Source organism: Phyllostomus hastatus, unplaced genomic scaffold (genome assembly GCF_019186645.2).
Source record: "Phyllostomus hastatus isolate PE091 unplaced genomic scaffold, TTU_PhHast_1.1 phas_contig_34, whole genome shotgun sequence".
NCBI classification, from domain to species: domain Eukaryota; kingdom Metazoa; phylum Chordata; class Mammalia; order Chiroptera; family Phyllostomidae; genus Phyllostomus; species Phyllostomus hastatus.
Genome location: NW_025333857.1, coordinates 65,072,273 through 65,360,630, shown reverse-complemented (window position 1 = coordinate 65,360,630; position 288,358 = coordinate 65,072,273). Strand labels below are relative to the sequence as shown.

The 288,358-nt window shown below is 43.2% G+C and overlaps 1 protein-coding gene across 4 annotated transcripts; it reads left to right on the top strand.

The window, feature by feature from the left end:
* Positions 1-102,590: 102,590 nt before the first annotated feature.
* On the top strand, positions 102,591-271,229 carry BRINP1 (BMP/retinoic acid inducible neural specific 1). Of its 4 annotated transcripts, none has more exons than XM_045840026.1 (9): positions 102,591-102,960; positions 146,664-146,724; positions 146,869-146,931; positions 204,879-205,069; positions 212,890-213,059; positions 216,237-216,342; positions 238,672-238,908; positions 243,594-243,816; positions 267,406-271,229. In XM_045840026.1, the coding sequence occupies exons 2-9, from the start codon at positions 146,714-146,716 to the stop codon at positions 268,544-268,546; spliced, it is 2,142 nt and encodes a 713-aa protein (XP_045695982.1). In that variant the 5' UTR covers positions 102,591-102,960; positions 146,664-146,713; the 3' UTR covers positions 268,547-271,229. The 4 variants fall into 4 exon arrangements, with proteins under 4 accessions (XP_045695982.1, XP_045695980.1, XP_045695981.1 ...); XM_045840027.1 differs by lacking the exon at positions 102,591-102,960 and adding an exon at positions 104,379-104,437; XM_045840024.1 differs by having other exon boundaries at positions 146,664-146,931; positions 267,406-271,228.
* Positions 271,230-288,358: the final 17,129 nt, after the last annotated feature.

The window sequence follows — 288,358 nt, the reverse complement described above, 5'->3', positions numbered from 1 at the left end:
CTGGTTACCTGGGGCATGCTCTTCTAATGATGGGTTTAGATGATCAATAGGACCATGCTATGTTAGCAAGGATAAAGCCTCTGCTCATGTCACATATGCTTACATTGCATTGGTAGAAATCAAGGTCAACATCAGTGGGGCAAGGAAATATATTCCATCAACAGAGGCACTACAAAGGCAAAGTGTGTAGATGGAATCATTTTATAGAGGGATAAAGAGTTTGAAAACATAATTCAAACTACGATGTTGGGGCTTGAAAATCAAGGCACAGCTGCATTAGTAAGATCCTGAACAAAGCTTTCTCATATTCATAAAAGGAAGCCCTGACACTTTATTTCCATTAGCCTTTTTATACTGAGGACCCAAATGACAACTTTAACCAGAGACACACACACACACACACACACACACACACACACACACACAGAAGAAGAAGAAGAAGAAGAGGAAGAAGAGGAAGAAGAGGAAGAAGGAGGAGGAAGGGGGGAGGAGGAGGAGGAGGAAGAAGAAGAAAAGGAGGAGGAAGAAGAAAAGGAGGAGGAGGGGGAGGAGGAGGGGGAGGGAAATAGATTTGAGGTAGACAAACCAAGAAGCTGGCTGACCTTGCTGGAAATGTTCCCCTCTCCTATTCTTCCCAGTTCAGATGCTAATGGCCAAGTGAGTCTACTAAGAAAAAAGGAAACCAGATGCTTCAGGAAACAAACAAGTCAACCACACAGTAGTCCAGAAAACTCATGGAATTGCTGTGGTGGTAACACACATTTCTATCTGTGCTTTAGAATTTGCACTGGTACAGTGGTTCTCAAACTTTATTTATTTTAAATTTTATTTATTTTTAGACAGAGGAGAAGGGAGGGAGAAAAAGAGAGGAGAACATCAATGTGTGAGAGAAACATCAATTGGTTGCTTCTTGCATGCCCCGCGCCCCCAACGCGGGTACCCTGATGGGAATGGAACTGGTAATGTTTTGGTTTGCAGGAAGATGCTCAATTCACTAAGCCACACCAGCCAGGGCTAGTTCCCAAACTTTTGCAAGCAGCATGAATACCTGGAAGGCTTGTTAACCAGAATCCTGGACCCTTTCCCCTGAGTTCATAATTCAGTTGGTCTCGGTTTATAATTTTCACTTCAAACCAATAATTTTCATTTCAAACCCAATAATTTTCATTTCAAACAAGATTTTTTTAGAAGATGCTGATGCTATGGTCTGTGAACTGCTGACTGAGGACTACTTCCATCCACAGGTCATAGATGCTGCAAAGCAGAGATATTTCATGGATTCGCCTGAGAATTGTGGGAAGGTTTCTCCAGCCCTCAGTTGCCTTGATGTTGAGCCAGTGCTCCTGATGGGCTGAGAATATTCATCAGTTAAAAGCATGTGAAGCTGCACTTGGCATGGTAGGGATAGCCCTGTGCTGGGATTGCCGGGTTCCAGCTAACCCGTTTGTTCCAGTGACCTGTTTTGAAACAAGCCACTTTAATCTCTCTAGATCTAGATTCTTCATATGCTAAAGAAAAAGTCCAAGCATTGGATAACTGGTTGACTTAGGTGGCATCTAAGAAATTTTTTATTCATCCCTGGCTGGTGTGGCTCAGTGGATTGAGCACAAGCCTGTGAGCCAAAGGGTTACCAGTTTGATTCCCAGGCAGGGCACATGCCTGGGTATTGGGCTAGGTTCCCAGTTGGGGGTGCACAAGAGGCAACCACACATTGGTGTTTCTCTCCCTCTCTTTCTCCCTCCCTTTCTCTAATAAATTAAAATATTTTTAAAAGAAATTCTTTACTCAGAAATTACATCATTTTATGATATTATTAATGGTAGCTTTGTGACTTTGGGTGATTTACTTAAACCCTGCAAAACTCTGCAAGTCTCAGGGTTTTGTTTTTTTTAATTTATAAAATAGATAAAACCATTGCATCTGCTTCTGAGGACTGCTGTGCGCGAGAACACAATGAGATGGTGTATGCACAGAACTCAGGACAGTGCCTGGCGTAGTCCATGTTTAATAACATTGCGGGTTATGATTGTTATTTTTAATTATCCATCCTATGGAATTTCATACAATACCGTGAGTTTGAGGTGAGGAAGAGAGACCACTCCAGAAGAAAGATAAGGAAAGGTGTGAAGGAGAAGGAAGCAGTTGAGCTGGGGCATAAATACCGAGCGTGATTGGATTTGGGGGTGTCTCAGGCGGGGAGGGAGGCGTGCAAAGTGGGGAAAATGCATGCAGTCCGGGCCTCGTGAGCAGGAAGGAGCTAAATGTGGTGGGAAGGTACAAGTGTGCAGCAACATAGTGGAAAATAATATACGCCTGGAACTAAAGCAAGGTAAGGGAGACCTTAGTTTATGACGCTCGGGAGTTGGATGTTATTTGGGAGACAAATGGGGAATAATGATGTTTAGAGAAAAAAAGTGGTAATTGGACTTGTTTTAATCCTAGCTTCACCACTTTAGAGACTTGTGATCTTAGGTTCACTTGGACATTTTGAGGTTCAATTTCCTTATTGTAAAATGGAAAATATACACCCATACAAATATATACATATCATAGTGCTGTTATGAGGATTAAAGAAGAACACACATGAACACACCAATAGTAGTGCTCTGCACATAGTAGACCCTAAGTTAATGCTTTTGTAAAAATAGGAAATTATGTAAAAATAATTTAGAATTACAGAAGAGTAACACAGGAAGTACAGATTTCCCGTAGACATGCCACCTAACTTCTCCCCCTAATGTTAACATTTTACGTACTGATGATACACTTTTCAAAACTAAGCCATTAAGATGAGTAACTAGTACGAGTAGCCTTAAGTAAACCATGGACGTGGATTTCAGCAGTTTCTCCTCTAACAATGTTTTGCTGATCCAGCGCCCGCTCCAGGGCACCGTGTTCTATTGGGTCGCCGTGTCTTCTCAATATCCTCCATCCCATGACAGTGTCTTGGTCTTTTCCTCCCTCTCATGATGCAGACACCTTTGAAGAACGCTGTTCAGGTATTTTGAGAATGTCCCTGACTTTGAGCCCATCTGATTCTTGTGGTCAGACTAGAGGTGAGGATTTGGGGGAAGAACATCGGAAGTGTTCACATAATATCAGGGGTACATGCGGGGAGGGCTCCACAATGTTCAGGGCCCAGTGTAAAATGACGAAGTGAAGCTTTGTGTTCAGAAAGCAGAAAAAAGTGTTAAAGGTACTAAAATAGAAAACTTCTCCTTTTTCTCCATAATTTCCCTCTCAATTTCTTGCATTGTCTTTTATTGGCTTTTTATTTTATGTCACTGTAAATAAAGAAAAAGCAATGTTTTAAATGATAGGCATGGATTTTATTGTTTATCTTTGCATTATGCAATGGTAGTTTTAGGTGCAAATATAAGATTTAACTCACATGCGGAATTATCAAAATTGCACAGTTTGTATTTTGAAGATTGCACAGGCATGTGTTTTGTTCTTACAGAAACAGCACAGAAGCTGCACAAGACTAACACAACTGCTTTTATTTCACTTCCTTTCCTCATAAACGTTTCCTTTCTTTTTTTCCTTTTTATTGAATTTATTGGGGCGACACTGGTTAACAAAATTACACAGGTTTCAGGTGCACAGTTCTACAACTAATCATCTGTGCCCTGTATTGTGTCCGCCACCCCGAGTCAAGCCTCCATCCATCACCTTTTATCCCCCCATACCCTTCCCCACCTCCCCCAGCCCTCCCAACAGCCATCAGCCTGCTCTCTATGTATGAGCCCGTCACTGTTTTGCTTGTTAGTTGAGCGTGTTCATTAGATTCCACATATGAGTGAAATCACATGGTATTTGTCTTTCTCTGACTGGCTTACTTCACTTAGCCCAATGCTCTCCAGGTCCATCCATGCTATGCACGTATTCTAGAGACCGATACTCTCTACCTCTGCTTACTGATGAATAAGACAGGACTAAAAGGAAAAGGAATGTTGGTGGCCCTATATTTCATTTTCTTTCTGTTATCATTTTTAATATAAATAACAGTGTGAAACAGGGAAGTAACCTAAGTAAGAAAGGATATGATAGGGTTTCTTGGTGATTTATGTTTCATAGAACCCCGCTGCCTTCCTTCTCTGTTCAAAGCAAGTTCTGGTCCACATGGGAAGTGTGGCTTCTAAAGGCTGTCAGGTTCCCTGCTTACTCAGTCGTGGGTGTAACACTCTTACCTTGTACTTGCTTGGAGTCTTGCTGGACTTCACTCATCGTGTGTCCTCCGATCCTGTGCACTTGGGACATCCAAATGCTGTCTGTGAATAGGGTGGCAAGGAATGGTGTGAATGCACATTGTATGTATCTCTTCTGCTCACATACACGCTCCATTTCCCCATCAGACTTAATTTACAAAACACAAATTCAAAGATAAAATCAAGAATTTCAGTGTGCCACACATAGAGTGCTAAAAGAAGTGCAGTGCTCTTCTGAGTGTGGAGCCCTGTCTGGCTGTCCAGGTTGCACGCCGCGGAGCCAGCTCTGGCTAAATGACATCAGCGTTACTGCTGCTCTTAACCTCATTTGGGTAAGGGGGTGCCTGCCAGTTTGCTCCACTGCCAAGTTAGCATTTTCCCCTTGCCACATTCGATTTGTTAGAGACAAGTTACCAAATGCAGCCCACACTTGAGAAGAGGGGAATGAAGATCCATCTCCTGGAGGGATGAGTCTCAAAAAAATTATGGACGTATGTGAGAACCACCACAGTAGTTAATAAGCATTCCAAAATGCTGATTAACTTAAGGGCCAGTGTTGGTGTCCAATGACCCACATCTTGTCTCCAGATCTGTGATACCATGAGTCTGGCAAAAATGTAAAAGACCTCCGTGCACTCTGAATGCCAGTCTCTCACTAGGAGGAGACCCTAGGTCTTGGGACTGACCCAGACAGTAAGTGAAGTGACCCTGTACCCAGAAACTGCACTGACCTACTTTCACTGGAAAATCTTTCCCTTTGTAGGCTAAGGGCAGCATGTGGTAAGACGAAGTTCTATTCATAGCATCCTCTTCTCCAAGTGGATGACTAGGACAAAGTAATTATGGGCCCTCGATGCAGAGAAGTACAAGCCCCCTCAACACCTTTGGCGAGCCCAGCATCTCCGCCTGCCCTCAACTGCCTTTGTTTGGCTGATACTGTGGGAACAAGAAGCTGAGTGCAGGCGAATTATTCCCACTACTTCCTGCTAATTTCTGTACTGCATTCATCCGAGGCTCTCCACACTCAGAATCAAGAGGCATACACTAACCTGAGACTGGGTCACAGAGGGACAGCCTAGAGATCTGGGTAGATTGGTGACAGCTGCCACCCTGTCTCTGAAGAGGATTGGTGTAGATATCATCGTGCTTGGTGACAGGAGGAGGGATGAGACGGTCTTTTAAGGTCTCTTCCAATCTGGAAAGTCTATGAATATCGCTACCAGCTGAGAGTGATTCTCCGTGCTTTATTCATCACGAAAATGACGCAAATGCAGAGAAGCTGCTCTCTCCAATCTCGGCGGCCACTAAACCAGACATCCAGACGCTTAGCACTGTGAACATGCTGAGGAAAGTCCTTTAGTTTTAGAAAAGGCGGGGTGTACATTTCAGATATGGATGGAAAAGAATATCATTTACTTGGTAATACATGAGAATAGACTAGCAGGTTTTCTAGACTAATAGACTAGCAGTGAGCTAGGATTGCCTGGGAAAGCTATTGCACAATAATTTTAGTTAGTACTAATAGTGCTTAATGTTTTAGAGGAGGAAGGATAATTCCTCTCTATTCCACACTGATCAGACCTTACCTGAGCCACACTGTTTCATTCTTGTTCTACCTGGGAGGTTAAGAGAAACTGAAGATTTTCAGAGAAAGGTACTCCAGATAGTGAAGGGTCCAGAATCATGTAAATGAAAAACAAAAAACAAAAAACAGCTAAAAGAACCAGGTATGTAAAGCCTGAAAAACGGGGGACTCCCAGACTTATGACTGCTGTCGTGCAGGAGGGAATGAAATGTGACAGAAATTTCAAAAAGCCCAGAAGAGGTTTAGTAAGTAGTGACAGGGATTTTTGTTTTGGTAGCATACAAGGGAGGTCTTTCTAACGTCTTGGGCTGTGCAGGGGTGGAATAGTGGATCCTGCCACACACTCAGTAGAGGTGGCCTGAGATGATGTGCAGCAAGGATGCTGAAAAGGGACTTAAACAGCATGTGGTCTATTCTTAACTGGAAAGACTCAATAGTGTGCAAATACCCATTTTGTTCATACTAACCTCTAAACTTAAGACAGGTCCAACCAAGATCTTAAGATTGTTTTGTTTTAGAAGTTTTCAAGTATATAGCAAAGTTGAATTAACTTTATAGTAAACACTTGTATACCCACACCTGCATTTTATCAGTAACGAATTTTATGATAGCATTGTTGGGATGTAATTCATATAAAATACAATTAATCTATTTAAAGTATACAATTCAGTACTTTTTAGTATACTCACAGAGTTGTGCAGCCATCACAATTGATTTTAGAGTGTTTTTATCACCCCTTCCCCAAAACCACACGCATTACCAGTTACCTCCCTTCCCACCCTCGCTTCCTATGTCCTTTTTGCCATCCCCCAGCCCCAGAAAGTGACTCTTTCCTGTCTGTATAGATTTGCCCATTCTCAACATTTCATACAAATAGAATGATACAATATGTGACCTTCTGTGACTAGCTTCTTTCACTTAGCGGAATCTCTAACGTTCATCTGTGTTGCAGCATGTATCACTACTTCATTGCTTTTTGTTACCAAATAATATCCCATTGTGTGGGTCTGCCGCATCCCATTTATCTGTTCATCAGTTGATGGCCATATGGGTTGTTTCCACTTTTTGGCTCTTACAAATGATGCCGCCATGAACATTTGTATACATGTTTTTGTGTGGACATCTGTTTTCGTTTCTCTCGGGCATAGATCTAGGAGTGGAATTGCTGGATCATATGGTAAACTCTACTGTTAATCCTTTTGAAGAACTGCCCGACTATTTCCAAAGTCCCATTAACATTTTACTATACTTGTTCAATAACCTGTGTGTCCACCTCCTAATTGATTATTTTATATTTCAAAGGGAACTGCAAGCATCTATACATTTATTCTAAAGAATGTATTATTCATGAACAAGACTTAATATTTACTTGTGTTTTTTTCTGTTTTTAAATTGACATACAAAGCAATGCACAGATCTTGAAGCAAGCACTGAGATTTGGCAAATGCATTTGCCTGTGTAACCCAAACCCCTCTCAAAATACAGAACTTTGCCTGCCATTATTGCAGGAAGTTCTTTAGTACCCATTCCCACTCACTAAACTCACCCTGTTCTCAGATGCAGCCACTGTTTGGATTCTTCCCTACTCTAGATAAGATTGGCCTGTTCTAGAATTTCATATAAATTGACTTATACAATCTGTACTTTTCAGAAGGAAGGCTTTTTTCACTGAGTCTAATGTTCATTTCTTTTCATGGTTGCACAGCATTCCACTGTGTGGACACATGTCATTTTGTGTACATATTGACCACTTGATAGACATTTAGTTGGGTTCCAGCTTTTGGCTTTTAAGAATAACGCCGCTATGCACAGTCATGTACAAGTCTTCATGTGGATGCCTTCTTTTCCTTCTCCTGTCTTTGACTTTGCTGGATCACAGGGCTGGTGTATACTTCTCTTTATCAGAACCTGTCACAACTTCCACCCACAGCAGTTGTGCCCTCGTGTCACCAGCAATGTAAATGAGTCCGGTTGCTCTGCATCTTTGTTAGCGTCTGATGTCGTGAGGATTTTAGCCCTTTTGGGAGCTGTGTAGTTATTGTACATTTCTTTTGTAAAGAGTATTCAATACTTGGCTCACTCTTTATTGTTTGTCTTTTTATTGTTAAGTTATAAGAATTATTTATTTACCCTACATAACAGTCCTTTTGACATATATGAATATTTTCTCATAGTCTTTGGCTTGTTTATTCATTTTCTTAATGGTATCTTTTGTGGAGCAGGATTTTTAAATTTTGAAGAGGTCTTATTTATCACATTTTTTCTTTTATGGTCTGCTTTCTTTGACTTGCTTCAGAAAACTTTGTTTATACCTAATCATGAAGATAATGCCTGTATTATATATTTATTATATACATACTAATATTTACTTCTAAAAAGTTTTATGGTTTTAGCTTTTATGTTTAGGTTTGTGATCCATTGCAGATACATTTTGGATAAGCATTGACATTCAGTTATTTATTTATTTTTTCATATGAATATCCAGTTTCTTGAGCATCATTTGTGGAAAAACTTTTCTTTTTACTATTGGATTGCTTTGCTGCCTTTGTTTAAAAAAGATAACCAATTAAGCATGGGTCAACTTTGGGACCCTGTATTGCATTCATTTGTCAATTCCAATACCAGTACCATAGGGTTTGGTAATTAGGTCTTCTGCATTTTTTCTTAGCAGTGTTTTAGTTTAGATAAATATTTTCCTAATAGTTTAATTTTTTATTTTTTGCTTAGTTACAATAGTTAATATTTTACTTTTTTCTGTTATCATAAGTTGTATGTATACCAATGCAATTGATTTCTAAAGAAAACCTTGCATCCTACAAAATTGCTAATTTATTTCATCGTATAATGACTTTCTAGATTCCTTATGATTTTCTTTGTGAATAATCATATTTTCAAATAGACAATTTACTCATTCCTTTCAGATTTTTATGCCTCTTGCATCTTTTTTTATTATTTAAATGGTCAGGGTTTCCAATACAATATTGAATAGAAATGGTGTAAGTGGGAATCATCGTCTTGTTTCTGATCTTTGTGGCCAATATGATACCAATAAGGATAATGTTACCTCTCTAAGTTTTATAAATGGTCTTTTATAGATTGATGTTTTCTCATTTGCTGAGAAATTTTATCATAAATCAGTGTGAATTTTGTAAAAATGTATTTTCTAAATTTATTGAAATAATTATAGGGATTTTCCTTTTATTCTGTTAATATGGTGAATTGCATGCTTTGATTTTTTTAAATTGAAGTGAAATTTACATATCATTAAGTCAACCATTTTAATAGTCTTGTGACATCTATGTGGCTCATTAAATTAGCAAAAACAAACAAAACAAAATCTTTAAAAAATTGATGACATTTTCCATTAGTAAAGATTCAGAGGTATGGTAATTCTATATAATGTTGGTAGTGTATAAATTAGATCTGGCTTTATTTGGAGGGCAATATAGCAGTAATCTATCAGTATTTCAAAAATGTGACTATTTCTTAGATTCTATCCTCCAGAAAATATTCTCATACTAAGCAAAGGCAGGTACAAAGATGTTCTCTTCAACATTTGATTTGTTAATCAAATGTTGAAAACTACACAGTAGTTTTCCCTTATCTGCAATCTTGCTTTTCGTGATTGTATTGACTCATGGTCAACTGCAGTCTGAAAACATTAAATGCAAAACTCCAGAAATAAACAGTTCATAAGTTCTAAATTGCATGCTATTCTGAGTAGTGTGAGGAAATCTTGTACTGCCGCGCTCTATCGAGCTCCATTGAGCTCCATCCCACTCAGGATGTGAATCATCCCTTTGTCCAGCGTCTCCATGCTGTGTGCTCTCCTGACCCATTAGTCACTTAGTGACTTTCTGGGTGAGCAGATCAACTGTCCTGGTATCACAGTGCTTGTGTTCAGGCAACCCTTATTTTACTGAACAATGCTCCCAAAGTGCAAGAGCAGTGATGCTGCAGTTCAGATATGCCAAAGAGAAGCCGTAAAGTGCTTGTTATGTAAGCTCAGAAGGTCTCAGGAGTAGTCTAACACTACAGCACAATGTTTAGGTCATTCACCTCACTACACCTCACCAATGAGGCATTTTATCATCTTACGTCACCACAAAAAAGTACAAGACATTTTCAGAGAACGAGAGGGACCACATTTTCAAAACTTTTAAAGAATATATTGTTATAATTGTTCTATTTTATTATTAGTTACTGTTGTAAATGAATAAATTAAACTTCATCTTAAGTATGTATATATAGGAAAAACATAGTATATAAAGGGTTTGGTACTATTCATGGTTTCAGGGGGTCTTGGAACATATAACCCATTGATAAGGGAGGGATTACTATATCTGGAAGGGTTGCAGTGATTATTAAAGGGGAAAATGTTACATATTTCCTGGTAGATTCACACTTAGAAATACAAAAGATTTCAAAAGGATGAAATAGTCTATGTGGACCACAATGAACAGACCAAAATATAGCAAAAGTAAAAGTTTAGCAAGCTACAATGTGGAAGAATATGACTGTGTGCATGTGTAGTGCATGCACGCACAGAAAGTCATGAAAAGATGTGCAATGATATAGGAAATATTTCAACAAGGATTTCCATCGTGGAGAGAACTGCATATAAATTAGGTGTGAGGATTTTAAAGGCAGTCTTTTATTTTTCCTTATGACTTAAAAATTGTATTATATAATGTATTTTAAAATGAGGAAATTTAAAAATGACTGAATACAATAGAGAAAACAAACCCATCTTAGAATCACAGAATGATTAAAAGACAAAATTCAACCGCTGTTCCTCTAGGGATAAGGATTATTATCCTCATTTTCCAAACAAAGCATTAGGAACTGACTTTCTCAATAAGCCACAGCTAGTTGATAGCAGAGTCAGAACTGGAAGAGAGATCTCGCAGTTCATTCATAAATGGAACTACTCACAGCATGGCTTGTCAGCAGCAGGAGGTTTCTAGACATTTTTCTGAATCACTGCATTTTTTAAATCCTCACCCAAGGATGCATTTACTGATTTTAGAGAAAGTGGGGGAGAGAGAGAGAGAAACCTGGATATGAGGGAGAGACATTGATCAGATGCTTCCTGTATGTGCCCTGAACGGAGAATCAAACTTGCAACCTAGGTATGAGCCCTGACCAGGTATTGAACCCACAACTGTTTGGTATACAGGACAGTTCTCCACCAACTGGGCCACTCAGCAAGAGCATCTGAGTCATAGTGTTTTAAGTGTGGCCTCACTTCACTCTGCAGCCACACCATACACTTTTGTTTCTACCACAAAAAGCAAACTTATTTCCTTGCCTCTTAAGTTTGACATTGGCCACACAATTTGCTTTAACCAATGGGATGCTAGTAGACATGATATGATTCTGGGTTTGAAATGTATTTGTTCAGTGGGAGTTGTCCTGTTAAGCTGCTGCCATCTCCAGGAATAGAGCTTCCCCCAGATAGGTGCTGTCTCTTCACACTGGGCTCTAGAATAAACACAAATGTAACAAAGTCACCCCAGGTGACCACAGACATGCTTCCTGAGGAATTGTCCCAGCTGACCTGCAGATCCATAAGTTAAATAAATAGTTATTCTTCTGTGCCCCTGAGATTTTGTGATTTTTTTAAACATCCTTTTTATCAATCAGGGTTCAACCAGAGAAGCAGACTCCAGAGTACACATACACACACATGCATACACATCACACATGCTTGTATATATGCACAAATCTGTTACAGGTGTCTGACCTTGTGCAATGATGAGACCCAGCTAAGCATTTCTGTAAGCATATCTGTTGCTGGAACCCAAAGCGTGGAGGGCTGGAAGTCAGGAGAAGGTGGGCATAAATTTGGGGGTATCAAGCACAGGTTCAACTTAGAGCATACACTGGGACCTTATGAGGGTGGACTGAAACCCATGTTAATTCTTAACTCCTTTTGGCCCTGGTGATGTAGATATTCTGCAGAAGACACTGGCATCTTTTATCATAGAGGTAAATTTATACATACACCCAGGCCAGGAGTGGTAGAAGTTGAAGGAGGACCCAGGAGAAAGTAGAGCTGTTGCAGGTCAGCTTCTGCTTCAAGCCAGTGAGCTTATGCAATGGTGGCTGCTCCCTTTCCACCCTCCAGAAACACCCAAGGGCCTCCCTTGTGGTATATCCTAACCAAACACAAACAAGAAAGGGAATTCTGGGAAAAGTAGTTCAGACTAGCTGAGTGGATACATTATAAAGCCATCATAGTCTTTGAGATTCCTGTTAAACAGATAAGGAAAGAGTGTCCTCAGAGAGTACATGGCATGACTAATAACTCAAAGCAGGTAACAGGTAGAACTGAAACTCGAGTCAAACCTCCTGGTTTCTCACCCCATGTGATTTCCATTCTACATGTTATGAAGGAATCTTTCATATCATTTTTATATGTGATATCATTTTTATATCTGCAGAGAGCTACCATGAGTGAGAAAAGGAAAGGGTCATTGAGGGGCATTGGCCATTCACAGGAAGGCCGACCTAGGTAGAATGCAGGAAAGAAAGGCTCAGAGAGCAGCCAGAAGTCAGTGGGTTTATGGAATGAGACAGATAAATGGAAAAACACAGCTATTGGTTTTGTCCCTGTGTTTCCTTATTGGGTGTGATTGCTTTGAAGTCTGGTAAACCTTGTGAGGCAGGTGGGCATGTGAAGGTGAAATGCAGGAGGATGGAACAAGCATTGGGATAGGGCCTGGAGACCTTCCCAGAAATGAGGAAGTGCAAGAGAGGAAGCCCAAGAGGGGACCATCCAGAGTGGCAGGAAAGACACACTGCACAGTAGAGCCAGCAATGAGATCATCAGTACCAGGCCTGTGCAACCAGCCTTGGCAGGGACTCCCTGTAGGCATGAGTGATGGAGTCTATGGTGATTTTTTGAGAGCCAAAAGGATGGCCAGAGCAAGATTCAGAAGGTGGCGGTGGCCCAGACGTAGGAATCCCGTCACCAAGATGAGAGGGAGAAAAAAGGAGCTTGTGCCAATGTCTCTAATATCCTGAAGGGGTAGAGTGCTGCTGCAGGGTAGACTGTATGCATTAGGTGGGTGTGGAAATCCTGTTTTGGTTACTACTCTAACACTAGCATGGTCCACTGCGTGACCCATAGTAGTCACTCAAAAAGCACCTGCGAATGAATGAATGTGTATTATACTTTGGTACAAAATAGCTTCATATTCAAAATTCTAGCTCCATTTCTAATGGGTTATAAAGCCTTGAGCAATTTAGGTGATCTCTCTTGGCCTCAGTGTCTTTCTCTTGGCCTCTACTTCTTTGTAATATAGGAACTCAAGGTCATTCAACACATAAGTAAATGGTGAAAATACAAGTGGTAGAGGACACATACAATATCTGTCTCACAGTGGATCAGGTTCCAGAAGTGTATTATTTTCCTGCCTTTCTGCTTAGAATCTCAAGTCAGGGACCTGAATATAATCAAAAGACACGGTTATTAAAGCTGAGGCATTAAGCAAGGGCTTGGATGCATGTCAAGCACCACGGTGGAGGTGAAGGAAGAACCTTAGGTGAGTTAAGTTGCCATTCGTGTTGCTGAGGGTTAATGGAGGAGTCACATGAATTCCCCATTCCCTCACTCCCAAGTCAGGACGGCCCCAGCACTGGAGCAGGTTTGGTAGCAGGCAGGTCTGTGCAAGTTCCACACTTGAGAGCTGTCTGCTTGCAAACTGAGCCGTGGAACTAGGGGAGGTGGTGGCTGCAGCAGGCTGAGTGTAGGATGATGCAGTGGGACTCAGAGCAGAGAGCAGCCAAAAGACTGCCCGGTGATTTACAGCCTTTAAATGACTCTCCCCTTCTGCAAAACTCTTAATTTAATAGACAAACATCTTGGGATAAGGGCTCACTAGAGACAGAACTGATAGGATAAATGCTGGAAGATTAAAGACCTGCAGAGGGGAGTATATAATTCTATTATGAAAATGAGAAAGAACTTTTTCCAGCAGGTAACCTCCCCATCCCCTCCCCCAAATGGCACACCCGAGACAAGCCACTGACATGGGAGACAGGGTAGTGGCTGTTTCAGGGGAACCAACTCAGTCATCATGTTTGAAAGGAACTTTAGTTGCTGCATTGCTCAGCATCTCTTTGCCTGAACATTTTGTAGGTGAGGAAATTGAGTCACACGAGGAAGTGAGGTGTCTAAGATGAGTTATTAGCAAAATTAGTACTAAGATTCTTGTGTCTGGGTTTTCATTGTACCATTTATTCCACAGTAGATGGTAAACTCCATGTTCCTTCTTGTACACTGCTTTAGCCTAGTACCTAGCAGAGCCACACACATAGTAGATTCTTTGTAAATACTTGATGAAGAAATAAAGTATCTGTGGGGTTTTCAAGAACATACCCTGGAAATCTCACTTTCCCTTTAACAAGAAGCTCGAGGTTAATGTCTGGAGGTGATCTGGTCCTTGTCTCTTCAGTGCTTGCTTTCCCGTCTGAAAAACACCCATTTCCAACCAGCCCATTATTTGTCTTGGTGTTATCTCCCCTAGTCCCAGTATCCTTTCTGTGACACAGACATTACACCATGGCCCATGCATTGAAGTGGGAGAGCCAAAGGAGAGGCAGGCTGGCTCAGGTAAGACAGTGAGATGAGATGTCGTAAATGGACCACCTAAGTTGACTATGAGTCGGATGGAGGGTGATCCAAGGCCATGAATGGATTTTGTCCACTTAATGTTTCAACCTAAATGTTAATAAATGTGTAGACTACAGATAAAATTTGTATCAGAATTGGTAGGTATGATAGAACAAACAAGATTAGGGGAACTGGAAACATTGTGCGTGTGTGTGTGTGTGTGTGTGTGTGTGTGTGACCAGGCCACCAGGCCACCAGGCCAGGCTCTTTGGAAAGGAATCTGACCTAGCTCAAAACCCACAGGGTTACCTTTATTTGTGTTTAAGGAATGGTACTTTGAGTCTTGATATGAAAATACATCCCCCTTATATTTAACTATGGATTAACTATATCCAGTGTTTATAATGTGTAAGAAGGAACCTCTGTAAGTTCAAATACAGATGTTTGTGGACATTGGTAGCCATGATATACCAAGGTTCAAGTTCTATGTCTACTTTGACTGTGTGCATGACCTAGAGCAATTTATGTAACCTATATAAGGTTCACTTTTCTGTTTTATACAGTGAGCATGACCACAGCGTCAACCTCAGTGGGTTGTTGAGAGACTTTCATGAGTTAGCAGAATACCTGGGCCCACCATGAGTGCTCAACAGGAGTTAGCTAATATTATTGTGTATGTGTGTTGAGGGGCTGCTTTACTTTTGTCTGTTCTCCCTTCTGTTCATCAAAGCATTCTCAGAAGACCATCAGTATTGGCTATCAGCCTGGAGCTATTTCAGGGAAAGTGCTTTCTCTACCCTCCCAGTTTTAGAATGGCTAGTCTCATTTTGAATACTGCTACATCTTCTGGCTTTTGACTTCCATTGAGAATTTAATTTGTCTTTACAATTTTGTGTTTCCTATCATCAACCTTTGTCTGGAAGATTCTCTTATTTTTCTTGTATATTTTCTTGGATTGTTTTTGAAAGTTGGGTTATTTTGTTCATTGATATGTGATAGGTATTTTTTGAGCACCTATTATGTACTAGATGTGGAATCCCTTATATATATTATGATGTCTTATCTTTATATGCTACAGTGATTTTTAAAGATCAGAAAAGACAAAAAATAATTTAGGTTATAATCATGTTATATATAAACTTCATTCTTAATCTCAATTTGCAACACATTAACTAACAGCAGGAGTGCATGGAAGGTTTATTGATTAAAACCTTCCAGGGGATGAAGTTTGGAGGAACAGCTGGTACACTGAATGATAATCAGGATTCATCAACTTCTTGGTAAGTGAGAACACTGGGTCAAATATGAATAAATAAAATTAAATATGGACCTGTATAAGATGTTTTCTTGTGTTCAAAACCTTAACCCTATAAATATAGGATGAAGAAGATATAGTTTAAAAGAAAGGTTAAAAATCTGAGGTTGTATTTGTATTTAACTGTGGCATGAATCAACAATGAGCTTTGACTGGAACAACAACAACAACAAAATAAGCTTAATGCTATTCCAGGCTAAATTAAGGGTAATTTCATGCTCAGTGGAGGTGAGTGATAACTCTCTTCTACTTAACCTTGGTCCAACCATATCTGCAGTCCTGAGTTTAATCACAGTTTATGTTCAGTGATGATGAACCAGAGTGTGGCCACCAGAAGGAGACAAAGAGAAAATCGAATACCTAGAATGACTGAAGGAACTTCACATTCTTACCTGGAGAGGGGAAATTTGGGGAGAAGTAACTTGGTAGCAAACATCTGAACACTTGTGCAGGAAAATTCTAAATGTTAGAATTGCACAATAGATGGAAATTTCAGAAAGATACAGATTAGCTCAACGTGAAGAATAATTTCCTAACAATGCAAGCTTCCTGCTCAAGCAGTTATCTGCCTTGTCAGTTCACCAGGCTTGATCAGTCATACACAGGGTCACCATCGCAGCCATCTGGAGTTATCAAGGGCATTGGAACAAAATTCTATAAAGTCAAAGACCATATCTTAGACATTTATATGCATGGTACATGTATTTGTTGAATGGAGAATTAACAGCTAGCAAAATTGCTTCTTTGAATAACTGATATGCTTAGTTTTTAAAAAGGCAAATTATCACTACCATGGAGAGATGGACTTTAGGTGGGTTGATTAAAATTTTGAAATTGAAAGGGGGATGGATGAAGAAAGGGAGTTGCTTACCAAAGTTGAGGATGGGAGACATACCATGAAGTTTGAAAGAAATAGTACTGATTATATACTTACATAGAGAATTTCAGGATTTATGCAAACACTCAGCCCCATCATCTGTGATCTAAAATCACCAAAAAAAAAAAATATATATATATAAGATGGTGCTATTACTGTTACTGTTTCCATTTAATAGATGAGGGAACTAAGGTTCAGATAGGTCAATGAATTGGCTATGGATGGCGTAGAACTGGGCTTCAGAGACTAGATTTGTATTTCCAAATCCTAATATTTTAAAAAAAAAACCTCTAACCAGTATGATACTAAAAAAGGGGAATAGACATAGGGAAGTAGAAAAGTTATTACTTTGAATGTGGCATGGGCTAGAAATATAAGTAATTTCAAAACCTATATTTAATTTAAAAAGAAGATAAAATAAAAGTGAAAGAGTATCATTTCAAGCAGGAAAAGCTGGAAAGCCATTAGGTGAAAAAAAATTTAGGAACTTTTTTTAAAGGGCATTCAAATGGCAGCTGTGCAGGTTAGGGAGCAAAGCCTGCAGCAGGTGGGCTGAATTCTGGCGTGCTTGTCCTTCTGGACTCGATGTGGTGCAGCACACAATGAGGCTGGAAGGAAGGTGAAGAAAGAATGATGTTTCCTCTGGGAGCCAGGCATTGTTGCTTTGCTGTGGCGAACAGTTAGTTTTGGAAATTACACAGTACAGAGGCAGGTAATTTATTTTTTTATAAATTGTGGGTACTGAATTGCAGCTGAATGGCAGGGAAACAGTATCTGAAATGATTAGGAAGGGTGTGACATGGGATTGCCAGCATGTGGTCAGTGTGACTAGTACCTAGTGTTGCCTGAAGGGGGCAATGTCCATTCTGCTCTGAGGAGTCCAATGTGACAGCCAGGAGCTCTGTTTATGCCTGAGTCCCAGAGGTGGCTGGTCCCCCACCTTGCTCCCTAGCGCCTTCTAATCCCATTATTGTAATGCACGTCACAATTTGTTATAATTATACCCCTTTGCCTGCCTGCTCTGCTTCAGTGGAAGAACCAACACTCAGGCTCAGCAGGCTCTGGAGATCTTACAATAGTGAAGAGTGACACTATGTTAGATTGTTGGTGCCTGAAGAAATGGATTGTGAAGAATGAATTTTTAACATTATAGGTAGAGACATGGCAGCCGAGAGGGAGAACTGAAGGTCCGAAGGAAATCAGGGAAAAACACGTACTCTCTGCAATGTTTCACGGCACAATAGGGAACCACATAGACCTTACTCTCCTGGAGCTTCCCATCCAGTGGCGAAGACAGACATTAAATCAGCAGAGCAAATTACAACCCCGGATGTACAATGTGCTGCAGGGAAAATTCAGGGTGGGTTGGGAAGGTTTCTTATGGCCCCGGAGCTTCAGGTCATTATTCCTGGTGTCACACAGTGGGTTAGTGGCAAGGCCAAGGCTAGTTCCTAAATGTACTGAGTGGCATGCAGTCATCCCTTATACAGGGTGGGGCAAAAATAGGTTTATAGTTGTGAGTAGGTGAAACACAGAGTTTACGTCTGTATTATTATTTATGGATTATCATGTAATTTTTGCTCCACCCTGTATTTTTTGTCATAATTTTTTAAAAATTCTCTTTGCCCTAAACTAGGGATTTCTAAGAATTCTATGGCCTCTAGACCCCTCTGAGAACCTGAAGAAAGCTACGAAGCATCTTTCAAAAGCTGTATAAAGTGTATAAAGTTGGACATAATTTTGGTGGCCATAGCTGGACTTCTAGGTTTTGAATTTCTGTTCTGAGATCTTTCTCAGGTGACTTCATCTATTCATAGCTGTCCTTCCTTCTGGGTCGTTCCCAACCTGGATCTCCAACTCAGCCATCTCTTCTGCAATCCAGATGCCTGGGCAGCTGTCTACTGGGCAGCCCCCTGCAATTCCCCCAGGCTCTACTACCATCAGGATGTAGCAAAAGCTGTACTTGGTAAATGACTATGTGTGCTGGGGTTGGGGGTGCCAGTGGCATTGCCAGCCTAGGAGAGCAGATTTATGTTGATAAAAATCTTGGTACACAGGTGGAGATAGCTAATAGGCAGTCATAAAAATGTGCCTGGTGCTCAGAAAAAGGCTAAGAAAATGTCAAGCCTAGAATTGTTAGACTATAAGTGGTAGGTTAAGCATTGAGTGTGAGTGTTATTGTCACAGGACAGAGCATAGAATGAGGAGAAAAGTATAGGGGGAGAAAAATAGAGGGAAAAGGAGGAAAGAAGGTAAAGGGAAAATGGATGGCAGAGGGGAGAGAAGTAGATAGAAGGGAAAGAGAGGGTCAAAGGGTAGCCTGGGGAACATCAGTATTTACAAAGTCAATAGAGGAGGAAGAACCTTGTAGGTACTGGAAAATCTTAGGAGGAAATTGTTTCAATGAGGAAGTAGTACCAATGGCATAGACATCAAATAATAAAAGAAGCTAAAACTGTCCCTTGGGTTTTGCAATTAGGAAATTGTAAGTGCCTTCAAAAGGAGAAGTATGAGTACAATTTTGGGAGAGGAGATTTGATTTTACTGGGTTGGGGAATTAATGGAAGATAAGAATGTAGGACAAATCAAGATAGAGAACCATCTCCAAAGGATTTATCTTTGAAGGATTGAAGATGAAGGGAAAGGAGAACACGACATCCGGGCGGGACTGCTGTGGGAGAGAGGTGGTTACTGAAAGAAAGACGGGAGTGAAGAAGGAGATTTGGGCCTCTTAGAAGTGGAAGGCCCAGCAGATGGAATAACGTCTTAGAGGGGTTGTAAAGAGACAAGTTCAAAGACATGGAGCAGAGGGCAAACTCTTGGGTAATACAAGATCCTGCAACAGGAGAGAAGGGAGTAAGCACAGATGCACTTCAGCGTGTAGAACAGTGAGGCAGTAAACCGAGGAAGCTGTGACAGATCTTCACGTTGCCTGAGTGGCTGGACGCACTTGCCTTCTTTCCCCACTTTCTCTTACCGCAGCCGGTTTCCACCAGGGCCCGCGACAGCCTTTTCTGTGGTGAAGGCACTCACTTCACAGGGCTGGTTTTAAATAGCCCTGCAGTCTGTCTGGGAGTCACTGACTCACCATGAACTCAACCTTTTTAGAATACAACCTTTAAAGAAAGTTTAAACTTTAGACATCAAAAACAAAGGGAAAAAATGTTTTCCTCATGCTATTTGCAAATGTCATTGTAGGGCTGAGGAGTCCGGTTGGAAAACTGTGAACCCTGCTTTACTTTCTGTGGCCCACTCTAAAGTTTGAAGAAGAACGTGCAAACTTCTGGAACTTTCCTTCAGTCCTTGATAGGATTGAAAGAGCCAGGATCTCTCATCCTGCGTTTGCTGTCACTTCCGCTCTCTGGGTCTCAGTCCTCATTTGTACAAGGTGAGACTGAGTGTGGCAATCTCCAAGATCTCTTTTAACCCCGAGAAAGAGTCTAAGACTTGAATTCATAAAAATTTTTAGTACCCAAACTTTCCACAAAATGGCACAGTTAGCTATGAATCATATTTTGCAAGATGGAGAAAGGAAATAAAATGAAGGAATAGAACCCCGAGCAAGAAAAAAAGTAAAAGCAGATATTCCGTTCTGATCTCATGTTTTCCAGGAAAGCTCAGCCCGGTTTCAAAGCCCTGGACACAGAGATATCCTACCACGTGACTCACAGTGGCAGATCAAAGCTAGTCTTCTATCTTCCTTCACCAGAAAAATAAAGAAAGCTAACGGCAAAGAGATAAGTACACAAAGGAGCAGGTTGCAGTATTAGGACAAAATGCAGATGAAAAAGCCCCAGGAAACCTACAGATAATTTTTACATTTGCCACCATTCCAGGGGCCTTGAGGTGGGGACCCGGTCCCTTACTGCCCCTTCATGGAGTCATCCATGGCCCTTGCTTTCTCTGCGGGAGCAGTTGGGATCAGGTTCATGAGGCTATGAATTAGTTGTCTGAAGGTTTAGTGTGAAATCTGATCTTGCAACATAACAAACCGAGAGGTCTTGAGCCACAGAAACTCTTAAAATTTCCATTTTGTTCATTGCAATGGGAATAAAATATAGTCAGTTATCTTGCAGGATAATTTAAAAAACATATGGTATACGAGAAGTGTGCTGACATTGGAACCCAGTGGACCTGGGTTTGGATTCCACCCCACTTCCCTAATCGATTCTGCATGATTATCTTGTCTTTGTTTGCCTCACATCTCCGGCACCTCTCCCCCACTTCTCACTCTTTGCTTCGACTTTGCTACCTATTTCTCTAGAAAATCAATAAGAATTCGTACATATTCCACCTACAATACCAGCCTACTAGAAATTTTGTCCACACAATTTGCTTTCCCTCTTGTTGCTACAGGTGAATTGTTGATATTTTTGTCTAAGGGCAATCCGTCCACTTCTTTCTCTAGATGCCGCCTGTGCGTCTCTCCCACCCCTTAGTCCAACCTTTGCTCAAGGTCACAGCCTTACAATCCAGAAATCATTCTGGCTTCTATGAATCATTGTTCCCCTCTCTCTGAATAGCCTTACCAATTAACTTAACAACATGAAGCAATGTCTCTCATGGTTAAAAAAAAAGTGCCTTAGACTCCAGACCCACCTAGATGTCCCAATTTATAGTAAGTGACAGCTCTGTTGTTCCAGTCTTTCAGACCAGAACTCTGGGCCCACCCTTCCCTCTTTTCTTTCTCACGGTATACCTCTGGTCCATCAGCAAATCCTGTTGACTCTCCTACTAAATATGAACACTTCTCACAACTTCTGCTGCTAACCATCACCTCTCCAGGAAAACAAGAGCCCCTCACTCGTCTCCCTGCTGCTACCCCTGGTCAACTCAGTTTATTTATTTTTTAATAGCACCCAAGTAATTCTTTTAGAATATGAACTGTATTTGCCGTTCTCTACTTAAAGCCTTCCTCGGATTAATACCTTCCCATCTTATTTAGAGTAGTAAGTACTTACCATGACCTACATTGCCCTAGCAATCTGGATTCCTCGGGAGCTCAGCAGGGTAAGATATGCTCTCCTCCTCTCACCCGCACCAGCCATATTTGTCTTTCTGCTGATCTTGACCCCACCAAGCTCATTCTCACCTTAGAACTCTGGCTTGTGATTCTCGCACCACCTAGAATGCTCTTATCCCAGATGGCTTCATGTACTGGTCTCTCACTCATTGCTTCTGCTCAATGATGACTTTGCTAACCATTCTGTATAAACATAGCACATTTCTGTATACATTCCCTGCACACTCTAGTTTTGAACTCCTTTATATTTTTTCTGTGGTACTCGTTACCTTTCACAAGATTGATTTTTTTAATTTTTTGATTGGATCATGATCTATTTTTTTTTCTGTGAGAATAAAAGTATGCTACTTCGTTGTATTCCCAGCCCCTGGAACAGTGCCTGACATATAGTAGAAGCTTAAAAATTAGGCAAATAGATAACAGAGTGGCTTCAGGTAATTTATTTCACTTTCCTCTATCTTGGTTTCTTCAACTCTAGGAATGGATGTAATATTGCCTACTTTGTAAGATTGCTGTAAGGAACAGAGATAACGTATATGAAATGCATGGCTCAGAGCAGGAATACAATAAACAGCATGTATTATTATTAATGTTGTGCGGATTATGTGGATAATGTATGGAAAGGCCCTGACATGCTTCCTGATGTGTAACAACAGATCAGGAGGTTGTATTTCTCAGTACTCAGAAAGAACACATTTTCTGATTATTTAGACAGACTTACTGTTGGCAAGAAGTTGGATGATAACAGCTCAGGTTTTGTAGCTGTACAACTTAGTTGAAATTTTGATTTTACCCAAGGAGCTAGACTTCAGACAGGTTTCTTAACATCTTCTTTGTTTTAGATTTTTCATCTGTAAAGTGGAAATAATTGCACCTATGATTACTAATACGATTAACAAGTTACTTTACGTGGCAAAGGGGAAGTAAAGTTGCAGATGGGATTAAGTTTACACATCAGCTGATCTTAAATAAGGGTATTATCCTGGATTATCTGGGTCAGTCCAGTGTAATCATGAGGGCCCTTAAAAGTGGAAGAGGGAGACAGAAGAGTAGAGCTGGGGAGATGGTAACATGAGAGGGGCTCAACTGAGATTGTTGGCTTTGCAGATGGTGGGAAGGGCCACCAACACAGGCACATGAGTAACGTCGTGCCAGACTGTGATTTGTAAGAACTATGTATTTGGTCATTCAGATCACTAGAATATATTTCTCATAGATATTTGGTCTTCTTTGATAGTTCCTGGCTCACAGTTTCCAAAACCCTTGGAATATCCTGAGCTATAAGAGCAGTGGGAGCATCTTTTGTTCTAATATCTGGGCTCTTGTCTTCTGCTCCTGAAATCCATTCAGGCACAAAGGTGAAATGGTACCTTATTATTCATAACCAGCCCTTTCCACCACAACTGGGTTTATACTAATGAAGAGACTTTTGGAAAGCACCTAAGGAGGGGGGCTGGTTGTCAGGGAACCAACCACAAATAAAGGGCTGGAACTTTCATTTCTACCCCCTGATGTCTGAGGAGGAGAGAGGTTGAATCAATCACTAATGGACAATGATTTACCCAATTGAGTCCATGTAATGATGCTTCCATTTAAAAAAAAATCCCAAAACAGGGCTCAGAGAGCTTCCAGGTTGGGGAACGTGAAAATGGGGGGGAGTGGCGCACCTGGAGAAGGAGTGGAAGCTCCATGTCCTTTCACCATTGCTTGCCCTACGCATCTCTTCCATCTGGCTATCCTTGAGTTATATTCTCTTCCAACAAGCAGTGATCTAGTGAGTACATGGGTTTTCTGAGTTTTGTCAGCCTCTCTGGCAAATTAATAGAACCCAGGGAAGGAGGCATGGGAACCCCTGATCTATAGCCAGTTGGCCAAGAGTACAGATAATAACCTAGGCTTGCAATTGGCATCCTGGTCTGTCAGAAGCACAGGGAACAACCTGGTCTCTCAACTGTTATGTAAAAGTGTGAGGGTAAGGGCACAGTCTTGTGGCAGGGAGCCCTTAACCTGTGGAATGCAATGCTATCTCCAGGTAGTGTCAAAATTGAGTTAAATTGGTAGGCATCCAGCTGGTGTCTGAAGACATACTGGATGCTGTGGAAACCCCCTACACCCACACATGTTTGAACTGGGTACAGAACCCAAAAGACCTAGAGTCTCTAGAAACTATGAAGAGCAAGGTGAAGATCCTCCCCTAGAATCTCTAGAAAGGGATGCAGCCCTGCTGCCTCCCTGATTGTAGCCTAGTGAGACCGTTTCAGGCCTCTGACCATCAGAATTGTCAGATAATACATTTATATGGTTTAAGCCACTATGCGTGTGGTAGTTTGCTAAAATAACAATGCAAAACTAATACAAATACTATGCAGCAATAAAACAGAGGTGATAAACAGGCTTGCCTTTAACTAATTTGTTAGATTCAAGGCAAGATTTGAAATCTAGGTTCTTGGCCTGCACCCGACCTTCTCTTTTCAGCCCAGCTCTTGCCTGCATTAAGAGGACCTGCATGCACTTGTGTGTGGAAACCCAGCTCACACATCTGCCCCTTCCACTAAGGATGTACTCCTCGGGCAGTTTTTGAGATGCAGAGGTGTGACACCGGCAGCTTGAGTCCATTCTCCAGGGCACAGATCCACGGAGGACACTTTGCAAGTAGACTTGGAGCCATCCAAGCAGATCATTCTGGGGGTCTTGGGGACCTGACACAAGGTCTGAAAGTTGGGCTCTTGGTTCCAGGTGAGCCTATTCCTTTGCTCCGTAGAGTCCTCAGCCCTTTTTCCCAAAGGAGAACCAGAAGGAGGATCTCTAAGCAACGTCTCAGCAGTCCTTTTGGTGATGATGAAAGTGCTTTCTATCCGAGCTGACATGTGGCTAGTGAGCATGCGAAATGTGGCCATTGTGACTGCAGAATTGAATTTAATTGTTATTTAATTTTAATTCATTCATTCAAATTTAAATGGCTCCATGTGGCTAGTGGCTACTCTGAAGCACAGCTCTGAAGCACTGGGGGCATGGGGCTTCAGGGCAGGGCCTCCTGTTGACTGGGTCTTTAGGTGGCACTGATAGTAAAGTGCAGGAAAAGGAGGAAAAAAACCCCGAGTTTTGAAAACAAATAAGCTGATCATTCTCTAAGGAGAAAATCCATAAAGACTTCTTAAAGGAAGTCAGCCTTTGTTTTAGGAGCTGGTAGGAATTCTGCCCCTCTCCCCACTTTAGGTCTTTCTGCACATTCTGTCCTTTTCCGTGGGTTCACTCATCCTGTCCTCCAGAACTCAGCTCTAGCTTACTGTATCAGTTAGCCTTTGCCGAGTAACAAAGGATGCCTGTATTTAGTGGACCGAAACAACCACAGATTATTTTGCTCATTATTCTGCCAGTTGTCAGTTCAGAGTGGACTTAGCTAGATGGTTCTTCTGTGTCTGTGGTCTGCTGCTGGTCCGGGTTGAGAAGACCTCAGCTACGATAACTCATCTTTGCTGCCAAGGCCTCCCATTCTCCGGAAGGCCAGCTTGTTCACTTGAGTGGTTGCAGGCTGCTAAGAAGAATGACTGGAAGTGCCCAAGGCCTCTTGAGGAGCAGGCTCAAACTAATATACTAAGGAACTTCAAAGCCAAATTGTGACAGAGGATACAGTGGCATCAAGAATTGTGTGTATTTTGTGTAATCTACTCATTCACCTCTTGTTGAGAGTTTTCTAGTCTTTCCCACAATCCCAGGTTCAGTTAGGCATCATATGGTTGTCCCTACATGCCAAACACTGATTTTTTTAGTATCTGTCTTCTCACTTAATTTTTACCAGGCTTTATACATTATGCCCCTTTATAATTATTATCCCTAATTTAGAAATGTGGAAGGCAAGGACCAGAAACTTTCCAAGTTCATGTAATTACATTTGGCAGACCTGGGTTGCCAGGCCCAGTGCTGTCTGTCTGTAAGGCAGGGTTTCTTGATCTTGGCATGCTGACATTTTGGACTAGATGGTTCTTTGTTGTGGCGAGCTGTCCTGTATATTGTAAGATACTCAGCAGCATCCCTGGACTTGACCAGTAGATGATAGTAACATACCCTCTAGTGATAACCAAAAATATCCCCAGACATAGCAAATGTTCCCTGGAAGGCAGGGGTGGGCAAGACCATTTCTGGTTGAGAACCACTGCTCTCAGCCACGCCTCTAACCCCACCTCGTGAGTCTCTCCTTGAGTGAGGGAGCTGAATTTTATTTGGAGCCAATACTCAGTGTACACCTTCAGCCTGAAGAGGAGAGCAGGCCTGAGGCAGAGCTGGGGCAGACATGGGCACTGCAGCTGTTGTCTCAGAACTCACTCCTCAGCAGTTAGCCTTTCCTCTTTCCAGATGCCTCAGCCCCTCATCACGGACTCAGCATCCTCTACCAGGTCACAGTCAGAACCAGCCAGTCCTCCCAGGACATAAAAAGATGGCCCCAGAGCAGACTGAAGAGAAAGCTCCAAGTTGGAGTGGCTTTGCTGTTGGTGACAGGGAGCTAAATATTTCATCTTCATAAAATAAACATGGATTGTCTCATCATGAAATATACATAAAAATGTTTAAGCGTGTTAATTATTAAACCAATATTGATTCATATTGGATGAGGCATTAAGGAAAAATTAGCTAATGTATTTAATATCTCCTCACAGTTGACTAGTATCAGAATTCATCACATCTAATCACCAATAATCGTAAAAGTGGCAGGCAGTATTTATGATCAGGGGTGAGTGAGTGCTGGGCAGGAAGTGACGGGGACGCAGGAAAAATGAGAATCTAAGAGACAGAACCTGTCAGATGTCACAGCCCATCCTTGGAATTTCAGACATAAATCACTGGCTGCAGCCACATCATCAAAGTGTGATAAACCTTTCATATTGGGACCGTTAATGAATATCATTTGGACCTGACTTCCCTCTCAAAAATGAAATTGGACGGCAGACACAATGGAGAGACAGAAAGAATGGAAACAGGGCTTAAAAACACTGGGTTTGAATTCTGTCTCACTGATCATTTTATAGCCTTTGGCTCTATTTATCCATCTGCAAAATGGGGAATAAAATCCACTGGGCGGCATTTTTATTCTGATCATTTATGTGGTTTATCTTATCTCACTAGCTAGTTTTCAAATTCCTTAAGGGAAAAAACATTTCCCCCAGTATTTTCCCCCCAGGTCCTGAAAGTAGGCTAATGGAACCACTTAAAAACCTGCTCTGAATCAGAAAAAATCTGGACCTGAATTCCAGATCCCGAGCAAGTTACTCCTTTTCTTTGTAACTCAATTTCCTCATCTGTAAAATAATTCACTTACCTCCTTACCTCGTAGACCTGCTATGAATATAAACTGTTATGATGTATATTAAGTGGTAAAACATAGCATGTAGGGCCTATTAGATCCTTGGTGATGGTTATTACTCTATTTTCCTAGAGCAGTGATAAAGAACTAAACAGTTGGCAAGTATTCAGTGAAATTTCAATCGATTTTTTAAATCAGCAATTCATGAACTTTTAACACTGGAAATAACTATAAATATCAGCCACTGTAGGTAACTATGGAGTTATGCAAGCCAGGTTCTAGCGCAAAATCTGTTGCTGATAGAAACAAACCTTGGGAAGGAACTCAGCAGGCTGTGCCTGCAAGTTCTCTTTCCACCTCCCCACAGGTTCTAGTGTGAGAAAGGGTGCATTTCTCCTTAATGTGAAGACATGCTTGGGAAGAGTTGCTTAGAGTCTGCCTCTGTGTCACTTAACCTCTGTAAAAGAGAGATCAAAAGATGTAACTCAGAGTCTTATTTTGAGAATCAAATGAAATAGAAAAATTAACACAACCATATTTTGCCAACTTCGACTTCTCAAGGTAGCGTATCTTTAAAATTTGAGATAATACTCTTTGTTTTCATTTTTAAAACATTTCTAAAATTGGGATATGCCTTACAATTAACATGTACATTAACACGTGGTGCTTCTCTCCTTTCCCCAAGGAGCTCGTCTTAAATCACTAATGTTTGTTTTAACTGGAAATGTCTTCCAAAAAAGGTGAAACAGTATTATTCTTCATCTCACCGCAATTGAATAGACCCTCCTGCGAAACAGTACCAATTTACTCCAGGACAACTATTCTGAGGTCACATAGATGCTAATAAGTGAAAAAATAAATGGGAGAGAACACAATGTATTCTCTCATTTTCTTCTGCAGCGAGCCACATTGACTTGCTGTGGAACATCCCTCAGCTCGGAGGGGCGGAGAGTGGAAGACGCATGGACATTTCCCAATCACGTTTTCCTTAGATGCTCTGGGTCATCTGGGAAAAGCTGATGAGATATGGCCCACTGTTAGATAGCAGGACCCATCAAACTCCCAGATTGAAAACCTCTTCAGCAGCATTTCTCAGCTACCAGATGTCACACAGCTGCATTGCAAATTGCTATCAAAGCTCAAAAGAGAATAAAAGAGAGGATCGTTGAAGCCATGAAGGCATATGACATAGTAAACGGTGCATTTAATTTCAACTTAATGTGAGAGATAGAGTGCATTAGATAAATATTATCCGATCATTAAAAACATATTTATGGAAGTTTAGCAACTTTGTCAGGGATGTGTGACTAATAATGTAGAGTTGTGAGGCCTCGAAAACATATTTGTCTTAATAGACTGGTGTTTAGTTTGGATTATTGACTGTTAAATCAAAATAAAAAGTTTTCACTTGAGATTTTGCATTTCCTTTCTGATGGATTTGTCTTCATCCAGATACTCACATTGGATACCCAGTTTGCCCTTAAAAAACCTCCCTCTAATAGAATCATAGAATTTCCATGTGGGGAAAGTTCTTAGAAGTCCAATCTCCTTCCAGCTCTTTTTGGTGCAAATGGTGTCATCTGTTTTGAATTGCAACTATATTTTCTAAATAAATGTAGTATTGCCACACTAGGGGAGAATTTGGAGAAGAAAACAGAAAAAAAGGTCATCTCTATTTTCTTCAGACTAATAATCCCATCTCTTTCATGTTCTCTATGTCTGTGTGTGCTTGGTACACAGTGATAATTATGGTATACACACGTGAAAGCTATTTTTAATTCTTTTTCTTCAGTTTTACAATGTATTTTTCATGACCACCTTGTTTAATAAGATAATACTCTTCTACGGAATGGCTCTGCTATAACGTACTGAACAGTTTCCCAAGGTTGTGATTTGTAGGCTGTGTCTAGTGCATCCAGATGGCCTGTGTTCGAATCCTACTTCTACACACTTACCCATGATGTGACCTTGGGTGAGTTAATGTCACTGTATCTCAGCTTCTCATTTGTAAAGTGGGGATAATATTAGTATTACCCCATAGAGTAGCTATGAAGATCAAATAAATTAATCCATGTTCAGCATATAACTTCAGACATAGTAACTTCATGTTCATAAGTCAACTATGAATCTGATACATATTCTTTCCCAAAATGTTGAAATATGTCCTCAAGGGGAATTCCCATAAAATCTCATACCATGGCCCAGACTCTTTTCGATCATTTCCAAAGTCAAATCTTCTGTTACCTCTTTAGACAGATTATTTCACTTTGGGATGACTTTAATTATTGGGAGTTTCTTCTTCATGCTGAATCTGAATGGGCTTTCTACTAAAATCCCATACAATGACTAGATTCTATCCTTGTTCTCATGAAGATTATTTTGATACATTGAATCTCAAAACATGTTTCCTGAGACACTAGTAACTGCCCCCAATGAATCCATCCAGGTTGTAGTGATTCCGCCTCCAAAATGCCTCTTGAAACCACCTCCTTGTTGATATTTTCATCACCACTGCCCTAGGCTAAGCCACCATCACCTCCAGCCCTGGCTGCCTCTTAATTGGTGTTTACACCTGCTCCTGGTACATCGCCATCAGTCTGGTCTATACCAAATGCTAGTCAGTTCCCCCCATTTTTCTGTGCAAAGCCCTATAGCATTCCATTTCTTAGGCTAAAATCTGAACTTTTCATCGTGATTTACAGAGCCCCGCCTGAATCTTCTGTCTCTCTCTCTCCTCACCTCTCCTCTCTGCCTCCCCTTTGTTTACCGCAGCCCAGGCACACTGCCCCTTCTCAGGTGTCCCACGCTCTTTATGGCATTTGCAACATTGTCCCATTTACCTGGAAATCTGCCCCCTTCTCTTACCTTTAGCCTGGCCACTCTCTCCTTATCCTTCAGGCCTTCCCTGACATGTTTCTTCCTTAAGGAGGCCTTCTATATAAAGAAACTTCTATATAAAATATGCTTCTCTGTTTATTGGAGTACTTGGCTAATTTTCCCTTAACGTGCCAACTAAGACTTTGTAACCATACATTTATTTGTGTTTATTTGTACAATCCCTCGGTGAAGTAATGATTTACCAGCTCAAATGTACTTCTGTTAGTCACCTGAAAGCAAGTTCAAACAAACAGCGGTCATAGATAATTTACCATAATCTCTTCTATGTTCCTAGAGCTGGAATAAAATAATTAGAGTAATGATTTATTGAGCACTTGCTATGTTTCAGGACTTGTTCTAAGCATTTCACATGTACACATGTATTGCTTAAAAGGTAAGCACTAATACTGTCCCATTTTACATCTAGAAGGGACTATAATGTGCCCAAGATCACATAGCAGATAAGTGGCAAAGCCCCAATTTGAATCCAGGCTAACTTTAGTATTCAAACACCACACTAGAGAAATATAAGGTCTGTCCAGAAGGTACACAGCCAGGTAATATGGAAAATAGAGACATTTATTCAAGAAGATGCAAGATGTAGGAAACATTGTACATAGGACAATGGTGCCTCAGTCCCCTTCAAAGTAGGCACCTTGGGACCTCACACAGTTCTCCCAATCACCATCAGCTGCCCCGTTGTATTTTCCTGAATCTCATTGACAGTCTGAAATCTCTCCCTTTCAAAGGTGATTTTAGTTCTGGGAAAAACCAGAAGTCACAGGGCACCAAATCTGAGCTGTAGCAGGGTTGAGTCATCTGGGTGATTTGATGTTTCACCAAAAAACTCTGCACAAGACATGATGCACAAGTAGGCATGTTGTTGTGATGAAGCTGCCAATCACCAGTTGCCAATAGCTGTGGCCTTCTGAATCATCTGAATAATTTCTATGAAGAAATGTGCAAGCTTAGCACAGAATTTGATGCAGGTTTGTTGCTGTACTTGTTGAATTACTTGCAGTCATTTTGAATGTGACAGCCACGCAGTACACATGCTCACTCAAAGGCATCTACTGCCCCCACTGACTAGTACAGTGAAGTCATCATTGTTCACACATGTACATTCCAGTTCACTCTCTTTGGCTGCCAGGTTATATTGATGTTGCGCAAACCATTCTTGTTATATTAACAATGGCTGGACTTTTGCTGTATAGACCTTGTATAATTTTAAGGATCTTAGCTTTGATTTAGGAAGGAAAAACTCACAAAACTTTTCATTTTGCACAAAACCATGAAGATAAGTCATTCAATGATGCTATTAGAGGCTAGAATATTGAAAGGAATGTTAAGTGAATCTTTTGAAGGTAAAGGTCCCCCAAAAAAGAAAAAATAAGGAGAGTCAACATTTCAAAAAAGGAAACACACAGTGCTGAGTGGTTTATGAATGACTTTATGGAAGAATTGGCTGCAGTAGAAGTGCTGGAAGCAACCTAAGTGACCATCAGTAAATAAATGGATCAAAAAACTATGGTACATTTACACAATGGAATACTACATAGCAGAGAGAAAGAAGGAGCTCCTACCCTTTGCGACAGCATGGGTAGAACTGGAAAGCATTATGCTAAGTGAAATAAGCTAGGTGGTGAGGGATAAATACCATATGATCTCACCTTTAACCTGAACCTAATCAACAAAAGAGAAAAGCAAGCAAAATATAACTGGAGACTTTGAAATTAAGAACAATCTGACAGTAACCAGAGGGGAGGTGGGAGGAGATAATGGGGAGAAGGGTGGAAGGGTTTTTAGGAACAACTGTAAAGGACACATGGACAAAACCAAGGGCAGATGGAAGCAAGCAAAGGAGGGAGGAGGGTCTGGCTATGGTGGGGGGGATTGGTGTTGGGGAGTAAATGCAGAAACTGTAATTGAACAATAAAATAATTTTATAAAAAGAATTGGGTGCAATAATGATATATGTGTAGTTAATCATATGTAGTGTGTTTATGTGTATGTAGCTATGTCTATGTACATATACATATATCACATATATAGATACATAACATACACAAGACAAGGAAAAAGTAGGTTTATAGGTGTGAGCACATGAAACAGTTTATTCTTGTATTATTATTTATTAATTATTGTGTTATTTTCCATAGGAACAACTGCACACTTACTTTTGCCCCACCCTGTATATACATACATATGCATATGTTAAAAGAGCTGCTGAAAAGAAATAAGGCCAATAAATACGTACTTGTTACTTTGCCTCTTTTTAATGGCTCTTTTTTCTATTTACAAAAATAATGCATACTTACCATTTCATTGGTCAAAATGTTTTCAGATCTTTGATCCGAATGCTGCCAGTCTCTAGGTAGGGAAGAACTACTATTACTTGGGAATGAGAGATCCGAGGCTCAGAGAGGTGAAGCAACTTGCCTAGAGTGAATTAACTGGGAGACACAGCACCAGCTCTGAAGCCAGAGGCAGAGAGAAGTGGAGCAGCTAGGGCAGACTTCAGAATCAGGGAGCTAAATCACACTTACACCGAATCCTGAGACCTCTTTAACCCTTCTGACTAGTTTCTTCCTCAGTACGACTGGTTTTTAATGCCTACTTTGCAGGGCGCTTGTGAAGACTGATTCAGATAATGTCTGTGAGGAACCTGAACCGGAATGTAACATGTATTATCTGTTGAACATGTGAAGTTTTTTGCTCCTCACTATCCTGGCCCCTTTCCCCTTTTCTTCTGGAGCTTCTTTCTAAAACAGCTCAGTTGAGATGATGTAATGCTTCAATTGCCTGATCTGGCCCTGCTGTGGGATCATGGCCATGGCCTTGCTTGATAAAAGCACTACATAAATACAGCTCCTGGAAATGCCGACATAACCTCAGTTACCATCAGGTGACACCTTAGAAGGAAAAGATATGGATGTCTTGGTCTCGGTTTATAACTCTCGAGAAAAGTGGACATAGGCACAGTTTCTCATCTTGGGCATCTTTGAACTCATGGGTGTTAGTTAAACCCAAGGCCCATTGCATCACACCCGCAGATAAAACTCTCTGTGGATGGATCTGTCTTAAGTTCACCCACAGTTCCTTCCTCCCGACCCTTCTTTACTTGCTGGCCATGTTGGGAGAAGTATAGAAAGAACATGATTTGGAAGTTCAAGTCCCTGCTTTGCAAGTTGCTGGCTCAGTGGCCAAAGACAAAGCACCTTGTTTCTCAAGGCCTTGGTTTACTTGGAGAGGGGACAATTGCCTATGTCAAGGGCTTCAGTCAGATTCGGACTCAACACTTCCTCTGGAACAGATGGTGGCTGTGGTGTTCTCTTTCTCATGTGGTTTTATCAGGGTGGGTATCCAGTTTGGGCTGACCCTTGAATGCCGAGGTCCTCCACCTCTCTGAGCAAGAACTGAGAGCCACTATCCCCAGCTCTCTGAGCATACTTAGACCCTTTGGGAGAGGGCCTATGGGGCTTCTGACTTTGAGTCTACCTGTGTGGAAAGGCCTGGACTAAGTAATGCGGACAAGGCCTCTTAAAACCACACTACCTGGCTGCAGCTTTCTCATCCTGGGGCAGGAATCATGCTGTACAGATGTGGGTCTAAAGGTCGCCTGGTCAGAATGCATTCTGTCTTGAGTGAGATGGGAGTAATAAACCAGGAGCTAAATACCACACTCAGCCAGTGTCATTCACTGTGGGTGGGGAACAGGCTGGTTGAAGCTGAGAGGCAGGACTGCACAGCAATTAAGAGAGTTAGGTCTTCAGTCAGCACAACGGGGTTTGAATCACGACTCTCACTTAGCTATATGTTTTGGGAGAGTTGTTTCACCTCTTTGGTCCTCAATTTTCATTCTATAACATGGGACTCAACATGCATCTACCTCTTGTTTATTAAGATCATGTGTTAATATGTATCAACCTTTAGAACAGCGTTTGCATCTAGGTAACTTTCATTGAATATTATCTCACAACTGAGAGCTACCACCTACTGGATGGGCACTGCATACCAATTTCTGGGCTGAACCCTTTACCCACATGGTCCCCTTTACTCTTTATATCAACTCCAGAAAGTTGGCTGGATCAGCCCCATTTCACAGATAAGGAAGAGAGATAAGATAAGAGAGACTTCAAGGTCACGCAAACCCACTTCATCTCGATCTGATTCCAAGGCATTAGCTTTGAGCCCCTAAGCCATGTGCAGTGGGAACTAATTGTTTCACCTACGAGATAGCGATAGTAAACATCCGTGGTCTTACGTCCTGTAAATATATTCATTTATTTAATCTTCATAAGAACATTTTGGGGTAGGTGGCATTATCATCCCCATTTTTTTTAATGAGGACACTAAGGAGACTGGAACACGTGATCTTGAAGGTTTCTTTTTGATCTATATTTAATTAAACTCAATGTTTCCTAAGTGTTTTCAGTAGAGCACTAATCTTTTAAGTTTCTCTGTAAAATAAAGCCTTCTATGGCAAATACGTTTTGCAAATTTGGCCCAGGAAAGCCCCTCTCAGAGACTCTCACTGCACATTTGCATATCAAAGGGATGGAGGAGCCCTGTGGGGAGGAAACCTGTTAAACTTTGTTTAACCCAGTGTTTCCCAAAAGGATTTGACCAGGGAAACCTGCCACCACCTCCCCTCCCGCCTCACACTCCTGTACAACGTCTGTCAACATTCTGCAAATCCTTTTGGCAAATTTCATTCTAATTCAACTCCACCTGCATCCACTGAAGGTCAGGTCTGCGCCCATCCCTATCGCTGCTGGGCTTTAAAGGTATTCGGGAGAGGTTCTCCTTTTCTGCAACTTCATAATCTTCTTGGTAGGAGAGAAATATGCATGGTAACTGTTTAGAGAATAATTCAAATCATTAATTTAGATGTTCGATGCACATGATGCCAGAAAGACAGAAATGTGGTGGAATGGAACAAAGTAGCCAGGATGGAGGAAGGATTTAGGCTTCCATTTTAGAACCATGCAGGATGGGAACCCCAGCCCAATCTGCAAAAACAAGGCAAAGAAACTCCCCGTTGTCAAATACTAATTGATCAAGGGTAAAGATAGCCCATCCCTCAGACTAGATTGTTTTACACTAACAATCACAGTTATCTTTTCTTGCAGGAATTTCAGTAAAATCTGTTGCTTATTGTTATCATTAGAATTATAGTTGTTGTTTTAAATTAGATGATTACAGGGTTATAAAATCTAAATATCTTGAGCAAATCCTGTTTGATTTCATCCAGTTTTTTCCAGCACCACCTCAAGTTTTATGACTGCTATAGGCTTCTTACTCATCCACATCGCTTTATCACCCACTGTTTTGATAAACTCTCTAAACAAAGGAGCTGTACAAATCACACAATAACAACAACTTTCCCCACTTTCTTTTTAGTGTTCTTATTCATCATCCCTATTGCTTCTGAACTGCCATCACTTTAGAACCAATGGCCGTTTCTTGGAGCTCATGGTTCCTAATTAATCCCTAACACTTTCAATTTTCTTTTTGAAAACTCTGCAGGACAAACTGCTGTATGTGGTTAGGGATCCGGCGAGGGTGTGAGCACCGACCAGTGGGGCCAGCAGAAGAAGCAAATGCTGGGGGGTGGGAAATAGCACATCCAAGGCTGGGGTCCTCACTCAGCTTTGAGGAGCTGCCAACCCCATAGCAACATCTCAGCCCCTTTCTGTGCTTCCCCATCGTCACTGCCCTTCGCTGTCAAGTGTCCTAATGCAGCTGCTTTCTCTGGACACCTGCTCATCCCCTGCCGTTTCTGTGGACATTGTTGTCGGTTTGGGCTCCATGATAGAGCCACATCTTGTCTCATATTTTACCTGTGAGAATTTACTGATTCCAATATTCTTTGGAATTTTGGGACTAAGTGGTCAAAACTTTGGACCAGCCTACGTGGCTTAGAAGTCTTGAAGTGTCTTTATCTATTCAACAATTAGTAAGTGTCTGAAATACAGCCTGTCTAACATATATCAGTTATTGCGTGCTTAATACCTACTCTGCTGGACACCAGAGATATGAGTGATAGCTTAAAGATAACTTCAAGAGTCAACAATTAGAAAGTTAATCCATGTTTCTGACACGATTTGATATGTATCTATCATACATGGCATGATTTGAAATAGGAAGATAGTAAAGAAGGATTCTGTCGAGAATGGTTGTTGAAATTTATATGGGAGGTCACATTCAAGAGCGTGAAGACGGAGAGTGAGTGTCAGGAAACCATACATGGAAGCTCCTCCTTGGATAGGGAACAAAGAGTGGAGTACAGGGATTAAAACAGAGGCCCTGCAGCCCGCTGCCTGTGTTCAAAACGCTCCTCTGCTATATACCAACTTCACCCTCTGTAACTGGGAATGAGCAAACTCACAATTCTTAGAAGCCTCAGTTTCTCTTCTGTAAAGTGGGCATAACAATAGTATTGATTTCATGATGTTACGAAGACAATTAAAATTAGTAAATGCATTTAGAGCAGTTAGAACAGAGCCCGGCACACAAGATTTGAATAAGTGTTAGCTAACGTCATTAATTTTAATAGTTAGATAACCACTCTGACTGTACCCATCCCAGTTAGGAGCTGGGATATTGTAATGAATAAGACCCACAAGCCACTGATCCTTTGGAGTATACAGTCTACTGGGGAGTGATGGAGTATAAAGAAAATGTTTAAAGGTGATATTTTAAACCAAAAACAAAATTAAGATCTTCATCAAGCCATAAAGGTGATATCAGATGATGAGTCCTGTAAAGAAAAACGGGGTGCTGTGATAGAGCGGTTGTTCAGGTTGGTCAGGGAAGCTTTCCCTGAAGGGATGGCATTTGAGCTAAGACCCTGATATTGAGAAGAACTAGCCATTTGAAGATTCCGAGGACAGAGGGTTTTAGGCAGAGAGACAGCAAGGGCAAAGGTCTCAGGTGAGAATAGTCTTTCCAGATAGAGGAAGGGAAAGAAGGCCAGGGTCATCGCAGATGGGCACGGGTAACTATGTTCTTAATGATCGTGAGCAATGAATTGAACTGAACACACAGTTTACAGCAGAAAGAGAGAGAGCAGATTTAGTAAGCAGTAGTGCACTCCACAGAACATGGGAGCGGGCCAGCTCCGAGCAGAGACTGGCCCTCAGGGGTTAAAGGGTTTCTGTTCTTACACGGCAGATATTTCCTGGCTAGTTTGGGCAGGGTTTTATCGTGCATGTGCAAGTAGTTATATTACTTTTAAGGTACTGTTCACATGGTCTCCCATGATTTTCCTTGATTGGCCACCAGGGCAAGGGGTCCCCCAACGCTAGTTTATTATAATGCTATTATAATGAAGCAGGGGTCATGGAGCCTCTCCTCTGCGGGCGCAATCATGATTCACCGTGATTCAGTGCTTTTCCAGAAAGAGGGGTGGGCGGGAGGCAACAAGTCTTAGAACAGGGTCTCTGTCCTGTATCAACATCCTTTGTCTTAGCCCTGGGGCCCCTGCAGACTGACCTCCTTCCTGAGGAACAGGTCTTAGAACCTAGTTTCTGTTCTGTGTGGATGAGTTACCTTCCTCCTCACCATCTCCTGCCTCAGGGTGATTCAGGTGCAGTGAGGGAGGTGGGGAGGATGTGGTGGGAGATGAGACCAGACGAGTAAATAAGAGCCCCGGGGATGGGGCTTGGGGTGCACTGTGTGTATTCGGCATTTATTCCACATCACAGAAGTAGCTAGCTGCAGAGTTGAAAGAGAAATGAGACTGGGGTAAGCAGAAGACACAGCTGTTTCTGAGTGTGAAAATTCACCAGCCCTAAGGAATGAATGCATTTTTCTCATTATTTGTTGAGCCACTTTGAACCAGAGGGAGTTCTCTCTCCTGTTTTCGAAAACAGACCCTTCCATTAATTAAAGTAAGGATATTAATAGCCACTGCTCTTAGTTTAGCCCTGATTGTATGCCCTACACAGAGCAGAAAAAAGAAGGAAATTATTGTTGAAATAGAACCATGTCTCTCCCCATTTTGTAGCCTTCGTCGCTATCCCATTCATTCAGCCAAGTGTGGTGTGGTGCAGGGAAAGGAGCTGACCTTGGAAGGTGTTTCCTTCATCCATCAGCCAGGGTCCTGGCAAGCAGCAGATGCTACACTTAAAGGAGTGATTGAAAGTGGCTTAATGGAAGGGTTGCTGACAAAGGTGTGGGGAAGGTTAAGGGCCCTACCAAGGGTCATGAAGCAGCAAGGAGATAACAACTAAGGAAAGCTGTTACTACCCCAGGCCTGTTGGAATGAGGGCCCAGTGGAAACCAGAGGAATCCTTAGCTACAGGGGTGGACCACCTAACAGAGCTGTGACCTTAATGCACTGATACAGCCTCTGCAGAAATGCAGCACAGTAAGGAGAACACAGGGGAAATAAACACCTGGACTGCTCTCACTTCACTTCCTGATCTCCTGCCAGTGCTCTGCACTGGCTGAAGCGGTTAGAAGCTAAAAACCAGGGAAGCTGTGCTATGCAGCTGTCCTAATCCCTGAATCTCTGGCTATGTTAGTTTGCAGGGGCAGAGGGAGCTAATCAGCTGACCTTAAAATAGGGAGATTATCTCTACGTTAGAATCTGGGTGGACCCACTGTAATCAGCAGGATCCATAAAAATGGAAGAGGGAGGCAGAAGAGGAAAACTGGAGAGATGGCAGCATGAGAAAGAATCCACCAACTGGAAGTCTGAAGGGAGCCAAGGAGTGCAGCTAGAAGTTGGGAGAAGCAAGGAAACAGATTCCCTTCTCGAGCTTCCCCGAGGGCGGGGCCCTGCCGACACACTGATGTAACCCACTGAGGCCCATTTCGGAACGATGAGAGGATAGATTCTTGTTGTCTTTAGCTACCAAATTTGTGGTAATTTGTTATAGCAGCCATAACAAAGTGGTATAAAAGCCTACCTAATGCATTACATAGAAGGGCAGATTAGGATAGGGAGGGTAGAAAGGACCTGAGCGTACATGGAGAATATTCTGGACACCTGGGTCCAAGTCTTGGCTCTTCCCTTACCGTACAGCTATGGCCAAACCACTTCACCTACCCGAGCCTCAATTTCCCCACCTGTGAAAAGAGGGCCAACCTAGCTTCTTCAATGTGCATTGTGAGGATCCAACGGCATAATGGATGTGAAAGTGTTTTATAAACTAATGTCACATCGATATAGGTCATCTGCAGTCTAATGACCACAGGAAAAATAACTCAATGCAAAATTGCTACTTTAGATGTTCCTGAGTTTAAAGCTTTATACCTCTTGCTTACATGATTTTCCCATTATGACTTTTTTTCAATGTGAAAAATTAGGGCATGCCTCTAATGCTTACTTTCCCATGGGGCCTGGAGCCACCCTGGCTGGGCTATAAATCTTTTCTTTCCATGTAAAGATTTATGGTTCTTGTTGGAAAAGATAGGTTGCAACATGAGCACGCATAATCATGCATCCAGACGCACGTTGCGTGTTTTAGAAAATGAGACTGCCCATGGGAGACATAAAAAGGGAGTTCGTGACTTTTTCATCACACCTCTCCCGGGCAGATCTCACCCCCTCGTGTGCATGCAGACGCCACGCATATTCATATTAATTTATATATTTCCCATAAAGGGCACCCAAATAATCGAACCTGCCAGCCTTCTCTGAGGCACGTGGGTGACGTGGCTGTTAAGTGCACATAGACCTGCATTTCCCTTGCCATCACTGGACCCACAATGAATTCCGAGGCCAAATAAATGCTTAACACCAGCAGAAATGTGTCTCCGGTATGACAGTCATGAGGAAAAGTCAAATTACTTTTCATGACTTTCAAAATGGCTTGAGGAAGACAAGTTGGTTTATGTATTAAATTTATCTGGAATTTACATTTTGATTGGCCAACAGTCTGGGCAAATTCCACAGTAACCTATCGATCTGACAGAGACATTTGACAGCTCTGAACAATTGCTGAAATGGCTTTTAAAACCCAGACGGTGAGAGCCGGGAAAATCTTCCCAGAGAGAGTCTTCTCATTCATCTTCTATCAGCTCCCCCACCTCCCCCACCAGCCTTGGGGCAGCTTTCAGTAAAGCCAATGGAGACATATTTCCAGAGATGCAAGATGAAATTCTTCCTAAAGTCTACTTACTGCCACTGCTTCTCCTTCCACCCTTGGTCACACTCACAGGCTCTCTTCCTCCTTGTGAAATCCACCGTTGATTCAGGGCCTGCCTGCTTGAGACAGATGGAGACAATAAGTATGTCTCCAAATTACCAGCCTGGCATCTTTCTGAAATGCGCCCTGTCTCTGACCCTGGCTCTAGGTCCTGAGCCAGGAATCACCCCGATTTCTGTTCTGTCTGATAGATAATTTGTCATCTAAAAATTTTGCATCATTCCAAACCAACACGACTTCTTACAGTGTGTGTCTGCACCTATCATTTCTCACTTACTGTATCTGTCTTGGATTGCTGTGGTTTAATTTGATGAAAAATTTAGCAGCCACTATGTTCAAGATATTGCTAAGAGGTGAGACAGGCTTTCTAGAACAATGGTTGTCAAATGTGGTACCCAGCCCTGGGAGCTGAGGCTGGTGGCTGCACAAGCCATACCCCAGACCTACTGAATCAGAAATTGTGATGTGTGTTTTAACAAAACCCCAGTGTGATTGTAATGCAGGCTAAAGTTGGAGAATCAGTTACGTTTTATTTGAGGCATGTTCACAGAAGCTGATATTGATTTCTGCAGTAAAAGTGACAACACAGTGCTAATGGGGATGCAAGAGGAAAGTTGCACAAACTCTATGAGGCAAGACAGGGAGAATTTGGAAGACCATGAGCAGGCTTCCGAGAGGAAAGGCCCTTATGGTGTGCTTTCAAGGATGGTCTGGAGGACTTTACAGACCCACAGTGGGGATGGGGTGGGGGGGCGGCCGGGAGGAATAATGCCAGCATGGTAAATGTCTAGCACTTGATCTGCCCTTTTCTATTTCTTGCCCATGGCACACATTAGTAATAGATCATGTTGCTTTTTCCTTTTGAGCTTTGTAATGGTCTCAGGATTTTTCTAAGCACATTTCTCTAGGTAGCCAATAGCAAACAATTGCAATTGGCAGATACTTGCCTATTTTTCTGTTTTGGAGCAGAGTCAGCAGCCTAAAGGCATGCTCAAGCAACAGACCTTTTGTTGGGGAGCCTCAGAGGAATAAGGTCCAATACTCGGGGAACCTCAGAGGCATAAGGTCCAGCAGATATTGAATACCAGATTACACAGGGCCATCAATGCCAGCTAAGAGTTTTAACTTACTTTCCCATGCAAATCCATTAAGGATTTGATCCAGGAAAGTGATGTGATTGGGACCATTTAATGATGAGGCCTTTTGTCTTCCACTCCCTTTAGAGAGTAGTTTCCAAACTTGGCTCCCATTAGAATCACTTGGGGAGCTTTTAAAACTCCTGGTGCCCAGACCACACCCTGCACCAATTAAATTAGAGTCTCTGAGGATGTGATCTGAGCATCAGTGTTTTTTAAAGCTCCCTGGGCGATTATGATGGGCAGCCAACTTTAAGACCCAGTAGTTTAAATTATAAATTTATTGCCGTGGGGATTCTTTGTTATTCAGCCATTACAGTTCTTGCCTCAATCCAGCACGATGTCTTACACAGAGAAGATTGCTCGTGCATTAAGTCAGTATCTAACTGGCTAATGAGGTGTTCAATAACCTTCTATATAGAATTGCCTTCCTTTTTCAAGTGGAAGGTTTCAAAAAAAAAAAAAAAGCACAAGCCAAACATCTTGAAACCACTGCGACATTTTCACCCTAAACTCAGTAGTCCCCTGCTGAGAAAACCAAAGGCTCCAGAGTTTACCGGAATCGAACAGGCCATGATTCTCTTTCTGTCCTTGTTGAAATGGCTTGAGGAGAGTGAGAAATATGGCAGACGAGGAGGAAGGGTCAGGCAAGTGGAATGTATGGGATGACGGACACATGGAGAGGATCGCATGAATGGACAGGGTAGAAGGCTGGAAGAGAGGACTCAGCGGGAACACAATATTATCTCCCCTGATTCTCTTTTCCTTGGTTGCTCCCATACCTCATTGTTCACTGCCTAATTCGTCTTTCAGCAAAAACTACCTAGTTTTGTTTTCATGCTTTTTTTTCTATAAACAGATGACGATTTCTACCTTTGCACATGTCACAGTAGTGTTTAACTCTAAATTTGTGTTTCTCTTACCTCCTCCTACTGAAGTGGGCCCTGCCAAGAATGCCCTTCCACGGCCTTCCCCCGCCCAGAGCCCACTTCCGTTAAGTTCCAGTAGCGATGTGTCCTGCGGGACCCCTCAAGACCGATTTGGTGCTCGAGAAGCTGAGGCCTGTATCACAGCACTTGTTTCGTTGTAGTGAGATGACTTTTTCCCATTTTTCTCTCCCTTTCTTGCTCCTGATTATAAAAGCAATATGTATTCTTTTACACATATATTTAAAAATGTAGCCTTGGCTGGTGTGGCTTAGTGGACTGAGTGCTGGCCTGCGAACAGAGGGGGCACCAGTTCGGTCCCCAGCAGGGCCCATGCGTAGGTTGTGGGCCAGCCAGGTCCCCAGTTGGGGGTGTGCAGGAGACAATCACACACTGATGTTTCTCTCCCTCTATTTCTCTCTCCCTCCCCCGTCGTCTCTAAAAATAAATAAATAAATAAAATCTTTAAAAAAAAAACCTAAAAGTGTAGAAAATGAGCTTAAATTTTTTGAAAATCCTTAGGAATTCTGTCTCCCAGTCTAAAGCACTAACGGTCATTTTGTGTTTGAAGTATTTTTGTTGTGTGTGCTAACTTAGGCGAGATCATAATGTATGTGTAGGGGTTTTTTCTATTTTTGAAAATGTGATACTAATAAGGACTTTTTTTAAAAATTAAAAATCCTTCCCAACTCTCATTTACAATGTGTACATTAATTTCTACCGTATGGAATATACCACAATTTTAATCAGTTCTTTCTTTTTGAGTGTATTTTTGCTTCTAATTATGCTGTTATTAAAACATGCACACGTATGCACACACAAATCTCTGCAATGTATATCTCAGTATATTTTTAGTTTGTTGAAAATTAGTTTTTTTGGACCTTATAAATGGGAATACTGCTTTAAAATATTTCAATATATTTAACTCTAGATACAATACTTGAATTGCTTTCTCAAAAGAGATACAAATTTATATTCCCAGGAGCAGAGAAGAGTTCTGTGTTACAGGGCCCTGTTTAGAGGAGAATTTTGCTTCCTGGTTTTGCTAATTTGAGAGGTGAGGATAAGAGCTCATTGTTTTAATTTGCATTTATTTAATTGCTAGCAAGGTTGCCTCTTTTAAACATATGCTTATCTAGTATTTGCATTTTCTTATTTACAAATTGCCTCTTGTGACATTTTATGGCCAGTTATCAACTGGAATCTGAAATTTTTGTATCAATTTTCCTTATTTTGTAAGATTAACCCTTATTCTGTTACATTTGCATAAAATTTTTCCACTTTACCCCCTAGTATCTCGATTTTGTCATTAATGTTTAAGTACAAACTCTTTTTTAAAGATTTATTTATTTATTTATTTTTAGACAGAGGGGAAGGGAGGGAGAAAGAGAGGGCAAGAAATGTCAATGTGTGGTTGCCTCTTGCATGCCCCTCCTGGGGACCTGGGCCACAACCCATGCATGTGCCCTGACTGGGAATTGAACCGGTGACCCTTTGGTTTGCAGGCTGGTGCTCAATCCACTGAGCCACATCAGCCAGGACAAGCACAAAATATTTCCAATTCTTTTATAATAACATCAAGTTTTTCTTCTTGTGAGTAATTTCTTTCCTTTTTCAGTTAAAATATCCTCTTTTTCCTTTGCCCCTCAATTTGATTAATTCTTGCTATTAGTTACTTTTTGTTTTTAAAAATTATAAGTACTTAATTCTTTTATAAACATGTAACACATTAAAGCAGGCAGGACTGGTGAATGCTTCTCTGCACTCCAAGACTTTTAACCCCTTGTGAAAGGGCCCCACAACCATGTATTAGAAATAATACTCCCCCAACAGATTTGTGATAATACCATTTTAATAATATATTAAATGTCTCTGTGTGTGTGTAAACCCAGTCTTATTTTTCAAAGCCTGTTTTGTCCATTGACTTGTCTTATTATACCAGAAACATAATGTTTTTATGATGTTTCTGTATAATGTAGGAGGGTAAGCCTTTCTAATAATTCTTATTTTTCAAAAATGACTCAGCGGCTTTTACCGATCATTATTGTAGGTGAATTCAGAACCACCTTGTTAAAATTTCCAAAAATCTTGTCCAGATTTTGATTGGAAAATATGATAAACCTCTAAATTAATTTAGGAAAAAACTGATCTCTTTACATTATTGATTATTCTGCCCAAGAACACTGTTTATCTTCCTTCTCAGTCAAGTATTTTTTACATCTCACAGTAAAGTTTTGTGGTTTTTTTCATTGGTACCTTACATATTTCTTGTTAAAGCTATTTATAGGCATTTTACAGTTTCTGTTATTGTTGTGAATAAGACAGTTTAAAATCATATTTCCCAAGTAGTTATTGCCAGTAAAGAAAAACGCTTTTATTTTGGTGTATTTACCCTGTACCCAGTATCTCTGCTGAGCTTTCTTATTAATTTTAATAGCTGTTAGTTGATCCTCTTGATGTTCTAGGTATCAAAATATTATCTTTTGCAACTAATGATAATTTTGTCTCTATGTTTTAAGCCATTATTATTCTCGCAAAGCTACCTTTATTACAAAGACTGGAAAGCGATGCCATGAAGCACAGGGCAGTGAGTGCAGCCAGTGGGGGTGGTGAAGAGGCTGTCACTGAAGGGACTCAGAAGGCAACACCATGGAAACAGAAGCCGGTACAGCGCGGTCTCACGGGAGCTGGAGCTAGGCAACTTACTGGAAACCGAAGCCACTCTCTGTCTCTTCAAAGTTACATGATATTCTGCTTCCCTCGGCTTCTGGAGCCTCTGATCTCTCCTTTTCTCTATCCCCTCTCACTTAGAAAACTTTCTCTGCTGGCAGATGCTCCTCAATGTATAAACTGTCCTCCAGGTGCTGACATCTAAATGGCCCTGGTACGCATCCTCTCTCTGATTCTATTTCCCACAGCTCAAGAGAGAAACTGTGTTATTTTCTGGCTGGCCAGTGGGTCAGCTGACCAATGTCAGCTGGTTCAGGGGTCCACACCTGGTCCCTGCAGCACTGCCAAGGTTGGGGCTGGGCCCTGGGTGGGAACATAGCCTCTGACACCCGTGAATCCTGTTTTTGGCCAGTTTCGCTGGTTTCGGACCATGGCTGAAAGAGCTGTTCAACTTCTCTGCTCTTGGAGCAGCATATGAGGTACAACGAATTATCTGTTTCTTAAAATTTTGAAAGGAATTACCTGGAAAAATACTATTTGGGATCAGCAGCTTTCAGAGAAGTAATTCTTTGATAACTCTTTCAATTTCTCCTGCAACTATTGCGCCAGTGCAACCGTGTGTATTTCTCTGTTTGTTTCCTCACTGGACCATGACCTCCGAGTCAGCGGACCCATGTTTCATTTATCCCTCTGAGCCCAGTTCCAGCCCAGGGCCCGGCCCGGCCCGGCGCAGGCGCTTGATTTGTTGAGTTGGGAGTGATTTGAATCAGCGGCGGTTCTGATAATGGGGGCTTGGTATGGAGTCAGAATGCAAGTATTAACTCCACAATTTTATTAATGGGGAAGATTCAGGTGAGTTGTTTCAGTTGTGAGTTTTGCTTTTGAAATATGTACTGTAGTGAAGTTTGGGATGGGGTGTGTGGGGAGGGTCCTCCCAATCTCTACCTTGTGTCAACATTCTGACTTCAGCTTAGATGTAAACACTGGATTTTTACCAAGGACATTTAGAAACAAAATACTTTCTAGAATTCTGCATTAACCCCTTGTGGAACCTGGGGAGTATTAATAAACAAGTCAATAAAGTAAATACACAATTAGGTTTTATGCGCCCTCTTATGTCGGAAGATAATCATTTGCTAGTTCAACCCCTGAGGCATTGCCTTCTTGAGGTGCATGTGTGACACCCAGACATGTTTGTGAAAATTCCCGACTCAGCGTCACAGGGCGTGCCAGCTACTTTAACGGGGCTGAAAGCCTGTTTTCCCCCCCTAACAATTTGCTGTATTTGAAAATATGATCCGGATGCCTAACGCATGCATTTTTCTGAAGACGCTGCCTCAGTGCTGCGCTGTCTGTGTGCTCTGGGCCCACACTGACGGACGCGTGTGCGCACATCCATGATCTCGTCTAATCTAGGTCAGCTCCGTGTCACGAGGCCTTATGCGCAGTGCTGGGTCCCTCACAGGCCTTTTGTTCTCTCAGTCCCACGGCGCAGTTTGGCTGATTGATTTCTGTCAGATTGGGAAAGAAGAAGGAGGAAAATGACCTTCACCCATGGGGGTGGTTGGGAGTCTTTCTTGCCCCCTGGACATGATCAGGGACCGTTCCCGTGGAGAACACCTAGATTCACAGAAGTCAGCAGTCCCCTGCGTGGCGTCCCAAGATCAGGTCACACGAAACTCCACTTGCGCGTGTGCGTTTCGAATCTGAAACAAGCACTGATTGCAAATCTGAAGACGTTTTCATTCTGCCTCAGGCCAGGATTTTTAATTAAAAAAAAATAAACCTGTCAAGGTCTGCAAGAACAGCTCTTAGATATCCGGGCCAATAGTTTATTTAAAAATCCAATAATGCAATTTCTCCAGCAGCGGGAGTCAAGAGACCCTCCGTAGGCTGAATGTCCCACAAGTGGGTTGTGTCCAGACTCCCAGCCTGTGAAACAAGGAATTTTACAAAACAGATTCTACTTTGTGGGCCCCGGGGCCAGAGATCTGGAATCTCTGTCCAAAGCAACTCTGTATGTTGCAGGTGAGAAGACCAGGTGTTTAGTCTCACTCACTAGCCATGTGACTTTGGCCATTCATGTGGATAATTTAAACACAGAATTTAAATTTTAAACACAAACTGGGAAATTTGTAATAGACTTGCCAAGCTGGCCCTTAGAAGCCTAGAGGTCCATCGTACGTGGACAAAGGCAGAGATGGGATGCCAGGGAGAGGAAGGGAGGTGGTTGGGTGGGGGGAGAGAAAAGGGAGAGAAGGTACCCAGTGAGGTTCTAGTTCCTGTGAGGCTTAGAAATTGAGTTCTATGGGAGTTTCTCAGTTCCTTTTTCTCGAGTTTCTTTGAGTGAATCCCTACCACTGGAAAACAGCTTCAAGGGAATTCCACAGCTTTGTCGCTGAGCAGACATTAGGTACCTCTTATCTTACTTGTTCATTCAATTTACAAATATTTATTGAACATGTTTTATGAACCAGGGTCTATGGTGGAAGCTGAGAAAAGACAATGAACAAGACAATAACCTTGTGGAATTTACATTTTAATGAGGATAAAAGACCAAAAGCAAGATAGGAAAACAAACTGGTAAATAAACAAGTAAATGGTAGCACATTAACAAATATAGTGAATGAACAAAAGAAACGAGTGGACTTCGGAGAAGTAGGTTGAGGAGATGGACCTCTTTTTGAAAGAATGGTCAGAGATGCTTCCAGGAGCGATGCTGCAGCTAAGACCCAAAGAATGAGACACTGCTGACTGTCCAGAGCTTCGGAGAAAATGAGTTTCAGGCAGGACTTAGGTCGGTGCTTTTAGTGGAAATGAGCTCAGGTATAATGACTCCCAATTTCATGCTTTGTTCTTTCCCTTTGTGGGGCAGAAACAGCACCGATTTGGAGCCATATAGAACTGAACGTAATTACTGGCTCTGCTGTGTAGTCTCGGGCAACTCAATTTGTTCCTCAGAACTCAGGTTTCTTATTTGTAAAATAGAGATAAGGATGCCTCACTTGCAGGTTTGTCGTAAAGTCTAGCAATAATGTATACAAATATCGAACACAGTAGAAAATAAATAGGTGCTCTTACTATTATGACTATTATGTCTGAGCCTGCACTCCATCAAAATGTTAGGGTAAGAAGTTAGCTAACTTATGCCTTAACACATTGGGAAAAGGGGGGAGGGACAAAACTAAATCCATAGTGAGCAGAAGGAAGAAAAATCATAAAGATTAGAGAGAAAAAAACCCAACACATATAAAAGAGAGAAAATGAAACCAAAACCTGTTCTTTGAAAAGATCAGCCAAATTGACAAATCTTTAGATTGGCCATGAAAAAAAGTACAGAATACTCAATAAAATTGGGAATGGAAAAAGGAACATTACTATTGACCTTACAGATAAAAGAGGACTGTGAGGAAATACTATGGACAGCTGTATGCCACAAATTAATAACCTATAATAAAGGAACAAATTCCTAGAAAGATACAAGCTAGCAAAACTGATTCAAGAAGAAATAGAAAATCGGAATAACAAGAGATCAAACAGCCCAAAGAAAAGCCCAGGATCTGATTCACTGGGGAATTTTAGCAGTTTTGAGGAAGAATTAACATCAATTCTTTGCAAAGTCTTCCAAGAATATAAGGGGGGGAAAGACTGTTCAATGTATTCTGAAAGGCCACTATTATTCTGATACCAGAATTAGACAAAGATATCCCAAGAAACTAAATACCAAAATCTCTTATGAGTATAGATGCAAAAGTCCTTTAAAAAATACTAGCAAATGAGTGCAACATGATACAAAAGCGATTATTCACCATGACCAAGAAGGATTTATCTCAGGAGTGCAAGACCGATTCAACATATGGGAATAAACCAAAGTAATATACCCTGTGAATAGGATAAAGGACAAAAAACACATGATAATTTTAATAGAGAAAAAGCATTTTGACAAAAATACAATATTCTCTCATGATAAAAGCACTCAACAAACTAGAAATAATTCCTTAACCTGATAAAGGGCATCTACAAAGAACTCACAGCTAATAGCGTACTTAGTGTTGAAAGACTAAAAGCTTTTCCTCTAACATCAGGAACATGTGTCTGCTCTCAGCATATCTCTTCAGTGTTGTACGGGAGGTTCTATCCAAGGGATTATATGTGTGCATGTGTGTATGCACACACACATATATGTACACATACACATATATATCTAATATATATTTTAAATGGAGAGAAAGAAACTATATCTGCATATGTCATGATCTTATATGTAGAAAACCCTAAGGAATACATAACAATTATTAGAGCTAATAAATGGGTTCAACAGTATTTAGCACACAAGATCAATATGCAACAATTAAATGTATTTCTATAAACTAGCAATGAGCAAATTGAAAATAAAGTTAAGAAAACAATGCCCTTTATAAGAGCATTAAAAAATGTAAATAAAGCTAGCAAAAGAAGTTCAAGACATATATTCAGAAAACAGAAACATTGACTAAAGAAATTAAAGAAAATACAGAGAAATGAAAAGATGTCTTGCTAATGGGTCAGAAGACAATACTATCAAGGTCAATCTATGGATTCAAGATAATCCCTGCCAAAATACCATTTGACTTTTTTCAGAAATTGATGACCTGAACCTAAAATTCATATGGAGATGCAAGGGGCTCAGCGTACTTGGTGTGTGGTGCGGTGGAGGTGGTGAGGGGGGGTGAGAATCTTGAATGGGGGAAAACAAATCTGAAGAATTCACTTTCTGATTTCAAAACATAATATAAAATGGAATAGTATGGTACTGGCGTAAGGACACAAATCTATGTAAATAAAATAGAATTGAGAGCTCAGAACCCTCACATTTATGGTCACTGATTTTCAACAAAGGTGCCAAGACCATTCAGTGAGGAAAAATAGTTCTTTCAACAAGTGGTGCTGGGACAACTGGATATACACATCGAAAGAGATGATGTTGAGTGGCTTCTTCACACCATCATGAAACCTAACCCGAATATATCATAGACCTAAATACAAGAGCTACAACTATAAAACTCTTAGAAGAAAATGTAAATCTCTGTGATCTTGGGTTAGGCAATGGTTTCTTAGATGAGACATTACAAGCACGAGTGACAGAAAAATAGATGAATTGGACTACCTCAAAATTTAAAAAAAATTATGTCTGAAAGGCTATCACGAAGAATGTGAAAAAAAAAAAAACAACCCACAGCATGGAGAAAGTAATTACAAATAATATATTTCCTAAGAGATTTGTATCCAGAATATACAAGGAACTCTTACAACTCAATGATAAAATAAACAATAATCCAATTCAAAAATGTGCAAAAGGTCTGAATACACAGTTCTCCAAAGAAGATTTACAAGTGGCCAATAAGCTTAAGAAAAGATTCTCAACATCATTATCTATCAAATAAATGCAAATTAAAAACAATGAGATACTACTACATACCCGCTAGGATGGCTATAATCAAAAGATAGACAATAACAAATGTTGAAAAGAATGTGGGTAAATTGGAACACTCACACACTTCCGCTGGAAATATAAAATGATACAATTAGTTTAGAAAACACTATGGCAGTTCCTCAAAAAGTTGAGCGTGGGGAATGGGAAGTGACTGCTGATGGATATGAGGTTTATTTTGGGAGTGGTGAAAATGTCCTAAAATTGATCGTGATGCTAGTTGCACAACAATGTGAATATTCTAAAAACCACTGAATTTTGCACTTAGTATGGGTAAATTGTGTACTATGTGAATAATATCTCAATAAAGTTGTGAAAGATACAGGGGCAGCAAGAGCCCCTTAGCAAAGTTGTGTGAATTTGTGTTATCATAATAAGTCACCTTAAATAGTTCTTAGCCACCTTGGACTATTTGTGATTGGGAAGGGGAATATTCTCAAAATGGAATGAAGAATTGCTACATGTGATATACAAGAATCAAGGAACTTACATGTGTATTGGTATTAGGAACTTCTACAACAAAGGGTATTTTTTTTGTCATTTTTTCTCACTTGGTCATGTATCTTTTCAAATTCCGATACATCAGAGATGATAATGGGGATCCTTACTGTTTGCTAGTTTTTATTTTACCATCTTATTGTGTGCCAAGTCTATGGAAAGCACCACATAGACATTGGTTTCTTTAATCCTTGCAACAAGCCTCTGCGATCTATGTCTCCCATTTTTAGATGGTGTCACTGAAGCTCAGGTAGGTTAAGTAACTTGCCCAAAGTCACACAGTTCATAGGAATAGAGCTCACATTTGAAACCAGGTATGCTTGATTCACAAATCCACACTCTTAAACTTTAACTATGCCACTTCTTAACAAGTGTATTTGCATTTTTCTTTTTTTCACATTTTTAAGTGCATGCTCGTAATTAATGCATGCTCATTGTAGAAAACCTGAAAAACAGAAGTGTGTCATAGGTGGCATTTTGTGAATAACTGGGGGTTTTAAATGAGGAAATAAAATGGCTAATAAAATTATGATATGTATTCATATTTATGAGTCTTAATGGATGCTTATGACATTAGGTGAAATGTGGGTAATAAAATGATTTATTTGTGTGACCTCTCTACATGTTATGTTACATATATTATAAAACATATCTAGATACTATATATATATGAATTACACATAGAAAATGTTTGTGAAGAGGAAGGTCTAGCAGTATTTATATAAAAATGTTAACTGAGTGGATTTAGACAATTATCTTTCATTTTGCTTTTCTGTATTTTCTAATTGTTTAAACACGATCATCCTTGACTTCTGAACTAATCAATTCTCTGGATTAACCAACACTTTCCATTTTCTTTGAAGATTTGACTACTGCCCACTGCCAGTTAGCCCCTCCTTTCGGGGAGACAGCTCTTTAATACTCCAGTGCACTCCTGCTTTCTCTGACTTTCCATTAACCTACAATTACAGATCCCGATCTCCGCAGATAAGAGGGACTGTCCTGTAATGGGAGCAGGAGGAGCGCCCCGTGTCACACAATTAGTAAATGGACTCCAGTCACGGTGGAACTGCTCTCGGAGTGAAAGAACCTCACACACAAGCTTCAGAATGATCGGGCAGTTATTACATTTTTTTCCCATTTTTTTAAGTCTTTGAGATTCTCCTCATATCACTTTCTTCATAGTTTTAACTGGCACTCTTCAGAGGGAAATGACAGCAACAACAACCTCCAAATGAAGCTTTGGTCAGTTAAATCAGCTCCATTAAAACAGGGTGGGGCTTAGCTATTTTGAGTACAAAGCCTAAAAAGTGTTTATCTCAACAGAGAACACATTGGCAATATTAAGCTATTTATATATCAGTTTAATTATTTGAAATATCTTGGGAATCCAGGGAAAGCCAAGAAGGCTGATGGCAGATTCATCGGTTTTTATTAATGATTATAAATTACTATATTTCTTGGAAAAGACAATATATACATGTCCACTTCCTTCCAGGGAGTTCACAGACAGACACTGCTTTTCCAAGGAAGGCCATTAGAATGAGTTTTTCTCCTTATGATAATAGATCTCAGAATGCTAGCACAGCAAAGTAGGGGTTAAGTATTGAATCCAATGCTCTTATTGCACAGATAAGACCATGAGACTGAGATGGGAAGGTGTTGGGCAAATCCCTGGCAGTGCCAGGAGCAGAACTGAGCCTCCTGACTTTGGGCCTAAGGCTATTTTCATACAGGGTCAAACACTTAAAGTAAGTGGGTAAAATTCATTAGGGTGGGGCAATAGGGGATGGTGTGGACTGTGGTGAACTAGACAGAATATGATCTGTCCCTGTGCTGGAAAACATACACACATCTACAGGATGGATTTGGCTCCTGGCTGTCAGTATGCACACCCTACTATACCAAATAATCTCACTTAGAAACTCCAACACAATTAGAAATGACATCCTTTATTTACATTTAGTGGATGACATCATGGTTTTAGTGAAAGGGCTCTGGAGATCATTTAACTCAGTCTCCAGTTAAAACACCTTTTGCAGTCATCAATCTCAACTCAAATCCTTTCAGTGAGGGTGAACTTGCTACCAGGTGATTTAACACATTTGATTCACAGACCACATTCATCAATAGAATTCTCTTTACCAAAACAAAACAAACTTCTCTGTAGCTCCCAGATACTGGTAAAACTTTTACCTTTGAAGCCAAACAAGAATGAGTCTTATCCATTTTAAAATGGATAGCTTTGAAATACAAGAAGACAGTTTGCATGCCCACCCAAATTTTCTCATGTCCCTTCACCATTCTTTAGATGATATATGATACTCAGCTGGGTGGTGTGTTCAAAACGGTGAGGAAAAGTTCCTTCAAACCAGAATAGCTTTTCTAATAGTCTATCATAATGCCTAAAATTAATCCAAGATACTAAAGTATTCAAAGAGATGTCAAAAGAAGTGGAAGAAAGGTTCAGAAAGGAAACATGGAAAGGGTATTTGAAGTTAATAATGATGACATGTAACATTTATCAAAATCTTACAACATACTAAAGACTCTGCTGAAATCCTTATATATATATTATCACATCCAATGATATCTCAATAGGCATTTTGTCCCCATCTTATTGATGAAGAAATTGATCCTCAAGGAGGTCGATTGACCTACCTGAGGTCATTTAGCCCCAAAGTGGCAGAGCCAAGGCTTAAATTACATCTATTTAATTCCAAAAGCACTGCTCTTACCTGCCTTGTTGGTATAAAGTATTGGAAAGCATATTGGAATGTGAGTCAAAAATGGATATGAGATCTACTACTATTGGCTGCTGATCAAAGCAATTTCTTTCACCTCTTTGAACCTCTGTCTTTTTGCCTGTTCTGCGTAACTGTTTCAGTTCTTTCTCTTCTTTTCTATTTATAATGATCCAATTTCCAGATGAGAACTGAACATTCTTCTATTAAGAACCCTTCTTGGTTCCCATTGGCTAAGGGATGGAAAAGGAAAATGTGTAAATTTCTTTGTGTGAAATGAGGACCCTTCTTCTCTAAGCTCCTGCTTTCCCCTCCAACTTTTTTTGGTAACTCTTCTTCAAGCACCTTCTAAGTACACCGGATTTCTTCCCTCCAGCAAACTTGCTGTACATTCTTTCTTTTGTGCTTTTCTCTCTGCCTTGAATGGCTTTTTCTTCCTGCAGAGATTATATCTGGTTTTCTAGTTGGCGCTGGTTCACTCCCTCCCCCCACCCTGCCTTTTACCCTGACTTCACCAGAGTTGACCCATTTTCCTCTGGCTCTCTTACTGCTTTGGTCGCATCTTTATCATCATAAAATCCCCTGTGCTATGGTCAGAATGTATCCCCTGAATTTCCCATGTCGCACTTCTAAAACCCAGTGTGGTGGTGGCATTAGAAGGTTGGGCCTGTCAGAGATGATCAGGTCAGGAGGGTGAAGCTCTCATGAGTGGAATTGTGCTCTCATTGTGCTCTTATAAAGAAGCCTCACAGAGCATCCTCGCCCCTTCCACCATGTGAGGATACACTTAGATGCCTGCAACGTGGAAGAGGGCTCTTACCCAACCATGCTGGCACCCTGATTGCAGACTTTTGGCCTCCAGAACTGTGAGAACGAAATCCATTTCTATTGTTTATAGGCTATACAGTTTCCGGTATTTTGTTACAGCAACCCAGATGAACAAAGCACTTTATTTACACGCTGTTAGAATTTGAATTTCTTGAAAGCAAAAGGCATATTTTATTCATTAAATTTTTATTCATAACATATAACACTGTCTTACATATTAAAAATGAGGTTAGCACCTACTATGTGCAAGGTGCAATGCATACTGGGCACTATACCATCACAGTACTTGACTATTTCTTTAATGAAAGAGCAAGTGTACAAAATAGAAATACTAGGCTTCCTTCACATCAATTAAAATTTTATTAAGTGTAATGAATTCTATTTGCCACAAAACAACGGCCCTTAAATGACTTTCATTTGGATACAGAGATGTAGTTTCACGTTCAGAGAGCAGAAGATAAAATCAGGTACCCTACCATTATTACCACCGCTGTCATTATAGTTATGATGATGAATATAAGATTACTATTATTTTTATTATCTTCAGCAAATGAGTTTTCTTTCTGCCCGCCCCCCACCCCCCCTTAGAACTTCCCGGAACACTTCTCATGTGTTTCCAGATGCCCCATCTTGTTTTGACACTTCTGCCAGGGAGCTGTGCGGAGAGGGGAGAGGGAGAAGGACACAGAGGCTGACCTCGGGCTTGGGCCGGCCAGCGGGCTGCAGACTGCCCCGGGGCTGCCGCCACCACTTTGTCTCTCCCTCCGCTGCACTCAAGGCCACCATTGATCAGCTTGCTGAGCGCTTTACAGTGGCAGCCTGGGACGGGCCTTCAGAGAAATTGATTGTAGTCAATTCCCAGCAGATCAAGCCACATCAGCCTGTCTCCTGGTGCCACCAATGAGCATCTTGACTCCCCTTTTTAATTACCCTTGCAGGGTGGCCAGGGCACAGGTCAGAGAGGGAGAGAGAGATAAGGAGAAAGACAGAGACAGAGAGAGAGAGAGAGAGAGAGAGAGAGAGAGAGAGAAGGGGCCTAAAATGAAATAGCTTCCCCCACCGTGGAGTGCTTTCTTAACTTGAGCCAGGAAACTAGGTCACATTTGCTCATTGTGAAATTAGAATGTAGATTATTAGAGAATTTGATTAGAGAATCACAAATCAATTTGAGTTCGAGACCCAGCTCAGCCAGCTAATTTGGTAAACTTGGCAAGCCATTTCACATAGCTGGGACTCAGCTTCACATCTATAAATGAGAATGTTAGTGAGACAACCTCAATAACTATAAACATGCATAAACATGAGTAAACCATCACCACTCCTGCAAATATGATGAAGACAGAGATGGTGATGAGTGCTGACATTTCCTGAGCACTTAGCAGCCCTACGCACCACAATAAATGCTTCACATTGATAATTTTTATTTCTTAATTTTTTAAGCAATCGCTCAATCGAAGGATAGAGGGAAAATGTTTTCCTGCATTTCATACAGGTGGACCCCAAGGTTAAAAAGATTAGCCTATGTTCAAATTTACAATGTTAGGGATCCAAGCCAGGTTTCTCTGCACCCAGAGCAGAGAAACCTTGTCCTATGTTTTCTGTGTAAAATTCTAAGTGGCTTACAAATCCCACTCACATAAATTCCCCTGACTTCATGTTCAGCCTTGCAGCTCTGTACATGTGTAGTAGGAGACAGATTTTGATACAAGCACTTTGGCTTGATAGTCATGTGATGAAAAAGTCCCTGATGCATGTCTTTCTCACAACAATGCGCCCAGTATTTACGTACCCGTATCCGCGTCTCTGCTTCTAAGATAAACTGGAAGTGTGGAATGACAGTTGCTTCTACCGTGTCCATCACTCTCATCCAGGCTTCAAAGTCCTGTAGTGATCGGTTCTCATGGTGTGAGCAGCTGGCTACCTGCATCAGGTCTCCCGGGAGACTTGTTGAAAAACCGTACTCCTGGTTCCCTACTTCCAGCCCTATTTAATCATAATTCTAGGGCAGGGACCCAGGCTGCTGCATTTCAACAAGGGCCCGTGGTGATTGTGAGGAGCGCTAATGTCTGGGAACCACTGGGACTGAAAGCTCGGCTCAGCCAGAGCCTGAGCTCAAGAGAGCGCATTACCCTCCCCTTGCCCCAGCAGGCTCTTCTGCATGCCGCCACCTCCACAGAGGATCTCCGATCTCCTTGGCATTTACGTGATCTAAACTCTTGGTTCCCCGCCCACCGACCTTCCCCACGTGCCCCCCTCCCTGTAACACCTGCTTCCTCGCACATACTACTCAGTTTCATTGAAGAGAATGTACCCCTCCCCGCAGAGGGTGAATGATGATTTTGCTATTTTTTTCAGGGCTGTTGTATTTTTATAGTGAAATTGTATCATTTAACTTAATAAAGTGCCCGCTTTGTCCTTTTTCTTTTCTTTTTAATTTTATTTTTATCAGTTACATTGACATTATTTTGTGTTAGTTTCAGGTGTACGGCAGAGTGGTTAGACAATCGGAGACTTCACGCAGTGTCCCCTGATATATCCGGTACCCACCTGACACCACACACAGTTATCACAGTGTTACTGACTACACATTCTCTATTCCTGTGACTATTTTGAAACTAGTAATTTGTACTTCTTTCTCCCTTCACTTTTTTTCACCCAGTCCCCCAACTCCCTTCCCCTCTGCCAGCCATTCATCGGTTCTCTGTATCTAGAATCACGCTTTTTCTAAGCCAGGGGCCCATCCCGTTCTCCTTGGCTAGTTACTGGCTATGGATGCCAATGTGATGGAATTCTCGGTAAGGTGAGACCAGGTCTTCAGAGGGGCTCCTCGGCAACATTCCTACTCCTCATGAAAGAAACCTGCCTAAGGAGAAGGCCCTTTGCTCAATCCCTCTCCTTCCCGCTTTGGACACAAGACCTGCGGTGATGTGATATTTGGAGGTTCTACACCTGTCCTGCAACTGCAAGTTGACCAACACAGGAAAGTGAAGCCAACACAGTGCGAGGGGCAGGGGGGGAAGAACCCAAAGGGCCTATGTTCTTGAAGACAAGTCGAGAGCCGCTCGATCCACTCTGAGATCCACCGACTCGGGTGTACCTGTGTGAGTAATGAATGCACTGGCGTAAGCCACTGTGAGTCAAGATCCTTTATTACGGCCAAAAAAAAAACACAACATCTGAACTTCCTCTTTCTTCTGTCTTGCCCACTAGCATTTCTTCCCTTCAAAATTTAAGTAGAGAATTTATTTTGAGATTTTATCAACCTAGCGTGCTACCTCTTCAGTGGGAGAGTTAAATGAAGAGAAATTAACATGGTCATTTTACTCTGCTGTCAAATGTCTGATGTCATAACTAATTTTTGGCAGACTCTATATTGCAGTACATTGATGGTGGGATCCTTGACCTGGAATTGGCCCTGTAGATCAAGGGTCAAGAAACTATGTCCCGTAGGTTAAATGAGACCTGCCGCCTGTTTCTTTAAATTGAGGTTTACTGGAATACAGCCACACTCATATACAGTTGCTTTTATGCTACAGTGACAGAGTTTAGTAGTTGCCACAGATACCAAATGGCCCAAAAGCCTAAACTATTCACTGTCTGGATTTTTACAGGAAAATTTTAATGATTTCTGATGCAGATAATCAATTCACTGGTCAAATAGATAATCTTGTGTTTTATGCTGGGTGATGTATCTACTTGCCTGTGTTTTAGATGCCAGATGGGGAGGGGACCACACAGTCATCTCATTGGAAGAGTTCAAGAATCACTTTGACTCTCATCTAAACATAAGGGTACCCCACTTCCCCACAGGAGTGGATGGGGTTTGGGGGGGTGGTGGTATCTGTAAGCAGAACCAGCATTTCCTCACATAAAAGAGCCTCAAGTCCTCCCCAGGCTTTGGATTGGCAGAACGGTAGAGAATAGCAAGACTCCAACCTGGATGAAAGCCAGAGAAGTGGCAACACCCATGGGTGACATGAACCCAATCAAGAGTGAAGCTGGATCAGGATTTGGAAAAGGAGACTCAGGAGAGGATGATCCCTTGAGCTGAGTAGCATGGACTCTAGAGCTAGAAACCGGAAGTTACAGGTCTGGGGAATCAGGGATGGTCAGGTAGTGCCGCCTAACTCCGACGGACTACAGTTTGTAGGTTTGGAGTTGCCATTTAACTTATTTTTAAAGGGCCACCCTCATTCCTCACTTACAAATAGCTGTTGAGAATTAATTTGTACATGACAGAAGGTCTACATTTGTGTAGCATGAGAGAAACTACCTTAACTCCATATTTTTTTTCTTTAAGGTAAGAATCACCAGGTAATCTATCTACAGAAGGATTCTTTAGGCACCCAAGTATCTTGTTTTAGGCAAAAGGCAGGACATCTTTAAAAGGATATTTAAGGTCAACCGAGCCACATGGGAGGCCTGATTGAGCTGTGCAACCTGGGTGACAGCGGCATCTCTGAACCTGTTCTCTCCTGTAAAGTGCTGCAGAAGGGGGTGTTGATAAAGTATACGTGGGGTGTGTCCGTGACACTAAGAAACACGCGTAAGAAGTGCTTTCTACATTATAAAATGCTGTGCAAATGAAAGGTGTCACTGTTACTATTGAATATGGCTACGTCCTGATGGGCCTGCAGAATGAGTTGGCTGTGAAAAATCCCCTAAAATAGCTGTCAAAATTAACCTGTTGAATGGGGAGAAGTCATGACTCTCTTTAAAGTGCCAGAGAATGCCTGCCAAAACAGGCTCTTCCTGCTTAGTGTATTTGACACTGAGGTCTTTGTGACAGTAACTAGTCACCGGATTCAACCTCTTCCAGAGACGGCTCCTTGTCAGAGATAATGAAGCAATAATATCTGTGCGGCTGTGCATGCTCATTTATTTTCCTTGTTAGGGGGAAACATTCACGCAGCTTGGCCACTTAGGAGGTCTAACACGGAAGTCTAGTTTCATACAGAGCTATAAAACTGTTTAACTCCAGAAATGCATCCTTAGGTACTTGGATGCTCATAGCACTACCCAGAAACCTAGAAACTACACTAATACCCAGGACAGTTGAAGGGATGAGTAAGTAGGGCCCCTGAGAAGGATGCACCAGGCGGAAGCTCCAAGTTTAGGCTGACCATGGCATCCTAGCCAGGGAGGTCAGCTCAGGAAGAGGGAAGCAGATGCTCCCCAGGTCATGGAAGTCAGCGAGTCGCCGAGACAAGAAGCATGAACAGGGCTGGGGATTTTTGACTCTTGGACAGAAACAGTTCACTCAGTTCTCTCTTTGGGGTCCCTATCTTTCTAAAGAATGTCTGAGATATTTCCAAACTCTTAATTGTGTGTGCGAAGTTGTGTGCTTGAATTTAGACATAGTCTTTAAAATAATACATGAATCAGGTATTGAACTTGAAGGATAACAGCTTATATTGCTTCCTTTTAATTTTTAACACACGTATAGCCTGCTCACATGCACAGCACCGACCCTATCTTTCCAAGTGATAAGTGTCGTGATGTTTACTCAGATTCATAGACATGTCTCTGTTGAAGCTTTGCAAGGGGCCAGGCCCATCTACACAGAATTGTAGGGAATTCATTATAAAATGCTTCAGCAATGAGAATGATTGATCTACAGTTGTAGGCAATGGTATGGATGAATCTTACACATATATCTTGAACTAAAGAATATAGGTACAAATGATTCCATTTTTATCAAGTACAAAAATAGCAAAATAACCCATGTCATTGAACACATGAACACAGGATTTGTGTGTCACTGAACACACTGAATCACAATAGTGGTTACTTTCAGGAAAGTAGGAGCTAGAAGGGAGCACTAGAAGGACATGGTGGGTGGGTGATGAGTTTATTCATGTTCTCTTTCTTGATTTTAGTTCATGGGTGTATTCAGTTTATACAAATTCATCAAAGCACACGTCTATGATATCTCTACTTTTCTGTGCCTGTTATACTTAAATAAAATGTTTCTTTTTTAATAAATAAGGAGCCAGGGATGTAAGACATGAAGCTCGTGAGTAGCCCAGCCAGGAACTAACCATTGCACCTTGGGGAAGTCATTTTACCTGGCTGAACCTCCCATACCTCCTTTCTAAAAAAGGATTAATAATCCCTGCCTCACAAGGTCACTGTGAATACTAAATTGAAAGAGAAGACTCCATGTTAATTACTTAGCCTAATGCTCGGTACACTGCAAGAAGCTGATGTCTGGCTTCTATTATGATTATGTGATTCTCACACTGTCAGGCTGACACCCTTTCAGGCTGGATGGTCTAATGCGAATCATTGTCTCGGATCCAGACTGTGCGATGCAAGCAGGGAAGAGATGGGGAACTGCATGAGGCTAGAAGCGAAGCTGGGAAAGCTCATGAAGGGCTGAATCATGGGGGTTAAATTAAAGACATCCAGAGGTTGAACTTTATTCTGCAAGGGGAAGTTACTGAAGACTTACTATTTTAACAGGGGAGTCACATGGACCTGAGACTCAGCCAGATTAATCTAGAAAATTGAAAGGGATTAAAACAGAGAAGGCCTGAAGATGAACTTTGCATTATAGAAAAGTGTATTTTGTCTCTAAAAGTCAGAATATTGATGATGATCTTATTATTATTATCACTATATGCACTAACAGGGACTACAGTCACTGTTGCTTTATTGTGCACCTGCTAGGTCCTAGATATTTTTAAAGCAGTTATCTCATTTAATCCTTACTCAGAGCACAGTGAGAATCTTGGTCATTTATCAGGTTCTTACTAAGTGCTAGGCACTGTTCCAAATGTTTATACATATTTAATGCATTTAATCCCCATAAGAGCCCTGGGAGATAGGTGCTATTGTTGTCTCCAGTTTATCAGGGAGGAAACTACAGCAAAGAGAGATTGAATCACTTGTGTGTAAGGCCACACTACTATCAAGTGTCTGAGCTGGGATTCGAACCGTGGCAGCCTGAACCTAATACTATTTTCATACCCATTTGCTACATCACCATTCCAGGCATTTTTATGCCCATTTTCACATGAGTTAATTCAGCAAATTACTTCTTCAAAGTCAGAGAGAGGAAGAGACCCTGGCTTGCATGATGATAAGACTTAGGCTCTTCACAATTTTCCTTTATGCTAAGGACAAGATTCTGACCGTGACTAGGAACAAATGAAACTTCAATCAAATGTTTTAAGGGTGAAAGTAATAGTAATAACTATAGCAAACATTTATTGGGCACACATGTGCCAGGAAATTTGTATGTGTTACATGTATTACATGCATTCACAAGTGCAAATAACCGTTATGGAAACCTATAGAGAAGTACTATTTTTATCCCTGTTTTACACATGAGGAAACTGAGTCTCAGAGATATCCCAAAACTAGTAAGGAAAAATTCCAAAATTAGGTATTTGGCAGCTGAGCCGTGAAGCATGTTGTTGTCGCCACGCCACTCAACCGCCTCTCCCCCATAAGGGGAAGCTGATCCCCGGAGCCGAAAGCGCTTTTTTCTGCCCCATCCCCAGCTCAGTCTGTGTACTCAGTGGTGTCCTGGGGCAGTTTTAAAAGCATTCCAAGGCTTCACCCTTGCAAGCAATTCTCAGCTAACCTTTCCGAGAGCAAGCTGCCGCAGCAGATTCCTTCCCAGGTTAGTAGAAAGCCCCAGGCCTCAGAAGAGCAGGTGCTTGCCTAACCCGTGTCACCTGCATCTGATCGATGGCATTTGCCTTGGGGAGAAGCGCAGTCTGGTTGACACCTTCTCCCTGATTCAGCCGGGAGCAGCAGCAGGAGAGCCAGGGGCCTGCGGGTGAAGGGGCCAGAGTCTGCTCCTCTTCCAAGAGCACAGGAGGAAGACATGGCGCCCCCCCACGTACACCCCTTGTGAATGCGTGGGGCTCTGTTGTGCTCTAGGAAGGCCACCAGCCCAGCAATGCCACCATGGCTGGCCCTAGATTCATGGCCGGTAATGAGAGGAGCTCAGGGGCTCCCTTTCCATAGATGTCTCCACTTTCAATCTTGTCTTAGGGTCTGAAATCCTCCTCACATCCCCCCTCCCCACCCATTGTCAAGTCTTTGGGTAAAGCATAAAGCTCCTTGTATTAATCAGCGTTCAGGCTGACAAAGCAGAAGCAGAGAGAAGCAGAGCCAGTGGTGTGTGTGTGCATGTGTCTGTCCATCCGTCTCCAAGGCAGGCCAGCAGACTGAAACTTCTAGAGCAGGACCCACAGTCCCTTGATGGGATAGGATTACTTCTTCCTCAGAAAAACCTTGGTCTTGCTCTTAAGGCCTTTCAACAGATCAGATGAGGGCCCGCCCAGATTATGGAGGACAATCTCCTTTGAAGTCAACTGCTTATGCATGTTAACCACTTCTACAAAACACCTTCATAGAAACACCTGCATTAGTATTTAATTGCATAACTTAGTCTAGCGCAAGTTGGCATATAAACTAACCATCATACTCCTTGTGGTGCTGGTGGTTACATCACACTCAGTGTGGTGTAATGGAAAGTGGCTATAACTCTGACTTTCTGTTATCTTGGACAAGTCCTTTTTTTCTTCTCTGAAACTCAGTGTTAAGCTCTGTGGAGTGGGTGGAGCAAAGAAAGTAAAGCATGAGGAAGACACAAGAATTGTCTATAGGTATTTGAAACTGTTGGCCTTGGAAGGAATCCAGAGGCTTATTCAGAGGGTAGGACCAGGGCCATTTCAAGGAATGCAAATTTAGGCTTGATAAAGAAAGTGTGTCACACAATGAGATTCCACTGTAAGAGGTGCTGCCTTATAATATAATGACCCCCTTGCTCAGAAGAGTTTAAACAACAATTGAAGGAGGATTTATTAGGGAGAGAACGGTGTTGAAAGTATTATATTTTGGACTAGATATCCTTAGCAATGCCTTTCAGTGTGATTATTTTTCAAAGCTAGTAAGCCTTATTTTTTCCCTTTTTCCCCTCTGCACTCTCCCTGGCCCCCAAAGTTTGCCAACTGACTTGGTAGGCAACATAAAATGTCAACAAATCCTGGAATAAGTATTACTCATTGGCACCCATCAGATGCATTCTCTAGGTTTATCCATGAGATTAACTATTACCAGATCCATTAGAACAATATAGATACTCTCACCCAGCAAAAGCACCAAAAGATGAGGCACAAGAACATTTTTGATTTGATGGGTGACACTGGGTTTAGTAAAGCAGATACAGATGGCTGCTATATGCACAACATTGCTTTGCATGATGTTTCAACGTGGCCCCTGGCCCTCACGTGGTTACAGAGTGAAATACACGGCAGCCTATGACAGATGCACTGCGAGAACTGCAGTTTTATGGGACCATGCTTAGGGACAAATTAATTGTAAGGAGGACAAAGAACTCCATTTTTATGGATGGGCACTTTTAGCTAAGATTGAAGATGGAAAATCTCGGACAGGACGGGTGTTCTAGAAAAAGGCGTGATGAATGGAGAGTGCAAGTTGGTTGAGACAGGTTAAGTAGGAATGTGCTGAGCTGGTTCTGGACACAGAAAGAGAGATTGCAGGGGCTGCGGGAATAGCAATGATGTGGTTTGTGCAGAACTGGAAGAGAAGACGGGGTCCAAAATAAAGGGGGAGGTTGAAAGTGGCAATTTCTACTTCAAGAAATTACCAAGGGACAGTTTTCTATCAGGTTTTTCCCTGCTACCCGTAAATGCCTCATATCGGAAGGTACAGCAGGGACTTGCCGTGTGGCCTAAGACACCTATGGCCTTCATCACCTCTGGGGCCTTGTTTTCCCAACCTGTGAGAAGCGCATAACATTTCCCTGCTCAACAGATTCTCACGGGTACTGCTCGGTAAGCTGTACACCTACCTCCCTGCAAACACTCCCGTACTCAGGGACAGATCCTGTTGGCCCTGGGGGAATTTACAGCAGCTGGTGACCAAGTCCAAAGTCAGCTACATTTTGCCATTAAAATGGCAGTGGTGGTGGGGTCGACATGGAGCCTGGTGACAGAGACATCCACCTTGCAGCCATCAAAGCTGTGTGCCGGGCGTCTGTGGAGCATGTCAGCTGCTCGGGTTGTTCAGTGTGAAATTTAATTTGAGCTCCTGGGTGAGCAGGGAGGAGGGCGTGAAAGATATGACACTGGTTAATTTCATGTTTTACAGGCCCAACAACCCCGAAAGTACATTTCTTGGCGAAAACCGAGAATGTGCAGGCCACTGCATGCAATGATACACAGTCCAGGGGGGAAATAAAGATAGCAAGAGACAGAGAAAAAAAAACATAAAAAAAATATCATTTCCTGAAATCAAATAAACTCAACAGCCTTCCATCTCAATGGGTTAGATTGACAGGCAGAGAGAAAAAGGCGAAAGAGAGTTTCTTTTAACTCTTGCCAATATCTTTTCACATAACTGCACACCCTCCTTAGCCTGGCATTCGAAGCCCCTAGCCTCTGCCCTAATCCATCTTTCCCTAGGCAGATCTGGTTTTTATCTTAGTCTTGCTCAAAATCTTTCTTGCCTCCTTGTAGACTATAGCATAAAACACAAGCATCTAATCGTAGCACAAAATGCCCTCACAGTTGTAGGTCCCTGGCCTTCTTCACCGTGTTCTTCAGAGCTCATCCCCACCCAATGCCTGCTCCACCAGCAACACTGATTGATGGGTGCCCAACTCTGCTGGCTTTTCCACATCTCTCTGCCTTTGTAAGTGTAAGTTCTTTCTCTTAGAAGTCCGTCTGCTTTGGATCTTTCCTTGATTTCAGAGAGATTCAGGCCGTCTAGAGAACAGCTAAAAGCCAAGAGTTTGGCATCAAGCAGACCTGATACTGACTACTTGATACACTGAATACTGGCTTCCATTCCATCCTATCTGCACGACCGTGACAAAGCTATTCACTTTCTCTCTCAGTTTGCAAAAAAGATGAGAGAATGCTCCCTACCTTTTCTGCTTGTTATGGGGATTCATTTGGTTAATGTATATACATTTTGGAACACAATGCCTGGCACACGAAAGTACTCAGTAAATGGCTTATTTTCATTACCATTTTAGCTCAAATATTATTCCTCTGTGGAACTTTCTTTGATTCCCACATGCAGACTTAGGCGCTATTTCTATCATTCCATGAATGATTCAGTGGCACCTTGAATGTGCTTCAATGACTGTAATGATTGCATTAAATGTTGTATTTAATAGTCACTTGTGTGTATCTCTCCCCATCATTACACTATATTTGTGGGTGCATGGATCAAATTTGGCCATCTCTAAATGCCCCGTGCTTAGCCAAATGCCTAACACAAAGTAGTTCTTTGGTACACGCTGTCTGAATTAATTAAAGTTAGAGTGAATGAGTAGTCATAGGCCTGGTCATTCTGCAAGGCCTGGGTCAAGTGCCAGAGCTCCTGTGAAGTCTTCTCTGACCCTATGAGTAGAACAAAAGATCTCCTTCTGTGACATGTCTTATTTATACCTGTCGAGCCATTAGTAGGGGACCTGGAACATGGTAAGAACTCAGTACGTGTTCTTATTCTTCATCATCATCATCACCACCATAATCATCATCATCATCATTCACTTCCATCTCTGTGTTATTATTACTCCCAGGACAGCTGACATTTGGGATTTCATTATGGATAGGGTAGCCACGGGACTGGGTTCAGTGCCCAAACTGCATAGACAAATGCAGTTTGTGTCAGGAGCCCCTGGAAGACTGTCCACAGTGGCTACACAAAATCAATATCCAGGAGAAGCTGCAAAACAAAGAAACAAGAAAACCAAAGTTCTTTACCTGGATGGATATTCATGAGCAAGGGGGCATGTGTCAGCTTGTGAGAATATTATCATAGGCTTTGCTTCTGCTTAGGAAGCTATCAATTAATTGAGAATTTTGGAACAAAGAAAGGCTTTGAAACCATTCCAGATAAATAAAGCAGGAGGTAAAGATAACTATTGGATTGGTGCATGTATATTTGGAACTATTTGTAGAGAGTGTATGGATGTGAGAGAAAACAAGATAACACAATTTTGTGTGCATCGATTCCGTGCCAGGTGCTCTTCTAAACACTTCACATGTATTAACTCATTTAGTGAGAACAACAACCCTACAAGGTAAGTATTATTGTTTCCATTTGAAATATGAGACTCAGATGCAAAGAGGAACTTGCTCAAGGTCAAATGGCCAGTAAGTGGTGAACCTGGGTTTGTGCCTGGACAACTGACCCCAGAGCTGATGTTGTCAGTGTCTGTAGAAGGGATCTGTGTGTATTAGGAATAGCTGAGAGGCATGTGTGTGTGGTGTGACTTTTAGACACATAGTGAACACCTACTATGTGTCAGGCCCCGTGCCAGGTTGGTTAATAAGGTGACACCAAAATAAATAGAAGGACCCAGTCCTGCTTTCACGTAGCTCACAGGATGTTGAGAGAGCAGGCAGACCTGACGGTAGATATCAAGGAATTTAATTCAGTTTAATAAACTCCTTTTACCATTAATTTTGTGTTAGTACTATGCCTGGCCCTGGAAAATAATGAGGAAGACATGAACCAGGCATTTAAGATGCTCAGAGAGTGTCAGAACATAGTGAGTTTTATGATAAACAGGCCAAATGTCGCATGTCTTTGCATGCTGACTTTGTCACTGTAGAAACTCAAAGTCTACTGTGTTGAGCCCATTGCGTATTACCCCAGCCTCTGACTACTTTGTTGGATCCTTAGAAGGAATGTCCTTGAAGTGTGGGTTTGGGTCCTCAGTATCTGCCCCACCTCAGCGACTGGGACTTTTCCAGGCTCTGGGCCACTGAACCTGCCTTGTCCTATGTGGGTATCCAGGTTGCTAAGGAACAACACACCAGTTACTGTGTCCCCTGTGCCCAACCTCCTCTTCTAGACAAAATTCTCCCACTTACAGGGGCCTGCTATTTGGGGGTAGACACTAATTGGATCAGGTATAATCACTTGACATAGAAGAATTAATTCATTGGCTGGTAGTGAAGCATGAAATAGCTTGTCCTGGGAGGGTGAGCTGAATCTATCAAATTTCTTCTTGGAGAATGAAAACCAGAATGGCAGAAAGAATGTGTTAGTTGGAGGCAGACAGGGAAACAGACTTGTTGGGTTAGTAGTGGGGCCCTCGCATAAGAATCCAGGAGGCTGAGTTGGCTGCATTGCTGCACGGTCTGCCACCTTGAAGCCAGGATAGCCAGCAGTCCCTGGACTTCCCACTGTGGGTCCCTGAAGAAAGTGCCCAGATTTGAACGCGCTCCACTGGTTGACTCTCCCTGGAGCTAGGATTGGTGGACTGGACCACACCCTTCCTGTTCTAGTGGGTGGGGAGAGACTAAAGGAGACTAATGTCCACAGGCCCTCCCTAGGAACCTCTGCTGACTCTGTTGATGAGCGTCCTTCTCCTACACACAGGCACAAACACGTACACACACCGTTTCTCCTCCCTCTGCTCCGGCCTCATCCTGTGCCTTTCTCTCTTTAACAGTTTATACAGGTGGCTAACCTCACAGGTTTATTGGGTGTTCCCTCTCCTGAAGATAGCAAAAGCACTTCAAGAGAGCTGTGTAGGGGTAAAATAACAAAGTATTTACTGAGCATCTACTGTGAGCAAAAGCTACAGAGATCACACTAATGCCCTGTAGAACCTCCCAGACTTGTGAGGGAAACGGCAGACACACAATTACAGTGGAGGATGCCGGGAGCTTGGTGGAAAGGAAACAGGGAGGGTAGGTGTGAGGAGATGCTGTGGGCTTATCAAGGAAGTCACGGGGTGGGGGGGGGGAGGTGACACATGAGCTAAGTCTTTAAAGATATTAGAGTTTCTTAAAGCAAAAAAACAAAAAGCCAGGACATCCTTAGAGATGGGAACAGCATATGCAAACACTTGAAGTTGCAAGAGAACTCAGCAGTTCTGAGAACAGCAGAGAGGAAGCTGCAGAGATAAGCAGGAGAGTTTCTAAGGGACTTTGATAGCCCCCAGGGGAGGCTGCCTTTTCTTGAGTGCTGTTGGCTGACTTGTAGCAGCAGGTGGCCGGCAAGTTTGGTGATAGTATGGGGCCTGGATCAGGGGTGGACTCCTGGTGGCAGGAGCTCTAGCAAAGTTCTGTTGAGCTGCTGAAAGTTTATAAACAGGGACTGACTTCAGCAGAGATGGTGTGTGTGTGTACGTCTTCCCAGGGAGGCAAGGTGTGTGAGCAGGTGGCTTGATATCAGCTAGATCTGGGTCCAATCCCCACTCTGCCATAGCCTGAATGTGCGGCTCTGGGGAAGTTCTGTCATTTCTCATAGCTTTAGTTTTTTTTTTTTTTATCTGTAAATTGAAAAAGGAGCCTTGGAAATATCAATTGTGAAAGGCATTGGTATATTTCTTGGTATATTTTAAAATGCCATTCATATGCTGCTCATTATTTATTGGTTAATTATAAGGAGGTGAAGTTGTATGAGTGAGTGAGTGAATGAGTGTTTGTGCTCATAGATGAAGGAGGTTTTGTGCAATTTTGTGGGTGAGTCTGAGAGTAGCTGGGATCCAGGTGTAAGTGGAAACACTCTACTGAAAAGCCTGATTCTCATTCTCCATAAAACTTAAAACCACCTGCTCTCTTGAGACCATCTTGTAGACAGGCGGGGGCTGACACCATGCAGCCTCAAGTTCTCTTCATTTAGCCAAAGCCTCGGGTGTAAACAGGTATGTAGACACTCTCCACACTTTCATCACTATAACCTCAAGGTTCTTTCAGAGACATAGTACCTCTCAGGGCAGAAATGACCTTTGGGGTGCCTCTGTCCGATGCCCCACTTTCCTGACCTTCTCCTGCTTGCAGATTCTGGCGAGGGAGCTCGGGCCCCACCCTAAGAGCTGGCCTCACCTCTCCCACTCTCTCTCCTCCTACTCACTCCAGGCCCACAAGGCTCTCCTAGTATCTGTTTGGCTTGTGTTGAGTGACGTGCTCTTTCCTTCTTCCATCGGGGCCTGTCTTCCCTTACTGTGCCTCCTTCCTGGAACGTTTGTTCCTGCCCACCTCACCCAGCTGAACCACACTCACCTTTAATGCCCCACATACACATCTCATCCATCCCAGAGGCCTTTCCTAACCCTTTAGCCCGACAGTCTGGCCAGCTTACCCTAACTCTCATAGCACCCTGCTTTTCTCCCTCACCACATGTAGTTGCTTATACAATCAGTTTTGTGATTTTTAAATAGCTGTCATTCTCCATAGACCAGTGCTTGTCAACATATGGTGAGTTAGCTCCCAAGAGACACTCAGTAACATCTGGAGACAGTTTTGGTTGCCACAAGTGGTGGGTGGTATTTCTAGTTAGAGATATTGCCACGTGCCCTGTAATATACAAGATTGGCCCCCTCCCAACAAAGAATTTTCTGGCCCAAAATGTCAATAGTGCCATAGTTGAGAAATCCAGCCACCCATAGATGGGCTTGACATGGATAGATATGTTCGCTAGTATGTTCTTGTCCTCGTGTTCTGCACTGGATCACATGCACATTGGCCAATTTGTAATTGATGCTCAATAAGTATCTGTGGACTGATAGGCACATACACCCTTGCATCCAGCTTGTGAGCAAACTTGTGGTCATACAGACCTCCTTTTCAATGGTCATGGCTATTCTGTGTATAGGACTCCACACCCTTAGATTATGATTCTAATGCAAATATATACATAACATGCACACACCTCCTTCTACCTAATGTGTAATTTACCTCTTCCTCATCAAGTAAGTCGTCTTACCCCCTTCCACCTATTCCCCACACCAACCCAACCCCCACGTGCACACGGATACCTGTGTGTGAATATGTGCACCTGCACGGGGAGCTGGCACACTCACACCCACCTGTACCTTTTCTCATGAGACACGTCAACTCTGCAGCAGAGGCTTTCTCTTTTACATCCCATGAAACAGGCTCAAAACAACAGGCCTGCACAGATGCACAAGAACACATACAGTAGCACAGAAGACCAGAAGGCAAGGCTGGGGGTGGCAGAGGCCCAGTGTACTTAGCAAAGCCTTCCTGTGGCTCCGTGCAAGCCACGGGACTGTGAAAATGTATGCCATTAAAACTAGATCTGAAACCAGACTTCAAGCAGCGGCATCAAATCCAACTCCGATAAAAACCCCCTACCTCTCTCTCTCGGCCCCTCTCTCTTTCTCACACACTCTCTCTCTTTCTCAGAACATACAGCTTTACACATTTTCTTTTAGAAAAAAGTCAAACTTCAGAAATAATTTTAATCAACATCATGCCAGTGTGGGCTGAGGGTGAAATAGGATATTAATGCTTTTATCTCTGCTGGGGACATGACTAACTTCACCACTGATTCCATTCGAAGTCGCACCCCAGGTGTGTTCCCATAGCATTTCTGCATTAAGCAGCTGCGAGACCAGGTCTCACATCTTTTATTATCTCAGCGAAGCTGCACACTCTGAGTGGTGGGGCTGTAATGAAAAGATCCAATACCCCATTAGCACAGCTAAATATTTGACTTCTAAACTCAAGTGGAAAATGAAACTCAGAGCCCGGAGAGGAGCAGGGAGAGGGTTGCAATGTCAGGGAGCCCAACCACAATTCCTTTCTTTTAGTAGCACTTCCCAGTTTACAAAGCCTTGCGGATGTGGGTTTTCACTGAATTTCCACACCTGTTTAGCCATCACCATCCCTACTTCCTAATGAGGGGACTGGGGCTTGGAGAGATGAAGTGACTTGTCCAGACCCCAGGTGGCCCACCTCCAGGCAGTCATGGTCTCTAAATGCCACAGGAGCCTTTGATCTATGTTGGCTCCCTTTCCTGCCCCACCCTCTGGCCCAAACTTTCGGTGTTATATTGAGGATTTTCTAAACAGAAAATATGATTTCCGTTTCATATATGGAGAAACCTACCCTCCTTCTTCTCGTCTTGCCTTGCTTCTTCTCTGCCTCCCTTCCAACAACAACAACAACAAAATATGGAACCCCCCAACCCTGCCCACGTACCATGTGCCAATTCTGTGCCGGATGCTTGGGATGAAGAAGGGAGCAGACCGGTGCCCTCCCTGTCACCAGGGAGCTTCCCGTCTATGAGGGGACTTATGGGGGCAAGTATGCGTGTCTTCCTAAGAGAAGAACATCAAAGCTGAAATTCAACTGGGAATCAGCCATGAGAAGGGAGGGAGGGTAGACAGAGAGTTTCCTAGAAGAAACTACATATGCAAATGCTCAAAAGTGTAAGGCGGCACGCTGACGTGAGTCACAGAGAGAAGTTCATTGTGTCTGGCAGGGGAAACCAGAAGTAAATTGTCCAGCAAAGTAGGCAGTGGCTAGATTTTCAAGGGGTTAACACAGAGGAGAGTTGGTGGAAGCGCTGGGAAAGGACAGGACTTTCTCAAGTTTTATTGGATAAACTATCACTCGAGGAATGCAGATTCTGATTCACTAGGTCTGGCAGGGAACCTGAGATTCCGCCTTTCTAACAAGCTCTTGTGTGATGGCCAAGGTGTAGCCCACTGACCCTGCTGGGTAAGAAGGCCAAGATCTGTGCCAACTTGGGGGCTGTAGCCATATGTGGCTAAGGAGCAATTGAAATGTGGCTGGTTCAAATGGAGATGTAACCTGAGTGGAAACTGCACATCGATTCCAACTACTCTGTTAGAAAAAAGAGTGTAAAAGTATCATTAGTAACTTTTTTATTGTTCGCATGTTGAAATGATATTTTGATGTTGGATTAAATAAAATACGTCATTAAGATGAAGTTCACATGCTTTTACTTTTTGAATGTGGTAATAAAATGTTAATTACATAATATTAATTACAGGGTCACCTATTGTGGATATATTGATTTAAATAAAATGATTAAGATTGATTCTACCTATTTCCTTCTACTTTTCTAAATGTGGGTCCTAGGAAATTTTAAGTCACATCCTGTGACCTAAATATGTGGCTCACATCATTTTTTTGCTGGAATGCACTGCTCTGGTCTCCTCCTCTGCCACGGTTTATTCACCCATTGTTCCTTTAATACGAGGGGCACCTGCCGACCCTGAGACCTGTCTCCACTGCTCCCCTGCTTAGAAGGGCCTCCTAATTCTAAATATTAGCAAACTTGCTCATCAAAAACTGTCAGTTCACCTTGAGCAGAGTATCCTAATTTTTTTAAATTTTATTTTAATTGTTGTTGAAGTACAATTTTCTTTTACTCCCATTCCAGCCCACCCACCCCGCCCTCTCCTCCTCCCTCCCATTTCCCCCTGCCCCTAGTTTTCTTTCTTTTTATGTTTTTTGAAATCATGGAGGAACTGATGGCCTAACCCTATTTGGTTCTGATTTAAATACTACCCCCCAGGGAATTGTAATGAGTAGTCAAGGTTCAATACACTAAAGGAGTTAGATTTAATACATTCTTGTTTTGTAAGTGATTAAAACAAGGCTCAGAGATAGATATTTAGTTAAGGTCACACAGCAATCCAGGTTTATTGATTCTTGTCGCTAATCAATTGCTCCTTTGTAGCCTAGTGTGGATGTCATTCACCCTGGGCTAGCCTGTGTTTCTGCTTCAGTGGTATTTCCATTTGAATGCCTTTGTCATCCTTGGAGGGAACTGGAGCAAATGGGCTCCTGAAAAGGTAGAAAAATACCCCCTGTGACCACCACCTCTAACAGACAGTGGGGGGCCAAGGCCATATGCCAAGTGGATAAATGCCCACATGGTGTTCACACACACACATACACACAGTTACCCTCCCCCCCAGAGATGACTTTATGTATAGTTTCATTTGTAAATTATGTAAAAAAAAAAACCCCTGCAAAACCTGGGGGACTTCATGAACTTGAGGCTGCTGGTGAAAGGCCCATTGGGCCCCAAGGACAGGCCCCACCTGGGACACCCGACAGGCTGCCACCTGGTTTGCCAAATCCCTGTTTTGGTTACAGCTCATCCCCAAAGCTGGTGTCTGTGGACTGAACAAGAATTTCCCTCTGTTTCCTTCTGTGATCCCTGAGGGATCGTCTTAATTACAATCTGCTAAGGAATTTCTGCGGGTCTCCGGGCGGCTGCGCTGACAGCACAGCCCTGCGGCCTTCACTTGAAGGCCCTCCCCTCCCCCTCCTCTGTGAGTGCATATTTTAAAGTTTGACACAGTATATTTAGAGGCCTCTTCGTTCATTTGAATCCTCCCTAAACACCCTTCTGGGCAGGAGTAGGGTTTGGAGAAATGTTGTCTAATGACGCCTAATAAATCAGAAGGTGGAGGCTGACATCTGATGGGACATTTCGCACCTGGGCGTCATCACTCCAGTTCCGTAAAACTCTAGACCTGGGAAGGGCTTTTGATGTCATGGTGTTCAATCCCCTTCTTGCATGGATGGGGGGACCTCGGCCCAAAGGTGAGGTGACTTAGTCAAGGCTACAAAGACAATAGCAGGGCAGGAAAGACAGTCCCCTCACCGGCCTCCCGCCCGCCTTCATGACCGCTGGGTGCAATGTTGTTAACATAAGACCCGAGCAACGGTGACCTCAGCGTTCTTCGAGCGACCAGAGAAGCCAGCAGGAGCAAAGCATGACTCTGACGTCCAACCTGTTTACAGTCAGCGTTAATTTATAAGTGCATTTGGAGGGGTGATTTCCAGTGCTTTCCCTGCCCCGACTCATGCAAGACGGGGATTGAACAAGATGACTTCGAAAGCCCTTCCCAGGTCTGGAAGTTTATGGAACTGGAATGATGAAGCCTAGGAATGAAATACCCCATCAGATATCAGCCTCAAACAGCCTTCTGATATATGAAGAGTTATTAGACAACACTTCTCCAAACCCCCCCCTCATGGTGCTACATGGGCTTTCATCCTTGAAGGACTTTTTTGCTTCCTGCTTTGTCTCTGTAACACCTCTGTCCGATAGAAGGATAATGTGAGTCACATCTGCTGGCCACATTTGTAATCTTGAATTTTCTAGTAGCCACTTGAAAAAAGTAAAAAGGAACAGGTGAGTATGATTTTAATACTATATTTTTGTTGAATGAATGTATCCAAAATGTTATTTCAACATGCAGTCAATAGAAAGTAGTATTAATGAGATACTTTGCTTTATTCTTTTTCTTTTTAAAAATATTTTATTTATTTATTTTTAGAGAGAGGGGAAGGGAGGGAGAAAGAGAGAGAGGGAAACTATGAAATGTGAGAGAAATATTGATTGATTGGTTGCCTTTCACACGCCCTCAACCAGAGACCTGGCTTACGACCCAGTCATGTGCTCTGACCGGGAATTGAACTGGTGACCCTTCTGTTCACAGGCCAGTGCTCAATCTGTTGAGCCACACCGGCCAGGGCACTTTGTTTTTCTTCATATTAAGTTTTTGAAATCCAGTGTGTGTTTTGTATTTACTGCACAATTCAGTACAGGGTGGCTTCATTTCAGTGTACCAAAGCCACATGCGTCTAGTGGCTATCATATGAGACAGTTCAACCTCAGCGCTTAGAAAAGTGCCTGACACATAGTAGGAACTCAAAAAAGTATTTATGAATGAAAAACGGATTGGAATAGCCATCTCCTAGATTAGCTAACACAGTTAGCTGGTATCAGAGAAGGGAAATCAAGGCCAGAGAGTAACAGTGACTTTCTCTGTAGTAGTTCAATTAGCTGCCTTCCTCCAGCACTAGGAAGGAAGTGCAGAGCCCAGACGGGGAGCAGGCCCAGCCTACCCTTGACCGTGGTTCCCAATGCTCAGCATAACCCCTGACATATACCAGGTGTCCAGGAAACGTGTGCTGAGGGAAATGTCACCTCACTAATTGGTAAGAGAGCAGAGTAGAGAACCTGGGGCTCCTGCCTCCTGCCTGGGGCGCACTTCTCTGTACCCTGCTGTCATGAAAATTGATTTATATTCAGGACCTGGGAGAATGCATAACAATTGCATCAAGGCCATGCTGGTGGGGTGCGGATGCTGAGGCCGTGATTACTGTTTAAATTTCTTTGTGAATAGGTGTCCAGTGGACACAGTTGGAACTCATTGTGTCAGGATCTGAATGTGCCTGCAGTAGGGATGCTGGATGCCATTTACAGAGCGGAAGACAGGCGCCTGCTACCCTGTTTCTTTTAAACAAACATATGCTTTGGGATGTGCCTGGAGCTCACTGGACTCCAAAGCTGCACTCCTCATCCCCACGATGTCGGAGCTAGAGAAGCATACCTCTGTGATTCCCTACCCCTTTGACAGGATCTCAGATATCTCCGTTCTCCTGGTCCTTTGGGGCCCAGCTGAGGGCGATGCTGGTGACCCCTTCCCAGGCTGCCCCGTGCAGCCAGGAGCACTCTCTCTCCCCCGTCTGCTGTGACAGAGCCGCACTCCCATCTCTCCACCTGCTTTAGTGCTCTCCACCTTGTCTCGCAGCAAGACTGCACTCCGCGGCAGAAGTTGTTTTTCAGAATCCAACACCACATAACCCTAATCTGAACTCAAAGCGACCTTGCTTCCCAGACTTCAGGTGTCTGCACATCGCCTCCAGTTCTTTGTCGTTGCTGTCGTTGCACTCCCGGTGATTCATTCTCTTTAAATCTGTCTGCCTGCTGAAGTTAGGTGAGTTTTTAAAAGAAAACCGTAATATCTTTGGGAAAAGCATGATGTGCACGCTACATATGTTCTCCATATAAAAATACATAGCTATTTTACTCTCATCAAAATAGAGTGAATATTCACATGTAGCTCTGCGTCTCTGTGCATCTCCTACATCCAGCTGTGCCTCTACCACTGACCCACGTCTCACTTGTAAGACATTTTTTCCTAGGGCCTCATCCTCATCAGACAGTAAGAAAACCGAGTGTCTGTGAGGGGCCGGCTGTGTCCCCAGGCTGGTCTCACAGGATGTTGATGGCAAGGCCGGCTCAGACCTCAGACCAGCTGGCTCTAGACCAGACGTCCATCAGCATATTTTCCTTCAGCCGCGCAGCCAGCACTGAACTCCATGCCTCTGGTGCTTTAAGAAAACAAGGCCTTTCAGGTCATAGGTTCAGATCCCAGTTGCACATTTGCAGCTGCTTGAGTTTACACCAAGCGCTCAGTCCTCCCTGGTGCATATCCCTCCCGGAGATGGAGATGCTGCGAGTCCTGGAGTTGAGGAGATACTGGCATGTGGACGGGGCTGACTTCAGACCCTGCCTCACACGCCCCCGGGTTCTGTCCAGTGCCAACAAAAGCATGATGCCCAGGCTCTTTTACATGGTATAGTAGCTGCATTAAAAAAAGGAACAGGTGAAATATATTTTACTTAACCCATTATATTCAAAACCATCTCATTTCAACATGTAAACAATGCAAAACTCTTAATAAAATAATTTCCCTTTTTCACATTAAATTTTCCAAATCCAGTGTGTATTTTATACTTAATGCATATCTCAATACAAAGTGTAAATTCTCATAAAAAAAAACTTGAGCCAGATTTGGATTTTATAAGTTATATAATTGGAAAAGTTGAGTCTTAAACCTGAGTTTTCCGAACATATTGAAAATTGTTTCCTTAGCAATTTTTGAGTATTCGCTTTTAAGTGGAAAGTTAAGTGATATCCAATGAAATAAAATTAAAAATTGGACTTCTCATATCACACTGGTGATATTCCAAGCTCCCAGTACCCTCATGTAGCTACTAGCAGCTACCGTATCAGACTGCACAGGCCTAGCATTTTACCTTGTTTTCACATTTACTCTCTTGTAAACACCGTCATTACATGTATGTTGAATTTAAACGTCTTCAAAATACTTGCACCTGTGATGGCATATTTGCTCATCACAGCCACTGAAGAGACAAGCTGGATGGATGTTAATGTCTCCGCTGTAGAAATGGCAGAAAGAACGCTCCGAAAGGCTCAATGGCCGGCCTGCTGTCACATAAGCGGTAAATCACACAGCCAGGTCTGGAAGTCAGGGTTGCCAATTTCCTGAACAGGGCTCTGCTCAGAATCCTTAATGAAAATTCCAAATTCACCTACATCTGAACAGCAGTTGGATCTAAAGACCAGCCTATCAAATTTATTTCTTTAAAATACCTGCTTTATCACATAGTTGGTGTTATGTATTAATAGTTTGTGCCCATATTTTTTTTAAGCTAAAGGGAAGGGAGATGAGTTTATTGCCAAAATGCTGAACTAATTAATTCTGCTGTAGGATCACTTCAAAGCTTCATTTTAGCAGGTATATTATTTAAGCATCAGATAACTGATTTGTTAATAACTCTGTTCTTCCTCTAGTGAGTATAATTTTCTTTTTGGGGTTCAAAAAGGTAAATTTTTCACAGCACAGAGGCCTGATTGCAGCGTTCAGTCTTTGCTAAGGTCTATTCTTCTATGAGGTTTTCTGGTTTTCCTTCTCTTTTCTTCCTTTCCCCCAGGTTGCAGGGTGTGTGGGAGTGCTAATCTATATAGGATCATTTTTTCCTTCTTCTCTGTTTGTGTTCCTTTGACTGTTTTCTCTTGCAAAGGCAAATACAATAATAACATCTTACTTTCTAAAGCTCTTTTCATCCTGATCGAGTTCCGAGCACCACAGAACACATTGCATTTCAAAACTTATGGAAATGCAGTCTTACAGGTTACAAATTTAGACAACATGAAAAGTCAGACACACAGGGCTCTTGAAGCACATTAGTTCGCTCACAACATGCTCTGTCCTCCGAGCAGCTACAATTAACCGTCTCTGAGCTAAGCTAAAGGTAGCACAGACCCTGTTAAGAGAAAGGGAATGGTCTTTATTAATGTGTCTACCTTTCCGTGTGATTAGTGAGAGCCCACGCAGATCTGCTGGGTTTAAACCAGCAACGCTGGAAGAGGAGCTTGTGCTCTCACTGCGGTTTTGCAGACAAATCCAGCATTTGCATCTTCTTAAAAGCTCCTGTCCCTTTTCTCCAGGACTGAGGAGTCCATGTTGCTTTTACAGACTGTGTGAAGGCTGCCTGTAACAATTTAGAAAACTACATGCCTACCACCTCGTATGAAAGTCCTACTTAAATAATTCCAAACTATGGATACCTCTCACCCACACTGCCCAACCTGCCGCCTTAGCCACCTCCACTCTCTTGCCCTGTCCACACTGAGATTTCTGTCTGGAGCTAGCTACTTTCTGACCCCGGGCCCTCTTCTCGCTCTGTTCTCCTACCAGCACTTTTGCTGCTGGCTCCTTCAAATCTCCCAGGTCCTGGGTCAAATAGCATCTTCTCAAATGGGCTTGCTCTGTCCATCTGAAAAATGTTATCATGTTTTCCTGTACTGTTTCTCTTGCAAAGCACTGTGTGCTTTTTTTTTAATTTGTATAGTTGTGTAATTGTGTAACGTTTAGTCCTCTCCCTCAGAGTACAATTTTAGCCATAAAATTGCATGTGGATTGAAATCCGCAGGAGGCTCTTCTCAGATGCATCACCCTTGCAAAAGAGAGAGCGTGGAGGGACACACAGGGGGCTTTACTTACTGCAGATGTTGTGTTTGGGGCTCAGGAGTGATTTCTAAACTATCGTTCATGCTGGAAAGTACTTTAAAGAAGAGCACCGGTCTCCATGTCTCCTCCAGCTCATGGGTGGAGAATATCACTGCTCAGCTGGTCAGATTGATCAGAGAATGTGGCAGGATTTCGACTCATTAACTTCTCCATCCAACCACTTGACATTATTCTCTTTGGGAGCATCTTACTCAGTGCCCATGTTTATAGTTAATTTTCTTCTAACTGTACATAATGGAAAGGGAACTAAATGTCTCAGCACAAATCCCTTTTAACTATACCTTGGTCCAATATCAAGATGCGAGCTTGAGCCTGTACTCTGCTACAGCCACACGCACTTTTGGGGAGAGAGGGAGATGGAGGTCAGGAAATAGAGACAATTTACCATTTTCAGTGTCAGAACTTTCAAAGTTCCTTCAGATCAATTGCCTCATCTAATCCTCAGATCAAGCTAGAATAGAGGTTATCATCTGCATTTTTCAGCTGAAGTCTGTGGGACACAGGACAATAAAGACTCATCTGGGAAGATTGATGGGTTGTTGTAGGCACAAGAGGGATGTGTGCATGTGTGTGTGTGTTTCATGTGGGTTTCAACCCAAGTATTTGCTTGGATCTATTGGTAGTATCCGAGGGGACAGCTGTTAGGAAGGATTGAGGTTGTGTCAGAGTTTAGCCAGAAAGTGTGATGATTGATTAATAATGTCTGTCCAGGACATGGCATGGGTACTGATAAAAAGGCAGAACACATGCCATATAATTTAGAAACTTGGTAAATTGTAAGTTCCAAAGTACTAGCCACCTGTATAATCAGGATTTTGAGTCATTTAAAATGGCTCCAGATGAGCCATGAATTCTTTTTTTTAAGATTTTTATTTATTTATTTTTAGAGAGAGGGGAAGGGAAGGAGAATGAGTGGGAGAGAAACATCAATGTGTGGTTACCTCTTGCATGCTCCCTACTAGGGACCTGGCCCACAACCCAGGCATGTGCCCTGACTGGGAATTGAACCAGCGACCCTTTGGTTTGTAGGCCGGCATTCAGTCTACTGAGCCACACCAGCCAGGGCTAGACACATGGATTTTATTTATAACTCCTCTAATAATGAGCAGTGTGGTCTTCAAAAGGTCATTTTCTTCTCAAGGGTCATTATGAGTCTTTAAAATTTGACTATTGTAGTAGATGATTGGTAAGGTTTTATCTAGCTGAAATAGCCAGTGATTTTTGTAGGAAGTTTATAATGACTATATTATTAAAACATGCACAGTCATATAATAGCTTATTTGATCCTGAGATACCAGTACATTTTCCTTTTTCACTTGTATAGATTACTTGAGTAGGGTATTTACTTATATAAACAATATAACTATATAAAATGCCAATATTGATTCATTTTGTCTAAAATTTAAACCATGTCTTGTGTTTCCTCTAACACCCTTTGGGAAGCAGTCAGGTTCTCATTCTCTCTTACTCTTCATGGTGACAACAGTTGACCAACTCAGTGCATTCTGTGTACTGAACATATGCTGGTGCTTATGAAAGTGGCCCAGTAAAGAGTCAGAGAAGCAAACTCATGCAAAGAGAGGGTCAAAAGACCCTATAGTTCTTGAAGGTAGACATACATTTTCCTCCTTCCTGTGACAACAGTGAAATAACGTTATTACAGAAAGATTAGGACATGCAGAGAAGAAACAGGTGGCTTGAGTACAGAGTCCCCCATTGAGGGAACTACCTTTTCCTTGCCACCCATCGTATCTCCAGTGATTTGTAGAACATCGGAACTAATTAGTAAATAGATTTCTGAATATGTGATTAAGGAAGTGACTGGCAGTGAAAAGACAGAAAGCACAGCTAATGCTGAACCACAGAGATAATCACTGTTAATACGAAGTGCACCTCCACCTCGACTTTTTACTGACAGCCATATATGCGATTGTGTTTTTAAATCTGCTTTATTGAGGTGTAAGTCACAGGCAACAGTAGTCATCGAGTTTAAGTATGCAGTTCAATGAATGTTGACACATGTCTACAATTGTGCAATCACTTCCATAATCAAGGTTAGAATATTTTCTTCAGCCTTAAAAAATCTGTTGTGACACTTTGTAGTCGATCTCCACTGCTCACCCTGGTCCCTTTCAACCACTGAGCTGGTTTCAAGGTCGTCTGGAATCCAACAGTGTGTATAGTCTTTTATGTCTGGCTTCTTTCACATAGCATAAAGATTTTGAGATCGATTCATGTTGTTGGGTATCATTAGTTTGTTCCAGATCCATTTGTATGGTTATACAACAATTTGTTTATCCACTTACCAGTTGATGGACATACAGCTTTTGAGTTTTGCCTATTGTTACGAAGCTCTTAACGTTTAGAAGTCTTTGTGTGGACACATGTTTTTCTTTCCCTTGGGTAAATATCTAGGAATGGAAATGCAGAGTCAAATTTTAACTGTATACAGAATTGCAGAGTGGTTGCATTGTTTTTCACTCCCAGCAGCAGTATGTGAGAGCAAAACTTGCTGTTGTCATTCTTAATTTTAGTCATTCTAAACAGGCATGTGGAAGTATCTCATTGTGGTTTCAATTTGTATTTACCTAATGTCTAACGATGTGAAGCATTTTTTCCCCTGCTTATTCTGCCATCTGTATATTATTTTTGGTGAAGTATTAGTTCAGATTATTTCTTTTTTCTTTGGTTTTTCTTTAAATCTATTGCTTATCTTTTTTGTTATGGAGTTGAATGGGTTATTTATATATGCTGGTTACAAGTCTTTTATCAGATATAAACTTATCACGTATTTTCCCAATGCATAATTTTTCTTTTCATTTTCATTACAGTTATCTTTTGAGGAGCAAAGAAGTTTAATTTTAATGAGGTCCTATTTGAAAATTCTCTGTAATTTCTCCTTTTGGTACCCTATAGTCATCTGTTTTTGCCCTAACCCAAGGTCACACAGATTTCCATATATATTGTCTTTTAGAGTCAGTTTTTAGCTCTTACATTTAATTTTATGATCTATTTTGAGTTCATTTTTGTGATGGGTGAGGTAAGGGTTGAGGTTCATTCTTTAATATGTGCATATCCAATTGTGCCAGCACCATTTGTTCCAAAGGACAATACCTCTCTCCATTGAATTTCTTTGGCTCTTTTGTCAAAAATCAATTAACCAATTATGTTTGAATCCATTTCTGATATTTTGTTCTGTTCCATCGATTTATATGTTATCCTTTTGCCAAAACAACCCTGTCTTAATTCTGTGGCTTTACAATAAGTCTTCCAATCAGGTAGTTTAAGTCTTCCAACTTTGTTATTTTTTCAACATTGTTTTGGTAATTCTAGGTTGTTTGCATTTTCATACATATATTTTACAATCAGCTTTTTGAGTTCTACTGAAAGTACTTATTGGGGTGTTTATTGGGACTTATATGCATGTGCTGGTTAGTTTGGGGGAATTAACAGCTTAAAATATTAAATTTTCTGATTTATGAAGATAGTACATATCTCAACTTATTGACGTCTTTTTAAAAAATTTAGCAATATTTTAAAATATTCAGTGAACATATATTGCCATATATTGTGAAATTCATCTCAGAGTGCTCATGCTTTTGGATGCCATTAAAATCATAGATATATTTTTTAATTTCACTTTCTAATTATTTATTGCTGGTATAAGAATAACTACATTTTGCACATTGATCTAGTATAATACACTTTTGCTTAACTCACTTGTCAGTTGCAGTAGCTTTATAATAGGTTTAGCAGAAGAGGAAGCAGAGGTTTTATGAACTATCATGTCATCTGCAAATAAAGAAATAAAGATAGCTTATTATTTTTAAATCTTGCTTTATGGCACACTATAAGATCTCCAATACAATAATGACTAACAGTAATGAGAATAAACATGCTTCCCTGGTTTCTGGCCTTTTGGGGCACACATTCAGTCTCTTACCATTGAATAAGCTATTGGGTTGGCCAAAACGTCTGTTACGTTTTTTACGTATTATGGCTCTAGTAGTGCTAAATTGTCTTTAACTTCGCTTGAAACAGTTTTGTTAGATTATATTGTGACAGCTGTCATATCACTGTGCATTAAAAATCAAAATTGGCAAATTTTTGTGCAGTCATTTTAATATTGAAGATGGAAGAAAATATGCAACATCTTCAGTGTATTATGCTTTATTATTTTAAGAAAGGTAAAAAGGTAACTGAAATGCAAAAAAAAGATTTGTGCCATGTATGGAGAAGGTGCTGTGACTGATGGAACATGTCAAAAGTGGTTTGTAAAGTTTCTTGGTGCTATTGACCTTTTGGGCAAATGATTTTTTGTTGTGGGGTTGTCTCATGCATTGGAAGATGTTTAGCAGCACCCCTATCTTCTACCCATTAGAAATCAATAGCAGGAGACAGCCGACATACTCAAAATATCCAAATCAATAAAGTTGTTGGTGAAGATGAAAAATGTGTCTTTTATTTTATGGAAAAAACTGAACTGATTTTTTGGCCCACCCGATAATACCATAGAATTTTTGCAAATGCCCTTTATCTGAGAATTTTCTTCCTTATTTGCTGAAAATTTCTTTTTATTATTAACAAATGTCGAATTTTTTCAAATACTTGTTCTGCATTGATTGAAGTAATCATATAAATCATATAGATTTTCTTTTTAGTCTATTAATATGGTGGATAACATCAATAGCATTTTGAATGTTATATTCTAAACAACTTGTCTGACCTTTGTCCCTGATTCTCGGGATGGAATGTCTAAACCTAAACCTGTGTAATGTCCTAATTGATTGGAGTGTCTCGTTATTCATGGTGGGTTCCTAGGATCAAACCTGAGTTTACACTAATGAGGTGATTCATGGTGGGTCCCTAGATAGTTTCAGGTTGGGGGCTGGCCTTGATAGAGAGACCAACCATTTTATTAGAGGTTTGAACCAGATGACATCAGCCTGACATCTGGGGAGGAGACAGTGGTTGGAGATGGGGTTCCATCACATCACCAATAATCCAATCAGTCATGTCTGCATAATAAAAACTCTGGATACCAGAATTCAGTTGAATTTCCTGATTAATTAGCACATTGATGTGCCAGGTAGATGACATGTCCTGTTTTGATAGAGGGAGGATGTGGAGTTTCCAAATTTCCTAATCTGATCCCAGAGGTCGCTTATGTTGGCCGGTCCTGATTTGTATCCTTTAAAATAAAACTGTAATTAGAAGTATAGCACTTTACTGAGTTCTGTGAGCCATTCTAGAGAATTATTGAACCCAAGGGGAGAGCATACAACCCTGAGTTTGTAACCAGTGTGTTAAAAGTGCAGCTAGCCTGGGAACCCCGCAGTTTGTGGCAAGTTTCTCAAATCTTGGCCGTCTTGTTGAGAGGACTGTGCTCTTGCCTTGTGAAGCATGTGCTAGGGAGAGCCGTCAGTGTCCGAACGGCTTTGCAGTGTTACTAATTTTGTGCCTTTGTACAAACCAACTTTGTATTCCTGGAAAGAAATTTCAGCTGCTCATAAAGATTTGTCTTTATGCTATTGCTCAGTTAATTACATTAATTTTTTATTAAATAATTTGTATCTATGTTTATGAGATACATTGTTTTATATTTTTCTTTTATTTTTTCATGGTTTGATATCAGGGTAATGCTGTATTCATGTAACAGGAAGTATTATCTCTTTTTGTATTTACCTGAAGTGTTTATGCAGAATTGGTATTATTTTTGACTTTAAATATTTGGATGAAATCACCCGGGCCTGAAATTTTTTTTGTGGGAAGTTTTCTCAGTATGAATCTATAAACTTTAATAGATATAGTGTTCCAGTTACCTGTTTCTTGTTCAGTGAGCCTTGGTAGTTAATGACTTTCAAATTCTTCATACATTTCATCTTAGCTGTCAAAATTTTTGTCACAAAGTTGTTTGTGGTATGATAGTCTCTTATTATTCATTGAATGCCTATGGAGTTTATAATGATGTCTCCTTTTTCATTCCTGATGTTGCTTGTTTGTGTCTTTCTCTAGCCCTATTAAATATAGCTAAGTTCTGTCAAATTTTGATCTTTTCCAAAAATCAGATTTTTGTTTCATTGATTTTCTCAATTACTTGCCTGCTTTTTTTTTCAGTATTTAACTTTTAACTTCAATGTGCAAAATGCATTTTTATTTCTTTGATTTCCATTCTCATGAGTGTTTCTTTTTTCTTTACTTATATTAGATTTAATTTGCTCTTCTTTTTCTAGTTTTTAATGTAGTGTTGACTTGTGACTTCTTTTCTAAAATAAGAATATAATCCTGCAAATTGTGTAAGCACTGGTTTACTTGAAAGCCACAGTTGTGTGGTGTTGTGTTTAATCTACTCTCAATTCAAAATGTTTTCTATTTCCTTTGTGATTTCTTCTTGCATGCATGGATAACTCAGATGTGTGTGGTTTAATTTCAAATATTGTAGGATTTTTCCCAAGCCATTTGTGTTTTCTGGCTTCTAGTTTAATTGCATTTTGATCAGAAAATGTACTCTGTAAGTTTTTGATCATATTGAACTTATGTAGATGTAAGGGGTACTTAGAACATTGTCTACCATGCATGACCTATTTACTGGAAAGAATATAGACTCTGCTGTTGTCCTGTCCCTTTTCCAGGTCTACTTTATTGTGTTATTAATGTGGTTGCTGTTCTTTGTTTACTTTCCAAACTTTTATTCTCATTAATTGAGTATTTTCTGTAATTCTATTTTATCTCTACTATTTGTTCACCTGTTAACCCTCCTTTTGTTTATTTTAGTGGTTGGTTGATATTACAGTCTACCTTCAAGTAATATTCTATTGAATTGCATATTGTATAAAAACTCTGTAGCACCATACTTCCATTTCTCTTATTTTGGCTTTTATGCTGTTGTTTTCATACATTTTTACTTCTACACATGTTATAGACTCCACAAAACACTGCTAATATGTTCTGTTTTAAAAAGACAACTACTGTTTAACAGTATTTTTAATTATGAGAAAAAGAGGAAGCTATATGAAAACTGTATAATTCATCAATTTTAAAATTTAACTTTTAAGGCATGACCTTGCATTCAATTAATTTAGTTCAGTTACCTTCACTTTTCTCATCTTCAACTTCTATGACTTAAAAAAAATGAAAGGAACCCTTTTAAAACAGTGCTATTTATTTCACTTTTAATAGTACATTCCAACAGTAAAAATATCATAAATATAAATTCTCTGTAAATGTAATATATTTATTCACTGCTATACCTATACTATATATTTATTATCACCTACATACATAAGAAAAACTCAGAGGATGAAAAAAATAGAAATAGAATTTTAATAATTTCTTCTCAAAACTCATAATGAATTATTCTTTCATTTCTGAAATGTATGCTTCCTCATGTTGGAGACCACCCCTCCCAAACACAAAACAGTAAAACATAGCACCTGCTTTACTGAGTTGACATATGACAACTCAGAAAGACTCACATTTTGTTTAGTACATTTTGTACATAAGGAAACTGAGGCTTAGGCAGTAAGAGACTCACCTAATGTCACACACAAGGTAAATAGAAGAGTCCAATCTAAAGCAAGTCTATTCATTCTGAATCTAATTAACTTTTCTTTGTGCCATGGTATTCCACCCTTTGAAAAATGATACTACATACCTGATATATATGGACAGCATTATCAAACAGCCTAATAATACCATTAACTCAAAAATCCTTCATAACATGATTAAAACCTTCATTTCTAAAACAAATCACATAAGATGTTTTATTAAATTAATACTATTTAATGATGATAATAGTAACTATATTAGAATATACAGAGATGACATTAATCCTGCCTTTCTATATAATTTGCTCTTAATTCTTTCTTTCATTTTGTATGAGAGGAAGTGAGGTCAGTGGGAATTAACTTTTCATTTCCAATTAATAAGGGAAGGTTTTGGGGGGAAGTTAGGCCTAAAAGAATGGCATGGAATTGGGCTAGAAGGAGGGAGGGAGAGCATTAGGAGAATAGGGAAATCTTTGGAGAATGTCCCAAATCCCAGCCTCTATCTACCAAGTAATCATACAGGAGCAGACAGTGAAAGACTGGACCAGATTCAGTCACTGACCTGGAGATGAAATTCTCCAATTTCCATTATCAACTCGGCCAGAAATTCATGCCCCCTGGAGCCAGACTTAGCCAACTTTCTCTCTCCTTCCACCCTGCCTGGTTTATAAACACGGATTCAGGCATGGAGGTGCACTGGCCCAGCGTTCCCTTCCCAAAGGCAAACTGTTTTTGTACAGCACCAAACAGAGTGCAGGGGCCAGAAATGGTTGTAGTAAGAAAAAAAAAAGAAATAACAATATTAAATCCTGTTAGCAGTTCTGTGAGTGATGGGCAAAAGGAGATAAGGTGAAGAATCAAAACTAAAAATCTTCAGCCTCCTGGCTATAGTAAAGTAAATACATTTTAGAGGGACACAGTTGGGTATAGGAGAGAGAGCCTGGATTCGACAGTGGAAAGACCTGTGTTTATGTGCCCAGTTCTACCCCTTCCTTGGGCTGACACACAGCCTCAATGCTACTGGCCTCAGTTAGCTGATATTTCAAATGGGAATGCAATCATTGATGTCGCCATAGAGTTGTTTTGGGTATTAATGTGAGAGTAAATATGAGGTGGTATAGTTAATATTTATTATTTACCTTTTACCTGTTTTCCAGGGCCAATGATTAGGTCACTTTTCCCTCCCAGAATCTCATCATTTCATTGTTCTCATCTAAAGCGATATTTCCTCTTCTAAAATCCTTTGGAATAGCTAGTAGCTACATTACAAAGAGTAAAATGAAATGGATGAAATTAATTATAACATTTTATTAAACTCCATATATCAAAATACCATTGTTTCAACATGTAACTGACATGAAAAATATTATAGACATTTTACATTCCTTTTCCATACTTTAAAAATAAATGGTATATATTTTATACTAACAACACATTTCAGTTTAGCCTAGCCATACTTCATTTTCTCAGTAACCGCAAGTGGCTAGCCACTGCCTATTCCAAGACAATGTTTCTCATTTCTGTGGACTGGATGCTTTTCAAAAGGTAGTTTTCAGTGGCAACAACCCCTCAGTGACCTGGGGACCACTTCATAACACCAACTCAGTTTTGGAGTTTTAATTATTTTAACTATCTTCCTTGGTAACTGAGCTTCAAACATCATTTTCAAAATGGGACGGAGCAGAATAGAAGACTTGACCTTTAAAGTTCATTTCAGCCTTGATTCAGGGCCCTGTGGATACTTTTAAAGGTATTCCTAGTTTTTTAGATAAATAAAGCAGCTGGGAAGAGAGTGGGTTGGATCAGATTAGAGTCCCATTGCCCTGCATCCTACCCAACAAAGTTCCAGGGTTGAAATGCTGTCAGAGTCCAAGGGACTCTGTTTGTGCGGCATGAATGCAGACGTGCCCATGTGTGCAAGGACCCTCGCTCAGTCCACCGTATCCTAAATTTGGCCAGCTCACTCAGGCATGAAGGATTATGCAGTTTAAATAAGATGAGAGTGGTGATGGTTGTTAAAAAATCAACATCAACAGCAAACAAAAATAAAACAGAGACTTCCTAATCCACCAAGGAAATATTTCATCTCAACTCTCAGACTAGACCAAGATCTCATAGAGACAGACAATCTCGGCTGAATCCGTTAACCCTGAAATTTTGTGTAGCTATTCATGTGTGGACAAGGTGCCTTTGGTTATCTAAAAGCACAGGGACCCTGGGAGAGGTCTGGCCTCACCTGTGTTTCCACAGAGACTTGTGTGAGGGATCCATACCTAAGATAATGTAGAAGACAGTCAAGGCCCAATGATCTTTTTGAAGGTAGATATGGCAACTACCCAGGAGACAGATGTTTGTGCAATGGTTTCTGGGCACTGTCAAATAGGATCACCACTTAGAGGGGCATTTGTTTGCAGAAGGGAAATGCAGCTGGCATTCCACCAGAGGTCTGGAGAGCTATGGAATATCAACACAGCTCTCCAGGAGAACAATGAACCCGGCCTGAGCTTGTGATGAACAGGCATTAACTATTCTAACTTGAAAATAAGGCATGCTGCATAGTTTGGAAACTGGGCTGGGAAAACACCTCCCTGTTTCTTTCCAGTTCACAGACTTCTATCCTGAAAATAGTACGAGGAACAAGAACAGGGTCTGGTTCTAGCGCATTGATCAAGGGACTTTGCTGCTTGTCTTGTATACAAAATACCAATGAGAAATGAAGTGTCCCTTATGCAGAGAATCCTGTGGCTGCCTTCAAAGATTTGCAGAACAGGAAGGACATATTTTGGTCCATCTTGAATGGCCTCTCAAGGATTTGAGGAACCAGCCAGAGTTTTTTTCAGCTCCTAGGTTCATTTCAACTTACTGGTAATTATTTTTTTTCAAACAGAGTGAATACAAAAAAATTACCTGCTCTCATTCCTATGCTTTACTTTCCTCACTGTATGTGGTAAAAAAAAAAGTGATAACATTACACATACTAAGGGAATATTTTTCATTGTTTCACTAGTTCATTATCTAGGTTAATGCACCAAGCAGAAAACCTACTCTGGTTGTTCATAGTATATTAGAATTTTTAATCTTTGCATGCAGAACAAAAAAAAAAGAGGAAAAAGAGGACTGGACTCGTTGTTGAATGTAGGTGTGTTGATTTTTTCAGTCATTTACTCAGTTGGCACTTACTGAATGTGTGCTCTATGCCAGATGAGACCCTAGGTTCTGAGTGTTAACCTTGGATCTACTGTGTATGAGGTGTAGGCCATTTAGTGAACCTTAATTCCCATGACAAAGAGATGACATACCGTTTGATTTCATCACACACTGGACTGAAAATTAAGTGTGTCAGGCATTTTATCAAGCAGTAGTAGTTTCTAATGTTTACTCAGTTCTCTAAACTAAATATTATTGGGCCAATTTTACATATGAGACAAATGATACACAGAGAAGTAAAGCAATCTGGCCCAATTAAATTAATGGCGGAGGTGAAATTCGAACCTAATTTTGTCTAGCTGCAAAGCTCTACTATTTACCTCCATGGGCAAGTGTTTATAACCACACAGAACTCTTCTCCTGCCATGTTTTATCATGATGTAGCTAATTTTGTATATTAATTCTGAATATCTCCATGGGATGTTAGGAGTTTTGTGGCTGCTTTACCAGCCATCTTTTAGAAGGTTGGTGATGGTCTAGAGGACCAAAGTAGACTGTGGTCATCCTTAGGCACAGCTCATCAGCAGAGATTCTGTTGCCATAGTGCTGAGACCTGGGCATCCAAGCTTGTGCTAATCACAGGGTCACACTGTTGAATGAGTAGAAAAGCTGCCAGGAGAATACAGGCCTCTAAATTTAGTACTTGGGACCTTCTTACATGCCAGTTTCATAGATCTCTCAACATATTGATTAGACATGGCCGTCCATGTGCTTTAAAGAAACCAGTATATTAAAGCTACTGGTGGAGGTGAGAGAGTGGGAAAATGCATATGAAGGTTATTGCTAATTGTTTTGATATTTTCAGTATATAGATACCTGAATTCTGCTCTGTAGTCTCTTGAACCAGGAAAAAGAGGCAATTAAAAAAACAACTATTTCTAGCTTCCACTTTCTAATCATATGCGTTTCCTCCTGTTCTTTGTGATGCTTACAAGTTTGGGCATGCAAATTTATGAAAAGAAATAAAATCAATCTTTACTATCTTTGGTGATATTTAATAACATCATTAAAATATTTCACAATTAACTGTGATCACTGAATTGTAAATTATGGAAGGTTCAGCAGTGTTGAAGAATCTCTCTACTAAAGCATTCTGGGATAATGTAAGAACCGTATGCAAGGTGGAAGAAAAAAATGATCTGCATGTTGTAGATGAAGGTACCAGTTCTCAGAAGTTCCTGAGGGGAACACAACTAGTGGTGGCGATGAGTATCCTGAGCATCCAGAGGTGCTTTTTAGGTGAAATACTAAAAAATTACTGAAAATGTAAAGTTATTTTTTTAGTGTATTGTCCTAGGAGATACTAATAATTGCCAGCTGTGATTCAGGTCAAAGAGGGCGGTGATGTGGACATCTGTTGCTTATGTAGCACCTATCTCTTCTTCGTGTTTCTTGTGGTAGCACCCCCAAATTGTCTTCTAAGGAGCCACCTCTTCCCCTTAATCCGTCTGGTTGAGGTGATATTGAGTCATCCTCTGGAAATGGAAAATAAGAGGACCATGATGGAGATTTAGTGATGGGGACACAACTCTATTACTGCCATTTAGACACAGCCTTGGGATTTTTGTTGGGACTTCTGGGAGCGGTTAATATTCACCCTGCAGCAACTTGTGCAAAATGACTGCTTGATTGCTTAGTCAACCCAAGGGACAAAGAATAGTACGCTGTTGGTGGGAATGCAGACTGGTGCAGCCACTGTGGAAGACAGTATGGAATTTCCTCAGAAAACTAAAAATGGCCCGGCTGGTGTAGCTCAGTGGATTGAGTGTGGGCCTATGAGCCAAAGGGTCACTGGTTCGATTCCCAGTCAGGGCATATGGCTGGGATGCAGGCCAGGTCCCCAGTAGGGGGTGCACGAGAGGCAACCACACATTGATGTTTCTCTCCCTCTCTTTCTCCCTCCCTTCCTCTCTCTCTCAAAATAAATAAATAAAATCTTTAAAAAAAATGGAACTGTTTTTTGACCCAGTAATTCCACTGCTGGGATTATTATACCCTAAGAATCCTAAAACACCAATTCAAAAGAACCTATGTACTCCAATGTTCATAGCAGCACTATTTACAATAGCCAAGTGCTGGAAAGAGCCTAAGTCCCCATCTGTAAATGAGTGGGTCAAAAAACTATGGTACATTTACACAAAGGAATACTATGCAACAGAAGGGAAAAAAGAACTGCCCTTCACAACAGGATGGATGGAACTGGAGAGCATTATGCTAAGTGAAATGAGCCAGGCAGTGAAAGACAAATACCATATGATCTCACCTATAGGTGGAACCTAATCAACAAAACAAACAAGTGAGCAAAATAGAACCAGAGATATGGAAATAAAGAACAAACTGACAGTAACAGAGGGAGGGTTGAGGGGGATAACAGGGCAAAGAAAGGGAAGGGTCATCAAGGAACATGTGTAAAGGACCCATGGACAAAGACAGCAGGGGAGGGGAGGATTGCATGTGGGAGGCAAAGGTGGGTAGGGCAGGGGAGAGTAATGGGGGAAATGGGGACAACTGTAATTACACAACAGTAAAAAAAGAAAAGAAAACAACAGAAACAAAAAAGAACTGAGAAGGCAGGCAGGATGGGTCCTGATGACATGAAGCCAGACCCAAGCAAGTTCTACATCTGTTTTTCTCCGTTGCATTAACCAGTACATTTCTCTTTTTCTTTCTTTCCCTTTTTTTTGCTGCAGTTAGTTTCATATGAGTTTCTTGTCATTTACAAGCAAGAGAATGCTAATTGATACTGCAAGTTTGATTAAGTGCTCCTATTCAAAGCCTGTCTGAAGTTGTTGCAGCCCCCTGGAGTGTGTAGTGATCCTGCAGGATGATTAGCATGAAAAAGTATATGGCTTGGTTGCATCATGGTGAGATTACTTAACAGTGTTATTATCAGCAAGATCTAATATGGGCACACGTGCTAGCAGAGAAAAACAATGACTAAATTCATTAACCATGGCTTGTTTACTCTCTCATTGTTTAAGCAAATAGACATTAATTTGTTTCTTGGGATACCTGTCCCCAGTAAAGGCTGCAGTGCTCACATATCAACGAAATTGCGTTTGATATCTACAAATATGTCTGGGTCTCATAAATATTGCATTTTCCACACGTAGCAGTAGAGACCCAGGCTCCACAAACAGTTTTCTGTGCTGACATGTGTAATAAAAGATGGAGAAGGCAGTGAGTTACGCAGTGATCGACCTTCAGGATAGAGAGATGAAGATATCCTTATTTCACAATTTAAATATTTCTTTCTATTTGATCTTGCCATCAGACAGGCATGCTTTTATCTCTGGCATCTACAGAGGGCCTGCACCTGTCTCAGGCTGAGAACATCCAGGGCTGACACCTAGGTTTCATCTCTCATGACTAATCTAATTGATTGGTAGTTGTTGCCTGGAGGGCTGGACTAAGAAGTGTTTTGGGGTTTTGTGGGAGAGGGTTTTGTGATCCACTAGCAATGGCTGCCCCAGGCAAGAGATAGACAAGAGGTAACACTAAGGAGACACCAAGAGATATTGAAAAATCTAAGCTTATCTGGTGGTTTGAAAGAAGGCAAAGATTAGCCTGTGAGCATAATCAAGATAATTGCAGTAGAAGTCAATTATAAACACTGACAAAAGGATATTCGTGTCATGAAATAACAAGCCAACCATACCTTCTCAGGAGCACGGATGCTGAAGCTGAATGAAAATGTGTTGATAGGCCAGTTTAATATCACTGCGGACTCTGGTAAATGGTGTCCTGTGTTACAGTTTGCCAATCTGGGGCCCAGCAGGGCTGAGCCCAGAAGAGCATAGCAGTTAAGAACACAGACTCACAGGGTTGGGATTCCCAGCCAATCGTCAGCCCTGGCTATCCTTGGGTTCTTAAGCAAATCATTTTACTTCTGTGATCCTCAGTTTCTTCATAGACGGCAGTGGAGAGGACCTGTGACTCACGGGGTTTTTGAAGCTTATTTTAATCAATTAATTTAATTAAAGAATATTTCTGAAGCTCTTAGCAAACTTTCTGGCACATTATGGGCATGAAATATATGGCAAATGAAAACAACACAGAAAATAGGCAATGCTAGTGATATCCTTTTGTCTGACCAGTCAGTGATTGTAACTTGCTTAGAATTTGTCATCTATGAGACACTCATGGTGTATAAGATTGAGGCGTAGGAAAGGTATAACCATTCAAAAAGAAACATGTAAGCAAAGCAAAAACTCTCTCCCCTCTTTTGCTTTAAAGGCATCAAATTGGAGGTGGTAGAAAATCATGGTTAAGTGCATTGAATTATGAGTTCAACTCTATGAACTTAAACTTAGTTTAATGCTTGCTAATTCTTTTCTTTTTAGAGATAATAATTGTATCATCTACCCCTGGGATTTTTCTGAAGATAATAACATGAGTTCAAACAGGGACAGCAGTTGGCCCAAAGAAATGCCTGGCCCAAAGTAAGTGCTCAAGAAATGCTATTGTTAATAATTATGTAACGCTTAGGGATACAACACCTCTAAGTGTGGCTCCCATTGATTTAGGTATTGCATGTCAGGCTTCATGCTATGTGCTGAACTCATTTAATCATTACAAAAACCTTGTTGGGATAAAGGTTACTTCCTAATGAGACTACGTGTTCCCAAGGGGAATGGTCTGTTCACTGTTATAGATCGAAGGTCTGGCTTAGAGAAGGTGCTCAGTAAATAAATTCTGAACAAATTATTGGATCCTCCTTTGCTAAATGAAGACATTGAGGCTGCAAAGGGTTAATGCTACATGTCTATAGTCCTTAGCAAGGCTCATTTTGTGCCTTCCAGGGAGGGGCTGATGTCAGGTTTGGACTCCAATCCGTTTACTTTTGTCTTCAAAGTCTATTTCTCATATCCACCATGCTCACTGACTCGAACATAATCAGGGTTTATTCACACCTCAGAAAAAATGATGTCAGCATATCGAAGGCCGTCTTACTGAGAGCAAGCTGTGGGACAAATGGATACCCACTTTCACACCCCCCCACCCCCATTAATCATGCTTATACAGACGGAATTAACTTCAAAATTATAAATCAACAGAGCAAGGCTTTGTAAGAAAAGAAGTTACTGGGTGCAGTATCTTTACAAGCTGAGTGGGAGGGGTTTCTCCTTCTCTAGCCTGGGAGGTATTTACGAATGGACATAGGTAGGCTATTGGGCACTGAGATATTGTACAGGAATCTGCAGGTATTCAGCGCCAGCAGGTATTGTCATGCAACATCCGAACTGAAAAGGAAGACTACAGATATAATTTGATACAACTATATAATTTATAGATTATATTAATTGTCTATGGGTGTGCAACCACAAATTCAGTGACTTAAAAAAAAAGCCACATTTATAGTCTCACAGTTTCTGTAGGTCAGAAGTCCAGGCATGGGATGACTGAATTCTTCACTCAGGGTCTTATCAGACTGAAAACAACAGGTGAGCTAAGGCTGTGATTGTCATCTGAAGCTTGGGGTCTTCTTTTCAGCTCAGAGGTTGTAGGCAGAATCCATGCCCTTCTGGTTGTAGGACTGAGGTTCCTGATTTCCTGTTAGCTGTCCGTTAGGGCCTAGAGACCACCCACTGTTTTCCATAACATAATCACGGCAGTGATATATTCCCAGGTTCTGCCCACACTCAAAGGAGAGGGGTTATATAAGGACAAGGGTCACTGGGAGTCAGGTGTAGAATTCTGCCTCCGAAGTAAGTTGAGAACATGTCCCAGAAGGACAAATAGATTTGATTTGTTTGGTGCACGGGGCTTACTAAAGATAGACCTGGATTGATGGCTATTCACCTGGCTCCAAGTTCATCTCCATTTCTGGTCTCTGTAAGTCAAATTCTTCACATTGTGTATCTAACAACTCAATCACCCTGATTGATAATGTCCTATTAGCATATATTTGGTAGTGAATGACAAAAATTCAAATCAGACTGGCTGAACCAGAAAGGAATGTTATTGGCTCATAGGTCAAGTGTCTGTCTATGACTGTCGGTATGTCTGGATCTATTTTGTGGTTAATCTTCCTTCATGTTGCCTCCATTCTCAGTCAGGCCTCCTCATTTCAGTAGCAAAGGGAATTACAAGAGCTCCAAGCTAGGTTTTACCAGCTAAGTATATCCATTATTATCATTTTGTTTTTATGAGTACTTTTAAATAATAGCTCCAGTAAATATTCTAGGCCTGACAATGATTGTACCAACTTGTTTCAGCACAAACATCTAAACCAACCATAGTGACCCTGGCATAAAACACCCTGGCTGACCAGTCTTGGTCATATGCCCTAGTGCCAGGGGCTAGAATCAGCACCCATAGAACCAAATAGACTGAGACACTTGGAAGGCTGGTTTCCCAAAGGAAAATAAAGGTGGTGTAAAGGCAATAGGAAAATGGATGCAAGGCAGTCAAATGCTACCAATAGCCTATGTAGGGCTCCCCCTAGTGGAATGTGACAGAGAGTGGGATCTGGGGTAAGGCAGGCTTATTGGGAAGAGGGGCGTGAGGGGAGAGATGAAGGGTGGAATAGACTGATCATTAAACCACCAAAATAGTGTTTAACAGAGAAATAAAGAGAGAACCAGTACACTAGCCTTGATGAGTTTGAGTTTCTGGGGTCAAGCTGTGGGTCCATCATAACAAAGGGTTCTTCTCATGTAAGTCATACTAAGTTCCTGAGCCTGTTCCCTTTACTGTAAAGTAGAGCTGCCTGCTGTGCCTACCTCATCTTTCAATCATTGCAAAAAGTACCATTCCAAAAAAAAAAACAAAGCAAAACAAGGGAGAAACTATCTGAGGTTTCAGGAGGGTTTGCATATGCTGAATTAGTAATTCAAGTAGAATATTGAAATTTTCAGTAGGGTTATTCCTTGAGATGAAGCCAACAGGATAGTATTTTTCTGGACACATATTAAAAATTTGTTTTTAGAGATCATATGCCACAGAGGTAATAGCTTGGGCAAGCTCAGGAGTAAGGAAGCTGGAACTTTGGCAGCATGGAAGAGAGGGAGTTGAGAAAGAGAGAGCTGGACCTATCTAGTGAAACAAGTTTGAGTGTGCTCATGTCCAAGTACATCCATTCTCGTGCCTGAGGGAGCCTGTTGGGGGACCAGGAAGCATGCAAACCCTGGTCAAGGTACTAACAGGTGATGGCTTGGCTCCAGAATATCAGTGCCATTGCTGAAAGATCACAGCCAGTAGTGGGGAATACCAAGGTCAAGGGTCACATATGGAAATAGGCATCATGAAAAGCAGAGAGTGAAGAATGTTAATATTCTTTTTTTACAGATTTTATTTATTTATTTTTAGAGAGGGAAGGGAGGGAGAAAGAGAGAGAGAGAGAAACATCAATGTGCGGTTGCTGGGGGCCATGGCCTGCAACCCAGGCATGTGCTCTGACTGGGAATCGAACCTGCGACACTTTGGTTCGCAGCCCGCGCTCAATCCACTGAGCTATGCCAGTCAGGGTAAGAGTGTTAATATTCTTAAAGATTGAAGGGTTTATCAATAACTCCTGTTTATCCAATAACGGTATCCTGAGCTTCTCCCACGTGAAGGCCTGGGGTAGCACAGTGACTGTGGGCTTGGCTTCCGTAGCAGGGAGGCCTGGGTTTGAGTCTTGGATCCAGAATGTAATATTGGGAAGTGCATTTAACCTCCCTGTGCCTCAGTTTTTCTCTTATGAAAGTGGGGGCTATTATCATCATAATAGTGCTGATATCACAGGACTATTTGAGGGATTAAATAAAATAATATTTGCAAAGCACAGAGCAGTTCTGGAGCATAGGGCATGGTTAATACCTTTTCACTGTATTTTTATGTGCCAAGGCCTCATTATGAACATAACTTTGAAGATTTTGAGTTCTAGTTCTAGCTCAGGAAACATATATTAAACAACTAATATCAACAATCACTGTTTAATTACAATGATGATGCATGTTATGAAGGAGACATGCAGGTGTGAGAGTGCTGATAACAGGGCACCTGCCTTGGTCTGGAGATCAGGGAAGTGACAGCTCCCCTGACTCTTGGAAGGGTGAGCTGGATTTGGATAGTGGTGGAATGTGGCTTCTGACAGAGGCACAAGGTTGCAGGGGTGTCTAACCTTTTGGCGTCTTTGGGCCACACTCGAAGAAGAGTTGTCTTGGGCCACACATTAAATATATTACGACATGTAATCACACACACACAAATCTCATAATGTTTTAAGTAAATTTGCGATTTTGTGTTGGGCCACATTCATAGCCATCCTGAGAACCATGTGGCCTGCAGGCCACGGGTTGGACACCCCTGGGAGGCATCAAAGAACTTTGTAGACTCTAGTAACTGACAGAGTGCCAGTGTGGCTGGAGTGGAGGAGAGACATGATATTAAGGAGAAAAATCAAGCCTTGTATACCTCATGTTAATTGTGTTTTATTTTAGTTGAAGTAGTAGAGGACATACGTGAATTAGATATTTAAAGAGGGGCCATACTTTGTCACTAGAAGTGAAGGGTCACCGGGGAGAAAAAGACATGGAAGTAGAGGGACTAGTCTAATTAGGGTACAAAGGGAGGAACACTGGGAACTGGAAGCAATTAGCAGTTAATTTTTGTTAGCAGTGATGGTACAGGGATGATAACTAGGTATAAATAATATAGTAAAGAACATGGGCCAGGTGATGGAGGGCATTGAATTCTAGGCAGAAAAGTTCAGACTTGGGTACATTGGTATGCAATTAAAAATCCTTCAGGTTTTGGATAAGCATAGTGATGGATAACAGCTGTGTTTTGAGCATATTGCCCCAACAGGTTTGGAAAGGGTGACAGTGAAAAGGGAGAAAGAGAGAGAGAGAAGGGGAAGTGTGGGGGGGGCAGAGAGAGAGAGAGAAGGGGGGGGGAGAGAGAGAGAGAGAAAGAGAGAGAGAGAGAGAGAGAGATGAAGGACTAAATGGCATATAACATTTTTATTCAATTGGGAGATGCTAATAAAAACCTAGATGAGCAAGACAAGGAAGGCTTGAATGTTGCTCATACATAGTAATCACTCAGTAAATATTAGCTCTTATTAATTCAGCTTCTTTTAAAACAAAGAAAAAAATAGCTCTTGATAGGTACAAAATGTATCTCATATGAAAGCAAACTTTTTCTCCTCTTAGCTCTTGTAGCATTTCCTAGAGACCTTCACATGCCAGCTACATTCTGTGGTACACTGTGATTGTTTAGAGATAAGTACAGCTCAGCAATGGACTTTGTCTAGACTTCTAGAAGACAGATACTAAGGGAGATATTTATTTCTACATCTTTCATATCACCTTATGTTCAGTAGGCTCTTAACAAATATGGGCTTCTTCCTGCAGTTATTCAGTCTGTTCTGAACCCCAAGGACCCCAGATTAAGGGATTTTAACTCCTTTGAGATTTGACGGGAGTAGTAAACTTACACTTTTGAGGCAGTGGCAGGTGGCTCTGCATCCTGCACAAATAGGGCTAAATCTTATCTTTATTTAATGAGGGGGAAGTGAAACCTCCACTTTGTCACTGAACATTTGTCAGTATTTCCTATTTCTAAGAAAAAATGGCTGCTTACCTGGTTTTGATTTCCCTATTGACTTCCACTTTTCAATTTCTTACGCTCAAATATAATGAAGCAGTCTATAAAACCCAAGATCAGGCTGAAGACCGAAAAAGTTATCTACTCTAGAGGTCCTGAAGCTGGGATCCAGGTATACACATCCACAAATGAGCTTGACAAATGAAATGCCAGGCAAAACTTTGTGAGTATATTTGTAAATATATTTTTCAGTAGAGAGAGGGTCTATAGAAATTATGAGGTTCTCAGATAGATCTATAACTCCAAAAATATGATCCAGTGCTTATCAAGCCATCGTAATGGGACAGCTAAAAAGGAACCATCACATTGTCTCATTAAATGTCCTTGGAAAAAGGTCCCATCTAGATCACCCAAGATCTACAGACAGGAAGTTCCTTCTTAAGTCTACCCTAATTCTTTGGCACCTCCTCCCCATGCAAGTCCTTGGTAAATTCAGTGGAAAAAGCTAACAGCTGCTCACCAACACCCACCCCAAAGAAAGAACAAGACATTTCTCACATATCTCAAGCTGCTTTAAATGTTCTTTCTTTGGCAAAGAAGAAAAAAAAAGGAAGTATATTTTTGGCCTCTAAACCTTTTCCCACCCATGTGTATTTCTGCAGAAATGTTATCCATATGGTTCCGATTGCTTTCTTCATAATTCATTAGGAATGTTTTGCACTGAGAACTTCTCTGATGACCAAGGAGTCTTTGGAGACTTTTAAAAATGGCCCTCTTAGCCTTTCTTCATAGAGACAGGGAAGTTAAACAGAGCCAAATGCAAATGAACTAAGACCTGAAAAGGTTGGGGTTTTATGCAAAACTCAAGCCATAAGGCTTGGGTAAGTCTTACATCTGTCCATGCAAAACCTTCACTTCCTCCTGCAGGCATAAGGGCTGATAAATACTCCACTGGCACAGAAGATGCAATCAATGGTCTCAGCCATTTAAGTTGATATTTGGAGTTGGGTGTGATGACCCCATTAAAATCCTAAGCTTTTCTAATCACCCTAATGCTCCTCCATTATTTCTAGAGGACATAGTAAAGAGTTTGGACTTAGACTTGGGTGTGGAAAATCTGAATCCGTAATCTACTAGCCATCCCTTGGCTTGCTACTCAAATTTTCCAAGCTCCAATTTCCTATGATGTAAAAATGGGTTTGTATCAGCTACTTCATACCTCACAGCATTTTGAGATGTATAATATAGGGAAGCTCCAAATTAAATGCCTGGTGCATGATAAAAGTTCAAAAATTCTCTCTTTCCCTCTTCTCTTTTTCTCTAACAAGAGTTGGAACTGGGAAGGGTTCCGTATTTCTTGAGGGAAATATTAGCTGTGTGGGGTGGAGGAGAGGAAGATAGGAAAATATTCCTTAGTGCTAAGTCTTCTCTTTCTAAGGCATCTGGACCACAGCCCATCTTGGGAGACTGATTAAAACAGAAGAGCTAAGAAGAAATTAGTCATATCTTGGGCCTCCTCCGAAGCTGCCTAAATAGGTTGTTTCAGACTGATTTCAAAACTACATTCCCAGCAGGGCTGCTGTGCCTACTCTCACTCAAAGAGAGATGATGCAGAGACCGAGAGAAAAGAAGGAAATAATAAAGGACAAGATGGGGTAGAGAAAGATGAGAGAAAAGGCAGGGGAGAATGGATAAAGGAAGGAGGGAGGAACAGGAGACGTCAACTTGGGGCGGCATACGGACATGGATGGGGAGAAGCAGCGTTTGTGGGGAGTGTATCTCTCTGTGGTTGGAATCAAAGTCCGAACTGCCTCAAGAACCTCTGCCCAGGATCTCAACCTGAAGTGGAGGGAAGGAGAAAATAGTCCAAGCAAAAAGGAGAAGTTTTTACCAGGCAGAGAGAGAGAGCGCGAGCGATCACTTCCTGGGTCAGTGGCTGGAGAGCTGTCCGTGGTGCTGATCACCCGTGATTTGGGTTAGAGTGAAGGAGAAGCAGAGAGGAGCCTGGAAGTGTAGCCCTACTGCTTCCTTCTCCTCCCGCCCCCACCCCACCCCCGTCCCGTGCTGCTGAGACCCAGGCTCATTCTGGTCAGTTCTCTGTTTCCTCCTCGTTTATGTCCTCCCTCCTCGCCAATTAAATAATTTTCTCAAGTTCTCAATTCCTCCCTCAATAACGTATCTTCTGTTTTGTTTCACAACTCCTCTCCCTCAGATTAACTCATCAGGCCCTAGATCCTTCTAGGCCTCCCTAGTTATCACATCTCCCTTATCATCCTTTGCCTACGAATAACGTTAATAACAATAGCAATTGTAATTACAGGTAACAGGCTTTGAGTGCTTACTGGGTGTCAGGAAGTATTCTAAGCCCTTCTACATACACTGACTCATTTAAATCTTACACTAACCATGTTAGGTAAGTATTTATATCCTCTTATTAGGCAGGTGAGAAATTGAGGCTTAAGAGGTAAGAAGTGTGACCAAGATCCCATAGTTACAGGATTCCAGCTGGTACAGAGCCTGCACTTTTACTGAATCCGGGTTCCTTTAAATTTCTCATCACTTTTCCCTTCTTGCTCCCTGTACCTCCACCTGGCAGCTTCGCTGTGGTCTCCTACCACTGCCTAAGTTTCCGGGGACGAGGAGTCTTCATTGCTGATTTAGTTTACATTTAAAAAGGATGCAAAGTAAGCAAACACACTGAATATGCACTGTGTGAGAATTCCGATTGTGTACTGGCCTTCTTCTCTGTTTCAGGAGGAGGCCCCGTGTCAGCAACTGCAGCCTGCATCCCTGGCTAAATTCCGTGTCTGTGGCTCTCTGTGTTAATACCCTCGCTCCCATCGTACTCTCGCCCCTTCCCTGCCTCTCGGTGGGAACTCGTCTTTGGCTTTTTACTTCGAATAGGCAGGCGGCCCCTTTGCCTAATTTCCCCTAGCAGACTATGCCAACGTTACTATAATACATGTGCTAACAACAATCCTATTCTTAGAGGCATACCACAACCCTGTCGTTCCTGAGCTTGTTCGATCGAGAGAACTTTGCGTCCCCTCAGCGTTCCACTCCTACATCCTGCCCACCTAGAGCAGAACCTGCTTAATTCTGGGAGGTTATGTGGGCTCACGCCTACACACACTGAGAAACAAACAGTCAAATACTCACAGAGAGGCACGTAGATACAAACAGACCCACACGGGCACCTCCCCAGACGAAATCACGCTCAGACGGATACAGACACACAAGCACCCGCATACCCAGAAACACGCAGATACTCGCGAAGCACACAGCCACAGACGCGCTTAAGGACACCAGGATGCGGGTTTCTCGGTGCCTTTCGGTGCTGACTCGGGGACACGCCACCCCGTCCCCAGACCCAGGAGACTCCCCAGTGGCCCAGCCTCAGACCACCCAGGCCGCCCCTCCCTGCAAAGAGGCCGCCCTCCTCTCTTCTTCCTCCTCCGCCTAAAGACGTACAAAACACTCCTCAGAATAAACCGGGGCTCTGGGCTCCTCCCTTCCCGCCCCCGGCAGCCGCTCCCCCATTCATTTTCGCCCGTCTCCGGGTAAGTCCCTCCCCCCGCGTAGCCCGGCCTCCCCAGCTCCCCGCCCTGAGACCGCGGCGCACTTGGACTTCCCTCTCCATTCGCTAGCCGCCTCGCTCCGGGTCCCCACGGCTGTGAACTGATCTGGCTGGGGGGGAGGAGGAAAGCTCCGGCGAACGAAAGAGAGAGGGAGGGAGAGCGAGCGAACCAGCGAGAAAGCCGCGGGGGCAGAGGGACTAGTGACCGCCTTCCGGAGCCGGGATTCATGCCTGTCCTCGGGACCAGCCAAGGGGACTTTACGGCTGAGTATGAGCCAGGCTGCTAGGAGCCAGGTACCCTCACGCCTGCAGTCCCCGCGCCGTTCCCGGTATGCGAGCTGGACGCAGGGCTCTCCCAAGTTCCCACCAAACCGAATAAAAAGCGTCCGCCTGCAGCTCTCCGCCAAAGACGGACATTGACTCCAGGTAAGGCGGTGCCGGGGCGCAGCGCCCCGCAGCCCATCTGCCCTTGGAGACAGCCCTGGGCCGCATCTGGGGCGCCCCCGCCCGCCCCGCCCCCTTCCCCCCAGCACCCTTCCTCTCTTCCCCTGCCTCCCGCCACCTCTAAGTCCTCTCAGGTTCCCGGGAAGGGGGGGTGCTCAGTATTCTGGGGTGCAAAGGGTTAAATGCGGCTTTTAGTAAGTGGCCTCTGTGCTCCCCCGCGCGCTCCCGACGTGTGTACCATGGTGGGAACTTGATGTGGTGCTCGTGTGTGTTTGCGTGTGCAGCGTCGCCTTTCGCGTTTGGTGCCTGTGATTGTGATGTGTGTGTGTGTGTGTGTGTGTGTGTGTGCGCGCGTACACAGGAGGGGTAAAGAGGGGTCCTATAACCTAGTTAAGACGCGATGTGTGCGCGCATGTTTGTACGTATGTGTTTGTATGTGTGCGTTGTGTGTCTTTTTAATTAGGTCTCCAGCTCACACGGAATGGGGTCCTTACTACAGGATCACACAACCATCGGGAAACCCGCTGTGGACTTCCTCTTGGGGCCCCGGGCTTGGGGTTGGGGGAGGATTATGGGGATGAGGACGGTACCTTATTTAGCCCAATATCGGTACCCTTGAAGGAAAATTCTGCAAAGGATGGAGACCTGCTACACTTGGACTCCCCGTTTCGTATGAAAGAGAAATGGCCAAATGTTGAGGCAATGAGCTGCTGTCACTTTAAATTCCACACTAGGCAGGCTCCAGGATCCTGATGGGAATTTGGAGTCACTGGGTAGTGGGTGACATAGAAAGGGAGAAGTCGGCAATGAGCTCCTTATCCGTGGTTTGACAAGTCTGGGATAGACTCTGCCCTGCTTCTTCATTTGTAATTGTTACAGCATAACAGCACCTTCTGCTGCTGGTGCTTTGGGAGAGGATCTGGGCAAGTTTGCATGGATCCCCTTAAAGGGAAAGGAGAGGGAGTCCTCAGGGACTTGCTCATCCATTACAGTTACACAGGATCTCCAATTCCTACAAATTTCATTTGGGAGGAGCGCTGGGTAATATGGAAGGAGATGGATGGGGCGCTCTCCTAAGACAGACTCCGTTCTCTCTTCCCCGTGTCAGACAGGCTTGGGAAGCCCCAGAGCATGTCTTCCTACACGGAACCTCCTCACGGCTCCCCTGGAGTGCGGAGGATACTGGGAGAAGGCAGAGGGGCAGCGTGTGCGTGCGCGCATGTTTCAGTGCTGACGGAGACCTACAATTTGGGAGCGGGGTGTGGGTGGAGAACTCATGGCAGGGTATGGCAGTAATTGACTTAAACTGCTGTCCTGCTATTTGTACTTCACATCTCTTACTTGGTTCCAACATACTGCCAAGGGCACGGGGGTGGTGGTGGGAAGAATCTCCGTAAGGAAGACAGTTCTGGCCAAGTCCTTCTTTCCTCTTTCCTCCAACTCCTGGGAGGCTCTCTAGGTAAGTCCTTGGCCACCCTGACCAGGTCCTGCTGGGCTGGGACTCTAGGGCCAGCCATTGATTTGATTCCTGGCTGCCTCTTCAAGGCTTGCCCGACTCAGCAAAAAATGCTGAGTTTTACTGCTGTTCATGGCTTCCAGATTCGGCAGCTGTTACTTTTTCAAGGTAAGAGGCAGTGGTTCGGCTCTCAGAAGCAAGGCTAGGGGAGGACAAGGGCTGAGATGCTGGGACACGGCCTCGTGTCTGGCTGGGAAGGGGCCGCTGAAAAGACCTTTTGGGAAAATGAAAGTAGAAATATCCTTGTCTTAGACATTATTTATATGTATGCATATATGTATCTTCTGGGGAGAGAGAAAAGCAGACGTGTATTGGCAGGAACCTGCCCTGGCGGGTGGGTGCCGGTGCTACCTGCAAGCACTTGCAGACACACCGTTCTCTGGCCAGAGGCTGACACCTGAAACTGAAGCCTTTACAGGGCTACAGGGAATCTGCTTCCAGAAACTCAGAGCAGAACAGAGCTTCCAAGTTCATTCTGGATAGGGGTCTGAAGGCAGAGGAGGAGACCCCCCCCCATGTAAGGAACTGCTCCTATTTTTCTCTTTTCAATCCATAGACGATCAAGTCTGAAAGGAATATTAAAGAGCAGACAGGCAGGACTCTGTGGCCCAGAGAGGGAATGAGAATTCCCTCTAGGGAGTTGGTGGTATGCCAGGGCCAGAACCCGCGAAGCCGGACACCCAGGTCATGTGCCACACTGCCCAGGGACTGTATATGGCTCCTCACCCCTGTCCTGCCCCTGCACTCCCACCCAAGACAATCGCTCGTCTTCCATCATCAAACTTCTCATTTTGGAGACACATCTCAAAGCCGCTGTGCTGAAAACGTGACCCTGGGGAGAAAGGGTCTAATGCCTCAGTCACTCTCCTCACTAGACAGACAGACAGACACACACACACACACACACACACACACACATGCACACACAACATGCATCCTTTCTCCAGTGCCTTCAGAGAATTACACACGGGCAGGCATCCAGTCATCCAGTCCTGGCTATGACTGTAGTGCATCTGAACTGTACCTGAGCTCTTTATTAGGGAATGCTTTGCTTTCCACAGAGCCAAGTGTATACCCATCCACTGATGCAAATACTTCCAGCAAATTAATGTCTTCATCTTAATGAGAATCTCACCCTCGTACCTATGACCCATCTCGCAGTCACTGTGGCCTGTGCGGGCACCCATGCATACAGGTGCTCATACAGACGTGTGCATACATAGATCCAGAAACCTTTCCTACTTGCTGTATTCCCCAAAAGGGAATTGCAACCTCCGCACCAATCTGTGTTCCTGTACGTAAAGGCATCACCCACAGGAAGACTGGGACACATAGTCACAGGGAAGGAGAAATGTAAAGCCCTGTGAAAGATGGGTTTTTGAGAAGTCAGAATCAGGCCCACACCGGAGGATGCTCCCGGACTCCTGGATGTGTGTTTTGGGGATTGCAGGAGCACTGACGGAAAAAAAAAACATGGGGGTTTCAGGCCCATCTGCAATAGAGCCTTTTCCAAGCAGGCTTTTCCGAGGCTGGATGGCACTTCAGTTCCCAGAAGGGGGAGCTGTGACTCCATTTCAACTAAAGAGACGGCTTCGAGATTCCAAATCAGCTCCTGGGCCCCTGTTGAGTTTAGATGGCCCAGCTGAGGCTGCAACGTATTTATTTGAAACAGCACAGGTAGGGACCTTAAAAACAGTCTCTACACCCTCTCCTGCTCAGTCCAAATAAAACATCTCGGTGCTTGCAAGAGTTTGTACTCTTGACCACAAAGCCCTCTATTTGTCTGGAAAGGTCTTTGCCCAAGGGGCCTTCAGCTGTACAGAGACATTTTCTGATTTGCATCCTCTGGTCTGTCCCCTCCCAATTCCTTAGACAAAATCACCCATGTGTATCACCCGAACAGGCTACTAAGGTTAGGCATATCCTGCTCTTCTTCTCTCCCTGCATCACACTTGCTGAGTTCCAAAGACAAACAAATTGGCCAATGAATTCCTCGTAATCATGTTAAAGACAAGATGGGAATTGTGTGAAGAGGACAAACCTTCAAAGGTCATTCCCCAAAGCATCCCCCTCATTGTTTTTCATCCTAATCTTTCCGCAAGGAATACCTTTATCTTGTCTCCTTTATTTTTTTCAACGTCAGCATCTACTTTCTAAAATCCCACCCATATTTCAACATCCAGCTCAAATGACCCTTCCAGGAGGTCTTCCCAAAATCTTAGTTTGGAATCAATCTCTTTATCTTCTGTTCTTTTGTGTAATTTTCTCTGAAACTCTGTTTCAACTTGCATCTCTGTTTGTCCTACTTGATAGCTCTGTGGGTATATGTCTAGCTTGCCCTCCTCCATATGGTCTTTTTAGGAGCATTTTTTAATCCCCAAGGACTGACACGTACTCATTGTTCTATTAATGTTTGCTGTTGCTGTTTTCCAGTCTCAGCAGCAGAGGTAATTCCTCTCCCCACACCTCTGTTTCTCTCTGTCTCTTTCCCTCTCTCTCATTGCTTTGTATTCACTCAAAGCGACACAATTATGGCTTCAAAATTGCACCACTGTACCTGCAATACAGGGATATCAGTGATGATACAGACAGGTAAAATTACTTGAAGTGAGCATTTCCTCACTGTGTTACAGCAATTAGTTCTCATTTAATCTTTCTTCTCACCCAGTGAGGCAGATACAGCCCCTTTACGGAAGAGGGTAGTGAAACTCTTGCTGGCTTGTCCCAGGCCTAAGGTCACATAAAGAACAGATGAGACTTGAACCTAAGGCCTTGCTTTGGCATCTCTACTCTTTCCAGTGTACCAATGCCTTAATGGTAACCACTGTGGATGGCGAACAGGATCAGGTTGTTCAATAGATGCCAGGAATAGTCAGGGGCTTATTATTAACTCTTTGGAATTGCTGTTATAAAGGAGTCATAAAGTCATTGAATCAAAAGATCTGTGTTTTCAGGTTTCTCAGTAACAAAACCCTTGTCCTCATTGAATAATCAAGAATCTTTTTTGTAACGTCCGTAACACATAGCCACTCAGTCTCATTTTGAGTACTTTCAGCAACAGCAAACTCAGTATCACACAAACCAGCCTATGTTCTATAGAAAGAGCTTTATTGGAATCTTGACCCTCAATCTGCCTTCTAAGACCTGACGTCACCCAACACTAGTATAATTCTCTCCCAAATGCCAGCTCTTCGTGTATTGTGGAAGCATGATTGCATTCCCAGGAGTATTCTTGTTTAGACTACATGGGGCCATTTTCACAGCCTCATCTCCTGTACCATTCGGCCCCTGACTAAGCTGGGTATTGTCTTATGGACACTTTCTAGTTTGTCTGAGTTATAGGGTTTAGAGACCACAAACGTGGGGGGGGTGTGGCCTGAAATTGAGAGATTACAGACAGTCATCCATTCATTCACTTATTCAACAAATATGGGGTTCTCAGTATTTTTCAATTATTGCTCTAGATCAATCCTGTCAAATAGAACTTTCTGTGAGAATGGTTATGTTCTCTGGGCTCTCTAGTATGATAGCCATGAACCATGTGTAACTGCTGAGCACTTAAAATGTGGCTGTATTACTGATAAACTACACTTTTCATCTTCGTTTTATTATAATTTAAATAGTTATTTGTGGCTAGTGACTAGTGTTATTGAAAAGCACAGATCTAGACATTAGAAACATATCATAAACATGGTCCTATTTTCATGGAGCCCCCTAGTCTAGTGGGAAGGGATGGATAATAAATGAATCAAAAATAGATAAGTTTCATAGAATTGTAAACATCATACAAATAATAATTTGGAGTAATAGGCTAGACAGGAATGAAGATGGTATAACTTTAGGCAGGGGAGTTGGGAAAATCTTCTCTGAGGGGGTGAATTGGAGCTGAGATTTAAATAGAAGGAACCAGCCATGTGACTATGTGGGGAAAGAGTATTAGAGGCAGAAACAAGAACAAAGATGAAGTCGCTAAAGAGAGGCAAGCTAAGATGATTTAAGGGATAGTGTGGTTAAGCTTTTGAAAAAGAAAGAGAATGTCATGAGTTAAAAATAAGAAAGGTAGGCAGAGGTCAGATCACAGAAGCCTTATGCAAGGTGAAGGAATGAAAGGTTGACATCTTTATTTGTTTGTTGTTTTTTTTTTTTTTTTTCGGAATCTCCCTGTTTGGGAAGCAGGCTGTGTGAGGACTTGGCTGAGGAGAGTTTGGAGATTGATAAAAGCTCATCACCAAGTACTGTCAGTGGATTTCCATCGCATGCACATATTGTCAGTCATTTCAATGAGTCCTTCCAGTCTTAATCTCTAGTCCTGCTCTGAGTGCTGCATACTCTGGAGATACCCAGATCTAAAGAGAGGGGGGAGACGGGAAGAGGGGAGATGGACAGAAAATGAGGAAGGGAATGAATACCTGGGGGGAAGATGATTGAAATGAAGTCTGGTGAAAAAGGAAGACGGCTGGAATCAATCTGGATCTGCAAATATTTATTGCATATCTTGTCTGGGAAAGGCCTTGAACAAAATGACTTAGGAGGTATGGTGATGAATCCTGCTGGGTGCTGGCCGTCTAATAGAGGAGAGCTGCAAATTTGTAAGTAATTACCATTCAGGGTAGACTGGTGATTGTCATTTCAGAAGTTTCTGTAAGAGTTTGGGGAAGTGGAAGATCAGGGGAAGATACGGAGGTAGAGATGATGAGAAGAAGGAAAAGGGTGGCCAAGACTCAAGGTCTTGGAGATCAGAGACTGTATCTTTTCATTTTATATCCCTCTGCATTCTAAGTTTCGTGTAATAGGAGCACAGGGACTCAGATCCCCTGATTCTAGTCCTGGCTTCAACCACTGTGTATCTGGACCACCTTATGAACATATCTGCCTCCTTCCTGGGCTTGCCTTCTGCAAACTGTGAAGGGATGAACTATGCCCTGCCTCCCTGAAAGTTTGCTAAGCTCTTTGGAAACGTTACACAACAAAAGTCTTGTAAAAGCAGAGAGAGAGAGACATGCGCGCATGACGGCCATGCTTCATCATAAGGTTTAGATGTCTTCTCAAAAATGAGCAAATCTGAAAGAAGTCACACCTCAGGGCACAGACTGTGGCTCAAGACAGGGTGGCTGAGTGGGATAGATGTGCTGCTCTTCTAACTCTCAACAACAGAGTGATTAAGTGGTAGGTTGAAAAACCACTGTTTTTCTGGAACACAGTAGCCAAAAAAAAAGGCTGCCTGGAAATCCATGGACAGTCCTTGCCAACTGAGGGGGCAAACAAGACAATTAAGAAGATAATGAGGCTGAGGAAAAGTGAAATTAATTTCTTTTTTTCTTCATATGAGGGTGAAGGGGATCTTTGTCTCTCCAAGGAACTCTCTTTTAGAAATTGCAGGTGGACTTAAGAAGCAGAGACTAAATAGAATGAGTGTGAGAAAGTTCAGGGTGGTAAATTACCCTGGCTGTCTGCTCTCCAGTGGAGGACACACACAGGAATAGGGAGCCCGGCGGGGACACAAAATATATCATTCTGCACAAATCCCATTCTGCATTTGCAGAGGTTTGTCTCACGGGTGCAAAGCTGCATACAGCGATGTTGGGACCATCTTGGGAACACCTAGGAGACTGTATCCCCCCAAGGGTGAAGAGGTGGATGCAAAAGGCAATTAACAAAAGTGAGACGCAATCATTTTTGTTAAACTGTGAAGGTTGGAGCAGTAGGCTTCCAAGTAAATGACCTATCTGAACAGCTAAAACCCTTTGTAAAGGTTAACCCAATCCTGGCCCAGAAGGGGTTGCTGAGATACAATTTATCTGGCCTTTCAGAGGTCCTGCAAATGAACCAGTGGGAACCTCTGTGAGAAAGAAGGGATCCTAGGAGTAATGTGGCACAGTCAAATTACAGATTACAAGCTGCTTCAGGTGGAGCATGGGCAGTCATCGAGGATATGACCGCTTTTTAGAGGACCCACACTTCCAAATGGTCAGTTCTGGCATGTCCATTCTAAGACTTTGCAATCCACAAAAGTAGATGAAACCCTGGTGGGCTGTGCAACTCCTAGAGACCCTGGAAACCCCAAGAAAACCTCAAAAGAAGCTCTGAGAGCTATGACACAGGCATTTGCCTTAAGTGAGTATGTTTTAGTTTATGAGTACACAATAAGGGGTAAACTAGATTTCTCACAGAGTTTGATGGGCTCTGAGTTTATAGGCAGACAGGGGAGGACCTAGAAGGAGCCTTGGCTGGCACTATAAAAACATCTTCACAAAGCACAAGGGCCATTTAAACAATAAAATTAGTGTTTTTTGTTATGTTTAGGAATGTAGGGAAAAGATTAAAAAATAGATTACCTGCAGGGGGTGATAATATGTTTTTTTTTCTGCCCGCACACATTTTGGAGGGACCACTCTTTGGGATAAAGTGGTTCTCATCAAATGCCGTCGTTGCCAGAGGTGGCCAAGGCAAGGGAGGGCTGAGAGGGGTCATCAAGAATTTTATTCTGAATGCACGTCAACAGGACAGCATCGTCCAAAGTCCAGTGAAGCCTTACAAGTGATTCCTAAAACTATTACGTGATCAGTCACGTGCCCTGCTCTCTGTCGTCCCTGACAGTGGGAATCATAGATTTAGGCAGAACATAGCATACAATGCGACGGGGTTCTGGAAAGATTGTTTAAAAATATTTTATTTATTTGCATTTAAAAAGAGGGAAAGGGAGGGAGAAAGAGAGGAAGAGAAACATTGATCGGTTGCCTCTTGGTGCGTGCCCTGACCAGGGACCAGGTCCGCAACCAGGCACGTGCCCTGATTGGGAATCAAACTGGCAGCCTTTCGCTTTGTGAGATGAGGCTCAACCAGCTGAGCCTCGTGGGTCAGGGCAAGAGAGGATGAAAGGCTCTTCACAATATTTAGAGATGGCTGAAATGTCACAATTATGAAACCATTCTAAGTGTGGCAAAGTGTGTGTGCCAAGCATAGCATATATTCTTTGTTTGGTAGTGGGAACCTAATAGGTCTCTGCCTCAATGTCGTCTTCTCAGTGAGGACCTCCCTTGCCCACCTACACAAAACAGCGAGTCCTCTCCCAGCACGTTACCTGCCGTCTCTAGTACACTCCTCTGACGGCCTATATGTTTACCTATTTATCACCTTCCTCACGAGACCGTTAGCTCCGAGGAGGCAGGGACAAGTCAGTTTTGATCACCGCTGTATTTACAGCTCCTAGAACAGTGTCTGGCACAAAATTCGTGTTCGGTAAACAATGTTTGTTTGTTTTTAAATGAAAGAACGAAAATCACATTTCATAAAAGACTGTATTCAATACAGATTTCCACCAATGCTACACAAGAGTGTCTTTTATTCCCTGCATTCGTGCCAAGACTGAATGCTGGCATTAAAAAACAAACTGTTAATGCTATATGGCATCTCATTGCTGTTTTCATTTTTGTATTATTAGTGAACTTGAGTATTTTGGGCTTTTTATAGGTTTGTTGGCTAAATGGGTCCCAAATTTCTATTTTTAGCTAGAAGTCCCATCCCTCGTATCACATTCTTATATTATAGTAGATGATCTTATGACCATATCTGCACTCAAGTTCCACTGATAGGAAAGGAGAACTCAGCCTTGAACCTTTTCCCCCTATATCTATTGTTCTTCTTTTTCCTACCTATTCTCAACCCCATTCAATATTCTTTTCTTTATATATACCTGTGCATATGTGTTTAGACAAAGAGAAAGATCATATGTGTGTATGTGTATATGTGTATATACATATGTGTATATGTATGCACACACACATACACATATGCACATATATAATCTTTTAGAATATCTGGCTGTCACAATTCATGTCACCTTCACGGTGCTACTTCATGAGCTTTTTAAAAAAGGGCTAGTGTTACCAAAGGTGGCTTTGGTTATTCCATTCTCAAGAAACATACAATCTTAGCTCTTGCCCAGAGTTAGTAGTTAGCTTATTCTATGACTACTGGTCCTGGCCTCAGTAGCACTTGAACTTCCACATCTTTAAGGTGCAAATAAACAAGGCAAGCTAAGTTTCCTGCCGAGGCACTGTGAAGTTAAATTAGTATTTTTAAAAGGCTATGGAGTTGGCAGCTAGAAAATACGGGAAAAGGAGAAGATATTCATGGTGTTGACAGAGAAAGGAGAGAAAGGAAAATGTAGGTTATTAAGGAGATTTACGAAGCCTCCAATCAGCAGAGCCATCTATACCCTGTCCTGAACCCTGTCAGATGGATGCCTTTCTCATTTAGATGTGTGCGAGACAGGGATGGAAGGCAGGGCCTGCGTGACAGAATGGTTGACGATTTGCAACAATGGACTTGACCTAAGACTATAGAAACCCAGCAGCAATAATCAACCTTGGTTTTGGGAGGCCACTGCGCTGCTAAGAGCTGGATGATGCCTTAGAGGGCAGATGGCAGGAGCTCAGGCCAATGAAAGAATGTTATGTCTTGTGTCTGATGATACGGGTTGAAGACTTGATGCTATCACTTATTACATAACTTGAGCAAATCCTTTCACCTCTGAGCCACAAGGTCCTCGTCAGGAAAATGGGGAGGATAATTTCAACTTCAGAGTATGACTATAAAGGGTAAATGAGATAAAGCATATTATGACATGTAAGTACTTGGTAAAATAAATTGTAATGGTGAGGAAGGGGGGAATCCTGAGGAAAAGGATGATAAACAGAGTTCACACAAGAGCAAGCAGCACGCTCTGCTGTCAATCAGCTGCTCTCCTCTATGTACTTACTGGATACCCTGGTCCTACAGATGGGAAAACCACGCCAAGAGCTACAATGACATGGGCTGCGGAGGGCTAAGGGATTAGAACCAACTCAGATACCGTTGAATCTTAAAGAGAAAATAGTTTATATGTAAAAAAAATAAGAGAAAGTTAAACTGGACTATGGTGAAGATAACTTTCAGCTCTAATGGCCAATTATCCTCTGTCTTATTCTGGTTTCTGACCCATGGTAATGTTCAGAATAAAGAAATCTGTCTCAGTCATTTGACATATTTTAGAGCCTTTTCCTACTCTCAATCTCTCCTCTAATTGCTGGTATCACATTGCCACATAGCGGGGACAAGGGATTGGTAAAAATGATTGAGCAAGCTCATTTGCAAGGTAGTGCCTCAAACCTGGTAATAATCTCTTTTTTACAAGACATTTCCAGTTGGAGAACATACCTGGGGTCATGGGCAACATTTCCTCTAATGCAACAGGGTGTAATAATAATAAAAAGTAATAATAGTTAACATTTATATAATGTTGATGATCTGCCAGGCATTGTTCAAAGCCCCGATCATATAAACTCATTAAATCCTCACAATATCTCTTTGAGGAATTGCCATTGTCATTCTCATTTTATAGATGAGGAAACTGGCACGGAAACATCAGGTAATCTGGCCAAGGCCACAGAGTCAGCCAGCAGCAGAGCTGGCACTCCAACTCCAGCGTGCAAGCTTCCAACCACTTTCAAGTTCAACAGAGAGTCCATTTCTTTGACATGACATCGACTCAATGTGTAGCCTTGGACAAATGGCATTACTCCACCTGAGCCTTGGTGTCCTCATCTCTAGATTGGGGGATGCAGCATTTGTGCATGACTGTTAAGAATATTTAACAAGTCATTAAGAGTAGTAGCAGAGGGGCACATTCAGAAGTTAAAGAGAGAAATGAAGGCAGGGATTGTGGTATATAAAACGGGGCTGACAGCAGTACCTCCCTGACAGTCTTTCTGTGAGAATGAATGTCACGTATATACAGTACTTCGCAACATGCCTCATCTACAGTAAGGGCTCAATAAGTGGCACCCATGACATTTATTGACATGGATGTATTTTTGGTTGAACTATTAGTTAGAAACTATAGAAGGTACAAAATACTGTGTATCGCATGGCTTCAAATGCACCCTAATGTTTGAGTGGTTATCTCTGGGTGGTTCATTAGGAAAGAGTTTGATTCCCCCTTTTATATTTACCTGTCTTTCATAATAGTTCTCTAATGAATATTTGTTACTTAGGTCATTGACATTTTAAGTAGTAGAATTTGGGGAATCAGGGAGCCAGTCTGATAGGAGACATGTGCGCAACCTGTATTATCATACAGGCAGCTGAAATTGGAGCCACAGCATGTTAGGGAGCAGAGAGGGAGTCTGTCTCTGCGAGCCATGAAGGTTAAGCAGCCAGTCGGAGAGGCGGAGAAAAGGCATTCCACGTAGAGAGTGGGAGAGGAAATAGTTCCTCATGACTGCAGAGCATGCTGAGGGGTGGAGCTGGAGAAATAATCTAGGGATGCACCATAAAAGCCTTGGGGCTCATATTCAGTAATCTGTGTTTAGAAAATTGTGGGTGGCTGCTAAAATGCTTGACTTGATTAGATCTGGGATTAAGGAAGATAGGAGGGGAGAGAGGAAGTCTGGTGTCAGGTTATGGTAATGGTTCGGACAGAAGACGTCCTTCTAGGCTGGGGCGGTGACAAAGGTGTGGGTAGACGGAGAAACACTGTGACGGTGGGACAAGGGAGAGGGAGGGGTGAAGGATAAGTTCCTCTGAGGTGGTGCAACATCTAGGCCTGCGTTCTCTCAATAGTGCTTCCCAAACCAGCAGGGTCTCAATTATCTCACCCTGGGCTGTGAAATTCACAAACAACAACAACAAAAAAGTTCTCAAAACAAAATTAAGTGTAATTTGCTTTAATTGAAAAATAAACACATGCCATGTACAGCACTCCCAAGAGGAGGAGAAAGAGCAGAAAATGAAATGAACGGTTGGGTGTGGTGGGCCCTCCATTATTGGAAATCTTGAAAGGAGAATTGGTATTGATTGACACAATGAATTCAGGGTTAAGTTCAGGAATGGGAAGTGAGGGCTTCTCTTGAAGTATTGGTTTTCTTAATCTTTTATGAAGTCATTTGTATTATTATTAAGAACATGACAAGGCAGCTATGGGATAAAGGAAGGACTGCTGAGCTTGGGCTCAGAAAATTTAGATTGGATGCTTTTTTTCCCCCTCACATGAATGATGTGATCTTTGGTCAGTTGTTTCATTTAAGCCTCAGGCTCCTCATCTGTAAAGTGGGGATAATAATCCACACATCAGTGGGTTCCAGTGAGGGCTGTATAATTATTATCCATGGGCATTCTAGCATACTCTCAAGAGGTGATGGGAAAAGAGGAGGAGGATGAAAGAGAAGGGAGGAGGAAAAAGATGGAGGAAGGTTAGAAAGAGGCAGTAGGACCGAAGGAAGGCGAAGAGCTCCACAATGAGTCTGACTGACTCATTCCATCTCACAATATTTACTGAGTGCCTTCTAGGTTCAGGCCTTGTGTTGATGCTGGGGCTGGAAGGGCCAGCAACCCCTAAGCCTTGTCTCTATGACACCTGTATTCTAGCAATAGACATTTGCAGTCTCTAGGCCATAGAGTGGAGTCTAGGGGGAAGATCGGGCTAAAGCACATGTTTAGAAAGCCTTGAGATGTGTTTTAGGAGCTCTTATTGGGCATTTTTTCTCTCTTTTTACAACCACTCTGCCTTGCTCATTTATGTGTGGATACTTTAACCCTGACTTAGGTTCTGCCTGTCTCATGGGGAAGAGTTTAATAAACACGTTTGCATCTAGCTGTTGGTGGCTTGGAATTGTAAGCTCCAAGTGTCAGATTCTTATAATATTGGCATTTTAGAATCATAGTTGTAGAATTTTAAGATCTATCAAACTTTGGAATCAGGGAATCTTAGAATAATAAAAACTCAGAGTCAGACTCTCCTAGACTCATAGAATGTAATATTCATGGAATATAAAAATAAACTGTTAGTACTGCCAAATCTTAAAAATCACAGAATCATGAAATTAGAGTCTTTTAGGAGCGAATGGAATTGTATGGCTATCTGGTCCACCCTCCTGCCCAGTTCATGGAAAATACCAATGTAGCATTAAAAATACAAACATTTTTGAGAATCTCTATACAGGAAAAGGTGGCTATAAGGAAGATATACTACTTAATAACACTAATGGTAAGTTGGCACTGATGGTGGAGATGGGTGGAGTTTCTGAGTGTCAAAAAGTTCTTGGTGGGGTGATTGTTGACTTTGCTGACATCTGAAACAGACCTTTATTTTCATAGAGAACTTGAAGCAAAATAGGAAGTAATGACTTGACTCACTCCATCCCTGCTGTAATTCTTCATGTTTGCCAATCTTAGCCGTGCTGTCATTTTAGAAAATAGTCTCCTAAACATCGGTCTTCTTTCTTTGGACTGTAACCCCCAGGAGGTTAGTAGTGATATGTGGTTCTATGTGACTTCTAGAAGGTTTCTAGACAAGTGTTGTGCATAGCATGGATTTTCGGGCATCCAGTCTTCCTATCTTTTGCCCCAGAGGTCCCTCTTGTATACACATGGTAGGTCCACTACCGTTGGTCTGCGTCCTTGCTTACGTTTCCTCTGAAGTATTGGCTTGTTGGGCCAAGACTTTTAAAAATGTCAACCTGGCACCCATTTTATATGTAGCAGTTGTTTCTTCCACATTCTCTCAGAGGACCTCAGATGGAACAGCATATTTTAACAGGTGTGGGAAGAACTTAGCTTAACGAGGTCTGCAGTGTGTATAGAACTCTTTGCTGGGTACCATGGGAGCTGTGTGTGTGTGCATGTGTGTGCATGTGTGTGCATGTGCTGCTCACATACACTGTGAGTTTGGGTATTGTTCACCTGAGTATGCATCTGCATCTGAAAGTATTCATGGATTCCTATGTGCATTCATATGTGGATAAACTTATGTGGAAATGAATGCGATGGTGAACAGGTAAGATATGTAAATGATTATGTGGCTTTTGACATACCTTTGTTGAGCACCTACTGTGTTTCTCACAATGAAGTAAGTGCTTTCATGCATGCTACTATATTTGATTTTTAAGCCATGAAGTAGTTACTGTAGGTATTACAGTTTCTATTTTGAAGGTGGGCCAACTAAGGCTCTTAGATTTGAAGTGATCAGGGCTGGTGTTTGAAATGGAGTCTGTTTAGCAATTTTTTTGTTTATATGTTGATTTGAGTGTACCAGTGTGTGAATGCAGGTTGTGTGTGTGTGTGTGTGTGTTCACACTTATGCTCATGGACATGTAGGTATGCATGCATTTCTTTTTTTTGACATACATTATTTTGTATGCATGGGTGTGTGACTATATGAATATGTATATGATAAACATATATGCACGAGCTGAAACCATAATCACCCAGCAAAGTAAATCCAGGTCTTGGGGGTCAGGGGCATGTGGACAGAGTGAGCTGTACGGGAATAGCATCCAAGAGACAGAGAATTTGTACTCAGGTTTTCCCGCCTGTGTGCTCCACCATCCCCTCCGCGTCCCCTCACAGTTTCCTATGCTGGGGATTTTCTCAGGCTACGATCTGAACCCACATAAATCTCAGGCAGTCTGACACCCAGCCAAGCCACATAAACCTTCCAAATGCACTGCACTGACACTCCAAGGGGCTGAAATAGAACTTTGAAATTCTCCTTCACTTTTAATTAAAAAAAGATTTAGGCCAACCCTGGGCTCCCACTTCTATTTAACTGAGACTACTTTTAACCGTTGTTGTATTTTTATTGTTGCAAATGTGACGCACCGATCCATCTTCCTCGTAATGCTTCTCGGTTTCTGCTCCATCTGTTGAAGAGAAAACATTTGCAGAAATTTCTCGGCTTCTCTCCAAGGGCTGAAACCTCAGTTGTAGCAAGTAATGCAGTGCAGGAGATGGGCTTGGCCATCAGTGAAATCAAGAAATTGGAAAAATCTGTTTTCAGTACCTTTTTGGTTATCATTTCCCCAAACTGAAGGTTCTCCCGTGTGCCCAGCCAGGGCCACCGTGCTCTGCTGTTATGCTGGGCACCCCACATTTTGTTTTCTTCCCTCTTCTTCACATGGAAACATCGGTGCTGTTCTAATTTTTGTCTGTCCCTATTTCTAAGCTAAGATCCTACCTACTTTTTCTAATAAACTATTATTAGTTCTTAATAAAATCTGGCATTGGCACTGGAAGACTTGAGTTCAAGTCCTTACTCTGCCATGTTTTAACTTGGCGGGTTACTCAAAGGCTCTGAGTCTGGATTTCCTGGGAACGCCCCAGGATGCTGTGAGGATCAAATGGTTTAATTAAAACCCAAATGCTCTGCAAATTGTGAAAGCTGCACTCATGTTATACTTATCTAATCCTGCTATTCCTTTGTCAGTTCTTTTTGTTTGTTTATTTTTCTATCTACTTGTTTATTCGTGCAACATTGCTGGATGGATGCCATGCACCACGTCCTGCTTTACTGTGGGTGATACTGACGTGAATAAGGCCAAGTCCATACCCTCTAAAAGCCCACGTGTAGGACAACAGAAGCGTTGACATAGAGTCATGAGTAGGCTGTGTTTTCCTCTTCCTGGAGGAACAGTTGATTCTTCAATATTCATTTCAAGGAGATGGCCTTGAACTGAATATTTGAGATACGGGGTTATTAGGTTTGGTGTGGGGATAGGGTAGGGCAGCATTCTTGGCAGAGGGATTGGCTTGGGAAAAGGTAACAGAGGGGTGAAACAGATTGAGACATGCTGAAAAGACCTGCAGGCAATTGAGAAGGCAAAGGCAGAGATGCTGGGAAGAGGCATGGAGGGCGAAACATGGATAATAATGGAGTAAAGTGACAGCAGCTCGGAGTTGACATCTAGAGGTGGGAGGAGCCATTGATAGATGTAATCAAGAAAGTAGCCCAATGCAATATTGTGATTTATAGTATTTGGCCTTCATCCTCCTTTCTGGCAGGGAGCTTCAAAAACCTTTGGAATTTCCTAAGTGATGAGAGAGATACAGGTGTCTTTTGTTATGTTAATGAGGTAACTTGAGAAACATGCGTGGGTGCTGGTTGCCCGGGAAGCCCACCACGTGATTAAGAGGGTTGAAACTTTCAGCTCTACCCAGTGACCTCAGGGGAAAGGAAAGAGGCTGGAAGTTGAATCTTTCACCAATGGTTAATGAATTAATCAATTATGCCTGAGTAATGAAGCCTCCATAAACCCCTCAAAAGGACGGGGTTGGAAGAGCTTTGCAGGTTGGTGAACGGAGGTGCTGGGAGGGTGGAGAACCTGGAGAGGGCGGTGAACCCGGAGAGGGCGTGGGAGCCCTGTGCCCTTTCCTCTTACCTTGTGCTATGCATTACCTCTCTGGCTGTTCCTGAGTTATATCCCTTCATAATAAACCAATGACCCAGTGAGTAGACAGGTATCCTGGGTTCTGTGAGCTGCTCTAGCACATTAATCAAACCCAAGGAGGGAGTCATTGGAACCTCTGGTCCATAGCAGGCCAGTCAGGAGCACGGGTGGTTACCTGGACTTGTGAATGGCATCTGAAGTGTTGGGGGAGGGACGGTCTTATAGGACTGAGCCCTTCACTTGTGGGATCTGACGCAATGTCTGGGTAGATGATGTCAGAATTGAGCTGAATTGTAGGACACCCAGCCGGTGTCCAAGCATTGCTTGTGGTTGGTGTAGCAACACCCCACCCCACACGCGCATTGAAATTGGTCTCAGAACACTGAAAGATCCAATTATAATGATAACTGCATTTGACCAAGCATTTAATTATTGTATATCCGTGGCAGACACTGTGCTAATGGTTTCTGTTACTCATTTCATCGAATGATCAAAAAATAAGATGCTCTGGAGAGGTACAGTTTTGTCTGATGTGGGAATGAGGTTAAAAGAGTTGACCCGACTCGCCAGCACAGAGAGTGGGCTCCACAGTTCGAGCCCAAACCAGGTCGGTCTGCCTATAGTGTCCGCTCTTTTTCTCTTTGCTCTCCACATGGGCATTTTAGGAATATCTGGTTAGTTATGGAAAGGAGCTGGGAAAGAGGGAGAGGCTGAGCAAGTAACAATTACGGTTACTGTAGGGGTAAGAAAATCCCTTAGAACTCTATGAAGGAGTCACTCTAATTGTGGAGTTTCAGTCAAAATGTCCAGCTTTAGCAGGACATTTTGGAACAAAGAGGAGAGTTTTTGTGAGCAACTTCCTGGTGCACCGCCCCACCCCCCCAGGAGGTGGGAATCTGGGAGGAAGTTGGGTCTTCAGGCTTTAGTTAATTAACATCCTTCACACTGACTGTAGTGGGTTCTTAGGAGATGCCTAACATTTCTGGATAATGTAACTGGCAGCTGCCTTCCTTGGCAATCCACCAATGACAGAACCCTAAAGTGAAAGGGCCATAAAACAACACATAAACTTGATTTTTTGTCCTTCTCTAATTACGTGTTTATAGCAATTTTTTTTAAGTTCTTGAAGCAAGAGCCATAGAACCACATACCCTGTGGTTTGAAATGTCTCTGAGATGTTTAACCTCTTTGCTGATGTGTGAATGCCAGGACCCGCAGCCCTCAGCTCCACCTCAGCCTGCTGCTGCCACGTCTGCCTGTGGTTTTCCTTCTGTGCTCGCCTTTTCGTGCTGTCCTCCTTTGGTCAAGGCTTACAGCTTGATGGCGCTTAAATGCTGGTCTAAAATTTGTGTCTAAATTCGAGGAGCAATCTTTTGGGATTAGACCCTCCCTATTTTATGTTGCTGGGTAAAAGGTATGTTGTCCTATAACCTTGCTGGTCATAGTAGTTGCAATTTTTGTTCAGTTAAATGCCCTTTTCTAGGGCATTTAAACAAGCAAAATACATTGAGAACATTATGTTGGTCGCCAAAAGTTGGTTTTATAGATTCAACTTGGCTGTGGAACCTGAAAGACTGTTGCTGATGCTGTAGGTCATGCAGAATAGGTCTGTTCCTCATTCCACCTTCAGGTCCAGAATGCTATTACCATGTCTTTGTGTATTTTATCATCTCCTGTAATACCTCAGAAATGTCTTGCCAATGGTAGGTCATCATTATACGTGTGATAAAGTAAGTGAATCTCCAGGTAATCAAGCATGTATTATGTTCAGGGCTACTTGGTATAGTGAAACATACACAATAATGTAAATAAGTTTTAGTTTGATATGAAGCTTACAGTCAAGACTTCAGTGTTGAGTAAGCCAGTGGTTAAAAGCTTGGGTTCTGGAACCAGACTGCTTGGGTGTGAGCCCACTAACTAGCTGTATAACTTCAGGCAGGGTACTTAAAAATGTACTACCTCACTTACCCAATCTGTAAAGTGGGTATAATAAAAGCCTCACAGCATTGTTGTGAAGATTATGCGAGTTTATCCAGGTAAAGATTTTACAGCCGTGGCCGATACACAGGGAATGCTCAGGAGAGGTTAATTCTCATATTAAGGGTCACACTATCAGAAATGATGGAGTTGGGAGCCCAGGTTGACTGGGATTGTAAGACCAGGTGCATGTTCCTGCTCCACAACCTGTTAGTTGAATAAAGCTGGAAGTCACCTAACCTCAAATTCAGAACCAACAGTCAGTACAGCTTTAGAGAAAACATGTGCATAGGATGAAGAAGTTGAAACGGCCTCCAGTGAAGAGAGGCCTCACAGGGGTGTCCACCCTGCAGCCCAAGGGCTGAATGTAGCCTAAGATGGCTGTGAATGTGGCCCAACACAAAATTGTAAATTTACTTAAAACCTTTTTATTTGGCTCATCAGTTTTTGTTAGTGTTTGTGTATTTAATGTGCAGCCCAAGACAACTCTTCTTTTTGTTTTTTTTTAAGACTTATTTATTTATTTTTAGAGAGGGAAGGGAGGGAGAAAGAGAGAGAGAGAAACATCAATGTGCCGTTGCTGGAGGCCATGGCCTGCAACTCAGGCATGTGTCCTGGCCGGGAATCGAACCTGGGATGCTTTGGTTCGCAGCCCACGCTCAATCCACTGAGCTACGCCAGCCAGGGTGACAACTCTTCTTCAAGTGTGGCCCAGAGATGCCAAAAGGTCGGACACCCCTGCTAGAAGATGTGGGGTATGCTATAGAGAAGGCAGTGAGATAGGTGGTCCAAGAGCTGAAGTAGCCTATGGAAAAGGTTTAGAGCCACATAGTTTCCTCTTTCTGGAAAGTTCTTTGAAGAATTAGTAAGATTATTGTTTTTCTCGTAGGGTGGAAGATATTGGAGCTATTGCATTTGATGGGACATTCTTTTTTGTAGAGACACCCAGAAATAGAATTCCCAATCTTCCCGGAATTTTCTACTGTGGTGAACACCCTTCTTATCATAAGGGGATTGATGAAAAGATGGAATTAACACTGAAAATAGAGTTAAGGGAACTCAAGTAGTTCGAAAGTTGTTCAGGGTCTGGAATTGTTATCAAGTGTACTTAAGATGGGATAAATATGGAAAGGGTTTCCGCGTGATGCCAGTGGAATCAGATGTGTGTTTGTGAATACTCAATGAGACAGAGGTTGTGGGGGCTTCCAGCTCTCTGGATTTCGTTTGTTGCCAGAGATTAGGCTGCCATCTGGATAATACCTGACTCCAAGATGTTGCATGTATTCTTGTTGATTTTTAGAAGTTTGTCAACGATTTCTTTTGTCTATTTTTGTGCAGGGAAGAAATGAATGCTGGAACATTAGGTTATGAGAGGAGACTGGGTCATGTGGGGTGGAGGCAGGAAGTCTGAGGCTCTGTTTTTTGTGTGCTTGGGGGATCTTGGTAAGCCGCAGCAGGGGCTGAGTTTTTTTTAAAAAAAAGCGTGAACAGAGGATGCTGAATGGATCATCTGATTGAGTGCTCCTCTTACCAAAATAAAGGCATTTGCACAATTGCATGATGGCTGTGGCATTTGAGGCTGAATCTGTGGCCAGAAACTGGGCCATGGGGGTATGCTCAGAACCTCAGCACTGGGTATCAGGTAAACATTTTAACTAGAGCATCTTGGAAATCCATCCATATGCTCACCCATACACCTGTTCATGCAAGAGCAGGCATGGAAAGGCTTCTTCTCTTTGTGCTGGAGTTTGTGGTTAAAATGATAAAGCAGGTATGTCTCTGCTCCGGGGGAGTTTAATCAACTGATAAATATATGTTATATACCTACTGTGTGTTATGCGCTGGTGATAAAAGTGAGCAAGACAGTATGACCTTTACTTTTAAGGAGCTTGCAATTCCGAAGAAAGATGAATATTAACCACATAGAGTATGAGAGTGCTAGAATATATGTGTGTGTATGTGTGTGTATACATATGTATTCCAAGTAATAACAATGTATATTTACTAAGCATTTACTATGTGTGAGGCATAGTATTAAAACATTCTGTGTGTGCTGTCCCACCTAATTCTCCCTGGTAGGGGGCAGCCGGGGAGTGTAGGCAGGAGAGGGACATTCTGATCTTCCCATACAGCACAAACTTGGACCGTTAGCAGTGTCTCAGATTTCAGTATCTGCCCAGATTCACTGCTTCTCAGGGACCCCGTGAGGGAGAATCCACTGACCTGATTAGGAGCTACCCTAGAGAGATAGAGATGAAGAATGAGGGGGCAGGTCTTAAATGTAGACAGATGGGCTTTGAGGTGTAAAAACTCCTTTGAGGGGCAGGGGTGGCTTTTAAACAGGATGCCGTGCAGGAGGAGGAGACATTTTGAAAAAGTCAGACCTATCTCGTTTAATGTAAATGCAGTGAATGTGGGAAATGCACCTGGACGAGGAGGGTAGAAAGGCCGTGTGGTGCCAGGTGGGGAATGGAGCAGTTGTTAAGTTCAGGGTTTATGACTTGAAGAACGTGACCCAGATAGCCATCTTTCTCTTACTGATGTGTTTTTAATCGATGTTCTTCCAAAATTCACCCTTCACTGACTCCATATCTCATTCCCCAGAGGCTCTGTGGAGCGATCTGTTTGCATCTGCACTTTATATAGCTGTGGGTCCTTTTCCTGTCACACCTGGTGGGTCACATCTTGGACACAGCACAGCAGCCGAGGTACCATTGTGCTGCATGACCTGGAGGAAGCTCAGCTTGACACTATGCCCTAATAACACTAGGAAGCATTTAGTGCAGACTTCCCGTATTCTAGGCACTCTGCTAAAGGCTTTACTTGTTTTTATTGATACGATCCAGGCAACATCCCACTGTATTATATTAATCTCTGTTTTACAGATATGTACACTGAGGCAAAGAGAAATAAAGCAACTTGCCAAAGTCACATAGTTAACTAATGGCAAGCCTAGGATTTGAACCGAGGATGTGTCAGTTCCAGAACCTTGTGCTTAATCTCTCTAGTCTGTTGTTTGCTTGATGTTGAACATAGGTTTTCCAGCATAGGGGCAGTTTTGGGTAGCGCTATAATAACAGTTACATTTAGGGATAGGAATGAAAGTCATATCAAGCCTTCATAAATACCATTGAGTTCATTTTTCTTACAAATCGTCTGTCACTCATAGGTGGAGTCTTACTGGTCTCATGTCTAGAGGTCTGCCAGGTGCTCAACATATGAATCTCAACATGATGAAAATGCAGCCGAGATTCCCATTTTGTGGGTACACAAACAGAGGCTGAGACAGGGGATGTAATGCTCTCCAGGTGATCGTGGTAGTTGGTTCTAAAGTCCACATTCTTACATGGTGTTTTGTGTAGGCCATTACTCTCCTCTTTGTCTCTGTTTCTTTGTCCCTAAAACAAAGGAATCGTATTAGATCAATGTTTCTGAAATGTCAGTTTTCCAGGTACCACCGTAATTGCGGCTCTCTTTTTGTTTCATCTATTCCCCTTTTTGTTTTTTTCCCTTAAATTAATCCACTTATTATATAAATGCATACATGCATTTATAAAGGAAACTTCTTCTCCCTCCAACTATTTTGAAAAGAACATTGTTTGCTAAATAGATGGTAATTAAATAGATGGTATAACTGCACAAATAATACAATTAAAACAAAAACAGTGCAATGATATTCTGGCTTACAGTCTCACTCCTGTATTCAGCTATATTCTTTCCTGCCCAAGTGCCTAATCTTGGAGGCTGCCCTCCTTGTATTGAAAAGGGATATTTGAAAATGTTAGGGAGAAGCTAAAGACACAGCAGCATCAAAAGGAGCCTTTCTCTTTGACTTAATCAGGATTGAGACAGAGTTGAAAATGGATTTTTTTTTTTACTATGTGAGTTAAAGTTACTTCGTGAAACATCAGGTCTCCTCTGAAAGCCACGTCTCTTCTAGCCAGAGTGGACCGCCCTGATTTCATGAAATGCTGGGCTGGGCATCTGTAGCATCTCCTTGTCTTCTCTCGCTCTAAGAACTCCTGAAGGGTCCTCCCCTACTCAGCCATCCATTTCAAGAGAAGTAGGCTTGATGGATGGTGACGTGAAAGATCTGAGTCTAGACTGAGATGTGGAAGAAGAAAATCAAAAGAGAGCTGTCGCCATGCCGTGGTAGCCACCTTGCGACATGTAGGGGGGAGGCAGGGATTGGAGTCGATAGAGCACCCGGTGCTAGAGTTTGTTTCCAGAGCCACGTCGCCCTGTTCCAACCTTTCACTCTTTGATCATTTTCGCTGATGCCCATCAGCTCCGTATTCTCTGGCCCTTCCCATGATTCTTACCTACTTTCTCTTCCTTGTTCACCAGAGACAGTGTCAGGGCTGACATTCATTTAAAAAGTTATGTCTAATGAAGATTTTAACAATCTCTAGGAGGAATTAAGAAGAATCACAAGTTTTCTCTTGCCTCATCATTGGTTGGGCATTTGTCATGTACAATTTCAGTTCCCCCAGCAACTCAAAGAAGTAAGCAAGGGTAAGCATCTTATTTGACACGTCAGAAAGTGAGACATGGAGAGCGTCAATTAAGTCCCTCAGCTTCTGAGGCCTACACAGCCCGGCTATCTCAAAACCTGTGCTTACCTTCTGTTACTGCGATGTGTTGAAGACTTTCCCGGTTTGGGGAAGAGGAAGTCCTTAGATGGGGGACCTGTCCCTGCACCCCAGGGGTAGGACACACCGTCACACCTTTCAGCTCAGCCTTTCTTCCTTCACTGGTAGAAGGATGATGCTAATGAGAGCCTCCTCACGGTTTGTGCCCCTCGGGGGCCAATTAACTTCACTTTACTTCAGCTGCCAGGTACCTCAGCACTACATCCAGATCAATTAACTCTTCCCAGGTGCCTGGTAGCATCTCTTCACTCATTTTCACTATTCTTTGTTCCATTTTTATTTCTAATTGTCCTGATTTATATCTTATTTAACTTTGTAATGTCACTTTAGCTGTGTCTGGGGTGTAGGTGGAGTGTGAGTTCTAAGTAAATAAGTAAAACCACTTCAGTGCCATCTCTGGAGAGAGAGAACAGCTCCTGCATCCACTTTCTGGATAGAAACGCTGAGGTTGTTCCTGAGAGGATGGCTTGGGGAGGTGAACCCTTTCTAGAGCACAAGGGCACTTGGGGAGGGGGCAAATGTGGCCCACCACCTGTTTTTGCCAATAAAGTTTTATTGGAATGCAGCCATGCACATTTTTTTTTACTGATTGGCTATGACTGCTTTCTTGCTACAATGGCAGAGGTGAGTAATTGAAACATAGACAATATGGTCCATAAACCCTAAACTATTTACTACCTGGCCCTTTAAAGAAAACGTTTTCTGTTTCTGGTCTAGAGGAAAACAAGATTTGTAGAAACTGCCGTCCAGGTAAAAAGAGAAGCTAATGTTTTCTGTATCCCTCTCCCCTTTATTTAGTGTCTCATTTTTCCTTTCCTCCCTAATTTCTTCGCCTTACCATTCCCTTCCTTTTTCTTCCCTTCTTTTCCTTTCTCTTCCTTTTTTCCTTTCTCTTACTTCTCCTGCATTGAGCTGAAACGTTCCTTCTAAGTTCAGTCTTTTTTATTTTTCAAGAGGACACTGAACTCTAGAAACCGGAAGTGACTGCCAAGGTAAGGTGGTCAGAGAGTGGCCCTGAAGGGACCACCATTTCCCAGGCGGTGTTTTTCTCTTTGTATCTTTTACTGTGTACACAGACCATGGCTGGGAGCTCAGAGACAAGAGAGACACAAGTTCAGGCACTTAGCACAGTGCCTGGCACATAATGCATAAGAGTGAAGCTTAGCTGAGTTCAGGTAAAACCCAATCTAATCACAGAGGCAAAAAACATATACCCACAATCTGAATGCCAGAAAGCAGCCAGAGCCTGAGAAGTCTCTGTTTTTCAAGATTGGCCAGGAGAGCCTCCCCTGCACTTCAACACCTGTCCCTTCATCATGGCCACATCTGAGCCCACTTTTAAAATTACTGCGTTAGGCCAATAATCTTATTTCAAAGGTGGGAGAAACTGAGTCTCCGAGAGAGCTGTTAACCTGCCCAAGGCCACACAATCAGGTAGGAGGACAGCCAGAATTAGAACACGGGTACCGTGGGTCTTATAGTCAAACACTTTTCTACTGCAGGATCCTGTTAAGTAACCATGGGGTGGTGGCATGTTTTAAAGGACAAAACAATTTTATCCCATCTTAGCTACTGGATCTGAGAAGGGGCTGATGAAGTCAGAAAAGGCTTCCTGGAGGAGGCAGGGCTTAGGTGGAACAAAACAAGCACAGAAAATGATCTGCAGCTAGAAAACCAGCAGTATATTCCCCCAGATGTTAGGAGATTGGACTTACGGTGATTATAGGATCTGTACTGTTGTACAGGAAGGAAAAGCAAGGTTTAGGGAATTAGTTTCAATCTAGTTAAGGGTGAGGTTTGGGTATTTAATTAATGTGTTTGGACTTGATCCTATAAAACCAAAATCAAAAACAGATGCACCTGTTGGTGCTTAGACGTGCGTGTTGTTTTTGACTCTCACATGGCAGGGGAAAGGATCATTTGTCCATGCTTAAAAAAGGAGAGATTTCATATAAATATCTGGATTTCCTTCTGGCTTCTTCTAGAAATCAGGGGACTGGCAGCCCAGAGATGCTGCCTGCGGGGAAGCAGTCTGCTGTCCCAGGCAGGAGCGCGTGCTGGCATTTGTCACCTTACTCCCTCCTTAAGCTCTGCACCTGCCACTCACTCTGTTCCTTCATGTTTCTGCCTGGGCTCAAGGCTTTTGAGTTTACGTTTCCTGAAGAAGTGGTGGTGTACTAAAAATTCGTCATTATTGACGTGATGAAATCAATGTCAGAGGCTGTTTATTTGCTCATCAAACATTTATTGTCTATTTCCAGCAAGGCTTTCAAAGGGAAGGATTGAGTTCAGGAGCTGACTGTGGAGGTTCGTCTACTGGTTCCGATGAGAGAGGATGAAATCTGCTTAGGGACAGAGCCATGGTGATGGGGAAGAGGTTGGGCACTTCCCTTGGATCCCCATGGTCCTACCTTTAAAGAGGAAGTTGCCCCTTCCCACTTACGTAGAGTCAGGTTGCCTGTCCTTTTGGGCCCCCTTCACCAGTTTCATTTGAAAGACGGATCCATCCTCTTTCATTCTCAGATTCCCTCTCCCTCTCTCTTCTCTTTCTCAATCTTGTCGAGCGAACACATCCCATCTGGTCCCGATTCCCTGCAGTTCAACCCCTGCATACAGAGTAGACGGCTGTGAACCTCCGAGGGTGGGCGTGTGCCTTCACAGACCTGCCAGCAAGAGCCAGGCTGCTGGCTGCCAGCGTCAACCTCAAAGCTGCCTTTTCAAATCAATACAACTGCTTTGTTTCCATCTCTGCATCCGACTGCGGCATTCCCGTTCCCTCTGCTCCCCGGCGTGCGCGCGCTCTCCTGCATTCTGCCTCCGCCCTCCCAGCACCTCCCTCCGTCACCTCTTCGCTGTGTTCCCCAAAGGCCCAAATGTCTCTCCATTCCTCATGCACATCACAGTATGATTGCTCTCAGAGTAATGAGTTGCTGAATTTGGGGGAGTTGACTTCGCTGGAAATGGTCCTGATGATAAAACAAAACCAAACCTCACACACACAAAAAATCTATGCCTGTAAGAACAGGAGAGGATGCTTGGAGTAGTGGAAATAGTACACAGGAGGAGGCGTGAAGACTCTGTCTTTACTCTTGGTTTCTACCATTAACTATGGGGCGTGGGGCAAGTCTTGGCGTCCTTTCTCATAAAATGAAGGCTCCAGGCTTGATCCTCTTTGAGTCCCTTTCAACCTAAAATTGTACGGGGTATTAGGAGGACATTTTGAATGGGTTTTCTTTTCATCCATTTTATGACATGTCTATGGTGATGCCAGGGAGACACGCTAGCGTGCAGACCAGGAGACCTTCCCCGTGGGTTTCAGGCTAAGTAAGAACCGCCTCCCGAGAGAGCAGGCCGGGCTCCAGTGAGACTCAACAGAAGCACTTGCTGCTTGCACGAGGCCTTGGTGGCTCTTCAGAAAAGCCCTTTCCCCTTCTGGGTAATGAGGAATAAGGTGGACATCAGACCGTGCAGTGCTAAGTTTCTGTACTTTGCAGAAGGCAGGCTAGATCAGATGACACCTTTGGGTCATTCCCCACCTCAGGGAAGTGGTGATAATCTCACAGAAGGCTGAATTTAGGTTTATGAATAGTCAGTTACCTCATCCCCCACCGCGTTGCCTGGCACATGAAACCTGTCCAGTAAGTATCTGTTGAATGAGTGAAAGTCACTGATATTTGATCGTGGAATGTCATAGAATGTCATAGAATGTCACAGAATGTCTGAGTCAGAAAGACCCTTAGAGATCCTTTAAAACTTCCACCTGTTTTCTACACGGACACACGGAGGTCTGTGGACAGGATGAGCCTTGACCTGGATCACATGGTGAATTAGAGACCAAGCTGGGACCAGCCCAGGCCTCCTGACTCCCAAACCTGTGCTTTTCACACTGACCAGCTCCCATGGCATCCTGCATTGTAACTTGGCTCAGTCTTAGGTTAGCCACTTCCAGAGGCCCTCGTGGGGGGCAGCTGAGCTGGTGCCTTCTCTCTTGCTCTTGGGCTGGTTCTTTCTGTGGGTCGCTGTCAGAACCTTGTAATTTCCCCTCCTCTCCAGCATATGCGGCCACCCAATCACTCACGCTAGCAGACTCCGCCGAGCACCCACAGTGTATCTGGAAGCCATGTTCTGTTTGGAAGTCAGTGGTGGTCAGCCAGCATTTCAGTAATATTTGGTTTTCTAAGGCTTAGACGAATCAAATCAAGTCCATCCACTTTCTCAGAGACTCTCTCTCTCTCTCTCTCTCTCTCTCTCTCTCTCTCTCTCTCTCTCTCTCTCTCTCTCTCTCTCTCTCTCGTCTGGCATAATTTCCCCATATCCAGGGCATGCCAAAATTGAGCATGGTCTCCCTCTTTCCCTCCATCTCTTTCCTCTTCTTTCTCTGCCTCAGTGCTTCTCTCCTTGTTCCCTCTCTTCTTCTCTCTCTAGTAATGTAAGTTTCTTCTTTATTTCCCCAATGTAGAACTAGAACCTGAAATCGTGTTAAATTTGGAAGAAATCACCCAAGCCCACCTTCCTGATTTGAATAAGTATAGACACCCGGTTCTGGGGACCTGGGGCTAGCAGTTACCTCATCTTGCTTCTGCAGTGGTGTCAGGTGGGCCTGGCACTTAGACTCAACCTAGCCCAGTGTCAGGTGAACCTAATGACCTCCTCTGCTCGATCCTCACAAACAGCCCTGCTTTCATGCTTTGCCTTTGTTGACTGCGCTGGAGCTGCGGTCCAATCAGGAGGGGTCTGGAGATATGTTTGCATAATCTTAGACCCCGGACTTCAACTCTTTGGAACTCGGTTTCCTTGTCTGTGAAGTGAGGACTCAGTTTCCTCATCCTGCAAACGACAGAGTTGTTGTGGGGATCAGATGAGGTCACACGACGGTTCTCGAGTGCTAGACATGCCTACTCCTGCTGCTTGGTGTTTTTTGGCCTTTCCCTTGAATGGGCACTTTTCAGTTTTTCAAAGTTGTGTTTATTCTACAGTGAGCATTTGGGGCATCCCTGCAAGGAAGCAGGTGTGGGTTTGGGGGCAAAGAATCCCTTTCAGGTGTTCTCTCCTTCATCTAGATGCCTACTGTGTGCGAGGCCCCTCTCCCTGCAGGGAAGCAGCCGTCCCCCAGGCCTGCATTTAAAGCCGCCTCAGAGTCAGGGTGTGTATCAGTTAGAAATAGACCAGTGGTTTCCTTGGAAGTTGCACAAAAATGGATCCTTTGGGTCAAAGGCTCCTTAATCTGCAAAACACAAGCTGTTTGCCTGACTTGAGGCCTCAGCAGACTTCCCAGGCTTGAAGGGGCTTTGGTATGGAAAAATGGTTTGTGTTTTGAAGATTAAGGGCCCTTTCATCCAAAAGATGCAATTTTTTTTCCTAATTTCCTCAAGCTCCCAAAGAAACACAATGTTCCTTTCTGGTTTAAAACCTGCAGCCTCCTTTCACATGCATAGATGGATTAGGTTACACTGCACACTCACAGCCTGTGAGGAGAGAACCTCAGTGACTCTCAGTGACCCCTCTTTTAGGACTAGCCCTCCTATTCGCAATAGAGGCCAGGCACCCCCACAAATGCACTAAAATCACCTCCAAGTGTTGCAAGACTACAGAATCTGGGACCTCATCATCAGAATTCCTGATGAAGCCTCGAGGAGAAAATGCATTTAGAATTTTTTTCTTTCTTTTCATTGATTCCAGAGAGAAGGGAAGGGAAGGAGAAAGAAGATTTTTTTTTCTTTTTATTGATTGCAGAGAGAGGGGAAGGGAAGGAGAAGGAGAGGGAGAGAAACATCTATCCGTTGTGTCCTCCATGTGCACCTACTGGGGACCAAACACTGCCCGGGCATGTGCCCTAACCAGGAATCCAGCTGGCAACCTTTCAGTTTGCAGGACGATGCCCAACCAACTGAGCCACTGTGGCTAGGGCGAGAAAATGCATTTTACGAGCAGAGACTGCTTGGGACTCACAGGCGTCAAGCTACCTGGTTTGGGGACCAGAGTTCCTAGCCCAGTAGCTGTCAGTGGAGTGTGGTGGTTAAGAGCCTGGACTTTGGAGAGACCTGGAATCAAATTTCAACTTTGATTCTTTTTTTTTCTTTTTTTTTAATATATTTTATTGATTATGCTATTACAGTTGTCCCATTACCCCCCCTTCATTCCCCTCCACCCTGAACACTGTCTCCCACCCACATTCCCCCCTTTAGTTCATGTCCATGTGTCATAAGTTCTTTAGCTTTTACATTTCCCATACTATTCTTGCCCTCCCCCTATTTTCTACCTACCATCTATGCTACTTATTCTCTGTGCCTTTTCCCCCTCTCTCCTCCTCCCACTCCCCTGTTGCTAACCCTCCATGTGTTCTCCATTTCTGTGGGTCTGTTCCTGTTTCAGTTGTTTGCTTAGTTTCTTTTTGTTTTTGTTTTAGGTGTGGTTGTTAATAATTCTGAGTTTGCTGTTATTTTACTACACATGTTTTTTATCTTCTTTTAAAAAACATGTATAGTAAAATGTCAACTTTGATTCTCAACTGTTCATGATGAGACTTTGAACAAATCACTAAACTTCACTAACCCTAATGCCTTACTACCAAATGGGAAGAGTGTGTCTGTTAGCTACACTCCCACCACCATCCTTACCCATTCAGTGGCATTTATTATCACAGCTCATGCATCTGTGAGTCAGCTAGGGGACCAGCTGGTCTAATCCAGCCTCACTGATCTCAGCTGGGCTGTTCTTGCTTCTGAAGTTCAGCCAGGGGCTCTGCTCTAAGCTCGGTTGACTGAGGCATGTCTTTCATCCTCCTTCTGAAACACCAGTCACATCCTTCTTGGGCATTAGCAGAAGCCCGAGAGGTGAAGCAGAAACCCACAACATCTCTTGGGGCTCAGAAGTGGCCCACCATCACTTCTGTCTCATTCTAATGACCAAAGGGAGTTACAATGATGAGCCTAAATGCAAGGAATGGGGAATAGACTTCATCTGTTTAGCAGAAGAGCTGGAAAACAACACAACAAAGTGCCTGATGATAGGGGAGGGTGCTGATTGGGGGCCATTACTCTACCATACCTATTCCATAGGTAGTTGTGAATGTTAACTGGAATATCTGTCAAATTCTTGACACAGTTCTGTCACATGCTAAATGTTCATTCATTGTGTTCATCATGATCGTTATTGTAGTAAGGACTCAAAAGTGGTGGTGGCTAGAATTATTAATCAGAGTTTCTGAATCTGGTAACACAGATAAGAAAACAGATGCTCAGAGGGGTGATGAAGCTTTCTCAAAATTAGTCACTGTAATGCGGTTTTATTTGGGATTTGAAGGATAATGGGAAGGACCTTGGTTCTAGCTTATTGTGATATTTGACATTCCAGTAATTGTGAGGCATTTCTTAGTGTTAGGCAGTAGCCTCAGATGACCCTGCCCATCTTCCTCCCCTACCAGGGCAGTGGGTCTTACAGGAGGATGTGACCTTAGTGTACATAGTATTCACCTGGAATACTTATTTAAGGTACCAATCCCTATACCGTTCTTACTGGAGGTTGCAATTCAGTAGGTCTCATGAAGCATCCAGAAGGTTAAATATTTATTAAACATCTCTAGCGATTTTGACCTAAGTGGTCGAGGGAGTGCCCAAGGGAGGGCAATGCTGAATCCCTTGTATCTTTGGTTGACTCTCACATTAATGGGACAACAGATCATCTGTAGCAGAGTGACAGCTCTCAGATCTGTGAGGGCTTAGAGGGTGTTGGAAAGAGACAGAGGTGAGAGAGGAAGACAGACTTGACCGTGCACATATTTCCCAAGGAACACTCATGGCAGCAGGAATACCCCACACCAAGAACCACAGAAGGGTCAATGAAGTAACATTAGTTGAGCAAATTTTACATAGGTTTGCAGATGTGTGTTGAAAAATTGCTTTGTGTGTTGGTAGCAACAGAAAAGGAAAATCACAGTAGATTAAGGTGGAAAACAAAACAAAATGACACTCTAGCTATGAGACCACTGGTAAGTTACTGAACTTTTTTGGTCCCTATCTTCTCTCCCCCTAAATGGGAATAATGATCATCCTTTCTTTAAAGGCCTGTCTTGAGGACTAAAGTGAATTATGTGTGTTTTATTTAAATAACTCACTGGTGTTACCTTGCTGAATATTAATTTTCACATTTCTGGAATGAGAGGTATAAATCTCTGCTAATCTTAAAAGTGGCTCTGAGATCAAATGGGAGCCAGGTCCCTTTGCAGCACGAAATCCCGCTGGAATGCAAGGATGGAATGAGCTCACCTTGAGAGAGTGCAGGTGAGAGAAGGCACTTACAGTCTCCAAACACACCAGATCTTCCTAAAACTGTGATTGCCAACCTAGCACCTGCCTAAATACTCAGATGTGTCCCCTGCTTTCTGCTTTGGATTCCATGACTGTCGTGCACAAGCAGCAGTTGTAGTAGTCCTCGGAGTCCATCATTCAAAAAGCACTGCAAGAAGGAATGAACCCATTTCACAAAACTAGCAGAGCCCAAGGAGCTTCCATCCAAGTGCATCCACTAGGAATCTTTCAGCTCTTTTCATTAGCCACCTGTTAGATGCACCAAGCCAAGGGTCAGAGCTTTTGATGAGTAAGTGTTGAAATTTAGGTTTAGATGGAAAGTTAAATGTTTTATGTATTTGATCCACTGAATATTAAGAATAGGTTAGCCACAGGGAAGAACCGAGAGCCATTAACTCAGCAGAACACTGTTTACTTATTGAACAATTATATTTTGAGCACTGGTGCAGTGCCAGTTCCCGTCTGTGGCATCCATTCTAACTCATGGCTCTTCAGTATGCCTCTGTAGGCAGAGCATCCTGTTCTTACTCCTCTCTGTGTCCCATGCAGCTACTAATTTGCTGACTTGCACATAATCAGTGGGTTTGCATGATTTGATGCCTTTTGCTCTATCTGGTCCCACTACCTGAAATGCCTTCTATCAAATCCTTTTTTCTCTCTTCAGCTGGAAATCACTACCGAACCGTTAGAATCCAAGTAAATCTCAGCACCCTTCAGAGATCTTCTTGAACTGGCTCTGTTTGAATTCCTTTCCCCTTCCTTTGTTCCAACAACATTTTAAGTCTCCAATAAAACTCAATCTATTATTTTGCAATTTGGGGGATAAGGATTTCTCCTCTTGCCAGTTTATGGCTCTCCAAATCCATGGACATGTTCTTATTTTTATTTGATTTCCTAATGGCTGGTATAGAGTTTGGCATTCCACCCTAATCCCAGACCCCAAGCTGTTCTTTCAATCAGTACTAATTTCCTTTCTCTTTCATCGTTTTCTTTAATTCTGTACCTGTTCTCTGAAGATGTTTACAAACATCTTCATCCTTCTGTGAAGAAGAAATTCCCTGTGGACTCTGTGCTTTCTTTTGTCACAGAGAGAAAGGAAGCACTGACTACTGCTCTTTGGATGTGTTTCTTTGCCAAGTACTCTACAACCTTTGCTTCCATTTATTCATGTCCCATTCATGCCTTAATCTCTTTCAATAAATCTTCAGTTCCCATTAAGGCATTGATCACTGTCAACCACCTCTGGATTCTTACGTGCAAGAGATATTTTGAATCCTTACATGTTGTACCGCTCTGTAGTTTTTTGAAACTTGGGGCCCTCCTCTTTTGAAATGTTTCTGCTCTTCTGGTTTCATTGGTATTATTCTGTCATGGTTCTTCTCCTCCCCCCTTATAATCTTTTCTTAACTCTACTTGATGGGGTTTTTTCCCTTTTTGTCCTTCCCAAATATGAGCATTGTTCCATATTTGTTTCTGTTACTCTGGTCTCCCCTGTATTCACTGGGTGTTCTCAACCACTTCCAGAGCTCAAAAAAATCACTCGTTCAAATTGATTTACAAATCTCTACCTCTAGCTGGCCTCTCTTTTGATTGGAACTCAACGATTTTCTAGTCTACTGGAAATTCTGGCTTAAATGTTCAATGGAAACTTCAAACCTAACAGATCCAAGAGGGAACTTGTCATCATTCATTCTAAACCAATACTTTTTTTATTATTATTACTGTGTATTAACATGAATGACACCATCATCAGTCTAATCATCAAACCAGATCTAGGACTCATCATAGTATCTTTCTTTTACTACCCCACCCACCCAGTCATCAACTCTGGCTAATTTTGCCTCTCCATTTTTTTTCACTTTCTGTCAAAAGTGAGATATCTTGTTCAAGCCTTCTCATCTCATCTTTATCTAGCCTAAACTATTGTGATAGCCTCCTCAGTTTTATCCTTGTCCCTCTTAAATCTATCCACTACTCTTACAGTTAGAGTAATCCGTCTAAAATGAAACTCTAATGTAGAACTCCTCTGTTTAAAAGCCATCAGTGGGTCCCTGTGATCCCACAGGGCTAATCCCAGCTCTTGATTCATTGAGTTCACTAATTTAACAAGTACTGATTTGGTGCCTACCGTAGGTCTGGTTCCAGATCCTGGACATACACATACATGGTGGGGGCAGGGCAGGAAAGGGAGGAGAAGCTATCTCTTCCAGATACTACCAGTCATGCATAATGATACGATTAGAAGACAAGTCATCCCATTTAGCTCTTTTGCATCGTCTCCTGTCACCCCCTTCCTTAAAACTCCCACTGCAGTAACTTTGAAATATTTATAGATTATATTCATACCACACTCCTCCATTCTGTTTACATGTGTTTGTCCTGGCCTGAAATGTAGGGCCCACATTTTGTCACCTCACAGAATTTTTCATCATCTAAGTCGTGTCCTGGATGCCATCTCCAGGAAGCATTCTCAGGGACCCCAGTTGGGGCCCCAGTTGGGGCTTCATGCTCCACAGAACACGGGCTCTACCCTGCCTTTATCCTGTTCCATTATATTTAAATTACCTTCTTCTTTGTCGATCTCCTACTCTGGACTGTGAGAACTAATTAAAATAGTAGAAACTCAACAAATATTTGTTGAATTTTATCAAACTGACCCAGAAAAGACATTCCAAAATGTTAATTTCCTTTCCTTTTTGAAAGATCTCCTGCAAAGACGGCTGATAATTTTGAGGGAAAGCTTAAAAGACAGTTGCCCTGAAAGTAGAGCTTTACATTTCTAAATGTGGCTCCAAATAAAATATTTATGAAGAAAAAGATACTATACATAACTTACAGATATATTATTAATTACAAAGATATATATAGTATTTAGGATCCCATCCTGAAATCACAAAAATAAATATTCCACATATTTCAGTTTTCTTTCAAGATTGCCATGGCCTGCCCTAAACTCCACATTTCCAGAAGTTTCACACCTCGATTTGACTTATCAACCATTTTCTTTGTTGACATCTTTATGGTTAATTTGTGGTTCCTCATGATTGTGGAATAAAAAATCTACAACTAAGGAAGATGTGGTCTCTTAGCTTATTTTATTAAAGCACTGAGTCATAAAACCTTGTTAGAATGGGCTTAGGTTGAGGCTTAATTCTGTTATTTTAAGGTAACGTGACCTTGGGAAAATAACCAGATTTTTTTAGAAGAATCTGTCTTATCATTTGCAAAATAGAAGCAATGCTGTTTATCTCATAGAATTGGTCTGTCGATTTCTTTAATGTCATGGGCATGAGAAAGTCTGGCATGGTATCTAGCATGTGATAGGTGCACAGTTATCTTTCACCCACTCTTACTAATGCATTTAAGATATAATGCGAAGTAGTAGTAGTCGATGATAAAGTTGGGAAATGGGGGTGGACATTGCAAGAAGGGGCAACCATATAAGCAAAAACAATGAGGCATCAAGTTTATAGTGTGTTCAGTCAGTGCAACTGGGGAGAGAGCGAGGTGAACCGAGGGTAGGAAGTGGAAGAGTGGAAGCAGGAAAAGGGGAATGTACAGAGGATCCAGCTCATAAATGCAAGACTTGGAGGTAGGGCAGTCAACAGGGAATTGTTGAGTCTGTTTAATTAGGGAAGTGTCATGGTCAGGTCTGTATTTAGAGTAATTACTATGGCATCAGAGTGGGGCTTAGGATGGAGGTGGCAGAGATACATGGAGCAGGGAAGACCAGTAGGGACATGATAGTGATGGTCCAAGTGAGAGAGAGCCATGTTTTGATTGGCATATCAAGAGGGAATGGGCCTAGAAAAAAACATCTTTGTAAGGTAAAGTGTCCCAGGGTGGGAGGAGGAAATGCAGGATTACACTTAGGTTTGTAGAAGACAGGAGAAGGATAAAGTTGTAAAAAGAAGTGGGTGAATAGGAAAACAAAGAGAACTGATAGGATGGTGGTGGTGGTGGTGGCAGGAACGGTGGCAGAGGAGACCGTTGAATAGGGTGGAGGAGGAATTTAGGGCAAGTCCCAGGCTTCTCACAGTCATGACTGGGGAGACTGTGTGGTTCACCTGAATGGAGAATACCAGGAGAAGGGGAAGTTTGAGAGAACCATGATGGCTCTAGGTTGGGGGAGTTTGAGTTTGAGAAGCCTGTGGGATTTCTTAGACATATTGATTATGTGGTTGAAAATAATAATATAAAATATACCAAGTATAATGAACACTCACTATAGTGATTCCTAGACCTCTTTTGCAGTCACATACATAACATTCAGTAAAAATTTTGACTATATACTTCCCTATGAATGTATGCGCATGAATTATTTACACACATTACCTTCACTAGCTAATATTGCAATTCCCCAGTGCTCAGTGTTTATTTAGAGCAAGGATCAGCATTAATAATTGCATATGTAAATCCATATTTTAATTAGTCCTCTTGATCATCTTTAATTGTTTTGGCCAGTTCTTGACAAATATAATTAGATCGTCACTATTTTGGTTCGGTCTTGTAGAGTGGCTATTCCTCCATCATTTTGGTGTTCATGTTGGCTTGAATCATTATTACTGTCATCCACACTTTCTTTATTGGTTTCTATTTTGTTCATCAGTTTATTTTATTTATTAGATCCCACATATCAGTAAATCCATATTGTATTTGTCTTTCACTGAGTGGCTTATTTCACTTAGCATAATAATCTCTAGGCCCATCCATGCTGTTGCAAAAGCTAAGATCTCCCTTTTTAATGGCTGTGTAGTATTCCATTGCATAAATGTACCACAACTTTTATATCCATTCATCTACTGATGGGTACTTGGACTATTTCCAGATCTTGGTGATTGTAAATTCTTCTTAAATGACTTGTGTTTTTTTCTTGTGAGAGTTAGTTTAGTTAAAATCAGGTAATATGATTCTAAACTTCCCCTCTCCAGGCACAGGGAAGCATCAAGGCATTGGGATACACTGAAAGTGAAGGAGTGATGAAGCCCAACCTCTTTAAGCTGTAGGACCCCCCTTCTTCACTCTAGTGTGTTTTCTGACTTGTTGGCTGTCTGATATTTGGGCTAAGTTTTGAAAGCCCAACATGTACACCAGAAGTTCTAATTTTGTTTCCTGCTCTGTGTGCCCTGACTAGTAAATCCTAACTGAACTTTTGCATTGAGCTGGGTGAGCACTGAGTTAAGTATTTTAATACATGAAATCTTGACTTTGACTAAGCAGGGTTCATAGAATAAGATCAGGAAAAAAAAATCCTGGTTCTGTTTCCCACTGTTTAAACTTATTCTTGGATCAGGTGTCCCTGACATTTGGGTAAAACTTAAGACCAGGCCATATTTTCAAGTTACATTCATCATTTTTCTGTTCACCTCTATTCCTCATCTTCAGCCTTAGTTTAGCCATTCATGTGTCTACTTAAGTATATTATACCAACTCAAATTTTATTTGAAGTGGAAACCTCACTATTCTTCTAGGTTCTTCTGTCTTTACCCAATTTATGATTTTGCCATATCTCCTCCATCTCACTAACCTTGATCTTGACTTCTTCAGGGTACAGAGTTTTCCCAAGATGGAGAGGCAAGGAGTTAACGAGAGTCTTCCTTGACTAGTACTTTTTCTTCAACTTAGCATCAGTGCCCCAGGGGCTTGGCCGGTGTCCAGTACTAATGTTTGTCACATGTAGTACTTTGCGGGTATCTGGAGCTTCTCTTTTCCTCTGGAATCTCTCACTTGTGATTCCTTTGATGAAGGAAAATAACATCTCTTTTCAGCTGCTCACTGACCAATTCTTCCTGGGTCATTGGTAAATTGCAAGGCAATTTCCATTTCCTTTTGCTGGGATCCTCTTTCGCTCCAGGTCAGGATCTAGGGGAACCTTTCCTGACTTTCTCTTGCTGTCATTTATGGGGGACATGTTTCTTTTACACACGGGCTAAGATGTTTCTTCCCAAATGGCAGTCCCTCCTCTGCCACCTGGTTTCAGCTGGCCCCTTTTTAAATTTCCTTTAGATTTCTCTGGTGTGAGTCAGACACTAATGTGCCATGTTCCCCCACCCTCCTCCTAGGGGTATTTATCGTGTGCTTTGAGTGGTCTTGTCAAAGCTCAAGGTGATGGGGCTCCTAAGAGTAGGAGCCCCTGAGTAGTTTGGGGTTGGGCAGGAAGAGTCACAGCACACAGTCTGTTCTCGCTCAGACTCCTTTCATGATCTAACTCCATGTGCTGTCATGTGACTGAAAAAGGTTGAGAATACCAGAAAGCCTATTTTGGCTACCTTTTTGGAAATCCTGAATAGTGGTCGCCCACCTCTCTTTAGAATATGGTTCCTATTGTCTTGGGCTTCAGCTGAAAACAAAACTAAAATAGTTGTATTAACAATTCTACGTAATCCTTCTTTGAACCCCAAGAGGTACTACTCGTCCTCCATAAGTGCCCGCCTTGGGCAGATGAGGAAACTGAGTGCTCAGGGTCACCCAGCTGTGTCGGTTGTGTCTCCGGTGAGAAGTCTGAGTTGGAGGTCTGGGTTTCAAAGTCAAAGCCTGGGTGAGATCATCAGGTTGACCCAGGCTCAGGAGGCAGGCAGTGTGGGTGACCTCAGATCTGGTGACCCACCTTAGGGACCCCGAGGGTGGGGAGCACAGGAGACCTTCTGTCCCACTCTCAGCCCTGAACGCGGGCTGTGGCTCTGCAGTGCAGGCAGAACCTGCGGAAGAGCTTGGTGACAAAGCTGTGGAAGGCCCTTCCCTCTCATCTCTTCTGTGTGCTGCTCGGATGTAAATGATTTACACTGCCAACAATTAGAGGAAGTGCTCTGTGTGGGATGAGCCTGATTCCCTTAATAACCCTGCAGGCTTATATATAGCACGGTTCAGCCAAGGGCGCCCCACGTGCTCTCCATTCTACCTCCCTCTTCTGCTGCTCCACGTCTACCAGAGCACCCACGGCTGAGGGCCTGGGACTGACACAAGGTCATGGGGGTCAAGGGAGCACTGGGAATAGAACCAGCCCCCTTTTTACAGGCTCTGAACCTGTCGGGGGAAAAGCTGTCTTTATGCATGTTGGAAATACAATAGTTCTGAAATGCATGGCAGGGCTGTCTGTAGAATATGCAATTGGGAGATGTGGCCCTTGAATGTGGAAGTTTTTGTTTGTGACGTATTTAATGTCTGTTTGTTTATTGGTTTTGAAGGGAGGAAGCCAGTGCACAGTGGCTCAGACAGTTGCAGGAGAGAGTGAATTCAGTCTTCCAAATGTGGGTAACAATGTGGAGATGGAGGAGTGACCTGCTCAGGCACTGTCACAGAACATGCTCGCCCTGCACTTTCCTATAGCAATAGAATACCATCTACATATGCATTTTAAAGTTTTGCTAGCCACGTTAAAGCAATGAAAAATAAACAGATAAAATGAACTTCAATAATGTATTTTGTTTAATCCAATACATATAAAATAGTAAGATTTCCACATATAACCAGTGTAAAATATTAGGGAGATACTTTACATTCGGTTACTCTGACTAAGTCTTTGCAATCCGGGGGGTGTGGATTTTAAACTTACAGCACACCTCGATTTGGAGTAGCCACATTTCACGTGCTTGAGAGCCACATGTGGTGCGTGGCTCCCAAACGGGACAGCGCAGACTCCAATGCTAGCTCTGTCATTTGCCAGCTCTGTTCTGTTGGACCTCAGACTTTCTGAACCTCGGTTTCCCCTCCCCCTTGTATAAAACGGAAGTCATAGTCTTTCATGATGCTGAGAGGCGGTCCCACGCATAAAGCAGCGAGAACGGTTCATGGTACACAGTACGTGCTCATTTAGTGTGTGGTTCCTTTTTGAAACTGGCTCTCCTGGTCCTGGCTCATAGCAGATGTTCATTTAATGCGTGATTCCTTCCTCAGAGTAACTTCCACAGCAACTAGTCTGTAAGCTCCTTGCAGGAGAATGAAATGCATCTTGACCTGTGACTATATTCAGATGCAAACTAGTGCTGACCCCCTCTCTCCCTTCCTTCCAATGACATCTCCCCACCCTGCCCCCACCCCTCCGCCCCAGGCACTTGCACCGCTCACACCTTCATGCCCTTCAGGTCTCTGACGAAAACCCACTTAATCAGAGAAGCTTCTCCTGAACACTCATGTGGAAAGCAGCACCCTCTCTCTCAGTCCTCTCTTACCTGCTTTGATTTTCTTCAGAGCGCTCCTCAGCATCATGGATTACTTCTCATTTGTTTATGCCTCCCGACCCAACAGCAGAGAAGCTCCCAGAGGGCCCTGGCTGCTCTGTTTGCTATTTCATTTGCAGCTACATATGTTAATGGATGAATAAATGAATTTATTGACCATCCCCGGTGCTTTGTCCTTAGCATATACCACCGAAATGAAATACGGCATTCTCGCTTGATGAGGGGGAAAGAAATATGGATGATCAGACATCTCACAGGTGCTTATTCTCACCAAAGTCTTTGCTACCTTGTGCTCTACCCCGGGCAGCATGCCGTCACTCTGCCCTCTTCCTTCCTCTGGACTCGTTGGACGCCACTTGCTCCGCTGGAATTTCCTTTACTGCCTCTCTCCCTAATAAACCCTTACATGCTATTTAAGGCCATGCTCGAGTTTTCTGTAGGATTTTTTTTTCTTTAGATATTTGGGCTGAAAACTTTTTCCCTGGCCTTTATTCCTCCCCCAATGGATTTTTTTTTCCTTTTTTTGTAGTATTTATGACAGCATATTTCATATTAGAATTCCTCATGGATGGGTGTGACTCCCCACAATATATTGAACCTACAGAGGGCAGGACCTAATTTCAGCTGGGGTGGGATGACAGTGGGGATGTAGTTGAAATTATTAGAATTTGTAATGAGAGATTCAGGTTAGAATCCTGAATGTAATACTTCAGAGTTGTGACCTTGGGAAAGTTACTCCATGTCTTAAAGTCCCAAGGTGCTCATCTGTGAAATGAGATAGCTGCGGCCACCTCTGTTAACATCTACTCTGTACTGGGTTCTTTGATGACTACCAACACAACAAACATGAGATCCAAGTACATAGTAGATGCTCAATAAATACCAGTCACATGACTTTAAAATGATCCCGAGTCTCTTAGTACAATTGGTGCTAATATGGGCTTTTTTACCGAGTGGGAGTCACAGTGTCCATCATAATATGACCACGTGGAGGTAACATATCCGCTGGCTCTTGTTCTTGCCCAGCAAAACATCCATGCCCATTAAAATTCACCTTATAGAAACTTCTGTTTTCATTATTAGTGTTCTGTGGATTATTGTGGTTTTCTAAGTCAGCAGAGATATACATTCAGACTCCTTCCCTGAAGCGCTCATCCCTCCTTGCTCAAGTGTAGATTTCAGCACAGGCCCCAACAACAGAGAAGGTTCAAACATGGCTGTATGTGCCCACTGTGTTGTTGAGACAACATGTCAAAACAAAACCGGGAGCCAAAAGATAGAAATCTAGTACAATTGGCCTCTGAGGTCATGTCCTGTAAAAAAAAATAGTTGGATAAAAGCAAGGTTAAATTTTTGTACCATTGCCATTTGGGTCCAGTATTTTTTGTTGTAGGGAGCTGTCCTGTCATTTGTAGGAGGGTTAGTGGCATCCCTAGCCTCTCCCCACTTGATGTAAATAACGCCCCCTCAGTCGTGACAATTAAAGATGTCCCGTGAGGCACAAAAGGGCAACCACTTGGGAAGCACTGGATTGAATCTTTCAGATTTCAGCAAATTCTAGGACTGCAGGCCAAGGTCTCACGCTCTCACACGCACAGACACACACGTGTACACTGCCCCTCTATGTATAGCTTCCTTCTACTTTGGAAAGCTGCAGTGTTCTGAATCGTGTTTCCTTGCAAACAGTCTAATGGCCAAGCATTCTCTTAACAAGCTCCCACCCCACACCCACTTACAACAGAAGCCATGTGGAAGGTTTGTATGGGTGACATGCTGCAATTTCAGCGTGTCGCAGCTCCCCACCAGGATCTCTGAACAGTCGCTTCCACCCCCTGCTTGCCACTCAGGTGGGCCTGGCAGACAGTGTTGGCAGCTGCAGCTGTGACAGTTCTGTACTCACCACGTATGGCTTTGTCTGAGGCTCTGAACAAAACTTCAGGCCCCAGCTTCTGACAGCCCACTCCTCCACTCACGTGCCTCACTCCTTGGCCGCTGACAGCTGGGGCTTGTGGGGCCAAACAGACTTCTGCAGCTACTCATAATAAAGTGGTGCGTTGGGCAACAGAAGGAATCATGCAGCTGAGTAGGAAATTTCCATCTCTTTGTTTGATTCTCTTATTTTTTTTGGCTTTGCTTCCTTTCCAAGTTAGTTGGAAGAGTAGACAAATAAGATGTATCTATCTATGCTTATTGTTACTTTACACTTGGCACAATGTCTGTGTCCTTGCCACATTTTTAAAAGTTAGAAATAAAAATCTGAGATCCAGGGAGAGGACATGACTGTCCAGAATCACACTGCTAGCCATGTGTAGAAACAGTCTTTTAAAGGTTCTTGCCAGATAAAGGCTCACAGCCCAGTGAGTAAGACAGACACAGAAACAATCAAGTATAATAAAAAATAATAAGCACCAACATACAGTTATATAAAGTGAGCAACTGGAGCAGAGAGGAAGGATCAACGAACACTTCTGGAGGTGAATAGAAAAAGGAAATGGCCTTTGAGGACCTGACTCAGCTGGCTGCTAAAGGACAGACAGGACTCAGCTGGGCAGGGGGGGACCATGTGAGCAAAGACGCTCCCAGCGGGAATAAGTGGACATCATCAGGACCAACACTCTTCATTACCACCATCCTCCCCATCGCGCAGCACTTACTAAATGCCAGGCACTGGTGGGAACACTTTCTATGAATTGCGTGATTGTATTTTTGTACTAGGTGCTATTGTTAATCGCATTTTACAGACAAGGAAACTGAGATTCAGAAAAGTTAAATGGCTTGCCTGAAATCATACTGTTGAGAACTGATAAAACCTGGCTTCAAAGCTGCCTTTCAGTATGGACTCAGATAAGCTCTTCTAGAATAAGTAGGGTAGGGGAAACAGAAAGCACAGTTCTAGCTAGTAAGTAGAATCATGAGGAAATGATAAAAACAAAATTTGTAAATTTTCAGAAGGCTAGACATGGCCTTGTGGTCTTTCTCTTCTTTCAAGGAACCTCTTCCTAAGCTCTTCCTCAGTCTGAACATTTCTCCACCATGGCACCACTGCACTCTGCTACCATCCTCCCCAGAAGAGATGGGCAAGACCCCACCTAGTTTCTTGGCCTTTGGTTTCCCTTCTGAACACAGGGAACCTAGAGGCTTAGAATCACCAACAGGTGAATTCTTTGGCCACATTTCCTTGGGGTGAGGGAGACGTTCCACTGAGCCCTCTAGAAGTGGACCCTAAAGAGCTCCACAAACACATCATCTGTAAGGTATCCAACCCAGAAAGTCACGCTCCATCTTGAGACTTTGTGCATGCATGTAATTATACAAAAGCAAAATGCATATTCAGTAGGTATGTGTCTGTGTGAGAGGAGGAGAGGAAGGAATTCTCATTTACTGAGTCCCGGTCAGGAGAGACAGGTTGTTTGTGAAGATGATAGGTGGGACAGACACTTGGATCCTGCCTCCACATTCCTGAGACTCTGTTTCTGCATCTATTCACTTCATACATTCTTTCAATACATATGCCTTCAACATCTTCGATGTGGCAAGTGCCAAGGCGTAGGCACTTCAGCCCATGCTGTGTTCTACAGATGAGGAAACTACATCCCTAAGAAGTTAAGCAATGAACATGTTCATATAGCGTGTGACCAGCAGAGCAGAAACGTGAGCCCAGATCTCCACAGATGTCTGCTCTTAACCAGACCCTGTACTGGATTTTGTAAACCTTAAAATACTCTACTGATTCAAGGTAGTATTAAAAAGATGTGTTAATACCATTTTTCCCCTTTGTCTTTCTCTCTCTCTCTTTTTTTTATTTTTTCTCTCTCTTTCCCTCCCTGCCTCTCTCCCTCTTCTTTTCTCCATAGGACTCCACAGAATGGAGCAAGAATGAGAGGAAAAAGGCCGGCAGAAAAGCATGAACTGGAGGTTTGTTGAGCTCCTCTACTTCCTGTTTATATGGGGCCGTATCTCAGTGCAGCCCTCCCACCAGGAACCAGCTGGGACAGACCAACATGTCTCCAAGGAATTTGATTGGCTCATTTCAGACAGGGGGCCTTTCCACCACTCCAGGAGCTACCTATCCTTTGTGGAAAGACACCGTCAAGGATTTACAACCAGATATAAAATATACAGGTAAGAGCTGGGCTAAGCTAGCCTTTGATTTTCATTCATAGAGTGCTTTTGCAGGTCGGTCAGTGGCATGGGCCTTGCTATAAGGGGGAGCGTCTGGTCTGGACCAAGGGATCATGCCCCTTCAGCAGGCTCTTGGTGAAGAGTCTTTTTTCTTTCTTCCTTTTTCTTTACTTTGCACAAGAGATTAGCAATGGCAAGGTGAAGAATAAAGAGCTAATATTTATCAAGTACTACTGTATGCTGGGGATGGCACTTACACTTTGAATATACTACTTCATTTAAACCTTATAAACTGCCTGAGATAGGTTCTATCATTTTTCACCACTTTGTAGATGAGGTGAGTCAGCTTCAGCTAAGTGAAATAACCTGTGTATCCATTCATTGTTTACAACTGTTTCTTAGCAACTGTTATATGCCCGACCCTGTGCTAGACACTAGGGATACGTTGGTCTGAATATAAGTAGTCCTGATATGACACTGTGATGGCTGTCATGGAGGTTCATGAGGGAGCTGTCACACTTGTTAGATGATGAATGTGTGTTTGCGATTGTGGTTGAAATAGCCGAGACTTAAAAGGATATCCTCAGTAGAACCACAGCTACAGAGTGTTCAACAGCGGCATCCTTTTATCGGGCACTTACAATGCGTCATGAAGGCAGGTCATTCAGTTCTCACAACATCCTCTGTGCGATGAGCGGTGCTTTGGCATTTTACAGGTAGGGAAGCCAGTTCTTGGGGAAGTCGAATGCATTGCTCCAGCCCGAAGATTTTCAGCATTTTATGTCTTATGGCACATATAAACTAATTACTAAAATTCTGCGGCACACCAAAAAAATATATTTTTGCTGATCTTACACTACAGATAGGTATAATTTTGATTTATTTACAATGAATGGCTATTGTTATGTTGGCTGTTGTCATTTTTTCATTTGACCGTCTAAGGGAAAAGAGGTCTGTGCTCCTGACTAAATAGTCAGGCATTGCGTGTTTTATTTATTTTTTATTTTTTTAAAATAAAATACACATTTTTAATTTTCACTGATAACTTGACTGATTTGGCTATTTTGAGAATGTCAGCTCACAGCACACCAGTGTGCCACAGAACACGAGTGAAAATCGCTCTCCTAGCTCATCCATCTGGTGGGGCGCGGAACTGGGCTCCGAACACAGATCTGCCTGACCCACAGCCCTTCCTTCAGCCACTGTGCTTCATGGCCCTCCAGCACGGTGTCTGACTATGGAGTGTCCCAGAGCTCTGAACGTCCTCTTCCAAACATCTCTTCTTCACTACTGAACATTTCCGGGGTGATTTAAGAGATCCTGAGACGTGAACGGCTGCTAACGAGGCTGGGGGTCAGGACATCTGGATACTAATTCCAGCTCTGCAGGCACTGGTCTAGTGCCATTAAGCAAGCTCCCTCCTCTCCTGGATCCTACTTTCCTTACTTAGCGAATGATAGGTTTGATGTAGGTCAGTGGTTTTCAGCCAGTGCCCTCTGAAATCCTGAGGATCGGTTGAAGAAGTCCTAGAAGCCACTGTAGTGTGGGAAGTCAGGCCAAGGGGAGGAGGTGATCGGGCAGGATCTCCAGAGAAGGTTTGCTTCTTCCACTTTCGGGCACAGGCCTTACGTATGCTTTCCTTCGGATTCCACTGCTGAAACGGTTTGCGGTCAGCCAACATGCCGATTTCTAAGCTCCTTTCCAGCTCTAAAATTAAGTATAAGATTTAACCAAATTCACATGGTTAATTAAATGACAGAGTTCACCTCAGAGGTCAGGCCCCTGGTCATCTAGTTATTTCTTTCTTCCTTTATTTAATCCTAAAATAATGATTAAGCACCATCTACGGGCCCAGTGCTGTTTGGGGGCAGACGATACAATGATGAGTGGGGCAAACATGGTCTCTGCTTTCACAGGAGAGACTAACATTAATTAAACACACACACAGTGCTACGAAGAAGAAAGAGCAGGGCAGGCGTAACTGGTCTGTCATTAATACCTTAAACATGGATCTGGAACCCGTTATGTGCACAGATTTGGTGAGGCTTCTCTGACACACATGCAAATGGGTAACAGAGACAAATGCAACTCTCCAAACCAGGTCAGACCAGAGCAAATGTCAACCAGGACATACTCCTCAGGCTGGTGGTCAATCGATACCTTCTCCCCATAGCATGCTGCTTTGTTGAAATGCTAGAACGTATCGACCTGTGATTTCCTGTGCTTCCCGTGTGCTACCACGGATATGGCACATTAGAAAGTTGACATGTGCACCAGGAAGGATAGACTTTCTTACTGGACTGTGCCACATTGTCCTATGCTCCAGAGCCAGCTTTGCTGAAATGTTTTAGACCTCAAGCTTCAGCCAGTTTCACCCGCCCTGAAGCCAGGCTAGAGCCCTGAGTGATCTAGAAGCTTCAGAAAGAAAATGGCGGTCTCCTCTCCTCATTTTAGTGGGTTAAGGCCTTCTCCCTCCTCATGTGTCTGCACTCAGAGGCTAGCTTCAGCTCATAGAGTCCTGGCGGGGAACGGTGCCACTGGCAACAGAGACCCTTTCAAATTAAATCCCAGCAGAAGCCCCCTCTCATGTTGCTTCGCAAGCTGTGCTGTAGTATGTGCACAAGGAGTGGTTTGGGTGCATGAGGCACACGCTGTGTCACTCACAAGCCTGAGCTGACACATGGAGGCCTGGGCGGGGCGGTTCTCTGCCGGCTTCTGCCAGCATGCCGTAGCAGCATCATTGATCTTGGACTCTGGGAATCTGGTGCTGGCCCAGGTCGCCCATCTCCTCAGTGCATGATTTCAGCTAAGTAATGGGACTTTTTTAGCCTCTGTTTCCTCACCTGTAAAGTGGAAGTATTACTTAAAGGTGGTTTCCAAGGGCCTTTGCACGTCTGAAGTTCCTTGATTCTGTGAAACACTGTCATTTAAAAATAGAAGGTGGCAGGTAGCAGAGGAGACTTGGGACTTGGAGTCTGGACACTCAGATTTTGTTTATTTTAGAGCCACTTTCTAGCTCTGGCATCCTGGCGAATTCACTCATGCACCATTCACTCATTCATATACCCATTGCTTTAGAACTTCACACAAATCATACGCTGTAAGCTGTGCCATAATTAGAGATGAAGAGATGGGCAAAGGAAAACAATAAAGCACACACACTCAAGCACACGCCCCACAAGACCACAGTGGAGGGTAGAAGAAAAAAGATTCAATAACAAATAGGTGTAATTTTATGTGTGTAGATGATACCTTATTTTTTTCTGTTGGGAGGGATAATGATGTCTGTCCTATCTACTAAGCCACATGATAAACGTTTGTGTGAGAATGCTTTGTAAAATGACAATTTTTTTATAACTGCAATTTTTTTCATAAGATTCTAAATCACTGTTGTAATAAAATCATTTATTTTTAATTTTCTGATAAGCCTATACATATCTTTTTCATTAAATACAGCCATCCTGTGATGGAAATACTGTTTTTGTCCATATTACAATTGAGGAAACTAAGACACCGGGAGTCTGAGTATATTGTTCATATCTAGCAGCTGGGAAGGGGCCAGGCTGGGATTCAAAAGCAGGCTTTAGAGAATCTACAACACGAGTCCCTAACACTTTGTGCTCATGACTCTGGTTGTTAATTACCTGGTTTACTAGCAAATGCCGAGACACTTCCTTTGACCGTGGACCGGTCACAACCTCTCTGAGGCCCAGTTTTCTCATATATAAAATGAGGATAATATTAAACGTGTGGTTGTGGAGAAAAATAACTTAGATATCAAGCATAGGGGGCTTGGAATTTTGCAGGAGCTGCATAAATGCAAACTCTTTCCTCTACATAAGAGAGCTGATTGCTTTGCTAACAATTATTCCTTTCCTACTTATGTTCATTTCAAAGTCAGTTTGGCTCAAAGGTGTTTCTGGTATTTTCATTGCATTTTATGATTTATTTTTATGTTTATTTTTTTCCTGACTTTGAGATCATTATTAGTTGCTGTAAATTTAGCAGTTATTTCAGAGGCAGGTCTAATAGTATTGTGATACCCTTTGTAGGCTTTGGTTCTGGAGAGTCGAGGCAGGGGAGAGAGACCAACAGTGGCAGTGACTGTGCCATGGAGGTGGTTTCACACTGAGCCGTCTTCCCTGTGGGTTGCAGAGCAAGTGGTTTGTGGTTATGGTGCCCCTTTCTTTGAGCCTTAAATAAACACCTAAAACTTGAGTGAAAATCAAATCTTGGTAAACGGACTCTCATCGCCTAACTTTATTGCATTTTATTCAAAGTGGCATGAATCTTAGTTTTTGTGTGTTTTTTTTAAGATTTTATTTATTTATTTTTAGAGAGAGAAGGGAGGGAGATAGAGAGAGAGAAACATCAGTGTTTGGTTGCTGGGGGTCATGGCCTGCAACCCAGGCATGTACCCTGACTGGGAATCGAACCTGCGACACTTTGGTTCATAGCCCACGCTCAATCCACTGAGCTACGCCAGCCAGGGCAACTCTTAGTTTTAATCTGCTCTCTTGATGGTTCCTTCTTGTGTTTCACAAAAATATTACTAGGTTTTGTGGTAAAGAACCACAAAATGAATGGGGCTTGGGATAGGTGGATGGTTCTATTGAGATCAATGAAATGTGGTCCTTTTCCAGAATCATTAAAGAATATCTATTGAGTTGGAACACTAGAGGCTGTACACTGGGGAGATGATGCACAAGGTAGACAGGTCTCTGCCTTCAAGGAGCTTACAGACAAGTAATGGTGAGAGAGAAGTCCATGCTGTACCACTCAGGATGTTTGTGGTTGAACTTGAAAGGAAACCACAAACCTCAATGTTCCATATGGAATCTAGATATCACATGTTGCAAAAGTTATATTTCTATTATTGCAGCTTAAATTAGTCAAAATTAGCATTTCTTAAAGCATATTATATGGAACTTCAGTTTAATGTGCTATTAAAAGGTGTTTTCAGGAAAAAAAAAGACCTTATAGTTGAATAATAATAATAATAATAATAATAACAACGATGGTGATAAGTTAGTTGTTAACATTGAAAACCTACCAGGTACTTGCATGGTGTATACATTGCTCCAGCTGATTGATCCCCACGATAATCCTGTGCCTCACATATCGTTATCTTCCCCATTTATGCAACTTGTCCAAGGAAAGAGCTAATTCACGATCAAGTAGGACATGTCGCAGGCAAGCGGATTCCAGAGCCTGCATGGCGAACCATGCTACGTTTCCTCCCAAATGACATAAATATATTTGTTTGGAAAACAGATCATCACCAGAATGTTAATAATAGTTGGCTAGACTTCTTTGTCTATACAACCTCTTTTTCTCAGAAGGATTGGAATTCTGGACAGCAGGTTTAAGGAGTCACTGGCACTCCCTAGCATTGGCAGCTCGAATGTCACTTCTTTGGACGCTGGCCTCTGTCAGAGCAGTCTTAAAGGGACCCCTCTTCAGATTGGGAGTCCGGCATCTCGCCTGGGAAGCCGCCCTACTTGTAGAGCTTTTCCCTTTGAGTACTTTGGGTGAACTCTACCTCCTGGTTTATAATGAAAAGGAATGGAATTAGTAGCTGTAGTTTTCCTGTCTCAAGGAATAGCCTTATCTTTTTTTCTCTCCCTTTTTATTTCCTTAATTTTTGCACTGTTTTTTCTTATTCCTAAGTTTGGCATTCCACCTTGTGTTATAACACTAGGAACTTCAACGGAGGCCAGAGCCACAGTTGATTCAATATGCAAAGTGGCTGCGCATTAGAAGCACCTGCAAAGCTTTTAAAAAGTAGCAATGCCCGGGTCCTTCCTCACATATTTGGATTTAATGGGTCTAGGGTAGACTCGAGAACCTCTGACCTAGGGCAATGATTGTTAGTCAGGCGTATTTTTCTTCCTAATGGGACATTTGGAAACACCTGGGGGCATTTTGGGTTGTGGCATCCAGTGTGCAGAGGCCAGGGATCGGGGAAACCACCAACCATCCTACAATGCACAGCCAGCCCTCTGCAGCAAACAGTTATCTGGCTCACAACGTCAGTGGTGCAGAGGTTGAGAAGCCTTTCTCTAGACCGAGTATTTTTGGACAAAAAGGGAAAGGGGTGGTGGGAAGGATATTAGAGTAGAATGTTCTGTGATTTTGGTTGTCATGAGTTTGAGTTGGAATGGTTGAAATATAGGCACCAGCGTGTGGCCACATTCCCAGAGAGTCTGGCTGCAGGACCGGAGGGGAAGGGACCGTCTGTGTTTTTAGACAGGGCCTCCCTCAGGGTGGCTGTCGATGCATGAGGAAGGCAGGGGGCTTTTTGCTTCCTGCTGCAGAGAGGGAGCATTCAAGGGCAACCAGCTTTCCACTCCAGAGAAAACAGTCTCCATTCCTCCGGAGATCTGGGAAGTCTGGTGGGTTTCTCCTCTGACTACAGTATTCCACGGACAGTGAGAGGTTTAAGTTCCATAGGTCCTTCAGATACACTTCGCCCAGGAGCATTAGAGGATGCTGACCAGGTCCAAAGAAAGATGAGACTGGGACGATGTCCCATGGTGAGAGCCAGCACCCTGCACCTTCCTCTCCCTTGACCCTTGTTTCATCCATATTTCTTTCTGATCAGGGTCTCCCTGAATAGAGCAGATGGGGGAAGGGTTGCCCAGCAAACATCTCCTGGGCCACTTGTGGTCAGTTCAAAGATAATCTCCCATGTTGGTTCTTTAAAATTGATCTTCCAGTTCCGAGAACCATATAGCTTTATTGCTACCCAGTTGGTGCCTTTGTTGAACTTCCACTCTTTGCTTCCATGCTGTTGCTGAACGGGCTTCTGTGAGCAGCTGCAGGCATCTCCACAGAGCCATTGTCCAGCTTTAGTCAGGGGCCAGTTCTGAAAATGGACGCTTGTGCACCTCCCTTGTAGGGGCCAATTGACTGACCAGTGTCTTTAAACTGACATAAACTAGGCCATCCCTATGATGGGGAAATTAGGAGGAGAATGGAGACAAGCCCTGGGGAGCTTTGGATACTATGTTCCAAATCTTGGTCAAGGAAGAAGATAGGGACTGGACCCATGGTCTGGAGTATCTGTCACTTACTTATTCACCTGGAAAATATTTGCTGAGCTCCAGACTCCTACTAACCAGACTCTGCCCTGTGTTCTGGGGATAGGAAGTGGAAACCCTTGGTTCCCTGCCTTAAGGAGACCCAGGGTATCTTGAGGAAAATACCCTCAAGTAACCACAATGCCTCCTGCTGAGTTCCCTGACAGGGCACTGCCCTGGAAGCTGTGTTTGTGTGGGAGAAGGGGGTTTTCTCCAGCATAGGAATTGTGAAGGTGGGGGAGGGTGGGAGGTAAAGGCAAATCTAAATCTAGGAAGGCATCCTAGAGAAGGAGCATTGAACCCAGTCTTCAAGGAGGATTCAGATTTCATGAGAAGGCAGAAGGGAGAAAAGCAGCCCGGACGGATGGAGTTGCGCCTGCAAAGGCAAGGAGGCAGGAGAATTTGGGATGGCACTGATTTGAACCAACCTTCAAGCTTACTGTGTAGCTCTTTAGAGCAGTGTTTTTATTTTGTTTTTCAATTTCTTGACCCTAACTCATGCTACAAAAAATACATTTTGCATGGGCACTCAATATACCTAGATATATGTGAAATGAAAATTCATGAAATAATCTTAACCTTACTACATGTGATGAATCTTGATAGTTTATATTCTATTGCATTCTAACCTAATCTATTCCCTTCAGATTCATTTATTTTAAAAAATGCAGGTGTGTACCAACCACATTGACTTCAGCCTCCACTAATGGGGTGGGCCTTATGGTTTGGAAAACAATGACTTCGAGTCTATGCTGCAGTCACGTTTCGGCTCAGAGGAAAGAAAACTTGCACCATGCTTGGTTAGCAGGGTTTGCCATGGGCTCGGGATAAGCAGAACAGAGCCTGTGCCTTGTGTGACATGGGCCATAGGAAATCCATGAGGGGTTTGAAACACGACGCCAACGTGGCCTGACATACATCTGGAGGTACCACCGTGGCAGCAGCATGAGGGAAGCCTAAGAGACAAGGAAGGGTTAGAAAGCTGTGGCAGTAATTTAAGGACGAGGAAGCAGTGCTGGATCCCAGACAAAGGTGATAAAGATGGAGTTCATTAACTCCCAAGCACCACTCAGGGCCACCCACAGAGCTGCTTGGGCACCTGTCAGACAGCTCTCTTCCTGGGCTGCATCCAGGCTTACCTGCTGCCCCAGTTCCATCGTGAGCACCCTGTGGCGGGATGCATAATTCTGTTCTCAGTGGCTGGATACCTTTGTGTGTCTCATGAAAGGAACCAGAATGCCCAGGCTTCTGCCTCCAGGCCAGGGGTGTCAAACTCATTGTCACCGGGGGCCATATCAGCCTTGCAGTTGCCTTCAAAGGGCCGAAGGTAATTTTAGGACTGAATGAATGTCACTGCTCCTTAACTAGGGGCAAGGAGCTTGGTGCTGCCTCCAGGTAGAAACAAGGTGACAGGCCGGATAAAACAAGGTGGAGGGCTGGATTCAGCCTGCGGGCCTTGTGTGTGCCACCTGTGCTCTAGGCAATTTCTTCATCTCTCTAGGCTTTCTCTCTGGGATTCACTGGCAGTGGACTCCCAGACTGGCTTGGAGGAAGGCCTTGCATTCCCTTTATCTACATCTGACTTGTCCTTGCAAACCTTGATGAAGCTTACAGCTGCAAGTCCGTAGCTAAGCTTATGTGAACCCTAAAACCATCACTATAGCTTAGTAATGAAGAGCAGGTCTTTAGACTCAGGCAGACCTTAGTTTGAGTTCTGGCTCTGTCGCTTCCCACTTTTGAGACCCTGAGCATGATTGTTAAAATTTGAGCCTCAGTTTCTTCATCTGCAAAATGGGGAGATATTCCAAGATTGTTGTGAAGATCTAAGAAGATAACATGTGATGGTATTCAGCATGGAGCGAGGGCTTGAGACTGCTAACTCAACTGTCTGAAGCACCAACCCCTGGAAATTCAGCAACAGAGACTCTGCAAAGGCTTGCAAGAGACTCCAACAGCAGGCGGGAGGCTTGACCTGTGCGCTTAGGTGCCCTGTGAAGCCAGCATTGCCCTATGCCTAGACTAAGAGGACACTTGTTAGGGGAAGATGGAGAAAGAGGACCAGAGAGATGAAGATTTCCGATGCCCTGAGGCACATGTAGCAGGAATGCAAAGGCCTCTGCACTGGCAAGGTTTCCTTAACCAGCAGATGCGTTGTTTCGAGTAAACAGCGCACGTCCCATGATTTGCAGGCATCTCATTTATTAATCAGCCCAGGTGATGGGAGCAGTCTGCAACATCTCATCTTCCAGATCCCGCTGCACGGTGCCCGCCAGGTTGTCTTTGATGTCTAACGCGCAGGAGACATTGGCCCCTCAGGGACGGCTTCTCACCCCAGCACCTTCACAGCAATCAGCAACACTCAAGGGTGGGGTGTGTTTGTGCGGTGGGGGTAACTCTGCTTTTTCCCAAATTACAGTCATGCTGTTCAGAGCTGCCTTTAGCCTGAGCGCTTGTGACAGCCTCTCTGTGACTGTGGCGTGACACCCAGTTTGATGTCACATTTGATGGGGCAGTGTGGTTTGTGTGAGAAGGAAGGAGGTGAATACAAAGGGTAGGGACATCTCGTCACTGCTAAATGGTTGGGGGTTGTCTGGTGTGGGAAGGCATTGCTCACCTGTGCGTCCATTCAACAACTATGTGTTGAGACCCTACCATGTGCGGGGACTGCACTAACCTCTGGTGGCACCAAGGTGTTTCTGATCTGTGCCCCAAGGGGTGCTGTAGGGAGCTGGGGAGGGACAGGCAATATGCAGTCAAGTTGCTGCCTTGCATGAGGAGCACTGGAGTCCTAGCTCGAAGAAGGGGTGCTGAAGTGGCTCTTGCAAGATTAAGGAAGGCTTTCAAGAGGAGGTTTTGTTTGTTTTGTTTTAAAGTTGAGGTCTGTATAGCAGGAGTTAGGCCAAGGGAGGTAGAGGAATGTGTGTGTGTGCGTGTGCACTTGTGCGTGCACGGATGTGTTTTCAGGTGGTGTTCCGAGCGGGCAGACACAAGTGACGGGCAGAGGAAATGCTCGCTGCTGGCCAGAGGGGTCAGGACGGGGTTAGGTCGTGAGGGAGCTATATGTATGTTACATTAAAGACTTTGAACTTTACCCTCAGGCGGTGGCTCCCACACTTTCTCATTTCAAGATACTCTCTTAATGTCTCAGTGATTTTGTTATGAGTCCCCTAGGCCAGAGAAATACTAACAATTCTGTTTATTAAGTAGTTAGGTCCAAACAACTTAATGGAGTGTTTATGTCCCAATAAGCTTAGTGGCTATTTGAAAACTAATGCATGCAAATCAAAAGAAAATTGTTTTTATTTCATTCGTAAATAAACACAGTTACTACTTCTCAGATCTTATAACCGGATACTGCCACCCTCATTTCCTGTCCCTCATTAATTGTTCTGCAGTACTCGGTAATTGTACCAACTGCCTGAAACCCACCTTCACAAAAAAAAAATAAGCCATCATTGAAAAGATTGTAGTACGTTTTAATGTTGAAACTATGAAGTACCTGAAGTTAGCAGTTTCTACGATGCCCAATAAATGTCAAGTATTCCTCATTTTCCTCAACCATGTACAATATCCCACTGTGTCTCTGTTCATGTGCCCTGGTGCTGTGCAGTGTCTCAGCACACCGTGTACAATAGGAACCAGGTCCAAAGGACAAGAGGGAGCTCGTTAGAGGACGTGACCCAGAGACAGAGCATGTTCAGGATGTCCTTGTAGAAAGATCAAGCCTGCTAAAAAGGAGAGAAAGGAATTGGTGGGGGAAAGTTGGGTGAGGCTGCAGAATGTATGGCAGGAAAATAGAAGGTGGCAGCAGTGACCCAGGTAAGGGGGGTGTGTCTTAGACTAGAGTAGCACCGATGGGGATTTGAGATGTATTTCTAAAATTTTCATTCTGAATTAGTTATAGATTGGCAAGACATTCCATACATAAACTGTCACCCTGACTGCTGTGTGGCTTAGTGGGCTGGGGGCATTGTTCTGCAAAGCAAGAGGTTGCCGGTTCGATATCCAGTCAGGGCACATGTCTGGATTGCAGGTTTGATCCCTGGTCTGGGCACCTACGAGAGGCAACTGATCGATGTTTCTCTCTCACATCAATGTTTCTCTTCCTCTATTTCTCCCCTCTTTCCCCCTCTTTAATAAATAAATAAAATCTTTTTATAAAAGTTCCAAGCATAGTAGAGAGAGGTCTTATATACCCTTCGCCCAGCTTACCCCAAGGGTCACGTGTCACACAGCTGGAGTAGAGTGTCAAAACCAGTGGGCTGACATCGGTGCAGTGCGCGTGCCTAGTTCTCGGCCATTTTCTCACATGGGTAGATTCCTGTGGTCACCACCACAATGAAGACACAGGACAGTTTCATTCCCACAGAGGTCTCCTTTGTGCTGTCCCTTTATAGTCACACCTCTCCCATCCCCTCTGCCATCCCCAACCCTGACAGCTGCTGATTTGTCCCCCATGTCTGTGACTTCATCATCTCAAGATTGGCACATAAATGGAATTATAACTAGAGATACTTTAAGGAGACGGAAGACTCAGTATTTGAGCATGAATTTTGAAAGCAGGGGAAGACTCAATAAGAGAGGGACTTGGCAAGATTTCACCTCCAGTGACGACCAATCACTGGATCTAAGTTAAATAGGAAAAAGGGGGTTATTTTTTAACTTGGTCAACTAGGTGGGTGGTGGTACTTTTCATCAAGCTAGGGAGCCCTGGAAGGCAAAGAGATTTGGGGGGGTTTTGTGCATTTGAAGATGAGCCAGCTTTGCAGAATGTGGAGTTTAAATTACTTATAATATCCAGATGAAGACCTGGTAGGCAGTTGTTTTATAAGTGGTTCTGACCCTCAAAAGAGAGAGCATGGCTGAAAAATTATGGTGTACAGAGTCATCAGGTCAGTAATGGTAACTGTCGATCTCCCTGGGGGACGTGCTGGCCCGTGGAGGAGCCTGTTTAGCATGCACAGGGAAAAACACTGAGGAGGTGCGGGATGGCCAGTGGTGAAGGAGGAAAATCAGGGACTTGGCGCTGTGGATGCTAAAATAAATGAATGTTTAAGGAGGAAGGTGTAGGTAATCAGAGCCACGGTTCTCATATATTACATAAGATTAGAACTGAAAATAGTCTTTTATACTTAAATCTTGACCTTGGCGAGAGCTGTTTAAATGGAATGTCAGGGACAGAAGTCAGATTGCAGTGGGTTGAAGAGGACGTGAGAAGCAAGAGAGTAGACTTTTTTTTTTTAAAGAAGCATAGCTATGAAAGGGAGCCGAGACTTGAAATAAAGAGGGTTTTGTTGTTGTTTTTCTTTGGCTTCTAAGAGGGAAGAGATCATTAACAGAGGGAGAGACTGATGCTGAGGGGCAGAGTAGGGTTACTGTTGAAGAGGTGCTTTCTCAAGAGGCAGGGAAGGAAAGAATAGATGGAGGTAAAAGGAGGCACACCTTTCTATTGAAATGGGAAGAAGAGAAGGAGAGGTACGGGTGCAGATAAATTACTCATGGGAGTGGAAGGGACGTCTGGTGCTTCTGTTCTCTTTGTGAAGTGAGATGTGAAGGCAGTCACTGAGGAAGGGGTACTGGGAGTGCAAATAATGCTGGTGGTGTGTGGAGAAACTTTGAAATAGCTAATCTGCAGGACTGTGGAGGGGTCTAATTCAGAAAATGTAAGCAGTCACCAGGAAGCAGTTAGGTGGCCATCAATTTATAACAGCTATAGCCTGGGCTGCTGATATATCATTCTCCAAAAGAACTAACAATTTGAGGAAAGAAAATGGGTGGTGGATGTGGGTTCACACAGGGTAGTGGGTTACCAAGGAGATGGAAGGACAATGAACCAAAAGAATTAAAAGTATTTGTCAAATGTAAATGTAGAAGTGGATCATTGGCTCAAAGTCCATCCAAAAGGAAGTGAAGACAGTAGATAGTGGATAAAGGGAAAGGAAACTGTCAAGGGCCTAGAGGTCTTCAAGAAGTTGGGAGCAAGTATTATGATAAGACAAGTCAGAGACTGGATGTTTTCATACAACGCGTCAGAGTTAAAGGGGCGTTGGAAATGACACGCTCCAGGAGTAACCATGGGAGGAGGAAGCAGGAGACTGGAAGAGGGTGGGAGTGAAGATCATTGAGCTGGAGTGTCAAGGGGCTGAGGGGCTGAAGGTATCGGATGTTAGGCACTTTGGGTTAAGACACAGTCTGAAAATTAAGTGCTGAAGCATTCAATTAACATGAGGGAATACCTTGAAAGTTGGTTATGGAACACAAGGAAGAAATGAAGGAAGAGGGTGGGGTGCAGGTGATCTCCATCTGCAACAGAAGATATGCATTTGAGTTTTTCTCCTCTGCATTCGATTTTTGAATAATGATCTATCCTCTCTGAGCCTCAATTCCCTTCTCCTTAAATAGAATCTTATCATCTTTCCTCATGGTAGAAGAATGATGCTCAAAAGGGAATGCTGGAAATAAATGTGCTTGGTAAAAACCCTGCACCTTCACGTAAATACGGGCCCTGTTATTCCTGCCGACAGGCACCCAGCACCCAGGACTGACTTTAGATTCCTTCCATTGTTCAGAGGGAAGATAGGGCTTCAGTACCTAATAATTGCCCTTGAGTGACCTGATTTCAGAATATCATTTTAGGATAACAAAATGAACCACAGTCATGATATTGAAGACGACAATTAGATGTCCTGTCTTTTAGATGTACAGAATAAATGTGCGAGGACAGTTGACCCAGACAAATTGACTGATAAAAGGATAACTTGTGCTTCAACATAATGAGTTTGATATTCTTCTGATTTACAAAAAAGCACTGGGGCACCCGGGCCTGGGATGCTTGTCAGCAAAAGGAAAGTGTAGATCGTATGGCACTTCCTTTCTGTAGACAACTGAATTCTCTAACAGTTTCAGTGCAACCTGCTTTTAAATAATGATAACTGTTATTGTTATTATTATTATTAATTATTATCGTTAAGAAGAGCAAGGAAAGGGACTACTAGAGAGCAGGGGTTCCAAAGGCAGAGTGTTGGGGAAGGGGAACCATGTAACTGTCCCTCTCTTGATGTTGCAGGCTGAGCTGAAATGAATAGGATAAGGAAAGGAATTCCAAAACCGAATCCAGTTGGAATTCATTTCAGAACCGAGAATAACATCGAAAAATAAAGCATACACTGAATGGAACTCATAAACTAGTTTTATATGTGATACTGAATGAATAGCTAAATAAACTAATAGCCTAATTAGTCATTTGATCCTCACAAAAGTCCTATATGACAGATACTGCCTTTACAGATTAGGAAATGCAAGCTTACTGAAGTGTCTTGTTCAAGGTCACACTGCTGAGAGGGGGGGATCACGTAACTGTGATTCACAGCCAGGCAAAGTGCTTGCACCCACTGGCTCTGCAGAGTGCCGGGGAGGTGGGGAAGATCAGGAGCCTGGGTCCTACTCCATCCTTGACACTGAATCACCTTGTAACCCGAGGAAATGTTTTTCTCTACTACCCCAGTTCTCGTTTCTCTTTCTTTGTGTTCTCCCTTTTCTTTCCTCTTCCCACTCTTTTTCTTCCTGCTCTTCTTCTTCCTTTTCAGATATACATTCTTTATGTAATGCTTTAACATTCACAAGGCACTTTCCATATGAGGTGGGTAATGTTGCCCCCTTTTAAAGATGAAGTAGCCAGAGATTTGAGCAGCTGAATGATTTGTCCAGGGCGATATAGCTGGTAGGTGATGGAACAGTGACTTGCATCCAGGCCTCCTGACACATCCTCCAGTACTTATTTTAACTTTCCCACAGCTATTTTATTCATCTATTTTTTGATGAGCCCTTCTTATCACTGGCACTCAGTAGTTTAGGTACATCATTTATGCTGATTTGAACACTTTTTAAGGGAGAATGGAGGAGAGTTTTGCAAACATGCAGTGCTTAACCTTGTACATGATAAGGATTCAGAGGTGATATTTGAAAGGAGGAGGAATGAGGCATATGCAGTTCCTACCTGGTGTGAGTCTACGGGTCCCTCAGCTTCACAAAGATTTTCAGAAAATTAACTCACGGTGAGTGTCATCCCCCAACTCTGGCGGAAAAGTGGTTTTTCTAAGACTGTTCTCTTAAAATTAGCAGATTGATGTGGTACCATTAAAAACAACCAACCCACCACAGTTTAGAGTAGAGATCCTTTTGTCTCTTGTGGATGGGGGACAGTAGACAGGAGATGCATGGCTGTATTTATTATGTCATTCTATTTCAGTCTCTGCTATAATATTCTTCCTTTTGTGGATCTTGTTCCTTTGCTGAGTATCACCCACTAACTTCTGGGAGGCAAGGGCAGGGGAAAGACACCTTCAGATGTCTCAGCTTCTTTATCCCCTTGTTAATGGGTGCTGGATTTTCAGTAGTAACTCGGAAGCCTGTCTCTCAAAGAGAACCAGACAAAGTAGCTCCTGACACTGGACCAGTATCTATTATGTGTAGGAAGCTTGTGAACTTATATATCCGGAGCCTGCACTGGGATAGTAGAGTTCCTTATCGGCCTGCTCCAGGAGAGAACTGGCAGTACTTACTGGAAGGCAGTCTTCTGGATGAGAAGTTCTAATGACCAGAGTTGCTAGAAGATGGGAAGGAGCACCTTCATAGAATTGACAGAACAGTCACTCTCCTGTCACCAAAACAATTCTAATTAGCATAGTCTAACCAAAAAGAATTAAAGCACAGTACAGGGTGGAGGGAGTTAGTTTCAGTGAGTGCTGATGCCCTTGACAATCCAAGGTGCATAATTGCCCCTAAAAAAAAATACTACCCTGTCACTTGTCTAACTGGAGAGAGCACCATTTTCTAATTTTCTTGTGCAATCTGTTGAATGGGTAGAGTTCCTGAGAGCCCAAAGAACCATCTAGGGGACACACCTACTGTGTCATTGAATTTTTATTTAAGTCATTTCTGGGGGCTTCCCCTCTTAGAGCTGATATCAACCAAATGCTGCTCTTGCTTCTGCTCCCCCTGGGTAACCACACTCACTCCTGGCTCTTCCTTTGTCACCTATAGTCCATCAACTCCCAGATACCTATGTCCAGCTTTCATCTCTCCTACAAACTCCAAAGTCCTTTTACCCAACTTCCAAATGGATATTTCCACTGGACTTCTTCATGAAATCTCAGAGCTGTCAATCTAATTCTCTTTCTGTATTCTCTCTCTCAAATGATGGCACCTCATCAGGCAGGGGTCCAAGCCAAAGGTTGGACAGTATTATTGAGTATTTTTCTTCCTTACTACTACTATTACTACTACTACTACTACTATTGCTGCTGCTACTACTACTACTACTACTACTACTAGTACCACTACTACTATTAATTATAGTAGCTGTTAATATTTGAGTGCTTACCATGTTTCTGACTCTGTTCACCACATTACATGGATGCTATAGCCAATTCTTCCAGTAACCTGTGACTGTTGCCCTGTGTCATAAATGAAGGAAATGAGTAGCTTGCCCAAGATTATGCAGTTAGTTGGTGAAAGGGTCAGCATTCAAGACTCTGGAATTTGAGTTCTTAATTTCTCTTGCTTTTATATCTAATTAATCACCATTTTCTCTCTTAATTAGTATATGTTTTCCAGTTCATGTACTTTTCTCAGTTGCAGCTTTCTATTTTCTGTCTTATTTTTCTATTACCTATTTCCTAAGTCAGTGGTCTCAGAGGATTATGCATCTTTATCATTCAAAAAAAAATCCCATACCACCATATATTGATATTCATTTATATGTGAATATTATAAACATGTAAGGTGTTTATGTTCATTTACATGCAATAAATATGTACTAATATGTAATGTTCATTATTATACAAGCAAAAACATAGACATTTAAAAAGATATAAAGGAATAAATAAGAACAATAAATTTTTAAAAATTAGTATATTGCTTAACAGTATATTATTAGCAATAGTGGATAGATGTAAACTCTAATGTTAAGTAGTCTTTTTGATTGTTTTATATTTGGGGGAGAAAGTTGGCAGATATGATTGCTTTGTCATGATTATTTAGTTTATACTCTGACTGCTGAGGTGCTTACCCCAGGGATAGCAGAAAGACCAGCCCTACCATTTTCTTTTGCTTCTGTTAATGGTTTTATCTTCTTTTGGTGGTTTCTTTGCAGGAAACTTCCAAAGCTATTTGTCCACATTAGGAGGGTTGACTTCAATAGTTTGCAATGAATTGAAAACGGAAGAGCCAAGATGCTACTGCCCACCCGCTTGGTCAGATGTCTAAGGACTGACTCTGACATTTCTTTGTTTCTGTGCTAGTTAGTTACACATAGACCTGTGGTGCTTGGACTGAGTCATTTCAAGTTAAATTTTGTGTATGGTGTAAGGCAAAGGTCAATGTTTATATTATTTCCCAGCATGAATATCCATTTTTATCAATCCTATTTGTTTGAAAATTTAATTTTTTCCAGTTAATTGCATTCACATGTTTCTTGAAAATCAGTTGACCATTTGTGTGTGAACACTATCATATTCCTTACACTAATATTACACTTTCTTGATTACTGGTTGGAAATTAGATTGGGATTTTGTTGCATCTATAAATTTGGAGAGAACTGGCATCTGAACAATAAATTTTCTGTGCCATGAGCATGATTGATTGCTTCCTTTACTTAGATATTTAATTTTATTCAGTAATAGTTTATAGATACGAGTGTGTAAGTTTTGTACATGCTTTATTAATCCTATTCATATTTTTGAATAGTGTTGTAAATGAAATTCTAATTTTTAATTTTTAATATTTTCATTTTTAGTATGCAAAAATATAATTAATTTTATATATTGTATTCTCCAACTGTAGCATTTTTACTAAGTATTTCTGGTAGTTTTTTTGTAGATTCCTTAAGATTTTCTACACCATCCATGAAGAGTTTTACTTCTTTGTTTCTAATCTGCATGCATTTTATTTCTTTGTCTTGTCTTATTGCACTGGCAAGAACCTCTGGTAAATGTTGAACAGAAGTGTTGAAAGTGTAAATCCTTGCCCTGTTACTGATGTAGAAAGGAAAATGTTTACTCTTGCACTACTAAATATGATGCTAGCTATAGGTTTTTTTCTGTTGATGCCTTTGTTTCTGTCCTGCTTGAGCTTTATCTGCTCCATGTAAGTTAATGTTTTTAAATAAGTATGGGAAAGTTTCAGCTATTATTTTATTAAATATCTTCCTTCCCTATTCTCCCTCTTTTCTTTTGGTTACTTGGATTGCATGTGTCTTGGACTATTTGTTTTTAGACATGTCTCTGATATGCAGTTCATTTTCTACAATCTTTTTTCTCTCATTTATTTGATTATATAACTTTTTATGATTTTTCTTCAAGTTTATTTTTTTATGTCATCCCAGTTATGCTGTTAAGTCTATGTTATAAACTTTTAAATGTTATTGTTATGCTTTTCATCTCTAGAATTTTTATTTGTATATATAGTTTTTAGGTACCTGTTATGATTCCTTGTTTATTCATTTTTTTGTTTCCTTTAATCTTTTAAATGTATGTATATATTTATAAATATGTATTATATTTATAATTGCTGCTTTGAAGCCTTTGTCTGGTAAATCAAACATCAGGGTTTATTTGGAATTAGTTTCTATTGTCTGATTCCCCTCTTTTACTGAATTACATTTTCTTGGCTAGTATAGTAATTTTTGGTTGTAAACTAGGCATTGTAAATAACATGATGCAGTACCTTTGGATTATGTTGTAATTTTTTGAATATTTGTTGTTGTTCTTGTTGATTTTGTTCTTGTATCCTGTTACCTTGCCTGAGGTTATTGCTGTTAAATCTCTCTCAGCTATGGCATGCAGACACTAGTATTACTACTTTGCTTTTACGACTTCCAGCTGTTGCTTTATCAGCTTGGCATCCTGCAAGTCTTCTCTATAGGCAATTCTTGTGGTCAGCCAAATAATTGGTAGAGATTATAATTCAACTTGTAGGAGCTGTCTCTCTTTGGTTTTCTTGTTTCTAATTCTCTCTCACCATTTAATTTTCAGCAGTTTTGCCTAGCTTTGGTTTTGTCTTCTGAAACTTCAAGCCCATAATGTTTCAAACTTTGTCACTAAAGTGTGCACTTTTAAGGTATGCACTTAATTTTCAAAAAGAAGCAAATGTGCAGGTCTCTCCCTCTGCAGTTCTATGACTGATGGGTAGATTCTGTTCTGTTCTCTACCATCTCTTGCACCAGCCCCTAAGGTCTCTTCTCCACATTAGTAAATGATATGGGCAGAGTTTTTGATGTAGAGAGTGGTTCTCACACATTTTTTAGTTATTGCTACCATGACTCTCATTTATAATTTTCTCCTGTTCTCCTATTCCTGACCTCTGTTCTTTGCTGTTCTCTTTTGTAGATTTCCAACACTTGCTTTGGGCCTAGGGAGCACCTTAAGCCAGAAAGCCATAGACTTGTAATTCTTACCTTTTCCAGTTTCAGTTTTTTAAGAATAGACTTTCCTGTGGTTTCTGTATGCTTTGGGTCACTTTCTGGTATCTTTAAGTATTTGTTGTATTTATTTTAAAGTTTATCTGTTTTTTATTGTTATCTATAGGAGATTTTGCTCGATGGCTTTCCACTGATGCCTGTACCAAAAGGTCCTGATTTATGTGTGTAAGGGTCACTGTAGGTAAATCTACCAGTAGGGGAAACCATAAAGTGTAAAGCTTGAACCAATAAAGAGGCTAACAGAATTCCCCATACAGGAGATAGTAATGACTTGGACCAGGTAATTTAATGTAGTTTGTGAGAAATTATCTAATTCAGAATGTTTAAGATGAAAGAATTGCACCAAGCCATGTGATCAGTCATGGATGAAGACACCATAGTCTTCAACTTACGTCAGTAGGTTATTGGCTAGTACAGAGGTTCTTCCAGTTTCTTGAGCTGATGGGAACCTAGAATAAGTAACTATTAGAACACTTAGCACTCTATAGACATTATCTGTGGTGGTTGAGGCTCTATATGAGATTATATCTTTAAGGAGTTTTCACAGCCTGATTAATGAAGATCTTAAACGTGTTTCTTCTCACTTTCCGCACATCAACTGGGGCATCAAACACTACTGTTTCTGATTTCTCCTTTCTGCTCTCTTATCTCCATTCCCTGGCCCTCATACACTCTCATCAGCGTGTCTCAGTCCCAGAGGTACAATAGTGTCCTTCCTAATTAGATCTCCCCCTTGCACAGGACAGCTAGACTTCACTGACTTCCTAACATGAAAGTCAAATTATACTTTCCCTCTTCTCTGTCATCTTCAGTGGCTCCCAGTACTTATAGATATAAAGTCCAAATACTCTAGCTTGATCTTCCAGTAATTTCCTTACTATTGTATTTCTTGTCAAAGGCAAGGTCATACCTCATCACTTATTACTGCTTGGATTTCATTCTCACTGTTCTGCCTCTATGCCTTTTATCATTCTTTTCTCTTGCTCTTTCTCCTAGTTCTCCATCCTCTGCCTTTTGAAACTGTGTTCATACATCAAGAATTAGTTTAAATGACACCCCCCTTCAGTGCCTTCATTTCTTTTTATTTTAGTCAAATATTTGATTGAGCATCTACTATGTGCCAGGCACTATGCTTTATCCTAAGGCTATGAGGTTGAGTAAGAAGCTGCTTCCCACCACCTAACAAAGATCACAACAAATAGCTCGATCCTATTTAAGATTTAACACTTTTTTCCTCCAAATCCTGTTACTCCCAGTTTTACTTTTGATATATAATGCATAGTAGGTGCTCATTGGTTGTTGCTCAATTAAATGACTGCTGAAAGAAACTATTTTGTTTTCTGTATTGTAATATGCTATTCTTTTCTACCTTCTTTCATTACCACAAGGAGTGTATTGATTGATGAGGTCGAGGTTCATATTCTGGTTATCCACTTTTGTCTTCAAAGCATTCAGTATTAGGTCACCAATTTATATCTGAGGTATGCAAAAGTTACCAACAAAAAAAGGAAGAAAAGCATACTGAGTGGTGACTGTTGCCTCATATATCTGGCCTCCAGGAGTCACATAACAACAACATCATTCACAGTGAGTTATTAATAGAAAACTACTTTGAGGTTGAAGTCGTTTATTTTCCTTAAATGAATCTCTTTAGGTGAGATGAGAAGAAAGACAAATCGTGGGAAGAAGTCCTCGCATGCTAATAGACCAGACATTTAACAATCACCCATCCATCTGTTCCGATTCAGCAATGTAATATATAGACCTTGACCCAAAGGCAGGACCTATCATTACTTGGCTCATAGTGAGTTTTTAAAATGAATGATGAAAGTCCAGATATTTTTTGTGGTGGTTGTTTTTAATTGGTAAGTCTGGTAAATCTTTGCCATCATTGTGCATATTGACTATGGGCAGAACTGTGTTACAGCTGTTCCCTTCAAATGTGGGTAAGTGCTCAGACTTGACCACTGAGAGAGTGTAGTCAGCGCATAGACTCTTGAGCATTACTTCCATAACCCTGAGAGCCTTTGAGACTTTGACTAGCTACACCATTTGTATTGTCTTATTTTTCTGACCTTTGGGCAACAAGTCCAGTGTTGCAGGCTCAGTGTTCTGATATATGTCACCAACAGAATTATCATAACTACTCTACCATAGAGATGTGGCTATAACATTTCTATTGATGAGGTGCTTACAGTACGGAGAAGTTAATGAAATTGTCCCAAGTAACACAGAAAATAGTGAAGAGAGGTAGGACTCAAACCTAGAGCTGTCTACTCCCAGAAGAGTGTGTGGAATAAAAGTTAAAAATGTGAACCATCTCCGAGCAGGGAGAATGAGGGAATTTCATCTTGCAATGATTCATTCAGGATGTTATTCAAGAACAGTTCCATGCAACCAGGTCCCTCATATGAATGAACACTCTCCAAAGGGAGAGCTTAAAGCACCACACGTGAATTATTGAAAACTACAGTGCTCCATAGCCTGTAAACTAAGAATTTGGAATAATCCAAGACTGGATCTCCAGAGAGGAGAGATAAATCAGATGAGATTTGTTAGGTGGGTCTTTTTTTCCCTTGCCTACCTCAAACGTCTCTCTGTCTCTGATTTCCTTAAGGTAAAATCAGCCAGACAGTTTGGCTATTTGGAGGGAAAAATGCAGCCAACCACGTTAGTGCAATTCAAGTGTCTGAAGAATTCTTGGTGCTGGGACAGGCTTTAAAATCTATCTGATACTTCTCACTTTCCATGAAATAAACTGAGAAAAGAGTGGTTAGATGATTTCATAAAAATTCTGCATGTATGAATGACAGACACAAGTCTAGGGTGGCCTTCCCAGCGAGCTTCCTGTCCTCTTGTGTGGCCTCTTATTGCAGGTTGGACTGTCTCTGATCTTTTCAAAATACCAAAAAGCCCTCTTTTGACATTTAAAATCAGACCTTGTATTGTTAATAATCTGTCTTCCCAGCTACATCAAAATTTCATATATGCAGAGGCTGTACACTTTTTTCTTTTTAAAAAGGGATTTTATATATTTATTTTTAGAGAAAGGGGAAGTGAGGGAAAAAGTGGGAGAGAAACATCCGTGTGGGAGAGAAATATCGATCAGGTGCCTCTTGCACTCCCCCAACTGGGGACCTGGCCTGCAACCCAGCTGTGTGGCCTGACTGGGAATCAAACCGGTGACTTTTTGGTTTATGGGATGATGCCTAATGCACTGAGCTACACCAGTCAGTGCCACCTTATTCTTTATGTTCCAGTATGTAGTAGGTTTGCATTCAATGCTCTCTGTTAAAAGTGGTTATGGTGATGACCACCCTAGATGCCCTCAGCTATGCAGAGAGGATATTTATGTTGAAAAAGTTGCTGATAATAGTGATGTTGGTGATGACAAAGATTAGTGATGGCAGTTTGGTTGGTGGGAACAATAATATCTCTAGCTGGTTCCGGTGCTGATGTTCATATTAATGATGATGAAGATGATGGCAGTGATGATTTTGATAGTGTTGCTAATTGGGAGAGAGTGATAAGTATTACTCTTTTTCCAGGCTGCTCAACTTTTTGTCTGGGCATGTTTATGGTTCTGTGTGAACCCATTTGGCTCTCCTTTCTAGTACAAGCAGGATCCCACATCTATAATTAATGAATTAATATTCATTAATAGCATACCACCACTGAAAATCAGAAGGACCCTGCTGGGACCTCTGAGAAGTTGTGTTTCTTCTTGAATGGTAACAGATATCACTACCATGGCATCAGAAACCCATGGAGGACCAGAAAGCCTGATGCTCTCTGAAGGAGGAGGAGGAAACATGGAGAATGGAAAGATGAGAGAGGGAGGTAGGGAGGGGGAGAGAGAGAGAAGGAAGAAAGGAAGGAAGGAAGGACATAAGGGAGGAAATAAGGGAGGAAGGAAGGGGAGGTATAAAGAGTCTGAGAGCCTAAAGGCCTTAATTTGAAGTTCTCTCTAAGGTATGAATCCCTAAGTACCAAACTTTGGCAGTCCCGTGAGTAATTAGATTAAGGTTTTGGAGGGTGCCTCTGGAGTGAGAAATCTTTAAATTGAAATTGTACCTCTACCGCTTGTGAGCCAAGTGGAGCCTGGGCACACCGGCGAACTGCTCTGAGCTTCAGCACTACCGTACCCCTAAAATGAGGACGTTCTCACTGAACCTGCCCACTGGTGAGAGTTGAATATAGGTAGCTGCTCGAAGTCAGATTCCTTAGTGGCTGCCACATGTGTGTGCTTCCCTCATTTCCTTTATCCACACCGTGGTCCCTGTTCTATTTTGAATGTGCAAGTCTGTTCTGCTCCAGCCCCACGAGAGCGAAGACCATCTTTCTCACTGGTGAGTTTCATGCCCTGATTTCAGGGGTTCTGTAGAAGTTTTTTCTTTTTTCCTGCCTGCCTACAAGAACTGATTAGTATGCAAAGGAGTGGCCTGTCCACTTCACTCTGCAGCAGGAACCAGGGCTGAGCAGAGGCCTTGGGAACTGTGTGGTGCATTTCTCCATGGCAGGCAAAATGGAACTCGGGACAAGCTAAGCTTTGCTTGTTTCAAAAACTCTGTCGTAAATTAACGTAAAGATGCTCTTTTTCCTCCACCAGCCGGAGGCAGGGTGCGCTGCAGTTGGCAATTAATCTTGGCTGATCTATATTAAATATTTATCTGCTGAAATGAGCCCAGGATTGTAGTGTTATTTTTCATTAGAGGACTTTATCATTTTCAAAGAGATTTCCATGTGCTGCTCCCTTGTACATATTAAACCCAAATTTCCTGTGAAATGACACATCTTTCTTGGCGACAACCTTTTCTCTGTGTAACTAGCTACTGATATGTTGGAATATACAGGGCGATGAACACATTTATGGAGAAGGAGGGAGGGAAGGAAACAATCCAGTATCTGCTTTTCTAATAAAAACCCTGGAGACAGGCTCAGGAGTGTGGAAATCGGGGCCCATGTTCAGCAGTAGGAGGTGAAGGGCACAAAACTGAGATCTGCTGTGGAAGGAGTGAGGCAAAGCATTGCTTTGATAATAGTTATTACAATCTCTTGCATTTGAATAGGGTCTTTTACATTCATTTCCATTATCTCATTTTATTTTCACAACCCAAGGAAAAGGCATGATATCTCCCTTGCAGAAATGAGGCTCTGAAGGTTAAATGTTTTTGTCAAACAGGGAGGTGGGGCAGAGCTGGGACTGGAACTCGGATCAGGTGATGGCTGAGTTCAGGACTCTGGCCTGTACCACACTGCCTCCCACAGGGAGAAGAGAAAAGTGCAGCTTTATTAGCCAATGATTCTGAATATGTAATCTGACATATAAGTCACTGGGTAGTGTGCAGTTTGTTCAGCGTGATGGTCATCAAGGGTGAGTGTAAGAAAAAGAAGAGCGATGAAGAATGAGCGAGCTGAAGAACTACGAAAGGAAAGGGAAGGAGAGAAACAGACGAGGTCTGGTGGCAGGCTTCTTGGACGTGAATGTGCATTCACATCAGCTCAGCATCCTATTAAAAGTCAGTGGTCTAGGGTGGGACCTGGGATTCTGAATTTCTAGCAGGCCTCCAGATTAAACGGATGCTGTTGGTCCAAGGACTACAGTTTAAGCAGCAAGGTGGTGGGACCTAGGAGGAAGCAGGAGAGATGCCAGCATCAGGTCTGTGTCACCCTTGGCCCAGGAGACCAGAGACTAAAAAAGTGTTTAATTTCACATTCCTCCACCCTCCCCCCCTTATCCTAAGGCTAAGTTTGGGCTCCATGATATTAACAGGTACTTTGGTGGTTCGGTGATTCTATGATTGCGGCCCACATCAGAATCACCTGGAGGGCTTGCTAGACCAGATTGCTGGACCCCACTCACAGAGCTTCTGAGCCAGGTGGTCTGGGCAGGGCCAAGGATTCTGCATTTCTAGCACGTTTCCAGGTGCTGCTGCTGCTGCTGCTGCTCCATCCAGGAACTTTGACGACTGTTTTCTCTTCATCCCTTCATTTAGAGAACGTCAAGAGAAGCCCAGAGAGGGGAAGTGACTTTGCTTCCAGTTATGGGATCAGGGAGGGGCAGATTCAGGCCTCACATTCTCTAAACCTCTAGGCCACTCCTCTTTCTGTTGCCCTGTAGCTTTGCATCCTTGGTCAGGTCCTGGCATCAATTCCTGTCCCTGAAACACATATAAGAGGAATCTAAGAAGGAGTGGTCAGTGAGGATGATGACTTAGTTGTGATTCGTGTAACCGTGAAGAGAAAAGAACCCGCCCCCTCCGCAGGGGCAGAGCACTTCTGTGTCTGCGGTGCACAGGGACACACACAGCGATGAGAGGTCACCCGGCACCTCGCTCCCTCCCCGGTGAGCAGCTGTTCCTCTCCCCTTGGTCTCACTCAGCATGAAAAATGTTATTTATGGGAAAAATTAAAATTTTGAGGGGGTTGAAAATAAAAGAACAACACCCTTGTTTCTCACTCTGCTTTCGGAATTCCTTTCTCATTCTTCTAAAGGTTATAGCTTCTGGCATTGCTACATATTGAAGTTTTAAAAAGGCTTTTCTCTAACAATGACAGTGCAGATGGGCTTATCCTTCCCTGCTTCTGTTCTTTGGTTTCTCTGTTTTTCACTTTTTATCCATTTTTCTTTTTCCTTCCCATTACTATTTATTTTTTAATTTATTTTTAGAAAGGGAAGGGAGGGAGAAAGAGAGAGTGAGAGAAACATCAATGTGCAGTTGCTGGGGGCCGTGGCCTGCAACCCAGGCATGTGCCCTGACTGGGAATCAAATCTGCGATGCTTTGGTTCGCAGCCCGAGCTCAGTCCACTGAGCTACACCAGCCATGGCCCATTACTCTACTCTTTTAGGTTCCTCCTTCCCCCTGTCCTTCCTTTCTCTCCTTCGTTCCTCCTTTCCTGGAATCACTGGGTGTCTGAGCCAAAAGAGACCCTCGGTCATCAAGTCCAACGTACTTGTATCCCAAGTGGAAAACCAAGGTCCAGAAAGCTTCAGCCCTCATCGTTGGACCTTCTAAAAGGTCATGGCCAGGATCTCAGCTGTACCCAGCTGCAGGGCAGGTCTCGGTGCCTTCCCACCGTGGACCTCAGCCATTTTCCCGCTCAGCCCTGCACTCAAGTTTAGCACACCCCTCAACAGTGGCACGTGTAGCCCAGGCAAAGGACACGGTGGGTGGGACATGGGGTGAAAGGCCTTTTCAAAACTGTTCAGACCCATAGAGGATGTGGAGAAGCCACCAACTTTCAGACCGTATTGAGAGATGTTCAAATCTGTGTTTTGGAGAATTCAGTATGTCTCTACCCTACGGCTCTGTCATTCCACTTTAGGGACCACTGCCAGGAAATGCTCACGATGTGCACAGAGGTCTTGGCCTACAGTGACATTTTCTACAGCACTGTTTGTACTAGCCAACACAGGACAAAAAATGGAACAACTTTAATATCTATCAGTAAGGATTGTTCAGATAAATTAGGGTCCATCCTTACAGCACCACAAAGCCAGTAAAAAGGATAGAGACAATCTGTGTGTAGTGATTTGGAAAAAATCATGATATATTGTCTTGTGCAAAATAAAGCATGTTGCATATACACACATGACTTGCTTTTTGCTTTAAAAAATTATCTGTCTGTAGGCCTAGATGCTAGATTTATATAAGCATAAACGAAAGAAATAAAAGAATGAAAATACATGATAAACTAGTACAATGATGGGTGCTTTTTAATATTTTTCAAAATATCTCCCATCCATCAGTCTTCATATTCCTTGACAGTGCTGATTTATCCCACTTGCCTGTAGAAAATCCCATTCAGCCTTAATCTTGCTCTCTCCCCTCAATCTTGCTCTCTCTCATTCTGTCTTTTCACCTCTCCCTTCTCCCTTCCCTCCCTCCTCCTCGCCTCACACACACTGCGCAAAGTGATTTTTGAATGCTCACATCAATGCTGAAAGACCCACAGAGGAAGAACACTAGTTTCCTGGTAGTTCTTCCGCAAAGGCAGCCTGATTGATTGCAGATTGCAACCAGCTCCAACTTTCTGTCCCAAATGACAAATGAAGAGCTCTTAAAAACCGAATAAAATATCCCATATGAGGAGAACTATCTCTGCCAGGCCAGGCATGAAAGGCAGTGAGCAATGAGAACCATGTGTAATTCCTGACCCATCCGTAGCCCGTCTCATTTCTACACTCATGGAACCAGCGTCCGCAGGGCCAGCTGGGCTCCTTGGCTTGGCTCGCAAGGCTTCTCTACCATTTCTCCCCAAACCACAGCTATCTCCATCATCTCCCTGTCCCACACCATTGTGCTGGAGGCTCTGGGCGTGCCCCCATTTCCTAGACGGTACTCTGTGGCTTGACTCACGTTAGTTCCATCTGTTAACATCCTACGAAGTCTTCAAGACCTGGCTGCCTGCTTCCTCCTCCATGAAGTGTTCTTTCAGAATGAATCCAAACCTCACCTGCTCTGGTATTAGGGCAGTTATTTAATGGCAGTTCTTCACCCCAGATGGTTCTCGAGGACAGGAACCATGTCATCTTCTGTGCGTACCGAGTGCCTCCTTATACATAGCAGATGTTCGGTGAATGAAATAAAGGATGAACCAGAAGGAAATGATTAGGCAATAAATCGAGGAGCGAGATTCCTGGTTCAGTTAGGCCCACTAAATAATTACTACTACATTTCAATTGGACTTAATTCAACAGCATTTTAAGATACTAGATATTTCACTCATGTTGGCAGTATCGGAAACCACTGTGTTCTTTTTCTTTGCATGTTACCATATATCCATAGCCCCAACATTAATTTTCTGAGCACTGGCTTGGATTCAGAAAAGTCTCTCCTGAGATTATCTACCATTTTTCTTATGTTGGACATTTTATTTTATTGCCCTCTTTTCAAAATTATAACCAAGGCTGTTACGATCCTTTTTGTGCGCATAACATTTTTCTTCTTTTGAATTATTTCCTTAGGATAGATTCCCAGGAGAAGGATTATTAGGTCAAAGCATATAAACATTCTTATAAACCTCATTAATTTTGACCCCAGTAATTCAGAATTTGTGCTGATTTGGGCAGGTAGTGAGCTTTCTCTTACTCTCCTTTTGAAAGGAAAACAGCCAAATAATAAATTGGCTCGAACACAGTTTTCAAGGTGCTATTGATAGTATTTCATGCAAACGTTTTAAGCATTTGTGTAGGCACCTGTTTCTTACGTGTGGAATTGATATATTAATTACAATGTATTCTCACCAGTTCATGAATGCAGGCTTCACGGATCAACACTTGGGTAGCTAATTCCCACCTTTTTCTACACCGTTGATGTGATTGAGGTACTGGCCACCTCTGAAGGGTCCCCCCACTGATTTCATCTGGTACACGTGTAATTAAGCACCCGAGGCTTGCTGGGTACTGTTTTAGGTGCTGAAGACACGGTAAATAAGACAAGGCCCCTTCTCTTTAGAAGCGCAAGTCTCTTCAAGGAGACTGGCAGGTAGACAGATGCAGCCTGGTGGGTCAAGGAAGTGGAGGATGCAGGGAGCTCCTCAGAAGGGCCCCTCACAGAGCCAGGGACTGGTCCCCTGGCTGAGCTAGTGAGTTCACCAGCCAAAGGCTTTCCATGGGACACATTTCAATGGCTGTCTCTACTAGATGGTGTTTGTTTGCTTCCAGATATTTAAATTACCCAGGCTTTTCATGAATTCAGACTCAACTTTCCCCAAACAGCCTGAATTCATATCACTTTTTTCTCTCCCCTGCAAAGAACACTGGGAAGAGCCTACGATCAGAGGTGTGAGCTTGGCTCTGTTATTGATTTGCTCTGAGCCCCTATCAAATCAGGGGATGCATCTGAACCTCCGTTTTCTCATTGATAAAATGGAAATCTGTTTATTTTTTAGTTGGGGTATTATGAGTATCAGAAAGCCAATGAAGTCCTGACTGGCGTAGCTCAGTGGATTGACCGCACACTGATGTTTTTTTTTTCTCTCTCTCTATCTCCCTCCCTTCCCTCTCTAAAAATAAATAAATAAAATCTTAAAAGAAAAGCCAATGAAAGAAAAATGCTTTGCATATTTAAAAAAAGATGCAAGGTAAACGCATTTGCCTTATTTGCTCAGTTGACACAGGGCCTCCCTTAGCTCTTCAGGAGTCCCTCACCCATCCCTTTGTTTGAAGTTTCCCACTGGAGTGGTGTGGCAAACGTCATCCATGGAACGTGAGCATGGTTTCCTAATAAGCTCTGTGGGAGGCCAGGAAAAAAGTGCCAAACCAAATCAGCCAACAATCAGTCAGGGAGGCAGCACTGCCTCTGACTGTGGGAAATGGTTCACTGCTCAGAAGGATGGGCTCTCAGTACGGCGTGTGCTCTCGGGGCAGCAGGGCTGAGTGGAGGGAGGCAGGTGGGGGGTGGTCCATGGGAAGACAGGGTGGGGATTCAGGGGAGTCAGGGTCCTGGAAGGGACACGAGGTGTTGTCCAGTGCAAACCCCAAACTGTAAATACAGAAGAAAGCCCCAGAGAGGGACAGGGGCAGGGACAAGATGTGTCTCCCTGCCCCAAGCACCAGGGAGAGCGAGAAGGGACAAGAGACCTCGGGTGCAGCTTATGTCATTGTACAGGGTCTGGCACAAATAATGCCCATGTTTTAATGACAAAATCTCTTATTGCAAAAGCGTAAGCATGTAATTCTGTAACATAACTATCACACTCAAGCACTCCATATGACATGGTAGGTGAAATGCTCAAATTAAAACTATGAATAGTTACACCCATATTATTACCCTACCCAGCACACTCAAGCAGGCCTTACTTCTGTCAGACCCTGTAGGTGAAGTTTAGTGCTGAGGAGGTCATGAGCAGCCCGCTACAGGAAAGTTGACCCCTCCCAGCCTTACTGAGATAACATTAACAACTAAAAATTATATATACTTAAGGTATACAGTGTGATATTTTGATATATGTATACATAATGAAATGATTACCTAGTCAAGATTTTTTTTTTAGAGAGGGAAGGGAGGGAGGAAGAGTGAGAGAGAGAGAGAAACATCAATGTGCGGTTGCTGGGGGCCATGGCCTGCAACCCAGGCATGTGCCCTGACTGGGAATCGAACCTGCGATGCTTTGGTTCGCAGCCCGCGCTCAATCCACTGAGCTATGCCGGTCAGGGCCATAGTCAAGACATTAATACATCTGGTTACATTGGTTTTGGGGGGAGGGTTGTTTCTTTTGGTAAGAACAATTAATGTTTACTCTTAGCAAATTTCAAGTATACAACACAGTATTATGAACTACAGTCACTGGGCTGTGTGTTAGGTCTAAGGAATTTATTTATCCTGCATAACTGAACTTTCTCTGGCCAACATTTCCCCCTTCCCCCAACGCCCTTCCCCCTCCCCAGTCCCTGACAACCACCATTCTAGTCTCTGCTTCTGTGAACTTTCTTTAAGCAGATGTCGGGACCTCTTTTGAAATACATCAGACAAGGGAATTGGGGAGTAAGTGAGGAATGGGAGGTGGGGTGGACTCTCCTTTGTCATAGATGCCGCATTTCCTGCCATGAGAAATTCCTAGTATGCTTAAATTCCGGAGGATCTTTCTGTTTTTCTGAAAAGCTATAACCTTTTTGTCCTAACTCAAGGTGGAAGGCCCCTAAGTCTGACCACCGGGCACTTGACATTCATCTGTGTTATTGTGGATCGCTCACCTGGGACCCTTGAAGAGGCTTTGGGTTTTTCTCTAGTTCTGTCTTGTCTGGCTCTTCTTCTGGAATCAGAGGTGTGCTCATAGTGCATGCGTGTTTAACAACCATTAGCAGCGTGTACCTTTCTCCCCTATAGAAGTTCTGAGTATTAGTGTTTGTCAGTTTCCATTGATGGAAATACTCCTACAATCAGGCTACTTGGCGTCACCGAATGTGGAGTTAGGAAGAGAGCCACACAACCAGCTTTCGTGAGCCAGGGGGAAGGCACTGGCCTCTGCAAGCCGGTGCCTGGACCTGTGCTCTCAGCTTCCTCTGTGGAGGTTTCACTGCATCGCATCTGTTTCAGAAGTTAATGGATCAGGAGAAGAGGAAAGATGAACACGAGGAAAGGATATGAAAAGTAATGACAGGAAACAATTCAGACACCCTTCAATGGGTGAATGGATAAACAAACTATGGTGCCTCCACAGATAATTAGAGAGAAAATTAAGAGAAAAATATATATGTTTATGTAGCTGCTTTGGAGAGCAATTGGGCAATATTTATGTCATTTACAATGGGCAAGTCCTCTGATCCAGCAATGACCTCTCTTAGTACTTTCCTAGAGAAAACATGCACCCATGTACTGGGAGACACAGACCAGGGTGTTCATTGCCAGATGCTTTGTAAAATAATAGTGAAGATATTAGAAGTGGCCTAGATATCTACCAGGATGTCAATGCAGAAATACATTGCAGATTATTGATAGTATAGAACACTCTGAAATAATTAAAAAGATTAAAGCACGATTATTGCTACTGACATAAAGATTCCTAGAGAGGATTTTGTTGGGACAAAAAAAGCAAATTAAAGAACAATCCACATGGTAGTGTTTCCCACATATATTTTACACATGCATGCATATACACACACAAAACAATATTAAAATTTTTAAGAGTATATTTATACACATGTGAACGTAAAATTAAAAATCAAGAAAGTTTTACCATGGTAATGGCTATTGTCTATAATTGAAACCTTTTTAAAACAAATGCATTGCATTCACATATTGGTTGCATAATTAAACACAATGGGACTGTCATTAGGAAATGTTACGATGGAAACTCATGGACTTTGTTTTCGATGTGTTTAGGAAAGTACCCAATTAAGATGACTGTTACAGACATTTCAGGAAAATGAGTCCTCCAGTGAAGATGGTTTTTCTGGCCATCATGAGGGGGAAGCATGAAAGAAGGAAAGAAGACGGCAGTGAGGAAGAAAAAAATAACCGATACAATGAAAGAGACAGGAGATAAAGAAAAAGGGAAAAGCGACAGAAACTGGAGGGGAGGGGAAGAGGTGAGGGAGGAGAAGACCTCAGGGCAGAAGTCAGGGAGAGGTCAGACAGGGCAGATTGGAGAGAGGGTGCAGCTCCGTTGTACTGCTGGAGGATTCCCTTCTAGGGAAGCCAGAGTTACATCACACCTTTCCTGTTGATAGGCTCCAAATCTGAGATACGTTCTCATGTCTGTGCCGGATAGAGTGAGGGCCACTGGGAGAGTAAGCTCCATCAAGGTAACATGACTCTTGCCTTAGGATTAAGGAATCCAGCAAGAACTAGTGGAAATTGCCCTGCAGGTGTGACTGGATACTTGGTCCTTATGCTGTTGTAGAAGATCTCCCGGTCACAAGCATCCAGCATGCCGCACTGGATGTACCCAACAGTGTGTCCATTTCAGAATTAGTCTTGGAGGGTCCGTGATAGCGAGACTGTTCATGAAACCTCACCTCTCTTCTTGGCCCATTGGAATCATTTAAATTCATCACTCGGAATAGAGTGCCTATGTGGTCCTGCTGGGCTTAGCACGTTTCATGAGCAACTACTCCGTGCTGGGCACTGTGCTAAGCAAGGACAGAGGGGACAGAGATAAACAGAGTGGGTTAGAGCCGTAACAGTGTTAAGTTCACAGTCTGGTGGGAGTGAAGAATATATACATAACTCAGGGTAGGGCAAAATCATAAGAAAGGTAGAGATGATCTGATGTTAACAAACTGCAGTGTTTCCTCATTGATTGGAGAGGGTCCTGTTCCTTGGGAGTTGGACTTTTATAAGACTAAATTTAAGCCTCTTTATCAAAATTAAAAATGAATTTTGATTTTAGATATGCATGATGAACTCCAACCATCTATTATCAGGGCACAGTACTGAAATACAGGGTCCGGCAGAAGTAAGGCCTGCTTGAGTGTGGTGGGCAGGGCAATAATGTGTGTGTAATGATTTATAGGTTTTTTTAAGATTTTATTTATTTATTTTTAGAGAGGGAAGGGAGGGGGGAAGAGAGAGAGAAACATCAATGTGCAGTTGCTAGGGGCTGTGGCCTGCAACTCAGGTATGTGGCCCAACTGGGAATTGAACCTACAACACTTTGGTTTGCAGCCCAAGCTCAATCCACTGAGCTACGCCAGCCAGGGCTTAATAATTTATAGTTTTAATTTGAACATTTCACCTACAATGTCATATGGCATGCTTGAGTGTGATATTGTTATATTATAGAATTACAGGCTTATGATTTTGTAATAACAGATTTTGTAGTAAAAAAGGGGTGTTATTTGTGCCAGACCCTGTAGCTCGGGTACATAAGGCCTGGAGTCAGACACACTCAAGTTCAAAACCCAGCTCTGGTTTTGCTTAGGCATGACCTTGGGCAATCACTTTAATGCCTAGACCTCCATTTTCATGTATATGAATGAAGATAGGATTTAACCCACAGATTAGGACAGGCATTAAATACTGTAATTGTGTAACATCCATAGCATGTATTTACATTTTTATATGTATAGTATATATAAGATATATGTGTAATACACACATATAAGTGTATGTAATACTACATATATACTGTACACACAGTATATGTGTTTATATATACACACATATATGTGTGTATACTATGTATATATTTTATATATAGTACATGTAGGTATGTTTTTATATATACTGCATATTTAGTATTATACATATGTGTAGTGTGTGCATGTCTATATCTATATATCTATTTCTATATCTATATCTATGTCTATGTCTATATTTATATCTGTCTAATTTAGCTAGAAGACCTTCCAAGGTAAATGCCAAATTCACTCTCTGACCTGCAGCCACCCACCCCTTGGTGCTTTATGATTCTAACATCACTCACCTCTCTGCACCCCAGTTTCCTGATTTGTAGCAAGACTATGTGATTGAGTCCATGCACATTCTCACACCTGGGGCTGACCTGTGAGGTAGGCAGGGCTGCAACTCCCCCTCCCGCTTTCCAGAGAAGGACCCTGGTGCACAGCAAGTTAGAGGGACTTCCTCCGGGTTGCCCAGATAAGGGATGTGTTCTGCCAGTGCTGCACATGGTCTGTCCCAAAGCAGAGCCAGCTGGGGTCCCATCCAGTGAAATGAATCCAGGCCCATCCAGTGATATCCATTGGCAGAAGGAAATGGGCTCTTAAAGGTTCTCCGTAATCTCCACCAAATCCATCTCTTAGTTGCTAGGGTGGAATCATTTAACTCTGTTTACTCTTCATTTTGTTTTTCCTACTAGAATTTGCTTCTCCCTCATGTGCCCTCTCCTAGTGCCCTGCTTTCCAGGGCTGGCTCCCTCAAGGCCAGAAGAGGGAAGCTGGCTTCTTCCTGCGCTCGCCCTCATTCCCTGTAATGTGCTCTCTCTTTCTCTGAACTGGGAAACACCTGCCATTCAGAGAGCACAGCTGCTGGGTATGGGGAGAGGGGCGGGCAGAGGTTTCCTTGGCTGGGCGATCTAGGGAATGACTCACGATACACAGAATGTGGTGGACTCAGAGGGTAAGCTGCCAATCACACTCGCTCTCCGCTTTTAGCTCCCAGCCTTCTGCAGTTTGTATCCAGGGCTCGACGTTCGGTATCATCTCAGTTGAGTTTGCATTTTGATAGTCAGCTTCAGCTCTCTGTCAGGCCCAGGGAATACAGAAGTAAAGGTGGCTTGTCTTTGGGAAGGTCTTCATCCAGGGGCAATGTAAGCCAGGGACAGATAGAATGAAGAGTTGCAAAGAGACATGGTCCAACAGCATGACCTTGGACAAGTAACATGACCTCTCTGAGTCTGATAAATTTTGCAACTTCATTCTGGCCTTTTGGCTGAAACAGTTGAGTGAGACTGTCTTTGAAACATGTGGCTTAGAGCAGGTAGTCAGTAATTAGTATTAACTAACGAATACTGAGGAGGTGATCGTAAGGCACTGATTCTGGCTGGAGAGGCAGTGTGGCTATTAGAGATCTGGAACAGGTAGCGCTGTGCTTGGCCTTGACGGGTGAACTGGCCAGAGTGGGCCAGTCCTGGCATGTCTGTTTCACTGCTGCCCATCCCTCCTTCCACACTGCTTCAGGCCAGCCTCTGTGCCTTGCTCCCGAGTCTCCCCAACCCTGACACTTCTTTATCCCGTTTCTTGACTCACTCAAATCCTCCCCAGCCCCCAAATCCAGTGAAATCTTCCCCTTCCATTTGCCCACCTGAACTCCTCTGGCTTCATTTTGGATTCAGATTCCAAATCACTCAGGTGCATACTCATTTGTTCTCTAATTGGGTCAGAAAATCATAGTATATATATTGATAAGGGCTCCAGGGAAACATGATTCAACCCTTTAATTTTATAGATGGGGAAACTGAGGCCCAGAGAAGAGAAACCACTGGCCCAAGTTCGCAGAACAATTTGAAGACAGAGCCAGACAGAGCTTCCTGAGTTTTATTTCCCTGTGTAGACTGTACATTTCTGGAGTGCCTGACTTGTTTTCTGCTTCCCACACAACGAGAACGGACAGCTGTCAGAACGGGGCTCAGAAACCACAGCCCCCGAACCTGCTGCTGCTGCTGCTGCACATGATTTCCGCACCTGCTCTTTGGAGGGGACTGGGAATTTTCACGTGCACCTTTTTCCCCGGTCCACGTTCTCTGACCTGCCAACCACCTCTAAGGACAGTGGACCTGCACCACAAGCCCCAGCTCAAATTCCTTTTATTTTTACTTACAAACATGAGAAAATGTAACAGAAATCCCGGCTACCCTGGGTTACTGATTGAAGAAGAGAGGGAGCTAGAGCAGGGACAACTTGCAGGGAGAAGCATCTGCTTCTGCTGTGTGGCTGCGCCAGCCAGCTCCGCCACCAGGGAACTTATCTTTCGTGTTTGTTGCTAGAGGAGGAAATGATGTGGAAAGAAAATGTCTGGAAGCAGCAAGTTCAACACACACAAGGCCTGTATTCCCCATGGTGGGCTGCCCTGTTGTGCCTGTGTGGCTTTTCTTCTCCTCGGTGCTGGCTGGTCAGGACTTGCAGGTGGTGTCCCCGAGGTATTCGCACAGCAGACTGAGAGGTATTGGTTCTATCTGCTCTTTGGAATTCAGCACTGGTCATTCTCACACTCATTTCAACACAGGGACCCCTGGACCAGCCCCCCAGCAGGAGGTCACTTTGCAGAGGATAAATACTTATCTTAAAAAAACCCCAAACTTTTAACTTTTTATTTCAAAAAATGTTTTTAAAATATTTAGGAAATATTTTAGGAATAGTCAAAAATTTTGAAAAATTTTAGAATGTGAAAGGAAAATTAACAACTATATACCTGTATATGAGAGTCATTAATGTTTTGCTGTATCTCCTTTCTCTCAATCTCTGTTTTTCTCTTTCTCTTCTTTCCCCTCCTCTTTCTTCCCTCTGAAATAAGGGGAAGGCAGGCACAGATATCATGCCACTCCCCCTACAATATTTCAGCACACTTCTTCTAGAAATAAGGATGCATAAGTAATAAATAAATAAATTTATTAATATAAATAATGCATCTTGCTATAAATAATAAATACATAAATTTTATAGTAAAATAATTATACCAGTAAAACCCCTGGGAAAATTAATAATAGTTCCAAAATGCAATCTAATAACCAGTATATATTTATTTAACCCTTCACAGTGTTTTCCAAGACTCTTTCAATGCTGTATTTCTTTTACAGGATTGAAGTTCACACAGTTGCATTTTTTTTGTCTCTCTAATCTCTTTCAGTATAAAATGGCCCACACTAGTCTTTATTTTTGTTTTTTTTTAAATGACAGTGACTTAGTGAAAACTTCAGAGCTATATCCATAGTGTTCCCATTCTGGGTTTGTCTAATTGTTTCCTTGTGGTGTTAACTTGTCCCTCTGCCCCCTGTATTTCCTGTAAACTGGAGGTTAGATCTAGACTCTCTCTCTTTCTTTTTTTAAAGATTTATTTATTTTTAGAGAGGGAAGGGAGGGAGAAACAGAGAGAGAGAGAAACATCAATGTGCGGTTGCTGGGGACTGTGGCCTGCAACCCAGGCATGTGCCCTGACTGGGAATCGAACCTGCGATTCTTTGGTTTGCAGCCCGTGCTCAATCCACTGAGCTACGCCAGCCAGGGCTAGATCTAGACTCTTGACTAGGTTCAGTATATATCTTTATGGCCTGAATACTTCATGGGTGACACTATGAATCATCCAGCCTACAGGGCCAAGGCTCTTCCATTTTCTCTGATGACATCACCTCCCCTACTATGTGTAGGCCACTGCACACAAATGCCTACCAATAGAGAATGAGGGAATCCTGCCCCAGAAGAAGAGGCATTTGAGTTTCCAGACTGTACATAATTTTTCACATCTCTGAGACCCTAAATACCTTTATCTCTTTGCTACTTGTCCAAATCTACCACACATAATCTCAGTCGCCACTGCCTCTAGCAGAGCATGTTGGTTCGAACTCTATGAATTTTTATTCATATTTCTCCTCGACTTATGGTGCACCATTTCCATAAACATTCACACTGAGGCTAAGTTCTCAGGATGATGCAGTAAACAGAGCAGTCCTGGTGGTTCCTGATGTTACAGAGCTTAGAGTGTAGCTTTCTGTACTGGATTCAATTCCTTGAGAAGGACAACTGGTCTTTTTGACCTTTATGTTCCCAGAACTCAGCAAAGAGTTGCTGGGCAAGTCATACTGGCCACCAGCTGGACCAGCCATATCAACACTAGCCTCTAGCACAGTTCCTAGTGAAGAGTAGGCATATATAGGTTGGTTGAATGAGTCTTCACTCAGATCAGTTTTGAAAATGAGTATGTGTGTGGGGGGCGGAGGGGACATAGTAATTTTCCTGCTTGAATGTCTCTCAAATCCAGATTTGTATACCCAGCTACACACGGGACGTCTTGCCCAAATGTCAGGTGGACATCTCTAATGTATCGTGTCCAAACCTGTACTTCTGATTGCCCTTCCCTACTGCCTGCCAAATCCCTGCTGCCTGTGGCTTTCCCGTCTCCCTTAATGGAAGACCTACATTTCTTTTCTTTTCTTTTTTAAAGATTTTATTTATTTATCTTTTAGAGAGGGAAGGGAGGAGGAGAGAGAGAGAAACATCAATGTGCGGTTGCTGGGGTCCGTGGCCTGCAACCCAGGCATGTGCCCCGACTGGGAATCGAACCTGCGACACTTGGGTTCGCAGCCCTCACTCAATCCGCTGAGCCATGCCAGCCAGGGCAAGACCTACATTTCCAGTTGCTCAAGTTAAAAACGTTTGTATTCTTCCTTGATTTCCCTTGTCCTTTCACACCCCTCATCTAATCTATCAGGGAATTCTATATTTTTCCTCTTCAAAAACACCAGTCCAGAATCGGACCACGCCTCCTCTCCTCTCCTGTTACTCCCCTGGTTCATGCTGCTGTGCTGGATTATGGCAGAAGCCTCCTATATAGTTTTACCGCTTCTGCTCCTCTCCATTCTAGTCTCTACATGGAGTGATCTTTGCGAAACATGAGTTCAGTCGTGTCACTTATTTAGCTCATTGCCCTGCAACAGCTCCTCATTTATTTCATAATAAAAACCAACATCCTCACTGTGGTCAGGAAGGTCTTGCACTAGGTTAGACCCCTGTTTTCTCTGTGACATTCCCTCTTACTACTCCTGCCCCCCGGTCACTGCTGTCTTGTCATCAGGAGTCCTGGTGTCCCCTCTGATTGGGAAGCTCTTCTACCAGGTGCCAATATACACAGCTCACTAACCACATCCTTCAGGTCTTTCCTCAGTGACTCACTGACCCCTGACCATCTTGTGTGAAATTGCACCCCTTCCACCAGCATGTCCAGTCTCCCTTACCCTGCTCTACTTTTCTTTTTTTTCTGTGCCTCTTGTCACTTTGTATTTTACTTGCTTAAAACATTCATTATCTTTTGTCTGTCACCTCTCACTAGAAGGGAAGTTTCTCATCTGTGACTGTTCTGTTCATTAATATGAGGGGGGAACCCCCCCAAAAATGGAATTAACTTCTGGAGGGTAGATCCCCATGTAGTACAGGCTTCCCCCACTGGGTGAGTGTTCTGGGAACCCATCTCTATGAGTGTACCAGCTGGTGTTGCTGTGAGAGGCTGCGTTTGGCTTCAGTGAATTTAAGATTCTTCCAATGCATTTGCCCATTTTGTGATGGGTGATTTATGAGCACACCTGCCCACACTGCACTGAGTGTTCAGCAGTTCTCGACCAAAAATGGCATGGCCTTTGTGCCCCACCCTCCCTGTTCACCTATTCTCGCTCTGGTAACTTTGTTTTGTTTGTTTCTCTGAATGAAAAATGTCCCCAAAGGGAAACGCTTTGCTGATGTGGAAGAGGTGAAACAAAAAAATGGAAGAAGCACTAAAAGGCATCAAAATCTATGAGTTCAAATGCTGTTTTAAGCAGGGGGAAAAAAGGTCTCGATAGGTGTGTTGCATCAAATGAAGAGTACTTTGAAGGTGACTGAAGTTTAAATATGTAAGAATAAATACACTATTTTTTATAAGTAAATTCCAGGTGTTTTTGGTTCCCCCCTCGTATATCTCAAGTGCTCAGAATAGCATCTGGTGCCTCATCAGCATTTGCTGAGTGGGTGTACGCACAAATGGATGAATGAAAAATTCAGTGAATTAATGAATGGTGTGGCAAAGGGGAGAGAGCAGAGAATTTAAGGCTACACAGACCTGGATTATGTTGCCTATAGAGCTTCAGTTTCCACATTTTAAAAATGGATGAAATAAAAATGTCTACACATAGAGCAGCTTGAGGATTAAACCGAGGCGTTTGAAATGTGCTTTGCAAGCTGGAAGACATTGTATAGATGTTAGCTTGAAAAAGGAAGGGAAAAAGAAGAAAGAAACCACAAAGCAGGAGTGACCGGCGGGGGATTCTATAGGCAAAGTCCCACAGTCCCAGTGAAGCACTGAAGGGGATGAGACACTAGTAAAAAGGAAGCGGAGAAACTCGGGCTAAAAATGCTCTATGCCCCTGAGGAAGGGAAAGGGGATTCATTCTATAAGCGTTTGCAAGGAATTCAGAAATTGCAAGTCACTGCACTGGTATTGATAATTTCACAAGTGCTTGATGGGGTCAAACCCCACATATACAAGAATTGTATTCCAGGGTCATGAGAGGTTCAGGTGCCCGCCTGGGGATGCAGAGGAGAGAGGGATAATGATTAGAACATACTACCTTTAATGATCAGCTCTATGTGGCCAAGTCTTTACATACATTTTGTCCAACAGGAAGCCTGTGGGGAAAGGATCTTTATGATCCCCACTGTGCAGGAGACAAGCCCAGAAAACCCGTGACTGCTACAGAGCCACCCAGCTGGTTAGAAGCAGTGTTGAGACTTGAGCCCCATTCTGTCTTCAGTTCCAGGCTTGTCCTCTTTCTGCCAGATGCTATTGCTGGTCTCATATGTTGCTTTGAGATGGAGGGGTTAGGGAAGTTTCCATAGTATAAAGTAGGATTTTAGTTTGGTCTTGATGTGTTGGATTTGGACAGGTGAATTCATTCATGTGTTCAACAAATCCTTGCTGAGCACCTACTAAGTGCTGGGCACAGTTAATAGGCTCATGCAACGAGTCATCCCATGAATAAGGCAATGTTTTTGTTCTCCTAGAGTTTGTGGTAGTGGGGGAAGGGGCTGAGGCCTGGAGAGTATATGGAGAAAGATACTAAAATGTAAACAAATGGCTAAAATTATTGCAGATTGTGACACAATTGTTATAAGTAAATGAAAATCTGGATAATGGGATGGGGTCTAGTTTAGTTTTATTGGTCAGAGACTGCTGTTCTGAGCTGGTGACCTCAAGTTTTGAATGATGGGGGGCAGCATCGCGGAGATCTGAGGGAAGTGCACCCCCTGCAGGCCACGATGGCCCTGGAAGCCAAGGCTACTGAGCCTATCTGAGGACTGAACAAGGCCACCGTGGCTGGGGTGCAGTTAATGGGGGAAGAAGGGGAGAAGATGAAGCGGGAGAGGCGTGCAGAGGTCAGTTCATATAGGCCATGGTAGAGAGTTTGGTTTTACATGAATTAAGAGTCAACTCCTCTTTCATTGATTCTCCTTGTTGACCTGGATCACCTCCTTGGTGCCTCCTTGGTGCCTTTGCTGGATTCCTCTCCTTTCAGGTTCTATACGTTGGAGAACCAGTGTCTCTGTCCTTGGACCTCTTACCAGCATATACCACGTTTTGATGGTCTCATCTATTCTCATCTATTCTCGTGGCCTTATAGGATCTTTCCTGATTATTCACATTTATACCCACAGCTTAAACCTCTCCCCTGAACTCCAGACTCATATACCTAATTATTTAATAACCTTCTTAACTGTGCCATATCAAAGTTTGAATTCTTGGTTTCTCCTTTCGAATGTGCTCCTCTACCAATGTTTCCAGTTTTGTTCAATGGCATCATAATTGACACAGTTTTTGCACCCCAGGCCCAAAGCATTCAAGACTCTTCTCTGACTTCCACATCTCACACCAGCAAATCCTATATGTTTCACTTACAACATACGTCCACAGTATTATTGCCATCTTGACCACTGCCACCCTAATTCAGGCCACCATTGCTTCCATCTGGACCACTGCAGTGGCCACTTGGTGCCGTCCTGGCTTTCACCGGGGTCCTATCCCCACCTTCAGCTCTTCCCCACACAGCAGCCAGAGTGATCTTCTGAAACCCAGCTCAAATTCTGTCACCTGTCCCAGGCTCCTCCAGTGGCTTTCACTGCACTTAAAACCTACAGTCCTCATCATGGTTCACCAGGACCCACTGCATGTAGTTTCTGCCACTTCTCCCTACCTCTGCAAACTGACCTTCTTGTCATTGTTCATATACTCTGTTTACTCACAGAATTGGACATTTAGAAGTTGCTTTTCTTTTTGCCTGGAACATATCCACGTCTCCTTTACCTCATTCAGGTCTACAGTCATGTTTCTCCTCATTGGGAAAGCTTCTGCTGCCCCATGTAAAAATGAACCCTCTTCATCCCTCTATCCTCTTCCTTTTGTAATATATTTTTTCCATGTGACTTAGCATTGTCTGGCATTTCATTACATAGTCATTAGTTTGTTTATTGACTGGCTCTCCTCCTAGAACAAAAGCTTGACTCGAGCCAGTTTGTGCTTTTCACTGCTGTATCTACTCCCTTTAGAAGACCGCTGTAGGTGCTCAGCATTTGGTGGAATGAATGAGTACATGGGGAGTCCTGGAGCCAACTGAGCATGACAGCGACATGGTTGCTCTTTCCTCAGATATTTCAGAACCTCCTCTACGCCAGGCCTTCAGCTAGGTGCTGAGAGTACCCCGAGCAAGCCACCTTTTTTATTCTCATGCAGAATGCATCATGGGGCAGTGACAGAAAGCAGTGAACAGACCATTCTAGTGCAGGGTCAGACACACTTTAACTGGGGAAGTACAAAGTGCTGTTGGTGAGGAAGAATAAACTGGCAGAAGCAGGGGAGTTCTTCTCACAGGTAGGAAAGCCTGGAGGTCAGAGTGGGTTTGTACACTTGATGGAGCTCAAGAAAACAGTAAAAAAACAAGCTGTGTACATGCCTGGGCCGGGGGAGAGATCAGGTGTCACAAAGAAGCTGGACGGTCCTGGGCAGGACAGGTCACAGAAGGCACTGCACTCAAAACGAAGTGCTTCGGGCTCTATTTCAGGTAGTGGCTCGCCTCTGAAAATTCATAAAAATGGGAGGCAAAGGTGAAGGTAGGAGGTGCTGATTGTTATGCATAGGTCCACGGAGCAGTTCAGTTTGACTGGAGTCAGGTAATGGAGAAAGGAGCCCGAGATTTAAAGTTCAGCTCTGGCCATGGGGCATATGGAACAGGAGCTGTGCGGACAGTGGGGACTCGTTGTTGGCTTCCGAACAAGGTGGAGGAGGTGTTGTCAGCTAAGCCCTACTTTGAGAACAGAACTCTGGCTATAGTACTGAGGAGAATTGTAGGGTTGTCACTGTAGAATGAAGGAACCAGGTGGGTGGCATTTGCACCTCCATGTGTCTTGGCTAAGAAGCTTGTTTTTTTTTTTTAATCCCATAAGAACCCTTTCCTGCATATTTTTGGACTTACTAGATGTGCTACTGATTAGAAAAGGGGAAAATGAAAGCACTGGGGTGTCAAGGATTAATTCCCAAATTTCTCACCCCTGAGGCTTAAATTGCCACCTTTGTCTACACATGGAACATGGTGCAGTCATGTATAGAAACAGGAGTTCGCTGGAGACGTGGGGAGTTTGGAAATAGAGTCCCAGGGTAACTTGCCATATTCCAGGGGCTGAGTATTGGTAGTGAAACAATCTGATTGTTGGGGGTAGGGCCATCTAAAAACATGAGTTTCTTAATGCTGGAGAGGGCACATCTATTCATAAACTCACTTGTGCTGCCTCGATTTATTTAATAATTATTTATTGGGCACTTTATAAGTTTCAGGAATTTACTGGAGTTGAGCAAAATAGACACAGTCCTTGCCCATGGAGGGTACTGTCAGGTGGAGGGGATGACAATAAAATCATCACACAAGAACATAATTGCTAACTTTGTTCAGGGGTTTGGGGTCCTTGAGCTTGCTGGGGGAGTTGGTGACAGTTTCCTGTAGCAGCGACTTCCAGCTGAGTTTCAGTAGGTTGGGAAGGAATATACTAGGAGGGAATGCAGGAGAAGATTGTCCAAATCAGAGAAGACACAAGTGTCCCATCAGTCCCCAGGGTCTCAATTTTACTCTGTAGAAGCATCAGTCGGAATCTGGTTCAAAAGGCAGAGACAGAGACTCTGATTTGCTGTTTGAGTGAGCTCTTGTTTCTGTGTTTTAACAGGGATTTCCTCCCAAGTCTGATGAAGGTGGCCTGTGGGCTTCATTTCACACAGTGCAGGTAGAGTCCTACTCTGGTTGGGCCCGAGCACAGGGCGGTAAGGGGACAGCTGGGGTTCTGCGATCACCCCCTCACCCAGAGAAGTCCTACTCATGTCGACTAGACCTATTTTACTAAAATATTTATTGGAATATTCTTATTTGTGTTTTCCCCAGAAAAATGCTAGTTCTTTGTCAATACTGGTCACTTCTGTCGCCTACTATCTAACGTAGAGACAGAATCATGGTAGATGCTCCAAAAGAAACAAACAAAAATAGTTGTTTAAAATAGTGAATGGAAGAATCAAATGTTTCCTATCTAAACAAGAATTTGAAGCCCACTAAGCCAGTCCAGCTGTCCATTTTACAGATGGGAAAAGTGAAATACAAACAGAATTTTTCTCTAAGGTAGTGCAGCTTATCACGGTAAAGTAGGCGGTGGACTTATGATGCCTTTGCTCAAAGTTCAGGGCCTCTTTCTATAGACCCAACGTCAGCCTTTAAGGAGGACAGAATGTTGGCAGCACTTTGCCAAAAATGCAAGAGGTAAATAAGAAATACAAAGTAGTTTAAGAACAGTTCATATATATTCATGGACTGGAGGTTCTTCATAGGCAATTAGCTTGCTAGACAGAATCTCGGGTGGAAAGTCATCGTAAGTCAAATCTGGTGTGCCCTTAGTGTAATAGAGAGAGTTAAATCTGCTGTGCCCTTAAACTTGAGTTTCTTCATATGTAAGATGGGGATGATTATAGCCACCTCCCAGGGCACTTGTGAATATTAATGCAAAGCAGCTGGCCCATGTTAGGTGGCCAATATGCATTTATGCTTAGGAGCATGGACCTGAAGCATCAAGCATGTCCAATGCTGGGAAATAGATATAATCTGTGACTGAATCTATGGATTTAGGTGGATAAGCATTGACATATGAGAGAGCGGGGTCGGTACTAAATGGAAAGTACCGAAGGAGTTTGCAGAAGAGTAGTTGCCAGGCTTTCATAGGATGTGGCCACTGAAATGCCTTTATGCTCAAGAATAATAACATTTGCTAGTCCTCTGTGGGGACACTCAAAGGGAGGAATTGGAAGACCATTTGATGGAGAGGAGCCATTATTATGTGCTGTAGGAGAAGGAATAGAATTAAAAGTCATAATCTGGCAGAAGCGGTAGGACCATCCAGGGGGCTGATACCTCTCAATGGGTTTTGGAGTATCATCTCCAGAGCTAAAAACAGATAAGTAGGTAATCTCTCCCATAACTGTCATCTAGCATCCTGGTGCTGCCTATTTAAAACCAATGTACCTGTCCGTGGTTGCAATTACGAGTTCCTGACTGAAACATTTCTAGTTCACCTGGGCACTCAGAAGCTAGTTCCTAATGTTCCATACACATCTTTCTTTCCTGGAACTCATTGGTTTTCCTGGTCAGTAAATACAGCAACAGCAACACTTTCCAACAACCATGCAGATTCGGAATTTCCCCCATAAGCATCTCTGTCAATCAGTTACTCAAATTCCCCTTCCGTATCTTCAGGAGCCTCTCTGCTTCCCGGGGCATCCTGCTCTATTCTCATTGGCTCTGACAGTCAGAAAGAGCTTGCTTTATTAAATGGTGCTAGGCCTTTCTGTCAGTACCTCCCAGCATCCTCATTCTAGCCCTTGGAGCCGTGTTTTCGTGGAATCACAGCTCATCAGGTTGTAATGGAAAATTGGTGCTATCTTTCTTCTTCCCAGGGTGGTTGAGCAATCAAATACCTGCGAAAATGCCTGAGGCGCCCCAGATGGTATTTTTTCATCATTGCATATATTAAATCAATTACTGTGTTTAATCATCAAATCATAAATTCCACTTGAAACATGTTTATTTTCATAATCAGGTGTGATTCCGGCATTTTGGATCGGTTCCCCCTAATTTATACTTGAACAAGTGATTTTATTTAGGCTCAGAGGTGCTCCAAGCAGACTCTATAGGAAAATGCCCTTGTTTTCTAACTTGAGTTGGCCCAGTAGTGTTCAAATATTTTTAGGGCAAGGAAGTCTTTTTGTTAAAAAAAAAAACACTTAGAATTTACTGATCTACTCTTTGAGTAGTTCAATCTATAATCTTTGAACTGGCAACATCCTTGATTATTCCCTTAAAATACATTATTTGACTGACTAGGTCAATGGGATAAATCAGGGTCAGTAGTAAACTTTCTCCGTGATGGCCCAGCTAGTACGTATTTTAGACTTTGCAGGCCCTCTGGTCTTTGTTGTAGCTCTTCCGCCCTGCCACGGTAGTGTCAAAGCAGCCCCAGCCAATGCAGAAACAAACACGCGTGACTGTGTGCCGATAAAAACGTGATCACAGTGCAGACAGCGGAACAAATTTGGTCTGTAAGCAATAGTTTGGCAACCCCTGAGTTAAATCGTTTTTAAGGATTTTGATACATTTAGGTAAAGGATGGCTTTAGATCCCCACCTTTTGACATAGGACCAATAAGTCAGTCAATGTGTATTGAATGAGTTGAAGGCAAAGATATTTCTGAACTGGTATATAGGAATAAGGGAGCTTTCTCCGTAGGGAAACAAAAGAATCTAAGTAGGAGTGTGAATGTTGGGGAGGCTCTGAGACAGCGGCACACTGGTTTATTCTAAAGTATTTAACAAGAAAGCATTGGCGCTTAAATGTAGTATCGCTTCCCGGGGAAGGTGTTCATTTGTCTCCTAAAAAGATGCACTGAAGCGAAGGAAAGTGGGCAGAGTTCTGGGTGTGCGTGAACTGGGTTTAAAACGGGTAAGTGTCCCCGGGAACATCAGCAGCCCTCTCAGAGTCTCCACAGTCCGTCTGAGGTCTGAAGGCGGTGGGAAGACGTTCTCTGCGGTACCTTGGAGCACTCAAATTTTGTGATCTGAAAAAGCAAAATTCACATAATTGCAGTGTTTAATGGGATTTATGATAATTGGAAAATAATTGCTGCTCCAAACTTTTATTAATCTATATTTAGTTATGAGTCATGCTTTCACAATAGATGCTTTGGAAATAAGCAGAGAGACAAATCCAGTAAACAGAATTTTAAATATTTTATTTATATGCAGTTTGTGTAATCCCTGGAGCCCATGGGCATATTAAGATCATTTAAAATATCCATTAAAAGTTATATTTTATGCTACAAATTCCCCTTCTAGAATGCCTTGCCAAAGGATAAATAGCAAACATTTATTGAGTAGCTACTACTGCCAGATTAATTGCATTCATTATGTTTACTCCTCCCGGCAACCCTGCAAGGTAAGAACTGGGATCCCTGTTGCACTGATGAAGAGGCTCAGACAGGCTGAGCAATCTGCAAGGGATCACTCAGCTGATGAGCACCTTCTGCTAGGACTCAAAGCCAGGTCTTTCCGACTTTAGTCTGAGTCCCTCCACAGTGCCACGTCTTTGGGGAAGGACCTGCTGAGTGTCTCTTTTGCAGATGCTCAGGGAATGAGCGTTTGCTTTCCTTTGATATCATAGGTATTGTCGTTCTCCTGCAGGGCACAGGAGGGTTCCTGGCAAGGTGGTTTGGGAGAGTTGATACCTGTCCTCCTTCAGCTGGTGACATGTGGCTAGAGTGGGCAGAGGAGGAGGAGGAGGAGGGAGCAGGAAGAGGCAGGGAAGAGCCCGGCAGAGAATCCTGCATTCTGAGTGTCTGGCCCAGCTCTGCCCTGGGTTTGCCACGTGGCCTTCATGGGCCCGGGCCTGTTTCCTCCACACCTGATGCAGATAGCAATACTCCCCATCTTCCAGGCTGACAGGAAGATACTGAGTATGATGGCAGAGCTTTGTAAAGGACTCAGTGCACTCCAGACCCCACAAAATCAAGAGAATAGGGCAGGACAGTGGATTGGGATAGAGAACATGGGATCTGAGATCAGGAACCCAGATTCTAGCCCCTCTTACCACTGATGGTGCCATGGCCTTGGGCAAGTCCCTTTTCCTCTCTGGGCCTCAGTTTCCTTACTTGTGAAATGGCTGTGATGTCCTTGGATGGTCACTCCTAAGCCCTTCCATCTGATGGCTTGGGTTCCCTATGGCAAGGCAGCGAGGCTGACTGGGGGCATCTCAGGAAACTCTGGCCGCTCCAGGGAAAAGCAAGCAAGCGTATTCTAAGCTGCTTTCCCCAGATGAACTGCCGTGACTCTCACAGTGGCTCCTGTCCTCGGTGATGGTGCTCCATGAAGAATCCCATTTGCTTTTCTGCAAATGGTCCATTATACGAAAGTTGAGTAATTCCAAGTGTGCTTGTTTGGTTTCTATTTTTCCCTCTCAAGTCTCTACTCAATAAGAAGCAGGCAGCTCCACTTCAAGATGCTTCCCCTGGATTAGTTGCCCCCATTTCTCTGACTTTTATTCTCATAAGAGCCTTCAGAACTGCCCCTGGGTTTGGGGTAAGCATAAAAGTGCTATTATTTAAGTGAACACACTTTGGAAAATGGAAAAGCTTACATATATATATATATATTATAAGCAAGGATTATTTTATTCTCTAATGTTAAGCCAATGTCTTGTGATTAAAATAAAACTATTTATAAGCATGGGTCAGAGGGTTTCTTTCTGCTTTTCTTCTGCTCATCCCTCTGGAGACACAATGCCCCAGAGCTCCACTTGACTCTCACTTATATTCCAGGGCATGGAGTCAGGCAGGAGATGTGTTGCAGACACCCTACTTGTTAAGATGCATCATTTCCACTTCACATACGCCCTTGGGTTCACTTTTCCCTGAGCTGAATAGGGGTCATATGGGGAGAGACTGGGAACAGCAGACAAGAGAAATGTCCTCTCTCTCTCTCTCTCCCCCTTTCCCCATTAGCCTCCTCTGTGATTCCCTTTGTTCATCTCTGGGGGTAATTTGCCTCTAACAATATCAGTGGTGGTCCTAGGGGCCCCGCCCCCCAGCACTGCATACACAGAGGCTTGTTTTTATTCCATTCCCGAAAGATTAGTTCATGCAGCCAATGGGATGAGCCACCCCGGAGGAAACACATGCAAACATCCTGTAACCACAATCAATCGTGCTTTCAGTGAACATTTATTGGGGCATAGTGTCTATAAACTGTTCTAAAATGTACCCTTGGATTAAATCAGACCACTAGAGAGCTACACATTTTGACTGTAATACGTCTGACTCTCATGGAATTGCTTTACTGAATGGTGCTGTGGCATATGCATTAGGCTATAGTGAGCCAATCAAACACTGGGGTATTGTTGAAGACATCCCTTACCAGCAGCCATTCCATCCATTTCTTTATTTAAACCATGGAAGATTCTTGTCCTCTTGTAGCATCTAGAAAATCTGTGTCTCTCCTACAACTGTGAAAAAGAGCTGCTCTGTTACTTTCTTGACTGTATGGCTCTTTTGGATGGAAGTCCCTTTTTCCATTGGCTGCAAGGAAGCTCAGAGACATTTGTAGTCCATTTCTATCAAGTGTTCAGGACTTTATAGAATTAACTTTGCATGCTAGTCTTAACCCAAAATTTATAATTTCTCTTTATTCTTCCAGTTTTATATTAAGTCTATATGGTATATGTGTTTTTGCAAACTACCTGCACTTATTTCAGATTTAATTTAAAAAAAACAAGCTGCAAAACATGCTCCTTAAAGAAGAGGAAAGCAACCCTTCACTTTGTCACACGTAATTAGGAGCCTCAGTGATCTACAAGGCAGTGGAGGGAGCTCACATTTATCCAGCACTTACTGCTCTCCTCACGGCCCCAAGAAGTAGAAATTGTCACCCCCCTATTTTACATGGGAAAACAAAAAAGAAAAATTTAAACAATAGGAACATCATTATAAATGTGCCTTATGCAAATAATAATAAAAAATACTGACAGCAGCTTCCAATTTTTTGTACCCTGTAGCGATCTACAAAGTTTTCCCACCATTACTTTGTTTAATTCAGTCTGAGGAGATACTTGGTTTTGGTGTTCATGGCATATAAGCGAGGTAGATTTGGAAAGAATTTATTAAGTTCAGACTCAATACTTCTAACACACATCACAACATTCACATCCCACCTATCCCAAAAGCTCTACCTACCGATGGCATTGAAAAGATCATGATTGTTTTCTTTCCTCTCTGATCCTACCATCCACACACTGTCACCCAACTTCTTGTTTGCAGCCTTTTGCATAAGCATAGCAGCAATGATAATATTGATCATAACTTAATGCTAACATGTGATCGAGGGCTCGTTATGTCCTAGGTACTGACTGCACTTCATGAATTCATGCAATCCTAAACCCATCCCTCTAAGGTAGTTATGCTTCCCCTGGATTACATCTACATTGTATAGACTGTAAGCAAACTTGTCCACTATCTCATAGCTAATCAGTAGCAGAGTCAGGTTTTAACTCAAGATTTCTTTTTTATTTTATTGTGTTTCCCTCCATTACCATTTAATCCCCTTATACCCTCCTCTGCTCCCCCCACCCCCTGCAATCTCCATCCTTTTGTCCATGTCCCTGAGTCCTTTTTCCTTTTTGCTCAATCCCTCCCCCGATTCACCCCCCTTAGCTGTAATCTTGCTCTCCGTCTGTGAGTCTGTCTGTATTTTGCTTATTAGTTCAGTTTGTTCATTAGATACCACATATGACCAAAATCATATGGTATTTGTCTTTCTCTGACTGGCTTACTTCACTTAGCACAAGGTTTCTTCTACCTCCAGAGCCCAGGCTGAGAGATACAGAGCTGAAGATCATCTAATACATCATCTTATTTCCCAGGAGAGCAAACACCTTCCACAGGGCACAGAGCCAGTGCTCCTGCCTGTCTTGCCATCTTTTCTCCCTCAGCGCCACCTCATGCTCCACCTGTCATTGAATGGTGGTGTGTGGGTGTGTGTAGGAGAGCAGAGGGTCGATAAAGAGGATGAGTGAGCATTCCTACAAAGTCAATGCTAAAATTTGGACTTGATTTTTGTTTCCAACCTTATCTTAAATCCTGCCCCCCGGCCCCAGTCTTCATGCAGCCTTTGCCTCTGTGGTCACCAGCCTCCCGTCTTCTGCTCCCTCAGTGGGACGGGCCCTGCTGCAGCCACCCTGTGCCTCCCGTCCAAGATCCTTTTTTAATCTCGGTCTAATTGGTTTGCCTGTCCTGCTGGGAGGCTTAATTGGGCGTAAGCGCATTCCACGGATCCTGTGCCTTTGTGAGTCCTGCCTTCTCCTCCAAGGGGAATTGACTTGCTCTGTGGGCTCAGAAGGAAAGATGTATTTTAGGTTGTGTTCTATTCACTGAGAACTTGCATGGAATTGTTCCTGGGCCCACAGAGCAGTTAGGCAACATGACAAGCAAGGCTTTTCTCACTCTCTTATTTTTTACTTATTTTTTAACTTTTTTATTTTTTAAAGGTGGTATGTTGCATTCGAAAAGCCACTATATTTGAAAGCATGAACCAGGCTCTGATTTCAGCCCTGCCAGCCATTTGCTGTGTGATCTTGGGCAGATCACTGAATGTCTTTGAAATTCAGTTTTCCTATCCATGAGTCCAGTGAGTTAAATTTGAGGGCTTCTGTGAAAGGAGTCAGGGATGCTTTTAGAACGGGGGTCAGACTCCCTATGGGCTGAATCCAGCCTGCCATCTGCTTTCGCAAACACAGTTTCACTGGAGCACAGCCACACTCGCTTGTTTATGTGTTGTTTATGGTAGCAAAGCCAAAATATTTACTATATGGCCCTTAACAGAAAAAAAAATTGTCTGCTCCTCTTTTAGAACATATGTCAGATTGGGTCATTGCTCAATATTAAAGATAAAGAGAGAATCTTCAAAGCAGCAAGAGAAAAGAAGAGAGTTACCTACAAAGGAGTTCCCATAAGGCTATCAGCTGATTTCTCAAAAGAAACACTGCAGGCAAGAAGGGGCTGGCAGGAAATATTCAAAGTCATGAAAAGCAAGGACCTACATCCAAGATTACTCTATCTGGCAAAGCTATCATTTAGTATGGAAGGGCAGATAAAGTGCTTCCCAGATAAAGTAAAGTTAAAGGAGTTCATCATCACTAAGCCCTTATTATATGAAATGTCAAAGGGACTTATCTAAGAAAAAGATAAAAACTATGAACAGTAAAATAACAAATGTACAACTATCAAGAACCGAACCTAAAAAAACAAAAACAAAAACAAACTAAGCAAACAACTAAAACAGGAACAGAATCGCAGAATTGGAGATCACATGGAGGGTTATCAGCAGGAAGGGGGAGGTGGGACAATGGGGAAAGGGTACAGGGAATAAGAAGCATAATTGGTAAGTACAAAATAGACAGGGGGAGATTAAGAATAGTATGGGAAATGGAGAAGCCAAAGAACTTACTATGTATGACCCATAAACATGAACTAAGGGACGATGCTTGGAGGGAATGGGGGTACTGGGTAGAAGGAGAGAAAGGGGAAGAAAAATAGGACAACCGTAGTAGCATAATCAATAAAATATACTTAAAAAAGAAAACCTTCTTTTGACTTCCTATATTATTTAGAATTTAAAAACACAAAATTGTTACCAAATCTAACATAGCCTGTTGAGATCTTTTGATTCCGTATTTTGAGGGATTTTTCTCTCTCACCTTTTCTTTCATCTCATGTCCTCTACTCACGTAGACCTGCCTCCTTGATGCCCCTTAAACCTAGTGAACCTGTTTCTACCTCAGGATCTTGGCACCTGCTGTTTCTTCTTCCTAGGTCACTCTTCTGCCCAGTGGCTCCATGGTCTCTTGTCCATCTCCTTCAAGTCTCTCCTCAAGTGCCATCAGATCCGGAAAGCTTTTTCTGACCATCTGTATAAACCCACCCCTGGACATCCCAGCCTCCTTCCTCTGCTTTATTGGTCTTCATAACGTGTGCCTCCCTCTGATGTTCCACATTTGTCTCTGGTGTCTGTCCACACTCACTGGCATGCACACTCCTTGCGAGCAGGACTTCAATTCGTTCCCTGCTGCATCCTCAGATCTGGAAGAATAGTAGGTGCCCCGATTTTGAAAACACAAATCAATGGTTTCCATTCTAATGTTGTTTAATTCAATTTCTGAATAGATCTGGATACTATAAGCCCTTCTGCATAAGTATATTTTGGTAGAGAGTATAAAATTATAGAATTCTGTGACTATTACAGTCTTTGCTTTAATATCCCTATGACAGTCACAGAGTTCCATGAACTCATTATGTGAAAGTTTTTAGTCTGGATTTTTGGCCAATAAGAACAGAGTTTATAGACTGAAGTGTCATAACAAAGTTTGGCACACAAAGCCCTTTGTCCTGTGATTTCTGAAAACCTGTCTGCCTCTTCCTCTTATTATTTTTTTAAAACATTTTATTTATTTATTTTCAGAGAGAGGGGAAAGGAGAGAGAAAGATAGGGAGAGAAACATCAATGTGTGGTTGCATGTCATGGGCTCCCTACCTACTGGGGTCCTGGCCTGCAACCCAGGCATGTGCCCTGACTGGGAATTGAACCTGCGACCCTTTGGGTTGCAGGCTGGCCCTCAATCCACTGAGCCACACCAGCCAGGGCTTCCTTTTGTCATTTTATAATCCATGCACATGCACACACATGCACACACACATGAATGCTGTCCATACATAGGCATCCCTCACTCTCCAACTGCCTTATCTTTTCTCATTCTTCTCCATTTTTGCACATCCAGCTTTTTCTTCCTGAAACATTCTTGCCCCAATCCTACATTCCCTTCAAGATTCAACTTGTACAGGGGAATTCTTTGACATCTCTACTCCCACCCCAGCCCCCCTTCCAGACTCTGTCAAGGACCCTCCTGCCTGATCACTCTGTGACTACAGTGACCACTGCAAATAGCACACCAGAGCCAAACAGCTTTCCTAATCGTCCACTTTCTCCCAGTAAGATGGGGTTCCTCAGGACTGGGAACTCTTTTCATGCTGTTGAACATTTGGTGCCCGGCTCAGCGCCAGTGCTTCGTGATAACACGCCCCAGTGACTGAGCTCTTCCCAAGAGCCCGGCGCATGCTCAGCAGGCCACATGCAGCCCCTCTCTCGGGCCTTGCACTCTCCCTGCTGGGGAGGAACCGGGGACCCAGCATCAGCTCCCCTAGTCTTTTCGAGGAAGCAACCCGGACAGCAGGCCCTGGGGGTGGAGCTGGTGAGCATCAGGAAGACTAGGGAGGCTGTTCGAACAAACAGACAGACAAACAAACAAACAGACAAACAGGAATTGTGTCATGGGCTCATCATTTGGTGGTGGGAGTGGCATCGTTTCCTTGTATCAGTACTGGTTCCACGACGTTTTTTATATTCTACCTCTCAGTATCTACATGAAAAGAGTGATTTAAGAATCAGCATACCAGTTTTCTACTTTTAGCTCTACCCCTAACTAGTTGTATGACTTTTGATGTTACTTCTCTGTGCATTCGTTTTGAGGAATATAGACATAGTCACATAAAAAAATTGTAGCCCAAGGTCATAAGTAAAAATAATACATATGTAATATAGTGGTATAATTGTAATATATAACATATAAAAGTATATATTTATCTATTATGCTACATATGTCTATGAAATATATGTATGTTTCTATGTATACATAGAACTATGTATACATAGTTCCATAACTAATATGCATATAATTTAATACATTTCAGGGACAGTCTGATGAGGAAAGACTCCTTATGCTCAGAAATAGCTGATGATTCTCTTTGCCTTTCATCGGTCATCCAATGCTGAGTAACCAATTACTGCACAACGGTGGTTTAATGCAACAGTGTTTATCATCTTTCAGTTTCTGTGGGTCAGGAACTGGGTGTGGCTTAGCTGGGTGCCTTTCTCTCACCAGGTTGTGGTCATTTCAGGGCCCCAGTGGGAAAAGCCTGCTTTTCGGCTCATACCCAGGGTTACGGTTAGAACTCAGTTCCTTGAGAGTCCCAGGTCCTCGGAAGCTGTTGACCAGAGGCTTCCCCAGTTCCTCTCCGTGTGGACCTTTCCATAGAGCATCTCACAAAATGGCAGTGGGGGGGGGCAGGGAGAGAGAGAGAGAGAGAGAGAGAGAGAGAGAGAGAGAGAAGTTGCCATATTTTAGAACCTAATCATGAAATAAATTTCATCAGCTTCCAATTCTATTCTTTAGGAGCAAGTTGCTGGGTCCACTCCTGCCCACACTCAGCAGGAGAGGATTACATGGGGGTGTGAACACCAGGGCCTGGGATCCCTGGGGTTCGTGTCCGAGCTACCCGCCACGCTACCCTCTCCCCATATCTGGTCACTCTCTTGCCCCGTCTTGTCTCCTTCGCACCCGCTTCTGCTCACACCTCCTGTCCTGTTCAGCTCTCCCTGTAATGCGTTATGGATCTCCCTCCCTCGCTCTGCTCCGGCCCTTTTCTCCATGTGCCCAGTTGTGCATGTGTTAGTAATATTTCCATTTATTTAAGCCCCACGTGAACTTCAGAGCTATAGTTCAGCTCTGGCATCCTCTCTGAAGCATTGCCCAGAGACCTGAGAAGTCTCTGTTCCTTCTTCTGTATCGTGTAGTCCTTGATTTGCAAGAAATTGGAAATTTCTCTTCCCTGCCAAACTGTAAGCTTCTTAAGGACATGAGACAAGGACACGAGACTCTGACATGCCCATCCCCCTTTCGTAGACAGGATACTTTGTGCCTGCAAAGTGTCACTGAGTGCAGCTGATTGACTGACGCACCTATGTGTGAGGTACTCAGCTCTACTTTATTCAGAGTTTGAACTAGGTTATGAATTATGGACAGAGATTCCTTGAGCAGACAGATCACAAGCTCTGAGACTCGGAAACGTGTCCTGATGTGAAAGCTTTCTTCAGACCCAGTTTCCTCTGTGCCAGGAGTCAGACCCCACCGCTGAATTATCTGGGCATGTCTCAGTGGGATTCCCATCCTGCTCTGCCTCTTCTTGCTCCGTGCCCCATCCTTCATTCGTCTCTCTCATCTGTGGCGGGAGAGAGAGACCTTTCCATTAAACTCTGGTTCCCGTCATTTATCTAGGCTGAACTCACATTCCTCTTGGCTGGTCTGTTTCTCTCAAGGGACCTGGAGCTTGTAACTCAGACAGGTTGGAGAGCCGGTGGTTCCTGGGGAGATTTGTCTTTGGTAGGAAGGAGGTCATTACGAAAGCAAAGGTAGCCTCAGCCAAGGCCCTTTAAATTTCTGCTGGTATTCAGTGTGCATGCTCCTTGTTCATTATCCATGAGCCTTTAATGATGTACATGTCTGGGAACTTGTGAGGAAATAAAGTTATAAAACTATCTTTCACACGGAATTAGTGCCTGGCAGTTTCTGAAGGCATTCTCACACTCTGGGTTTTTTCTTAATCATTTTTTTAATTGTTATTCTATTACAGTCGTCTGAATGTTTTCCCTTAGCCCTTCTCTGCCCACCCACCCCCCACTCCCACAGTCAGTTCTCACACTGTTGTCCATGCCCTTGGGTCACACTCCATGTCTGATGGAACCAGTGCTCCAGCAACAGGAAATAGATAACACCAGTTGGATTTTATAGAGAAGGGAAGGCAGGTCCAGAGAAGTGGCATGCACGACCTAAGGTCCCACCACATAGTTTTCAAGAGCCAGAGTGAGAGTCTGAGTTGGACTCCCAAGTTCAATGCTCTCTGATCTTGACCCATTCTATCATTGGTGAAGGGAAGAATGGAAATCCCCCCGTACAGTCTTCAGAACACAGCTTAATTTCTTCCCAATTGCAGTTGCTCAATGAATTCATGTTAACTGTTTGAATTAAACTGAGCTCTGGGCTTATTATTTGGTTTTGCAGTTGTCTTAGAACAGGTCTCAATTTGCTTTGTGCCTTGACTCTTGTCCATTGTTACATAGCCTGCCTCTCTCTGTCCGTCCCTTCTTTCCTTTCCGCCCTTATCTATTTATTTGTCCCAATAACATTCTTATGAATCCTACCACGTAACATGCACCATGTATGTGGGAAGATTCCACCTCTATGGTATCATGCCAGTCTAGTGCAGAGGTGTCAAACTCATTTTCACCGGGGGCCACATCAGCCTCGCAGTTGTCCGCAGAGGGCCGAATGTAATTTTAGGACCGTATGAATGTAACTACCCTTAACAGTTAAGCGAGAGCTCTGCACAGCCGCTGGGTAGAAACAAGGTGCTGGGCTGGATACAACAAGGTGGAGGGCTGGATTCGGCCCATGGGCCTCGTGTTTGCCACCTGTGGTCTAGTGAGGGGGATGGGTAAGCACCTAAACAGCAGCGATTTTTGGTATCCCTGACGATCTGTGAGCAACCGGAGAACACTACTGTGTTTCTCTGGTTTGCCAAAGTATCCCAGTGATAAGAAGTGTGTTCAATAAGTATTTGTTGGCTGAAGAGATGGCGAGCCCTGGCTCTAAGTATCACTTACCAAATATTGAACATTAACTGTAGCCAGCCTCTCACCTACAGAGTGATACTCAGACGGGATGGTTGGGTAGCCTTTGGCTTGGGGTGGAGGTGGTAAGTCGAAGAGTCTCACTCATCTCTCCTGCCCAGGGAGTTTGCCCGTTGGAAGGTGAGGAACACAGCCATCGAGAGGAGAGACTTGGTCCGCCACCCAGTGCCCCTCATGCCGGAGTTTCAAAGGAGCATCCGCCTGCTTGGCAGGAGACCCACCACCCAGCAATTCATCGACACCATCATCAAAAAGTACGGCACCCACCTCCTCATTTCTGCCACCTTGGGAGGTAGGTCAGCAGCCACTGGGCCAGAGCCTTGTGGTGCCTTTGGGTCTGGGATGGAGGGGAGGGTGGGAGGCCCGGAGATGTGCTAATTCACAGGAATGTGCATAAACATGTCTCTGCCCTGGCACATCACTCAAAAGCGTATATTGCCAGATAAGCCAAAGTGTCTTGGTCCTTATGATCCTATCAGAGCAGTGGATTCTGTTTTCTGAGATGGTCTAACTCGACAGTTCACTGTCTCGTAGAAACAGAGCTTCATCTTGGAAATTAGTTCAGTTTGTTGGGAATGCTTAATTTGGTTATTGTCTTATTCCCTTTTGGAATGTAGTCTAATCTGGGGAAATAATTACAATTCAGATGTTGTTTAGAGGATGTTTTTTGTTCACGTGAGTCTGCTTTAGGGACTCATAACTTGAGGTGAGCATTTTACAAGGGGAGTATCGTTTGTATCTTCTGTGGGCTTGGAATAGGTTAGTAGGAAGGCAGACCCACTGCTCCACCTGGTCAGCCTTGTCCCTCCGTCCCACCAAGTCCAGTCAGGCCGTAAGGGCGTAAGGAGAAGAGGGGACGATAAAAGGGAAGTAAGGAACTGCAAAAGAGGGGAGGAATGGTGGAGGCTGGTGCATGTAGGTGCTCATGGGTCTTGCAGGCATGCGTCGCTCTGTATTTTCAGCTACAATCCCTGTTATCAGTTGTTTGCCGCAGTGACGGGGTTCGCTAAAGGTTGAGAAAACCCCTTTGGTGGTGGAGCATCATGCCACCCACTCAGAGAGCTGCCTTTAAATATGGCTTGTAGCAGCTAAACAAGAGTGGTATATCCATGGAGGCAGGCTGGGTGGGCTGGGGTGTAACTCGTTGTACCAGCTGGTCTTCTGCCTCAGAGGAGGGGTGAGCACCAGAAGTTGGACCGGTTCATGCACACTTTAGGGAGGAAGTAGCTGTGTAGCTTGGCAGTAGTTGCCCAGGTGGAAAGCAGGTGTGAAACTTTCTAGGCTGAGCACACAGTGTATGTGTATTTTGAGGGAGGTCGGATTACGCATTTGGTGATGTGAGGAATGTGGCTGGTTTGGCAAATTTACTCTTTGTTACAAGAATAGCCACAACTTATTTAGTATTTGCCCACAGTCCACACTGCACATCGCCTTCGGTCCTCAAAAACCGCATGTTCAGTTGAATTATCTGTATGTTATAGATAAGAAAGCTGAGACTCAGAAGCATTATGGCTAGTAAGTGACACAGCTAAGTTTTGCGTGTGTTTTTTTAGTTCAGTTTAGGTCTTTCAGGCCACAAAGCCTGCGTTAGTTTTTGACTCAGCTCTGGCCATGTCTTTAACCAGCTGATTCATCCACCGACCCACCCATTCCCCAGAACAACCAACCAGCATATATTTGTTGTGTGCTGCCAGTCAGAGATTAGGTGAAGTCGGACTTTGAATGTTAAATCATGCTGCATAAGTTGTATTGTCTTGTAAAGTGAAAATGAAATCACTTCCACACTGAGTGTTGCATTAACCTGTATGCTTTTCTGTGAACTTCTCTCACTTCTCATTTTACCTGAAAAAAAAATTATTGCAACCAATTCATTTCTTCCATTAGAGGCTGAGTTCTGTCTGAGTCTCTGGAAATCCCAAATAAATAAGACCTTTGTTTTGCAGTGAAATATATTTTTAATTTCTCCAAGGCAAGGTGGTGAATTATTCACAGAGCCTTGTTCCTCTCCTGTTTCCACAGCACAACGTTTTAAAATATGCAGAGCTTTGGACTGAGCTCTGGTTTTGGACAGCAGACCCCAGATGTTAGCTCAATGTGGGAGAGTGGGGGTGGGGGGCAGGGAAGGATTGACTGTTGATTGAGCACAATGTGCCAGAAACCCAGTGGGGTCCTTCTCATGTCATCATTTCATTCATTCATTCATCCATTCATTCATTCATTCATTCATGGAAGAATGTTTTTGAAGGGCCACCTCATGCAATGGGAGAGAAGGCAGATGGCAAGTTGTAGTGCACGAGAGGGCAGGCTCTGGAGTTGGATTGCCCAGGTTCCAACCCTGCCTCCTGCTCCTCCCCAGGCTCGTGTCACCTTGCCCAGTCCCTCTTCCTCTAAGCCTTGGTTTTCCCTTGTGTAACTACAAATAATGATAGCACTTAGTTCATATTGTGGGGATTAAATAAAATGATGCATCGAGAGTGTTCAGTGCAGTCCTAACTGGTGGTGGCTCAGTGGATTGAGCACCAGCCTGTGAATGGAAAGGTCACTGGTTTGGTTCCAGGTCAGGGCGCGTGTCTGCATTGCAGGCTGGGTCCCCAGTTGGGGGTGTAGGAGAGGCAACTGATGGATGTTTCTCACACATCTGTTTTTCTCTTCCTCCCTTTCTCTCTCCCTTTCCTTCTCTCTAAAAAATAAACAAAAACAAATCTATTTAAGTGTTCAGTGCAGTGTTTTGCACCTAACACATTTTTGCTATTATTGCTATTATTATTATTATTAACATTATTATTGCCATTACTTAATGGGGCTAAGAAACTTAGGGACTCAGGATTAAAGCCCATCCCTTCCACTCACTGGATGAATGGGAGACTTGAAAAATTAATTTCCCTATCCGGATATGAGTTTTCCAGTCTAAATGGAAGGAGGTGCAGAAAATTTTATTCCTATAATTTTTCCTGAGAAGAACACCATATTTATTTAGGAGAAACACTTGGATAAGCTGTTTGAGGTGTCAGGCGAGTTCCTAAGGGCATACTCAGACAACAGCGATGATCCGTAAACTGTCACATGTGGGACAAGCAAATGTACTCGTATGGCTCCTGAGGGAGAGGGAAGTGGAAGGAAATGGAGTGAGAAAGAGCAAGTGGAGGCAGTGGGAGGGCTGACAACTGAGACATATCTGTGGGATCCTCAGCTTTTCAGGGAAATCTCTTCAACCCCTAACATGCTTGGTGTGAGTAATTTTCTTACGAAACGGGGTGAAGAGAAAATTTCGGGGTCTAGGTTGACACACAGGGATATCAGTTTCCCTTACTCCCTCAGAAGATCATATTTTGACCCAAAGAAAGCCCTTGGAGCCCAGATATCTGTGTGGTGCGTATGATTAAGCTTACATGCATGCATAGACAGAGGTGTGCAAATGTATGTACTCGGACATACATGAACCTATACGTACACATGCATACACACTCAACACACACACACTTCTCTTGGACACATGCATACATGTACGATGCCCACATATATGAGTATATGCGAGCTTGCACATGTGTGTAAATGTGTATATTTTACACAAATGTCTTTTTATGTATGAGGTTTCATGTTTTCGTACTTGTGTGTATGTTTGTGTGTCCACCCATTGTTTCCCACCCTGCATTTCGGGACGCCTCCCCTTGCCTAAGAGGAAAGCTGAGAATAAAGTCACGGGGCTCAGAAGGGAAAGGACGAGGGGTGTCCGAGGAACCTGCAGTTCAGACATCTCCAACCCCCATTGGCAGCAGTATCCCCTGTGGACTCAAACGGTCAAATGATCAGCTCCCACCTCAGCCCCCACACCCATGCGTCTGAGTCCTACTTTGTTCCCCCCGAAAGTGGTGCTGCAGAGAGAGAGGCGAAGGCCCCCGGAGGACAGGGACCGAGGAAAGGCCTTCGTGGGGTGAGGAGGCAATTTGCAGGAATGCCCAAATGGGAAAGCAACTCCAAACAGAACATTCTCTTAATAAACAAGAAATTAAGTCTTAATAATGCAGCGAGAATCCCATTAACCCCTCTTGATCTAAGGTTTGCTGCTGGCAGCTCTCAGTCCACAGGGAACGGGCTTGCTTCACCTCCACTCTCACAGGCCCCTTGGAGAGCCTGAGCTGGCACTTGGAATATGTATTTCCTCTGCCGCTTGCCTCTAACTCCTAGACTACTCACTTATTGAATCATTTACCTTGCCACCCATCCATCTATCCATGTTCCCATTCAATCATCTCTTCACCCATCCATCCATCCGCCCGTCTATTTATCCTTCAAGTGATAACCGAACATCTGCTCTCAGTCTGACCTGGGAGAAGCGGATTGAGTCCTTGTTCCTCAGGCCACCACCCGCCACTCCTGAACTGAACGTCTCGTTGTACATGAAGTCATTGTGAAGTCACATCTATTTATGTTGCTATGGAGTCCAAAGGATGAAAGATCACGTCCTCTTGGAAAACCAAGGAAGGCTTCAAGGGAAACTGCAAACATGAGTGTCTTATTCTGAACCCAGCTCAGAGGCATAGGGAGCCCGGAGATTAATTTTGATGATGATGAATCTTCTTATTGGGAGATTGCAGTCTAGTCATTGAGGCAGATATGTCAATCAATAAACACCATAGGGTTGGATCATTTCCATATTCATTCGTTCATCCAAAAATACTGTGATAATTTGTTCAGCACATAATACATACCCATATTGTGCTAGGTAATAACAATGAAATGATGAAAGACTCTCTCATGCTCCCGGACGTCACAGTGCTTCTCTTCTGGTGAAGGAGCCGGCTGCTGAACAAACCATCACCAGAAAATGTGATAGGTGCTGCATCAGAGAAATAAGAGATGGTGGGAGCAGGGGGTTAGAATTCTTAATCAGTTTAACAGTGGAGGATTCAGGGAGGTCTTCTCAGAGAAGGTGTCGTCTTAGGTGACCTCTGAGGAATGAGCAGAAGTTAGCAGGAGAAAAGCAGAAAATCAGACTTCAAACACCGAGAGGAACAGGGTGCATTTGTGCAGGATAAAGCACATCTAGAGAGTGGCAGGGGGGCAGCTGGAAAGACAAGACCAACAGGGCTCCGCATCCCATGTTAGCGACAGGGATTCGGGCCGCCTCCTTCCAGCTGCATCCCACTCTGTGCATCCCTGCACCTTCGCTGCTCACCCGAGACATTGAAATGATCCCCGTCCCTCTCTCCCTAGACCTGCGTTGTCCAATAGGAACGAAATGTGTGTCGCAGCGTGAGCCACACATGCCATTTTACATTTGCTCACAACCACGTTTTTCAAAGTGGAAATAAAAAGGGGAGAATCAATTTAAGAATATATTTCACTTAACAATAGTAGCACTTCAACAAGTAATCAACAGAATAAACAACTGGATATTTCATTTTTTTTTAAACATTTGGGGATATTCCCTGTGTAGCTTATACCTACCACGCATCTCAGGTTGGACTGGCCATGCTTCAGTGCTCAGGAGTCACCCTTGGCTGGTGGCTCCCATGTTGGACAGCAGGCGCCTAGTCACTTAGTGACTCAAGCATGGGGACAATGTCTTATTCATTTGTCACCCGGTGCCTGCCAAAGTGCTCAGCACACACACAATGGCCAGTGCCTGCTGAACGAAACTGAATGGACAAACAAGCTCGTGACGGAGAGAGGAAAAGTGACTCTCGTCTTTCCTGGGGTGCGGGTGGGGTTGGGGGAAGCTCACCAGGAAGGCGGTGATGCTTGAGCAGGTTCTCAGGGGTGTCCACAAGTTGGCCAGGTCAAGGACAGAGGAGGGGTAGTAAGGGCAGATGACATGTGAACTTGGTAAGACTACATCACGGGGGCAGAGGAATGGTGTGGGTGGGACAGGGAGAGCGACGGCACTGCAGAGACAGACCGGAGGCTGCCTGTGGGGACGCTGGCAATGCAGCTGTGCTCTAGGAGCTGTCATGAAGGGATCCGAGGCAGAGGAGCTAACCTTTGGGTCAGGACTGTGCCTACTTCTTGTGACAGCTGCTGCCCTTCTGAAAGTAAATTGTTTTTTCCTTCAACTGAAAAAGCCATCAGCATTCTAGAGAAACTTCAGTTATCTTAGATTTCAGGCTTCGTCCTCAAAAAGTACTGATAGTGTTTGGCCTGGCCTGCATGGCTCAGGTGGTTGGAGCATCATCCCATAACCAAAAGGTTGTGGGTTCAATTCCCTGTCTGGTCACAGGTGCGTGTGACTCCTGGTTTGTGCACATGTGATCCGCGCCTGGGTGGTTACAGGAGGCAAGCAATCAATGCTTCTCTCTTGCATTGATGTTCTCTCTCTTCTTTCCTTTCTCCCTTCCTCTCTCTCTAAATGCAATGAAAAAAAACTGTCCTCAGATGAACATTAAAAAAAAAGTATTGATAGTATTTTTTTGACTATCGTATTGTATTGGGTTGATTAGATGTAAGGATAAATCTCATACAACTGATAGTTTATGGTGATTGAATAGTGGTGGTCAGCCCTTCCATTGTGCTATGTGCCAGGCAGGAGTCTGGTACTTAACTGATCAACTAGTGTAACCCTGTGACAACTCTACGAGGTAAGTACAATTAGCACCCCCGATTTTACACCTGAGGGAACTGAAACATGGAGAGGGCGAGTAACCTGCTCACACAGCTGCTAATTCAAGCCCAGGGCCGCCTTTTTACTATTTCAAATGGTTTTTGGTTGCTACAATGCACTAGACACTGGCACAGGGACTTTATCTGTATTAATGATTTTTTTCTTCTTAATAATGCTATGGAGTAAGTGCTACTCTTCTCCTAAGCTTGTTAATGAATGAACTGAGGAACAGAGAGTTTAAGAAATGTCCCCAGGTTCACCGTTAGCAGAGGGTGAAACCAGATGAACAATGGTCGGATCTCTTTAGTTGGTGACCTGGATCTCCCTGTCTGAAGTTCTGGTGAAATATCTTGTTATGCAAAATAAAAGGCACCATAAGGTAGTACTGTTATTAATCAATGCATATGCATGCGTTTCTAAGGAAAACTTCATGTAGTGAAATGTGTAAGTTTACATATTCATCCTATACCGAACTTTGCTGTCATCTCCCCTCTCCCTTAGATAGAACCTCTCTTCCATCATACTCTCAGAAACACAGTGCCTGGTATATGTAGGTATTTAAGAATAGAAAAAGCTGAATTAATTGTTTACTGACTATCTACTATATGCTAAGCACTGGGCTTTGTACAGGGGATAAAGAAGTAGCTAATATAGACAGTGTCTGACAGAGCTGACAGTTTAGAATTTTCTCTACAGTAAGCACATGATTTTTCCTTTCTGGATATCTTTCTGTAAACTGTGTATCTATCTATCTATCTATCTATCTTTCTATCTATCTCTTTAGCCATCCATCCATCTATTCATCCATCCGTCTGTCTGTCTAGGAAGGGGTAGCAGAAGGAGAAAGAGAGAAAGGAAAGGAGGAAGGAAGGAGGGAAGGGGAGAGGAGAGAGAAGAGGGAAAGGAGGAGCTGGATGATGATGAGTAAACAGAGTATGAGGACAAAGGAAGGGGAAGGGACCGTCTATGACACAGGTGACAAACACAAGGCCCATGGGCCGAATTTGGCCCTCCACCTTGTTTCATCTGGCCCAGCACCTTGTTTCTACCCGGCAGGAGCACTGAACTCTTGTTTAACTGTTAAAGGAGTAGTTACATTTACACATTCCTAAAATTACATTGGCCCTTTGAAGGTACCCATGAGGCTGGTGTGGCCCCCGGTGAAAATGAGTTTGACACCCCTGGTCTATGGTAAAATCATCCATTTACAGAAGAGACTGTACCCCAGAAAGAGGTGACTCATGAGGTGATGCTGGTGAGAACTGTGAAGTAGATTAGTAGGGACTGCACTCGATGACTAGGAGTTTTTCCATGATCCTTGTCCTAGAGGAGCTTGGCTCTTACAGTCACCTATGGACTATTTCTCTGTCCTCGTGCTTTTGATTTTCAGTGGTAAAAGGAAATTTGGGCAAATTAGTGGGAGGTTGGAGGGTGTTGTAGCCTCCACACTCTGGAGCTGTTCCTCTCGCCCCAAAGCTGGACAGGCTGCCTGAGCTTCTTTCCTTTCCATGCAGGGGAGGAGGCCTTGACCATGTACATGGACAAAAGTCGCCTCGACAGGAAGTCAGGGAATGCCACTCAAAGCGTTGAAGCTCTGCACCAGCTTGCGTCATCCTACTTTGTTGACCGTGATGGCACCATGAGGAGGCTCCATGAGATCCAGATATCAACTGGAGCAATCAAGGTACAGCTTGAGGGTGGGTTGGGGTGGCAGGTTCCTAAGACAACAGCGCTGCAACCCAGGTATTCTGAGACTTAATGGGAAGATACAATCCCTGGCTTCATACCCATATATCTAACAGTATACCCTGCCAACCGTTCTGACTGATGTTGTCAAGCACCCTGTAATTACATGAGCACTGTCATTAGTGTGATCATCGTTACTGATTTACTGGGGCAGCCCCGGCTATGGCCATGGTGTAATTAGCAACAATCCTCTCCCACATGCCTGAAGTTCTCCTGCGTGGATGACTTTCAGGCTCTCTTTCTAAGTGGAAAAACTGGAGCAACAATGGGAATGTGATTTTCCCAAAGTCACAGAGCTAGCAGGAGTCAGAGTACTGAATTACAGTAATTTTTTAAGCACCTGTGGTTTTTTATCCCCCTCTCCCATGTCACAGATGGAAAACTGTAATCCAAGGGTTAAATGCCCTTGCTCAGAATTTCACAGAGAGAGAGAGAGAGAGAGAGAGAGAGAGAGAGAGAGAGAGAGAGAGAGAGAACGAACCTTCACAGGGACTGGAACTCTCATCTCTAGACTATGAATATCTTCTGTAAAGGGCCAGACAATAAATATTTAAAGCTTTGCATGTCATATGATCTCTGTTGCAACAAATTCATTCTAGCTGCTATTGTACAAAAATCAGCCATAGATGATATGTAAACAAATGGGTGTGGCTGTGTTCCAAAAAAACTTTATTTACAAAAACAGTCGCCCCTGCTTATCTACACCAGGCTCATCTATACCAGCGCTAGCCAGTAGACCTTTCCAAGGTGACAGAAATGCCCTATGTCTGTGCTGGCCAAGACAATAGCCACTCATCATTTGGGGTCATGGAGCCCTTGAAATGTGGCTACTAAGCAACTAAATTTGTGAGTTTTTTTCATTGTAATTAATTTTAATTTTAATAGCCACACTAGGTAGAGCAGCTTTAGACTTTTAATTAGGTGACTTACAGCACAAGAATGTTAAAAAAATACATTTCATTTTAAATGCAATAAATTCAGGGATCAACTTGAAAACAAGTATAAAGGAGGGCATTTTTGGTATAATTGATTAGTTCTTCTGAGGGTTTCAGTGCAAATTTTTTGCATCTCAATATTTTTACAACCAGATTATATCTGCTTTTTACTTCTCAATCTCCAGACATTTTTTTTCTGAATAAAATGCAGACCTAGCCTTATATTAAGACTTTCAAAGATATCTCTAGGGAAAAAGTGTATATGTGTTAGGGGGGAGAGCAGTGAAGGGGGGAGACTCAGGCAGATGAGTCAGAAATTGACCAAAGCAAGAGAAAAATGCGGGAGGGAGCCAGTTACTAAGGTGGGAGCTAGGAGAGGAGAAATAAATCAGATCAACAAACAAAGAGCCACTTCTCTGAGAAGAATCGCCTGTATTGGGGGGATTATGTTGTTAGGGAACTCAGCACAGGGAGACGGATCTTTATGAAGCCATCAGAGTCAGAGCGAAGCAAAGGCCTGGTTTTTATTATCACCAAACGGTTCTCTCCCCACTGGACGGGCGCGGGATTGAGATATTGAAACCTGTCACAAGATAATCCTCTTTTGTGCCTCCTGGAAGGGCAGCCTGCCTCCTTCCCAGGCCTTTCGCAGAGCAACCACCCAGAGGCCACCCCAGAAGCCGTTCTTACAGGACCACAGCTCTCCACACTCAGTCCGGGCCTTTGGTTTTTCTTGACATTTCTTGACTCTCCCTGCAGCCCCAGCTGACCAGCGGAGCCAGGCCTCACTGCCAGCTGTGTGTGTAACACGACAGCTGACCCGGGTGGGGAAGTTTTGCCCAGGGTTTCCTTTTCCTGGGTCGTCACTCATGAACAACTGTGTTATTCTTCTGTTCAAAAAAGAATAAATTATTTGTTAAGAACTCCAAAGCGAATGGCCCTCCATTTATTTACTATTTCCTAAGTGCTAAACGCTTCAAACATACCATCCCTTTCCCCACTGAGGTGGGTGAGTATCACTAACATTTTGTAGATGGGGACGTTGAGGCTTAGAAAAGGAAGGTACGGACCCGACTGTAGGCTCCTCGCCTGGAGAAAGGCAGAGCTGGCGTTTGGAGATGCCTGTGGCTGTTTCCCAAGCCCTCACTTCCTACAGCACTCGCCGCTGTGTCTTTACAGTTGGGCGCAGCTCTCACAACAATTCTACAGTGCCTGTGTGAAGTAGTGGGACGTGAAGGCGAGCGGGACAAAGAAACCTCGTCTCATACTAAGCTAGTCCTGTTTCAAAGTTATCTTTTTGAATAGCCATCCGCCCATTATCCACCACTTCACTTATTCTAAGACGATGTTTTGGAAACTGTAGGATCTGGATGTTTTGTTCTGTGGTGGTGTTGATTGTGCTCCTTGCTGAAATTTTTTTTTAAAGATTTTATCTATTTATTTTTAGAGAGGCAAGGGAGGTAGAAAGAGAGAGAGAGAGAGAGAGAGAGAAACATCAATGTGTGGTTGCTGGAGGCCATGGCCTGCAACCCAGGCATGTGCCCTGACTGGGAATCAAACCTGCGATGCTTTGGTTCGCAGCCCACGCTCAATCCACTGAGCTACGCCAGCCAGGGCGAAATCTTTTTTTAAACGAAGATAATTGTATTGTTCTTGCCTAATAACAGTGCCTATGGCCATCATATACTTTAAGAGACTTTTGGCAGTAAGATGCTCGTTTTTGAGTGCATGCCACGTGTTAGGCACCCACACCCATCATGTCCAGTCTCACATCCTCTTCGGAAAGGACTTACTAGCTTCAAGTTAGAGAAGTGAAGCGGCTTCCTTAGGTCACAGAGCAAATAAATGGAGCAGCCAGGATTTAACACCGATTCTCTCCTGATTCTAAAGCCCATGATTTTTGAAATGTCCTCCACTGTTTGTTCACTGATTAGTTCACAGAATACGTAAAACAGCTTTGTGAAGCGGTGCCATGAAGAGAAGCTGGGCGCTCTGGCTCCAGGCTGTCTGCTTGGGCAGTGTGCTGGCTTGTCCCCTGCTCGGAGGCAGCCAGGCCTGGTCCTTGGCCCAGCGCAGACGGCTTTCCCTGCCGGCTTTGCTCTGCCGGGGGCCAGTGTTGTGGGGTTTGTCCCATACAAGGGTGTCTCTTTCACATCTGTCACCCTTCATGCCCCCTCCAGGTCACAGAGACACGCACTGGGCCTCTGGGCTGTAACAGCTATGACAATCTGGACTCTGTGAGTTCCGTCCTTCTGCAAAGCACCGAGAGCAAACTTCATCTTCAAGGTAGGTGCTGGTGGTGATGGTGGGGGAGGGGACGAGGGTGGGGGAAGGGAAGAGGGTGGATGGGGAGGTGGTCTAGGGGCAGGCATGATGCGCAGGGAGAAAGAAGATGGAACTCAGGGAAACCAATGAAAACTGAGACAATCATGATACAATTACAAATTTTTAATACAGACAGGACATTAAATTCATAGTTATTAATTAGTTTTCAGATGTCAAGAATGGAAACGTGAGCTTTATCTGATTATTTTGATAAAAATATCTAAAAGGTGTTATTTATAGATGCTCCAGGTCTAGTATATATTATAGTTTTATATTATGTTGTCTGAATTTCCTACATTATGGTGTTTGATTTTCAATGTATTTTGGCAGATGTTACTTGAATTCCAAGAATGATAGGGCAATTTATGAAATTTTTAGTTCTATGTAATCTTCTTTTCCCTTATTTGTTAATAATTTGTGGTTTTCTGTATATCCATATGCACACACATGTGTTTGTGCTTGTGTGTGTGCTTTTGGCCAAGTTGACAAATGAGAAGACTCAGTGCTGTCTGGAGTGTAGAGAGACATGCTCTTACACATTGCTAGTGCAAATGTAACAACTAGAAGGATTCCTTTGTTGCTCTATATAAATATTTGTGTTTGTTTAATGTCTGTTATATGTCAGGTCCATGCTAGGTGCTCCATGTGTGCTCATGACCTTAGCATAATATACCCTTTAAAATAGTAATTTTACCCTTATTAATTCGTCATAAAGTAGAGAGGAGATTGTAGGGGAAAATTAACAAGGCTTTAAGTACAGATAGTGCTGTTTTAAAAAGCATAATTTATAATAACTGAAAAACAGTATAAAAATCTCAGTTTTCTGCCCTGGCTGGTGTAGCTCAGTGGATGGAGTGTGGGCTGCGAACCAAAGCATCGCAGGTTCGATTCCCAGCCAGGGCACATGCCTGGGTTGCAGGCCATGGCCCCCAGCAACTGCACATTGATGTTTCTTTCTTTCTCCCTCTCTCCCTCCCTTCCCTCTCTAAAAATAAATAAATATATCTTTAGAAAAAAATCTCGCCCTGGCTGGCATAGCTCAGTGGATTGAGCGCGGACTGGGAACCAAAGTGTCCCAGGTTCGATTCCCAGCCAGGGCACATGCCTGAGTTGCAGGCCATGGCCCCCAGCAACTGTACATTGATGTTTCTCTCTCTCTCTCTCTCTCTCTCTCTCTCTCTCTCTCCCTCTCTCCCCCCTCCCCTTCCCTCTCTAAAAATAAATAAATAAATCTTTAGAAAAAAATCTCAGTTTTCCATATGAAGAAGCTAAGTGAATTAATGTAGTATCCATACAACATAACATTAAGCAGGTACTAAAACATTGTTTATAAAGAATTTCCAAGTATATGTGACAATGATTTGATATAATGTTAATTTAAAAATGGATAGTTTCTGATTGAATGTATGGCATGGCGGTATAAAATAATAAAAGAACATACTACTACAAGGAAATATGCTGAGAGGTTAAAAGAGGTTACCTCTGGGTGGTTAGGTTGTAGATGATTTACTTGGGGCTTGCGGTGCCTTTCCTAACTTTTCTGATCATGTGTTAACTTTATAGTTAGAAGAAATCGCATGCTTTAACTTTGAGCAGACTAAAAATGTGACCTTCTAGAAAGGTATATGATAAAAGGTGATTGTGAATGTCAGTGGGAGGAAAGTTGGGTTGAGATTGGCAGGTAGAGCTAAGCAGAGCCTAATATGACTTTTATATTCTGCTTCCTTGGCAACGGCTTGATTCATGCTCCTGTTATAGAAGATGGTTGGAAAATGGTTCGGGGAGAGCTTGGAAGTGTCACTGGGGAACAATGAATGAATGTCCTCAGGGAAATTCAGGCCAAGAAAGTGGTTTAGTGTTAAAACAAAACATACCCTCAGATACAGGAGGAATAACCCTACCTCTTTAGCAGAGAAAAGAGTAGACAGATGAGCTCGGTAATGCCTCATAGGAAAGTCAGAACTGCCTTGGGTGTGCCAGTGATCCTAGACTGTTCCTATGATACCCACAGTGACCTCAAGGTGCCAGCAGGCTTTGAATCTGGGAAGTTCGGCTCAGTCTGCACTGATCACCCTGTGGTGCTGGGAGAGGAGGAGAGATCTGCGAGTTATAATTGGAATATATTTAGGGCGGATTCACAGGGTGTTACTAGGAAGTTATTAAGATCATGGGGACATTTAGAGAGGCTGATTTACCATGAAACTAATGAAGCTTGAGGTTCAGGGTTCCCTCACCTTTTACGTCCTCAGACTTTCTCATTCTAAATATGCACCTTCATATCTGATCTTGAATTGCTGTTTTCATGAAGGAACTGAAGTATAAGTCTCAGTCCCCCAAAACTCGGGTCTGCCATGGGTTACATTATAGAAATATATTAGTCAGAAAAAAAGGAGGCAAGAGCTTTGTCTTATTCTAGATCAGTCAGAGCACACCTGCTGGAGGGTTGGATTCAGGTCTGTGCATCATACCTCAGGAGGGACATTAAGAAACCACAGTGTGCCTGAAGGAGAGTGTCTTGTGATAAATAGCTGAGGACGGTTGACTTGGAGCGAGAGGACTTGACTGCAGATACCAAAAGGATTGTCTTGCAGAAAAGATAGTCCGATTCATTAATATGGATTAAACGGGCTAAACCTGATCTACCTAGAGGAAACGACAAGGACCCCAGCTTTTAAGTGAGATAAAATAGATCTCAGTTGAAACTCAGCATACAATAGATTTTCTAAGGCACATTCATGCCAAACCTAGAATGGCCAACTGAAGTATATAGTGACTCTCTGAGTTATAAATAGATGACATTCGGTCAGAAGGTTATAAAGATTATTTCATCATCATTCCATTGGGTGGGGTGATTGAAGTTAGTGGTCCTTAAGACCTTCTCCACACTAGTGTTTCTGGTGTTTTACAAAGATTTTTCTTGACACTGGCTGTGCGCCAAACCCAGTGTTATACCGTGGGCATATGAACACAGATCAGTTTGTTTCACCTCACTATATATGGGGGGGGGCAAGAACAGTTTACAGTTGTGAGTACATGAAACACAGAGTTTATTCTTGTGTTATTATTTATTAATTATTATAGTATTTCCCATATGAACAACTGTAAACCTACTTTTGCTACCCGGTGCATGTTTTTTAAGGGACCATATTAGCATCGAGCTTGGTACAAGGATTCAGGAGTAGACAGGACTCGGTTTCTACCCCAAGGGAACACACAGTCTAACAGAGAAGACGGACTTAAACAATAAGAGGCATAGCGCATTGTAATGGAGAAAAATATGAGGGTTTTGTAATACCAGTTAGCACGGGGAGTTAATTTACTAGGGAATCAGGGAAGATTTCTTGCTAAAAATGATGCATAGGATGAGACCCAAAGGATGAAGATGAGGGCAGGGTCATGGATATGGAGGCAGACAGAAGTGTCTTCATGAGGGGGCGTCTGAAGAACTGCAAAAGTCTTTAAGAGGCTAGAGCTGAGACATCAGTGGTGAGAAAGACAAAGTAATCCTTCACATCCTGGAAGGCCACTGCAGCACGTTAATGAGTTGAACATTAATTTGACAATAATGGGCACCGTGGAAGGGTTTTCAAAAAGGAAGCAGCCTGAAGAGATTGATCTTTTGGAAGACCATGCTAGCTTTGGTGTGTGGCCAATTCATTAGAGAAGGATAGGTTACAGACTGGTGACCAGTTAGAGTCGCCAGTGCTTAGGATGAGATGTCACAAATTTAGACATGGAGGGAGCAGTGTGGGTGAGAAGAATAGGCCAATTTTAGAGTTATTATACTTAGAAGGCATCATGACCAGGATTTAGTAAAGAGATCATGAAGAATTTAGATAATTGAGTGAATAGAGTGTGGAAATGAGATAGAGAGGACGGACAGGAAGATACATACGATTCAAGATAATACATAATAGAGATAATGAAAGTAATGCATACTATTATGGAGGTCCAGAAGAGGGAGTAATTCATTCTGTCTGCCTAGGTAGAGGAATCATGGGGAAAAAATGATATCTCAGGGAGAATAATCTTCTGGTGCTGGAAGGTAAAAGAAGAAAGCTTCCTAAATACAAGACAGAAGAGTATCTCCTGACTTTGCAGTATTCTGGTATTTATTCAGCAGAACACAAAAAGCACTAAGTATAAGAGAAACATTGATACATTGAACTACATTGAAATTAAAAATTTCTGCTCATCAGAAGCTGCTACTCATAGGATGAAAATGCAAGCTACCGAGTAGAAGGAAATATCTGTGATATATGTATCCGACAGAGGACTCTTTGCAAAACATATAAATAACTCCTAAAACCAATAAGAAAAAGACAGACAATCCAGTAAGTCAAGAGACTGGGTAAAAGATATGAACAGGCACTTCACAAAGAAGAATATCAACATGGCAAATAAACATTTGGAAAGGTAATTAACTTTTCTAGTCCTCAGAAAATGGAAACTAGAACCACAATTCAATATCATAACACCTCAATCAGTCTGGCTCAAATGAAAAACACTCACAATATCAAGGAGTGGCAATGCGTAGCCATGGGACCTTAACACCCACAGCAAGGGGCAGAGGGAATAAGTGAGCCCAACTGTTTTGGAAAACTCTTTTGCCGTATTTACTGAAAACTCAGTATGCCCTCATCGTCCGACCTAGCAACTACAGCTCTGCCAGGAATACACCCAGCAGAAATGTTACCCATGTCCACCAAAAAACATGGATGGTCATAGCAACTTTATTCAAAATTTCCAAATGGAAGTAGGCCCACATGCCCATCAACAAGAATAGATAAATAGTCGTACATGCACATAATGGGCCACAACACAAAAATGAGGAAAGAATAAATACCCTTTCATGGAACAATACGGAAGAATCTCATGGAGAGAACATCGAGTGAAAGAGCCGTCACAGATGAGTGCACACCGAATGACTCCATTTCCCTACAGCTCAAAACTAGTAAAAACGATTGCATCGTTTTAGAGCCCATGAGGACGGGGAGGACCAGAGATGTTTCGGGAAGCAGTGGCGATGTTCTGCTGCTCGATGTGGGTGGCAGCACAGGGGTGTGCCTACTTTGTGGAAACACATAGAGCCGCACACACATGTTGTGTATGCATATGTTTCTGTGTATGTAATATGCAGCTAGCAAAAAATGTATTTAATAGTGTCCTCCATCTTGACTTCCCCTGGAAATAAAAAAACATGAATGCAGCAGGGACATCAAAAAGCAGCAGGTGGTCCAGCCCAGTGGGAGGGCAGTCTGCGTGCACTGAGGCTAGGTGATAGATACTGTTTATTCAGCTCTTCTTTATGAGACAGGGGCTGTGCTAATTTATTGTTATTATATTTCTATTTATTTTAACTTAGACTTGTGTGTATTATATAGTTGTGTTTATTACAGTCTTAATCCTCACAGCATCGCTACGAAAATGGCATAAATAACATCCCCGTTTTGTAGGTGAGGAAGCGTGGCAAAGAGGGGGCGACTTCAGAGCTTCTCCTGAATAGTGTTGCTCTCGGTTCGTTTCCCAGTTCCTATGAGCAAGGCTGGGAGGGGAGGGTCTGCAGAGGTTCATTTCGGCAGATAGAGATGATAATGAATGACACTGCAATGACATTTACCTTGTGGTATTTCATCCAAGTTTCACAAAACAGGGCAAAGGTAAAGAGAAATAAATAGGAAAGGGAAGGAAGAGGATTAGAGGAGACTAAAATGAGGGGGAAAAGAATCATAGAAATGATCAGAGGCTACTAGTAGTCAAAGAAGCAACAGCTTCTAGTAGTAATAATGCTAGCAGCATAATGATAACTTCTTATTTTTATACTTTTCTCTCCAAGAAGCCCATTGAGCATTTGACTGACATTGTCATGTAATTTAATCAAGTATCCATCTGGTGAAGTGTACAGAGAGCAGAGCTCTGCCTCAGTCAGTAGCTCACTGATGTGGAAAGGGATGCAGAAAGAATATTTTGCTGAAACCTAGGGATGATCCAGAAATTTTTTCATTCATACATTCACATATTTATTTAGCAATATTTGTTGAACATAAACTCTATATCAGATATTGATTTAAGAGCTGGCTATATAGCAATGAATGAGCTAAGCCTCAATGATTTGGGGGCTTATATTTAGTATGTGGGGGGAGCAGACAATAAACAAGTAAACAAGTAAATATATTTTCTTCACAGTCAGAGACAGTGAGGGAACAGGTCATGCAGGAATTTGTAGACCATGGAAAATACCTTAGATATTGCTCAGGTTTAAATGAGAAGCCACTGCAAATGTAGACGGTGGAGTAACTTGACCTGGCTTATATTTTAAGTGAATCACAATGCCTGTTGACTGGAAGACTATAGAGGGAAAGAACACATACAAGGAACCTCATTAGGCAGCTTTGGTGTTTATCAAGGTGAGGAGAAATGGTGGCTTGGACCATGATAGTGGCAGTGGGGGTTGTGAGAAGTGATTGAATTATGGCTATATTTTAAATAGTGCTGACATCATTATTCAGAAGTGCATTGAGAAACTTGTGAGTATAAGAGAAAAGAGTGTGATCCCCAAATTTTGCCTGAGTCGATTCAATGATAAGATTGCCTTGCTGATATGGTGAAGACCGTGGGAGGGATAAGTTTTGATGGGACATGAGGAGTAGGGTTTTTACCTAGGTTTGAGAAGTCTACTATTTATACAAGTGTATATGTTGAACGTGCATTTGGAAAGTCAGAGGAGAGAAGCCAAGATATAAATTAGCATAGAGATGATATTTAATGATGTGAGATTGGATAGATTACCTTAGAGAAAGTGTAGTTAGAAAAGAGAAGGAATCCAGTTATTGAGCCATAGAGAGTTTAATATTGAAGGGTTGGGATAATGGGATGATAATGAGGAACAAGAAACGAAAGCTAAGAAGTGGCCAAGGAGGTGGGAAGAGATCCAAGAGGGTATAGTATCTTGGAAGCCAAGTAAAAAATGTTTTTCCAAACAGAGATCCTGGTCAACTGTGAGAAATGCTACTGATAGGAGAGTTAAGATAAGGCCTGAGAACTAAGCAGTGGATTTAGCAACATGGGGTTTTTGGTGATCTTAACAAAAATGTTTTGAGGAAATTATAGAAATGAAAGCCTGAATTGAATGTGGTCTAGAGGAAATTAAAACAGAGGACGAGTGAAGGCAGGTGGTACAGCCAACCACAGAGCAGTATTGCAGTGAAAGACACAGTAGCAGAAAGTAACATGGAGTAGGGAACTTTTTCTTCTTTTTAAATATGGAAGCAACAAAACTTCTATGCTGATGGAAATGATTATTCAGAGAGGGAAAAGTTGATTCCGCAAGAAAGAGGGATGACTTTAAGCTCCAAGTTGAGCAGACAAGAGTAAATAGGGGCTTGTGTATTAATGTAATTATTTGCCCTAAATAAGAGAGCCAGCCAGTTTATCTATAGTGAAGGGAGGATGGAAGGACATAGGGGTTCAGAGGTGGCTACAGGTCAGAGATGTGGTAATGGGGGCATTTTCTTGAACTTTCCTTCTGATTACTTTTCATAGATTTAAGTTGCATCTCTGAAATTAGAATGTTTCTTATAACTAATGACATGTCATAGTTTAATTGGAAGGCTGTTTTTATCATAGTGTACATAAAACAATTATATGTCTCACAGTGAATGACATCTTAGATTCAATGGCATATGATATTGTTCTTAATGAAAATAAAAGGAGTGAGGTCACTAGCCAATTCTCAGCTTCTCAAAGAGAAAGTTGAACAGGAAGAAGGTAAATATCTTTAAAAGATGGGAAGTTAGGCAGTGAGGGGATACGGGATAAAAGGCTGGTAACATGAGGAGGCATCATCTACTTCCTGCACCTCCAGACAGGGCCACCTGAGGCTGGTGTGTTTTAAGAGCCTCCTTCTAATTATTCATGTCCAAATGGTCCATTTCACCTATTTCACTTGCTGATCTCAAATTATTTCTCCTCTTCCTCCTCCTCCTTCTTCCTTCTTTCCTCCTCCTCATTGTAATCCTTCTCTTTTCCCCCACTCTGTCTGTGCTTGAAACCTCAGCTCCTTTGAGACTAGATTCTATCTCCTATCACTCATGCATCCAGAATCCCTTCATACCTTAACTGACCTCGGTCCTCTCTTTTATCAAGTTCAGTTCATCTTCCAGTGCCCAACACTAACGTCAGCCCACATCAGGGATCCTTCCTTCTGCACCCTCTCCTTGGTCATTCCTCCCTTCCATGAACCACACAATCTTTGCCAAGCCAGCCTCTTTGATTCTCATGCCTCCTACTCTCCATCCCCATCACAAACACAAGGGTGGTCTTCTTAAAATCAAATCCAATACTGTCACATTCCTGCTTAAAACCCTTCACTTCCTCTGTAGAGATTTTGGTATAAAATTTAGACTTCTTAACTTGGCACCAGGCAACATAATCAAACCCTTGCCTAACTTCTTGTCTTTGTCTTATTCTGCAATCCAATACACACTCATATCTTCACTCTAGATCTATGGAATTTCTTACGTTTCACTATAGGCATCTTTTTAAATTATTATTTTGTATTACTTTATACCTTTTCGCACCATCTCTTAAATTTCTGGACTTCCATTTTTTCTATGAAAGCTTCTCTTACCTTCTCTGCCCACATTATTAGGCACCCCACCCACCTTCTTCTCTAGAACTCGTCTCTCTCTCTCTCTCTCTCTCTCTCTCTCTCTCTCTCTCTCACACACACACACACACACACACACACACACACAATCATTCTATTACCTGTATGACTCTCCCAATGAAGTGTGAATTCCTTGATGGTAGGGACCCTCTCTATCTCTAGAAAAACAGGTAGAACCTGGTACATAAACAATGCTCAGAGTATTATTTATTAAATGTACTTATGAATGAATGAATGAATAATTATATGAATGAATTGCCAAGAACATAGTGAGCTCTGCTTTCTTGGAACTTTTACATTTCTCATTCCATATTACACTGGATCCAGTTCAGCCTAACAACCATTTCCTGAGGACCTACTGTGTGCTAACCACTATGCTACCTTGCAGGAATAACAATCTTTAAAGTACATGGGCCTCTTCTACAGAATTGGCTGTTATATCTTCCAGGCAGGGCCATGTTCCTTAATCCTCCAAATACCACCTCTTCTGAAAAACCCCTTTAAGACTTATTTTATGGTATGATTTTTTTTACTCATCTTACAACACATTCATTTGTGTTTTGGTTTTATTTCTTCTCTTGAAGAGAGGGTTGTACCTTGCCAACTTTCCATTTCATCATATTCAGCACGGTGCCATGGACATAGGAACTCAATACACCATCTTCTCTAGAATTGAATTTTTGTGCATGATTGCTGAATTGAATTTTTTTGCATGATTGGTGCTAAAGTATCGCTAGAAGGAGGAAGACTAGGAGGAGGAGGAGGAGAGGAGGAGAAAGGAGGAAGGAAGAAAAGGATGGAAGGCAGGAAAAAGGATGGAGGAGAGAAAGAGAGGGAGGGGAGAGAGGGGGAGGAGTAAGAGGAGTAAGAGGAGGAGGCCCAGGGAGAGAAGTGGCACCAACAATCTCTCTCCTCAGTAGCTAGACACCACAGATGGAGTGAAGACGATTATCTTCAACATCATCTTGCAATGAGAGATAGAAAGGAACAGAGAGTGCAGAACTGTTCAGAAAGAACACTTTTTGAGCTGCTGCTTCTTCTTAGACATATCCACTAGCCAATGTGTCCCTCCCAACTAATGAAGAGATAGGGTGTATCTTCCCCATTATATAGATGATGAAAGTTAGGCTCAGAAAGGTAAAATCTCTTTCCAAAGGTCCTCCAGCTTTCAGTTCTTAGTCACCTGGGCTCCTAAGGCTACTTCTCTTCTCTGGAGGAGCTCTGAATCAGTAGAACACATTCTAGATGCAGGTAGAATGGTAATACGGCCCTGCCTGGCTGTAATAGTAGAGGAAGAGGGGACAGGCCATGATCAAATCTCCTTTTCATAAGTCCCTGCCTCTCCTACACCCCTGTCACTGCATGTGGCCTTTTGATCCCAGAGTAGACCACTGAGTGACTGTGGCCAGTGCACCTTGGGATGCGTCCTCCTTAGAATTAGCCCAGGGTTGCAGTCAGTGGTTTATGATAAAAGTCCTTCCTGCCTCATTAGCAGAGGCCTGGGAAGCACTGATGGGAATCCTCATTTCTGCCTTCCCATGATTCCATCTGTTGGATAAAAGAGCAGCACCTCCGTGCCAATGGGGTTGCTGGCTTCCACCCAGCTGCAGGCAGCCAAATATTGGTTTTCCTTTATGAGCCAAGGAGTACTCTGTTCTCTGTGTCATCAGAAGGAAAAGCAGAGTTCCCCTTGAAGAATGGATTGAAATGTCAATTAAAGACTCAACCAGAAAACAAACAGAATGGGGAGGTTCAGGAGAGAACATTGCTAAGAGTTTGGACTGGTTACTTAAGTCTTTCAGCTTCTTTGGGGCTTGTGATCTGCAAAACGGGAATACAAACACCTCTGCCTTGGAGCCGTTATTTTTCATTTAATAGGAAAACATGTAGAAAGCCTCTGACCTAAAAACCCAAGGGTGCTGATAAAAAATAATAATCATAGCTACAATTTACTGGATAATTCTCACATGCCAAGTATGGACCTCATTTTTTAATGTTGGTGCCTCATGTACATCTCAACACAGATCCATTTTCCAGATTTCACAATTGAGGCTCCCAGAACTTAACTATCTTGTAGGCAGCAGAGCAAGAATTTGAACCCAGATCCACTCAACACTGGTGCTCTTAGACTGTACACTATATTGTTGATCAACCTGGAGCATATAAATCATAATCATGGTTTTTATTAGAGAAAGCGGTGTAGGTTCTGCTAGTTACTTCAGAAAGTCTGAAATTTTCCTAAAATTATGTGCCAACTAGTGTATGTGGCTAGGTATTCCATTTCCATAGTTATTCTCATCTTCTCCAAAGGATCCAGAACCAGAATAGATCAAATACCTTTATAAGAGACCATTAGTGAGGCCTTGTGATATTCTGGGTATGCAGGGCTATAGAAAGCGCTGCCTCTAACTTGGAGAAATCTGGAATCAATTGCTGACTCAAGACTTAGACTTGTACACCGTGGTGGAAATTCTGATGGGGCATAGGCTGATATTGAGAGAAGGGATCTCAGAGGACTTACCTCTTGGTGTGTGGTCATTTGGGGCCATACCTTTAATAAAGTCTTGGCTGAGTACTTGGCAGAGAGCTCCTGTGTGGTCAATGGTCAGCGTGGTGATATGATCTCCTTTAATAACTATGTCCCATTCAGTTCCTCACTGAGCTCATTGATTGTGCAGAAGCCAGGCACCAAGATGGTGAACACTGAAATAAATCACTTGTGGAAGTTAATTCATTCACTCTGATAGATATGGTGCCAGTGTATTTTTTAAGACTGTTAAGTCAATCCTTATTCCCCACTTCCCCAAATCATCTCAGTCAGACAGAAGCTCTCCTCTGGCACTGTGAACGGCAGTGTCGATGTGCCTTTGTCATATTCTCAATGCATTCCACCTTGTCTTATGTGCACAATTGTATATATTTGCTACTAAATTGTAATTAAGAGACCTGAGAGAAGAAACCATATCCTTTTTTATTTGTTCATTATCTACTTATTCTTAGTTCTGTGTTTCGTTCTTAGTAGGTACTCGACAAATAGATACTGATTTAAATTTATTTGAACTGTCAAATCAATTTGTTTTGAATCTTTTAGTTTTTATTGTGGTAAAATATACATAACATAAAGCTTATTTAACTACTGTAAAATGCACAGTTCAGTGGCGTTAAGTGTATTCACACTGTTGTGCAACTATCATCACTATTTAATTCCAGACCTTTATTGCCACCCCAAACGGAAATTCTACGTCCATTAAGCAATCATTCCCCATTCCTCCCTCTATTCAGCCCCTGGCAAGTACTAATCTGCTTTCTCTCTCTATGGATTTGCTTATTCTGGGTATTTCCTATAAATGAAATAATACAATATGTGTTTTTATTGTGTCTGGCTTCTTTAACAAAATGTTTTCAAGGTTCACCCATGTTGCAACATAAATCAGTACTTCGTTTTTTCCATGGCTGACTTAAATTTCACTTTATGGTTGTGCCACATTTTGGTTACCAGTCGTGGGTTGGTGGACGCTGAGGTGGCTTCCACCTTTGTGACTATTTTGAATATTGCTCTTATGATCATCTGTGTGCACGGTTTTGTTTGAATACCTGCCTACAAATCTTTTGGGTATAGACCTTAAGAGTGAAATTGCTGAAGAATATGATAATTCAATTTTTTAGAAAAACACATTTGGCACAGCAACAACCTTATTCTGTGGTAGATTACATGCCAGCATTGTTGGCTTCCTCTCAGGGGACTGCCAGGGCGTTGTTGTGTGACTGGTGGTGCTGTCCTGCGGGAGATGCGCACTTCTCGTCTAGTTGACATTGGACTTGGCCGTAGGATTTGCTTTGGCCAATGGAATGTGAAAGGACAAGATGTGTGCCTCATATTAGCAGACACTTCAGGCGACATTGCCTTGGCTTCTGCTCTTTTCTCCCTTGTTTTCCGAATGGCATATACCTGAGGAAGGCTGCTCCTTCAGCCTAGCTCCTAAGAGAAGAAGACTTCTGGGGAAGAGTCAAAGCCCAGCCACCATGAAACATGAGCAGTAAACAAACTTTTGTGGCCATAAGCCACCCAGATTCTGAGGTTGTTTATTTCCCCACAGTAACTCAAAAAAGCTTGATGCTCCTGAAGCACTGGATTAAATGGCATGAACCACACTCAGTCACTTACTGCAGGCTTTCTCAGTGCCTTAACTGTGCCAGTGTGGACTATGAGTCTCAAGAGGTGGATTAAACACACAGAGTTTCCTGACTGTATTTGATTCTGGGTACATTTGCAGATTTATGGTTCTGTGGCATTCAACTTGGCTAATGCCTGACGGTACATGCCATTTGGGTTCATTCTTATCCCCTTGACTCATGAGGTCAGAAATCCTGTCTTATTCATTTTCCATATCTGTAGCATCTGGGACAACACTCGACTTAATAAAATGGTGAGGGAAGGGACTTTCCAAATAATTGCCGAATTGAGCAGTTTTATTTTTGCACACCTACTAGGATCTAGCACTGTGCTTGGTATCTTGGAAAGAATGCAGAGAAATATTTTTAAAAATAGCTGTATTCCCCAAGAATCATGATGTATAGCTATGGATGCAAAACAAATGTGTGCTGAAATTAGCGGTCAGGTCCTTTTGTGTCATCTGAGCACCTGTCTCTGTCACTGCGGAGCTAAAGGGAACATAGTGTCAGGTTTCCAGCTGTGATGTTGGGAAAGAGAGCGGGTCCTGCTCATGAACGGGGGGATGGCTCTAGAGAAACGTGAGGCATGCTGGGCACAGAGCAGGGAACCAGTGCTCTCTGCAGTGTGATCTGTGTACCTTCATCTTCCTTCAGACACATTTACTGGTGCCCGAGGTGGCCGGGAAATGGAGATGAATGAGGCATTGCCTTTTCCATTCCAGGAGCTCACACACCAGGAGGAACATGAACATAGACACACATAGCACAATGTGAGCAGTGTTCTGGTAGAATCTGTGATATGTGCAGGGTGCTTTGGGATGCCAACGGCGGGGGGTGGGGGAATGCCTGAGATTGCCAAAGGCCCCCAGGGAAAGCACAGAAAGCAGATGAGGAAATGATATTAGTTGAACAATGGTCATGTACTAGGACTCTAACATGTGTTATATAATTGATTTTGTTTTCCAATTCATGAGGTATAATTTACATCCAAAACAATTTACCCTTTTGAGGTGAACGGGTTCTGTGATTTGACAAACATATTCAATCATGAAATCAGGATACGCCACAATCAAAATATAAAATTGTTCATTTAATTTTGACACCAGCTCTACAACAGAAGCTTTAATGAGCAAACTGAGAATCGGAGCAGTTAAGCCTCTTGGACTTAACTTCCCAAGGTCGTGCAGTTAATAATGGCTGGGTCTAAATTGGAAGAGGAGGGAACTTGGCCCATGGGGACAGAGCCAGTGGTGTGGCGGGGTATAGCAAAGCGAGGGAGCCAGGTTAGGGAAGAACTTGGAGACGTCTGCTGACCTGGTATCAGGCCACACAGAGTCTTCTGGGTGTCCAGTTTGGATTTTATCATGCACTCTACGAAGAAACTTTTGCTTAAATGGAGTCAACCTCTTCTTGAAGCTTGATGGTATCCTTCATGTGTAAGTTTTATGAAATTTAATTGTAAAAGTATGTTCACCTCTTTATCCTTGGTGATTTCATAGTTTAGGCCATTTTCTCTTTTTTTAAAGTTAAAATTGCCATTTAGAAGTTCCCTGCCCCTCATCCCTTTGTCAGTATAAACCCTGCTCCATTGTTATGTGTTATCTCATGGTGGGTCTTCCTCGCTGAAAGGTGAGTTCCGGGAGCGCAAGGATTTTGTTTCTAGTTTCCGCTCTTTTCTCCTGAGCCCAGAAGAGTGCCTGACACATGATCACTAATTGATCCTTGCTTAATAAATGAATGAATGGTGGTACAGAGTAGACGCTTAGAAAATCAAAGTGGAAAGAATCTTAATGAGCCATCAGTTCAGGGGCTGGCAAACTTTTTTCAGAAAAGAGCCAGATGGCCTTAGGATTCGTGGGCCTCCCTCAGTTGCTGTTGCAAGTACTCATCCCTTTCGTTGTAGCATGAAAGCAGCTATAGGCCATAGTTAGATCTCTGTGGCTGTGCTCCAGTGCAATTAATTTATAAAAACCGGTGGTGGGATAAGTTGGCGCCTAGGTCATAGTTTTCCCACTCCTGTGTCTGCCAGTGTAGACCAGGTTATGCTGTGCTGACAAAGAGTCCCTGAATCTCAGTGGTTGGCAAAGGGAAATTCTCCTTTTATTGATGCTACAGCATGGTCACAGTCCATGGTGATTCCGCTTGTCTGCTGGCCTCAACATGGAACATTGCTGTTCTCCTGGGGATGGGGAAAGACAAACTGATGAACCCACTTGTCGGTCCTTCTTGCTTCATTTTGGAAGTTGCATACATCACTTCTACCCCCATTTAGTTGGCCAAAACATGTTACGTCAACTCACTTGTTTTCAGGGCAGACCCTTGCAATGTTTTCAAAGGGAGGACACTGCAGGTAGGGCCACTGAATATGAGTTAATGACAAGCCAAGCTACCATGTACCATTTGGACCTTGGGTTCTTTAAAGCATTCTTACTGTGTCAGCCTTCAAGTTCTGCTGAGGAAGGAGCTCTCTACCTAGTGAAGCATCCCGTGTCATCGAACCTCAGAACTTCTGATAGTGAAAGTGGATCTCTCATCCAAGGGCTCCAAGTCCACTCCTTAAGATCCCACAGAATAGAAGATGCTACCTTGGGACAGAAAAGGATACTCTCTCCAGAAGAGGGAGCCAGAACCCACCCACTCTTCCCCCAGGTAGCTGCCTTTCTTTATTTCCCAGAGAGCAAATGACCCATCTCGGAGACAGGGCTGAACTTCTGAATGAGTTCATAGCCTTTTTGCCCTTTCTGCACAGTTTCACCCGGTGAATTATTGTCTTATTTTCATTCCACTCCAATGAGCTGTCAGCGATGGATACCGTAATTCACAGCAATAGAAACACAAACAGATGGGTAATTGACCTGCATGCCTTCATTACGCTGGAGTTCAGAATGGCTGTTGGAGCCATAAAGTCCTCTATCTGCCAGTCTGAAATCCCCGGGCTTTCACAAGGAAGGGAATCAGGAGGACTTTTAGCAAAAGGTGCAGTCCTTGTTGTTTTCCCTTCCTGGTGCTTTTCAGAAATAGACAGAACTTGACAAGCAGAACTTAGCAGGTATAAGATAACAGCTGGGACTCCTATCGGGCTCAGAGGTACCTACAGGTAGCCACATTCTGATGTAAGAACAGGACAGAAAAATGATATTCAACCAAAATAGAACCTAACCTGGATTTCCCCCTTTCCTCTGAGCACCGTGTGAGATCATGCATTTAATATCTAATGAAATAGGTCAGAAAAGAGCAAGTCCATCAAGAAATAGTACTATGCAAAGCAATTAGGATGTCAACTAAAATAAAACAAAACTGAGGGAAAAAAAAAACAGGAAAATACATGATCTTTGCTTTGAACAAGACTTCAATTGATCCAAGGTATTCACACACTAATCTTTACTCACAGTAAGCCCTCTGCCTGGAACACAGTGGCTGCCCTTGGTCTATTCAAGGCCGTGCTCAGGTTTCAAGGCTCTGCCCACATCACCACCAATCTTCCATAATTTCTGTCTCCAGGCTTATTTTCTTTCATCTCTGTAATAGATCACTGACATTCAATATTTGACATATATTTATCAAACATCGTCTGCTACTATGTACCAGACATGGTGCTACTTTTTATGTTTGAATTATCAATTAAGTTTTTGGTCTATTTAAAATTGTGTGCCTTAGTTTTGAATCTCCAAGTAGCCCCAGTGTGTCCTTAGAAGGTAGGGTGCATCTGCTTCAACAATTCCTCACATACCTTGCTGAAGGAAGAAGAGGCTAAGAGTTCTTACCAGGAAAAGAGCAGGATCGTGGTTAGAAAGGAAGATTGGACTGGAATCTCCAGAACTCAGGGGCACCTTTAGCTTTTGTTGATCGAGTCTTCTTTTCCAGCTGTTTCATGTTCCCTGGCCTCACTGAGAACAGTCATGGAAACCAGGTGCTTGCTTTAGACAGTAATAGTATTGACAATGTTATTGGAGATCTCTAGGGATCCTTCAGAGATCCTGAAAGTTCTTGTTACTTTGGCGGTGCCCCCTCCCCCAATGGTTGAAACTCAACAATACAGTGAGCCTTCCCTGCCCACTCCCCCAGCCTTGGGTTTATTCCCTGCCTGTAAGGAACAAGGATCCTTGACCTTCATTGCTGTTCATCTAATGAGCTGACGGATCTCTGCTCTATGCCATTTTTCCCTTCAGAGTTGTGATCTTCTCTGAGGCACCAGAACTCTTTATTCTCTTCTCTAGAGAATTTGAAAGCAAGTAAATAAACAAAAAAAAAATGATGAACTTTAATCAGAAAGGAAGGAGATTATTAAGTCAGTTCTTGGTTGGAAATTTCACTGCCTGAGACCTTTGCCTATGGTATTTTCATTTTCTAGTCTATTTTTCCTGTGGATCTTTCATCCCCTAATTCCTGTTAACCCATTGGGTCTCAGCCTAAAGGCCTCTCCCATATAGGAGAGCCTCTTTGACTACCCCCATGCTATTCTAGGTTAGCTGTTCTTCCTCTGGTTCCCCCAGCAACCTTGTGCTTCTAGTAGAGCACTGTTCTCACTGCATCCAAGTGGCTTGGTGAGTTATACATCTGACTCCTTCCTACACTGTGAGGCCTGCAAAGGCAGGGAGCTGCCTGCCTCATTCACCCTGGTATCCATGGCCGGGGCACCTGGCACATACTAGGGTTTAGGCAATATGTGTGGAAAGAAGGAAAGAGAGATGAAAAAAAGGAAAGATGCAAAGAAGGAAGAAGGGAAGAAGAGAGGGAGGGAGAGAGCTTGTCCCTTCCTCTTCTTGTAAAGGCACTGATCCTATCAGGGAGGCCCCACCCTCATGAACTAATCAACTCCCCATGGCCCCACCTCCTAATACTGGGGGGTAGGGTTTCAACATAATGAGTTTGTGGGGGGGCACACATTCAGCCCAGGACAACCAGGCTCTTGTTTAAGTGGTGTTTATGCCTTTTCTCAGTCTCAGTTACTCCTCATAACAGCCCTGGAAGATGGTTATTGGGGTTTTAACTTCACAGGCAAGAAACCTGAGTTTAGAGAGTCTACAACACTCCCAGAAGGCCACTCTGCACCAGAGCAACTGCAGGAACACTAAGCCAGGATTTTGTCTCAGTTTTCACACTTGCCCGCTGGAGAGGTGGGAGGACTCCCCGGTGTTCCAGGACTCAGCTGGAATTCCTAGCTTTGGGTTCTGGGTCTGTTACTTTAGCTGTGGGGCTTCGGGAAGACCAGCTAACTTTTCAGTTCTAACATCTTCTAAATCTAATGGGACAACTTGTTTTTCTGTTGGGTTATACATATAATAGCCCTGGCTGGCGTAACTCAGTAGATTGAGCGCAGGCTGCAAACCAAAGCATCACAGGTTCGATTCCCAGTCAGGGCACATGCCTGGGTTGCAGGCCACGGTCCCCAGCAACCACACATTGATGTTTCTCTCTCTCTCTCTCCCTCCCCTCCCTTCCCTCTCTAAAAATAAATAAATAAAATCTTTAAAAAAAACATATAATAGGTTTTTTTTTTTTTCATTCGACAAATGAGTTCATGTACCTTACACTGGGTTGAATTTACTCTCAGGCCCATAATGGAAAGGCAAGGCCCTGCTCCCTAATGCTCACCCTCTGATGGGGGAGATGGAAAAATAAACATGAAAGCAAATTAATAAGATAATTTCAGTGAGTAACGAATCCTATGAAGAAGATAGAGAGGCATGTTAACATGGGTGGTCTGGGAAGGCTGGAATGCAGGACAACACAGAAGGCAGAGCCTGGGAAAAAGAATATTCTAGGCTCGGGGAAGGACAAGTGCAGAGACTGTTGAGAGGATATGACTGGCACACGCAGGGACTGGAAAAGGACAGGATGCCTGGTGTGTTCTGAATAAAGAAGAGAATGTTAGGAGATGAGAGGAAGGAGGGAGGCCAGAAAACAGAGCTAGTTCACTGTGTGCCAGAGGGAAGAAGAAATCATATTTCAGGCTGTGGAAAATACAGAGAACATGGTGAGGTGTATGTGTTGAACGTGAGGTGGGAGGAAGGACTGAGGAGGGTGGGACAAACGCAGGAAAAGAGAAGGCGACGTGGGTGTTCCCGCATCTCCATTGCCCACTCGCTCTGCGGAACACCGAAACATTCCATTTTAAAGTATAACAAGATTTTTTCCCCCCAAAGTATAATGAGATTGAGGGGGAAATATTCCATATGTTTAGCGTGGGTGAATTGGTGTTCAAATGCAACTCTCAACTATTGCCTTCCTGGGTTTTGTGAAGCAAAATTTATATGCTTGGCAAGAAGGGTGGCCTTTTTCTCTCTCTTTCTCCCTCATTTTCTCAGTTTTCCTTTCTCTTTCTCTGTGGTGTGTGTGTGTGTGCGTGTGTGTCTTTGGGAACCATGGGGACAGAATATTCCAACCTAGCCAGCAGCTGTATATCTTTCAAGCGGTGGTTCCAGAGGCCAAATCCCCCTCCAAATTATTTACGACTCCCATTGAAGCCCGCCGGATTCAGGCGCCCATCTAGGAGGTCAGCAATGGGCCCCTTTGTTGGACGCAGGTCATCAGGAGACGGCTCTGGCGGTGACTGCTCTGTGAACCTCCGCTGCTGTAGAAATGGTTATGTAACTTTAAAACAGTAATGACATTTTGCAGAAAAGTGCTTTTTAATTGCTATGTCTTCATTATTCTCTTTCAAATTTGCCCAGGAGATTCAGCCTCAGAGACAGCTCACGTGTTCTGAGTTTCCATTTTTAAAGAGCAGTCAGTTTTGCGTTTCAGCTTCTCCCACAAGCCCCCCAACCCCAAACTTCATCTGTTTTCCATTGCATTAAATGGGGTAGGTAATATTGCCTTTTGTATCCTTGCCAAACAGAGACATGGTTTGACGCAATTTTCTAAAAATGCTCTCCCCAAATTCCTTTTGGGCTGGGACCAAGAATAGAATATTTTATCCCCTACAAAGGGAGAAAGAAAATGATGAGCAAGCTAGAAAAATAGGACTGCGGGTATAGTCTATAGAATTCCTTTAAGCAACAGAAACTCAACCCCAATCCATAGACTCGGATGCCTATAGGGGATAGGGATCAGCTAAAAATAAATTTTGCTTCAGAAGTGAAAATTCTGATACAGATAAAATGACTCAATAATGCATACTCGGAAAGAATTGTAGACTTCGTTTAGAAGAAACTTTTCTGCTTGATTTGACTTGTTTTGCCCACCTTTTGGAATTTGTATTATATCCCCGTACAGCAAGCCCTTCCGGGCAGTCCCTCAAACTCACGTGGACCCGTGCTCATCGGTGTGGGCCTCACCCAGGCTCCCAGAGGCCCCCTGCCCAAGCTGTGCAGCTCTATATGGTAGAACGCCTTCCACGCACGTTCACGTAGGATATGCCTTCCTGAATAGCCCCTCCCACCACTGCTGGTTCAACAGGCCTAGAATGCGAAACCCTGCTTCTTGTGAAGTCTCTCCAAATATCTAAAGACTGCCTTCTGAGTGTCATTTTCTTCTGATTAAATACCCACAGCTATTGTTCATGCATTCTGAAGATTCTGTTGAAACTTTCAAAAACTTTCATCAGAGGAGTACCATTATCACATCGTCATCAACAAAAGGGATAATTAACATTTACTTGCTATGTGCCAGGAACTGTTCTAGACATTTTGCAGAAATTCTTGTACTTAGTCCTCCCAACAACCTTCTGATGTAGGCGCTAAAAGTATTTTCATGTTATAGAAAAGAAAATGGAGCCTTAGAAAGGTAGGATAACTTGTTTGAGATGACTCACATAGTGAGGGAGGAACCTGACTCCAGCAGGTTCCAACCATACGGCATGCTGGAGCTACCTTATTGTGGTTTCCAACCATACGGCATGCTGGAGGCCTCAGCTTCATTGCCACAATGCATCTCTCCAGTAGTCTGTTTGAGATGCCGTCTGAACACAAGTTGAAATGATGGAACTGTGTTTTTTAAAAATAATTTGAAGGCAAGAAAAGGAAAGATAAAAATCTAGAAACACAAATGTGAAGTAGATAGTGAGAGAAGTGCTGAGTTTATTCAGCAAATCCCCAATGAGTAGGGTAGGGAATGTCCCTGAAGCATGAATGATAAAAAAAAATTAATCCAAACAACAGTCCTCTTTTGCACGGTGGGTAGTAAAACCATTACGCTCGTACGCATTGGTGGCTAAAACTGTTAGCAGCTCCAAATGAAGTAGAGAGAAATGTCCCAGGTGAAAGTACATTAATGAACTAATTTAACTCAGAGTTGTCTTACTGTCTGGGCACCAGAGGCTATGCTGACATTTCAAGGGCACAGGAGGTTTTATCATGCCCAGATAAACCCTTCTCCATCATTGGCTCTGAGGATTAAGGCTTTGATAAGTTCAAGTACAGAGAAAAGATCATAAGATGTGGTAACAAGTACTCATAATCAACAACTGGCTAGTCACCTTCCCTCAGTGGGCCCTGGCTTCTTCATGTTTAAAGCAAAAGAAAGAAAGAAAGAAAGAAAATTCTCTCTGATACCATTTTCCACTAATATTTTATTTTTTATGATACAGTGGTCTCATGAAATTATATCGCTCTTGACATTTCATTCTTACCCTTGAAATTTGCCAAAGTATCCCCATTATCCACAGAATGAAGTTCAAATTCCTTAGAACTAAGCTCTTTGCACTCTGGCATCTGCTCCTTTCTGATACCTGTTTTCCTGCAGAAGGCATCCCCACCCATCCAAGTTCATTGCATTCACAGATACATTATGTCTTTGTTCTTGCTGTTCCTCTCTTCAGAATATTCTTCCTGTTCCTTTTACAGGGTGATTTCTTATTTACTTTTCAACCAGCCCAAACACCATCTCCTCTGCAAAGGTTTCTCTGCTCTCCAAGCCGTGTTATTTGCAGTCTTCGGCTGCCCGTTGCCTCCCAGGGCCGTCTCTGCTTCGGGTCTATAAAGCTGTGTTATGATGATGTGTGTCTATGTCTATCCCTGCTGATTACATTGCAAACTCCCCAAGGGCTGCGAGCGTGTCTTTTTTTATCTCCTTTTTTTATCTCTGTAGACCTAGTGCCTAGCTCAGGACTTGAGCTTCATAAATAGGGTTCATAAATATTTGAAGAAAGGAACAGGAAAGAAATGAAGGAAATAAGAAAAAATAAACAATAATCTTGTGCTTTCCAATAAGGATTTTCTCCCAAAATAGAAAAGATATATACCAGACCTCAGTCTTAGTGTAACAGTACGGAGTATGCATTTCAGAGATGGCTAGGGTCGGGACCTGAGAAGTTGAAGTAGAAGCAATGCACCCAGAGGCTTCACCAATTATGACCTGTCTGGATGTAGGCAGGCTCCGAGATATTCTGGTTACAGTACACAGGGAGAAAGCTAGCAGTTTCCCATTCCTACCCATCACCTTTTGAAGCTGTTAATGAAACACCTTCTTAAACCCCTCTGTTTCTTCATCTTGCTATTCTCCAACAGGTCTGCAGATCATCTTCCCTCAGTACCTGCAAGAGAAGTTTGTCCAGTCGGCCCTGAGCTACATCATGTGCAACGGCGAGGGCGAGTACGTGTGCCAGAACAGCCAGTGCCGATGCCAGTGTGCGGAGGAGTTCCCCCAGTGCAACTGCCCCATCACCGACATCCAGATCATGGAGTACACGCTGGCCAACATGGCCAAGTCTTGGGCCGAAGCTTACAAGGACCTGGAGAATTCAGGTAGGGGGCCTGGCGTGTTCCTGCTGCGTGAATGGCCCTGAGCCAAGTCTGGAAGAGGAAACTGTCTGACTGGGGTTAGGCTGCTGTGCGGGAACAGTGACTGACACCCTTCCCCTGCCCCCCTTTTCACTTTGGAGGGTCCACAGCAAGGTCTAGTAGCTGTCATGGGGCAGGGCACTCAATAAATCTCCACTGAGTGAGATAATGAACAGTGTAATCAGCAGTGTGGTCCTGGGATGTATTGTCTGGAAGCCTCTGGGGAATGGAGAGTTAAACATATTTGTATTATTTCCCAAGTCTGTCGGTCTCTCTAAATCAACACACACACATATAGGTAAATACACATATGTATATATACATATATATGTCAATGTTCATATAGATACCCAAAGAAGTCAACAGACTGTCAAAGCTAGAAGTCACTGCTCAGGTCACTTAGCTATTTCCTGCTTTTCATGGCTCAGAGGAAGAAAGTCTGTCACCTAAGGCCACGTGGATCTCAGCCTTCCTGCAGCTTCTAGTTAATGGGAACACCAGGCATTACTCATGTAACCACGCAGATAATTGATACTTTAATCATATCTGTAGAACGGGAAGCTACGTGTGAGCGCATCACGTAGACCTGGAGGTTGATGTGGTCAGGAGGGTCAGGGAGGAAGGACACCCTCAGGAAGAGCAGAGTCTGTGTGTCTGACTGTGGTGCAGAGATCAGAGGATGAGTGCAAGCCAACCGGCCGGAGGCCATCCCCAGGCGCCAACGAGAGAGATGCCCCATGATGTAGGTTAGGGCAATGGCAAAGGGAGCCCAAAGCGGGAAGCGTGCAGTGGTGCTGAGCTCATTACAAGGGAGAACTAGCAGGACTTGAGAAAGGAAGAGTGAGATGAGATCCAAGAACTCCTTTTAGGCATGTTTGTCAGACACTGTGATGGATGTGGGTACCATTCACAGATCTAGAACACCCTGCACGGTTTGGAAAGAAAACTGTGTTCAGCTTGGACACGAAAAGCTTGGGAATCCTTGAGACTCCTGTGAAGAGATGCCAAATAGTGGCATAAAGTATGTGCTCGGATATCTGTTAAATAAATGGACATATAGAGAGAGCATTAGTGTTTTAAAAACAACTCTATATTCCTTAAATCTATTACAAGAACTGCATTAGAGTAAGGAACAATGTTGCTGTGTTGCAGAGGAGGGAGGCCGCCAAGACCCAGTGTCTCCCCCAGGGTTACACAGTAAATGATGGAGTCGGTAATGGAATCCCTGATTCCGGACCCCGTGCTCCCAGCAGCTTTTGTACCTTATTAATTCCACTTTACCCCCCAGTCCTCAGTTCCCTCATCTGATAAATGAGAGGACATGTTTATGTGTTTAATTTTTGAATTTATTCAAATATGTAGCCAAAAACCCCTTTGATCAAACAAAATCATACCTTGGAGCTACTGTGTACCAGAGATAAAAGCTGAGCTCTGTGGAGCTGTATTTGAAAACCACTGGTTTCCATGAACTCCAAGTCCCCAACCAGCTCTGAGCGCACACGATGCATCAGTGATTTCTGCTCTTAAAAGGTCATGCAGCTCCAATGGAGCCGTGGATGCCTTAAGAATCTGCACCCATTAGTCCATTTAAAATCCTAGGAATGCATAAAAGCGAGAGGTTCTGAATGGAAATGTATTGTGATGATTATCTGGCCTCAAACAAAAGAAGCGTTTGATGAAATGCTTTTGCAAAGAGATTCTCCCCATTGCTAAAAAGCAGAAAAGAATGCAAGCCATGCACATGAGCAATAAGGGTCTTGAGCATGTGGTCCTTATTCCCAAAGAAATGACTGCTTTGAGTGGGTGGGTGGGATGCTGATGTGCTGAGATTTCACAGAGTAAGCTCAATAGTCCATGGAAATTATTGGCACCATGATTTCTCCCCAGAGGAGCACACATTTACTTTAGATACCATGTACTTATCCATTTGACATGTTTTTACCCATTAAGACAAATCCGTCCATCCATACGCGTCTTTGTGGTTTGTGCATGTGCACTTTCCTCCGTCTTATTTCAGTACCAGGTAATTTGGAGGGATTTATGACCAGCTAAAGGTAGAAGCCATAGATTCTTTGGTGGCTCCACAGTTTGGTGGTCAAATAGGACCAAGTTCACATGCACAAATGGGGGTCTGCTTGTCCTTATTGGGAAAGGTCCCTTCCGCTTTTAGTCAAGAAAGTATTGGTTTGGCCAAAAAGCCTGTTTAGTTTTTTCCATAAAACAAAAGACACATTTTTTCATTTTCACCAATAACTTTATTGATTTAGATATTTTGAGTATGTCGGCTATCTCCCACATGGTAGAACATTGATTGTTCTCAATTAATGTCTTGATTTGATTGCTATCAACTTCAGCTGGTCTAACCAACCGTGGAGCATCGTCCAGAGAGAAATCTCCAGCATGAACCTTTGCAAAACCACTTCTGACACATTTGATTGGTCATGGCACCTTCTCAATACACTGCACAAATCTTTCTTTGTGTTTCAGTTGCATTTTTACTTTTCTTAAATTAATAAAGCATAATATGCCAGAAATGTTGTGTATTTTCTTCCATCCTCGATATCAAAGTGACTACACAAAAATTCACCAGTTTTGATTAAGTATTTTTTAAATGTGTGCTGATAATACAGCTGTCACAATACACTCTAACAAAGTTGTTTAAAATGAAGTTAAAGACAACTAAGTGCGACTAGAGCCATCTTACGGGAAAAAAAAAACAAATGGACATTTTTGGCCAACTCAATAAATCACTTTAACTTTTAAATTATGTTTTCTTATCTGACCCGAATTCGGGTTCATGGGAAGGGCTGTGACCTCCAAAGTCAGCGGAGCCGTCTGCATGCATGTGGTCGTCCCACAGGAGCAGCGCTGGCCTGGCCCGAGCCGCAGAGTCGGGGCCGGCGCCCTGCCAGCGGCCTGCTCACTGAATGCCCCCGTCCCGTCATGCAGCCCTGTGTCATCCTCTCAACCTCCTGCTACCGTCCATTGAGCACTTTCTGCATTTCGGGAACTATGTAGGCAGAGACAGTCCTGTGTCACTGTTTCAACATTTGAATTAGATGCTATTGTACCTGCCTGACAGATGGGAAAACTGAAGCGTCAAGAGATTAATGGTGGCCCAGCTGTTGGGTGGGTGAGACGCAGTCTGCAGGCATATGCGTGTCTGCCTGTCAGTAATGAGGTGCCTGAATTCTCAAGGAGTCAGAGGCAGTTTTCCTGTACGTGTGTTTTCAGCGCCTTTTATTTTTTTTCCTCCCAACACACTGATCTTCTTTTTTTGTGTTGAGAGTAAACGGAACATGCTAAGTAAGAGCATCCGAGTCAGAGCCAGTCTAGAGTTCTGTCATCACTGGCTGTGTGACCTTGGCAAGTTATCTACTTCTCTGTGCCCTAGTTTCTAGAAAAGGGGGTACTAAAAGCGCCCACCTCAGCAGTTTGCTATAAAATCACTAATATGTGTTTTCCTGTGTTAGGTGTTTAAGACTGAAGCTGGGGCTTATTGAGAACTTTGTAAGCATTTTTTAAAAAATAAAATGAATGCCTAATAGACCTGAAATCTCCCTGTAGGTTTTAGAACATAAAGTGAAAATATTGGGCTCAAGATACATGTACATATGCATTTTATTATGTGCATAATCTAATCATTTTGCCTTTTCACCTATGAAATGATTAACCTCTTAATTCTTTTAAGTTCCCCGCTCGTTGAAGGGGGACGTGGCCGAGGTAGAGCAGTGAGAATTAGATCGGAAAACAGCAGCTCCGGTTTCAGTCCTGCCTCTTGGCGCTCACGGGTCGTTGTACCTTCAGAAAGTCATTTCTCACTTTGCACTTCGGTTTCCCTATAAGCAGAACGAGAGAGCTGACCCAGATAATTTCTAAGTCCGTGTCAGGTCGTAGCACATGCTGACACTCGGAAACTGAGCACCACAGAAGCAGAAACCTTCCCCCAGGAGACTCCAGAGTTTGTCCCCATCTCTTAAGCTGGAGTTTTCCAAAATGGGACATGACATAAGACGTCATGAACATACAACTTCCCGTGAGACTGGGCACACAGGAGGGGTGTTGATCCATTTCAGTTCTCGGTCAGACTTGAAGAATACATCAAAGAGAATGTTTCCGTTGGTGCAAATATGTCCTTAAGACCTATACATCCCTTGCTCCCTCTGTATTTCAAAGTGAGAACAGGTACAGCAGTTTGGTCAGGTAATAGGTAATAGTATCGGGCCAGAATTTATTAACATTGTTTTTGTCCTACTTATTTTTACAGCTCCCATTGTACTGCAGGCATGTGGTCATGGTTTTCTGTGCACCGTAGAACTGGATAAAAATTGTGTTTAGTTGATGCCGAGTAAATATCCATCCAAGTGATAGTGAATATCGTTGTCCAGCTGGCATTCAGAGGACAGAAGTTTGGAAAGCCCTCTCTTGCACATGATGCAGGTTCACTCCTATAGCAGCCAAGCCAAAGACCCTTCATGGGAGGCACAGTGGCCCCTGCACTCCCTCCTGGGAGTGGAGCAGGCCAGCGCCATGTTTATGGGCCTCGAGCAAGTTAGCTTTATTTGCAGGCCTGCTTTGTTGGTTGGTGAGCCACCTCAGCTGGGGCTGTCTTGCTCAGCCCTTCTCTCCTGGCCTTTGTCTCCCACTAGATGAGTTTAAATCGTTTATGAAGCGTCTCCCCAGCAACCACTTCCTGACCATTGGGAGCATCCATCAGCACTGGGGCAACGACTGGGACCTGCAGAACCGCTACAAGCTCCTGCAGAGCTCCATGGAGGCCCAGAGGCAGAAGATCCAACGCACCGCCCGCAAGCTCTTCGGCCTCAGCGTCCGCTGCCGCCACAATCCCAACCACCAGCTGCCCAGAGAGAGGTAAGCACTGGCTCCCTCTACTGCCTCTGCAGGCTTGGACCTGGTGCTAGCTTGTATTTGCTTGCTGCAGGGAGAAACGCAATGCAGGTGATGCGTTCGGGGGTGTCAGAGAGGCTTTGCGTGATCCAGACCGACAGTTTTCTGGACGGTCCCTGGCTTCTCCCCTGCTGGCTCTGGCTGCACTGAAACAACAGGTTTCTCACTGTTTCCTGACTATACCCTGAACTTTCAGCCTCTGTGTCCTGTCTGATCCATCTGACTGAGGAAGGGAACCGACTGCTATAGGAAATTATTCTGGTTGCTTAAAATGCATTTTCTCTTTCAATTTAAAACTACTTGGAAAAGCAGATGTTAGGATTCCATCTTAAGGGTGAAGAAACTGGCTTACCTAATTAATCAGTCAACTGTTTACTGAGGTCCTTTGATCAGGCAGGAGTAGAGTGAAGCAAGTAAGGCACCTGCCATGAAATATTTAAGGGGGCACGCCCTCTCCGGGTCCTGTGAGTGCAGGGTCCCCACCTGAGAGTGAGCGCCTCCTTAAATGCCCAGATGCCTCACTTGTCTCACCCTAGTCTCAGCCCTGCCTTTGATGTACCAGGTGTGCGGATGAATGGCACACAGGGTAAACAAGCCAGACAGCATTTAGCGCTTGTCTTCTCTCTCAGGGCCCGGGGGGAAGGAGCCAGAATTCACATCCAGGCCTTTCAGGGTCCATCTCCCATAGCATTCAGGAGCTAGCCGCGTCTGGGGATTTCTGTGGCTGTGGCTTGCGGGTTTCCACATCGGCGCTGTGGAAGAGCAGAATACAGGCTCGGTTACTCTCCACCCTGCTTCAGCCGAAGCAGCAGCTGTGCCCTCGTTCACCTCATGTTTGGAGGTTCCACATTCAATGTCATTTGGAAAGAGATCTGCTCCTAAAATGATTGAGGCTAAGTCACATTCGCTGAGGAGATTCTGTGTCCGCCACATATCAGTATATAGGAGTGTTACCCTCTGCCCAGAGACCATAAAACCGAAGCTCAGGGAAGTGAAGTGATTGGTCTAAAACTACAGTGTGAAAGTCAGCGGTTCTCAGCGGGAGGTGATTTTTTTCCATTTAGAACTGTCTGAGGACATTTCTCATGGTCTTGTCGGGGGGGAGGTGCTATCGCACAGGGTGGCCCCCGCAGCAGGGATAGAAGTCAGTGGCGCTGAGGTGTGGAAACCCTAACCTAAGAGGAAGAGACCAGATACCCCGACTTTGTGAATTTAAATACTGTGTTCTTAATCCCCATGCTCTATGGGCTCAACTTAAAAATCACTGTGCTTGTCTAAACAGTCTCCGTCCATCCCAAATACCTGTATCCACACACCCGTTTTACTCTCATTTTTCTAAACTCAGAGCAAATGCTGCCTCTTTCATGAAGTCTTCCCAGATTGTACCAGCCAATACAGAAGGCTCCTTATTTTAAAATCCCATGAGCCTAAAAGCCCTGCCTCGGTCAGCATATTTTCCTGTCTTTTCCCCATTATAAAACCTCTTTCTTCTACACTTGCCTGTGCTCATCCCTGTTTTCTTTGCTCCTTTCAACTCTGAGCCCATTGCTTTGCACAGGATGTGTGATAATTATTTTGTGAATCAGAAAGAATTTCTCTGGCAGTTGCTCACTTGCCACCATGCTGCAGAACCAGGGGATAAGAAAGAGGTTCTGTCTCAAATTGGTCTCCTTGTCATATGCCACAGATGTCCCAGCAGCTACCATGAGTGAGTGTCTGAAGTAGATCCCACTTAGATCCCTCCAGTGCCTGTCCTGTGACCTGCTGACCTGCTGTGGGCCCTTGGAGACTCTCCGAAATGCCCACCGGACATGGTGCTGCGAAAGATGTGTTTTCCAGGAGGAGTGAGGAGTTCTGTTGGCAATCAGGAAAACTCCATATAGAGGGCTTGCTAGGGTTGACATAGCGAAGTACCACATACTGAGTGGTTTAAACAGCATACTGATTTTCTCACGGCTCCAGAGGCTGGCAGTCCGAGATGGAGGTGTCGGCAGGGCTGGCTTCTCCTGAGGCCTCTCTTTGGTGGGTGTCTTCTCCCCGTGTTCACATGGCCATCCCTCTGTGTGTGTCTGTGTCCTACTCGCCTCTTCTTCTAAGGACTCCCATCCTGTTGTATCAGGGCTTACTTCAGTGACCTTGTTTAACTTCACTGACATCTTTGAAGACCCTGTCTTTAAACAGAGTCACAGTCTGAGGCACTGGGGTGAGGACTTGAACGTAGGAATTGTGGGGAGATATAATGTAGCATAAACACCATCAGGCTTTTGCTAAGATCCTTAGGTAAAGCAACTGTGCATCCCCAGGACTGACCACACTGAATGCACATCTGGTGGAAAAGGGTAATCATTACCAGGTTTGAAATGGACATGCCTGCGGTGTTGCTGGCTGTCACCTTAGAGTATAAAGTGAAGGGTCCAAAGACCCCAAGACACTGGGAAGACATCAATGGAAAGTGAGAAGAAGGCCCAGGCACAGAGCATAGAGCACAGAGCACCCAGGGCATGCCAGGTATAGGGAAGGCTCAGGAGCTCCAGGAGAGGAGCTACAGGCATGAGGAGGGAGGCGGGAGGGACAGCTTTGGGTGACGGAAGGCACACTAGAAAAAACCAGGGGTCTGAATTTGAGATCATGCCCTACCGTTAGCAAGCTCTGTGATGCCCGAGCAAGTCCCTTCACTTTTCTGAGCACAGAGGCCCACTTCCTGTGCAAGCTGTCCGGTGTAGATGGCTTGAGGTGTTCTGCCTCCACCAGGACCGTCAAAGAAGGAACTCGCAGCGTTGCCTTCTCTCCTCCTGAGGCGAGAAAACTTGCCCGACTCATACCATCCCTCTTCCACTCACCTGGAGAGGATGTCTGGAATTGCACCTGGGCCAGTCACTCTATCACACTCACGTAAGGGGTATTGAATGCTGGGTACTGGGGAATACGGGGCATAGAAACTTGGCCTGTGCTGGTCCGTCTGAGGCTGCACCTCCTTGCTGGTTGAGGGCTCCTGACATCTGAATCGAGGGTTTTAATGAGCATTTCTCACACCGGCAGGCAGGACACCTCCTTGCCTGGGAGCACTGTCAGACAGAGGTGCTAACCCAGGGGATCTTGGGCCACCTGAGCGGAGCCAGCTGGAATCTGTACATGAACTGACTGCTAGGCCGTGCTTTGTCTGTGTGCCAGACTCTGTGGGGGACGGGTCCACCAAGCAGATGCTGTCACTACCACATGTGGCACAGGGATTTTCACTTGAGTGGCAGGCAGGCAGCAGCGTGGTGGAGGCTAAGTGGGAGAGGAAAAGAGCTACAGGCACACGCAGACGGGGTCCACATCCTGGCTCCATCATTGATCAGCCAACGGGCTTTATGTAAGCCCCTCACCTCATCTGCAGTGTGACATAATAACACTTGCCTTCAGGTTAAGTGTGAGAATTAAGGTTTTAAAATTTAAAAGCCTAGTAAATGCCTGCCTCTGTTAAAAGATAGTGGAAGAGATACTAAGAGGGTCGGGGTTGGAGAAAGATGGAAAGAGAGAGTTGTCACTGAGTATACGTATTCTAAATGTTAGGTACTGTTCTATGCATCGTGTATGAATTAACTAATTTCCTCCTTACTGCAACCTTGAACCTAGGAATTCTTACTGTTTTACTATTCTTATTTTACAGATAAGGGAACTGAAGCATAGATAGTTAAATAGTGTGCTCAAGATCAATAAATATTATTATTTTATTTTTTCATTCACCATTTATCACCCTATAACCTCTTCCACCTCCTCTACCCACAAGGTGTATAAATGGTGACTGAAAAGATTAAAAATAATAAAATAAAATAAATTATTTTGTTACTACTAGAAGAGATGTTTAGCTATATAAACTATAGTGAAAAGCCAAATACAGCTAATGAGCCCTCTGTTTCAAGGCGTGCTGGGATCTGTACATTGGGCTGGAAGGCAGAGGGTGCTCTGCTTATCAACTCGTGCAAAACAGTTCTCTGAGACCAAAAGGAAGCTGTAAGCCTTCTCACAACTCAGCTTTGGAAGTCAGAGAGCATCGCCTGAACTGTGTTCTATTGGCTAAAAGCCCAGTCCAGATTCAAAGGTGTGAATACTGGGAGGTGCGGATCACTGGGGGCAAAAGGAGTCTTCTTTGGAGATGATTTACCACAGGATAAATTGAGTATAATGAGAGCTAGAGGTAACTATCCCATATGTAGGGCAAATAAGATTAATGATAATAATAACAAACACAAAATAATAATGATTGCTTATTGAGTAACTAGTGTAGCCAGCAGTGTCACCTGCGTATACTAGAGCCCTGGGGGACTTACTACCATCTTTGAGCCTCAGTGTTCTCATCTGTAAAATGGGACTAATAATAGTACCAACCTCATAAGTCTGTTTTGGAGATTAGGTCCTATAACCCACATGAAATACTTAGAACAGTGTCTGGCAGGTGGAAAACACTCAATATATGTTAGCTACTTTTCTTATTGTTATTTTTACCAGGCATCGATATTTTGCATATAAATTGTTCATAGCCCACTGTAATGCTCAATGACTTTGAGTATTGATGATGATGGCATATATCTTTTCATCTAATCCTTATAATATCTCTGAAGTTGATGCTACTGAATTTGTTTCATAAATGAGACAACTAATGAATCAGATATGTAATTGCTGTGCCCAAGGTCACAGGGCAGGTAAGTGGCAGGAGTGCAGTTGTCTCGCTGTCTCCGTTGGTGGGCTTGGCGGTCAAGAGTGCTATGTAGGTTTTCGGCAGTATCCGGTGAAAGTCACGGGCTGAAGAACCAGGATTAGAGTTTACAGTCTCTAATGCAATGTGCTGAGATTTAGGAAGTGGCCCCAGCCGTGGAGCCCTGAGTCAGTTCTGAAGCCCAGGCCGAAATCCAGGCAGATGACATCAGGCACATTTCCTGTAGTTAGAGAGAAGGGGTCAGGTTCAGTGCAGGTCAGCACGGCAAGCACTTCCTGTGAGCTTACTCTGTGTTGAGCTCTGGAAGCACCAAAACAAGTAAGACTCATCTACCCCAAGGTTTAGTGCTTGTTGGAATGCAAGATACTTCCAGACCACACTTGCCCATGGGGCGGTCCAACATCTCACCAAAAATTTATTGGGTGCTCGTAATATATAAGGTTATTGGGGGGACCCAGGGATACTGTGGTTGATTCCCTTTAGCTTATGTCGGAGCTGGCCTTAGTGTCAAGGCACTGTGATTGGACAGGTCAAGGGAAGGCTGGAACCCACAAGGAAGGTTTCCAAGGGTTGTTCTGTTACCAGGAGATTCTTGCCCTGTGCAGTTGGAAAGGGGGAAAGATTGGGAGGTAGACTTTCACTTTGGCTGCTACTATTATCCACACTTGGGACTTTCTGCCCATCTGCAAATGGGCATCACAATTTCTTCCTGCCTCAGGGGATCTGTGCCTGGAAGCACTTTGTAGACTCTGAGTACTCTAGGAAAGGGGGGTATGCAAGTAGGGTGAACCTGAAACCAAAGCAATATTTAATAGTCTAAGGCATGTGCCACGCACTGGGCGCTGTTTGGCGTACTTTCCCCTCACTTAATCAGGTGGCACTAACACATCCCCTTTTATGAATGGGGGCATTAAGGAACAGAGATGTTACGTGGCTTGCTGAAGATTACACAGCAAATAAGGCGCAGGATTCCTTTCCTGTAACCTCTGTGCTGTTCTACTTGCCTGAGGCAAGATGGTCCAAGGTGATGGATGACCTGCCTAGAATACACTGTGTTATGGGAGAAATCGCCTCTTATTGCAAAGGAGGGAAGGAGGAAGTGAAGAAGGAAAGAAAAGAGGGAGAGAAAGAGGGGAAAAATAAGGTAGGAAGGAAGGGAGAAAGTGTGAGAACGAAAGAGCCATGCTGAATTAGCTGACTTCTGTGCAATTCCACAAATATTTACTGACCACCTGGTCCCCCAGCCCTGTGCCAGAGATTTTTAAAAGGCACAAGCAACAGGACCCTGGCCAGTGTTGCTCAGTTAGTTAGAGTGTCGTCCTGTAAACTGAAAGGTTGCGGATTCAAATCCTAGTCAGGACATATGCTTGAGTTGCGGTTTGGTCCCAGGTCAGGGGTGTGTGCAAGACTGAACGATGTTTCTCTCTCACATCTATGTTTCTCTCCCTCTCTCTCTCCATCCCTTCTTCTCCCTCTGTCTCTCAATTAAAAAGTCTACTATTAAAAAAAGAGACACACACAAGCAATAGGGCCTTTGTCCTCAAAATCTCAGTTCCTAGCATCACAGCGTGCTGAAGAAGACACTGGTTTGAACCAGGAGCCCTGAGTTCTAGCCCTGGCTCTGGCCTGGGGCAGGTGCTCTAGAGAACCCTGGGCACAACAGCCATGCCTTGCAGGGGTGCAGTGCAGATTAGGTACTGAACAGTTGATTACCCCCCACCCTGAGTGCCACCTTTTATCCATTTTCTTTTACGGAATTCTGAATTAAAGCTCATTTGGGAAAAATAAGGTGACACTTTGTTGTTGTTGTTTTCCTAAAACCATTCAGAAATCACTGGGTTCAGTGTCTCTGAGGTCCTTCCCGGCTCTGGGAGGGATGGCACAGAGAATGAGTAACAGTTCAACTCCCAAATATTGGGAGAAGGTCAGTAATTGGATCTTTGGGCAGTATTGCTTTCAGGTGATACTGATTAGTCCATTTTAATGAGTAGTAGCCTAGAGTTCAAACTAAGATCTTTCTTCCCCCCAAATATAATGGCCTTTTACCTAAATCTCTCTGCATCTAGTCACTTTCCAATCTGTGTTGCAGGAAGCAATCAGAATTATTACCTAAGAATCAAATTCTATCTCATCACCAGCTGCTTAAAGCCTTTTGGTGACTGATCGCCACCCTTAGGAGGAGGAGCAGAAACTTAAGATGACCTTCAAGGCTGCCACGATCTGGGCCTGCCTACCACTCACGCTGGCCTTCCCACCTTTCCTTGGCTCCCTCAGCTGCACTGTGACTTATCTCCTTTTTTTCTTTTTCTTTTTAATTAAATGCACCGGGGTGACACTGGTTGATAAGATGAAGTAGGTTTCAGCTGTGCAGTTTTTTATAATCCATCCTCTGTACACTGCCTTTCAGTTCGCCGGTGTTCTTGGCTCCCCCACTCTGCAGGCTTCACACGGCTGTTCCCTCCGCTGGAATGAGCCTTCCTTGTTCCTTCGTCTTCCCTCGTCCTGGTAGCTCCTATGTGTTCTTCAGGCCTCAGCACTAACGGCTGTGATCCCCGTGCCAAAAGGCCGTGTTACACGCTTTCCTGGTGTTCTGACCTCCCAAATGAGGCCCAAATGTCAGTTTACCATTATTCCCTCGTGTGTCTATTTATAGACGCCTGCCTGTAAGATCTGTGAGATCATCAGCTCCAGGCGTGTGTCTGTGACCACGTTCTCCACCGCTCATCAGCATCCTGCCCTAGTACACGGGGGCTGTTCAGGTCACTTTGTTCAATGCGTGGACACATCCATTGTTTTCCACTTGGAGGGGGGTCCTCAAGGCATGTTGATATCATCTTTTTAGATTATGTCCCATGGCCAGGTAAATGATCTACAGATTTTCTACCTGTGTAGTATATATTTCTGTCGTCTTCCTCATTCACAAATGAAGAAAGTAAGGCCAAAGGGAGTTAAGTGACGTGCCCAAGGTCACTCAGGGAATTTGCAAACAGACCGCGGCTGATGTCAGGTCCTCAGACCGTGATGATGGTCCAGACTGTGGTAGAAAGGGAACTGCAAGGGGAAATGAGTTTCAACTGACCTGCATTCAAATGCTGAAAGTATTGTCTCCTCCTGGGGAAGGAAAAAAATAGAGACTTCTTGGAATCTATTAAAAAATAGATACTTCTCAGAGTCTATTAAACTCAATGAAATGAAGAAAAATTCCTAGCACTAAGCAGGTGTTTAATGTCAGCCTGATTTGATGTTTCTTCCCTAGATCCCATTACCTGGTTTTGGTAGAGGTTAAAGAATTCTGAGGCCAAGCAGATTCATGGAACCTTAACTTGAGGGCAGGCAGTCTAATTATTGGCATTTTCCGATGACTCTTGGTCTTCGGTTTATTTTTACTTCCCGTGTTCACACGGCCTTGACCCAGCAGTCCAGTCCGGCCCTTAGCCAACCACAATGTAATTATGCATTGTTGAGATGAAAATCCCTTGGCGGCATCCACGTCAAGCTCCAATCCTGGGGCCGTACCTTCTGAACCCATGTCAGCTTTTAACATATTTCCTGTTCCTTGCAGTGCTTAATTGGTGTCTGTGGAAAGTTTCTGCCTACCAAGATAATCATTATCTCTCTTATGATGACCCTCCATATCCACGCTGATTTTGATTCTTCTCTCTGAACTCTACACGTACTTGCTTCTGGATTTCATCTCCGTAGATTCATGCAGGGGGGCAGGCAGATGGGACTTCTTCTGTTTTATTGAACTGGAGTCAGGCTTAGTTTATTAGACTGATGGATCCTGCTCTGCCACTTATTAGATGCATGACCTCCAGGAATCTCTAAGCCTGCCTGAGCCTTCTGTTTCCTCACCTGTATGATCGGGATAATAGGAGTAGCCGCCCTGTGGAGTTTCGTGACCCAGTCAATTAGATGATGTACGTGAAAACTCCTCATAAGCTATAAAGAATTGAACACGTACGATGTTAATACAATCAAGAGCACAGCAATAGTCGATCACAGGTGTTTGATGTAGACACTTTCTGCTTCCAAGAAACGTATGTTTCCATTAGAAAAGATCAAGCATGTGCCCAGCAAAATCTAATAACATAGCAGGGAGGCAATGGACCTTAAGATACTTAGACTTCACATCCTAAAGTCTGACAGGCCAAGACACGAGGCTGCCGTTACTAACATTGTAACCTTGGCACAGTTTTAAGGTGTCTGAGCTTCAGTTCCTACTTGGTATTAATAACAGAAAATCAATAAAAGAACATATAAGCTACTTCCAGCATACAGTGGGAACTCAAAGCATAAGGCTCCTTGCCAGATACATTAGAGACCAATAATCTGTCAGTTAATTGAAAAAGGTATGTTAAATTAGGGAATCCTAAAATGTATATATGCTGCATACATAAACACATTTTACTTTAACTTAAAATATATACATACACATTACTGGGCCAGCCTTTCCAAATAGGGCCAACATTTTTTTGTGGGATGTGGATATATTCTGTTTGACATTTTACTGGCTTCCTTGCATACTCCTGACCAATAATTGTATAATATTTCCAATTTTAGCTTATTCAAAGTGGAGCAGTAATCTGAAGACTCTTAAAAGATAATCTAAATGTTTGTAGAATTTTATAAACCCTTCCCAACTTTCTTGGACACTCCCCCTTTATTTAAATGGATGGGATTTTTTTCAGTTACTGATCTCTGTAGAATTTTTTTCACAGAACTCAAGTTAGTTTCCACAGGAAAAGCTCATTATTTCATCAATTTATTTGCTTTTAATTCCATGATAAAATAGTAGCAAATATGGCTGGCAAACAGGTTTGGGAACACACAAAACTGACTCTCGGTAAGGGTGCTTGTCACCTGGAGGGAGCAGGCGCGTGTGGGCTGTGTGGGACCACGACCAACCAGCCACGAGTACCAGATGTGCTGTGATCCTCAGTCCCCACCTTCACCTCATGGAAGGGAGGGCGTCAGGTGCGTGTCAGGTCACGTCCATGGAGGTCAGTTATGAGCTTGCCCTGAGATAGAAGCTCTTATTGCTAGTAATTGGCCACTATGGCTGGAGCAACTTGCTCAAGCTCATATGGTAAGAAAAAAGAAGTTGTAAGAATAGTTAACACAAATTGACCATCTATTATATACCATACATAGTTTTCAATGCTTACATATATGTACTCATTGAATCCTTTCAACATCCCTATAAAACAGGTTCTATTACACTTTCCATCTTATAAATACAGAATTTGAATAGCAACAGTGGTAAAAAGAGAGAAATACATTCCTGCTGGGAAGACTGGAGAAGTCCTTTCCCTCTTTGCATGGATTCCTCTTTTCATCCTAGAAATTTCATATCGAACCCCCATTTCTTAAGGATGCTGGTCCCGGCCTGCTGGACCAGTTTGCTCGGTCCTACAGTGTATCTTCACTGCATCCTGCGGGGCGGTTTTCTAACACTTGGCACGATTGCCATCGTCTGTTTAATCCCAGACTCTCCCTGCTTGACAAAAAGTGCTATGATGGCAGGGACTTCTTTTTCTCTTGCTCACCAGGGTACGCCCCCACCCAAAGTGACAGGTTAGGTGCCTGGCACCCACGGACACAGCATGTGCTAAACTGAAGTCAGGATGCATTTGAGACAAGAGTTGAGGGACAATAAGGCTTTGAATTTGGGGTGGGGGGAGAATGGGTTTCCACATAAGAAAACAACAGGTACTTATGAAAATTTGAATGTGAGATTATTTCATCCAGAAACGTGGAATCAGAAATCAGAGAGAGCATATAAATCAACATTGAGTACCTGGAGTCAAGACCATCGGCTGATAAATCCTGGTGAGCTGTGTGCATTCTCATTGTCTTTAGGTCCTGCAGGTCCTTACCTGTAAAACGAAGATGATAACAGAACGTTCTCCACAGAGTTACTGTGAGGATCACTTAGGAAATGTAGGGTTCTGAGCATATGTGGTCAGTGTATTAGCTCTTAATGGCATTGCCCTTACATGGTATTGAATTAAGATTAATCCAGTATGTGGAGATGAACTATGGAGGGACTGAACAGCTAGTTGTGGAGTTTGTGTATTATTCTTTAGGTGCTGAGTAGCCACTGGGAAAAAAGTAGAAGGAAAGCATTTAGTAAATGTTCTCTGGCGACCAGGACACCCCTTCCTCTGGATCCAGGTGTTCCTCCCTGTGCCGACATGAGCTTCACCACAGGTCTGTGGGTTCTAGTGTGGTTCTCACACTGGAGTGGACCCCACCGTCCCCTGGAAGGCTTTTTGAACACAGATTGCTGCCCCCACTCCCATATCCCAGGGCTTCTGATTCAGTAGATCTGGGATGGGTCCTGGCCCTAGATGACATGCTGTTGCTGGTCTGGGGACCACACTGATCCTGGGTTAGAAGAGTCCCCTCACTGCCACAAGCACGGTCTCACCTCACTTTCCATGCACGTGGAAGAAACCGAGTGCACGTGAGTTCCCCCAAGTGAACCCTGTAGGACAGTATGAGGGACAGGTCGGAAAGGAGGTGACATCTGTGACTGAACACGTTTAGGAAGTGTTGGATTAAAAAAGCAATGGAAGAAGGAGTCAAACATGCATATTTTCAAAACTAATTTGGCCACAGAACCCTTCTTTTTGAAGTTTTTTCTAGAGATCATGTTCCCCAGTTCACTGTCTTGGAAAAGAGCAACTTACACCGGAGAAAGAGGCGGTGACCCAGATGATTGGTGTGAAAACTAGGTTGTGAGTTCCCTTCCTGCCATGGGGGGTCCCCATCCTTCAGCTGGTCTTCATCAGGTGCTCGTGGCTTTGTGCCCCACAGGCACCACCCCTACTGAGGGGTGGGGTGGCTGCTCCCCAGTGGCAGCCATAGTGACAGCAGGAAGCTATGTACTTTCTGGTGTAATTAGGGAATCGATTTACCCCATTTGGCTTAGGGACAGTCCTGACCTGAGACAGTGAACCATTGCCAAGACAAATACCTCATGCCCAGCTTATTTTAAAGTTTGCAAAGGGCTTTCATGCCAATGAGCTTACCTGACCCTTGTAATTACCAGCGAGGGAGCTAGAGCAAGGATTGGTGTCCCCATTTAACAGGAGAGAAGACTGAGGTCACAGAAATTGACGACTGGCCCTCTGCTGCTGTCCTACATAGGCACAGTCCATTGTTCTTGTCAAAGGATATTTGTATGGAATTTTTATTCATTCATCCATTCATTGCTTCACTCAACAAATATTTAGTGAGCAGCTGCTAAGTTTCAGGCATTATGCAAGGGGTGGTGGGCAAGACACAAGGTGTCTCTTTCTCAAAAAGGTTGAAAGTGAGCAGATAAGATCAAATTGGCAACCGGCAGGTCCTGCATCTCTGCTTTACTTTAGGAATCTGAGGCTTAGGAGGGTTAAATTACAAAACCATAAAATGCCATTTCTGTCAGGGAACCTAAAATATTATCTAATCTATTCCTGTCATTTCATTAAAGTGTATAATGAAAGAGAGTGGGGAAGTGGTTTGGCCAGAGTAACTATATTAGTTTTGTACTGCTGTGTAACAAATCATCACAAATTTAGAGGCTTAAAGAAACATGCCCTTATTTTCTCACAGTTCCCATGGGTCGGGAGTCTGGGCACGGGGTGGGAGTCTGGGCCTCCCGCTTCAGCCTCAGAGGCGGGATCAAGATGTTGAGGTTTTGGGCAAGAATCCACTCCATGCTCATTCAGGTTGTTGTCAGAATCCCCTTCTTTGTGGTTGTAGACCTGAGGTCCCCTTTCCCTTGTTGGGGGCGGACCCCTGGACGCCACTCTGCAGTCCCTGCGCATGTAGCCGTCCGTCTTCAAAGGCACAAAGATGCAGGGAGTCCTTCATTCATGCGTGACCTCTCAGAGTTCTTTTCCTGCAAAGCCACAGAAAACTCTGCTTTTCACGGGACACGTCTGGTTAAAGGAGGCCCACTGAGGTCATCTCCCCATCTTTAGTTCAGTGGTGCCATGGAAGGGGACACAATGCTGGAAGTGGTCTCATATTCATAGGTCCTGGAGTCTTGGGGAGGGGGGAGCCATTTATAGAATTCTGCCTAGCCCAGTCACATGGCTTGGTTGTAATGGAATGTAGGAGAGACACCCTTAGTTGTCTTTGCGGCTCATAGTATATAGTTGTTTGAACATCTAATGCTGAGTAACAAATGGACCCAAACTTGGAGGTTTCAGGCAGCAATCATTATCTTATGCTCATGATCCGTGGGTGAGGAAGTCACCGCAGGATTGGCTGGGCAGTTCTGTTCGACGTGGAGTGGATTGAAGGCGCTCATTGATATTTAGCGGGCAGCTGGGCTGCGCGGGATGTTCTGAGAAAGCTTCACTCACACGTCTGGTGCCTTTGCACGGGTGGCAGAGGCTGGGCTCAGCTAGGCAGTTCCCCCTCTCTCTGGGGGCTTCCCAAGTGGCCACTCCAGCATGGGGTTAGATTGCTTGTAAGTGGGCTCAGGGCTCTAAGGGGGAGTTTTCCAAAAGACAGGAGGTGGGAGCTGCTAGTCTCTTGAGACCAGAATCCCTAACCTGAGTGAATCATGTCTGCCTTATTGTGTTGGTCCAAGCAGTGGTAGCATCTGCCCAGATTCAAGGGGAGGGAAGAAAGACTGCCCCCTACAGTCTAAGGAAGGAATGTCAAAGGATCTGTGCCCACCTCCTATACATAGGGGGTTTTTCATTTGTTTCTCTTTTCATTATAATACACTTTAGTGCAGAGGGGACTTCACTCTTCAGAGACCGTGTGAGGAAGCATTTTGTAATATAAAATTGGCCTGTAGAACCATTGCCAACAATGATTGTTGTTCAGTGGATTTGTCTTTAGGTGTATGCCCCTTGCCACAAGCAGCAACCCAAGTGCATGCTGTGTTGTCTTTTCCTGGAAGATGGTTAATGGGAGAGAATGCTCCATAATGTTATTTTATTATTTGGTGGGTATATGTATAGTGTGGATACTGGAAGTGGAAAGGAAGATGATCCTGTCCATTGCTCAGTATTCCAATTATAGAATAATTCCAAGTGTGCATTCTGGAACCAGGGAAATAACTAGAGGAAACAACCACTGGACCCACTGTGGGAAGGACCTGAGCTAAACCTCCCCTGATCGGCTGACCTCCCTGAGCACCTGTTCTGACCGGTGGGACACAGTCACATTTTGTGGCTCCTGGAGCCAGTATCAGCTCAGAGCCAGTGTCCAGTAATCCTTGGAGAGTGTGAATAGTTCCTTTACCCCGATGCACAGCCCCCCGGGGAAATGCTGCCAGCCCCCTTCAGAGAGGCCGGGGCAAAGATGATGACTGTGCATGTGTAGCCTTCCCCAAGTGAAGTATTCCAGTCCTGCGCTTCCAGGAACGGCTTATATGACCTCAAGTGAGCACATAAACCTCTCTGGGCTTTTTCCCAGGGCCCAGGCTTTGTCTGAGCATCATTCAGCTCCAGTATTCTGGGAATTGCCATCCTAAACCCACAGTTTCCCCTAGAATAGATTGCTTACTTACATAGTCTTTGACATACTGATTTTGGGGGGGGGATGGGAAGGGAGATGACAAAAACCTATTTTAAGTGTATTACATTGTCCTATTGAAAAAGAGGTACAAGCCCGCAAGTAGCCCCAGGCTGTCAGGGGGCAGCTGGCTGACAGTCACAGAAGCTTACCTGTAGCCTCCCAATCATGGGGCAATGAAGCTTTCATCTACGAATATCTTTGGCATTTTTTTTCTATTTAGGGGGGTAAAAAGAAGGCAGTCAGTGAGGCTGAACCCGGCAGCCACCCACGGGTGTATCACCTGGGTGAGGGGCAGAGAGATGCCAGCAGCTGAGCTTCGCCCCGAGTGATGTGCAGGTTTGCGCAACACACCACCAGGCCTGTCTCTGTTCCCATCCCCTGTTGTCGTTCTGCACTTGTCGTTAGGCCAATTGACTCACTCCGCTAATGCAGCAAGAGAATAAAAGTATCTCCAGACCCTTTTTGTTGTTTTTAGGGTTTTTTTTTTTTTCCTTTCCTGGGGCTGAAAGGTGGCTTCCTGTTTGGAATAGAATCTGGAGGCACGGAGTACTGAATCAGAAATAGAACTGGGTTCTTACGTTTTCTATGGATAGCTCCTTCATGTTCTCCTTCGGAGCCACCTCCCAGCCCTCCCACCACCGTCTGCCACCTACCCGGCAGCCATCTCACACATGGGTGAGTTACAGTCCTAGGGACGTGACAAGTCGCTGGTGACCTTCAGTAAGTCACGCTGTTCTCCGAGCCTCATTTTTCATAGGGCTCAAATGAGATTCATCTTACCCATTCCACCCACCCCACGACACAGAAAAGTTGTGATGATCAAAATTAGAGAACCACACAGGAGAGCTTTGGGGTGTTTAAAAGTGATATAAAAATGTAGAGTTTAAAAGTGATATGAAACTGTAAACTGTCGCTACCTTAGAAGTATTATTCTGCTTGTCTTAAAGGGTGATTTTTTGAAGTAAGTGACTCATGGCAGAATTACAGCTATCTAGAAAGTGAAAACATCGTAAGTACACAGCAACATAAATTTGCACAAAACAAATTTGCATGTGTAACCAGCAGCACCCAGGTTTTAAAGAAGTAGGGCGTTGTCAGCACGGCGGAAACCCCATGTGTCCTGTTCTGGGCACGAGGAACCTTCAGTTCCGGGGAGCTCCTCTCATTGCTACTCCACCACAGCCGCGGTTTGCCTCTTTTTATAGAGTGTGGACTCTGTGTGTCTGGCTTCTTTCCTCTTTCCATTTTTTTGTGAGATCCCTCCATGTGGTTTTGTGTAGTTCAGGCTCCTGTATTGCCAAGATTTTTCTGTTTTGTCTGTAGAAGTCTGTTGTGCTGCTGATGGTCGCTTGCATAGCCTCCAGTTTGGGGTTATGTCATCTTACACGTGTCTTTGGGTGACTCCCCTCTATGCATTTTTGCTGGGGATTAGGATTAGGTTTGGAATTGCTGGGAGATAGGGTATTCATAGTTCAGCTTCCAAGGTTCTTTAGCAGATACTTCCAGTTTCCCTGGAAATTTGCTGAATCAATTTTCTTTCCTGCCAGTAGCGTCCTTGTCAATGCTCAGTGTTTCCTATCTTTTCTCTTTTTATTTTTATTTGATCTTAGCCATCCTCCTGTAGTAGTATCACATTGCAGTTTTAATCGGCATTGTCCTGATGACTAACGAAGTGGAGTTTCTGTGTTTATTGGCCTTTCAAATATCCTCTTCATGCAGTGCCTGTTCACATCATTTTCCCTTTTGGTTACCTGACTTTTTCTCACTGATTTGTAGTTGTTGTTTTTTTTCTGGGACAAATTACAGTATTAAATAATTCAGTGAGGACTTTCTCAGGATAAATATAAACTGTGATAATTGCGTCTACCGTGGTTTAAAGAGGCCCAGAAAGGAGTGGCGAGGCTCAGGCAGCATAAAATGCCTTTGGACCAGCCCCGGCACCCAGCCAATCAGTGCAGGAATTATTTATGCATCCTAGATAAATACAGCCTTTGATTGGCTAGAGGTATCGCAAATACATTCTCTAATTAAGGGTCATCTTTTCACTCTTGGAATGGTGTCTTTGATGGATCTGTTTTAATCTTCATGGATACCTATTAATCTTTTGTTCCTTTACGGTGAGCCATGTTAAGAAATCTACATCTCCTCCCATTTCATAATGATGCTTTCCTATGTTTTCTTCTAAAAGCTGTTTTTCTGATGTTGGTACGATTGTTATTATTTAGTTTTCACATTTAGATCTGTAATCCATCTGTTGATGATTTGGGGGTACAGAAAAGATTAAGTGTCAAGAAAAGGTTTTGTTGTTGTTGCTGTTTTAATATCAATAGTCAGCTGACCCAGTAACATTTATTGAACTATTTCCCTGGATTTTTTAAAATCCATAATTACCTGCTTCAAAGGAGCCATGTTCTGTGTGAGCTCAGGAGGAACACAATAGTTGATTTTCATGAGCGACACTGTGCTCCTACTATATATCGGAAGCTTTTTATCCATTCTCTTATCTGGTCCTCCAAACAACCCTGCAAGTACTGTGTTATTATTCTGTTCTGTAGTTGAGAAAACTGAAGCTTTGAAAGGACAAGCAATTAGCTCAAGGTTAGTAATGAGTAGCAGAGCAATGATTCAATACCCAATTTTTCTGACTCCAAAACCCACGTCTCTAGCTCTTTGTTCAAGTATCACGGTGACAGCATTCATGATATGCCGTGGAGGGTGAGTGACCAGTGAGACTAGGACATTAAGCTGTAAAGAACTGAGCTCTCTCATAAGGGAGAGGAATATTTTTTACCTGGAACATTTATAAAACAAAGTATTCTTTGCCCTTAGTAACAATAAGGGTTAATGGTCAGTTCCTCTGCAAACCTCCTAGCAGCCTTTGCACATTAATTCTAGTTCTGAGGACAAAGTGTGAGGTAGGCCTTACCTTCCCCATTTGCCAGGTAAGTAAACTGAGGATCAAAGAGGTGAAGTGACTAATCCAAGGTCAAATAGCATGGTCAAATATCCGAGGCCAAAGGGTGGTAGAGCAGAGTCCAGCCTTGTCCTCAACTGACTCCCACACCTGTGCTCACCCCGCCTCACTGCCCAGGTTATTGATCTAGAAGACCATTATTCTGCTTCAGGGCTAGCTCCTTCTTACTTCCCAGCTTTCTGGTCTGAGTCTCTTCTCCTCCCGCCTGCGCACTGGCCAGGAAGAACCAACCACTCCTGCAGCCCTCCCCCTCTCTCAGCCTTGCTGCCAGCTCCGAAGAAGCTGCTGGCTCCTTCCTTCGCTTGTCTCCAGCACCCATGCCCCAAAGCAAAGTGCTGCATTTGAATATGTAGCTGATGTTGTCTGTCACCTTCTTGCAGACCCAGAACTATGTCATTGCAAAAGTTATTTCACAATATTCCCCGATAAAGTGCCTGACAAGCTAACTTGAAAGAGTCCCCTGTTGGATTTTTACTTGCTCTTCTCCCCATTCCTCCCTCGACCCTTTGCCCTGGTCCCCTCCAGACAAGACCCGTTGCCTCCACAAAACCAAATGGGGAGCATCTTTCTTGTGGCAGGGGACCACAGAATTCTTCTTTCTGTCTCTCCTTCCTTATTGCTACGAGCCATTTAGTGAGGCTCTGCCATCACCATCATGTGAAGGACTGAGAAGAAGAAGGGTATGCAGGTTGTTAAGAAAATGATAGAATCTCAAGAATGAAATGATTAACAAGCTAAATATTTATCTGGGAAAAATGATGAACACAGAGTGGGTCTGATGTCCAGTTATAATTCATACTAGCACATCCATAAACCAGGACTGCTTTCCGTTGAGCCCCAAGCATTCTGGCACCATCTATGTATTTATCTCTTATCAGCACCATTTCCTTAACACACGCACATGCGCGTGCACACACACACACATGCACATACACGCAGAGTCACACACAGCACAACCAAAAATCAGTGCACCATCAGAAACCTAAAAACAACTGTTTGTCTTCCCCTTCTAGTCTAAGGCCCACAGAGAATACATTTTGTGCAGTCTCACAGACCACTCAGACGCCCATCACAATGTCAAAAAATGCCAAGGATGAAGCCCAGGACATAAATAACAGAATGATTCAGAACCCCAATATTTTTTTTCATTTCCTCTCCACTTTAAAATAAACACTCCTGGTAGGTGAACGGGAATTATGGATTGTAGTTTTCTATTTTAGTCTAGGTCTGTCCCCCCACCCAACTCCTTGGCACCCGATTTGTATGATCTTCCCTAAAATGCCACTGGCCCACATTGCATTCCTGTCTGAGGCAAAACCTCCAATTAAAATCAGCAGGGAGTTTGCTTGCATTAGGAGTACCAGCCTGGGCTCCCCACCCGGGTGGCCCTGAAAGGGGGATGTGTGCCTTTGAAAGCACTGATGGGGAGCCCCGGGTGGCATAGCCACCGTCCTCAAATGACGAGTGACGCCATGCTGGGTCACTGGGAGACCTGTCACGTCGCCAGAAAATCCCGGCTGAGGCAAAGACAGGGCCTGCCGGTGAGCAGCAGAGGTGCCTCCAGGGCCTGGAGCCCAGCTGCTGCTCCGGTCTGGGTTTTAGAGCGCAGGGAAACTACGGCAGGCCGACTGCGGGAGCACTGCATGTGGATCAGAAATCCTGAGCTCTGGTGGGCTGCATCGTGCTGTGTGACCATGGCAAAGGCACAGTCCCTCTCTGGCCCTCAATGCCATGTCAGTAAAATAGAAATCGTCACCAGGGAGTCCTATCTCATGGGCTTGATGGTAGGGTAAAGGGTTAACCACCATGATGTAGAAAGCACTCAGGAAACACAGCTCCTCCAGCAAACCATCCGATCTCAGTGTTTGGGTCTAAATAGGAGGGAGTTGGGCTGAACATTTCCAGGGCTTCCGCCCCTGTGGTCCAGGCTGCTTCGTGTGAGCCTCTGTGGATGCTGACCAACCGGCTTTAGAAGTCCAAGTGCCTCTTCCTACCCTCCCTTCCTTTTTTCGCCCTCCCCTCGGTCCCCCATCAGAATGAATTGAAATCCCATCCAACAGAAAGATGCTGATTTAGATGTATTGGAGTTCAGCTTTGGCTGCAAACGGAAGATGCTTTGGATCCCCAGGGACAGAGGAAAGCATTTAAAACTTGGTCCTCACTGCCTCGAACTGACTGCCTTGTAGTGGGGCTGTGTCAGTCCTTGGTGAGACCTCTCCCTCCAGCAGATCTATGAAGCCACTCCTCTGTTGCCAGGGTTGAGACAGGCTGTCACCAGCTAGCCTGGGGGATTGTATTTATAGATCGCAGTCCCTACTACCCCCGGTCCCCAGCCTCTCCCTTTGCACTTGTTGTGAGCTCCAATTATCTGTGAATGGAGGCGAGGGATTCTGGCAGGTCCAGAGGAAGCAGGGAATGTGATAATAGGCCCTTCACCTGGTCAAACTTTCAGTACTTTTCCATTATTTTCATTTATTTCTCTTTATTGTGGCCTGCTTACTTCTTTCTTCTTGCTGGCTTCATTGTCATAATCTTACGTTAGGGTACATTGCAGCAAGTGAACCCAGGCTGGAGTTAGAGACCCTGGTATCTGAATATGGAGGAACTTCATGATCTGAGACAAGTTCTCGCACTCTTCCAGGCCTCGCTGTCTTCATCTGTAATGCAGATGGTTGGTTATGCTCAGGTAGCCTCTAGCTCAGTGCCTGGTGTACAGTGAATGCTCAATTCGTGTAGCCACTGATTGCTTTGGTCAGTTTAGGGTGCTGCCTTCTATTGAGTATTGCGGGGTTTCTGAATATCAATAATTACTACCTAGAGCCCAGGCTGGAGATGGAGAAGGTATAGGAGATTGATCTGATTCAGGTGGATTCCTCATTGTTGGAAGTTGCTTGTTAAGAACAAATACATAAGAAAAACTGGAATGAGTTTGTATTTCTGGTTTTACTCTTCTCAAAATTATTAAAAAGCAATGGAAAGGTCACTGACCTTGGGCATAAGAACTCATAGTAACATTGCTTCCCCTCTGGCCCCCTCGCCCCGCCTCTTGAGAAAAGAAGGACTTGCCTTCAAAGGGCCCCTCCAGCGCCCACGTTCCCTGAATCTGTGAGTTATGACAGTGGAAGGTGTGGCTGCACGTCTCTGTTTCTCTCGCCCCGCCCCCTCATTTCATTCCATTGCCTTCTCCCTCTCCAGGTGCCTCCTGCATTGCCTCGTCTGCTCCTTCAGCTCAGACTCCTACGCTTCCCCCACCAGCTCCAACACCGCGTCTTTTTCTCCTGTCTGATCACCCTCCCCCACACCCCACCTCTCTCCCTTCTCTCTTTCCTCCTTCCCCTTCCCAGAGCCCCCCTCTCGGCCCCCCCCTCCCTGCACTCTGCCTCGTTCTCAGTCCTCTCGCTGTATCATTAATGCCTTCATTGATACAGCCCACAACCTCATGATTATTCTGAGGTCAGGAGATGCAGGTGCCATTCAGCTCGCTAACGCGCCTCAGAGGGCCTCTGTCCCCAGTCCCTCCTGCTCGACAGGGCTGGAATCCTAATGTGCCACTAGCCTCTTTGCTTGTTGCAGCATGACCAGGAACTTTCATCTTTTTAATTCCCCCACCAAGGATTCTGAGGGTTCAGCCACAATGAAGCATTGATTCAAGGAGTGGGGGCTGCGGCCCTGACAAAGGACCCCAATGATGAGACACGAGAAAGGGGGTGCTCTGCGGGGTTATAGAATGCCTTGCAGATGGGAACAGAGGAGCTCTAAATGGGGTACTGTCCTGTCACTTGGAGAGGGAGTGACAGGGGCAAGTGTGGGCCATTTGAAAGAGGCATTTTGAAATTACGCTCTTGTCAGATGGAACCGTGCAATCAGAGACGTGTGACGGGTCCCTGCAGCTCACAGAACTATCAGATGACTCATAGCCAATATTCAGTCAATGTTCTGGTCCGGGAGATGGGATCCGCATAGCTTATTATCATTCCAGCTGCGTTTCCTGAAGGCTGGGCCTGCTGCTGTTCTCCAGGCTGTGATAGGATTGGGCTCACGCAGCGGAGACTGGAGAGGGCTGAGCTGTGTGGGTGGGCAGTATGGGAAACTAATACTGCGGTCCAGAGGGGGGAAGAGAAGTTGGATTTTCTTAATGAAAACGAAGAAGGAAAAACATTCATTTTGTTTGTTCATTCATTCAACAAACACTAATATGGAGTCAGTCTTTCCCTTAGATGCTAAGGGATCCTCCCTCTGTAGCTTTAGATCCTGGAAGGGAAACTGACAAGAAAACGAGGTGTTTCGATACAGTGTTTTGAACGGCGTGAGGGAGGTTTTATTGCCAGGGGCTGGAAGGTTCTGTGGATTTAAAAGGCAGAGCAATTTCAAAGGAGCGCACTAATTATTCCTCCATTTTCTCTCAGCCGATAAGCAACACATTCAAAGCAGAGCATCCTGGGAGGCCGTTTCAACAGTATCCATTTTCAAATGTCCCCTATGACAAAATGGTTTTCCGCAAACTCCAGAGAGATAGTGAAATCCCTGAGTGTCTCAGTACCTTCAAAGGGATAGCTTATTCCCTGGCATAAGAGTACTTATTATTATTACCTTTTCAATAAGTGCTCTATGCCAGGCCCTGGGCTTTAAATACATTATCTCACCCAATCCTCTCACCCACCGCATAAGATGGGCTTTATTATTCTCTCTTTAGATATGGATACTGAGGCTCAAACACATGAAGCGATTTGTCCCTGGTTACAGAACTGAGCTTTGAACTCAGTTCCACTTGGGCCAGCACACATGCTTTTTCAACATTGGGCTCTACCTCCGACCCCATGGTTCCTGGGCGTGGCCATTGTGGCTGGACCTTTGAAATGATCCAACAGGTAATTGTTAACACTTCCCACCACAGGCAGTACAATGCAAATAGGCTCCTGTTTCCAGCTTCCTGAAGCCGGATCACGAACCACCACCACCATCATCACCGTCCACGTCACCACAGTCCATGACGGCCTTAAGAAGGGCTCTTGTGACCCTTGCTTGACACTTAATTATAAACAAAGAAAGCCATAGCTAGGAGCCAAGAAACTTCTCTGCTCACTCACTGCGAGACTTTTAGTCCATCATTTCACCTCTGAGCTTCTATTGCCATGTCTATAAAATGGAGCTGACAGTCGCTTTGCAGGAATAGCAAGAGCTAACTTTTATCGAGCCTTTAGCACTCACCGAGTTAGGGGGTAAGCTTTCACATGAAAATTCATGTAATGCTCACAACAGCCCTGTGTGGTGGGGATGATTAGGAAGGAGAGGAAAACTGCCCGGCATTACCTCAGCCCCCATGTGTGGGAGCCAGGGGTTTAAGCACTCTCTAACTGACCTCAAGTCCCAAGCTGTTTTCAGGGTGTCATTGTGAGGTGCAAGTGAGAAAATGGGGGTGAATGTGCCCCACGCAGGGTCAGAAGTGCGAGACGCATGTAAGGGATTATTCGTAGCATGGAAGACAGCCGAGAGGTGGCTTGCACAGAAGTGAGGAAAGAGGGAGGCCACTCAGCTGACTGCCTTCCACATTTCCACCTACTCTTCGGTTACTTCTGCTCTGCCAGAGTATCTCTTACCTGGAATGTTTCAGTGGCTGAAATCTGGGGACAGGCTTGGCTGTTGCTTATGAAAGTGTTGAGGGGCAGTGGGTGGGGGAGGCCGAGAGATACACCTTGTGATGGAAACCCCACTGAGTTGAGAGTTGGGGGGTCTGGAAAAATGGGGGTAATAACACCTTTCTCACATGTTTTGAAAAGCCCCTATCAGGATCACGGAAGATCATCGGTATGGAAGCAGTACGCCATCTCTAGAGAGAGATAAAATTATAAAATGTAGTTTGTTTGTGCTGAGGTTGCATGTTGCGGAACCTCATGTGGGACTCTGTGAGCGGGGCTGAAACAGCTGGTGCAGGTTCGAGTTACTCTCTGCTGCTGATTTTTCTTTTTAACTTTACAATCTGTTCAAGTTAACAGCCAGGGGTGTCTGAGTTCAGACACTTTCATGTCCTGAATCAACCTTATCTGGGGCTAATTGTATGAAGGAATCGTAGCGTTAGAAGGACCCCAAAGAACATGCACTCCAACCCCTTCACGTTCCGGATGCGGGCACGGAACTTACCAGGGCGAAGTGCAGTGTCGTGTAGCTGGCCTGTGGCGTTAGGAGGACCGACAATGTCGTGCTCATCATTCACAATCAGAATGCTTCCTGGTAAAGCTGTCGTTCCCAATCCTTTCATTCTCTGGGCGGCTCCGTGTGCCTTATCAGGCGGATGACCATCACGCACCGTCTGCCCATGGTGGTTAACATTCTCTGTTTTCCCTCTGTCCCCTAGGACAATTCAGCAGTGGCTGGCAAGGGTCCAGTCGCTTCTCTACTGCAATGAGAACGGGTTTTGGGGAAGCTTCCTGGAGAGCCAGCGGAGCTGCGTGTGCCACGGGAGCACGACGCTTTGCCAGCGCCCCATCCCCTGCATCATAGGCGGGAACAACAGCTGTGCCATGTGCAGCCTGGCCAACATCTCGCTCTGCGGCTCCTGCAACAAGGGCTATAAGCTGTACCGAGGCCGCTGCGAACCCCAGAATGTGGACTCGGAGCGGAGCGAGCAGTTCATCAGCTTCGAGACCGACCTGGACTTCCAGGACCTGGAGCTGAAGTACCTGCTGCAGAAGATGGACTCGCGCCTCTACGTCCACACCACCTTCGTCAGCAACGAAATCCGCCTCGACACCTTCTTCGACCCGCGGTGGCGCAAGCGCATGTCCCTCACTCTCAAAAGCAACAAGAACCGCATGGACTTCATCCACATGGTGATCGGCATGTCTATGCGCATCTGCCAGATGCGAAACAGCAGCCTGGACCCCATGTTCTTTGTCTACGTCAACCCCTTCAGCGGGAGCCACTCGGAGGGCTGGAACATGCCCTTCGGGGAATTTGGCTACCCGCGCTGGGAGAAGATCCGTCTCCAAAACAGCCAGTGCTACAACTGGACTCTCTTGCTGGGCAATCGGTGGAAAACGTTTTTCGAGACGGTCCACATCTACCTACGCAGTCGGACTCGGCTAACCACCGTCCTGCGGAATGAGACCGGCCAGGGCCCCGTGGACCTGTCCGACCCCAACAAGAGGCAGTTCTACATCAAGATCTCGGACGTGCAGGTGTTCGGCTACAGCCTGAGGTTCAACGCTGACCTCCTCCGCAGCGCGGTGCAGCAGGTCAACCAGTCCTACACGCAGGGAGGCCAGTTCTACTCCTCTTCGTCCGTGATGCTCCTCTTGTTGGATATTCGGGACCGAATTAACCGCCTGGCCCCTCCGGTGGCCCCGGGGAAACCGCAGCTGGACTTGTTCTCCTGTATGCTGAAGCACCGCCTGAAGCTGACCAACAGCGAGATCATCAGGGTGAACCACGCCTTGGACCTCTACAACACGGAGATCCTCAAACAGTCGGACCAGATGACGGCCAAGCTCTGCTAACCGGGGACTCCTGGCCACGGACTTCCCCTTTTGTTGGACAAACATAACAGGACAAAAACAGATAAAAATAAATACAAAATTTGTAAAATGTAATTACTATTCCAAGAGGAGGAGGAAGATCTTCGTTCGTTGGAAACTAAAAACGTTCTAGCAACTGTATAAAACCATGGGGCATGTGTGTTATGTCTATCCTATGTCATGAAGAAGGGGCTCAGCGTTTGGAGGAGCTTGGAGGGAGTTGCTTCTTAGGCCTCAGGTTCTGTGTGGAGGGGGAGGAGGGGGAGAGCATATGCAATGAACTGTAAAGGTCTCTGCTGTGCAGGTGCTAAGATGAAACACTAAAAAGAGAGAGAGATATATGTAATGTACAACCGACACTGCCATTTTTCCTTGTGGGAGGAAATGGACATAGATAAAGAAGATATTTCTTCGGTTATGATTGCTCCCCTCTTTATGCTTAATTCTTTGTGGTTCTTTTGACTCGTTTTCCACACAAGGGTGGGGACGCAATGATGGGGCTATCTCTCCCCGCTAGCTTCTTTCATGCTGAATAAACTGAAGCTTCTAGAAGCTGGACAGCAGGTGGGATTGGGGAGAAAGGCATAATCACATGGGGTTAAAAACAATAGCAACCTTAGACATCCATGGTTGAACTCCTCGATTTCATTTGGGAAATAGACTCAGAGAGAATGGCCTGCTCCTGGCTACCCACAGCTACTGCCTGAGCGGGGACCCAAGTTCCCGGGCATCCCCCTACCAAAATCATTTTGCCAAGTTCAGGTTTTCTCCTCCAAGCAAGCTGCCAAGGGATATAGTACATTTCAGCCTCAGGTGGTTTGGATCGTTTTTGTTTTCTTTTAATCAAGAAACTCCTTTCTCCAAAAAGAAATGATGTCAGATTTCCTAGAAATGCTCCATATATTAAATTTTAATTTGAATAAAAATCAATAACCAGAATGAAATAAGGTAGGTTTAAATAGTGCATTGGTCTGCCAAACTGGCCTCCCCAAGGAAGTATGTAAAAAATTATTTCTTGATTAACTCGGAGTGCGCGCGCACACATAAAATAACACTGCCATTTCTTTGGCATCTGTGAAAGCTGAGAAGCCTTGTGTGGGACTTGGGGGTCCAAGTGAAAGGAGAGACTCAAGAAGGAAAATTATTTCAAAGCACACCTGTAGAGGATTTGGGTAGATGCCACTCCGTCGCCAGGAATGCTGTGTTTATCTTTTTGCTGAGGCGGCACTTGCTGGAGGTCCTTCTGAGCATCTGGACCTTCCTTTCTGTACTGGCAGCGAAACAGCACCGCACATTTTAGGGCTGGAAGAGAAGGTAGAACGCCTGTGGTCTAAACACCTGCCCAGTGCAGGCAGCCTCCTTACCGTCTTTGGGAGATGACTGCAGTTGGCTGACCGGGCCATTTCAGGGACAGCAAGCTATTTAGCTCTATCATCCACTTTCTGTGGATTCCTATGTTACTGAAGTGGAGCAATAATGCGCATTCCAGGTGTATTACCAAAAAAATCAATTAGGTAGACCTCCCATACCTTGATCAGCTTTTGCGTACCTTCCACCCACTGGTTCCAGTTCAGGAATGCGCATGTCTCTCTCATAGTAATGCTTTCCGAGATAAAATAGAAAGGCCTACCTCAGAGCTTACCGGAATGTAGGATAATGTGGCTCAAAGAGAGCACCATTCCCAATATGGTTTATTTTAAGATGAAAGAAGGAGAGGGCTGCAGTGCATAAGAGGTAAGGAATTACCTAGTTTCTTTGTGTGTCTAGGGGGTGTTTATTTCATAGTGGTAGTTTCCAACTTTAATGTTCCAGTTTTCCTAGTATGTATGCTTAAAACACTTTTAACATACATATATGTTTAAACCAGTTTTAACACGTAACATGCACTTCACGTTAATACAGTTTTTTGGACCTCAGATTTTGAAAGGATTCACTGTTCAGGTAGGTTGGAAATTCTTCGTTCCAGATAGCAGCTTTTCACCAAGCACAAGATTTTGCAGGTCAGTAAAACACAAAACGTGTTTTCCACACCTAGTACACAAATGGGGCATGTCAGAAAAATAAAGATTTGTAAGGAAATGGTTCATGTTTTTGTTGTCACTCACACACTACTGAAAAAGACAGACATATGACCAATTAAAAAGAATAATTACAGTACACCATGATGAGTGCTCTTATGAGTCAGGTATACAGAGAAGAGCCCTGAAGAAGTGATTAACTGTTCACAGGGTTGGTAAAGGCCTTTATTCCATGGGCAAGTTCATTCTGAGTGTTGAAAGTGGATAGGACGTGGGCAAATAGTAAGGAAGTATTTGTCCTTACTATTTGAGGGCCAAGGAACAGAGAATGCAAAAGCACAAAGGTATAAATATGCATGGTGTACTTCAGGGTCAGTTAAAATAATAGCTATAGAAAGGTATCATTTGAAAGGGTAAGCCTACCAAGGACAGTGAGGATTTTGACTCTTTATCAGAAGTTGAAAGAATCATCCATAATCTTCATGAGCTGAAGAATGAATTTAAAACTGACCATCCCTCAGTTGCTTCGCTTCCTTCCCCACTTTCATCTCTACCTTCCAAAGACTCAAAATCTAATAACCCCTCTATTTGCACAGCACTTTATGGGTTACTAGGCAATCTTCACGTGCACTGTGCTACCTAATCTTTATTAAAGTTCAGTTGAGGCCTTCAACCTGCGTTCTTCCCCTAGACTTCACCAACTCGTGTGTGTGTGTGTGTGTGTGTGTGTGTGTGTGAGAGAGAGAGAGAGAGAGAGAGAGAAAGGCCTCCTCTCTTCACCTTGAAGATACTAACCCCACTTCCTATTACAAAGAGAACACATTGGAAAGGTCAGGGAAATAGAGACATTTTCCAGGAGAGAGATAGATTCAGACATCAAAATATTTATTCAAAGGTGAAATGAAAATACTTTGCTATAAAAGGATACAAAGTTCTGTGGATTTCTGAATGTCTCTTGTTTTATTCTGGTCCTTTCAGCTAACCAAGTCCACCCGCCGCCCCCCCCGCCCCCCCCACCAGCTGGGAGGAAGAAATGCCTGAAGCCTTCAAGTGAGATTTTAATTCAATTAGTGTCTTACCAATTTGATGCAGCAACCAAGGACCTGTGGTGTCTGATTAATATGCTGATGCTAAGGCAAAAGACTGAACAGAATGCCCATTTGGATAAGGCCTGGCAGCAAAGCGTGGCATTGCCATGGAAACCATAGAAGGCCATTAATTAGCTATCAAACAAAATCATTGGAAAATTCTGGACCCTGGCATATCTGCTCCCTTCAAAGAGGAGGCCAGGGAGAGGTCACACTAGCAGCAAGGCTCCCTTCAGTGATTAACATCATAGTAGCACAGAGACTTCATGTCACCAAGTGCGAGAAAAATTGGGAAGTAAAGCAAACAGGCACAATAGAAGGAAAGAGGCTTTGGGTTATCCAAGTCCAAGAATATAATTGTAAATATGGAGTCTCTTGTTAGGTTGTCTATGCTGACAAAATTATCTCAATGACATTTCCTCCGGTTCTCTCTTCCATGGAAAGAAAGAAGAATATGGATCCACTAGATGGTGATAAGTGATTGGGGGAAGAGATCATAGAAAAAGTGAGATGTGATTAATCTCTAAAATAATAGGTAAAGCTTGTAAAACTTTCAAATTAATAGGGGAAAGGTTTACAAATGAAAAGAAAGAAGAAAAGGAGGAAAACTTTGTAAAATAGTTGGACACAGACATAGTAACAACTTAAACCACACAGATAATCACAACAAATGTAATTGGAAAAAACTGGTCATTAAAAAGACAGAGGTAGTCATTATAAATTTTAAAAACAAAGGGAAAGAAAGGTTGAAAGTAAAGGGATGGATAAGGACACACTAGATAAATATAAGCAAAAAGGAAGTTGAGGTAGCACTGTTAACATCAGTCAAAATAGACTTTAAGCAAAATACATTATTAGGTTTGAAGATGGTCAATGTATCAAGGAAAGTGGAGAAGGGAGTGTACACATACAGCCAAGACTGGGAGGGCTAGAAAAGTCATTAAATATCTATAAATCTTCAATCTTCAGAGATGAGGAGTTACGCCTGAAGTTATTCTACAAGTCTGAATACTGAGCATGAATTTAGTTCCCTTCACACTATCGCAAGCTTATTTTGGCATAGATCATGTATCAAGTTAATGCAGTTCATATGTAGATTCCTGTCCTCAGGAAAGGCAACTTTTAACATATGGATAAATATCTTGATGGTCATTATTTTCACTTCAATAAAATCCAACATACATGAAATCCAAAACATATTAAGCAGATCTATTCTGTGTAAGTACTAATAAAAAGAAAGATGTTTCTAAGCTGGAAAGTAATGTGCTTGGATAAAGGAAGGGCAGAAATGCATTGGTAAGGATTGCATCACTGGCAGTCACAGAGCCTAGCCCATGCACCTGGTACAGTGGTGCATGAAGTTTGAAGGACAGAGAGCTGTCTTAGTCAATTCATGTACCAAAACAAAAATGCCACAGACAACAAACATTTATTTCTCACCTTTCTGAAGGCTGGCAGGTCGAAGATCAAGGTGGCGGCAGATTTGGCGTCTGGGGAGACTCCCTTTCCTCATTCACAGAGGGCCATCTTTCCACTGTGTCCTCCTGTTGCAGAAGGGGTGAGAGAACACTCTTGGGTCTTTTCTATTAGGGCACAAATCTCATTCATTAGGACTCTACCCTCATGACCTACTCATGTTTCTGCCTCTTCTAATGCCATCATTGCCTTGGAGGCTAGGATATCAACACATTTGGGGGAACACAAACATTCTGCCTACAGCAGTGTCAACTTAGTAAAATAAAAGCCTCCGTGAAGGAGCTTGGAATAAACAAGTGAGCTTCCTCAGTCACAAGATGAGTTGCTCCCTGAGGTGAGTAGCTGACCTCTACTCCCAGACTTTCTTTCTTGGTAGGTCACCACCCAAACTGTATTGGCTCCCTGTAAAGGGGACTGTTTCCCTAAGAATGAACAAGGAGCCTCTTTGCAGTCAAGGTTTCACAGTCTCCATAAACTTCTAAATGGAGTCATTTATCCCAAGAAGAAAATGGTTTTGATAAACTTTTTTTTCCAAAACCTTCAGAGCTGAAGATAAGGAGGAAGGTCTAACTACATTTTCATATCGATGTCAGCAGGATGCCGGCACTCTCCCCGCTGAGTGGTCTCTGCAAGCCCTACCCGGGGACCGAGCATTGGTCTGACTATGCCATGGGCTTGCAGGAGCGAGGAAGCTGTGATACTCTTATGAATTAGAGGGTGATTATAAACACTGCCAAGGAATTGTTAATGATAGGGTATTAATTGTATGACACTATATTATACATTAATAATTACACCACCTAATATCTTGTTAGTGTGCAAAAAGATGCTGAGCTTAATGACCTAGATCCAGGAGCTGGGTTTTTCTGAATTACTAGCACCTGCAGAAACAGGATTAGAACTCACATTTACCAGTTCCCAGTTTAGTGATTTAACCAATACATTCAACACGACTCCTGACATTAAGAATACTGGCAGCATAGTGCTCGGGCAGAGAGCACAGCCCTGGAGCTCATTTACCCTCTACCTGTGCAATGACTGAGACAGTTAACCTCTCTGGGCATCAAGTTCTTCTTTTGTAAAAATGAGCTTCTTCGTAGGTCCTGTCTAAAGTGGTTGTTATGAGAATTAAGTCTATTTAAAGAGCCTAGAACAGTGATGGGTATACTGAAAGTTTATCTGTTAAATAAATTACATAAATAAAAATACACTTTAGATAATATGTAAATTAATAATCTTAATAACAATAGCTAAAAAGCAATTGACCTCATTTTACAGGCCCAACAATATGTGCAGAACTTGATTTAACTTCATGGCAACCCACTGGAGTGGGCCTAATTACCGCCTCAGTTTTACACAGGAAGAAACGGAAATAATTTGTGGCCACATAGCTAATGATGAAATTTCAATTTGTAAGTCTCCAAAATCAGGTCTCCTAACTATGCCACACATTTTCTCTAATTAGAGCAAATAAGTGGTCTAAAAACATTATCTATAAGAATATTGCAAACTTGAAAAGTCACCTGGCACCACTCTTAACATCTAACCATTAAATTACTCTATGAGCCAGAATCGAGGGCATCCAGATAGTGTTCAGTTAATCACAGAGCTTCAGCAGGAATCTGGGAGGGATGGGTGCTCTAAGACAGATTTAACTCTGAAGATGGAGGGATCAGGCCCAGAGCCCAGATACACTTAGTACATGTATGAAACACCTTCTCAAACACTCAGGGGAACCCACTGGCTCCAGGTAGGGCCACAGGCTCTTCAGACAAAGTGTTACTGACTCTTCTCTGGCAGAGAAATGGGCAGGTGGGGAAAGGGAGATGAAAACCCCAGTCTGTTCCCGACAGCTGTCTCACAAAGAGGAAGCCTTTGATCTCCAGCCCAATCCATTCCCACATTTCAACACCATGGCTGGAGCTCCAAGGCTCCTGAAAGCCCATCCCAGGCCCATTACAATGCGGACTCACAGTGCCCGAGGGGATCTTTGGAATGAATGGGCGGAGGGAGAGTGACTTCAATAAATGGTGGGTGGGGCACTGTGAAGACATCTTCATGGTTCCCTGTTTGGTTTCCTGCTATTATGGACTTTCTCAAACTATTTGTCTCACCCTTACCCCAGAAGTCCCACAATTCTCAAGTCCAGAATTCTCATCCATAAGATGCAAAGCTATTTTCTTTCTCTTACAGTAGCTTGGGGACTTCACTGACAGAAGGGCAGAATGAATAAAGTATGTAATTAAAGGATATTAAATGTTGACAAAAATAATCACTTCTTTCTGTATTTTTCAAGCGATGTCTATGGAAAGGGGACTATAGATGCCAGTCTCTCCTTCTAACCCTGTAAGGCCACCCAGGTCTTAGGAAGTGGGACTCAGTGTACATTTACTGAAGAGGAAAAACTATGTAGTGTATACTGTGCCCCTATTAGCCCCAGGTACTTAACATGTATCTAACTCAATCCTCATAAATCCCCAAGAAAAAGCTATTGTTTACATCAAACCAGGGCACCAGAAAGGTCAGGCGACTTCAGATCAGCCTCACAATGTATTATTTATCCAGCACGAAACAAAGCGGTAAGGTGAAGCGGTTAGCAGCGTGAGGTCCAGGGCCCGTAGAGGCGGTTCTCGGCTCCCTTTATGAACTCCATGACCTTGGAAAGCTACTTAACCTCTGTGTACCTCAGATTCACCACCTGTCACAGGGGGACAATAATAACTGCCACTTCCTTGGGTTGCCATGAGGTAGTTTCTTCGGCCATATTTTCACCCTTTTCCTCTGTTAGTGCAGGTAAGGCCTGCCTAGCACCCCCTGCTACACAGTAAGCAGTCCATGAAAGTTGGCTTTCATTCTTCCTGTGGGCCAGGCCTGGCTCAAGACCGGTGCTTGGCCTCCCCTGTTGCACGTATGGCTCCTCTGGAATCATCAACAGCGCAGGAACTGAGTGGAAGAGTTAAAGCAAATCTCCACCTTCCAAAAGTTCACAAGCAACTAATGACAACACGTGCATTTAAAACCCGAAATAGGGGTAGCATACAATCTACAAAAATATTGTTGTTAAATGATAAAAATAGAATCAGGGAAAAGGAGCATGAAAGGCTGAGTTTGTAAGAGGAGCAATGACGAGAAGCAGCTCCAAGTCACTGTTCCCTGCGTCCTCTCTGACAAAGCCTGGTACAGCCTCACCCCATTTCCGGGCAAGCAGAGATGTTGCTTAGCAACCAGCCCAGACCAGCAGAGTGAGCTCAGCGCTCCCTGGTGCATTAAAGGCTGCTACTGCTGCCCTGAAAAGGACCAAACTTTCGCTTAAAACCCCACCTACAGCACAAGGGATACCTCCAAATGGGAAACACCTGGGAGGAGAGTCTCTTCTGCAAGGTTAGGCTGAGCAGAAGGCAGACAAAGGTGAAAATACTTGGTCTAAATTAGCGGAAAAACAGAGATTATTTTCCACAGCTTTCAAACACTGCAGAAACTTGATATGCTAAGAATGATCTACCAAGCTAAGGACTTGGTGAGTGTGCTTCACTGAATGTTGATGTGGCAATTAAGGCCAGCAGGACATGCCTGGTTTCCAATTTGTGTAGATCACCTCCCCCAACAGCTGCAGTCACTTGATTACCACCCACAAGTCCAGTCTCAAAGCCAGAGCTGGAGAAAATACTGTTCTTAGTCAGTAGAGATTGAAGGTATTAGAGTCCAACTCTATATTCATTCATTCAACAAATATTTTTTTGAAGTTACAAATTAAAGGGGGAAGAGAGGCACTGCTTTTTAAGTGTGACATGTGTTCAGGAGGGAGGAGTGTAAGTTGCTATGGGAGCCTGTCACATCGGGCCCCCACCTGGATTGGACAGGAATGGAGCAAGGTCATGGGAACCTACCACGTGCCCAAGAACTGATCCACTTCAGAGGATTTGTCTCTCATTAAGTTCTGGTCATCCTAGTGATGATTCAGGAAATCCATCCAGCCTGCCGTCTCTTTAGAACAGCGATTAAGAGTAAAAACTCTGGAGTTAGCTCCCCTTGAGGGTGAACCCTGGCCTATACCCAGTCTTGGCTGTGTGACCTTTAACAAGTTAGTTAATCTCTCTGAGTCTGGTTTCATCATCCTTATGTGAAGATATTACTTAGGTGGGTAATGTCATGGGGATTATTGTGAAGGTTACAAAAGACTTAGGCCCTGGCTGGTGTAGCCCAGTGGACTGAGCACAGGCTGCGAACCAAAGGATTGCTAGTTCAATCCTCAGTCAGGACACATGCCTGGCTTGCAGGCCAGGTCCCCACTGGGGGCCATGTGAGAGGCAACCACATATTGATGTTTCTCACCCCCTCTTTCTCCTTCCCTTCCCCTCTCTCTAAAACTAAATAAATAAAATCTTAAAAAAAAAGACTTAATGTAGAGAGAAAATACCTAAAATAGAACCTTTCACAGTGTAAGAGTAAAATAAATATTTATTCCTTTCCACTCTTCCTCTGAAAGTGCATTATCTGCTTACATTTTTGGTTTGGATCTTTACAATGGCTTCCTAAGATTGGAGGATTAAACGAGATTATGCATATAAAGTACCAGGTACATAGTAAACACAAGCTATTATTATCAATTATTATCATTAATGAAGCAGAATATCCTGATAGAGATTTAACTGTGTCTTATTTTCTTGAATACAGACTCATCATACATACATAAGAAGTAACCATCCATTATGACTGTCCTTTCTGCGCCTTCATGTATACCACACACAAAGGGCAGCATTTGTCCCCCAAGGGCTCTTCTCAACCCTTGATCAGGGCCAGCAGCCCCTTTGGCTTCCGAGGCTGTGCTACAGAGGAGTCCGTTGGGGAGATGAGCAGAATGGCCACATTGCACCACTCCTGCGTTTTGTTGTTTAAAAAAAAAAGAAGAAAGAGGAGGAGGAGAAGGAGGAAGGGAAAAGGAGAAGGGACAGGAAGAAGGAGGAGGAGGAGGAGGAGGGAAGTAGGGAGGGAACCAGGGAGGGAGGGAGGGAGGGAAAGGACAGAAGGAAGCAAAAAAGAAAGAAAGAAAAAGGAGAAGGAGGGGCAGGGGAGGAGGTTGAGGGGATGGGGAAGGGGGAGAAAGAGGAAGAGGAGGAAGAATAAGGAGGAGGAGGAGAATGGCATCTCAGGTAGTAAGAAGTTGATAGTGATGATGGCTGCTGTATGCTGCATTGTTTCCCCCAAAATTCAAACATTGAAGTTCTAACCCCCAGAATCTCAAAATGTGACAGTTTGGGGGAAGAGGACCTTTAAAGAAGTGATTAAGGTAAATTGAGGCTGTTAAGGTGGGCCCCCAAGCAATCTGACTGGTGTTATATAAGAAGACATTTAGATACACAGAGAGACACCAGTAATGTGTGTGCACAGAAAAAAAGAACTTGTATGAACTTCTGATGCAATTGCTCACCTAGATGCCTCAGAGAATGAACACCTGGTGTGTGTCCTTGAGGGAAGTATTCAGGTAACCCTGTGAAGACTCGGAGACATGAGAGGAACCCATGAGTGATCTCAGAGTGGTCTTCTGTAGCAAAAGCATGCAGGAGTCCTCCACAGCATCTTCAGGTAATGGTTGCAAGCAGCTGGTCAGTAGAGACCCAGGACCAGGCCTCTCCCTCATTTTTGGGGGACCATGTATGTACATGATTAATCTAGAGAGGGCTGAACGGAACTTCATGAGTGAGTGTGGTAGCCATTCTGCTAATCAGGTAAGTAACAACTCAGAAATATATAATTTTCTTAAAAAAGAAATATAATATTTCCAGCATCTGTAGGGTGTGGAATAAATTAGCTTCCACTACGCATAAGTAGGTAGGGCAGGTATGAGGTCACAGTATTAGCATGAGGGGCATGCTTATCTTGATCTCTGTTGCATCTCGAGTATTAACACAGCACCTGGCACCAGGTATGTGCTCAGTAAATATCTGTTGAATGAAAAAGTGGATTACCTATGTGCTATTTTTATTTCAGACGTGCACGGACTGAGGCCCAGAGCAGTAAAAGAGACCTAGCCAGGGTCACACAGTGACCTTGAGTCACTGGCAGACATGAGTTGTCTTAGTCAGTTGGGGCTTCTAAAATAAAATGTCTTAGAGTGGGGTGGCTTAAATACCAAATGTTTAGAGGTTCAGTTCCTGGCGAGGGCCTTCTTCTTGGTTTACAGATGACCATCTTCTTGTTGTGTCTTCACATGGAGGACAGGGAGAGTTCAAGGCTCTTCTTTTGGTAAGGACACTAATCCCATTTTGGGGGCTCCATCTCATGACCGCATCTAAGCCTAATTACTTCCCAAAGGCCTCGCCTCTAAATATCATCACACTGAGTTACAGGCTATCAAGAAATGAAGTGGGGGGAGGGGGCATTAACATTTAGTACATAATACAAGTCAGGAATAAAGACATTTCACTTCCATTCCAGGGCTCTGCTCAAAGCCTATGGAGATATTTAATGTCCGTTCTCCAGAAGCACCTAGTTCAGGATTCTGCCCGGCCAGACCAGTGGGTGGGCAGAATGGTCTAGTATGACAAATCCTGTCTTCCTCTGTCCCCTTGGGATGGGAATTTGCCATCTTTTGTGATCATCAAGCTGGCAAACATCCTTAGCCTGAATGTTTGTTGGTGACATTGGTCTAAATCTGTTATGTTTCGAGGAACCCTTCATAGCAGCTGGGATTAGTGGCCATGTAATGGTTTATTGTGCATGGAACTCTCTAATAAGCGGATTAAAAAATAAAAATTTTTGAAGTCTTAATATGCATTTTTCAGACATCGGAGAAGGAGCAGAGTTGAATGGAAACATCGTGCTGAATCTAGAAAGGAGGAATCCTGTTGTATCAGACCAGTGATTTTCAACTGGTGTGCCACAAGATTTAAAAAATTTCAGGGGAGAATGGGAAGCATTTACAGGAACAAATTTAAAGGACACATGGACAAAAACTAGGGGGAGGGTGGTAATGGGAGGGAAGTGGGGAGGGTTGGGTGGGTGGGCTGGACTGGGAGTAAAAGGGAGAAAATTGTACTTGAACAATGATTAAAATAAATAAAAAAAATTTTAGCATCACCAAGGATATACTTATTGATTTTAGAGAGTGAGGAAGGGATGGAGAGGGAGAGGGAGAGAAACATCAATGAGAGAGAGAAACATCGATCAACTGCCTCCTACACAGGCCCCAACCAGGGTCTGAGCCCACAAACTAGGCATGCACCCTGACCAGGAATTGAACCCATGACCTTCCAGTTCATGCAATGATGCTCTAACCAACTGAGTCACACTGGGTAGGGCTGCAAGAATTTTTAAAACATGCAATATCTAACTATTTAGTCAGACCTCTTGTCCCTTAGATTGTCAAATAAAAAATGACAATAGTCAACACAACAATAGTCTGGTGTAAATGAATCAAAATTACACTTAATCTTTTTGTCAGATCAACAACAAAAATATACACACACACACACACACATATATTTTGTGTGTGTGCCACAGAACTTTAGTAATTAGTTTGTGTGTGCTGTGAGATGAAAACTGTTGAAAATCACTGTGTTAGACAATGGAACATGGCACACTTCTCCCAGTTGCCAGAGCAAAGGTCTAGCATCGTGATATACTTGTTTAAGCCTTTCTGTGGCTTGCTTTGATACCAGTTCAGCACATGAGGGTGAAGTTGTAGGTAAGCCAAGGGTCTCCCTAGGATGGATTGACTTCTGACTGTGCCTCAAGAAGGAGGATCGTTTTGTTACTTATGTGCCAGGCACTGAGCTATAGGTTCATATCTGTAATTCTCCAAACAATTCTGCTAGAAACATAGGCATAGGCACCACCATGCCCCCCGACCCCACCCCTCCATTCTAACCATTCTCATTGTAAAGAAACAGAAACTGAATCTCAGTAAAAGCCTTTGACTCTGGGACTTGGGATGAGCTGGAGTTACACCAGCTCTGTTTAATACCTAAGCTCACACCTGAAGCACCTACTATGGTTGGCACTATACTCACTGCCTTGCCGTCTCAAAAGGAAATTGTTAATCGCCCTAATCGGAAAGCTCTCACACTGTTCTTTAGGATAGCATTCTTCTTGTTGAAATCTGTACCTCATTTTTTAGTACTTTTGCATGTAAAGAAATCTAACCTTATATATGAGTACAGTAGTTAGCCCCCCATATCTGCAATGTTGCTTTCCATGGTTTCAGTTACCCGTGGTCAACCATAGTCTGAAAATATTAAATGGGAAATTCTGGAAATAAACCATCATAAGTTTTAAAGTGTGTGTCATTCTGAGTAGTGTGGTAAAATCTCATGCTGGTCCTCTCCACCCTGTGTGGGATGTGAGTTATTCCTTTGTCCAGTGTGTGCATGTCACCTACCCATTAGTCACTTAGTAGCCGTCTCAGTTATTGGCTGGTTATCAGAGAGAAAGGGACCACACTCACAAAACTTTTATGACAGTATATTGTCATGATTGTTCTGTTTTGTTTTACTTATTATTGTTAATCTCTTACTGTGCCTAATTTATGAATTAAACTTTATCATAAGAATGTATGTAGAGGAAAAAACCATAGTACATATAGGGCTCAGTACTATATGTGATGTGATTTCAGGTATCCACTGGAGGGCGTGAAACATACGTCCTGTGGATAAGGAAGGACGACACTATTGTACTTAAAATTGACCATTATGCAGGAAAGGATTAACTTAGCCGACCTGGGTTGCTCAAATGGTGCACATTTGCAAGAAAGGCCTGTCTTCAGGGTTGGCTCTGGGCCAGCTCCCAGGAGATGAGCTCTAAGCTCTTTGAACATTCTGCCTGATAGAAGTGTTTCTGCAGGCCGGGTGCCTTGGGACCACCATTCCAGGTTGACCAGATCGTTCCTGCTAACAAATGTGATTTAAGAGTGAATGTCTGTTTTTGCTCTGAGGACCTGGAGTTAGAACAGCTGAGGTCAGTCACATAAACACTGCATGCCTGTGTAGCTGACCCCAATAAAATTCCTAGACACCAATGTTTGGATGAGCTTCTCTGGGTGGCAACCCTTCACATATCTGTCACAAATCTTTGCTGGGAGACACCGAGAAGCTTGCATATGGTTTCTCTTGGACTTTACCCTGTGACCTTTTCCTTTTGCTGATTTTAATGTGTCTGTTTGCTGTAATAAACTGTAAAGTGAGTATAACAACTTCTGAGTCCTGTGAATTTTTTTCAGATCAATGAGCCTCAGGGTGGTTGGGGGAACCTCTGAAACAACCATCCATTTTTCTATCCATCACCTTCTCTGTTTCATCACACTTCAGAGAGTGCCTGCATTGGCGTATCTATTTCATGGTTGAGGAATCCTTGACTCCCTGCGGTCAAGTGCCTCTGATGATGTTTTTAGGGGCCTGATATCACCTGTGTTCTAAGCCAGTGGAGATTGGGAGTTGAAAATTTAAATATTACCTGTCATACTGATAAAGGTTGAAGGATATGGTTTAGGTGTGCACCAGAATTCTGGATATGCCCACCCAATCACACAATGGCACTGGACAACCATGGGCCTCTCTCCTTGAAGATAAAGCTCCCATCCCAAGTACTGGCATATTGGGGAGAAGACCAGTGCACTGCTTTACAAGTACCCAGATCCCAGGGGAGAAAGCTCACTCACTCTTCCAAACACAACAACTAGAACACTCATTCAGCTGCCGTGTGAGGGATAAATGGCCAGGTGGACGGTGGCCTGCAGTGTGCTTCTAATTCATGGACGTCCTTTGGCTTGGAATTAGTGAGCCAGGAAGTAAGTGGTGCTACCAGGAATGGAATCCCCAGTGGTTCTGGGATTCAGGATGGTCCTTCAACATCATTTTATATTGACTTCATGGCAAGCACTGTGCTTTCATTGCTGACTTCCAAGTCTCAGGGTTTTGAAGGTGTAAGGTACCGAAGAAGTTTAGAATATAAAAAGTCTTCAGTCACCTTTACTGAATTCAGTGAACACTACCTATTTAGAGAAACCAGCTCCCCTTCCTCCAGATCCAGGATGATTTCCCACAGCCCATACTGGATTCTTTTTTTAAAAAAGATTTTATTTATTTATTTTTAGAGAGGGAAGGGAGGGAGAAAGAGAGAGAGAGAGAAACATCAGTGTGCGGTTGCTGGGGGTCATAGCCTGCAACCCAGGCATATACCCTGACTGGGAATCGAACCTGCGACACTTTGGTTCACAGCCCGCGCTCAATCCACTGAGCTACGCCAGCCAGGGCTTCCATACCTGATTCTTAAGATAAGCATAAACCTTTAACTGTGCTCAGATTGCTCCATAACATAACACAGTACAGCCAAATACTCTAGGTCAACCACTTCCTAGCCTTATTTCAACTCTCTTCCCTTTTACAGTCGAAAAACACTAAAAACCTTTTACAGACTAAAAACAGTAGACTAAAGGAAGGAGTTTCATTCCTTTCTTTATTATTAAATGAACATTCATTAAGCATTAGCCATGTGTCAGATATTATTCTTTTTTAGAGATACAACAGCAGTGAAAGATTAATCTCAGTTTTAGGGAACAGGGCATGATCACAAATAATGCAAATATGTACATGGAGAATGGAGACAAACTTTTGCAGGAGAGAGTCAAGGAAAAGATGAGAAAGCGGCCCTTGTCTGGGGCAATTATTTCCTAGCCGCATTGCAAAAAAATCTATTCTTTTTCTGCCTTCTCATCCTCCATTTGTACTTTTTTTTGCTCTACTCCCCAATTATTCCAAACATCCACGCATGATCTGGCTGGTGTCCTCAGTATCTGGATCCGTCACCAACCATGATGGTTTACACCAAATGCTCCACTGAACACCAGCCTGGTTCTCAATCTGTATCAAAATCAAGTGTCATTCAGATTCAGATTCGGCCTGGGCCTACCTTAAGGCCTGTCTCATCATCTTTTGCTGCAAGGTTCTTGCTGACAGAGCCCAAATTATACCCCCAGAGACCCAGTGCCTATAGGGCATTTTCTATGGCAAGCCATGCCCTGGAATTGCTTATCCAAGCTGAAACACAACCCACTCACCTCCTGGTAGTGGGGCGAGATTTAAAGTCTTAATGGTGTCTCATTGATTTCTTAAAGCATGCATAGAGCTGGCACTCTGCTGGTGCATATTTTAATTCTTGCTGTTTTGTTTTTGCATCCAAGGTGATTTTATCAGGGGGGACACTTGCTTAAAGAAGCTAAAGTCAATACAGGCAAACCTCATGAATCCAGACTCCACTAATTCAGGCTGGACGGAAACATAACTTTCGTGTTATCTAGAAGTAAAAGGATTTTCTAATTAACGATGGAAATAAGGAGGAGAAGGTTTCCCCTGTTTAAAAGCTGGCATTCCCAAACACCTTCAGGGATTCCAGAAGGGCCATCAACATATAAAGAATTTCCTCTGTGTTTGTTCATTAAGGCTAAAGACTCATTCTTCAAACAGTAACTTCCTACTTGGCAAATGTTTCTTTTGGTTTGTTAATCTGTCGAGCTGAAAAACAATAAGGCTAAATATGTCTTTCAAAATATTCATTAAATTCACTCCCCTCCATAATGCTAAAAATATTATGGAGATATTATACATACACATAAATATGTGTATATTGCATTAAAAATACAATGCAAACATCTTTAAATGAAATAGAATATTTATGCTTGGTAGTATTAAAGGTAACTTTTATTCTCTGCTTTATATTTGTAAGTATCTTCTGTAATGAACTCTTGTTTTATCAACAAAAAAGTATAAAAATCACTAATATTTTCCAATATATAACAGGTATTTTTCCCAAATAGTTAATATGAAACCTGTCCAGAAAGTGTCCAGCCATGCACTATGAAAAATAGAGACATTTCTTGAAGAAGATACAAAATACAAGAAACACTGCACATAGGACAATGATGTCTCAGTCCCCTTCAAAGTAGGCACCTTGGGACCTCCCACAGTTCTCCCATTTGCCATCAGCTGCCCCATATTATTTTCCTGAATCTCACTGACTGTCTGAAATCTCTTCCATTTCAAAGGTGATTTTAGTTTTGAGAAAAGCCAGAAGTCTCAGGGCACCAAATCTCGGCTGTAGGGGGGTTGAGTCACCTGAGCGATTTGATGTTTCACCAAAAAACTCTGCACGAGACCAGATGCATAAGCAGGCACATTGTTGTGATGAAGTTGCCAATCACCAGTTGCCCATAGCTACAACCTTCTGAATCATCCAGATAGTTTCCAGGGAGGAATGTTAAAGCTTTAACACAAAATTTGTACAGATTTGTTGCTCTACTGACTCAGTCATTTTGAATGCAATGGTCAGACAGTACACATGCTCACTCAAGGGTGTCTACCACGCATACTGAGTAGTACAGTGAAGTTGTCATTGTTCACACATGTGCATTCCAGTCCACTCTCCTTAGCTTCCAGGTTACATTGTTGTCATGCAAACTGTTCTCTTTATATTAACAATGGTTGGAATTTTTCCAGACAGGCCTCATGTGGAATGTTTTGGGGAGGGGGAAACTCTATCCTCAGCCACCTACCCTTGAGTTCTTATGGCTGGACTAATAATAACATTGACACAAGACCAGATGGCCAGGAGAAAAAACAATTTCATATTGTGTACATGGAAGCTCCTAAATGATCTTCAGAGAAATGACTGAAGCAGGCAACTTTTTAAACTTTTTAGACAAAGAAACAATGAATTTTGAAGGTTTGACAGGACAAAGAAACTTGGGTTTGGGTGCTCATTTGTAAGAAATCTAAACAGAAGGAGGGCTTGGGGCAGTAAATTAGTAGAGTATGTAATAAGTTTTGTGTATGCAGACTCTTTGGCTGTGAATTCCTTAATCTGGTAATCAGAATGTCTCTCTTCCAGCCACCCTGGAGCAAAGAGGGCACCTTTCACAGGGAGATCTATTTTCTGCATTCAAGGAGACAAAGGAGGGTCAACATATCTTTCTAATATAGGTTGCTTTTCAAGTAAATTTAACTCAAAATGATCAATATGCCACTGTGGGTATATTTGGAGGTGACCTGCCATGGGCCCTAGCAGAATAAAGTTGAATCACATTCAGCCTTAATGAATAAAAATATCTGGTGGGTAGAGAGAAAAGCTGGCTCACCACAAGGCCACAACTTATCTTCCTGCCACCCTTGTTAGAGGCAACCGGATCCTGAAATCAGTTTAGAAAATGAAGTGATCCAAGACTACCTTCTTATCTTGTATCAGCAATCATCTCTATTCTGTGGTCAGGGTTGTGTTATGTGAGGAGGATGACTTAAAGCTGCCTTTAGATGTCTTTATATGTCTTCTACAGGAGCTCCTCGGCATCACAGTCACGAACAGAGGCTGCCCACCCACAGCACAGAAGACCATGTGGTCACGTGAGACCTTGTAAGCCATGACAAGCCCTAATTATCTCTATAGTACTCTGCCAACTACTACTGGTGGTCATTACAATCATTGCTGCTGTGTTGAAAACCTTACTTGTGCTGGGTAATTTTCCATGCATTTTCCAGACAGAATTTATTTCCCGCCCCCCTACAAATAATCACAGATGGATGCTCAGGGATATCACACAAGTTGCCCAGGTTTCCACAGCTGATACGTAACTGAGGTCATATTCCAGCCCAGTCAGCCAGCACAAAGGCCCTGCCATGAGCACCCTGAGGTGCTGGCAGCCACAAGCTCACAGCCAACCTACACCTGGATGGCTTCCATCTGTCCAGACAGTGCGGTGGAAGCTCTAAAGAGCCCTTAGTGCTTGCTGGCCATTCTTAAATTTCAGTGGTTGATTCCTTAGATAAGCTTGGGTTTGGGTTAACCAGATAACTCCTCCTGAGGCAGGCACATAATTTTAGGCTCAGAAAACAAAAACGAAAACAAAAACAAAAACATATCATATAGAAAGAGCACCACACTAGTGGTCAGACATTTTGAATTTCAAGTGCTGATTCTGTTACAAATGAAATGTGTGTATGATCTTGAGCTTTGAGCTTAATCTCCTTAAACCTCAATTTTGGTAAAATGGTCAACATATACAGCTGATGAGGAGAATAAATCAGGTAAAGTGTTTTACGTGCCTCACGTAAAAAAATTTATTTTTACTAATAAATTTCTAATGAAGAGCATCTTCATTTTCATGATCACCTACCTACCCCTCATGGGTCCGAGCAGGCAATGCAGAATTCGCTGCACGCACATGTCCATGGAAACAACTTCACCTGCTAGGGTACAGTGTTCACATGCAGTTTCTCTCTCTTTTTTGTCTTACATTTCCCTTCCTCCGCCATCTTCACTGAGGCTGTTTCATACATTTGTAATACAGTTTAATTCTCTTGTCACAGTGTGCATTCCTTCCCGGAATGACCAAGCTTCTAAATTATTTTTTAATTTGCATATATTAAGGGCTGCTCTTTGTGCTGTAAAGTTCCATGGGTTTGACTAACGCATAATGTCGTGTATCCACCACTACAGTATAATACGGAAGAGACTCACCTTTCCAAAACTGCCCGGTTTAAATGTCCCTCTTTTATTCTCCCCCTGGAAACTACTAATATTTTTATTGTCTCTATGGTTCTCCCTTTGCCAGGATGGCATGAAGTATGCAGCCTTTTGAGATGGGATTTTTCACTTAGCAAGATATGTTTAAGGTAAACCCATGTCCTCAGTTGCTTAATAGCTTACTTCCTTGAACCGCTCCATTTTATGGTTATACCGCAATTTGTTTATTCATTCACCTATGGAAGGACACCTGAAAAGCTCCCAGTTTTGGGTAATTACAAGACAGCTGCTACAAACATCCACATGCAGATTTTATATGGGTATAAGTTTTCAAGTTAACTGAGAAAAAACCTAGATGGACAAATGTTCAATTATACGGTAAGACTCTATTTGATTTTGTAATAAACTGCCAAGCCATTCCTTCGAAGTAGCTTTATCATTTGCATTCACAGCAGCAACAAAGGAGGTTCCCTCCTGTTCTGCATTCTTACTGGCATTTGGTATTGCTCCTGCCAGGTTTTTGTATCAGCCATTCTAATAGGTGTGTCGTGGTTAGGCATGCTTTTAGCCTTCAACTATTTTGGGGCCACCATGGGAATAGCCAGATAGTCATTTAGTGGATGGCATGGGCATTGTTTGCTCTAGGCAAGGGTGTGGGGGTAGCTGGTAAGGCGATGAATGAAGGAAGAGATGACTTAACTCATGAC

Coding starts and splice junctions, on each gene's coding strand:
- BRINP1 (XM_045840024.1), top strand. CDS start 146,714: ATGAACTGGAGGTTTGTTGAGCTCCTCTACTTCCTGTTTATATGGGGC. Junction 205,070..212,889: donor CATTTCTGCCACCTTGGGAG/GTAGGTCAGCAG, acceptor CTTTCCATGCAG/GGGAGGAGGCCTTGACCATG. Junction 216,343..238,671: donor GAGCAAACTTCATCTTCAAG/GTAGGTGCTGGT, acceptor ATTCTCCAACAG/GTCTGCAGATCATCTTCCCT.